General features: G+C 36.6%; 5 protein-coding genes and 1 pseudogene across 8 annotated transcripts; all 6 read left to right on the top strand.

Moving 5' to 3' along the window:
* Positions 1 to 39,448: 39,448 nt before the first annotated feature.
* On the top strand, positions 39,449 to 68,351 carry LOC149831575 (TNF receptor-associated factor homolog 1a-like). Of its 2 annotated transcripts, none has more exons than XM_090013985.1 (13): positions 39,449 to 39,624; positions 39,856 to 40,059; positions 41,551 to 41,662; positions 41,826 to 41,914; positions 42,020 to 42,088; positions 42,201 to 42,330; positions 51,345 to 51,503; positions 51,660 to 52,011; positions 53,654 to 53,766; positions 54,435 to 54,585; positions 65,497 to 65,963; positions 66,055 to 66,256; positions 66,668 to 68,351. In XM_090013985.1, exons 2-13 carry the CDS (start codon positions 39,882 to 39,884, stop codon positions 68,189 to 68,191), a joined length of 3,546 nt encoding a protein of 1,181 aa, XP_089870111.1. In that variant the 5' UTR covers positions 39,449 to 39,624; positions 39,856 to 39,881; the 3' UTR covers positions 68,192 to 68,351. The 2 variants fall into 2 exon arrangements, with proteins under 2 accessions (XP_089870111.1, XP_089870110.1); XM_090013984.1 differs by having other exon boundaries at positions 39,850 to 40,059.
* A 20,072-nt stretch (positions 68,352 to 88,423) lies between these two features.
* Positions 88,424 to 166,923, top strand: LOC149831574 (Peptidase C13 family). Of its 2 annotated transcripts, none has more exons than XM_090012127.1 (10): positions 88,424 to 88,678; positions 90,029 to 90,070; positions 90,157 to 90,301; positions 101,146 to 101,375; positions 101,624 to 101,681; positions 131,667 to 131,744; positions 131,869 to 131,957; positions 150,057 to 150,138; positions 165,724 to 165,915; positions 166,571 to 166,923. In XM_090012127.1, the coding sequence occupies exons 1-10, from the start codon at positions 88,506 to 88,508 to the stop codon at positions 166,715 to 166,717; spliced, it is 1,236 nt and encodes a 411-aa protein (XP_089868253.1). In that variant the 5' UTR covers positions 88,424 to 88,505; the 3' UTR covers positions 166,718 to 166,923. The 2 variants fall into 2 exon arrangements, with proteins under 2 accessions (XP_089868253.1, XP_089868252.1); XM_090012126.1 differs by having other exon boundaries at positions 88,433 to 88,678; positions 90,133 to 90,301.
* Positions 166,924 to 180,679: 13,756 nt separating this feature from the next.
* On the top strand, positions 180,680 to 184,211 carry LOC149831573 (large ribosomal subunit protein P1-like). Its single transcript, XM_090013983.1, has 5 exons — positions 180,680 to 180,773; positions 180,875 to 180,963; positions 182,102 to 182,225; positions 182,315 to 182,415; positions 183,954 to 184,211. Exons 2-5 carry the CDS (start codon positions 180,895 to 180,897, stop codon positions 184,005 to 184,007), a joined length of 348 nt encoding a protein of 115 aa, XP_089870109.1. The 5' UTR covers positions 180,680 to 180,773; positions 180,875 to 180,894; the 3' UTR covers positions 184,008 to 184,211.
* Positions 184,212 to 201,921: 17,710 nt separating this feature from the next.
* Positions 201,922 to 249,894, top strand: LOC149831572 (GRF-interacting factor 1-like). Its single transcript, XM_090013982.1, has 4 exons — positions 201,922 to 202,123; positions 234,264 to 234,340; positions 248,993 to 249,077; positions 249,160 to 249,894. Exons 1-4 carry the CDS (start codon positions 202,043 to 202,045, stop codon positions 249,628 to 249,630), a joined length of 714 nt encoding a protein of 237 aa, XP_089870108.1. The 5' UTR covers positions 201,922 to 202,042; the 3' UTR covers positions 249,631 to 249,894.
* A 4,110-nt stretch (positions 249,895 to 254,004) lies between these two features.
* Positions 254,005 to 255,156, top strand: LOC149831571 (inhibitor of trypsin and hageman factor-like). The gene is made up of 2 exons (XM_090012125.1): positions 254,005 to 254,075; positions 254,830 to 255,156. Exons 1-2 carry the CDS (start codon positions 254,057 to 254,059, stop codon positions 255,024 to 255,026), a joined length of 216 nt encoding a protein of 71 aa, XP_089868251.1. The 5' UTR covers positions 254,005 to 254,056; the 3' UTR covers positions 255,027 to 255,156.
* Positions 255,157 to 258,833: 3,677 nt separating this feature from the next.
* LOC149831570 (inhibitor of trypsin and hageman factor pseudogene) lies at positions 258,834 to 261,463 on the top strand (annotated as a pseudogene). Its single transcript, XR_016433190.1, has 3 exons — positions 258,834 to 258,844; positions 259,042 to 259,244; positions 261,266 to 261,463. The product of XR_016433190.1 is annotated as an inhibitor of trypsin and hageman factor pseudogene (transcript).
* The last annotated feature ends 559 nt before the right edge of the window (positions 261,464 to 262,022 follow it).

Raw genomic sequence — 262,022 nt, 5'->3', positions numbered from 1 at the left:
CCAAACCTTACTTCCTCTCTACATAATCTGCTTCTAAGTTGCATTGTTGAACTAGGACAAAATGGTTGTGTTAGTCCTATTTCAACAATGAAACTCTTTTTTTTTTTACATGGAGAAATCGCTCCTAGGATCAGAGGCCTAGCCGCCGTGCTGGTTTTGTCTGCTGTACTTACAAACGCTGTCCTGACAGTGTAAAACTCTGTGGGACGACTCCTTGGGGGCACAGATAGAGACCCCAAGTATGGCTAAGGGTGGCAAAATCTGACCCGACTCACCAAGGGTTTGGCTTAAACGGGTTCGTGTTGTAAACGGGTCGACCCACCTAACCCACTTATTAAACGGGTCATGTTCGTGTTAGGGGTATGCCAACCCGTTTGACCTGTTTAATAAATGGGTTAGGCGGGCGGGTCAACCCGTTTAATTATTTATGTTTATCTTGATTATTGTAAGACAACTTGGTGGATATATTTGTAGTGTATGGTTGTAACTTGGAAGACAATTATGTTGATGTTGTCTTTATGTTTATGACTTTATGTTGAAGTTTTATGTTAATGTTAGTAGTACAATTCCATATTAAGATTTGCAAAAAAAAAGTATAATATATATATATATATATATATATATATATATTGTGTTTCTAATTGTGTTATTTGGGTTAGACAGGTTATTCAGGTTACTCGGGTCTGTCTATGTTATCGGGTCAACCCGTTTAATAAATGGGTCGCCGTGTCGTGTTGACCCGACCCGTTTATTAAACGGGTTAACCGTGTCGTGTTGTGTTACCCGTTTAATAAACAGGTCGTGTTCGTGTTGAGGTATTCTGACCCGCCAATCCATTAACCCGACCCACCGACCCAACCCGATTGCCACCCCTAAGTATGGCAGGCAAGGCCAGCATGGCTAAGTTTCTGATCCTGAAGGTGGTTTCTTCGAGTAAATACCAAAAATAGTTGCATTGTTAAACTAGGACTAACATAACCATTTTGAGTAGCCTCGTAGAAAAGGGGAAAAAATCTCAAATTTTGAAAGAAAAAATTTTAAAAAAAAGTGATAGATCTTATTGGATGAGGGTATATATGAGTCTAGCCCATTTTGCTCATCTAGTAGACGCAAATCTTGAATGTCACCATGTTGATGGTACGCCACAAGTTTTTTTTTGGACTGATAAAGCTGGGGTTAGGCATTTGGGGTTCGAACTTGCAGTTATACAACCATACCATTTGGGGTTTGAACTTGCAGTGTCCCAACACAAGGTGACGTGAACTAACTGCTCCTGCCAAACAAGAGGAGCCCCCGATGGAACACATCCTTTGCCGCGAGGCTGAAGCTGGGTCTACTTCCTGGTAGACAAGAGAGACCTGCGGTTTTATGCCAATGAGCTCCATTAGTGCACATCTTGATCAAATGGTACATAACAAATGCACAAAAGGCTATATAAAACAATCCAGTAGTGCACATATACATGGTTAACGGACTAACATGTAGCTTAAAATAATTAAAGCCACTTCTCAAGAGAAAAAAAATCAAAGGCAACTTCAAAGTATGAGGCAATTAGGGCATAGTTGGCCCACTCGGCATGACCTGGCGAGTAACTCGGATGACTCGGAATTTAGGAAATATCTGCAAAAGTGCATGAACAACATTCTCTCAATGATGTAAATTCGTTAACAATAAAATATCCATTCTCTTGTATTAATTCAAATAAGTACAAATTTTTCCCATATCATAAAAGGAAACCTTGTGTCTTTCACGTATGCAAAGCCATAACTACGTGTTTGGAAGGAAAAAAAAATCGTAAATCCTTGTGTGACCTATTGTAATGCTTTTTTCTTTTTTGAAAAAAGAAATTAACCCAAAAATATACCATTTTTTTGCAATATGCTGGAATCTGAGTCTTGGATGAGTTTGTGCTGAAAAGTGAAAAATAAAAATGATTTTGAAATTCAGTATGTAGATAACTTGATGAAAATAAATAACAATGAACTTTTATGAATTTTCGTTTCTCCCTCAAAAAAAAAAAACAATGGTAAACCAGTTAAGTCTAATTTTTCAGTTCAAATTAGATATATAGAAAGATTGCATACCTATTTGGGTCATACTTGCTTAGTTTTTAGCCGACTTCACAAAGTCCAAAATTGCATGACATAGGAATTAGGGCGTAGGGAAAAAGGAAACATTATATAGAAATTAGAGCATAAGGAAAAGTACGAAAATTGGATTTAGGTTTAGGAAACAAAGAAATAGGATGGGCAACTCAAACGACACATTGTCCCCAACCCGCCGGTTCTTATTCAATGATGAACTCGGGTGGGTGGACCGGTTTATAACGAGTCTAAAACGAATTTTGGTTCATTTCGGTTTTAACTCAAACCGGAAACAGTTTGACTCGGCGAGTCTGCCAACCGTGGTTTAGGGTAATAGCAGATCTATTTAGGAGACGCCCTTATGTGTTGTAGTTAGGAGTCGCCTGCATGGCCAGCAGGGTGGTTGTTAAGGTGTTGAGTTGAAATTGCCGGATCAAACCCTGCTGGTGCACAGGTGTGTCCATAGCTTTAGAGGTCGGCCACATAAGTCACGGTGGTCATGGAGCTCCACCCAAAGTTTTCCCTCACTTCAGTGAGGGTTCCTCATCATAAAAAAAACAATGAAATCAGACCGTAGACTTGATAGAAAATCACACACACACACACATCAATATCAAACACAAGCAGATTTTACGTGGTTCGGTTCATGAGGAACCTATGTCCACGGAAATATTTCACTCTCTCTCTCTCTTATGAAATAGAAAGAGGTGAGTCCTCTTTATTTATGGACAGGTTAGACGGTTTTGATTTTGTCCCTGACTTTACAAACTTCTCATGATCATCTACACACTTTCCTAGCTCATTATAACCCTTTATATAATCAATTAGGTAACCCAAGATAGACGAGTTAGGCATTGTTGACCTCTTCCTTAACATAGAGTCTTGTATGTATGGACTCTTCCTTAGTTGGGAGTCCTCATTAAGACTCTCAACCTCCTTAAAAGAGTCCTTCACGCTTAGACTCTCAGCTTCCTCAACAGCACCCCCTCAAACTCAGTGGGTTAGGGAGAACAGTGAGTTTGGTATGCAATAAATCAAACCGAGCAGTAGTGAGAGGCTTGGTGAGGATGTCAGTAACTTGATGAGGAGAAAGAATGTAGTGAACCCTGAGTTGATCCTTAGCAATGTGTTATCTGACAAAATGTTGTCAAGCGTATGAAAAAACAAATGTGCAGCCAGACAAGCAACACCAACATTATCACAAGATTGGTGGAGAGGACAACTGGATACCCATTTTGGCAAGTAAATACTTCACCAATAGAACTTCAGTTGCACCATTTGCAAGGGCATGATATTTTGCTTCAGTGCTAGAACAAATAGTAGTATGCCGCTTTTTAGAGCTCCAGGAAATTATATTTATGCCAAGATATAAAGCATAAACTCCAATAGATTTATGGTCATCCAGAGACCTTGCCCAATCAGCATCTGTATAACCTGTGAGAGCTAAAGAACTTGTCTTGTGTAATTGAAGACCCAAATGCAATGAATGCTTCAAATAGCGCAAAATCCGTTTAACACAGGACTAATGATTTTTTTGTGGGAGCATGCATAAATTGATAGGCCTTGTTTACTGAGTATGCAGCATTAGGTCTTGTCATGGTGACATATTCGAGGGCACTCACAACACTCTGAAACAGTGGGGATAAAAATTTTGAGGAGGTGAAGAAATCGGCTTACAACTTATCATACTTGTCCTGTGAAGGAGATCAATAATATATTTGCACTGAGACAAGAAAAGACCAGTAGAATTATAAAAAATATAACCAGCCCAAGTCTTTAATAGCAAAAGTGCATGCAAAGCATGACAAAAGATTATCAATATAAGCAACATCTTTGCTGGTAACAATAATATCATCAACATAAATACCAAATTTTTTTTATAAGGCTGAATCTATTCTTTTCTTTATTTTTTTTTCTAAAATGTAATAATGCAACGGACTTGTTCCAACCATACCAAGTACTAGATGGCTTGCCTGAGCACATGCGCGAGCATCTTAGCCTCCTTGTACCAGATCCAGTACGGAACCATCCATTCAAGAATATGATTGAACCACTACATAACAAAAATCATTAATGTACCAAGTTTTTCATCATTGGCTTTGCCTTAATCGAATCAAGCTCTAGGGAGTCAGCCTGAGCATGCACCGGTGTTTAATAGCTTCGTAGAACAAGGTTCAAAGTTAAGTCATCCAAATGAAAAAATCCTTATTTTATTATTAGGTGAGTAAACACAGCGAAAAAATATTAATTTTTTAGATTTATTTTATAAATTGGTTTCTTGGTTAAATCTTCAGACACATTACATTACGAGAACTATTATCCTCACATACCCAAATAGAAATTGACTATGCAAAAAGTAATTAAAATTAAGAATTAAACTAATAATCAAATATTCAATTAAATAGTCTTTTAAAAATTAAGAAATAATTCAAATTTAAATAAAAGAAGCTCCTAGGATCATCGAAAACATCATTGTGCATAACCCCCTCCAACCTCTAGCACTCGCTCTAGCATCACACATCTCTTGAAAATCATTTTATTTCGAAAGAATGAGACTTTGAAAAGTTTTAGTAAAATTCACACAGCTAATGTAAAATACAACACCTAAAGCTTGCATGATATAAATATCTCAGAATTTGCATCAACTATCAATAAGGCAGAGATGCATATGCTTAAATGGATGTGTGGCAATACAATAAAAGATAAGATTCGAAATGATGATAAACGTAAGAAGGTAGGTGTTGCATTCATTGAAAATAAGATGAGAGAGAATCGTTTACGGTGGTTTGGACATATTCGGCGAAGGCCTAATGATGCTCCAGTTAGAAGGATGGAGAAATGGGAAAATATATTAGTTAAAAGAGGTCGAGGTAGGCCTAAGAAGACTTGGATGGAGATGATAGGAAAGGATATAAATGCTTTAAACCTCACCGAGGACATAGCATTGGATAGAAATGATTGGAGGAGAAGGATTCATGTGGAAGACCCAGAATGATTTTCTTTTTTGGTTCATATCGTTGACCCCAATTATTTTGGGATGAAGGCGTAGTTGTTGTTTGTCGTTGTATCAACAAGGCAGATATAAAATTTCTACAAGCTATTCATGAATTCAAAATTCATAAGCAAGTATGAAAAAAAAATCTTAAGCATGCTAACATCAACTCCAAATGAGAACAAGATATATATCAATGAGCATGAATTTACCAACTTTCAGGACTAAGAATAGTTTGCAGTAATATAAGGTGAAATAAAGCAAGGTGCAGTAGTAAAGTAATGTGAGCAAGTAATTTATATTTCATTTTGATTTCCTAGTCTACCTGAGTATGATGTAGACCAACCTGAAACAGGCTGACTAGCTCGGGTGTTTATTATACTTTGTATTTTATTATGCCTGAGTAGCCCCCTGAGTCGTATCCTCGAGAGAACTCTACTCAACGATGTAACACCTACATTACAACGATGATCATGATCACTCACTTCTGCAGAAGTACCTGGGAACTGTCACTTAGGATGAAATGGTAGTCTTAGCTCCCCTAATCTCCCTAACTGAAGGACCTGACAAGGAACTGCCTCTCGTGAGTGAAACTGAAAGGTCTAGGGAATTTCATACCTTCTACCCTCTCTAAGGTAGATTGTTGTCAAGCAACCGATTAAGCATACCTCGATGAAACAAGACATACCCGAAAGGGCTATCACAAGGTATCTTTAAATTAGGCCATAGGTAATACATGCAGTTACCATTAGGCTAGTGCCATTTCCATCTCATTGTTCTCTTTTATGAAACCATTAAAATCTTAATTTCATCAAGCACACTAAGTGCCCATCAAACTATGTGAGATTTCACAATTCATGCATGTATTTATAAATACCGCATATCAAAATATAACATGCATTTTCAAAATCAGAAATCATATTAACATGCTATTTGACAATTCATTCATGCAGTATCATATTATTTCAAATATTTCAGGATAAACATGCAACAATATCACATATACATCATTCTACATCCGCATATATGGCCAATATAAAACAACATTAACAAGCTCATATTCATTTTTCATATGTTTTGCAATTACAGTCATGCTCGTAATCAATTTATCATAAAAATCACATGATCAAACTACCATAATTTAACAAGTCCACAAATCTCACTTGCAAGACATGAAGAAACAATCAATCTTACCATTATCGCTATTACAAATATTTATCTCAGATCAAATATGATTCAAGCACTGAATTTATAAAAAATTTAAAGAAAACATCAAAACATAATCGAAGTCGTAAACCCGACTTTCTCAATAAGAGCTTTCATAAACCCTTACCAATCAAATCGATATGGCTCTAATTAATATTATGACCTTTCAGTCCTTAAATCATATCAGACCTAATTACAATATCTATGGTAGCATACATATTAAAGAACTCATTACAACTACCCCGTAATTAAAAACACATAAGTCTTTTTTTCTTGATTCAAGCTCCCATAAGCCCAAACTGGAAAGGCTTACATATTTTTAATCATGCTCAAATGTACTCATGCTAATGAATATGTATTACTCAGACTCAGTTCATTCTATTAAAACCACAAATAATTCATATCTCAGTGACATATGCCTTTAGAATCAATCAGATTAATATATTGGCAAGACAATACAAAAAGAGTCATGTATTACACATATGATTTACATAAACATCACAATCAAATCTTAGCATATGTCTAACTCATTAATCTTAGTGCAATAAGATATATAATCACTAATAATATTCAATACATGTCAAAAATATATTAAAATCATAAGTCTCTAACATGTTGCTAATTAAAAACAAGTATAAGTTGCTAAAATAAATTTGGCAACCTGATTTTATAAAATTTGTCGAGAATAGCATAACACTGATAAAATTATAGTATTTTTATTGTGATTACATGTACATGTCAAGAATACAACCTAACAAACCGTTCATAAAAAAAATAAATGCATAAATAATTAAAAAAATTTACAAAATCGTATTCTGATAGAGTTTTGGTCCAGATTCTATAATTTATAAGATTTTAATCAGATTAAGGTATTGAATTATTTTCAAAATGTTTTTTACAAAACCCTTTTTACACAGTCTGACATTAGGAATTAAGATTCACCCAAAATTTTTATAAAATATTTTGAGTCATTTTTCATAGGCGTTTACAATGTTGATCAAAGATGGGTCAAAATAATCTTGTAAACAGAGCCAGAAATTGGGGCATTGTTAAAACAGACATATCTACATTAATACGGATCCAAAATAAGCGAAACAAGATTCAAAATTTAAGATCAAGATGTGTAGATGATCGTAGTAATTTTATTTAGATTTTTTAGACTAGTATTCATAGAGTTATTGATTTTTATCCAAAATTGGTCAGGAAAATGATTTTGTAAAACCCTTTTTTAAGACTATAAAACCTTTGAAATCTGATTATTTTTTTATTTGATCTAACTTAATATGAGTTAATACATGAATAAAACCAGAAAAATCACATTATGATTGAATCTAATACGTAAATACAATAAAACCCTAATTATGCATGTTTCTCAAAATCATTTTTGGAGAAAAATCATGATTTTACCCATCTTGAACCAAAAAAATGATTTCTCCAACCAAAAAAGTGAAGGATAAACAGTAAGGTGTCCATCTCTGATGCTTGAAACACCAAAGATAGAAGAAAATCACTCAATCATTGATACCAGGCATTGGGAGCTTGTTTCAGCCCGTAAAAAGCTTTTTGAAGTTGACACACATAATTGGGAAAGCAAGAATCTTTAAACCCCTAGGTTTGCTCAAGATACACCTCTTCAGATAAATGGTAATGTAAAAAGTCGTTTTTAACATCAAACTGATGAATCTTCCATCCTTGACTGATGGCAAAGGCAAAAATCAAATGAACTGTGGTGGGTTTGACCACAAGGCTAAAAGTATCAATATAACCAAGACCTTTTTGTTGAGACTAGCCTTTGGCTGCAAGCCGGGCTTTGTACTTTTCCAATGTGTCATTGGCTTTTCTCTTGATTTTATAAATTCATTTACTATCAATCACATTGTAAGATGAATGAGGAGGAACCAGCTGCCATATACCATTTTGAATAAGAGCATTAAACTTGTCTACCATAGCAGAATGCTACTGCAGGTGCTTACCGACTTCAAAAAAACATGTAGGTTCTTGGTCATGAGTACATTCTGCTAGAAAAGAAAGAGTAACGAGTGCTGAAAATGTTTTTGGTTTAAGGGTGTCATCTTTAAATCGGGTAATTGTATTATGGGTATAAACAGGAAGGGCTGGGGGGAGGTGTAAAAGGAGACATTGGGGTATGAGCATCATGGGGTTAAAAAGACACACTAGGAAGAGACACACCATTAGTAACATGACCTGGATGAGGAGAAACCGTTGCAGGTGAGGCAGATAAAGTTGCAGAATCAGGTGGTAGAGACACATTGCTCACACTAAGGTCAGACAAAACATTACTTGGAGTAGTATTACATAAAGGATAAAAGGCAGAAGATGGGAGAATAGTGGGAACAGCAGATGGAGACACTGAAGTCGTAGGGTATGTTCAAAGATAGGACATGGATGAGGTTAAACAGGAGGATATATCTAAAGCTGTGAGAAGTGACTGGGATATAGCATAGACAAACTTGTTTTCATCAAAAAATAACATTACAGGAGACATAAGTACAAGTTTGAATAGGATCAAAACAAGTGTAACCCTTATAATTTGCACTATACCCAATAAAAAATCATGCTTTAGTTTTGGGTTGAAGTTTATTTGAATTGTAAAGAACAAGGTGAGGATAACATATGCAACTAAAAATATGAAGGAAAGAGTAATCAGGTTTTCTATTAAACAGAACTTGAAAGGGTGTTTTTTTGTTTGATTGAAAAAAGGTAAACGGTTGATAAGATAAATTGCAGTGTGAAAAGCATCAACCCAAAATGACACTGGTAGATTGGAGCAAGTCAATAAACTTAGTCATGTTTCAACATGTCTATGCTCGTGTTCAATATGGTCATTTTGTTGTTGCATACGAGGGCAAGATATATGGTGATGAATGCTACAGGACTGCAAAAACTCTTGAAATTACTTTGAAATGTTTATAGCGTAACTCCTAGTTGCTTTTCCAGTGAGTTTAAAATTTTTAAAACACTGCAGAGCATCAGATTTTTGCTTTAATGGGAAAAGCCAAACAAAACAAGAGTATTCATCAATCAACAATAAATAATATCTAAACCCATCTTGAGATAAAACTGGAGAGGGCCCCCATAAATTTGCATGAACAATTTCAAGAAGCTTGAAAATAGGTGTGACAGATAAGTCAAAAGAAAGTATATGAGACTTAGCAATAAGATAACGGAAGTAAACTGTCATTATTTAATAACTATAAAATTTTCAAATTAGTATGCCCCAGTCGATTGTGCCATTGATGCAGAGGAACACGAACTCCAATGGTACTGAAAGCTTAAGCTTCATATTGATCCTGAAATTCTTTTCTCGTTTTGATAGGATACAGACCATGCTCAATCGGACCTCTTAAAAGTTTATACCCTGTCAATTGATCCTTAACCACAAAGCCTATATTAGTGAAGAGAAAAATATAATTATTATCCTTTGTAAATTTGCCAACAAATAACAAATTTTCCTTTATGACCGGAACATGAAGAACATCAAGAAGAATAATTTATGCTTGGGAGCGAAAAGAGTAATGTTATGAGTGTTGGAGATAGGAAGAGATCCATTTCCAACTATCACTGATTTCAAAGTACTAAAATCAATCTTTCTTATCATGCTTTGATCATATGCAATCATGTGGTGAGTCACACCGCTATTTGGATACCACAGGTTGTCAAAAACTGAGTTCAGGACAATAACAGAAAAGGCTTATCAAAACATTGGTGAGTTGTGTGATTGTGTCAACCACAGTATTGACATATAACCTGACCACTGGAGGCATCACTCGAGTTTGGAGAATTATGGTTCGTTTCACCATTATAAAAAACACGAACCCGACCACCATGACCATAAGATTGATTTCTGCCTCTTCCTTTCTTGCCAAAAAATGTCATAATAGTGGAGTTATTTTCAACAGTCTGACTTTGTTTTAGATGAAGTAAAGCAAGTATACGTTCTTGATTTAATAACATATCATAGATGTCAATAAACGTAGGTAAATATTTAGATGCAACTATAGTGATGGTAGCTATAAAATTTTTATATTCAACAGGAGACCATTCAAGGTCACTTTGAACAATATCACTATCACTGACATCCTTTCCTTCAGCGATAAGGGAATCAGCCAACAATTTCACTTTATTTAAATAGTCAGACATATCTTCTTCACTATTTTTAGTAGTTCTTAACTGAAGTATACATAAAGAAGATTGAGAAGCATACAACCTCTCAAGAGCAATCCAGACCTCACATGCTATAGGGATTCTAATAATCTGGCTTAGAATAGATTAAAAAACTATTGCTTTAATCCAACAAATTCAACAGTTTCACTACATTAAGTTGGATCAAAGCAAGTTGGTCAACCCTGTACCAAGCTTGATATTTAGGATTTATGGTGGATGAACTATCATTTTTCGATATAACATATTTAGATGGAGAAAAAAATGATCCATCTATAAACTTGAACAAATCTTGGCTGTTCATGAACGACTTAATTTGAGTCCTCCATAAAGGATAATTATTTTGATGTACTTTAATAGAAACTAAACTTGAGAAAGTGTTTTATCTTGTTACCGAATTTGAAGAGATTGTAGGGTTGGTCGATCTTGATTGAGACACCATTGAATCCTTCCCCTGAAGACACAAAAAACAAGCAATGACACGGCTAAAATAAAGATCATTGGCCATGATATGCAATACACCAACTGATGCACTCCTTCATGAACCATTGGATCACACTATCTTGACAGATCTATTATGGCTCTTATACCATGTAATGCCCTAAAATTTTAACCTAAAAAAATGAGATTTTATTTTTTTGAAAACTTTTAATGTGAGGTCTCATATATGGCATTACCTTAACCGAATTAAGCTCTAAGGAGTCAGTCCGCATAAGCACAAACGTTTAATAGCTCCTTAGAACTAAGTTCGAGAAAAGACATCCAATTGACAAAACCTTTTATCAAATAATTTTAAAATCACAACAGAAATCATTAGTTTGAAATTAGTTAAACATTCTAGGCGAATTATAGATATTCAAACACATCTCCATTCATCAATTTCAAGCATTTGTCAAATAAATGAATGCAATATAAGTAGTCTTAATTTAATAATCAATCAACCTGAAAATAAAGTTCTTGAAATTCAAATAGTTAGTTCACATAGCACCCTCACAACATCCTATAATCATTTCATCAGCCTATTCATTACTTGAACATTAGTAAAGTAAGGGGTCAGACTACAATGAGTTTTAGTAGGAAACACACCAAACAAGTATGCGTATACGGAACCCAAGTGCACATAACTTCAAATACTATTCTGAACAATTCTATTACATAAATAAAGCACAGGGCATTATTCAGCTAAACATGCATAAACAATATTTTCTGCAATATGTCATAAAACAAGAACAGTATCATGATTATGCATGAATTATTATGGCATATTTTTATATATGTTTTTAAACATAAATGTGATCAAGTGTAAGGTTTTATGTTTCTTTTTAATTACCCTCCTACATGTACTTGCAGTACAATTGTAGCCTTAGAGATGATTACTTGGGTGTTTGTTATGTCTTGTATTTTAATTTTTTGAGTGACTTATTGAAACACATCCGCTGAGGGGGGTCTCTAATAAAAAAAACCCACCAATGGACAAGATTATAAGGATGCACCCTAACTCTTCTGCAAAAGACATAGACCTAAGACCTATGACACATTGGTAGTCTTCAGTTCCTAACTCTAAGGATTACAAAGCAAGTAAGACGTCGTTGTTTTAAAAAAAAAAACTATGATGGTCCAATAGAGTTTGTACCACCTACCCTCTCCAAGGTAAGCTTGAGTCTGAATGGGTTATTAGATGTTATTAAAATGGGGTTCTATACATTTTCATCACAAGTGCACACATAGCACTACAAAGGCTCAACCTAAGTACCCATCTAGGATAACTTACCACATTGCCATACAAACATGAGCATCATACTACTCATCTTGGTAGTTACATAGTTTTATTTGTTCAATTAAGTTCATAACCCATTTAGTATGCTCTGGTATATTTAAACCAGCTAAGCATCTTGCCCATGAAGGCATATCCCCAAATTATTGTGTACATGTATGTATTTATTAAAATAACTTGTTGCACTCACAACACTCACATTGAGTTCTCAACAACCCTTGCTCACTCAAGAGCAAAATTCGTATGCATGCATTTTTTATGCCTTGTAGTACAATGATATCACATGCCACACATACATCCATTCGTGCACCCATGGCACTATAGTAGTTTCTTGAACGACAATTTCATATACATGCATATCTCTCCATGTCTTATAGTAGTACATCATACATAAAAATTTATGCAATATGTTAGGTTCATGTTCTCATGCACTAATTTAGTTCCTCAAATCGGGAAGCTTATTCGGGAGCATTCACATGTGCAACATGCAACTCATGTATCATAACACATAACAACAGTAATAAAAATCATGATGTATGCCCTAACATCATATCATAAACATATGTTACATATCATTTTCATTCAAGCATGTAAACATAGCATGCATTCATTTAACCTTAGAATTGAAATTTTCAACATATGCATAATCACATGTGCACAATTATCATCATTAGGACTACATTTTTGTACTTAAACAAGTTATATGTCCAATTGGTTCAGTTCTGAACAGCTTTCATGTTCAGCTCATTCAATTTCTAAATCATGACATACATTCAAATATGAGTTTCAACTCATAACAACATGGACATAATTTATTAGTTAGTGTAAATTTTGTTGTGGTTAGAATACAGTGAAATAAAATCTAAAATTTTTACAATAGATGCTCAGATATGTTATCTAACTATAGTCACAAACCTTTTCCCTTACCAAATTCTTAATAAGAGAAAAATAAATGTTTTACCAAAACTAGTTTTTTGTTCACTGAACAAACCTATCTACTTTGGTCTTATTAAAGAAGAATCAACCAACAAATTTATAGAACGAGAAATTTTTTATAAATTCTATTATAGTTAGAAGGACATGTCTAGCAAAATCTCTCATAGAAATTAGGCCTAAAAACCATGTCATCTAATAAGTAAAATTTACGCAGTACAACCTATTCTTGTTCTTGGACAAACTGCAGTTTAAAAAATTTAGGTTTCTGTAATCAATTTTCTTGATTTTTAATTCACAAATCAGAATGAATCTATGCCTAAAATTTTTAGTGTCTTCATCAATATGTAAACTAAAAAAATTTAGCCATAAACATAGAGCAGATTGGGAGAAATAAAATCAACAAGACCATGCAGTCATTACAGAATTTTTATCATGATAGAAATTTTGCTCTTACTTGTAAAGGTTGTTTTCCCAATCCGGACTTAAACAAATCCAAAAAAAATTTGAGACTTCTTCTATATGTTTGGATCATCCTTCTAAAATTTAAGAATTTTTCGATTCACCATTTTGAAGATCCAATTAATTCTTTCAAGCTGGTCAGAATAAAAATTGCATAACAACATGCATTTAAATAAAAACATATCATTTATTTCATGTTTTTATAAAATAAATAATATAAACATGTTTTTTTCATGATTTTGAAATTCTACTAGAGGAAGGGTGAATAGTGAAATATGAAATAGATCGATAATTTAAAAATTAAATGCAATAAGGCACAACACATAAAACACAGGATTTATACTAGTTCGGTCAAGTCACTGACCTACATCCAGTCTCCAAGCAAAACACTTGAGTCTTTCACTATAACATCCGAGTTACCGGATAAATAGTACAACACCCTCTTCCTCAGAGGTCTTCTTCTCTTTGCATCTCTTATGATTGATGTGATTGCATACAACTCGTAATCTACGAACTGGTGGCAACTAGGATTGATGTGGCCGCTTGTCTTATAAGTTGCTTACATATTATGATATAACTGCGGCCATATGATTGCTTATGAATGGCTTGTGATGCAATGGTTTATGCCTTACGATTAATTTAATTACTTATTGATGGACTGATCCATTTTATGGTAATTGTATGTTTTACGAGCATTGTTATGAGTGCTTATCTTATTCAGTTGTTTTGTTTGGCTGACGGGTAGAGTTAGTTACTCTTCGCCCATAGAATCAACTGGATTGCCATATCTGAGTGTTCTCATGTGTCGTTTACGCATGCTTTGATGTCCCATTTGAGGATTGTAATGTTCTGCGTGGCAATAACACAATGTGTAGGATTATATGCTTCTATGTGAAGTGATACGGTGCATAACGCTGATATACATGCTTGTGCCCATATTGTGGCTACTGACCCCGAGGCGGTCAATGGTTTAGAGCAGTCGATTAATGATGCATGTATCGCTGAGTGGGGTGTCTGTTGAGCACATGATCTCCAAAGGATTATCTGCGAAGGCGTGTTTGATCAAGACCAGGTACCCAGCTAGAGTGGTAGATTCTCTGTGATGATATACACTGTCCATAAACGGATAGCCACAAAGGCGGTGAACTCCTGTGAGGAAGTGTATGGTCCAAGACCAGGTATACCATCTAGGGCAGAATTCCTTGTGAACAGAGAAGAAACACACCCTCTTTCACATAGGTCTTCTTCTTTCAACAAAGAAGGACAACACCCTCTTTCACAGAGGTCTTCTTCTCTCAACAGAGAATGACAACACCCTCTTTCACAAAGGTCTTCTTTTTTCAACAAAGAAGGGATACAGTGAATAACAGAAAGTTACAATATTTCTTATAGAACCTTCAGAATGATATGAATGCACGAATGAAGGATTCTCAGAATGTTCTGTTCTTTTCATTCAGATAATATTCTTTGTCAAAGAGCTATTCTTGACTTTTTCTCTTTCTTTTTCTCTTTCTTTTTCTAGGCTCTTTTTCAAAAATATCGAATAGGAATTTTTCTCGTTGTATGATCACATGTCCTTGTGAAATATTATTTTGTTAGTGTATATATAGCTTTAGAAAATAGTCATTGCTTTTTGGAATGATTGTCCTTTTGAGATGTCAAGTCATTTCAAAAACACCTTTGTGTACTATATTGCTTTTTCGAAAAGGTCTTCTTTCCATAAGTGTAATACTTTGGAGTAGACTATTCGTTGTAGTATTTTAGGTGTGATATATTTTGTAAAAAAGTCTATTCTTATAATAAATGATTTGTAGTACATTGAACGTTGGTTTGTAAATCATCATGCAATTTTGTCTTTATTCAATTTAATGATTTGTAGTACATTAGTATTTTTATTAGAAATCATCACTTCTTGGCTTAAATGTATGTAAGTACAATAAATGCTTTGTTGAGTTCTTTATTTGTAAATGGTCATATCTCAAAATATTTCATGATGTGTTATTTAATGTCTACAGAAAAAATGAAGACTTTAAGCAAGTCGACATTCTTGAGTGGGGTTTAAATAGTCATTTTTAAAATGCTTTTGAGGTGGTATTTAATGTTTTACAGAAAGAATGATGACTTTAAGTAAGTCGACATTCTTGAGTTGTATAAAGTAACTAAAGTCTTTTCTAAACATATTATAGTAATATTAGTTTTCTTTGTTAGTTCAACTAGACGATTTTTTATGTTTGTCTTTTCCTTGCATACTTGAAATCATTACTTTTTATTTCTTTTCAAGTTGTCTTATTCATAAATGCATGTTAGAAGGTACAATTAATGCTTTTGAAATTATGAGTTATTATATCTTGTCAAAATACCTTTTTCATAAAAGTTTGTAAGAAGGTACAATGATTAGTTTTTAAAAAGGTGCTTTTTGAAATATCGTATGCTTTTATGAAACATAGCTTTTGTGAATGAGTGACTTGTATGATAAAATATGTAATATGCAATATGCATGCTTCTGAAGGTTCTGTTACATATGACTCTAATGAAGAAAAAAAATCTTCATCTTGAAGTAGCCGATCTCTTTAGATGATCTTTAAGAATGAATGGTCCATCAAGCTTTTTCTTTAAAGAGAATGATTGCACCAAAGGTTGTACTTGATCAGGAGGTCTCTATCCTTTTTGGGTGAAATATCCTTGCATCAAATACTCGTTAAATACATGACAAATCATATCCAGTTATAATATAAAATTATTAATGAAGGCATATTATCATATCATATATGGCAATGTATCATATTGTGTGTCATCAAAATATAGTTTCTCAACATTCTCCCCCTTTTTTATGATGACAAAATATGCTCCCCCTGTCAAAAAGCCATTATGTATAGTAATAATAATATCATAAAAATGCATAAAAATATAGAAAGTGTCAGAGTATTTTTCTTCAATATTGGAGACAGGTTTTCCGCCCCCTTTGTCATGGACAAAAAGGAGGGGATCAGAGTATAAAAAGTTATTACAGACCAATGAATAAAAAAGTTCATTTCGAGTCGGATGGTTGAAACTTCCGAAGCAAAGCATCTTGGCCGATTTTCAAGGATTCGAAGGCTTGATGCAGAGAGGCTTGACTCTTCATAAGAAGATCCTGGGTGTTTTGGACATCGACAATTGCTGAGAAGATGTCTAGTTCAGAAGTTGATGCAGGAGTTGCTTCTTCATGGCCTTCGTCGTCAGAGTTGAGTTGAGAGGACTCTTCCTGGGGGAGGGAGGAGTCATCAAAAGTGTGGTTGGAGTAGTAGACGACATCTTTGAAGAGGTATTTGGAAGTATTGAAGAATAAGGGTGATGAAGTACCTGAAAGGAAAAGAGCGAAAAGAACGAAAGTTAATCATGTTGTTAAAGATGACACTGGACCAGTTTATGGGAAAGGCACAAAAAATTGCATAGAGAAGAAGAGAGATTTCATTAGCAATGAATCCCTTGGATGGTGATTTAGGGACTACGTTGGATGAGAGTATCTGTGACAATAACAGAGCATGAGGCTTCAAGTTGCTTGTATGCCATGGGAAATGAGTTGAACGTGTGGAGAGGAGGATCTTCTTAAACACAGTCTGATCTATTGGAACTATGTTGGGGAGCTCAATGCCGTAAGAAGAGATATTGAGAATGCGACCTAACTGAGAAATGTTAAAAGAGATGATTTTTCCATGAACCATGGAATTGATAGTGGACTGGTCATGGTCGACTGAAAGATTTGTGTAGAAAATTTTGATAAGATGTGGATAAATGGTCATAGAGTAGGGTGATGCTAGAACATGAATAAAATCTGAAAGGGAAGTTTGTAGGTCGAATGATGGAAAAGCTTCAAGGTGTACTAACTTACCAGTTTGGATGGGCATGGAGTTAATGGAATGAAAAAGGTGAATGAGATCTGGATATCTCAAATCACATGCTTCAATCATGTTGATATCGGATGATTGTGAAGAGGATGCCATTTCCAAAGGTCTTGAGATAATGGAAACTTTGAGAAACAAAGGTGAGTACTTGGAGAGAGTAAATGCTTGAAGAATGATAGAGATTTTTGAGTGAAATGGTGAGGGATGAATCAATTCATTAAATAGAAAGAAGAAAATTATTATGATAAGAAGTGAGTGACACTTGAATTTTAGATTTTAGTTGAAAGGAGAATGTGTGAGTTGTAACTTAAGGGCTCTTGTGAATGATAGATCAAATCATTCTTTGGAGGATAGTGTTGATGAGAGTATATGACAAGAACATAGTTAAAAGAAATTTTTTATATAAGAAGATTTTTGATAGAAGAGAATTCATCGAATTGTGAAGTGTGATAAAGAATAAAAAAATAGAGTCAAAGAGGTGTGTTTTACGATGTGAATTATGATCCATGCTTTTTAAAGATTTTTATGTAAAGATGTGATGAGATGTGAGGAGTAAAAGTGATCCATGAAAGGAAGGTGTAAGAGTGTCATAGACCCATATTATGTGAGATGAACAATGGCCTAATAAAACAAACAACTTTAAATAATCTTTTTACTTTATGAGAATGTATTCTAAATTCGTGAAAGATGAATTTGGAAAAAGACAAAAGAAATACATGAGTGAGGAGTAATGATTTCTTATATAAGAAGTATTTTTATGGATATGTGTGGAAGGAGTAAGAGTAGACATAAAGAAAGGGTGATGCCATATACGAATTTAGAGTGAGATAAGAATGGACAAAAAGGACAAAAAACAATTGATGCTTGATATGAGATGAATGACATAAAGCAATGTCATGATTGACATGAATTGATGTTTGTTTAAAGGACATGGTTTTTAGAGAAACTCGATTGGAGGGAGTTCATAGTTTTTGAAAAGGATTAATTATTTCAAAACATGTAAAAGAGTCAAAGTCACATATAGAGGCTCAATTCGTATGAGAGAGAGAGAGAGAGAAAAAGGATGGTACTAATGAAAAGAACATATAATAGTTAAAAAATGAAAGACAAGTTGTCGAGAAAGAGTCTTTTTATGAAAATAATTTTTTATAGAAAAGTGTGAAAGATGATAGGACAAAAAGTAGATTGTACTTTGACATAAAGTCTTTGATTTCAAGGCAACTTGTGATGTACGAGACTCTTAGAGAAGACTTCTTTGAGAAAGGTGGTATAAGGGATGAATAAAAAATAATAAGAAATACAAACACTCGATTATGATAAAAAATAATTTGTAAAAGAAGACAAGATTTCACATAAAGTATTTTTACTATTCTTACTTGTTAATCTTTGGTTAAGATGAATTTTGTTAAGTGAGGATTATATTTTAATATTGTGAATTTGAGTGGACTAATTTTTCTATATTTTAATTTTATAAATCACTTAATTTACATATTCCTAATTCTCTTCTAATTCTTATAAAGTCTTTATTTTTTAAAGGTTTAGTAAAAATGTTTGCTAGTTGTTTATTAGTGGTTATAAATTTCAGTTTAATTATATTGTTTAGGATTTGTTCTCTTAGAAAGTAGTGTCTAATTTGAATGTGTTTAGTTCGAGAGTGTAAAATAGGATTTTTAGATAAATTTATAGCACTTGTGTTATCACATAAAATAGTTGTATTTTTGAATTTTAAACCAAAGTCTTTTAAAGTTTGTTTCATCCAGATGACCTGTGTATATGCTAGGCTAGCAGCTATGTATTCAGCTTCAGTACTTGATAATGATACACAGTTTTGTTTCTTACTGAACCATGAAACTAGTGAGTGCCCTAGCATATGACATGTTTCACTTGTACTTTTTTTGTCAGATTTACTTCCAGCAAAGTCAGCATCATCGTATGAGATTAAATCAAATGTAGATGATTTTGAATAAAATAACTCAAAATTAACTGTCTTTTAGATATCTCATTATTCTTTTTACAGCTTTAAGATGTGATTCTTTTGGATTTGACTGAAATCTAGCACACAAGCAAACATTGAACATGATATCTGGATGACTAGCAGTTAAATAAAGTAGTGATCCTATCATACCTCTGTATAACTTTGTATCCACAGTCTTACCATCTTCATCTTTGTCCAATATAGTAGTTGTGCTCATAGGAGTAGTTTTTGAAGCATTTGAGTTCATGTTAAACCTCTTCAGAAGTTCATGAGCATATTTAGATTGGTTGATGAAGACTCCATCCTTGGTTTTCTTAATATACAGCCCAAGAAAGTAGGCGAGTTCTCCCATCATACTCATTTCAAATTCTTTTTGCATAGACTTAGAAAAATCTTCACAGAGAGTGTTGTTAGTAGATCCAAAGATGATATCGTCCACATAAATTTGAACGATTAAGGTATGATTATTCACTATTTTCACAAATAGAGTAAAATCTGCTTTGCCTACAGAAAAACTAGTTTTTAATAAAAAAAATTTAAGTATGTCATACCAAGCACGAGGTGCTTGTTTTAATCCATATAAGGCACGTTTTAGTTTGAAAACATGATCTGGAAATTGTTCATTTTCAAAGCCTGGAGGTTGTTTTACATATACTTCTTCATTTATAAAACCATTTAGAAATGCACTTTTAACATCCATTTGATATAGTTTGAAATCCATATAGCTTGCATATGTTAAAAACATTCTAATAGATTCAAGTCTAGCAACAGGAGCAAATGTTTCATCAAAATCAATACCTTCCTTCTGGTTGTATCCTTGAGCTACTAGTCTTGCCTTGTTTCTTATAACATTACCCGTTTCATCTAGCTTGTTTCTGAAGATCCATCTTGTCCCAATGATCTAATGATCTTTTGGTCTTGGTACAAGATCCCAAACATTATTTCTTTGGAATTGATTCAGTTCTTCAGTCATGGCTAGCATCCAGAACTCGTCGATGATGGCTTTATCAATCTTCTTTGGTTCAAGTTGAGAAATGAATGCCATGTTTGCAATCCGTTCCAGCTGAGCTCTAGTTTGAACCCCCTTGGTCAGGTCTCCCAAAATCTGCTTTTGAGGATGATCTCTGATTTCGGCAAATGTTCTTTGAAGATCATCTTCATTGGGTTTAGTTGTGTTATCTAAGAATAAATCTGTACTTTCAACATCATCATCGTTAGTCTGCTTATGAACAGATTGATCAATAGATTCACAAAAACTGACATGCATAGATTCTTCAATAGTATTTGAACTCTTATTAAATACTCTGTATGCTTTACTATGACTTGAATATCCTAAGAATATGTCTTCAACAGATTTAGCATCAGATTTATCAAGGCTATCTTTTGTGTTAAGGATAAAGCATTTACACCCAAAGACTTTAAAGTAGTTTATCCTTGGAGTTCTGTCATAGAATAATTCATAAGGAGTTTTATTTAATAAGGGCCTAATAAGAACTCTATTAGATATATAGCATGCAGTATTAACAGCTTCTGCCCAAAAATATTTAGCAAGGTTATTATGTTGGAGCATAGTTCTAGCAGATTTTTGAAGGGTCCTATTCTTTCTTTCTACTACACTATTTTGAGGTGCAACTCTAGGAAAGGCAAAGTTATGAGAAATACCATGCAAGTTACAAAAATTTACAAAAAGATCATTATCAAATTCTCCTCCATGGTCACTACGAATTTTTATAATAGAACAAGACTTTTCATTTTGTAACTTTTTACATAAAATTTCAAATTCACAAAACGTATCACTTTTGTTTTTCAAAAATATTACCCAAGTAAATTTTGAGTAATCATCTACAACGACAAAAGCATATTTATTATGATTAAGACTAGCTACTCTAGAAGGACCAAAAAGATCCAAGTGGAGAAGCTCTAAAGGTATTTTACTTGAAACAATATTTTTTGACTTGAAAGATGATTTTGACAATTTTCCTAGTTGACATGCATCACAAAAATAGTCCTTTTTAAATGTCATTTTAGGTAACCCACGTACTAAATTGTTTTTAGCTAATTTAGACATGTATTTTGAGTTGACATGACCCATTCTCATGTGCCATAAATTTTGAGTGTCATTATTAGCTATAAGGCAATGTTGAGTAATGTTTTCTAGGTATAATTCATATATATTATTTCTTCGTATACCTTTTAAAATGATATTTTCGTTGGTGTCTGCTATAAGGCATGCATCATGTTTAAAGCTAACATTATAACCTGTGTGACACATTTGACTTATAATTAAGAGGTTATGTTTTAAGCCTTTAACAAGAAGAACATCTTTGATAAGAGGTTTATCGATATTAGAAATACCAATTATCAAACCTTTGTTGTTATCTCCAAAGGTGACAATTTCTCCTTCTTTATGATGAAGAACAACAAAAAGATCTGGATGTCCTGTCATATGTTTTGAACATCCACTGTCTAGTATCCATCTGTTCTTCTTCTTTGGATCCTACAAAATATTAAGTAAAAATTTTTTGTGGTACCCAATTGGGTCTCTTTTTGTTAGACTTAGGAACCCATATCCATTTTGATTTGGGTTTGTCTATAACTTTAGAGAAGTACAAAGTATGAAAGTTGTAATGCTTCTGCTTAGGTTTAGCAGAACCTTTGATGAAAACAGTCTTTTTATTTATACAAGAAGGTTTATTCATGTGAGAATAACCAATACCATTCTTGTAAAAAGAGAATTTTTGAGAGGATAGGAGTTTATCCAGGTTCTCTTTCCCTTTGGTAAACTTGAAAACCGTTTTTATAAGGTTTTCAGTTTTACTTTTTAATTCTGAAATTTCTACTTGAAGATTTTTAGTCTTGGAGCTAGTAGAAGAGATTTCAGAAGTAATCATAAAATTTTTCTTTTTCAACTCAAAATTTTCAATACTGAGTTTTCCATTTTTTTGCACAAGCTCTAGATTTTCAGATTTCAAATTTTTATTTTTGAGAATCGTTTTCTTGATTCTTTAAAAAGTTCTTGAAAAACACTTTGAAGATCTTCGAAAGAAAAATCGAGAGATTCACTTACAGAGCTTTCTGCCATGAAGCACATGTTGGCGGTTTCAGCTTCATTATCACTTGACTCTTCACTTGTGGATGGTTCTAAATCATCCCATTGAGCATGCAGAGCCTTTTTCTTGAAGAACTTTTTCTTTGGTTCCTCGGTTTTGGATTTTCTTTTTAAAAGAGGGCAGTCATGTCTCATGTGACCTGACTTATTACACTCATAGCACATGGAATCTTCCTTAGAGTCTTTTCTTTCCTTGTGCTTATTTGGAAGCCGGTTCTTTTTCATGAAGCGCTAAAATTTTCTAGTGAGTAGCGCAATTTCAGATTCTTTTTCAGAGTCCTCATTCTCAGAAAGAGCTCGAAAGGCTGGAGTTTTCTTTGTAGGTTGTTCCTTTTCCCTTCTTTTCTTCATATGGACTTCATAGGCCATAAGATTGCCTATTAAGTCATCCAGGGTAAGCTTGGATAAATCTTGAGCTTCTTCAATTGCTGTTTTCTTTTTCTCCCAATCAGTTGTGAGAGATCTCAAGATTTTCTTCACCTTTTTTGTTTGGGAATAGGTTTCTCTCAGAGATTTTAGGTCGTTGGTGATGTTGGTGAATCTTGTAAACATCTCTGTGATGGGTTCATCTTTGTTCATTTTGAACAACTCATATTTTCGAACTAGAGATGAGATTTTGGCTTCTTTCACTTTGTTGGTTCCTTCATGAATAACCTCCAGAATGTGCCAAATATCATAAGCAGATTCACAAATAGATATTCTGTTGAATTCATTTTGATCAATGGCACAATACAAAGCATTCATAGCCTTTGCATTTAGATTGGTCATCTTCTTTTCTTCACCAGACCATAAGCTATAGTCTGAGGATGGAGATGTGTATGGATGTTCAACAATTTTCCATACAACAAAATCTATGAACTTTAGAAATATATTCATTTTGCATTTTCAGTATCCATAGTTGGAGCCGTTGAAGAACGGAGGACGAGATGCGTGTTGACCTTCAATATCACGAGCATAAGAGGTTGATGCCATAAGTGTTTGAAGACTTGTTATGTTGAAACCAGCAAACCTGCTCTGATACCAAATGAAATTCCACTAGAGGGGGGGTGAATAGTGAAATATGAAATAGATCGATAATTTAAAAATTAAACGCAATAAGGCACAACACATAAAACACAGGATTTATACTGGTTCGGTCAAGTCACTGACCTACATCCAGTCCTCAAGCAAAACACTTGAGCCTTTCACTATAACATCCGAGTTACCGGATAAATAGTACAACACCCTCTTCCTTAGAGATCTTCTTCTCTCAACAGAGAAGGAACACACCCTCTTTCATAGAGGTCTTCTTCTTTCAACAAAGAAGCACAACACCCTTTTTCACAGAGGTCTTCTTCTCTCAACAGAGAATGACAACACCCTCTTTCACAGAGGTCTTCTTCTTTCAACAAAGAAGGGATACAGTGAATAACAGAAAGTTACAATATTTCTTATAGAACCTTCAGAATGATATGAATGCACGAATGAAGGATTCTCAGAATGTTCTGTTCTTTTCATTCAGATAATACTCTTTGTCAAAGAGCTACTCTTGACTTTTTCTCTTTCTTTTTCTAGGCTCTTTTTCAAAAATATTGAATAGGAATTTTTCTCGTTGTATGCTCGCATGTCCTTGTGAAATATTATTTTGTTAGTGTATATATAGCTTTAGAAAAATAGTCATTGCTTTTTGGAATGATTGTCCTTTTGAGATATCAAGTCATTTCAAAAAAACCTTTGTGTACTATATTGCTTTTTCGAAAAGGTCTTCTTTCCATAAGTGTAATACTTTGGAGTAGACTATTCGTTGTAGTATTTTAGGTGTGATATATTTTGTAAAAAAGTCTATTCATATAATAAATGATTTGTAGTACATTGAACGTTGGTTTGTAAATCATCATGCAATTTTGTCTTTATTCAATTTAATGATTTGTAGTACATTAGTATTTTTATTAGAAATCATCACTTCTTGGCTTAAATGTATGTAAGTACAATAAATGCTTTGTTGAGTTCTTTATTTGTAAATGGTCATATCTCAAAATATTTCATGATGTGTTATTTAATGTCTACAGAAAGAATGAAGACTTTAAGCAAGTCGACATTCTTGAGTGGGGTTTAAATAGTCATTTTTAAAATGCTTTTGAGGTGGTATTTAATGTTTTACAGAAAGAATGATGACTTTAAGTAAGTCGACATTCTTGAGTTGTATAAAGTAACTAAAGTCTTTTCTAAACATATTATAGTAATATTAGTTTTCTTTGTTAGTTCAACTAGGCGATTTTTTATGTTTGTCTTTTCCTTGCATACTTGAAATCATTACTTTTTATTTCTTTTCAAGTTGTCTTATTCATAAATGCATGTTAGAAGGTACAATTAATGCTTTTGAAATCATGAGCTATTATATCTTGTCAAAATACATTTTTCATAAAAGTTTGTAAGAAGGTACAATGATTAGTTTTCAAAAAGGTGTTTTTTGAAATATCGTATGCTTTTATGAAACATAGCTTTTGTGAATGAGTGACTTGTATGATAAAACATGTAATATGCAATATGCATGCTTCTGAAGGTTCTGTTACATATGACTCTAAAGAAGAAAAAAAATCTTCATCTTGAAGTAGCTTATCTCTTTAGATGATCTTTAAGAATGAATGGTTCATCAAGCTTTTTCTTCAAGGAGAATGATTGCACCAAAGGTTGTACTTGATCAGGAGGTCTCCATCCTTTTTGGGTGAAATATCCTTGCATCAAATACTCGTTTAATTCATGACAAAGCATATCCAGTTATAATATAAAATTATTAATGAAGGCATATTATCATATCATGTATGGCAATGTATCATATTGTGTGTCATCAAAATATAGTTTCTCAACAGATTTGATTTAACATAACTCATCGTTGGCATGCACATACATGATAAAACATGTTGTAAACACAAAGATCATAATCATAGAATGAATCACATCATGAATTCATTGTTTCTACACTAGAAACTAGGTTTTTGGCAAAAAACTGATTTTTGAGACATAATTTCGGGTTTTCAAAAAACTTAAAAGAGGTTTCTAAACCATCAAATCACATTTCAACCATACATAATCATATTCAACATAAACAAATACAAAAATATAGCATTAAGCATGGATCTACATCCAAAAACACACATCAAACCCTTTTTTCAATACGTATTTTCCTAAAAACGGTTTTCCCAAAAAAGATTTTGATAAATTAAAAACCTCAACCATAAAAATGTTACATATCCAAGATGAATCTAGTTAAACACACCCTTATGCATATGGGGATAGAATCTCAGCATGCTCATGCTCTTTGGCATTATATACACACTATTGGTTAGAGTGCACCTACCTCAAACGCTAAAAACCAAATAAAAAATCGAAGAGCTTCTCATCTTGATGAACACCTCCACCAGCAATGGAGGATCACCAATTAGCTTCAGACCTTCTAAGGACTCCAATGGAAGGTGTGGAAGAGGAAGAAAAAGAAAAGGAAAGAAGAAAATAAAATAGAGGAAGAGAGAGAGAGACTTGGGAGAGAGAAATCAATTAGATGGAAGGGGTATGTGAAAGGGGTCTTAAATAGACTTCATTGGCTCCCCCTATTCTTATGGTAAGTCTCCCAACCCCTAGTGGATTCCTAATTGGCTTAAGCCAATTAAGACTTCCAACCATATGGGGTTTCCAATTGTTTAGCTTTTATTTTATTTTATTTATTTATTTATTATTATTATTTTAGATAAGAAAACGAGGGGGCATCCCATCCATTGAGAGTTGTTTACATATGAGAGGTCTTTCCATATGAACTCCCTTCTAGGTAGAAGGGCCCACCTAGAATCTGACTATCTTAAAACAAGTAAAGTCCTAAGTACATAGTCTACTACTTAATTAGGAAACTATGAACTTTTAAACCAATGTAGACTCCTCACTAATCTAAAACTTAAGAAACTAGAATTTTAACCAATTAGGATGGGCCCACACAGGGAGGAGCATCCGCTTGGGTTTTCTTCTAGAATAATTAACTAATTTAATTACTAAATTAAATATATATTAATTTCTATTTTTAATTTCAAATCAAATTCTAAATCCAATTAAGTTTAGATCTTATAACCAAACGAAATTCAAATTCAGATCCAAATTCAAATGACAAATCCAAATTCACCTCTAATTAAATCCAAATTCAAATTCATGTTTAAATTAAATCAAAATTCAAATTCACGTGAAATTAAATAAAAATTAAATTCAAATTCCAAAATAAATTTAATTAAAATTCAAATTCACTTGGGATTCAATTTCAAATTAATATACACATTCAATACTAATTCAAATGCAATTTTAAATATAACTCAATTCATAGTTGAGACATAAAATTCATCTTTGTAAATTTTTAATGATTGCCAAAAAAAATAGGTATTATATACCATGATATAAAATCACACACATCAAGATCAAAACACAAGCAAATTTAATGTGGTTCGGTTCTTAAAAAAACTACGTCCACAAAAATATTTTACTCCCTCTTAAGAAATAGAGATGTGAGTCTTCTTCATTTATGATAGGTTACACAGTTTTGAAGTAGTCTTGAAATTTACAAACTTCATATATTCATCTACATGAGTTCCTTGATCAGTAGAACTCTTTACATAATCAATTAGGTAACCCAAGCTAGATGAGTTAGGCATCATTGCCCTCTTCCTTAACATGGAGTCTTGTATGTGTGGACTCTTCCTTATTTGGTAGTCCTTCTCATTAGGACTCTCAATATCCTTAATAGAGTCCTTCTGGTCTGGACTCATTTCGGCACCTGTAGGCCTTGCGGATTACAGTGTGCATGCTTTTCTAGCAACAAGCGATACTTAGTAATAAGTATAATTTATTTTCTTTTTTGTACTTGGAATTCAATTAATAGAGTGTAATCTATACAATTATAAGCATTTATGGTATTACAACTAAACTGATAATTACATCTAAGCATATTTCATTTGTGAACATAAACTATGCACGTGCACATGTGAAGACCGCACTAGTGATGTACGTGTTAACATGGTTAACTATGCACATTCGTGCACTCTAAAGTGCATATTTATGATGCAAACTACAAAATCAAAAGCATATTTACAACATGTATAAACCCTAATTCAAAAAAAAGTTTCAAACATGCATATCCGACCTTTGAAAACCCATTTGAAACCTTGTTCGAAAACCACATTCAAAATTGGAATTCGGTATCACATAAGCATTTCATCGAACACTTATCATGTGGCAAAATTCTCAAGACATAATCAAAATTCAGAATTATACAACATGCTTAGCAGTGTTAATATGCTACACTAGTTATGCTAATAACAAAATCAATGCATTTGCTATTTTATTTCATGCAAAACCATCGAATTAGGCATTTCTAAACTTAATTCACTATATATAACACTATGTTACAATACTTAAGCAATGTATCATTAAAACACACTAGATTAATACTAAGCAACAAGAATTTATATTCTATAAATTTAGTTTGTGAATCATTCCTTTTCGATATGAGGAAAAAAAAGTAGTGGAACTCAAAAACCAGAAGGTCCTCCATAAACCACAACAAATTTTCTGCGTAGGCAAAACACTGAATACTTTGTATGCCCACTATGATGGATGGAGAAGACCTTTCGGCCCTCCAGCCTAAGCTAGTTGCTAGTTTAACGTAGTGAAGCTCCCTAGCCAAGAGGAATCAAAGTCGCTCAACGTGCACTCGTCGAGCCCCTCGCAAGGGTGCAAAGTTGGGCTGCAAGGTGGGCAACAAGACTGGGTCTCACACATGTCTGCTGATGCCCATGAGGAATTTGCATATTCGTGAGTATCTCTTTGCACTTCGATGTGCTACTCACGAGATATAAGAGTTGTTCACTCTGGATTGCATGGTGGTGCACCAATACAAGTCAAGAGGAAGGACCCCCATATAGGTATCCTATAACCATAGAGTAAGGTTGGGAAACAAGAGAGGGTATCCTAATTATCAAGATTTATTCAATTCATATCCATTATTCTTATAAAAATGGTCACCACTCCAACTTTAGAATCTAGATGCCTAGTAGAAATGATCACAAGAATGTTAGAGCCATAGAGTAAGGTTGGGAAACAAGATGAGCTTCTTATGACTCCGCTTATGTTTGACTAATAAAGAGTTTGTCTGAACTCATGAAATAGGCTTTACAAGATAAACATGAAGAATTGGTGTTCGACTTAGCTTGACTTGTATATGCTCATTAACTAGTAATAAATATATTTTAGATATATTTCATAACATAGAGTGTAGATGGTTGAAGTGTTTAGTTTGCAAGCAATAAGTTTAGAGTTCAAATCCTATTGCTTGCAAATTCAAAATAATGTATTTATTTTATAAATGAGTCAGTTTGAGCTTAACTTAGTAGGTTTGGACTCCCAAATTTCATTGTGTTAATTTTAAAAAACATAAGTACTTTATAAATGAACCAACTCGAGCTTAGCTCATTTAACTCATGCACACTGTAAATATGATCTTGACTCAACTCACCACAAAAACAAGTCAAGCTTGAACACCCTTTATTCAATTCATTCGACTCATTTGCTAGCCCTAGTAAAAAAGGCTTGGTGTTTCACTGTTGAACGCAGTTAAACTCAAACTAAAATGTCAATTAATTGCATAGTCATAAGTCTCTATGGGGTTTAACACAAGTATAAAAAGTTTATTCCTTAACGTAGTTCCACATGCACTTGTATCATATTAGAATATCATATTCCATTATGGGATCCAAATTAATCCATATTAAGAACTATACCCACTTTAAGAAGTCACTCATAGTGTCAGGTAAAACGTGACCCAACCTGTTTGCATCCCACGATCATAAAACAACTCAAATCTTACTAGAAAATGATCATATTGTATGACTAATTTGACATGATTCCCTAAAAACCCTACAATTTTTGTTATTCTCTTGATGTCCAAAATCACAAATACCCAACATCGTTAAGAATATTTCACCCTTCATAACAGATAATTGATGAGTTATTGTGATAAAATTCTACTATTCGTCAGCTAGTGCAAACTCTCACTTAAATCCAAAATTGCATGTTTTCTTATGCAGACCTCACAAACTTGCATAAATTTATTTGCAAATATTCAATGAAACTAAAACCACTAAAATTGCAAATATTCTACTTTGTCACATATACTTCATGATTTTTCATAAATTTATTTGTGAACATTGGATGAAAGTGAAAGCACTAAAATCATAAATATTCTACTTTGTTGCATATACATGATTTCACATAAATATATTTGCGCATATTCGGTTATACTGAAACCACTAAATATAGACAATTTTAGTGGTTTCAGTTTAAGTGGAGCTTCACACATATATTTATGCAAAATTGTGTAGTATATGCGATAAAGTAGGATATTCGCGATTTTGGTGGTTTCAGTTTTACTGAATGTTCGTAAATAAATTTATATAAAATCATGAAGTATATGCGACAAAGTAAGATATTTGCAATTTTAGTAGCTCTTGTTTCACCGAATGTTCCCAAATAAATTTATGCGACTTCGTGAGGTTTGTATAAGAAAACATGCAATTATAGATTTAAGTGAGAGTTTGCACTAGCCAATGGGTGAAAGAATTTTATTGCAATAACTCATCAATTCGTAGTTGCTAAGGGTAAAATGGTCCTAACAATGTTGGGTATTTGCGATTTTGGACATCAAGATAATAGCAAAATTTGTAGAGTTTTTAGGGAATCATGTGAAATTACTCATACAATACAATCATTTTCTATTTTTTAATTAGTATGTAGTGGCCAAGACCTCCACATATTTGGCTAAGTGGGTTAGCATAAAAAATTCAAGTTGAAAGATGTTATGAGTTCGATACCCGAAACACATCCTTTGCTTTAAGGTTGAAGCAGCAGGCTCCTTCATGAACAAAAAATTAGCATTGGCATGTAGTGTAGATGGGTTAGATCCCAAATATAAAATACCTTCCCATGAGCAGGCTTGAGCGAACTTGGTTTGAGTCTTATTGATTTCAACTTTGGTTCAAGTTCACATTATAATTAGAGCTGGACATAAATTTGAATTTGGTCGAACCTTTGATCCACATCTGACTTTCATTGCGGGTACTGATCTTAAGACAATATCTGAACGTGACCAGATTCAACCTAGATTTATGGGGTTGGACTTTTGGTGGATTCAAATATAAATCAATATTTTCCATTGGATTTATATTCCTACCTAAATTAAATACGATCCAAAGTACTTCCAACACTTTTTTGCAAATCCAACCATGTGCATATGCTTGGCATGGTGAATTTGCTAAGAAGGATCATGTATTTTTAATGAAAAAAAATGATTTTTCAATGCTTGAATATTTATGAAGATTATGAATCATTGATTTTAAATTTTAAAAAAAATCTCATTTATGCATCAAAATCAAATTATTCAAGAGATGGTACTTATAAAACCAAGCATGTAGATGATAACTCCCATTGTTCGGGACCCTCAAAATTTTCGTCCGCAAGTCCCTTGGTGTGGAGTGCAGCTGATACGCTTGGGTGCACCAGTTTGAGACCGAACTGACGCAACTGCTGAATGGGGTGCGCCTAAGAACACCGACCCCTGGGCACTGGGGGGAACACCTACGCGCAATGGTTGCACAAAATGGGGCACACCGCTACACACTGAGGGGTGCATGAGGTCACGCTCGGTGAGGGCGATAGCACGCGGAGGGGGGGTTCTCTGCAGAATAGCTTGCATTGCGCACTGAGTGCAATGTGCGGTGCTGGGGAGGTTCTCCATCGAGAATCCTACAGAACACATGGAAGGCGTGTGCAGTGATGAGGAGGTCGGTGCACGTCGTGAAGCTCGCACACGAGAGGCTACGTGAGCTGATGTGTGTGGGGTGATAAAGATGAGGGTGCACAATGTGAGGCCCGCGCATGAGGTGCGATGCACACTAAGGGTGCGCATGGTACTGAGGAGAATGGTGCGTGGTGTGAGCGTGCATGATGCTGCGAAAGGAAGACCGTGGTGGGGGTTTGTGCGATGAGAGGCCCATGCAAGGAGGGCCTCCGTGTGATGAGTGCATGAGGGCATTATACGGTGGGAGACAAGGCGCGACGAGGGCTTGTGCCAAAGGGAGATCCTCCATGCGGTGCACTACTTGCGCACACACGAGGGTCTTGCTGATGATGAAGTGGAGCATCATGCGGCTGAGGCTGGTGCAGTAGCTTATGGTGTTACAAGGGAAGCTGCGAAGATAGGTAGGCGCACGACGTTGTGACCTGCTACTACCGAAGCTGAAGAAGAATATTCTGGGTTGAGATCCACGCGACCATGGCTAGCCAAGGGAAGAACTACATCACTTGGCTACTAATTACGCGAGTCCACAAAATCCAAGGTCGATAGCCACACAACCACCAACTAGCCGAAGGAAGAGCCACGTCCTTCAGCTACTCAATGTGTGTGTCTGACCCAGAGCTTGCTTCTGCTGGAGCATGAAGGAATAAGGAAGAGTGGAGGCAACACTGAATGCCAACAATTCCAATATTCGATAAACGCAATACAATAATCAAGGGAGGCTTATAAGCCTTTATAAAATGGGCTTCCATGGCTGGGATGCCCAAAACAAAAAAGGAGAGCCCCCAATGGCTCTCTAAGTCAAACTGATCCCCTACACAATGTGCAGGGGTCGGTACCCTGGCGCCTTCCTTGCTGCAAAAGGACCCTGCGACGCACCTGTCCCAGGGGTTGCTGAAAGCGACCTCTGCGACATGCCTGCCATAGGAGAACCTCCTGTCAAAAACTTGCATGGCCTCCTGCGCACGCCACCCTCTTTCAACGTCTTCTGTGTGGCCACCTCCACACACAACCCTTCTTCAATGCACGGCTAGGGCTTGTGCGCATTGTTGGTTAGGTCCTCCTAGTGGGATTGTATCAAGTCACACCATGCTTCCGACTTGCTTACCCTCAAGCCAAGAACCCCGGGTAGTCCCTCTGAAGCTCGTTCTCCCAAATCCAATTGGCAGTCTTTGTACCTCCGCTGTCCCATTCCACCAGGTACTTCTTTACCAAACGCCCACCTCCACGTCTTACTCTCTTAGTTTTTAGAATCTTTATGGGAAGGAGGCATCATCATATTGAGGAATTTCAATAGTTGTCTGTGGCATCTCGTAGAATGGTTTGAGCCTTGAAACGTGAAACACAGGGTGGATCTTAACTTCTTGAGGCAATTCAAGAAGATAGACCACCTTGCCAACCTTTTTCTCAATCCAAAATGGCCCATAGTATCTTGAAAGTAGTTTGGTGTAGGGTTATTTGAAGAGTGATTTTTGCCCCCGTTGAGCTCGTTTAAGCCACACCCAATCACCTTCTTCAAAATTCTAATCTAACCGCCCTTTGTCATAGATTCGCTTCATTCGTTGTTGTGCTTGTGCGATGTTGGCCTTGAGGATGACTCTTATTTTGTCATGGGTTTGTAGCTCTCGGTCCACGTCCAATGAATGGGCACTTCCATGTTCATATGAGATGATGGAAGGCAGGGGGTACCCATACAATGCTTCGAACGGGGTGATGCCAATAGTGGATTGAAAGTTTGTATTGTACGCATATTCTGCCCAAAGGAGATAGGCGGCTCATTGGGAGGGTCGATCACTAGTAAAACATCGCAAGTAAGAGGCAAGGACCCGATTTACAACTTTTGTTTGCCCATCCGTTTGGGGATGATTGGAAGTGCTAAATCGGAGCCGAGTTCCATTTTATTGAAAATATTCTTCCCATAATTGATTTAAAAAGAGTGAGTCTCGATCGCTCATAATGCTTTTGGGCAATCCATGCAATTTCACCATGTTCTCTAAAAATGCGTCCAACACCTTGTGAGTAGTATAGTACTTTGGGACAGCCACAAAGTGGGCATATTTGGTGAACCAATCCACTATGACAAAGATGGACTCTTTCCTTCAGGAAGGTGATAGAGCCTCAATGAAATCCATTGAAATATCTTGCCATGCCCCTTCCAGAATATGCAAGGGTTGAAGCAACCCGGGAGGCTTGATCCTCAAATACTTGTTGGCTTGGCACGTATGACTCTCTTTCACATAGATTTTAACATCTTTTTTCACCCCTTTGCAAGAAAATAGTTTTTTGAGCTTTTGATATGTTTTAGAAACACCCCCATGTCCCACTTGGAGAATGTTGTGGCACTCCTTAATGAGATCTTTGGTGAGTTCATCACCACTCGGGAGGTAGATCCTTCCTTTGTGGTAAAGAACACCCCCTTTTATTTGGAAGTGGGGGTGAGCTTGGAGGTCCTCTTGGACGTCTCTAATTTTTCATTGCGTTTCACTATCTTCTTCTTGAGACTTACATATTTTGCTTCTTACGTCATACGTAAAAGTGGTGAGTGTGTGCAATGTATGTGAGTCTTTAAATTTTCTTGAAAGGGTGTCCGCCACCTTGTTTTCGAGCCCTTTCTTGTACTCAATATCAAAGTCATACCCCAATACCTTAGCTATCCATTTTTTTTGGTTTGGGGTGGTGATTCTTTGCCCTAATAGAAATTTTAAGCTCTGATGGTTTGTACGCACAAAAACTTTCTTCCAAGGAGGTAGGGCCTCCATTTATCGATGACTAGCATGATGGCTAGCATCTCCTTGTCATAAGTAGAGAGTGCCTTGCTGCAATTGGGCATGAATTTGCTCATAAACGCTATGGGATGTCCTTCTTGGGTTAGGACCACTCTCACTCCGGAATCACATGCATCTGTTTCCACCACAAATTGTTTGGAAAAGTCAGGGACCGCTAGGACCGGGGCTTATGTCATGGCCACCTTCAATTTCTTGAAAGCCTTCGTGCTTTTGCTCACCCATTGGAAACTACCCTTTTTAAGGAGGCTTGTGAGGGGTTGGGCAAGGTGCCCGTAGCCTCGCACAAACCGCCTATAATAGCCGTTGAGGCCAAGGAATCCGCGAAGTCCCCGGATGGTATGGGGTAGGGGCCAATCTACCATGGTCTGAATCTTATCCGAGTTAGCTTGAATTCCGTGGCCGGTCACAATGTGACCCAAGTAGTTAACTTCGTGCTAGCCAAAAAGGCATTTGAACATTTTCACATGCAAACGGTTGTTCCTCAATATGCCCTCACCTCCCTCACGTGTCTCAAGTTTTCTCCCCATGATTTACTATAGACTAGTATGTCATCAAAGAATATGAGCACATACTTCTGTAATAAGCCTCGAAAAACAACATTCATAATGCCCTGGAATGTGGCGAGGCGTTGGTTAGCCCAAACGATATGACCAAGAATTCGTAGTGCCCTTCATGGGTGCAAAACACCGTCTTGGGGATGTCTTCTTCACTCATACACATTTGATGATAGCAAGACCTTAAGTCCAACTTCGTGAAGTACCTAGTACTGTGGAGCTCATCGAGTAGCTCCTCAATGACGGAAGTAGGGAATTTATCCTTTATGGTGGTGTCATTCAAGGCTCGATAGTCCACCCAAAACCGTCATCCCCTATCATTCTTCTTCACTAATAAAACTGGGGAGGAGTAGGGGCTTGTGCTAGGCCAGATAATCCTTTGGTTGATCATTTCCTGCACAAGTCTCTCTATTTCTCCCTTTTGAGAATGGGCATACCGGTAAGGTCTCACCGATACGGGTTCGCTCCCCACCTTTAGCAGAATACGATGATCTTGGGACCTAGTGGGGGGTAGACCGCGTAGTTCATCAAACACATCCGTGAACTCTTCTAGCACTTGTGCCAACTCTGGTGAGATTGCCTGGGGGGGCTTCTCTTTGCTAGGGTTCACGACTTAGGCCGTGAGAAGGTAGGTCGTGTGACTACCTCACAATAGTTTAAGTGTTGCAGTGGATTCGATGGCGGTGGCCGTGGGGAATTTGACCCCCGCAAGCCTGACCTCCTTTCCCTCATTTTGAAACTTCATCTCCATGGAGGAGAAATCCCACACAACCTGCCTTAGGCCCTTTAACCATTGCATCCCAAGAACGACATTCGCACCTTTCATGGGGATTACGTAAAGATCTACCTCAAATCCACTCTCTTGTAGCTATAGGGGGACATTGATGCATACTTCTCTACATTTGAGGTGTGAGTCGTCCCCCACCATAATGTCAAACGCGGGGTGTTCCTTGAACTTGCACCCCAAGGCTAGCATGAGGCTCTCATGAATGAAGTTGTGAGTGCTTCCGGTGTCTATCAAGACATCCAATTTTTGTGCGCCAACCTTCCCCCGTATCCGCATGGATTAGGGACTCGGCGCTCCTTAGAGAGTGTAGTAAGAGATTCCATGTGTAGAATCCTCCTAATTTTCATTCGCTTCTCCACCTTCTGAGTCAGTGGATCCATTTGCTTCACTCTCGTCTTTCACTTGATACACATGGATTTTTTTGCATTGGTGGTCATGGGACCATTTTTTATTATAGTTAAAACAAAGTCCGCTCTTGATTTGGTCTTCCCTTCGGGCGTGCATAACAAATTCAACTTTTAGCATGGAGGGTGAGGTGCCCTTGGCAAAACGTGGGTTTGGTTTGCTTGGTTTCCTTTCAGCATGTGCATCAGTTAGGCGGTGCGGCTTTTTGGCATCCCATAACCTTTTATATTTTTCATCGTGCAAGCGGGCAACCTTGTAAGCCTCCTTGGGGGATCTTACATTGGCTGCCAAGACTTTGATTTGCAGCTCCTCACGTAACTTGCCCATATATGAGCCCAACAAGGTCTCTTGGTCTACGTGTGGGAGCAACGTACAAAGCACCTCGAACTCTTTTTGGTAGTCTTTGAGGCTGCCTTTTTGTCTTAAGTTTTCCAGATCTACGTGGTAGTTGACTAGGGTTGTAGGTCCGAAATGTTCCATAACCCCCATCACAAATTGATCCTATATAGGCTTGCCTCGCACTGTAATGACCCATTGATACCATCTAAGGGCACTGCCCTCGAGGCGGGCCACAACCTCATCCACTTTGGCATCATGCGATATGTTGTGGTAGGTGAAGAAATGGGCTATTTTGTACATCCAATCACACACATTTTCTCCAGAAAAAGTGGGTATCTCGAATCTCACCTTTCGACTAAGCCTTGGTTCATAGCCGTAAAAGTTCCCAGTAGTTGTATGCCTTGGTGGTTCACCTAGGTAAGAGCCCACTGCCTCATCCATGCTGATTTGATCAACTGCACCTGGGCCTGTTGTGCCTAGGCCTGCCATGCCTAGGATCGTTGTGCCAAGGCCTATTGCGCCAATGCCTGTTGTGCCTAGGCTTGTTGCGCCCTGACCTGTCACACCATTGGTGTGCTGCGGGTTGGTGTTGCCACCACCCGCACCCTGTCCGGTTTGCATGGAGGTGCCCATTACATCCATGCACTCTGTCAAGGCCACAATAGCGTGCTGAAGAAGCCGGAAATTTTCTGCCATTTCCCTCGCCATATCGATCTGGGTTTGCTCGACCACTGCCTGAGCTTGCATGCTATGGTGATAGGAATCGTCTTGACGTTCACGATCATGGGAAGACTCAAGAATGTCCATCTGCGGTTCGCTTTGATACCAACTTGATAACTCCCACTATTCGGGACCCTTAAAATTTTTGTCCGCAAGTTCCTCGATGTGGAGCGCAATTGATACGCTTGGGTGCACCAGTTCGAGACCGAATTGGCGCAACTGCTGAATGGGGCGCGTCTCAGAACACCGACCCCTAGGCACTAGAAGGAAACCCTTGTGCGCAATGGTTGCACAGGATGGAGTGCACCGCTGCGTGTTGGGGGTGCACGAGGTCATGCTCGATGAGGGCGACAACTCGCAGAGGGGGGGGGGGGTCTCCACAGAATACCTTGTAGCACGCGCTGAGTGCAATGTGTGGCGCTAGAGAGGTTCTCCACCGAGAATCCTACAGAATGCGCGAAAGGTGTGTGCGGTGATGAGGAGGTCATTGAGCATCATGAAGCCCACACACAAGAGGTTATGCGCACTGATGCACTCAGGGTGCCGAAGACGAGGGCACACGGCATGAGGCCCATGCATGAGGTGTGATGCGCGCTGAGGGCGTGCGTGGCACTGAGGAGAATGGTGCATGGCATGAGTGCGTGTGATGTTGCGGAAGGAAGGCCACGGTGGGGGTTTGCGTGATGAGAGGCTCACACAAGGGGGGCCTCTGCGTGATGAGTGCGCAAAGGGCAGTGAGGGCCTGCACCAAAGGGAGATCCTCTGTGCAGCGCACTACTTGCGTGCGTGAAGGTCTTGCTGATGATGAGGTGGAACGTCACGCGACTAAGGCTGGCGCGATAGCTTGTGGTGTTGCGGGGGAAACTACGAAGACAGGCATGCACACGACGTCGTGACCTGCTACTGCCAAAGCTGAAGAAGAATGTTTCGAGGTCAAGATCCACGCGACCACGACAGGCCAATGGAAGAACCACGTCCCTTGGCTACTTGCTGCGCGAGTCCACGAAATTTGGGGTTGAGAGCCACGTGACCACCGACCGACCGAAGGAAGAGCCACGTCCTTCAGCTACTCACTGCGTGAGTCCGACCCAGAGCTTGCACCTGCTGGAGCATGAAGGAATAAGGAAGAGTGGGGGCAACACTGAATGCCAACAATTCCAATATTCGATAAAAGCATTGCAACAATCAAGGGAGGCTTATAAGCCTTTACAAAACAGGCTCCCATGGCTGGGATGCCCAAAATAAAAAAGGAGAGCCCCCAACGACTCTCTGAGTCAAACTGGTCCCCTACACAGTGTGCAGGGGTCGGTACCCTAGCACCGAGGACTGGGTGCCTTCCTTGCCGCAAAAGGCCCCTGCGGTGCACTTGCCGCAGGGGAACCTCCTGTCAAAAACCTATGTGGCCTGATACACACGCCACCCTCTTTCAATGTCTTTTCCATGGCCACCTGCACACGCAACCCTTCTTTAGCGCACAGTTAGGGCCTGTGCGCGCCGTTGGTGCAGTCCTCCTAGTGGGATCGTATCATAGATCACATTCATACGATTAGTTTCAAGAGAAAATAATAAAAAATTCATGAAAATCACAGTTCGTTATCATATTCTAGTCTCATGATCCACTTATAATGTTTACTACATGCAAAATGCTTGTTTCCTACCTTTTTTAATGGATCCATCCAAAATCTTTATATAAAATTCAGATCTGGATTCAACTCTACATCATTGGATCGTTGGGGTATACGAGTTTGTATATGGACCTATTGCTCAAATTTTTGGATTCATTTTTGGACCAACAATGACCAAACTATATAAAGTCCAATTGCACCAAAAGTCTCATTATTCTATAGGGCCTTCCCCACATTCAAACTATAATTGGAAAACTTATCTTCTCCAACTAGCCAGATCTAGTTAAGCTTGTAACTTGATATTGGTTATGCCCACTCGATTCCAATAACATAGATCAAGCTAAAACGCATACAAAAAGTTTCAATACCTAAAAGTCATCTGGGATCTGACCTAGACCCCATACCCTTGAACGTTACAACAGAAACCCTAACTTGGAATTAAGAAACTTAATATCTTCAAAGTGAGACCCAATGAATGCCCCCTTACAACATGAGAAGTCAAACCATTTTTTGCCCCCAAAGCATGCTAAACACTTATGATCATACTAACCGACATTTAATTAAATATAAAATATTTCTTCCTAAAGGTTGCTAATTGAGACATGCTAAATTATGTCTATCACTAAAGCACACTCGCTATTGTATTTACTATGTTTTTATCAAAATATTTACTCATAAAACACAGTTAAACATAGCGTTATTACAAAAAAAAATGATATTATGGCACTATCCATAACATCATATGTACACAAGTGAGTTTTTTCACCTGTTTTCTTTAAGAGAGAGAAAAGAAAGAGAGAGAGAGAGAGAGGGGGGAGAGAACGAAGCCCTCGTTCTCCACATCTGTATTCCTTTGCTCTCCCACCCTTCCCGTTCCTCTCTTGCCACCGTCTAGAGAAGGCAAAATCTAGCGGCGAGGCGCGTTATTGTGTCTTCTATTAGAGGTATGCGATCCCCATCTGCCGCTTCCACGCTTTTCTTTTTCCTTTTTTCTGTTTTCGTGGGATCAAACTTTGGTTTTTCTGTGGTTTGATTTTCTGGGTCTCCTGAATTCCTTGATGGGGAGGTCTGGATTTTTCTGTGTGGGTTTGATTTCGACGTTTCTGCAGTCGGATCGTTGAAAATTCGGGATTTTAATGATGTTTTTGCGGGTTTTTTGCAATTTGGAGGTGAAGGGCGAGGGATTTTTGGGTATAGAGCAATGGCTGGGTCTGTTAGCGATGATAATGGGACGGGGAGATCTTCGGATATGATCTCGAGCGGCCAGAGATGCCCGTCGGGTGATTCCCTCTCGGAATGGAGATCGTGTGAGCAGGTCGAGAATGGTATCCCATCTACATCTCCGCCGTATTGGGATACTGATGACGATGATGATTGCGGTACGTTCTGTTTTTCTGCATCCTATGATCCTTCTATTTGTTTTTGTATGTGTCCCGTTCTGTTCTTCCTTCTCGAACCCGTAGTATCTTCCCGACTTCCTGTAATTAAGATCGTTGTTTTGCGTTCTAGTCGAATTTATCACTCTTCCGATGAAAACCCATGTTTTACGGTACATCGTCTTGCCTTTGTTGCTCATCGGGATATTGAAGATCCCTGACGGTTTTAGAGGTTTCAAATTACATTGCCAACAATATGAGTACATCAGGTCTCCAATTCCATTGTGGTACCGTTAGATGTTTCTTATTTTGGTTGCAAATTTGATGTTTTCCCTCCATGTGAAGAAAATTGTGAGGTAGATGTTGAAGTAAATGAGTTTAATAAAGATTTGTAGTGGGATGCCCCATGTTAGGCTTGATTTTGTTAAGGATATAAATGAGATTCATGTTCATTTATTTTGATGCCTTTTTGGTATTCTAGGCCTGCGTTTGTCTCCCATTTGTATATTGCAGTGGAGGTGTTTTGAAATCTAAATATGATAGTTAGCATGTGTTTGGAGCCTACCCGGGCAACCCATGTTTTGCGTGGATGGTTCTACTAATATTGCTGATAGTCAATCATTATAAAATTTTAATCATTCACCATCTGTTCATTTTTCTATAGTATGTTTATGGTATATGATGTCGTGAAATTTCTTCCTTGGACACTGTTATTCATGCTTTATTGTTGTTCGGCAGAAGTTTTTCTCTGTTATATGTTTAGCGCTTTTTTGCAACCTTTTTTGGTACTGGGAACTTTGCCATTGTCGACCGCTTTTATCACCTCTTGCTACGGGTTCATGCAAAATGCTCATGATAGACTTGGTTTATTGGTGTAGAATCTATCATAGACTAGTTTAATTGGAGGTATTTGGTATTGTGAAGGAGGATATAATTTTATGAGAATTGCTGCTTCTGGAGGTTTAAATTTTTTATAATAGATATTCAAGTGTTGAGTTCTTCCAATATATGGTGCATGTAGAAACAAAAATAAAAACATGTGCAACATAACATGGTGTGGAAAGGACAACATTAGAATAAAAGATAGTGAGAGAAAGTGGGACTAGAAAGGAACAGATTTTCACATCAACCCACAGAAAGAATTCAGGAACATAGTGTGCGTAGTTTATATCATGGTGGACCCCTGACAAATAATTGTGAAATTAACTGCACAGATGGTGTTCTTTGTATCAGGGATGTTTATTTCAGTTCATTTAGGTTATTTTCACAATTAGTCAATCTTTTTATCCATTATTTTCATTTTAGTTTTCTTTTGCAACAGTGATAATCTAAGTGCAGGCTGGAGGGTTTGCATACATCAGATTTGCTTAAGCTTTGTTGCCTTATAAGAATCTTTGATTATCTATTAGCTTGCCGCTGTTAAGTTTTTATTCATGCTGATCCTTACAATATAAAATTATTCATGTGATTGGAGGATGATTTTAATGTGTTTAGGATCAAAGCCATCTGAGTTATATGGGAAGTTTACTTGGAAGATTGAAAATTTTTCACAAATAAACAAAAGAGAGCTCCGTAGTAATGCATTTGAGGTTGGTGGTTATAAATGGTAAGGACTCTTGTATATCTAGTTTCATGTGACTTATTTGTTATTGCTTCCTGTTGCTGTCTTTTTAGGTCCATTTGTTGTATGCTACTAGTTTTATTATCCTTTGTTTATTAAAAAAAATGCCAACATGTGGGTTCTGATACCATGTGAAATACATTTGCAGGTATATCTTAGTTTACCCCCAAGGATGTGATGTGTGTAACCATCTTTCTTTATTCCTTTGTGTTGCTAATCATGACAAACTTCTTCCAGGTGAGGGATCTGATGATTGACATTATTGCATATTCTTTATCCTGCATTAATAGAGGGATTATGCGTTCCTTTATTTTTTATTATCATATTCTTTTTGTGTTGCAGGATGGAGTCACTTTGCACAGTTTACGATAGCTGTTGTGAATAAAGATCCAAAGAAGTCTAAGTATTCTGGTGTGCAAGAATAATTCCTCACTAAATTTAAAATCTATACCTGAAACTTGTGCCTGCTTTGCAGTTTTCTCAACCCCTTTTTCTGCTGACATATGAAAGGGAACTTATGCAGATACTTTGCATCGGTTTTGGAAGAAAGAACATGATTGGGGCTGGAAAAAGTTCATGGAGTTATCAAAAGTGTATGATGGCTTTGTTTCTACTGACACACTTGTAATAAAGGCCCAAGTTCAGGTTATTAGGTATGCTGTATTTTTTGTTCGTTAATACATTTTTGATATTTTGGGATGAAGGCGTAGTTGTTGTTGTTTGTTGTTGTTGTAATTCATTTTTGATATGCTATATTGAGTGGCAGTAAAATCTTGTACCTCTTCTTCTCAAAGTTGTATGCTACATCCTTTTATATAGTGAAATCCTTTCTAGTTGTTGGTCACACCTTTTGTTCATCATGTACTATTTTTGAGTTTAGTCATAGATGTTCAGATCATGTTTTTTGTCTCAATTTTATCTCTCTTTGTGTCCAAAAACTGTCTTACTTTATTGAGTCCCTATCTGGACACTTAGTAAACATTATATACCTGTTGAAGACCGAGCTGTTCTTCCATGTCACTTCTCAGGTTATGTTACATGGTATCTTTTCTCTTTCAAATCAAAAGGTCCTTATTATAAAAAGTTAAAAGTTACAAAGTGGCAATAAGCCACCAATAGTGGAGATTAGTTAGGATAGGGAAAAGCTCTGATACAATGCGATCCTATCCATGAAAGATTAGTCCTAACCCTTGTCCTTCATACAAGCTAGAATGTCAGGCTGGATCTTTACATCAATAATTAGGATGCTTGAGAAACTACTTTGAGTGCTCTTCATTCCTCTCAATCCAGGTAACTGCTGCTGTCAACTCAAATGCCATCTCCTGCCTCCAAATCAAGAGCCAAGTCGAGAATCCCTTTGAATAGTGCTAGGCCTCACTAAACTAGTAGATGTCGCCTGGCGATCTTGAATAAAACACAATAAATGAGGTGTTTTTTATAGGCTAAATGCGGTGTTGGTTCCTTGTGTTATAGCACTAAGCTTTGCTTGGCAAGGTTAAAGCCTTCCCACTTCAAGTTCATGTGAGTTTATCTGTTTGAGAGATACCAGCCGAGGAGATGGTTTTTAGGGAACAAGGCAGAACTCGGTTCTATAAAAATATCCGACTGAAAAAGGATCTGGACAGATTGCTTCTCCAGATCAGCTGGTTCATTTTCTTAGTTTGCATCTGGAATTCCAGTTCATAAATCAATCCATTCCATAAATTTGCTGTTCATAAAGTTTCTTCCGAAGACAACATACTAACCTTCCTCCAATGACTAACATTCCTCAGTTGAGCTGTCCTTCTGTCTAGCTCATCTGGAAAGCACTGGGAGCTTGATAGCCAAAGTATCATAACCACTCTAGGTCCTTCCAAAAAGCTAAAATGTTACCTTTACCCAGTTTAGCCTTGACACCAACTCATTTAACTGGGAATTCTCATTTCGATGGCCATCCTTTTATGCATACTTATGTCTAAGCAAACAAGCCCATAGATAAGAAACTTTATATTTTGTAAATAGTAAATTTATCAGCTGATCATAAATATTTTGCTGTCCACATCTGAACTCTCTTTGAGACCCTCAATGACAGGCTAGTGGGAGTCCTACACACATACATGCACGCATGCACATGCACATGCACATGTGCACACACACACATGAGAGAGAGGTTTCCATTGTCTCATCTTACATTCATAAACAAATTGGAACCCAGCAGTTCTCATTTCCTCTCCACTAATTCTGAGTCCTAATTTGTTCTGTGTCTAGGCATGAGAGGCTTCCTCAAATGCTACAGATGTAATAATTAATTTGTAGTTGTGCTAGGATCCTTCGTTGTATCTTCAAAGTCATTTATTTTTTGGAGATTTTATTCTAGGGCACTGGAGCAAAGTTCATTGTCCAAATCTTTTGTACCTGAGAAATAATTGACACAAGGAAGTAAGATTTCTAGCATTGACAACCAACTTGATGAAGCAATGGCCCCAAAGGGGTTTGGCATAGTGGGATGGGGCCTAGGCTGCTAGGTAGGCAGTCTATGTTCAAATCCCATTGGCATTACCCCTTGTGCAAGACGAAGCGTGGCGACTCCCTAGGGTCAAGGGGTAAGCCCATGGAGTTTTACATGACAATGATCGTAAATATGGCAGGCAGAGCCAACACGACTAGGTCTCTGATCTAGGGGCGGTTTCTCCGTGTAAACATAGAAAAAAACGTGATGAAGAAATGGTTACAGTTAATTTATTAGGAGTAATTGAATCCACTCTGGGAAACTTTGGTATGAACTTATTATACATTTCATTTGTTGGCCTTTGAAATATCACATGTGGTGCTATCTCACCTATTAACTTGTTTGAGTCCCTCCAGCGAGAGTTCATGAGGTTTGACCTCTTAAAGTGAAGATTTCATGTGGGGCGTCATGGAAGAAATTAACACAAGTATATGCCAACCTCAAAGAAGAAAATCCAAGTTAAGTAGATATGGAGAACTAAGGTCTCTTCCAGAGTTTGGGCAACAACAAACTCACTTTCACCTTCTAATAAATCCCTAAATTGTGGTTGATGGCTAACAAGGGTGAAAGAATTGTGCATTAGAGTATTAGATGCTTATCAACCAGATTCTTCCCCTTGTTCTTTGAAGCATTGATTGATAATTTGATAGTCCCAGAACTGATTAATGCTCCCATAATGCATGATTTAATTCCTACAAACCAATAAGTGTCTTTTATGTATTTTCAACATCAAATATGCAAAGAAGGCAAGTCCAGGAATTGTTGCATACACTGATAATTTGAATATAACATGATGTTATCATTGTAATAATATCATAATATATTCAATATATTGGTCAAATGAGAGCAAAAAATATATTAAGAAACACAAAAATACAGGCTTTGTGAAGCTCAGTTTCAAGTTTTAACTCTTTTTATGAACCCAACGTGTAAATAAAGATCATGATAATTTCTAAAAATAAAATGACACCAAAAACCAGGCCCATTTGATTTTTTTTGAATACCCAAATAAATGGTTGATTTTCCAGAAACTTGATATTCTTGGGAATTTCATGGTTGAATGAACCAGGGAAACCGCTGTTATAAAGCTTTTCAAAATGTGATGAATCTATTTATGTACAGAACATATACTCTAAAATTATCTACAAACGCTGAGGTTTGTGGGCGATCTAAAAGGATCATGAACTCCAACTTCTTGATGAGTTCACGGTAGAGGTATTTTGAGATTTTTTATAATATTAAGGATATGCCTCGTTTTTGAAAGGGATTAAAACTAAGAGAGGTTGATTAGGTTTGGCTTGCTTAGGTCTCGAGGATGAGTGCTGGTGAGAGCTTGGGGAAGAAAGGAAGAGAAAAAAAAGGAAGAAGGAAAGATGGAAGGAAGGAAAAAAAAAGGACACGAAGGGAGAAGGAAAGGACAGAAAGGTGGGAGGAAAGAAATAAAGGAAGAAAAAAAAACAAAGTGAGAAGGATGAAAAGAAGAAAGGAAGGAGATGTTTCTATTTGTTTTCAAATTTCTAGTTGTAATGCAATACTTATTACGACAACTTGCAAGCTCAGATGCACGGTTTCTTAGCCAAATCTAAGGTGCTTTCCATAATCTTTTTCCCCTCTATATTTTCAAAAACTTTTAATATTTTTTTTCTTTAGGCACCCACACTCCACCCTGATTGAAATCGTCAGATGTTGCCTTGTTGAGATATAGCTGACACAGATATACATATCTATGGTTAGTGGTTAGGATTATTTTGGTTATATGTAAGAATTCGCACAGCTTATTGTGTTAATATATAAGTGAAAAACAGATTGATTATATGCAAATAAACACGGTAAATTGGTGTGATAAATGCTACTATGTATGAAATAAATATGTAACATAACTTTGCAATATATTTTGGATGCTGGGCATTCTTATTATAAGATAATATGTGTAATGTTTTTGATCCTCTCTCATCAAAGATTTTAGCTGTGTGTTTTAGTGAACAATAGTACCTGATCTATGGCTTGCCAAGGCCAAAACCTCTCAGTATGTTAGGGTAGGATGATTTTAACTAAATTGGAACCTATTGCACTCATAGTATCAAGTGATGGGTCAAAACTCAAAAGACATGTCCACGATAGAGAACACCGGTCTGGTAAAGTTATATTTGTATTAGTGTAAAGTATCCTTGCATTGTTTAGTAGTTTTCCAAGATTATGGAGTTGATTTTGCCAAAATGTCCGTGGCGCTACCATCCAAAGCAATGCATGCCCTTGGCTGTTTTGAGCTTTGTCAAGGTAAACCAGGAGAGCTGAACATACGAGTGTACTATAGGCTGATTGCATTAACAACTCACACACACATGGGTGCGTGCATCACGCGTGTGCAAGATGTATTTATGTCCTCCGAAGAGATCTTTTAGTGGAGTCCTTTTGCCTTTCATGCCATAGGATCTAAAAATCTCCTATAATAAGATGCTATGCCATGTTACCTTAGTTGTCAAAAGCAGTGCTTAAGTGCCGCCTAGTCAGGCTAGGCCTAAGGCCACCGCCTAGGCTTATGGGTCTAGGAGGTAGGGCCCTGTTTTTTCATCTAGGTTGTTCCCTCCTAGCCCGTAGAGGCATGGTTGTCATTTTTTTTATTTTGTCTCCTTCATTTCTTTCTTTTTTTCTTCCTCTTGCCTCAAAAACTTTCTTTTTTGTTCTCTATTTTTCTTCTTCTTTTGCTATTCTTTTTTAGCTTTTTTTTTTCTTCTTCCTCCTCCTTTCACCCATATGCCTTCTCTTTTTCTTCCTCTTCTTCTTTTTCTTTCTTTTTCCCTTTTCTTTTTTTTTTCTTTTTTCCCTTTTTTCCTTATTTTTTTCTTTTTCTTCTTCTTCCTCCTCTTGTCCCTCCACTCTCTTCTTTTTATTTCTTTCTTTTTCTCTCTTTTTATTCTTTTTTCCTTCTTTTTTATTTTTGTTCACATGTATGCATGTGTTTTTGACACACACACACACACACACATATATATATATATAAAATCTGTTTTTTCAGTTATATATATATATTATACACACGAAATGGAGTAACAATGGACAATTTAAAACCATTGAGAACTATTGGCACGTGATTGCAGGCAATCGCATGCAAAAGCATCTTTTAGTGGCGGTCCTGGGCTGCTGCTAAAGGTCTTAGCGGAAAAATGATCTTTAGCGGTGATCTAGGACCATGGTTGCCAGTTGAGGAAGCGGGAGCGGGAAGCGATACAGGAAGCAGGAGCGGGAAGCGAGGCACTTTCAAAATTTTAGGAAGCGGGAAGTGTGGGACCACTTAGGAGCGAATCAGGAATCATCTCAGAAGCGACCTAGGAAGCGAATCGAAAGCGACCTAGGAAGCGAAAAAAATAAAAAATAAAAAAATAAAATAAAAAATACAAAAAATTGAAAAAATGGGGGAAACGAGGGGGAAGCATGACGCGCTTCCCATAAAAGGGGAGTGCGCTTCCCCGTGCATTTCGGAAGCGCAACGTTTTGTGCTTCCCCACTTACTTGGGCGCTTCCAGTAACTCTGTCTAGGACCGCCACTAAAAGGTGCTTTTGCATAAAAACAATGCGTGCACATTTGTTCGATGTAACATTAGACGATTTGCTCGTCCACTGTTACTCCTCTCTCTATATATATATTTATATATGTATATATATTCATCCTATCCCCTTTTGCTTTACGTCACTGTTAAGACCCTCTAAATATCAATGTTTTAGGTGTTTATGCTCAATTTAAGCCATTAGATGTGTTTATCAATACATATTTATTCATAAACAAACTTTGTTTTAGATTGATTCGATGTAAAAATGTGAACATTTTATTATGAAATTTTAGTAGGATAACAACCGATGATTTTTTACCTCTTTAAAATACACATATGAGCATAAAGATGCTTAATCAATTACATGTTCTCTATTCAGCAACAATCATAAACACATCTAACAGTTTAAATCGAGCATTAAACATCTAAACATTATGATTTTTGGAGGGTCCTATAACAGGGTTTGGATAATGTCCATTTTCTCTCTCTCTCTATATATATATATATAGATAGAGAGAGAGAGAATAATTGGATGGTGTGCCCCAAGTTTTGGTGTATGTTCAATATTATGCAATTTCATGAATTTTGCAACATGTTAAACTAAATTACACACTTCATCCACAATTACCGTCATATGTTTGTTACTAAATGTAACTATTTATTGTAATCTTTTTGTTTGTCTTGATTTATTTGTTTGGTCTCGCCTAGGGCCCGACTAGTCCTTTTAGGGGTCTTTCGCCTAGGCTTGGACCGGTGCTTTTGACAACTAAGCATGTCACTGTGGCTTGATTAAGATTGAGTTCGCTCCCTAATTTTTGGGAGGTAACTAAGGGGGCGTTTCTTACACCTCCACCCAAGGGAAGCCAGTTTTCCTTAAAATGGAGCCTAGGAGCAAAAGTGCTTCCCAATGAGGGGAGTGTGAACCCATTTTGATAGGAAAGACTATGTAGATCTTGTCTCTCTTTAATAATGTTCTTAGTCTGGCTTGGTTGGACTTAAATGCAAAAAATTTGTACCTAATAACACACATTGTGGCACCTTTAGGCTTGCTGTGGCTCAGGGTGGCAGTGTTGGCCGCCATTTGGACAATGGACATAGTTGCTCTTTCTTGGTTGTGGTTCATATGGCTGTAACACAACCAGCAGAACCTTGAAGAAAAAATGAATGATTCATTTTCTATCTATTTTAGAATATTCTTCTACTTGCACCACTTTGCGAATGAAGAATGGCCAGCATTGAACTTGGGCTAGATTGACACTCCCACAATTGGCCACTTTGGAGTTGACTGTACGTCATTTTGTATCTTGCTTTTCCTTTAATTGTTTTTGTTGTGACTTCTCATCATTACATTTAACCATCCTCTTACACATTAAGGAATTTGCTTTTTCCATAAAAGGGTGCTTATTTATGCCCTTTCCTATAAAAAAATCCACTTTCATAGGAAAGTTAACCTCTGGCCCTATGTCACCTGGGTACGGGTACAACACATCAATCCCAAAAAATGTGGGTACGAGGACACGACTAAATATATACTAAAAAATAAATATTATATATCTAAAATATATATTGAAAATATATAATATAATGTAATATAATATAGGACATGACAAATGCCATGCCTAGGTACCAGTACCTGTGTTGACACGGGTACGACACCCTAAGTGCCGTGTCCCGGTTACATAGCTTTGGCCTAGAAGGGGTGAAACGAGCATCTCCATGAGAAACATGTGGTGGGGGCCCACATAGTAAATGCAACAAAGATGTTTATGATTAAACAAGCACAAGCCATTGTATGGACCATGCCTATGGTTGCTTTCTTAGTGCCTGAGTTCTAAAGAGAATATCAAGACTTGGTCATAGATCGCTTTGAGATAACTATTGTCTTATCGCAATCATGGTTGTCTGTATCGTGCCGTATCGTACGATATAGCACAATACATATCGTTACTTTCTGACATAACAATACGATACACACTAATATACACTCATATACACTCATATCTTGATACGAGTGTGTATCATACCCATATCGGGTGTATCGTACGATACGGGTCTGGCGCACTAAAAAAGGCCTGAAACTCAATCTTTTTCATTTTGGGTTTAAAAGCCCTCTTAAGGGTCGACTTCTACACATCAGGAGAGGTTGTTGGAAGGGAACCCACGCACCCTAGGTGAGAGAGGGCTTTTGCGATTTTCTCAAGAGTGCATTTTCACTCAAGGAAGTTGGTTAAGGTAAAAAAATCTTGTTCTTTGCTTGTTATTGGGTGTTTTGGGGGGAAGATGACATCTGAAGGTCCGACATGGCAATGGTGAACTCAAATACGAGTTGAAACCGATTGAGAATCAAATGCGTCTATTGCAAAAATAGTTTTTTAGGTGGTATCTCTTGATTGAAGCAACATTTAGTTGCGACACATCATAATGTACTAGCATGCACGTCAAGCAAATTGCCGGATGTTGTAAAATGGCAATGCCAACAATTAATTGATGACTTGAGAGGAAAAAGACAAGAAAGAAAGATGAATGAGGTAGAAATGGGGTATGAGTAGCCCTGAGAGGGCGTGTATTACGAAGACGAGCTCCTTACTTTTGATCCTACAAGCCATAGTATAAGATCAAAAGTAGGAAGTTCTGCAACGAAGGAAAAAGGTGTGGCTGGTGCCAGTAGTAGTGCCGCGGCTACCGTCGTGAGCACAAAAAGAAGAGGAATTGGAGAAAGAAGAGGAAGATGAAAAAGAAGACAAGCAGGAGGAAGTTCTTCAAGAGGAGGACTAGGAGGTAGAGCTAGAGGCTCTATTAGGAGCTTTTTTCCTCCTAGGACGGCCCCTGGGGCATAGCCCGACATTCGTGATACTATATGACTCCTTAGCATTTAGTCGAGCAAGCAGACATATTCATGTTTTATTAAAAAAACTTGTTCTTGTGAGATGTTTTTGTTTATATAATATTAAAGTATGTCTCTTGTGGCATGTAATAGAGACATAAATGCTTCATAATGTGATTTTTTGTATGCAGTTTGTGCAATTCAACATTATTTCATGTCATATGATTTGTTTAGAAAATTTACTGAATTTTTCTGATTTTTCTGGATTTTTTTGAGTTTTTTTATTAAAAATTTACGATACGATGCAGTGTTACTATTGGGTCGACCGATGTGAGTAACGATACGCTACTTACAACCTTGATCCCAATCCTTGTAGAATGGTCATCAAATACTTACATTCCCAAGATTTTTGAAATGGCCGGTTGGTACTTTATGAAACTCCCAAACTCCTCTTGCAATTTAACAATTTGCAAATTAGCATCATTCTGGCTTGCTAATGCATTGACAGTTAGTCTGTATACATTGTAGCATCTATCTCTTTCACACTCTCTGTTATTGATGTTCATTGTCTCACCTCCGGTGTTCATTTGGTCTATTCAATTGTTTTCTTGACCAAGCATGTAATCAACTCTAACTTGTTTAGAAAGACAAGGAAATTGTATATTCATTGGTCTTCCTTCCAGAGATTTTGACACACATGTCCCTTTAGTGTTACCGTGTTATTATCAAATTTTTAAATTGATTTTGCTTCATTTCTTTGTGTTTAATCTGCCAAAACTTTGAAAGGTGTTGTATTTTGTTTACCAGAGAGAAGGCGCATCGTCCTTTCCGCTGCCTTGATTGTCAATATAGGCGAGAACTTGTGCGAGTATATCTAACAAATGTAGAAGGAATTTGCCGACGCTTTGTTGAAGAGAGAAGAAGCAAACTTGAGAAGTTGATTGAGGACAAATCAAGATGGTCAAGGTATTTCTTGCTTCTTTGGTTCTGAGGGACTATGATTTATCTGTGAACTTGTTTCTTTACATAAATTGGGACTTTCTTTTCTGATGTCTGTTTACCAAAATTTTCTTGATGGGTCTGTCACATGTTGTTACTGATTCATGGTTGAGCTTTTTGCAGCTTTCGTGCATTTTGGTTAGGAATGGACCAGAATGCAAGGCGCCGCATGTCTAAAGAGAAAAGTGATGCCGTCTTGAAGCTTGTTGTGAAACAATTCTTTATAGAGAAGGAAGTCACTTCTACACTAGTCATGGATTCTCTATACAGCGGTCTGAGGGCTCTAGAAAGCCAAAGTTTAAACAACAAAACTAGAACAAAATCAGCAGAGCTGGAGGAATCACCTCCTCCAATTGTTCATGTTGAAAAGGATATGTTTGTCTTGGCTGATGATGTGTTGGTTCTGCTTGAGAGGGCTGCTGCAGAACCTTTACCTCCATTAAAGGATGACAAGGGTCCTCAGAACCGGACAAAGGTAAACTCGGATGGTCATACAGTTATCATATATTTTCTGCAAATGTCCATACATCAATGGTTTGAACCTGTGCTGATATCTTTGACTTCCCTTGAGAAACAAGCTGCAAATGATATTGAGGTAGTATCCTTGTTTTGGTAAATGACATTGAGACTCCGTTTGGAAACTGGCAGTCTGATGGAGATTATGCATTTGAAAAAGTGGCAGCCACCACCTCTAGGAGGTGGTAGCTATCAATTCCATTCTTTAGCGTAAATACAAAGGAGAGGGGACTTCACTTCCCATCCCAAATGCATAAACACCTATCCCAGCTACCAGTTTCCAAACGTCCACCACCAAGGTAGTTTGACCAAGTTTTTACCAATTGCATTGACTCCCATCCTAACAACTAGTTTCCAAACAGATCCTGAAAGGAAGTTCAAGAAAGCGCACCAGCCAATTGACTTTTTAAAGGAAAAAATGTGGTTAAAAAATATACTTTTCTGGATACTAAGGGGAATATGTCAAGGTCCTAGTGGAACAGAAAGAGCCCTTAGCATGGAAAGCCGATCAGGTCATGCTGAACATGAGCGTTTTTGCTCATGCCGACATCGTATGAATGCCACATGGTTTTGTTGACTTTTGAGCTTTTTAAAATGCAAATAGGATGGCCACGATGTTGGCATGAGCAAAAACGCTCATGTTCAGCATGATCTGATCTGCTTCCCTTAGCAAGGGGAGGATGAAAATGTCTTCATTTGGCTACTTTTCTAGCTGGATAATTCCTTGTTCTTCCCTGTTAAGTTGGTTATGTCTCTGGAAATATTTGGTATCATATGCATGAGCATCTAGTGCAGACAGTTGTCCAACTGGTATCAGAAAAATGAGCTATTAAACTCAGGATGCCTTCTGTCCAAAAGCTGAATCTTGTTTCTTTTCTATGTTACCACTGCACTTCTACAAGCTTTTCTAGTTTTTGAGCCCTTCTAGACATGCTTCATGTCGGAGATGTCATTTGTTGGAAGTTTTGGAATATTTATTTTACTGCAGAACTTGAACTCAGCTTCAGTGCATTTCCATGCCACTGTGCCAGTGATGCAATCATTTCAGGCAACCTCTTACATGAGTAGTGGTGCTTTTATGCAAGCTGTTAAGATGCTTTTCAGATTCCTTTTTCATATACGTTATACTACAAATTTGAAAAAAAAAATCCATTCTTGAATATGTCTATGAAAGAATTTATGGTCAATTGGCCTCTGCATGGCTCAGACTGGGGCAACTAGTGGGAGAATCTTAGGATTGATTGGGAAGTCATGTCATCCTTTGTCTACCAAGCATGCTTCCTTGTGATACAGTGCACTGTTGTGGTACTTGTTTATCCTAGATTTAGATGATTCGGTTCGAAAAGCATTGGGAACTTTAAGTTTTGCTCAATGATATTGTGTAATGGATTGACATGAATAATGTCTGTTCTCTATAGCATTCCTGACTTTGGCTTGTGTCTGTTGAAATTTCTTTTTTCTGGTCCAGAGTTGTTGGGCCTTGCCCCTTTGTTTTTTTGCCTTTGCAGGTGCTTGTCTTTGTGCATGTGAACTGTTCCTTCACTTGCTTGTGATTCTTGTTTTCTCATATGATTTTGTTATGACTGATTGTGCATTATTAGGAAGGAAATTCTGGGGAGGACTTCAACAAAGACTCCATTGAACGTGATGAAAGACGCCTTACAGAACTTGGACGGAGGACCATAGAGATATTTGTTGTAACCCAAATATACAGGTAATTTCAAATTTGTGATGTGTTTGATTTGCATTCATGAATATTAAAACTATTTATCTTAGTTGGCAATGTCTACATATTCTGAGGGGTTACAAGTAAAATCAGATGAAGAGATAGGTTGAAGGCAACTGGTTTTTTCGCAATTGGCTGCAGTTATTACAATAGAGGGAGGCTTTTGAAGAACTATGGTTTAGTTTGTGAAAAGGTCTGTTGAGCGAGGTGTGGAAGGAGAGGAAAGAAAAAAAAAGGTTAGGTGTGTTATGATATGACCCTTAATGTCCTTGGATTGGCAACTTGGCATACAGGCTGATTGTTAACATAATAATCCCTAAATTCTTTAAATATGAAATAAACTACAATATCAAAAGAAATTACAAGAATAATTTCTTGTCGCAACCTGGGTTCTTTATTTCTTCTGCCTATATTTTTCTGGTGGTGATATATTTCAGTGCTTTAGCTTTTGATTCTATGTTGGGATGGGCATTTATTTTTTAGTGACATCATTTTTTCTTTTCTAACCAAAATTTTAAGATGCCAAGTTTATATTTGGTGGGTTGATTTCTCTTGCAGATGCTTATGTTTTCTGAATTTCGTTTCTTGAGGTTTTTCATTATGCTTTCTTGCCTTTACATTGTATTTGCTGCATATGTTTCATGTTTGTCGTGCAGCAATAGAATTGAAGTTGCTTATCAGGAGGCCGTTGCTTTGAAGAGGCAAGAGGAACTTATTCGTGAGGAGGAGGCAGCATGGCAAGCTGAAAATGATCTCAAGTCAAAGCGTGGAACAGCTGACAAGGAAAAGCGAGCCAAGAAAAAACAGGTTACATGATTAACTAAGGAATAAAAGTTTGTTATGCTTTGAAGTATTCAATTGAGTCCTAGGAAGCTTTCTATTTAGTTTAAATTCAGTATTTGTGGATATTGTTTTATTTTCTTGGATACATTCTTGTCACAGAATGCTAATGTGGAATTGTGGCCAAGATATCGAGTGATTCAATTATCAAATTGATTTCCTACTCATATTTCTGCTTCTGGATGAACTCAAAACTTGCAAAAGTTAATGTTATTGTCAGATCTGGGCTCTCAATATTCTAATTCATATGGACTCCTTATTTAATCTTCATCTTGAGCAATGTATGTTCTGCTATTCTGCAGCATTTTTTGTCGCATCATACTACCTGACAGGTGCTTTTTGTTGGGTAGATCAATATCTTATTCGTTTACTGAGTCTTTGTTTTATCTGTTTAAGATTTCTATATAGTTTTTCTTGTTGATTTCTAGCATATTCTGTTGTTCTCATAAAAGGTTTTCTAAAATGAACTTGCAGTTTCTCTTTTAGAGTAAGATTGAATGGTTCTCTTCTAAACAAAAAGCAGTTGGGCAGAACCTTGTAGCCCCTTGCTTTAAAAACAATTGTCAGTGACATTGTTTCAATCAATGTTATAAAAAGCATTTCATAAGGTTCTAATTTACAATTTAACTGTCCCATATCATATTGTAAGGCATGAAAAAGATTTTAAAAATAACAAATTAAAAGTTAAAAATAAAAATTGTGGAAACTAAAAAATTGATTACAAAGTAAAATGAAACATATTTGAGTAATCAACTTGCAATATTGGGTAAACCTAAGTGGGATAAATAAGACATGAATGCATATATGACAAGAATAATTCTTATAAAAGAATATCTATATAATGTATATAAAAGGTCTAAGATTAAAATACTTGAAAAATAATGAATAAGTAAAATAGCATGCCATGTAATATAAAACAGTAAGGCATCGACCATCAAATATTTACTCCAAAAGTTTTATTTTTCTTTTAATACTGCAAGAATATGACAAGCTTTAGTAAGCATTAAAAAAATAAAAAAAAGTTTCAGTAAGCATTAAAGAAATTAGACAAAAAAGTTTCTTTATGTCTTCTGTTGATCACTTTCATTGATGACTAACCACAAAAATAAAATATTGGGTTCCTTTTTTGTAATCATTTCCTTCTTTCTTGCCTTCCTCTTTTGTTCGGTCCTACATATTCTTGATAATAAACTGAGAAGAAATTTCTTCTCTTTGATTTTCTTTCCTTGGTGTTCTATTCATTCATTGAGTATCACAGACATCTAATGCATAAACGGTTGCAATTTAAACTATAAAACATGTCTAAACAAGCATTATGGGTCGTCAAACAGTGTGCAACCAAAGTACCAAACGTCTATCCATAAGGTACATAAGATTCACAAATCCATAGATGTTAGGAATAGATAATGTTAGTTTTGCAATTCATGTAATTCCCCTTTACAATACTCTCTTGTCCACATGTTTGTAACGTAGTTGTTGTATTGAGTAATTTAGCTTTTTCTCAATGCAGTTTGGAAAAATTTATATATTAGCAACCATTTAGATGTCCTTTCCACAATTGTCTGTGTAGATTTTCACTATAACATCATATCATGTCATTTCCATCATGACATGTGAGGATTTTAAGAATAGAGAGGCATGTGTATATCAGGGAATTATCGTTGCATTATGTTTTCCATGTTCTAGTTGGTCAGCTGTAGCTATGAGAAAATTCCTGGGAAGAGGGTGTGCCACTGTTAACTATGTGATTCCAACTACATAGATGGAGAAGTTCTTGGATGCTCATTAAAGTCACCAGACTCTGTGAGCTAAGTTTAGCAGCCATGGGATCTCTTTAACCACTGCAGCCATGACAACAACTTTTACTGACACGTCCTTTCTTCGAAGGGTCATGTTCTCCTTGGAGGCCATTGGCTCTCAGAGCTGATCAGTGTTATGCTTATAAAGCCTGATAGTGGTATAAGGCTGCATTTGTGTAGTTGGAGAGGGACTCTTCATTGAAATGAGAATTGTCAGAGTAAATGGAGGACTCTTCATTGAAATGACACTTGTCATAGTAAATGGAGTTGCTAGGGAAGGGACTTTGGGTGGCTCTGGAATTGCTCGTTTCATTTCTCACGTTAAAAAAACTCGTGATTGATGATAGTGTGGGATTTCTTGGAGAACTGGATATATGTTGATACAAGCTGAACAATACTTGTTTAACCCATGCAAGGTAAAACACAAAGAGAAAACAGTGAAGAACAACAGGACATCTCACCCTAACTGGGTGACGTCTTTTGATATCTATATGTTCGTTGTTACAGTTACAACAATGCCTCTCTCTCTTTATGACGTTTTTACATAATGCATATCAGGTCTGGATATGAATCCAAAACCCGTGTATATTCTAACACGCCCCCTCAAACTGAGCATGGTCGACGACCATGGACAGTTTGGATTTCAGTTTCCAGTGACGACGAATTGTAAGAGTGGTGGAAAGATCAGCCACCTGGTCTTCTTCTCGAAGTTGAATTTCTTTGGTTTCGACCTTTTCCTGAACAAAATATTGATCAATCTCTACATGTTTCAACTTACCATGCTGAATTGGATTGGTAGAGATAGCTACCACACTTCTATTATCACAATAGAGCAAAGAGCTGGATATATGTTGATACAAGCTGAACAATACTTGTTTAACCCATGCAACTTCTGCAGTAACAATAGCCATAGCTCGATATTTCGCTTCTGTACTTGAGCGGACAACAATTTTCTTTTTTCGACTAACCCAAGAGACCCGGTGTGTTCCCAAATAAACACCATAACCAGTCACCAAACGCCTTGTGATAGGATCATTGACTCAATCTGCATCAGAATAGGCTATAACCTTAATAGAGACATGAGGGCTCACCGAAGGTCGGAGATAGATGAGGCCATCTGAAAGAGTGCTCTTAATACATCTAAGAATCCTCTTTCATATGTCGCATTTGAGGCTTGTGCATAAATTGAGAAACTTGATTCACTAGAAAAGCCAAGTCTGGACGTGTGAAGGTCAGGTACTATAAGGCACCAACAATGCTTGGATATTTTCAGGTTTGGGAAAATCAGCATCATCCGAGAGACTATTACCCAACTGAATTGCAATAGCCATGGGAGTGAGTACATGTTTGCACTCCATTGTGATGTAGTATGTCTCTAGCATACTTATGCTGCGAAAGAATAAGGCGGTCTGATTGTTGATCTACCTGCACACCCAAGAAGAACCGAAGAGGGCCGAGATCTTTCATGTGAAATCTACTATGAAAATAGATTTCAGCTGACTAATCTTTGCATGACTGCTGCCTGTGATGATTATATCATCCACATCAACCAAGTCGATTGTGATCGAAGATTTGTTATGATACACAAAAAAGGAGTAATCACAATGACTGCGAACGAACCACATTCTTGAATATATCAAACCATGCCCATGAAGCCTGTTTTAAGCCATATATAGCCTTTTTCAGTATGAGAATAGTGGTCTGAGTGTCTCCTTCAAGATAATCAGGTGGGTGCTTCATATATACTTCTTCACACAAATCATCATAGAGGATACAAATCATCATAGAGGAATGCATTTTTAAGTTTTTAACATCTAACTGGAATAAATCCCATCCATTAGATATGGTGAGAGAAAAAACAATACGAATCGTTCTCATGCGAACAACTGGACTAAAGGTTTCATCAAAATCGAGTCCATGTTCCTGAGTATATCCTTTGGCTACTAACCTGACTTTAAAGCGCATGATACTATTATCAATTTTGCGTTTAATTTTGTACACCCAGCGACAACCTACCACGCTTTTATCTGCTGGTCGAAGAACTATTTTCCATTTATTGTACTAATGAAGGGCTGCTATTTCTTCATTCATAGCATCGATTCATCGTGAATGATGACTAAGCGTCAACAAAAGACCAGAGTTCTTGAAAACCATCAAGTGGAGCAGCATATACCTGGAAGACTGAAAGTCTAGAGAAAATGACTCATAACTGACCCATTTATCAGGGGGGTGCCGAACCCTGCTGGGGACATGCGAGTAGGATGAGTTTGCTGCTCAACGGAAAAACGTTTGCTGCATTATTTGATGGCTGAAATGGAAACTGCTAGTGGCTGATTGGAGGCGCTATTGTCAACCAATGAAGGAGGATCTACAGTCTGATCAGCAGTAGAAGTAGTGGGTTGAACGGGTTCGGCAGTTGATTTGCTATATTTTTCAAGCTGCTGTCCACCTTTTTTGCTGTAAACCTGTTTAAAAAATTAAAAATGTGATTGTTGTTCATGTATTGGCCGAGTATTATCAGCAACAACTTTGTCAGTAAAAGCATGCTGAATTTGTTGGGTGAATGATGACCAAAAGAAATGCAGCAAACTATATGTGATTTTGGATGTTGCAGCCCCACAAACATCTTTATTAAAAACAACATGACGGGAGATAAGAACCTTATTTTACATCGAGCTATCAATATGGACAAAGCAACGACATCAATACGCACGTAACCAAGAATAATCGGGGTATGATCCATACAACAATGAATAGGATGACTCGCCTCCAAGGTTAGATAGAGGCATTCTATTTATCAAATAAACTGCCGTGTGAAAGGCCTTCGACCATAGGTAATGCTTGAGGTTAGCATTATACATCATAGTCAAGGCGGTCTCAACAATATGACGATGTTTCCGTTCTGCCACATCATTTTGTTCAGAGTGTTAGAATAGTGTTAGAATGGTAGGGTTTTGGATCAATATCCATACCTGATATGTATATGGCATTATTATAATTATTGTAAAGAGCAATATATATCAAAAGACGTTACCCAGTTTAGGGTGAGACATTCTGCTATTTTTTACAACCTCTTTTTTTGTGCTTTTCTTCTTTTCTTGTTTGTGTCGTGCAGGGACAGATCTCCAAGAAATCTTACATGCATCAGAGCCACCATAAGAGATAACACTCATCGATTCGGACTGCAAATCCTTCTTCTTCTTCTGATCTCTTCTTTTCTTTCTCAGATCTGTCAATCGGATTCGATATTTCAAATTAAATTTTTTCGCTAGATTTGATATCGATCAAGTCGATCTAAAAAAAAGGAAAAATCGATTTGACATCTTCAGATCACGCTAGATCTGATTTCATCTCCTTACAAAGTTTTATTTCTTTTCTTCCTAAATAGACTTATTTTCTTCTTTCTCTTTTTTAGTTTCTTGATTCTAAATTCCTCTCTTTTCTTTTCTTTGCATCTTTGATTCTGTTTTCACCATCACGTCAGATCAGCTCTGACGTGTATCCTCCCTAAAAAAATCTGATTGACTTAAATATACATATAGTCTTTATTCTTATATGTATATGTCATCAGTTATTTCACTTTTCTGCGCATCACTATTACCAGAGATCATTCTTTGATTGCTTTCTGATTTATCGTCTCTAAGAAAAGACCAAAAATTATCACGCAGAGCGCAAACTCTCTGTTTGTTAGTCAATCTTATTTCTTTTCTTTCATCTATTCTTTCGATAGCCGCAATCAATGTTTCTTTTCTTAGACACCTAGTCACTGAGAAACTCGATGGAAGAAAAAATCATCCATTTTCTCAGCAGCCATGATCTGATGGGGCACCTTGATGGGCCAATCTCGGTACCCTTGGAGTTCGTTCCCAAAACAATCTCAGAACAGGATAAAAGCGCAGGGAAAGATCTAGGTTTTACCATGTGGCACAAAAATGACCTGTCAGTCGTAGCTTTCATCGTAGCTACTCTCTCATGAAGTTCTTCACATTCCATCTGGAGTTCTAGCAAAGGAGTTATGGGATACTTTGCATAAATGGTATGAAGAGATTTCTACTCCTAGGATTTACCACTTGAAGGCAGAATTCACAAATCTAAAAAGGGGAGATTTACATATTGCTGAATATCTCAACACGATCAAGGTCTTGGTGGATGAAGCTTGCAGCCATAGGCTCTCCATTGTCAGATGAGGATATATGTTTCAAAACTGTTAGAGGCTTTGGGTAGGAATATAATATGTTTATCACAGTTTATACTAGTACAGTTTCTCATCTTTTTTTTATCGACTGCGCACTATGTTGCTAGAATACGAAGCGATGTTTAACACATCATCTGGATCTTCGAAGGACGAAGTGAGTCATTATGCAATGATTGCAACACATTCTTTCAATACCCCTTGAGAAAGAGGACGTGTCGTGGATGCAATTCTAGTGGTCGTGGTATACTTCCTATATCCTCTTCGTCTACTAATCAAGCGAATTTGGTATGTCAGATGTATAAAATAAAGGGTCATACATGTTCCAACTGCTATTGGCGATATGTTCCTACTTATCAGTTGTCCACGATATCGATTCTCACTCGCTTTAGGGTTCTTACACCTGCTGCCCTAGCATTCATACCATCTGAATCATGTTCGCATCCTCCAACAAATTTTGTTTAAGCTCCTCTCAATACTTATCCTTCTTTAGTCGCAAGTTCTCATGATTTAGATGCACCTAATGCTGGTTTTGGTCAGTTGAACTTTCTACATAACCATAATCCAGTTGGGAATCCATGGGCTGCCAACATGCACTTTCAACCTCTGGACTTTCTTTAGACACTCCCTCACAAGGCTGAATTATGGACTCAGAGTCCACACACCACGTAACAGGAGATTCAACTAAACTCTCTCATGTTGAGTGTTATCATGTTAATGGGAGTGTGATTACGGGAGATGAAAAATACCACCATATTACTCAGATAGGTACCGTTGTCATCCCTACTAGTAAAGGGCCTCTTTCCTTGTTCAATATTTTTCTACTGCCTAACATTAAAAAAAAATCTTGTATCTTTGTCTCAACTTTGTTATGATACTAATTCCTATATTTCTTTTTCTTCATCTTTTGTTTCTGTGAAGGACATTCAAACGAATCATACACTCGTTGGGGGAAGAAAGTGCAAGAACTTATATGTCCTAAATGAAACTCTACAGTCTTCTCCGTTAGCCATTTATTCGTTCTATGTATCGTCAAGTCCAGGAGTCCATCTGCAAGTCAATGTTTGACATCGTATATTAGGTCATTGTAATTTGAGTTTTCTTGATATTTTATGTAATAAAGGTTTGATTAATGCTCGAGAAAGAAATTCTTCTTCTTGTGTTAGTTGTCATATTTGTAAAAGTTATGAACTTTAATTCTCAAGATCTAATAAAAGAGTTTCTTTCTCTTTTGATTTGATTCACTCTTATGTTTGTCAACTTTCTCCTGTTATCTCCTTATCCCAATCCAAGTATTATGTGATCTTCGTAGATGATTTTACTCGTTTCACTTGGATATATTTTTTAAAATTCAAGGACCAAGTCCTAAATGTCTTTCGTAGATTCAAATTATATGTTGAAACTCAATTTTCTTGAAAAATCTTAGGACTTCGTCCTTAGATTTCAAAAAAATCACTCTGCAAGGTTAAGATTTTTCGAGAAAATCGAGTTTCAATATAAAATTTGAATCTACGAAAGACATTTAGGACTTTGTCCTTGGATTTCAGAAAATATATCCAAGTAAAATAGATTACAAAAATCACATTAACACTTGGATTTGAATAATGACACAACATGAGAAGGTCCCCAAACATCAGAATGAATCAACTAAAAAAGAAAAAAAGCTTCTTTATTAGATCTTGAGAATGAAAGTTCATGACTTTTACAAATACGACAACTAAGACAAGAAGAAAAATTTCTTTCTCAAACATCGATCAAACCTTTATTACATAAAATATCAAGAAAATTCGAATTGCAATGACCTAATCTACGATGCCAAACATCAACTTGCAGGTGGACTCCTGGACTTGACCACGACGATACATAAAACAAATGACTGACTAACAATGAAAAATACCTTTGAGCTTCATTTACGACATATAAGTTTTCACACTTTCTTCTCTCATTGAGTGTTTGATTTGTGTGAATGCCCTTCCCAGAAATGAAAGACGGAGAAAAAAAATATAGGAATTAGTATCAAGACAAAGTTGGGAAACAAAAACAAGATTTTTCTGAATATTGGGCACAAGAAAGGTATTGGACAAAGAAAAAGACCCTTTATTAGTAGAAATGACCAGAGTTACCAGTCGAGGAAGCAGGAGCGGGAAGCGATACGGGAAGCGGGAGCAGGAAGCGAGGCACTTTCAAAAATTTAGGAAGCGGGGAAGCGTGGGACTACTTAGAAGAAAATTACGAATCGTCTCAGAAGCGACCTAGGAAGCGAACCGGAAGCCAGGGGAAGCAAAAAAAAATGAAGAAAATGGGAAAACGCGCTTCCCATAAAAAGAAAACGCGCTTCCCAAAAAAGTGGGACGCTTCCCCATGCGTTTTGGAAGCGCGACGTTTCACGCTTCTGAAGTGTGTATCGGAGAAGCGCGCTTCCCCGTACGCCTAGACGCTTCCGGTAACTTTGAGAATGACAATGATACCTAAGTGAGTAATGTGGTGGTGTTTTTCATCTCCCATAATCACACTTTCTTTATCATGATAAGGCTCAACATGAGAGTTTACCTGGATCTCCCGTTACGTGGTGTGCAACTCTTGAATCCATAAACCAACCTTGTGAGTGAGTGCCTGAAGAGGGTCCAATTGAAGATAAAAAGTGCATGTTGATGGCCCATGGATTCTCAACAGGATTATGGTTCTGTTGAAAGTTCAACTGACCAAAATCAGCAGTAAGCTCATCTAAATCATGAGAACTTGCGACCTTGGAAGGAGCTTGAACAAAATTCATTGGAGCACGTGGACTTGATCCAGATGATGTGAATGTTGGAGCAACAACGACAAAAGCCTTAAAGCGAGCAAGAATCAGTATTGTGGGTGGCTGATAAGTAGGAACATATCACCAATGACAGTTGGAACACATTTGACCATTCTTTCCACACATTTGACATATCAAATTCGCTTGATTAGTGGAATAAGAGGATGTAGGGAGTATACCTGTCTCAAAGCCACCAAAATTGCGTTCACGACCGCATCCTCTTCCTCGAGAGGTGTTGAAAGTATGTGTTGCAACCATTACATCATGACTCATTTCATCCTTCTGGGACCCAAATGATATGTTAAATATTGCTTCATGTTCCAACAACATAATGCACATCCGATCAAAAGGTGGGCAAAAAACCATACTAGTATAAACCGTGATAAATATATTATATTCTTTTTCAAGGCCTCTAACAGTTTTTGTACATATATCCTCATCTGACAACGGAGAGCTTGTACAAGTTGATCTAACAAAACCTTAATCTTGTTGAGATATTCAGCAATATATAAATATCTTATTTTTAGTTCTGCGAATTCTGTCTTCAAGTGATAAATTCTGGGAGTAAAAATCTATGCATACTATTTATGCAAAGTATCTCATAATTCTTTTGCTGGAACTCCAAATGAAATGTGAAGAACTTTACAGGAAAGAGTGGTCGTGATAAATGTTACCGTTGACTGATCATTCCTTTGCCATGAAATAAAATATGGATTTCTGACCATGTCTTTGGAGGCTTTTCCTGCGCTTTTATCCTGCTCTAAGTTTGTTTGGGGAATGAATTTCAAGGGTACCGAAATTGACCCATCAAGGTGCCCCATCAGATCATGGCTACCGAGGAAATGGATGATTTGTTTCTTTCAGGTAATGAAATTGAAAGAATAGAGTTTCTCAGTGACTAGGTCACTGAGAAAGGAAGCATTGATTGTGGCCATCGAAAGAATAAAGGAAAGAAAAGAAAGGAGTGACAAAGAATAAATAAATAACTGACAGAATAGATAGTTTGCACTCTGTGTGAGGGATTTTTTCGGTCTCCTTTTTTTTGTTGAGACGGTAAATCAGAAAGGAGTCAAAGAATAATCTATGGTAATATTGATGCACAGAAGAGGCCAATAACCGATGACATATACATATAAAATATAAAATCTCTCTCTCTATATATATATTTAATACTATTGACCCTCTCTTTCTTTAACAGGATAAAAGGTACACGTCAGATCTCATGTGATGCGATGGTGAGAATCAGAATCACGTCAGATCTGGTTTGACGTGAGATTTGAAGGAGAGAAAACTCGAGAACAAGATGCAAAAAGGAAAAAAAATTTGAGAAACAAGAAAATCGACAGAGGAGAAAATCAAATCTGATTGGAAAGAGAGAAAAGAAAAGTTTTCAAGAAGATAAAATCAGATCTAATGTGTTCTGAAAGAAAATACCCTTTTTTTGTAGCGATTTGACAAAGGAAGAATATGAAGGGAGATATCAAATCGACTCCTTTTTTTCGGAGATCGATTTTATTGATATCAGATCTAGATTTTTTTTGATCTGATAAAATAAGAAAAGAAAAGGAATCAAACCTATTGATGAGATCTGAAGAAAGAGGGATGTTCTGGAAGAAAGATCTGCAGCCCGGATCGATGAGGGTTACCTCTTATGATGCTCAGATACCATGTGAGATTTCTTGGAGAACTGTCCTTACACAACACGGACAAGAAAAAAGAAAAAACGCAAAGAGAAAACCGTGAAGAACAGATGGACATCTCACCCTAACTGGGTGATGTCTTTTGATATTTATATGTTGGTTGTTACAGTTGCAATAATGCCTGTCTCTTTATGACATTTTTACATAATGCATATCGGGTCTGGATATGGATCCAAAACCCATGTATATTCTAACAGATAGATCATAAAATCCAAGTCTTTAAGGAGATTGCTTCTTATTGCAATTCTTCTATTGTAATTCTGTTGAGTGAATAATATTTTTCTTCAGAAAACAAACTTGTGTAAATGCAGCCTTAAATATGACTATGTATGCTACGAAAGCTTTTCTGTTATAAAGATGTTTTCTATACTCATATTGTTGTGTTAGGCTAAACAAAAGAGGAGCAATCGCAAGAAAGATAAAGCTAGGGATGAGAAATCTGGTACACCACTTCATGACAAACACCAGAGGGATAGACTTTTGGAGGAAAGGACCCTTGGGGAATTTTCTGCCAAGGAGCAGTCAATCATTGACAAATGTGATACCCGAGAAGGGGATGCCTCTGGTGTTTCAGATACAGGGGAAGATGCCGTCGATGTTCGTGAACCAGATGCAGAAGATAGGGATGTCAGTTCAGTCAATTGGGACACTGATATATCAGAAATACATCATGCCACAGAAGCTAGCAGCTCTGGGATGAGTGTTCAACCTATATTAAATGGGAAAATGAAGAACATAAACAGGGCTGCAATGGACGACAGCTCTTCAACCTGTTCTACTGATTCGGTTCCTTCTGTTGTAATGAATGGCCCATACAAAGGACATTCTTTGCCTGGCCAGTCATCCCCAAGCAGGTGCATACAGTTTAATGTATTGATTCTGGTTTTCTTTCATGGCAAATAATTGCTTTGACATCCCTATCTTTTTTTTTGTTCCTTTTTGCAGAGGAAAGAATCAGAGGAGCAAAGAAAACAATGATCAAAGTGGTTGGACCCATGATGCCGACAGTCAATCTTTGGATTCTGCCCCCGACACTGGAGTAGTGTGTGATGCTAGTAGCACCTGTGGAAGCACTGGACCTGAACCAGATGGAGTCCTCTCCTTGAAGGATAGGATTCAGTGGCTAGAGCAGCATTTAGTTGAGAAGGTTAAGCTCAGTCTCCTGTTTGAATGTGTGTGTATGCATGCTTGTGTCGTGTGTGTGTGATAGAACTTTGAAATTTTGATGGAAGCACCCTTAGAAGGTTAACCTATTTGAGTATGTATGCATTGATGCATGATAGTCTTTCGTGCTTACAGAAACTTTCTTTTATGACTGAAGTTAACCATTTATCTATTTGAATCAACCCCTCTTCAAGGTTGATGTCATTATAGTCTTATAGATAGCTGTGCAGTCTACATCTGAATCAAACTATCTTGATTGAGTGCCGATTTGCCACTGAAAACTGGCTTGCTTCAATCTCTAGGACCTTTTGGACTTAAAGCCATTCTTTTTTGTGGGTTTCTGGATCTCAAGATTATCATGACAATTTCTTGAGTGTTTTTGCATCATTTCCAGGAAGAAGAAGTTGTTTCATTGCAGAGGAAACTTAGCGTCAAAGACCATGTTGATCTTGACAGACCTTCAAATCAATCAAGTGAGCCAGCAGAGGAAGCTTCATCCCCTCCCACCAGTCCATCACCTGCCATAAGAAATGTGAAGTCTACTCCAACAACCAGTGAAGCAAGTAGCCCAGCTCTTATTGAACCAATTCCTGTTAGGCATGCATCTTCAAGTAGCCCATCAGATAGAGTGATCTCGCTCCTAACCAGATCTCCTCTCCCATCAATATCACAAAATGAAACTCGAAAACCCATAAGCACAACAAAGATCCCGGCAAATCACCATGACAACACCTCAATGAAACAGACTGCTGTTGATGCATATTCCGCATTGTCAAGGCCATCTAGTACTCCACTTTTTGCTGCGCCAAGACCAACTATTTCAGTTATACCCATGGCTCAATCATCACCATCATTGGCTCGCTCAGTCAGTGCAGCTGGAAGGTTAAGCACCATCACGGATCAACTGCTATCTACTTCATGCAGTATTGCTTCTCAATCCTATAGAAATGCCATTATGAATAGTAACAAAGTGAGAACTGCTCCAGGCATTCCCAGTTCTGCTTCCTCCTCTTATTCTGTTGCAAATCCAACTTCGTATTCCCAGTCACTCTCTTCAGGCTTGCCATCATCACTACCGTCATCATCATCAGCAACCACACCATCAACTGCATCATTGCTGTCTCAGAGTGCTTTTGCAAAGGAGACTAGCAACTATACAGGAACAAGTGGTTGCCCGGGTTTTACTTTTGGCACTGTAACACCCGAGATACTGCGGCCGCAGCAATCTGAGTTGCTTTCCGAGGAACCCAGTTCATTTGCGTTGATGAATGGACACATGCTACACAAAGGTGGGAATAGCTTCTTCTGTGAACGATATTTTCATGACATCCCAAGCATGGAGATGTATGGTTCTGGTAGCAGGCGTCATGTGGGTCTTGCTGACTCGCAGGATGAGTTCCCCCATCTTGATATTATCAATTACCTGCTCGATGAGGAATATGGCATTGTAAAAACAGCAACGGCTGGTGGCATGCTTCAGAACTCGGGAAATCACGTTTTGAGTAGGCAATTTACGTTTCCTGGGATGCACGGTGTTGGCCGAGGGAGTGATATGGGAATGATGAATGCAGTTAGTTCTCTGAACAGCTGCAGGTTCGAGGGATCAGCGGGGTATGCTGAGGACAGTCTCCCACATGCCTATGGCTTGCAAAGCTGTCCGTATGACATGCAAAGAGATGGACATGATGTGGTGCTTTCTCCCTACATGGTGCAGCAGAACGGGCAAGTTGAGAGGGTCTTGAGCATTAACCAGCTGGGTCAGCATCAGTGGTCTGCAGATTCTGCTGATATCTCATTGTTGAGGAACTCTGAGTCTGCTGGGTCTCTCTTTCAAATGCCCATTTCCGACTATGCCAACTTGGGTTGCAGCAGTGGGCTTAATGGTTACACAGCATTCAGACCAGCCAATGGACATTGAAGGCTGTTGAGGTCCTGCCTTCCTCTTGGGTGGCATCGCGCCCTCTTCCTAATAATGTATCTGAGATGTTGTCTCATGTGAAAGTGAGGTGTAATCCTTTTCGCTGGAACATTTTGTAAAGTGATTCTCAATTTGCTTCTAATCACATTCCACTATTTGCCTTTAGTTTTGCTGTTGGATTGCGCTGGTTGGTCTGTAACATGGTGAGCGGCTCATATTTCTGGCCAGGATCTGATTTGCCACTGAAATATTTGCTGAAATAATATGCTTTGAATCCCTTTTGGTTCATCCGTTCTGTTGTTAGTTCAAACTTCAAACCTGGTTGAACCAGCAGGAATAAGAGAAAATAGCATAAATCCCAAGCTTGGAATTGTAAAATCCTGACTGGTTGTGCATCTTGACATGGTAGGTCATGGTATCGTGCCCCAATTGCATTGAAGGATTCAATTGATTTGGCCTGGTGTCGACCCAGTTTCTGACAGCATTTAGGGTTGAAAATGATTTTTTTTTGAAAGGCAAGCTGGGGTTCAGGACCCCTAGCAGTTTATTAAGAATCAAGCTATCTGTGCACTGCTATATAAAGCCCACTATACATCAATAAACACCGGATGCCAATCAGGCTGCCGGTTATTCCAATGGTGTTCCTCAAAATTAGTGGCTAGCTTCCAGTGTTGTGAGAGGCGTACGCCTCAGAGGCGAGGTGCACACTCAAGGTACTGAGGCGTTGCTGTGATGCGCAAATTGCCCCTCATCACAGTTCCCCGGTTACAAATTCCCCGGTGGCGAACTTCGCCGTTGGCTGCTCAGTCTTCTCCGACCACCGGACGCAGCCCCCCCTCGCTTCCGTACCAGCTGGGCGCATGGTCCTTCTCCTACTGCCTTCCCTCCCACCGCTTCACTTCCAGTCCAGTTGTGAGAGGCGTACGCCTCAGGACGCCTCAGAGGCGAAGCGAGGCGTACGCCTCATAGGCGAAGCGTGCCTAGCTTCGCCTCATCGCATTTAACAACCTTGCTAGCTTCACTAGGCCTGAAAATGTTGCAAACGGTAAAGTGACCAAGTTGACTGTTTGCAACATTAGTTGCTAAATAGTGGGAATTCATATGTGCAAACATTAGTTGCTAAATGTGATTTCTGCTCATCTGGTAGGAGCGGCTTATAGTGTCACCAAGTTGACGGGATGTCTGGAGTTCCCTTGCTAAGGTTGAAGCTAGGTGTGATTTCAAAGGTTTTACCAAATGGAGGCTTGCCATTGTGTAGTTGCTGATGGAGGGTTTTTCATTGACCTAGCTGAAAAAATTGACTTGTTTAGTAAAAAACAGGATTTCACTAGATTGTGTTGTACTAATCACATTACAAAAGTGTACCCGTTTGTTCGATTTTTCTCCACTTTTTTGTGGATCAAGCTTTATGTATATGATTTACATGGATTGTCAATCAAAAAATGTTTTAGATTGTCTGGCTGCGTCATGGAAACAGTTTTCCAAGAGCTTCTAAAATCAAAGGTCCAAAATACATTTGTGGTGGGGCGGAAGAGAGGGGAACTGAGGACGAGGAAGAAAGGAGCGGCTTGGCCGGAGTGGTGGAATGGCCTCTGTCGCTACAAAGGGGGAGTCCGGTGCCAGCAGATCCGGGTGGGGCACCAATCAATGACATAAGGGGAATACAACATCAGAAAATCGGTCATGGGATAACATATTCTCTTGGGGACAATGGAGACAGAAATCACAAGTGGTGGTGATGGAAGCTAACCAGCAGAACCCACGACCCAAGATCCACGTTCCGGCAGAGAGATGTGCACTACTAAAGCCGATGGAGCCAACTGTGATCGATGGTTTTTCTGGGAGCTTGACAAAAAAGAGTATGGGCTACAAATTTATGATTGAATCCCTAAGGAAGCTATGGATTGGAATGAAAGAAATTCCTTCTCTATCTTTAGTGATGGGGTCTACTTAATCACATCCTCTACGGAGCAACTGAAATACATCACAAGGGGGGCTTGGAGGGTAGCTGGTGACCAGTCCAGGGCGCCCCGGTATGCCGCTGAAGTTAGAAAGTAAAATTGACAGTCCCAATTTGGATTCGTTTGCCAGTACTGCCAGCAGACATGTGGTCGGTTGATATCTTTGAAGGTATTGCCCAGACCCTGGGATGAGAATTGATGGAGACTGACCATTACACAAGATCGAAGGAGAGATTAAGCTACGCCCGAATCAAAATAGAGGTTCCCTTGAACTTTATGGTGACACCTTCTGTAGAAATAGTGGTTGAGAACAGGCTCGTAATCTACCAAGAGGTGGTGTATGAACGAATCATTCGTTGTTGTCGGCATTGTGGGGCGATCAACTATGAAGCAGAGAGATGTCAGAGCCGTCCGATGGCAGAGGCAGATCCCAGTGTGCAGAGGGAGGATTGATGGCAGCAAGTGAAGGTGGCAAGGAGAACCCTGAAGAAAAAAAATGGAAGGGAGGAAACCAAACCAGGGGAACCGTTTTGCTGGTTTTCAGGAGGGAAATACGAGCCTGGGAAAGAGGCCCAGGCAGAACTGACAAGGAAAAAAGGGGTGGCCACACCAGAGGTGGAGGCGGGTGGTAGTGATGGTAAGTGTCGGGGAGACAACAAAAGTCGAACAGGTCGAAGCAAGGAACGACACCGTCGGGAACAGAGCACGGAGAGTGATGAGGTCTCCGATGAAATAGAGGCGATGGAGGAGGAAGGAGTAACCAGGACCGAGAACATGAAGAGGCCAGGCCGATAACGAGAGAAAGCCATGGAAAGGATACAGAGGCCGGTGAGGCTGATCCAGCGACTGTGGGTGGAGTCTGCACCTACAAACCAGCAGCAATGGAGGACGAGTCAGGTTGTCGTGTCGTCCAGTAGGGGGTGACAGTGTGTCCCGAAAAGGTGGAGGGGACACCGAGTGAGAACGGTCGTGTGGAGAGCCCTCTTTCCCACGCATCTGATCCAAAGGAAACGTTCTGCCCAAAAATCAGTGCACGCCATCCCAAACTATTGACGTCAGCTCCTGCAACAAAAAATGGGTGTGTTCAGTTCTCCCTTAACATCCCTTCTTGCGTTTTCGTTGGGATTGAATGAGATGTTACACCCTCTTAAAGAGAAGAAGGAAATGACTATGGTACCCCCAGACTTTCTGGGTCACTCTCAACAGAATGGACTAGGGCCGGATATAACCACTATACCAGAGTCCAAGCAGACCCAGATGCACCAAAAGAAGGTACAATCAGGACAAAGAAAATAGAGGTGTATGCATGGGATTTAATCCATATTTCAGAAGGAAATCTCCAGTGAGAAAGTGGATGGCGTTGTAGGAGATGAGTAGAGAAAACACTATTGAGTTTGACCTACTGGGACATTGCAAAACTAAACAGGAGATAGTCAATAGTCAATAGTGAGGATAAGGAAAATGTGAGGATGTTTCAACAAAAGTAGGGGCCGGTTTAACATAATAGGTGTAACGACCCCTTCCTTAAAAATAATGATTTTTTTAAAAATAATTGTGAAAACTATCCTAAGAATTTGGGGATTTATAGATTTAATATATCAAGCTATAAACAAGTATGTGCACTGAATCAATAGAAGAATAATCAAACTTTATTAATGTCAATTAGACCAAAACACTAAAAATCATCTATATCATAAAGAGTCATCATGTCTGATAACCAAAAACTAATCATAGGGCTCACAATCTCTAACCAGTTAGCAGGACATCACTATGCATCTGACCCTATAAAACAATTTTATGAAAATGGGTAAGAACTAAAGTCCTTTGAATGAATTCCTCTATATAGTAACAATGATAATGAAAAACAAAATAAGCATGAATGTATGAATTAATGTTGAACAGTAAATATGCATGAATAACTTATTAAGTTATTTATTAGAGTTATTTTTGCATTCACATCTTTATTAAAATGCACACAAGTTTAATTTATATTTTTTTTAAACCGCGGATACTTAAAAGAGACACAAATTCTCGAAATCTAAGTTATGTTCTTAGTTATAGCTTAATACATAATTTATATTTTATTACTTGGTTCCACACTTGTTCTTCAACTGATATAAAAAATCGTCACTTTTTATCATAACATTAAGAATCCTTAACTAATGTCGGGACACAAATGAAAATCTTCAACCATTAATGCCACTATCTTGGTATACTAAAACTATAGCTAAGTCAACAACACCACCCCTAAGCAAAGTGGTTGACATTTTTCTAAAACCGTGGCCAAAAAGTGAACTACCATATCGGGTTAGTGGCACCATCGCACACAAAGTTTTACTATTCTCACGGTCTCCGAAGATCGTCATCCAAGATTCTTACATTGTACAAGAGATATCAACAAATAGATTAATTATACTGTTTTGTCTATTTTACCATTTCAAATAATTTCAATTTCTTTGCACAAGAACCGTTTTGCAAACCTACATGCAAAACCAACTTCGAGCCCTGATCCATACAATTTAATATTGTAATTAATTTTGAAAAATTAATATTTTTTAAAAATAAATTTTGCAATACATAAATAAAATCAACTAGTGGAGCAACACATGCTCCTGGCCTGCACGACCTAGAGTGGTTCACATCTGACCACAAACTCATCTCACAAGTAATTTATGCATCTTTGCAAAATTTCAGTGAACATGCAACACACATTGTTTGCAACCATGTTCACATGCATATTCAAACACACAAATGAATGCACATAAAACCAAACACATATGCATGCCAATCGATGCTCGCAGAACATATTAACATGATCAATTTCATGCATATACATCTAAACATGCACATGATCATATTTATGCAAACATTCAATAAATTTCAAATTCATACGTATGATATGCACAACTGCAAGTTAATTGAATCAAAATCATGTACATATATCATTTCAAAAAATGCATACATCAATCTTAAACATGATCAAATTCGTGTACCAATTCAACTATGCCAAAAATTCTTATAAAGCCAATAACAGGGCAGATCTAAATTCACAATTCAGACAATCATTCATTGGGTAGAACTGAATCAGATCTGCCTAATGCAAAGGCTTGGTAGAATCTGACCCATAACAATTCACCAACACTTGGCGAAACTGATGATATATATATATATATATATACCCATAAACTCGGCAATCTTGAAAAAGATTTGCATATACATGAAACCTGGCAAGTCTATTCAGATTCGCATGCATATAAAGTTAAGTTTGATCAGATTTGCATGCATAAGAAATTCGGCATGTCTTATATGATTCTTATGCACATAACGCTAAATAAGTCTGATCAGATTTGCATAAATAAGAACTTGGCAAGTCTGATCAGGTTGCTAACATGCAACACTTTTCAAGTCTGATCAAATTTGCCTACATATAGAAATTGAGAAGTCTGATCAGATTGCTAACATGCATAACTTTGCAATTTTGATCAAATTTGCCTACCCCAAAATCGACAAGTCTGATCAAATTGTTAACATGCAACACTCTGCAAGTCTGATCAAATTTGCATAACATAAAACCAGACAGATCTGATCAGATTTGCACTCAATAAAAGTCGGCAAGTCTGATCAGATTGGCTCACTAAGACAAATATGATTTATCAAATATCTCAAGAATATGCTAAAAATTCATCACATAGCAAGGTCGATATATATATATATATATATATATATATATATATATATATATATATATATATATATATATATATATATATTCAACGTGAAAGGTCAACATAAAGGAAAATCGACATGCATGTACATTTAGCTATATGAATACCAAAAATCAATAGTCTAAAATTTCATGCATATCTTAAATACATCAATAATAAACCAACTGAATCTATGGCATGAATACACTTTTGATACATGAATCATGAACATAGTAATATGCATATACAACAATCAATAAAATCAATGGTCTGAATATATATTTTCAAACACATGGAGTAGGAAAAATTGATATCTATGTAAATACATGCACACATGCATAAAATCGACATTACATATATTTATATATATTGTTTTGATATCAGATTCCCCTTTTTCGCTCTAATACCTATACATAAATTAGATTTAAACATAGTTCTTCCTCTAAGAACTTAGAGAAAAACTCGTACCTTGATCATAGCATAGAAAAATATTAGAAAATTGACATATTTTTTTTCCTCTTCTTTTTCTTTTCTCTTTCTCTCTTTCTTTCTTTTTTTCTCTCTTTCTTTCTCTATTTCTCACACAAGTTTGGTGTTTATCCTTACTTTTTCCTAGCTCTCTCTCTCTCTCTAGAACACGAGTTCTAGAGAGAGGGAGAGATCTACCTCTTTTTATATATATATCTCACTTTTTTATTCTCTTTTAATTTAGATTTATCTAGAGGGTGACGCCCCCTCTAAATAAAGCCTCAACCAAGTAGAGTTCTATTTCATGTAATTTACTTAATTACTCTATTTATTACTTTATTAAATATTTTTATTTAATATAATATTTTTACTTAATATAGTATTCTTAGAATATTCTAGCAGGTGTTGCCCTCCTCTGAAAGACTCCATGGAGTAGAGTTCTATCCCAATTTAAGTTTTAAGTTGATTTTAAAGTTTTAAATTGGCCATGGATTGGTTTTAGATCCAGATCTGGATCTAAAATTCAAATTCATATGGATCCTATCTAGACCAGATCCTATTTAGCATGGATCCTGGACTGAATCCAGATCTATATTAACTTAGATCAGATAAAGCGGATCCAGTTCGATCTAATCTAGAAAAAGGCAAAAATTGAAGTGGGTTATTTTTGAAAAATGAAATTTTTGGGCCAACCATAACCCAATTTCAGAAAAATAGGTCATCAACGTGCTCAAAATTATGAATCACATCTAACAGTGTACATACCTTATTTTTGCCTTCGAATTTTGCCTTAATTTAACCTGATTTTTGCTAGAATTTAATGATCAAAATGAAAAATTTCTCAAATTATAATTGGCTCGTTTAGGTCTTGTCACTGGCTCTAGGCCATGTCCAAACTCATCTGATGCCACCTATATTTTTCATGATTTTATTCTTTGAATTAAATATATAATATAAAAAATATATTTTTTGAATTTAAAATCATAAAAAAACATGTGATATTACATCCCTACCCCGTTAAAAGAATTTCATCAACAAAATTAAAACTTACCGAATAATTGTGGGTAGTGGTTACACATATCGGCCTTGGGCTCCCAAGTGCACTCGTTCAATCCGTGATGCTTCCAACGCACCTTCATGAACAAAATCGTCCTACTACGAAGTGTCTTCTCTTGACGATCCACAATCACCATCGGTCTCTTCTCCATAGTAAAGTCAGGTTGTACCTCAACCACCTCATAGTGAATCACTTGTGAGGGGTCAGATACATACTTTCTCAACATCGAGACGTGGAAGACGTGAATCTAGAAAAATTGAGAAGGAAGCATCGCGCGGTAAGCTGACTCGCCAACGGGCTCAAGAATCTCAAAAGGTCCAACGAACCGAGGGCTCAACTTTTCCTTCTTCCCAAACCTGAATACACTCTTCGTAGGCGTGATCCAAACAAACATGTGATCTCCCATGACAAAATTAAGCTCCTTACATCGTCGATCAACATAGCTATTTTGTCTGCTCTGCGTTGCAATCAAATGCTATCGAATCAACCACACCTGATCCGAGTAGTGCTGGATAGCCTATGGAGACTCCACTGCTCTCACTCCAACTCATCCCAGTACACCGAGGATCTACATGATCTACCATATAGAGCTTCGTTCGGGGCCATAATAATACTGGTATGGCATCTATTGTTATATGAAAGCTCTACAAGCTTCACATGCCTATCCCACTCCCCTGCTCAATCCAACGCACACGCTCTAAGCATATCCTCTAGTGTTTGTATTGTACGCTCTATCTGCCTGTCAGTCTGTGGGTGAAACATCGTGCTAAACTTCAATATATGATCATGCATAATTTTTATGCATAGTTTTATATGTTTACATGCATGATTACGTGTGATAATTGCTTAAAAATGCTTGTTTGCGAAAGTTTTCATAGTTTTTCATCAAATTGTAATTTGAGTAAATTGAGCCTCTTTAGAGTATTTCGAAAAAAATAATTAAGTTTTAAGAAATTATTTTTTGAAAGAGAAGTCTTTTGGAAATATTGAAAATTTATTGGATCCTTTTTGAAATAATCTCTAAAAAAACCTAATTAGCTAATATAAAAAGAACTTTTGAGGCTAGGGGGAGACGTCCCCACTCCCCCTGGAGTTCACGCCCCCCCTCCTCTGTCTCTCTCTATTCTCTTCTATCTCTCTTCCCTCTCGTTCTCTCTCCATCGGTTTTCATCTTCTATTCTTCTTTTCTTCTTCTCCTCTTCTCTTCTTCTAGCCCCTATCTTGGTCGGTACTGCTCTAGTATCCTTTCATCAAGGAGGCGTGTACGACAAGTGGAAAAGCCATCTTCTTCTTCTTAACCTGTCCGTTGGAGATGAACCGCGAGGTAAGTCTCTTCTCCCTTAGTTCTTTAGTTTTTCATATAGCGTAGGGTATTTTCTACAGTTTCATTGCATAGAGAATATCTTAAATTTTATTTCAAGCATCCTATGTTTAGTTTTTCTTTCAAAGTGTAAGTCATTTCAATTTTAATTTTAATTTTGTTTTGAATTCATGTTGCTGGGGGTTTGATTTGTGTGAGGGCAGGAACAGAACTGTCAGTATTGACAGATTTGGTCACTCAAGCGAGCGATGCTATACTGATCCGATCGGATCCTGGTCACATTCGAATAGGCGCAACGACCTTCTTTTATCTAGCATTGAGCGAGTTCGGTGGATCTGTGCATACACGACACTGTATCTTAATTTTTTTTTAGATCCATTCCCATTGCTGATTGGATCAAGCATATAAAAAAACATAGATTGCTTGGGTTGAAATGCATGATTCCAAGAAAAATACACTTCAACATGATTTTACAACACACGCCCAGTCAATTTATGTAGTTTTCATGAGCCAGACATGCAGTCATTGATCAAGATTCAGATCAGACCTGAAAATTCTGATTTGCTGAAATCAACACACACACGCTATATTGATTCTTTATATGCATTTTTTTTAGCAGATCAAAAGCAAATTCCACCTCCTTTATATCATATCTATTGTGAGCTGCAGACCATGATCCTCATTTGACCAGATCAACCGACACTTCTAGTGGATCGTATGTAATGCAGAGCATGCACACACATGTGGGCGCACTCCACGTTATTAGAGTCATTCACGCTGAGCATAAAATTTTTTTTTTAACCTACAACATATGTACTTTGGTTATTTAGGCTGTCTTAAAATTTGTTAGTTCTATTAGTTAAATCTTTCATTGCAGTCTAGACTAGGCTTTTAGTTTTCTTGTAGTAGTTAGATTGTCTTACGTTCTTTACTCATTGTTAGTTAGGTTTTTTTGCTCTTTTGTCTTTTAGTGTTTTATTTAGCTTTTTAGTAGTTGTTTAGATTCTTATTTTTGTAATTTTTCTTTATACTAACCTGTGATTTTGGTGTAGTTTTCTTTCATGTTTTTGTGCTTTGTATTTTTTTTTTACAGGAGAGTGTGCAGACGTGCAGGGAGCCCTTGAAAGTACTCTCGAAGAGCCCTCTAAGGTCCCCTCAAAAGGCCCTTCAAGCCCCTCAGGGAGTCCTTAAAGATCAGTAAAGGAGAAATAGAAAGATCACAACAACTAACAAATAAGAGACTAGAAGCTCGAGCACTGAAGACCTTTTCTTATCTTTTTAGCTTAGGATTTATTTTCTTTTATTCATTTGATTCAATTCAATTGGGTTATAATAAGACTACTTTATTTTTATCTGTTTAAGCCCTACCTCTACAGGGGGCCGCACTCTCATTTAGTTAATTAATTATTCTTTTTTCAAGGCAATAAAGAGTAACTTAGTTATTTGTGGAATACAAAATATTTTTCTCGTTCTTTGAGATCAACCCGGATTCCACCACTCATGCTAACCGATTTTTATTATTTGGTGTCTGGCTTGCATAAATCGTTTTAATTGAAAATATCTTTTAAAAATCTATTTCATAAAACTCACACCAAATTTTTAGCACCATTGCCGAGGAACAATGATTAAAATACAAGTATTCTCTTTATTGCCATTGTGCATTCTCGTTTATTTAGGTTGCTAGTTTCCTTTCTGTTCTTTGCTTAGGATTGCTAGTTTCTTTCCATGTTTAATTGTTTAGGATTGCTAGTTTTTTTCCCTGTTTAATTGTTTAGGATTGCTAGTTTCTTTCAGTACTTAGGATCTAGAACTACATGTTTGCAAACCCTAGATACCAACTTACCTTTCTTGCATGAACCACCTATTAGGCTTCCTCTAGGAGGTGACTACGCACGGTTGGTACCATGCTTTTAGTTTATTTTTGGAAGATATCTGTTGGGTGCAAGTGTGTGGTGTTGTGTTTACTGTTTTTTAGTTTTCTTTTTCTTTACCTACTTTGTGGTTTGTTGTGGTTTGGTCGCTTTGCATGTTAGGTAGATAGAAAACCAAATTCGTAGGATAGTTGTTGCACTGGTCTACCATCAGGTGCATGCAAGAGCGACACTCGCTTGACCCCGAGCTTGTGGAGACTTTAGAGGACCTCGAGTCCCTCGTTAGGAGAGCCCGCAGACCCGTCCCAATGGTTGAGGATCAACAATTGACCTGTCCTCTCAGGGAGTGTACTTCATTCCCAATGTTTACACTCCTGTCTCTTGTATCACGAGACCTGATGTAGGAGCCAATCATTTTGAAATTAAGGCTAGTGACATTCAAATGCTATAATCTTTTTATGGCCTTAGCAACAAAGACCCCTACTGTCATCTCGATGAATTTCTCAAGATCTGCTCTACATTGCAGATCAACAATTTTGAGGATGATGCATTAAGGTTAACATTGTTTCCTTTCTCTCTCAAAGACAAAGCCAAGCACTGGCTGAAGACTCTAGATACAATTCAGATTACCACTTGGGAACACATGCAAAAAGAGTTCCTTAAGAAATACTTTCCGATTGGTAAGACAAACCAATATCGAAAATGCATCACCAACTTTTTACAAATTAAGGAAGAAATATTTCATGAGGCGTAGAAGAAGATAAAAGATCTTCTCTGGAAGTGTCTCCACCACCAGGTGCCATGTTGGCAACTGGTGTAATATTTTTATGATGGGATGATCGAGAAGAACCGTCAAATGGTTGATGTTGCCTGTGGGGTCACTTTCATGCTGAAGAGTGAGGATGAGACATGGGCCCTGTTTGAGACACTAAGTGAGAATTTGATGCACCATGCTTTAGCTTCATGATTTGAGAGGGCTACACTTGCCTCTGTTGGAGCCAAGAAGGCTGGTATCTTTGAATTAGGGACAAACCTTGAGTTGCATAACAAGGTTGACCTACTGACCCAAAAATTGGATCAGCTGTTGTCGAATCCCTCCCCAGCCATGCAGGTGTATGCGTTGTATGCTTTCCCAACACACGATGTCTTTGACTGTCCTGTGGTGCCACAATACCCTAACTTTATCTAGGAGCAAGCTCAGATGACACAAGGTTTCGCCAAGCCTGCACCCAACCCATTTTTCAGCACCTATAATCCGGGTTGACATAACCATCTCAATTTCTCATGGAGAAATTCACAAGTCCAACCCCTCATCCTTTCCCAGAACCAACCCAAGCAAGGCGGTTATGCGCCTGGTTTTCAGAGATCTAGCTACCCCCAACCCAGCCTTCCTATAGTCAACCTCCATCCCAGGAGTCTACTTCTAACCAGTCCTTCAAGGACAAGATGCTGCAGGCCTTCTCAGATCTCAAGGCGAACTTGAGTTCCCACACACAGTCTATTGTGAAACTTGAAACACATATGGGACAACTCGCCAAGGTGCTTAGTAGGCAAAGTGAGAGGGTGTTACCTAGCCAGCCGTTGGTTAACCCTAGGGATAAGAAGTCGATGCATGACTTGCACATGACAAATGCACATCAAAAGCAAGTTCAAGTGGTTATAACCCTTACGAGCGGGAAGCAATATAGAGCAAGGGAGGTTGCAGAAGAAAGCGAAATATCTAGTGAAAAGTACTCAGTCTCTACTGTCATACCTCAGGAAAGCAAGAAGACTTCTACATCTGAGCCTTTCAAGTCTTATATCCCCAAAGCCTCCTTTCCTGAGGTGTTAGAGAGACTGAAGTTGTTCAACAAGCAAGGAGTAAACATGTACGAGATGCTTAAGATATTCAAGCACGTTCAAATAAACCTTCCTTTGCTAGATGTCATCCAGTATGTCCCTGCATACACAAAGTTTCTAAAAGAGTTTTTTATGCAGAAGAGGAAGTTGAGGTCCCATGTGCCAAAGAAGATTTATCTGACTGAGCAGGTGAGTGCGGTGTTACAGCATCAAACCCCACCTAAGCTCAAGGACCTGAAGACTCCCATTATTTTGTGTGTCATAGGAGACATCACTGTTGAGTGTGCCTTGCTCGACCTTGGGGCAAGTGTGAATATCCTACCGGGTTTCTTTTATGACAAGTTTGGACTTAAGAAGATGAAGTTGACACCTATGACTCTACAACTGACAGACATATTGATCAAGGTCCCGCAAGAGATTCTTGAAGATGTTCTGGTCAAAGTGAAAGACTTTCACTTCTCTGTTGACTTTATTGATCATGCATACATATTCACATTTTATTCATCTTATTTTATGCATGATCTGTGTTAAAATCGCTTTAAAAATTCATTTTTATCGTTAGTTTTGAGAAACCGCATTGAAATTGAATTTATCAAAAATCATGTTTTCAAAGCTTGCCCTGCATTTTTTAATGTTTTATTTAGTTTATGAATTTTTAATTAATGTTTGAATTAGTTTAGAAAGGTTTAAGTAAAAGTTTTTATTAGTTTAGGAATGTGTGTTTTAGGAAACACATTTTTCAAAAGACCTTTTTTGGAAATTATTGAAAAACTATCCGACTCTTTTTGAAAAATGTGCTTAACCTAATATTTTAATATAAATAGTTATGTTCAAGGGCTGAAACACATTTTTTCCAGTAGCTCTCTTGCCTCCCTTGCCCTCTTGCCTCCATATTCCCTTCTCCCTTCTTCTTCATTCTTGATCGATTTCTTTTCTCCTTCCTCTTCTTATTCTTTATTTCATCGATCCTCTAAACCTCGTCTTCATCAACTTTTCTTACCTTCTTCATCAGGAAAGCATGTATGCAACTAGATTGACCACTTTCTCTTCTCAACCCTTTTATCGGAAGCGATCCGCGAGGTAATCTTCTTTCTCCCTCTTTTTCATTATAGATTTAGATTTTACGTTGCATTAAGCATTGCATAGCATATAGTTTTAGTTGTTCATATCATCTAGTTTATTTTTATGCTTTGCATCTGAAAATTAAAGAAAAAAGAAAAAAAATATATGTCGATTTGATAGTTTAGCCGTTTCTTGATTTAAGTATTAAGTAATCTTGTTTTAAGTAGATTGTGATTTTAATATAGATTTTATATTCTATTTTCTTGATTAGTTTTAGATTAGTGTAGCATTAGATCTAGTGTAGAATAGTTGTTGCACATTTTTTTAGTTTGTTTAGATCCATTAAATAAAGCATTTCCTTTTTAGCCGATATGGCCTTCTATATCCAATCTGTTTTTTTTTTATGTTTGTCATGGCTGTGTGTTACTTGGTCTAGCCGTTCCTTTTTTTTTGTACTTTCTTCCTTAGCATCTTAGCATAGTTTAGTTATGTTCCTCATCTTAGCATAGGTTACGTTAGATATGTCGTAGCTCAACGTTTTTTTTTTCGATTGAAAGTAACATCGTTGATAGTTCTTGTCCAGTAGCGTTTTGTTTCATTCAGCAGCTTTTGTGTTTTTTTTTCTAACGAAAAGTCTTTGTTAGTTTTCTTTTAATCATCACGTTTTGTTTTGTTTTTTTTTGCTTTGTTGATCTTTATGCAGCAATGTATATCTTAGTTTGATTTTTATTAGTCCAGAAACGTTTTGTTTTTAGTAGTTGCTTTCAATCAACGTGTTAGCCTTAGTTATAATATTTGTTTTTAGTTATATATTTGCATTAGGATTGCTGTCTAGTTTTTTTTTTATCAGCCGAATCCTTGCTGTTGACTTTTAACAGTTTTTTTGGTGTCATTGCTTTAAGTTAGTGTCATGCATGTGTCGTTAGTTTTTTTTTTTCTCGTGCAAATTCATTGATAGTTAGTTCCAATTAAATCTTGTCAGCCTATTTTTTTGTTTTAGTTGCTTGCTTTCTTTAGTAAATTATTAATATGAGTTTAATCAATAGGTTCAGCTGGGTATTTTCTTGGTTTCTTTAGTTCACTTTTGTTTCTTGACTTCTGAATTTCTTGAATTAATTAAATTATTAGTTAGTTTTTCTTGAATTTCTTTGGTTAAAATTAGTTCTTGAATTCTAGTTAGTTAAATTTGTCTTGCTATTTTGTCTTTTAGTGTAGGTTGTTACAAGTTAGTCCATAGTTAGTTCATGTTTATAGTTTAGTTCATGATAATTAGTTCATGTTTTTGTGATTTTTCTGTTGCATTTGATTTTCTCATAGATTTCTTTGTCTACTGTGTTTTTTGTGTTATTGTATTTTGCAAGGAAGCGTTGAAACGTGCAGTAGAGCCCTTTTTGTGCCCTTAAGGTACCTTCTGAGGTCCCCTTAAGACCTCAGAAGTGCTCCTCAGAGAGCCCTCTAAAATAAGGATCAGTAAAGGAGAAGTACAAAGATTATAACCATTCAAAGAGGGAAGCACAAAGAACAAGAAGGGACAAGAAGACTCGAAGCACTGAAGACCCTCCTTTCAGATTTAGATTAGGATTTTAATTCTTTTATTTATTAATTGGGTCTGTAATAAAACTATTTATATTTATTTGTTTAAGTCCTCTGCGTAGTGCCATACTCCCTTAGTTAGTTAATTATTAAATTAAATTTTTTAATTTTGGCAATAAAGAGTAGTTTAGTTTGTGTGTTTGAATACAAGTATTTTTCGTTCTCTGAGATCGACCCGAACTCCACCACTTGTGCGAGCCAGTTTTTATTATTTGGTGTCTAGCTTTCACACTTGTTTTCATTAAAAATATTATTTTAAAAATCGTTTTCATAAAACTCACACCAAATTTTTGGCATCGTTGCTGGGGAACGATGATTAATACGAGCATTCACTTTATTACCAGTGTTTGTTCATGTTTTGATAGGTTGCTAGTTTACTTTCTGTTCTTTAATTAAGACTGTTTAGTTTACTTTCCCTGACAATTATTTAGGATTGCTTAGTTTGCTTTCTTTATTTACGTTTAGAACCACGTGTTTGCACACCGTAGAGACCAGCTTACCTTTTAGGAAGGAGAGCTGCATAAAAGTAGTTAACTCCAAAGCAAGGGTCATCTATGGTGTTGTCCGTAATGCGTTAGTGTGAATCCATAACTGGTTAGGAAGGACCACACTTTCAATCACACCGATGGATGATTTCAAAGTCATCCTTGGGATAAATTTTTTGAAAAGTAACAAAGCAATGCCTTTACCTCACCTTAACATTATCAGCTTTGAGGGTGAGAATCAACCCTGCATGGTTACCATACTACCTATAGAGAAGCCTCGCAGGCGTTTGGTGTTCGTGCTCCAACTGAAGAGAGGCATGAAAAGTGGTGATGAGACTTTTATCGCCACAATCCTAGCAACAGATGAAGCGGAAGAAGTTGATGATGTCCTCGGGGCCCTAGTGCCCGTATTGAATGAATTCAACGATGTTATGCCCGTCAAACTGCTGAAGCTACTTCTGAGGCATGAGATAGACCATTAAATCGAGTTAGTGCTAGGTGCACGACCACCTGCCATGACTCCATATCGTATGACAATTCTTGAGCTGATAGAATTATGCAAGAAATTGGATGACATGCTTGAAACATGGATCATCCAACCGTCTAAAGCTTCCTTTGGAGTGCCCATGCTATTTCAGGCAAAGCATGATGGGTCGAAGCATTTATGCATCGACTATAGGTCATTGAATAAATTGATAGTGAAGAATAAATATATGTTTCTTTTGATCATGGACTTGTTTGATCGTCTTGGAAAGGCTAAGGTCTTCTCTAAATTGGACCTTAGATCAGGTTATTGGCAAGTAAGAGTTGTCGAAGGAGACAAAACCAAAACCACTTGTGTAACTTGTTATGGGGGGTTTGAATTTCTTGTTATGGCATTCGGCCTAACAAACATGCCCACAACCTTCTCAACCTTGATGAATAAGATTTTTTACCTGTACCTTGATAAGTTTATCATCATTTACATGGACAATATAGTAGTGTACAACCAATCCATGGAAGAACGTATTCAACACCTTCAGATTGTGTTTCAGTCTTTAAAGGTCTATGAGCAATACATTAAGTTATAAAGGTGCATATTTTATTAAGGAGAAGTTCACTTCCTTGGCCATATTATGGGAGGAGGTAGATTGAAAATAGACCACAAGAAGGTTGAAGTTATTCAAACATGGGAGCCGCTTGTTAAGGTTCCTGAATTATGTTCTTTCTCGAAACTTGCCAATTACTATCAGTGATTCATCAAAGAGTATTCTTAGATCGCTGCCCCGCTCTCTGATCTACTAAAGAAAGATAGGTTATGACTATGGTATGATGCATGTCAAGAAGCTTTTGAGAAGCTAAAGTGCACCCTGACAAAAGAGCTTGTGTTAAGGTTGTCAGATTACCAACAACCATTTGAAGTGCAGACTAACATGTCTAACTTCACAATTGGAGGGGTGTTGCTATAGGAAGGACATCTAATTGTGTTTGAGAGCCGCAAGCTGAATGACGCCAAACATCGATATACTGTGTATGAACGTGGAATGTTAGCAGTCGTGCATTATCTCCACACATAGAGACACTATATTTTGGGGTCGCAATTCTTTGTGCGCATTGACACCGTTGCGATGAGCTACTTTTAGACTTAGAAGAAGCTGAGTCCAAGACAAGCCCGCTGACAAGATTTTCTAGTGGAATTTGATATGGTCCTTGGGTACAAGCGTGACTGAACCAATGATATTGCTGACGCCTTGAGTCGGAAGACGAAACTTACAACAATGCTCGCTTGAGAAGGTAACATTAGCAAACCAACAAGCGATCTTCTCAATCAGGTTCGAGAAGCTTTGAGGAATAATCCAATGACCCAACAACTGATCACATTGGTAAAAGGAGAGACAAAAATTCTGGTTGGAGGACGATTTTCTTTGCTTTACTGGAGATTGTTTGGATATTTTGTGTCAGAATACTCTACAAAGGCGCTTAATATATGAGTGCCATGATACCATTTGAGTAGGTTACCCAGGGCAACAAAGGACATTGGCATTGTTGGAACGTGCATTCTATTAACCACAGATGAGTGATGATATAGATGCTTATGTTCATACTTGCTTGTTCTGCCAACAAGACAAGCCCATAAACCAGAGACCTGGAGGATCGTTGGAGCCTCTACCAGTGCCAAGCCATTCATAGGAGTGCATCACCATGGACTTCATCGTGAGCCTACCTAAAGCTCAAGGCTAAAGTTCAATCTACGTGGTTGTGGACAGGTTTTTGAAGTATGCTATCTTCGCGCCTGCCCCTGCCACCTGCTCAACTGCCAATATCGCAAAGTTGTTCTTGCAGAATATGATTAAGTATTGAGGAATCTTTGAGAGTATCGTCAGCGATTGTGACACTCGCTTCACTGTCAAATTTTGGTGAGAAGTATTTCACTTGATAGGGGCATACTTGTATTTCAGTACAAGTTTTTACTCCCAAACCTATGGGCAAACAGACAAGATCAATAGCATGCTAGAGGAATATCTGTGATATTTTGTTAGTGCCAATCAAAGAGATTGGGTTGATTTACTTGATACTGCTCAATTCTGTTACAATGTTCAAAAGAGTGAGTCATCTGGTCATAGTCCATTTGAAGTTGTAACAAGACAATAGCCACAAACTTCACATTTATTTGTTGTGCGCAAACGTGATAAATTGCCTTATGCATACCAATTTGGTAAGAACTGGCAAGATCATATAGAGTTGACAATAGCGTAGCTGAACAAGGCGACCAAGCACATAAAGAAATGGGCATATAAGAAGCGTCAACCAACAAAATTTTATGTTGGAGATAAGGTGTTGGCGAAGCACTTTTCCGACCACACAACTATCTTTCAGGGCTACCATCGAGGCCTCATTCGCAAGTATGGTAACCCTTTTGCCATCACCAAGCACACTGGGAACTTGGCATATAAGCTAGACTTGCCATCGAATTTTCAAGTGCATCTAGTCTTTCATGTGTGCAATCTGGAACCGTTTCATGAAGATAAAAGAGACCCTCAACAGAGCATGCCTTAATGTGCTCCTATTCCGAAGCGCACATCGTCAATAGTCATCATCCCAAGTAAAGAATCAGAGGTCATCCTCAACCACTCCAACAATTACCTCAGCGAAGTCAAGAAGTAATTGGTGCAATGAAAATGTCTACTAGAATATGAAATCACTGGAGAGAAAGCTACCCACATGTTTTAGTATCGCCAACTTGCGGTGGACTACCATGAACAATTGGCATCGAGGACGATGCCAACTTAGGTGGGAAAACGTGTTCTAGACCGCCATGTTTTCACCTTTTTGTTTCTGATGTATATACACCTTTTTGGCACTCTCCAGTGCCTGTATATGACATTTTTGTTTAAGAAACCCATGTATTGGGCCCCTCTCTCCCCCTCTTTATGTACTTTGCTTACAAGTTGCTATAAAGAAGTTTTATGCATCCTTGCCTCCTTGCTCTCTCTATGCTTGTGTATATACTCTTGCTTTCGCTCCTGCACTTGTATTGTGGGTTTACTTGTGCACTTAATAAGCCTGCTTTCGGTGTTTGTGACTACCCGAAGCTATGTCGCAGAGGCCTTTGCTTCTAAGCCCGTGACAGTGGGTGTCATCGTAATAGTTTGATGAAGCAATTTCTCATCACAATTTTATTTTTAAGAGATGTTAATTAAAAGAACTTTAAAAGCATAGTATTATAAAAGGGTGGTTGTAATCTTATTAAACAGCAAATTACAACTAATAAAAAATTAAAAAATATCAGAATAAGATTATGACATTTCAACAACATATTCAAATAAGTGTCCCTTCTAAATGTCACCAAGTATCGAGCATAATAAAACACTTACCAAAATATTTTGGTAGTACAATATATACTCAAAATATTTTTCTTTGTGACTATGATCGCTCAAAGGTAAATTTCAAGTTTTTTTTTTCTGTTAATAAAAACATAAAAAATGAATAACGGGTCATGTATACATGGCAGTAGGGGGGTGTCAATGGGTCAGGTGTGACCCGTACGAAACCCTATAGAGTCAGGCTTTGGTAATAAACAAAAAGACATGATTAGAGTCCGAGTCAGACCCAAAGGATCCGATTAATATATGGAGCCAGGTATGACTTGTGAAATTTCATACCAGAACCGGTCTGGACCTGAGTTCCCATTAAGATCCATAAATTTTCAATGTAAAATTGATAAAAAATATTATTTTACTAGGTATGGTTCCGGTCTGGTTCATGCAATCCTTATAGGATCCAGGTATGGTATCTCTTATGGTGGGTTCGATTATACCCTGGTCTGGACCGATACCATCATCTCAAATCAAGTTTGGGTCTAGTTTCACCTGAGTTCTAAACCAAACGTGACCTTTGACACCCCCTGCATGGCAGCATGACAATGTGAAAATGTTTATAAAAAAGAATAATATCATAAATTTTGTGTTACCAGAAATGTATTAGAATTAAAAAAAAAGGGTCCGTAGTTGCCTCAATCGGTTGTAATATGCTTTTTTGTGTGTGGTAAATCTAACCTCATAAATGTGATCTACATGCTCTCTAGGAAATGGCTTTTGGATTGTCAGTCAAACGGGTGTATAAATTTTTTTTATAATGCAAAAATCAACATTTGACACATCAAATTTTTTACTTAAAAAATATGTTTTCGTTGAAAAAATATGATTCAAGGGTCAATAAATCGATCCTACTGAACACATCTGCGTGATTAGATTGAGCCAAACTTAGATTGCAGGCAACAATCGATTGTAGCAAAAAACATATATTAAAAATTTATCTTTTTTATTTTTAATTGAAAAAATCGTTGCTCAAAATTATTTTATAGCCGAGCTTGTAATGACTAATGATAGCATGAGCACGGCGCTCATATCACTCTTTCTCCCTGTAATACTTGGTTTGCTCTCCCGTCGCTCCGGATTTTCAGAGAGAGACAGAATGGGTGAATCGATCCAGAAGAAGGAAGGATTCCTCTTGTTGGTCTTGGTCGCAATCACGATTCATCTCGACTTGTTCAGAGCAAATGCATCACCCCCACCCCCACCACCATCATCATCTTCTTCCGCGCACACCAATAACTGGGCTGTCTTGGTCTGCACATCCCGTTTCTGGTACTCTCTCTCTCTCTAGATTTTCTTCCATTTGTTTGGAAATGACATGGGTGGCGCACCCACGATGCAATTGATTCCCAATCACGATTAGAACGACTCTAGAGGCCGTTTCATGCTATGGAACTACGCTACGACCGTGAATGGATTGCCATCGAAAGTTGATGGGTGCCGTTCCAACCTCTTTTTTCTCATCAATTTTGCATCTGGGGAGGTTCAATTTTCTTTTCTTATGACCATTTGTTTTTTATTCAGTTCTTGTATGGGTTGTTCCTTAAATTTTAAGAATCTGTGCGAATTTCATCGGAAGATGGAGTAAGAAGGGGGTTCGACCATTCTTGTGGCCTCCCTATCTTCTGTTGTCATGGATTTGATGTTGGTATAGACCATTTTCTTTATAGATCAAATGAAATTTCATGTAGTTTTGGTTGTATGTATATGGGTTTCTTTTTACAATTCATTTGAGAGATCTCCCAGCAACCAGCAAAATTTTCATGTTTTGATAGGTAATTTGAGAACCTTCAAATGGAACACAAGTTCACACTTTTCTCTAGTTCAATGGAAACTACAAAGCTTTTAGTCAATTAGTTAGCACGGTTCCTTTAATTCATCGAACTAGTAGCACATTTTGTTGGTTGTGTTTTATTGGTAGCGTTTGTATCAACTGGACATGTTCCTAGTTTATAAGATTAGTCCTTACATGTGACTTTTTCTTCTACTCTCTATGGAGTCCAGATTCTTTAGTATTTCTGTATTGGTGGAATGTTTTCTGTTTCGAAGTATGGTCCTTTGATTCGGCTTCAAAATTTGTCAGATTTCTCCCTTTTACTCAACAAAAAATCATTAGCTTGAGTCTTTCCATATGTGTTATTTTAATACTATGAGTAACTTCCATTTATGTTGTGATTTACTTGTGAAAAGAAGAATATCAGCTATTAAAGAGACATTAATAAAGCAAACTTGGTTTATATAATAACAGGATAAGAGTTCAGTTAGGATTGTGAATGCTGTCATTTGTTTGCATGATAACAGCAAGAGTTTGGTTAAGATTGTGAATGCTGTCATTGGTCTGTATAATAACTGTAAGAGATCAGTTAGGGTTGTGATTTGTGAATGGTGACAGCTGAGAGCACTTTTCCTTGTATAACTGAACTTACGAAAAGTGAAATAAGTCCAGCATTCAGTGGGACATGTAGTAATTAATTGAAAGCATTATTTTAACCTTCATTTTCATATTATCCTTTGAGGTAATTCTCTTTTTTTTACCATTTTTGTTGCACAAGTCAGTTCTGCAATAGATAATTGCTATTGTTGAAAATCTATGATAGCTAAGATGGTTCTGGTTTTCTCTAGGTTTAACTATCGTCACATGGCCAACACTCTTTCCTTGTACAGGTGAGCTGGTGTATCTGTGTATTCAGTTCGCATATCAGTTTATCTATTCTATACATTTTTAGTTGTGTTGCTTGTGTCTTTCCCAGGACAGTAAAGCGATTAGGAATACCTGATGAGAGGATAATACTTATGCTGGCAGATGATATGGCTTGCAATGCTCGAAATAACTACCCAGCTCAAGTTTTCAACAATGAGAATCACCAGATTAATCTATATGGAGATAATGTTGAAGTAAGTTTTCCCCCTGTTTAATGGCATATTGTAATTGATGGCCTTACAGGAATTTGATATTTTTTGGGATAATTTTTATTGCATATATCAGTGCATAAACCTGCATGCACGAAGTAACTATCAACAGAACACATCGTTTGCACGAGTCTTGAACTTCTTGTAGAAATATAAAACAGTCACCCTTGTGGGTACACTACACAGTCTATGAGACCACATCAGAAATCATTTCCAATATGTCAATCTTGTTCTAGAGGGGACGTTTGTATCCCATGGATCTCATATTTGAGGATTTGAGATGGCATGGGCTTGTTGACGTGGTCTGGTCCCCAGACTATGAACTGGGGGACTCAAATGTCGGATCTGATATCCTTGGACCTGGGATCCCTCGTACAAAGGGAAAGACAGAGAGATCTGAGGATCTCTTGTCTGGGAGGGAGGGAGGGAGGGGTGGTGGTGGTTCTGCATTTGGGAGGGGGTTGTGGTGAGACATCCAAAGATCTCCCTTGGATATGAGGGATTCAAACACACACTGAGTTCCTTTGACATATAACTGAAATAGTTGCTTTAGGTTAGAAATTTTAGCACCGTGCATATGTTTTCACTTTTGACAAACCACAGACCAGTCTGTCTAAGTTGAAGAGTATGGAGAACAGTGCCTAAGTTGAAGAGCATGGAGAACAGTATGATTGCTCCAAAAGAGAAGAGGAAGAAAATGAATTCTGGTTACAACCACATCATCCTCTTCTCATATGTCATTTATGCAAGGTTACATCAAAAGAATTTGTCAGGTTCTTGTTTGGGATTTGTGCTAATTTGATTTCTAATATTTCTCTTAATTCTCTAAGCTACTTGAGTAACAGATTATAGGAGAAAACTTTTTAATGTATAAAGTAGCCTTTCTTGACTACATGATACATGGATATATTCCATGATAGCCTGCTCTGAAATACTAGAAGATCTCTTTGTTTTTTGCCGAAGGCGTATTAACCTCTCTTTCCGAAGGGAAAACCAAGAAAGTGGAATCAAATCCAGGAATTTTTGACAGATAACCATCCTAGGGAAGACTCTTGCAAAGTGAACCTTTGCTAAAGTCTTATAGCCGAGACATTTCCAATAAACATAGGCATGTAGAGTAAAGACAAGAGCCAAGAATGATAAGACCGTAAATGACAAGAACTAATAATGAATTAAGACTGGAGACTTTCCTGTTAGAAGATGTATATGTATGTAAGGGTTATCTTTGTCATGGTTTCATATTATACCCAATTGTATTATGTATTTGTTCCAAGGGGTATTTTTGTAACAGTACATAATTCTTAATATATAAGGAGGGACGACCCATGAGATAGGGTAACGACCGATTCAGATTTTCCCTTTTTGTTTCTTGTTTCCTCTTCTTCTTCTTCTTCTTGTATAGCAGGACACTGTTCCCAAGGAGAAAATTCACGTGGGTCAAGTCTTGGTTGCTAAGTTTCTTACTCTTTCCTCCTTTCTCTCCTTCCTTCTTCCTTTCTTCATCTTTCTTCCTTCTTTCTTATCATTCTCTTCTTGTCTTGTTATTTCTTCTTATTGTTTTCCCATATTCTTTATATTCGTGACATATCCTTCTTGTCTTGTTACCTCATTTTTCTTGCAAACATTAATACTTGTTTTGTGCTCTAAGTTTCAAAGACACCCACCCACCCACCCACCCACCCATATATATAAAGAAAAAAGGGAGAAGAGAGATTAAAGGAGAGAAAAGCTAGATTTCTAGCCGTTGGACCAGCAGTCCAACAACTAGTCCAAGTCAACCAAGGTTGACTTAACTATAAAGTATATAATATATATATATACACAAGTATATATATACATATATTTATACCAATATATAATATATATAAATACATATATAATATGTATACATATACAATATTATATATATACAAAAAATATATATATCTTAATAACATAGACATATTGTTGAGACTACTAGAACACTTCTTGTATCAAGAAATGTTCCTAAAAGATTTTGGTGCTGAAGCCACTATTTCGGTGGTCTATTTAATAAATAGAATGCCTTCAAATACTATTGATTTTTTTTCTATTGAAAAATGATTTAAAACTCTTCCCAATTATAAAGGGTTAAGAGTTTTTGGCTGTAAATGCTTTGTCCTTACCAATGAGAATGATAAACTTTCCGCTAAAGGTATTCCTTGTGTTTTCTTGAGATATGCCCAAAAAAGATATAGATGTTATGAAATTAGAAAGGACAAGCTACATGTTTCAAAAAATGTCACGTTCCTTGGAAACGAAAATGAGTTTGATAAAGATAAAACCCAAAAACATTATGATTATTCTTTTCTTTTTTATCTTGCCAATCAACATGATAAAGTTGTTGATTATGATAGTAATGACATTCATGATCTGCATGAGATTGACAATGAGGACACTTATGATGCACATGAGAATGAGAATGAAGATCTCAATGACATAGATCATTCACATAATGAAGTTAAAACTTATACTCGGCATACCGAAGATCATCCTCTATGTGCCTTAGAAAGATATTCCCAAAATCAAGACATAGATTCATCTAGAATTGGAAAATCCATGAGGATTTCCAAAACTCCAAGTAGATTTGTGTCATATGACTCTTTTGAACCCAAGTATAGAGCATGTCTAGTGACCATCCACTTATATGTAGAACTATCATCTGATGTTAAGAATCATTAAGAATAGATTAGAGCCTTGAATAATGAATTAGAAGCTTTAGAAAAGGCAAAAACTTGAGAAATTCAAACTTTACCCAAAGAAAAAAAATCATAAGGTATAGATAGATTTATAAAATTAACACCAAAAGGGATGAGATATTGAAGAGATATAAAGCTAGACTTGCAGCCAAATGATATAGTTAAGAGTACAAAATAGACTATGATGAAACATTTGCAATAGTTGCTCGAATGACCATTGTTACAATTTTTGTTTTTATGGCCTCAATTAAAAAATGACACATCTTTCAAATGGTCATTAAAAATATTTTTTTGAATGGTAATCTTAATGAACAAGCTTACATGAAACCCCCACTATGATTAGGGTTGGCACATGAAAAAGTTTTTCGGTTACGCAAGGCTTTGTACGATCTAAAATGGTATGATCAATTCAGTAGTGTGATAACACAACTTAACTTTAAATCTTGTTATACTGACATTGCATTATTTGTTAAGTCTTGTAATGCAGGCATGATAATATTAATTCTCTATGTTGATGTCATGATTATCATAGGAGGTGATAAGTAGGGAGTTAGTCATATCAAAGATGTTCTCAAGGCTCACTTTGATATGACAAATCTTTGATTTTTCTGATATTTTCTTGGAATTGAGGTGGCTTACTTACCTCGTGGTTATTATTTGTCATAGACTAAGTATGTAACAAAGATCATAAAACGATCAGGGCTTTCTGATGAAAAATAAGTTGATACTCTAGAGGTCATAAATGTCAAGATGAAGAAGGATGATGGAGAACCTCTAAAGGTTCCAACTTCTTACAGACAGATGATTGAATCTTTATCTTATCTCTCTATTACTCGTCCGAATATTGCATATGCTATTCACTATGCTTGTCAATTTTAGCATGCTCCTATTACAGTACATATGAGTGTTGCAATGATGATTATCAGAAATACTATTAGTTATGGTTTATTTTTGTCATCTTCTTATCCGTTAGAAGTTATTACATATTCAAACTTTGGTTGGGGAGGAGATGTTAATGATCGTCCCTCAACTACGGGTTTTTGTGTTTTCATAAGAAATTCGTTGATTTTTATGAAAATATAAGAAACAATAAAAGGTGTCCTTGTCTTCCACAGAAGTAGAGTACCAAGCTATGACAACCACTACTTCTGAGTTGATATGGCTGAAACATTTATTAGAAGACTTGTGAGTTCACGTAACAGAATCCTCAAGATTATGTTGTGACAACAAAAGTGCAAATTACATCATCGGCCATCACACATTTTATGAGCGGACTAAACACATTAAAATGGACTGTCATTATGTCTAAGAATTATTGAAGAAGAGCATTACTTTGTCATATGTGTCATCCGAGTATCAATTAGCGGACTTCTTCACCCAAGCACTTCTGTCACTAAGATTTCAATTTCTTCTTGTCAAACTCTCGGTTGTGGCACTGTGACTTTGAGGGGGGTGTTACGATATGCATATATATATATATAATGTGTATATATATATTATATCATTGTAATAGGTAAATACCAAAAAGGAGTATTTTCATTAGCTTTGTAATAGGTCATCAGCCTTTTTATTTTCATTTTTATAGACTAGGTATTTTACTCAAAGTTGAAGGCATATTTGTAATCAGCCCATAGAGTCACTGGGACCTCCCCAACGGCTCTATTTCTAGCCATTGGGGAGTGTCCCAATGGCTCTCAAGGGCCTTGTTGTGTATAAATAGGGGTATCTCCCCTCATGTAATGTTAATGCTTTTTCAAGGATTTTGGATATACAAAATTCTATATTTTTATTGTGTTCTTGGCCCCTAAGTGGCCTATGTGCATGTATTTATGTGATTGACCCATAAGTGGTCTTTGTGCTCTTTGATATTGTTTTCTTGTAAGCCCATAATTGGAAGTCTCTTGTTCTTTTTCTTGTTTCATTACAGTTGGCTCCTGAATTTGTGTTGAAAGGATGTGCCATTGCATGGAAAATGTGTGGTTAGAATGGCTACCTTGTGGTGCCGGTTGTGTAACACTAGCAATTTGTGGTGGTGGCATGCGAATATCCGCAACAACACTTTTGGCGGCCTAACATTGCACTGTAGCACAAAGATGGCGTGTGGTATATGGTGGTGTTGGACAGCAATTAAGGTACAAGGCTTGCTAGGATGTGCCAATGGCATCTCAAACATCATTGGAGGTGAGTAGGTCAGAAATGTGTAGGAAACATGTGGTCAACATGGGAAACTAAGGGAGGACAGCAGGTTCCTCAACCCTTTGAGTTTGCTCCTGCTACAAGGATGCATGTATGAGAAACACTCCTAGGGACGTGACATAGAGGGTGTGTAGGCAGTTGTATATTAATTGTGGTAGTAATGGCGAATAGGTACTTGATATGCACGAGTGCTATGAATCATTTGTTGGAAGCTTCTTTGTCTTTGGTTGGTGGTCTAAGGAAAGTCTCTCCCTAAGCCAATTACTTTGAAAGTTAGGGGTGTCCCTTTAGGATCATCCCAACCAATTAGCTACAGTAAGAGCGTAGACATGTAGGACACGTACATAATTGGTTCACTGCTATTGCACAACGTGACATTTGTGTATGAGTGCATTTGCAGGATCAGCATAAAGGGGACATGTATACTGTAATGAAGTATGCGGAAGAATTCAAGAATGCAAATGCATTCTCTATGTCCAACACCGGACAAAGGAAACAAGCATAAGAGAGGAAATCCACTAAGGGATATACGAAAGGCCTTACTACAAGGCTACACACATAAAATAAATACTCATTTTATTGGAGAGGAGCTCTCAAAAAGCAATGCCAAGATACAAGGGGTTCCCCCTATTTATAAGCAAAGGGAGACTAAAGGGGGCTCCCAATAGAGTCGTTGGGAGCCCCCAACGGTCACAATTGTGACCGTTGGGGGCCCCAACGACTCCATTGTGGGGCCCCTTTAGTATCTCAAACAAAGATAAAAAAACAAAAAAACAAAAATAAAAAACAGGAAAATAAAAAGAAATAAAACAAGTACCCCTATCGGGTACTTATGAAAAGACCATAATACCCCTATCGGGTATTATGGTGAATATAGATGAATACATCTATATATATAGATGTATTATTACATATGTTTTAACACCCCCCCTCAAACTTTACGGGGAGATGACCGAAAGTTTGCCAAGGAGAAATAAGAAGCGAGGAGCAGGAAGTGCTTTGGTAAAGAAATCTGCAAGCTGATATTCCGAAGTGACGTATGACAGTGTAACTATCCCACGAAGATATTCATCCCGAACATAGTGACGGTCCATTTTAATATGTTTAGTCCTCTCATGAAAGGTGTGGTTGCTGGCAATATAGATCGTACTTTTGTTGTCACAACAAAGCTTCGAAGCACCGGTAATTTCGACTCCCATATCTTGAAGAAGACTTCGAAGCCACACAAGTTCCATCGTAGTAGTTGCCATTGCTCTGTACTCAGCTTCAGTGGAAGACAACGATACTTTCTGATGTTTTTTGCATCTCCAAGCAATTAGCGAATCTCCTAAAAAAACACAAAAGCCAGTAGTTGAGACTCGATCATTTGGGTTTCCTCCCCAGTCAACATCAGTATAAGTAAGTAAATTTAAGAAAGAGAGTGAGGATAGGAATAGCCCTTTAGTTAAAGTATTTTTTATGTAGCGAATGATCCGAAGCACAACACTCATATGCACAGTTGTAGGGGCATGCTGAAATTGGCTTGCAGAGTGCACAACATGAGCGATATCAGGCCTGGTGATAGTTAGATAGGTGAGGGAGCCAATGAGTTGCCTGTAGGGCGTAGAATCATCTAGCAGAACTCCATCCTCCAATCGCAGTTTAGCATTGATAACCTCGGGAGTCTCCACCTTTTTGTCATCTGAAATCCTAGATTTGGAACATATGTCTGCAGCAAGCTTCATCTGTGACAAAATATACCCTCGAGGAGAGTACGCTACTTATATACCAAGAAAATACCTGAGAAAACCCAAATCAGACATATCAAAATTATGTTTTAACATATTTTTAACATTAAGAATACCACTTTCATCATTGTCAGTGATGATCATATCATTAACATAAAGCAGAAGGATGATAATACTGCTACCTGCACGTTTAACAAAAAGAGCAGTGTCAATATAATATGAACGAAATCCCAATTGTAACATGATAGCACTAAATCTATCATACCAAGCCTTAGGGGCTTGTTTAAGGCCATATAAAGCTTTCAATAATCGAAGAGTTTGACCTTGGTTAACATTAATTCTCGGCGGAGGGTCCATATATACTTCTTCTTTCAATTGACCATTAAGAAAGGCATTTTTAACATCTAATTGAAATATATGCCATTTCTTAGATGATGCTATAGCAATTAAAGTTTTAACACTTGTCATGCGAGCCACGGGGGCAAAAGTCTCCTCATAATCAATGCCATATTCTTGTGAGTATCCCTTAGCAACTAATCTAGCTTTATATCGTTTTAGGAAACCATCACTTTTTGTCTTGACTTTGTAAACCCACCGACATCCTATAGCTTTTTTATTTGGAGGAAGTTGAACTATTTCCCAAGTTTTAGCCTTATTTAAAACATCTAGTTCAACTTTCATTGCTTCAACCCAATGAGGAATATTTTTTGCTTGATTATAATGAAAAGGTTCATAGTAAGAATGCAAGGTTATTAGACAAGCTCTATAGTTAGGTGAGAGAGTTTCATAAGAGACAAACCTATTAGGTGGAATTGATTCTCTAGAAGATCGCCTAAGGAAGGTTTCTTCTAGAGGTTCATTAAGTCGCAAGATTTTTTCTAAAGCACTAATAGGTTGCGCTTGCTCACGCCGAGTGTATACTTGGAGATTGTCACTATTAGTTGGTGATACCTCAATATCATGAGAATCATTATTATGAGTATTTTCTAAAAATTCTGATGACTTAAAGAGTCATTATTTGAATCTTCTAAAAGATCATTGATGAACATATAATTAATTTCATTTGGTTTTTCCAATATTTCAAAACCATTTTCATCTTCTAAAAAAGGCACATCTTTGGAGACAAATAACTTATTGTTTTTATAGTCAAAGCATCTATAACCCTTTTGATTTTCACCATATCCTAAAAACACGTATTCAATTGCTTTTGGTGATAATTTATCTCTTTTATGCAAAAGAACAAAGCATTTACACCAAAAAATCCGAAGACGATTGTAATTTGGTGTTATATTAAAAAGCTTTTCATAAGGAGAGATATTGTTCAATTTTGAAGATGACATTCTATTGATTAAATAGGTGGAGGTTAACACGGCTTCGGCCCAAAAATTTTTAGGAATATTTTTAGAAATGACTAATGATCTAGTAGTTTCTAAAATATGTCTATGTTTTCTTTCCGCTAGACTGTTTTGTTGAGGAATTCTTGGGCATGATTTTTTATGACAAATGCAATGTTGTTTTAAATATGATTGAAACTCATTTGATAAGTATTCTCCACCCGAATCGGATATAAGAATGGATATGCGGTTTTGAAATTGATTTTGAACTTTTGCATAAAATTCTTTGAAAAAGTTAAAAACTTCCGATTTAAGGTTAAGAAAATAGATCCATACATATCTAGTATAATCATCAATAAAGGTAACATAATATGAATAACCACCTTTAGATAGAACCGGAGATGGTCCCCATACATCAGAATGCACCAATTCAAAAGGTCTTGTTGATATAAAGGTTCTTATAGGAAAATGAATAGACTTCATTTTTTCAAAAATGCAATATTTGCAATTGATATCTTTTTCTTTACAAAACTTGTTTCCAAAAGGAAAAAGATACATTTTAGAGTAACTTGGATGTCCAAGCCTTTTATGCTAAGTTTCAATATTTTTATCTTAGACATAAGTACAAAAAGAGATATTATGGAGCGTTAAGTGATCCATAAAATAAAGATCTCTCTTCCTATGGCCTTGCCCAATCCGCTTCCCAGACCGGAGATCCTGCACAAAGCACCCTTGAGAAGAGAAAGATATTTCACATCCATGGTCGGCAATTTGAGAAACGGAAAAAAGGTTAAGATTTAGTTTAGGAACTATTCTTACTTTTGGAACAAGGAAATTTTGAATATTTTTAGAATCAAGAGTTCCAATACCATTTATTTTGAGAAAAGTTTCATTGGTCGTAGAGACACAAGATATTTTTGAATTGGTGCTAACGTTGATTAATGCATTTTCATGAGGAGTCATGTGAAAAGAGGCTCCAGAATCTAAGATCCAAGAGTATGTACTGGGAGGTGATGATGAAGCAATGACGGCACCTGAGGTGGAAGAAGTGGCCTTTAGAATTTGTTGGAGAGCCATGAAAATTTGACCAAGAGTATCCTTGAGATCCCCGTTTTTGCCTTCATCTTCTTTGGTGGAGGATTCCTCAACGGAAGCCACCTTTGGCTTGAATGTCCCATTTAGCTTTGGGCAAACGGGTTTAATATGTCCCGGCTCATAACAATGATGACATATAATCATTTTTCTTCCACCACTCCCTTGCTTACCAAAATGAGGTGGCTTGTATGTTTTAACATGATTGCCGGGTTTAGATACGGCAAAAACTTCATCTATGCTTTTACTCATGCTATGCCTAGTCTCTTCTTGAGTGATTTCGGCAATAGCCTTCTCTAAAGGAGGAAACATAGATTTATGGAGGAGTGAGGATCTAACTTGTTCAAATTTGGGACGAAGCCCAAATAAAAATTGAAACAATCTATCTTGTTCAATTTGCTTTTGTCTTAGTACCACATCCTCCGTAGCCACCCATTTAGGCTCTAAAAGAGCCAATTCATCCCACAAAGGATTTAGAGCACTATAGTAGTCTTATATGCTCATGTCGCCTTGTTTTGTGGTTCTCACTTTTTCTTGCAAAAAGTAAGCTCTTGTAAGATCCTTTTGGGTATACATACCCTTCATAAAAAACCAAGTTTCATTTGCTCGGCGGAATTTTGCAATATTTGCACATACCTTAAGTTTAACGTTATTCATAAACCATGCTATGATTTTTGCATGGTTGATCTCCCAATCTTCCATTTGGTGTTTATCAAGTGAGAGATACAAAGGATGTTAGTATTGTGGAGTGGGAAAACCGGTTGTATTTAGGCCCTTTGCCCAGCCTGAGATAGCCCAACCTGGTTCCTGCCCCTACTCATGCATGTCACTCTCACAAATGCAAAGCACAGCGTAGGTCATGTTTCCTTGGGGAGTTATGGGCTGGCCTTGCTCCCAAATCCAGTAAGTTGATCAAATTTAGCTAGTTAGTTTTGGTTTAGGCTATACTGGCTTCTGGCCAAGGCTGATCAGGTTTGTGTAGGTCAGGCTGGCCCAATCCCCACTCCTAATTACTTAATTCACTTCTTGAATGAATGAAGAAGAAAAATGAACAGGGAAGAGAGGCTAGGATTTGGTTAATCCAACTAATGCAATGGGCGACTCTTGGTTCTATTACATAATAATAGTTTGTTACACAAAGGTCAAAGTATGACATAATTTCCACTCCTGCAAATGTTCTTATGAAATTGTGCAAGAAAAGAATAATGTGCAAAGATGGGAGATATGCTTATCTGTCACAAAGAATGAAAACACATTTATAAATAAGGAATTACCTCCATTGTCTTGTTCATCAAACTGAGAGTGATTTGCTGACTTCATTGTTAGTAAATACCCACAAAATATGCCTTGTTTTCAAGTGTCTTTGCTGCTCTGTTGTATCTAGACACTTTTTTTAGATTAACATGGAGAAACCACCACTATGGTTTGTATGTTCCATTACGGGCCGTTGACTGTGGACCAAAGCTGGTGTCTGCAGTGTAAAATTCCATGAGTACTCTCTCCCTGCCTACAGTGGATAGTTTCCATTTGGCTTAGGTCTTGCAGCCAAGGATGTGCGCCACCAGCGTTGAACTCTCGACCTCCTTCAACTTGGTATCTAAACACTTGAAAGTTGAAATTAGTATAGTTGTTTTGGAGCACTTTCATGTCACGTTGTAAAGAATTATGCAATATTTGATGATAAGTTTCCAATGTTTCGTTTCATGTTATTTTTTACTGGGACGACTAAAAATTGTCATGATTTTCTCATTTGTGTTCTTCAGGTAGACTATCGAGGTTATGAAGTGACTGTTGAAAATTTCTTACGAGTATTAACCGGACGTCATGAACCTGCAGTTCCAAGGTCAAAACGCCTTTTGAGTGATGAAGGGAGCCATATACTTCTCTACATGACGGGGCATGGAGGTGACCAATTTTTGAAATTTCAGGACTCTGAAGAGATACAAAGTCATGATTTAGCAGATGCAATACAACAAATGAGAGAGAAGCGAAGGTTATACTATGTATTCTACATCTGAAATTGTTTTTCTAAAAGATAGTTCTTTTGATATCTGAAGTAGCTGTTGTGATTTGGATGATATTAGTTTATGAACCTTTGTGTTTCTGGCTTTTCAACAGGAAGTCCGTTTTCTTCATGTTCTGACTACCATGTTGTATTATTATAAATTATGTAAGAGGATGTTGAATGTGCTCCCATCAACCTTATTTATGTTCTCCCTGTCATTTTATTTTTTACTTTAGATTCAAGGAGCTGTTGATTATGGTGGACACTTGTCAAGCAGCTACTCTGTTCTCTCAGGTATGTGCTATTTTTAGATTTCCACCTGCAGTGTTATCTTTAAGGATTCCTACGCCTTCAATATTTGACTTATTAGGAGAAATAAAGTTTTGTCATTATTTCAGGAGTGATCACAGTGGTTCATTTAGCAATCCACTCTGATTTGAATAGAGTACATTTCCGTCCATTAATATTCACACTTAGAATACGTCAGAGCCCTGTTGACCTGACTGTTCTAGAAAGTGGGTAAAAAATATGGTCTTTCTAAAGTGCGAAAAACATTTTTCCTGAGTTTTCCTTTTGTTTTTGTCATCTCCAGATCATAACTCATTAAGTTCTTTCTTTCCAAAAAAATAGAAGGCCTCTTCACTGCAAAGTGGCTCTGTTTTTTACTAATCAAGTATATTACAATCGGATAAATACTTTGAACACTAGAATAACTCTTTTAGACAATTCTAAGTGATATTAGAAAACAATTATTCAAGGAAGTTGATATAATAGATGAAATAATATTTTGGTATTTATGATTTGTCAATTTAATTTTTATTGAAGGTCATTGTGGTAAATCCTTGGTAAATTGTACTATCTTGGATGAGAAGGTCTCAAGCTATGTAACACAGACTCTTCTATCAGAGCACCGCAACCCGCACCCATGCGGGTGCCACACTTGTGTTAAAATGTATCATTCAACATTTGTAATATTATATATATTTTATATATATAAAGTATAATACATATTCATATATGGTATATATGCATATGTATTATCCTAATTATATATATAAAATATATATTTCTCTATTTATAGGCATAGGGGTAGTTTAGACATTTCCAGTTTTACGCATATTCCATTTGGAATATGTTTGTAATTTTATCTTTTATTTTATTTTTTATTTTTTTCCTTTTTCGTGGTTTGCGCAACCTAGGGTGGCTCCCCAAAGAGTCGTTGGGGAGCCCCCAACGGTCACAAATGTGACCGTTGGGGGCTCCCAACGACTCCTTTGGGAGCCCCCTAAGTGGCTCCTTTCTTGTGTTATAAATAGGGGTCTCCCCCTTTGTATTTTCTAATTCTCGAGGGAGCTTATGCTCCATTGTAATGGGGTTTTTACCCCTTCTTCATTATTCTTCAATGATATGCAACTTATGACTTTATGTCATATTTTTCCCTTTTTATGGGTTTTATGTGTTAGCACATTATGTGCTTATGTTGTTTCCCTTTAATGGGTATATTTGCACTCCACGTGCATAAGTATGGGTTCATTATTGAACCCAATGTATTCCAAGTCACTTTCTAACATGGTATCAAAGCAAGGTTGAGATCGAGTTGCTCTTTGGTGCATCGGGAAGCGTGGTATTCAAGAATTTGTTAAAGAAAAATGGTGAAGTATTCATTTCTCTCTATTGTCTTTCTTATAGTTATTCGGTATGCATTCTATTTCTTTGAGTATTGTATGAAGAATGGAATATGTTCTTTTCTTTATGTGTGATTTTTGTCATTATGTCTTTTTTGAGTTTCTTGCTACTCCATTGAATCGTTTTCGTATGTTTTTCTTTGAAAAACTTTAAATGATAACTTGTTTGGCGAAAAATTAGATATATGATTGCTCAAAACTTGCTTTAATGGGTCGGTAAAAATTTATGATCGTTGGAACTTTGAATTTACATTTTAAACCTAACCTTGTTTATGAAAATACCTTTATATGAATGATTAGTCTTTAAAGAAAGGTATGTTAAGATTAAAATGCTTGTGAAATATAGTTTTTTGAAAAATGTTTGGCATATATGAAAAATTCCATATTATGTGTCCGTTTTATATGAGCAACATTTTAATTAAGAAAGTTTTTTTTTTTAATACCGGTTGAATTAAGTTTTAAAATGGTCTTATGGAATATGGTGATTTTCTTTCCATCTTTACACTCTTAAGGATGTTTTCAACATTTAGAGAGTTCTCTCTCTTTTCAATAAGAGACATTTATATTTTTATGTTATGATTGTCTCTTGTGGGTTTTGGTGTTTGCCCTTTTGTTTGTTCATTAGTGAATGTTGTAAGTGCTTAATGCACTCTTTTGCTTTTCCGCATATTTCATTACAAAAGTTATGGTCTTCACTAATGTTTATTGTGTACTTATTTCATTAGGAGTAGGTAATAATCTATTAAGTCATGTTTTTCGATAAAACTTAAGAGTGTTAAATTTTTCCTCAATAAATGTTTACTTTTTATTTAAGCCATAGTACAATCTTATTTATCATAAGGTTTTGTTAATGAATCTATTTTGTTGGGATTTCTTCCACTTTAATGGAGTTTTCTCCTTCTTTGGGAGTTGTATATGTTTGTTTGTTCAAACTCTCCTTAAGGAGCCTTTCGGTCCTTATAATCTCCTTGTGAGTATATACTCTTTTATGAAGATTTCATGATTGTTTATCATTTTTTAAGTTGAAATAGTAGATTTCATAAGTTTTTCAAAATTCACCATCTTTATGAATGCCTATATTGGCCTAAGTTTGTTATTTTTGAACTTCACCAACTTCACCGTTTAATTGCACCTTATGTCTTTCATAGTTAAGGCTTGTTTGTTCCAAATCGGTTCATACACATGATGTTGCTTAATATTTCATGTTATGTTGCATAGTAAGCCTTTTTTGGTGTACAAGACTTCTTTTGAAGATTAAGCATAATTCGTGGTTATGCAAAATTGTTTTGATGGATTATATTGGACCTTTGATTCAATTTGTTAATCGGTCCTCTTTGTAAAAAATTTTTATTTGGAAAATGATTCCTTATGTGTTTATTGCCCTTTTGTGGCATTTATGTTTGTCCATCACATGTTATTTAATGCATCATTGTTTTGGCCTTATTATTGTTTTATTAGAGATGTTTGTTGAGGTGAGATATGGGCACCTCGTGTTATATCATTTTAGATTGTCCAAATTGCCATATTATAGATGGTGGTTGAGGTGAGTTATGGGCACCTTGGGACTCTAGAATGATTTGGTATATGATCTCTAATTATGAGTGTGACACTCGTTGTTATGTCTTTTTAGATTGTCCACTTACCATATTATAGATGGTGGTTGAGGTGAGTTATGGGCACCTTGGGACTCTAGAATGATTTGATATATGAGTGTGTCACTAGTTTGTTCTTGTGCCATTGATATTATGGATGCTTCTAAGTAAATGTGATGGACATATGGTTTTTGAAACCTTAAATGTTTTAAGGTACATTTAAAATCAAGATGTTTTGGGATTATAGCCCAACCTTTTATTTGTTTATGAATCTTATGAGTGCTTTTGCACATTTGTGATTCCGTATGTTGTGCTCGTTGTGCACATGTGTTCTTGTGATTTCGCACAAGTATTCTAAGTGTTCTTGGTGTGTGTATGTTCACACATTTGTTCTCAAGAATTTTATTTTATCGATTATAGTATCTTGAAGATATTTTTTACATGCATGTTATTGTTATGAGAATTCATTTTAAAAGGAGTATTGTTTTATTCAAGGTTTATTTTCATTACAAGTTTATTGCCTCAAAAGTCTTTTCCTTTTATGCCCATTATCTAAGTGTCATCATATGTAGACAAGAATTTTATTACACCTTCGTGTGTTTTTAGCCCTTTGTTGGCTTTTGCTCTCTTGGTCTAGTAGCTGAACACACTTGTCTTGAGTGTTTTTATATGTAGACAAGGCACGTTGATTCACACTATGGTGTGTGATTTTTAGCCTATGTTGGCGTTTGTGTCCTTGTTCTAGTCGCTTAAGATGTATGCCCATGGTTGGCTTATTTCATTCATTTCAAGTGCTATCATATGTAGACAAGAGATGTATTATGTTTTAGCCCATGGTTGGCTTATTACTCTTGTTCTAGTAGCTGAACATACTTGGTTTTAAGTGTATTTTTTACGTAGACAAGAGATACTTTTTAGTCCATGTTGGCATGTATTCTCTTGTTCTTGTCGTAGATGCACTTATTTCAAGTATTATTATATGTAGACAAGAGGTTCTTTTACACACCTTTGTGTGTGTCTTTGGCCTTTAATGGCTTTTTATTCTTGATCTAGTAGCTTATACACTTGATTTATGGGTTTTGGAGGACTAATGAGGAAGTTGTTTGTAATGGATAAACTATTGTTGAAATTTGCAAAATTTCATTCATGACTTATGTTTTTCAAGTAACTCATATTTTTTGATATGAATATCAAGTTGATTTCTTAGCATTTAATCTATATATTAAGTGCTTATGGTTTTTGCCACCCTTATATGCAAAATGTGGATTTTGTCAATTAAGTATGACTTTCATAAATGATTTTAAAACCTTGTGAACTCTTGGGTTTATTTTACCTAAAGTATGCTTGGAGACTTCGTTTCTCTTGTTTGGGACTTCATTACATGTTTGAAGCATGATCATTAATGAGTTCTTTGAGTATTAATTCATTTAATGATAATATGCATATGCTCTTTATGGCCTTTTTTGGGCTCTCATTCAATAAAGCATAGGTATTTTATGCCTCTTCATAGGCTTCTTGTGGTATCCCTTTGTGGATCATTTTGTTATTCCTCATTATGGGGTTATATTTGTCCAATGTTGGACCTTATGAATGCATTATGCATTCTTGCAATTTATTTTTGCATAATGTGCTTCCGCTCATTTTTTGTTTTAACATAATGTATGATTTAGAAACTTTGGTTTTCTAAATTTTTCGTTTCATGCTAAAGTAATTATCATATTATACATAAATTTTGCACCTTGTTAGGAATGTTCCTTTTTAAGTAAAGTGCAAAGGTATTTTTTACTTGTTCTTTATTGGTTTCTTTTCTCAGGATCTTGAAGATAAGAGAAAAGGAAGTCCTTTGGATAGAAGGTGCTCATCGATAAAGACATTGGAGGAAGATATTTACAATGGCATTCGTTCTGAAGGCTCTTGAAGCTTTGAGATTCTTCTTCTTGCCGTCTTCAACCTTTTCGTTCCCCCACGCAAAGCTTGAGGGGGGGTGTTAAAATGTATCATTCAACATTTGTAATATTATATATATTATATATATATAAAGTATAATACATATTCATATATGGTATATATGCATATGTATTATCCTAATTATATATATAAAATATATATTTCTCTATTTATAGGCATAGGGGTAGTTTAGACATTTCCAGTTTTACGCATATTCCATTTGGAATATGTTTGTAATTTTATCTTTTATTTTATTTTTTATTTTTTTTCCTTTTTCGTGGTTTGCGCAACCTAGGGTGGCTCCCCAAAGAGTCGTTGGGGAGCCCCCAACGGTCACAAATGTGACCGTTGGGGGCTCCCAACGACTCCTTTGGGAGCCCCCTAAGTGGCTCCTTTCTTGTGTTATAAATAGGGGTCTCTCCCTTTGTATTTTCTAATTCTCGAGGGAGCTTATGCTCCATTGTAATGGGGTTTTTACCCCTTCTCCATTATTCTTCAATGATATGCAACTTATGACTTTATGTCATATTTTTCCCTTTTTATGGGTTTTATGTGTTAGCACATTATGTGCTTATGTTGTTTCCCTTTAATGGGTATATTTGCACTCCACGTGCATAAGTATGGGTTCATTATTGAACCCAATGTATTCCAAGTCACTTTCTAACAACTTGGACACAACTTCCTTTGTGTCAGGTGAAGTCAACCACACTGAGGTCCATTTCTGTCCAAAAGTAGATTCAGTTAACCCTAACAAAGTCCAGTTTTATCATATATAAATACATAAATGCACACACATACACGTATATATACATACATGCATATACATACATATGTATATATCCGCACCCGTGGGGTGTTATTTTTTATTGATGAGGAATAACAATTGTAGATTGTTAATTTGATTTATTGCACGAATTTATGCATGATGAATTGATGATATGATAATTGTTTTTATTTCATTAGTGTTAACTTAAAACTGTTAAAAATTATATATATATATATATATATATATATATATATATATATATATATATATATACCCTCCCCGCACCTCACACCTCGCACGCACCCAAGTTTTTTTAAAGTGCCGCATCCGCACCCGCACCCGCACCCGCACCTATGTGACAGGTCTCAAGTTTTAATTTCTTTGGGGGATAACTCCAAGTTTGCCAATCCTCATCTAGTGAAAATAAGAATAAGAAAAAATAAAGACAATAAATGTGGAATGGTGCTTTAGACACAGATTTCTTTTGAAGAGATAGGTGCAACTTCTTGCAATGATGATGCTAAGGCTTGAGGTACTTGTGGCTCTTTAGTTTCTTTCTTTCAAATGTACTCTTCTCAAAGAAACACACTGTTCAGGACATTGAAGGGTTTCCAGTGTTATATATATATAACTCGGTTAGTTTTTAAGCTATATCACATGGGTGCGGGTACAAGGGTGTGGCACTTTCAAAAAACTTGGGTGCGGGGGTGTGGCAAAAAAAATATATATATATATATATATATATATATATATATATATAAAGTCCAAAAGTTGGACATAAATGACCTTGGGTGCGTTGATCACACCCAGGGTCAGGTTGATCGCACCCGCATCGCGTCACATCGACGCGGGTACGACCACCCAGTTGGCCGAGTCCCTGTGACATAGTTTTTAAGTTAGTCTTTTTTGGTTTGGTTAGTCTTTTTGGTTAAAAGCTAACTAGTCAACTTAACAAAGTTGACTAGTCACCATTCAAACCAAAGAGACGTAGGGAGAGGCCCAATGACTCTATTTAGAGTCGTTGGGGCCTCTCCCAACGTCTCTATAGGGACTGTTGGCGGTGTATAAATAGGGGATGGCTGCCCTCTCTTAAACATGCTTTTTGCATATATTGTGATTAATAAAATATTATTTTTTATCCCTTGTGCTTGCCCCTTTAGTGAGTGTTTGTGTGTGAGCCCATTTTATAGCTTGTGTATGTTCTTTTTGTGCTTTAAAAATTCTAAGAAAATAATTGAGTATTCTTTTCTGTTGGATCTAATTCCAAAGTTTGATGATTATGATGTTGATCTTGATAAGGATCAGAAAATAAAAAATAATATAATGAGTGAAGAAGAATCTCATGATAATGAGATAAATAAGAACAATCTTGAGATCAAAACTGTATCCAGTATTTCAAGTGTAGTAATTCTGAACATCTATGTGCCCTTGAAAAATATACTAATAATGAAAACCATGCAGAAATACAAATTAGAAGGTCATCTTGAGTATCAAAACTCCCTTGAGAAATTTGTGTCCTGTGAGTCGTTTCCACTTAAGTATCAAGCTTACATTGCGTTGATATATTCTTATATAGAACCTTTAAACTATGATAAAGCAAAGAAACATCCTGAATGGGTAGAAACCATGAGGGTATAATTATATGCTTTAGAAAAAGCGAATACCTGGACTGTTCAAGATATACCCCTAGGAAATAAACCCATAGGTTGTCGATGTGTATATAAGATAAAAACCAAGAGTAATGAAACTCTTGAAAGGTACAAAACAATGTAAGTTGCCAAGGGATACTCCAAAGAGTATGAAATAGATTATGAGGAAATCTTTGCCCCAGTTGCTAGGATGACTATAATTAGAACCGTAGTAGCCCTTGATTCTGTGAAGAAATGACCTATATATCAAATGGATGTTAAGAATGTTTTTCTTAATGAAAAATTGGTTGAAGAAGTCTATATGGAAGCACTGTCTGGTATGGTTATTCTTAAATAAACAACTCTTCATTTAGATAAGGCTCCGTATGGCCTTAAACAAGCGTCAAAGGTTTGGTACGACAGGTTTAGTCAAGTTATACTTGATGTTGGGTTTCAATATTGTGAAACTGACACAACTTTGTTTATTAAGATTTTTTATGCAGGTATTATTATCTTTTTCCTTTACGTGGACGGCATGATCATCACAAGAGGTGACAAACAAGGAGTTCAACACATTAAAAGACTTCTCAAAACATATTTTAAAATAACTGATTTGGGATTTTTAAAGTATTTTCTTGGTATAGAAGTTACTTATTCTTCTAGAGGTTATTTTCTGACTCAATCTAAATTTGCTTTAGATATTGTTGCCAAGTCTAGTATCTCAAATGATAAGAAGGTTGATACTTCCGAAGTTGTAAATGACAAAATAAAGACTGATGATGGGGAACCATTTGAAAATCCAACACCATACAAACAACTTGTCGATGATCTGTCATATCTCTCAATTATGAGATCTGATATTGCGCATGTAGTTCACACAATGAGTTTGTTTCAACATGCTCACACTACTGTCTATATGGGAGCAGTTTTGCGTATTATTAAATATATCAAAACTTTTAGTTTTTGAGGACTTTTCTTGTCTACCTCTTCACCATTAGAATTAATTGCTTATATTGATGCTGACTGCGGAGGTGATCTCAATAACCGACACTCAATCATTGGTTTTTGTGTGTTTTTAGGTGACTTGTTGATCTCATGGAGGTGTAAGAAGCAACAAAAAGTTTCTCTCTTTTCGACTGAAACAGAATACTGAGCTATGACTACAACTATTATGGCGATATTATGGTGGTAGTCTGGCTAAGGAAATTGTTTGCAGATATGTGAGTTCAGATTACAGAAGCATCGCAAATGTGTTGTGACAACAAAAGTTTCATTTATATCGCCAACAATCGGACCTTTCATGAATGTACCATGCATATAGTGATGGATTGTCACTATGTTCGAGAGAAGTACTTACATGGCTCATTTGATTTTTCTTATATCATTTATGAATATCAATTGGTAGATTTCTTCACCAAACCACTCGTTGATCCTAGATTTTATTTTGTCTTAAACAAACTTTCGGTTATCCATTCGTAAGTTTGAGGGGGAGTGTTAAAAAATGTAAATATATGTATTATGTACATACATAAATGTATATGTATATGTATATGTTAGTTTTTAGGTTTGTCTTTTTTTAGTTTGGTTAGTCTTTTTTGGTTAAAAGCTAACTAGTCAACAAAGTTGACTAGTCAACATTCAAACCAAAGAGATGTTGGGAGAGGCCCGACTCTATTTAGAGCTGTTGGGGCCTCTCCTAACATCTCTATAGGGAATGCTGGCTGTGCATGAATAGGGGATGACTCTCCTCTCTTAAACATGCTTCTTGCATATATTGTGATTAATAAAATATTATTGTTTATCCTTTGTGCTTGCCCATTTAGTGGGTGTTTGTGTGACCCATTTTGTGGCTTGTGTATGTTCTTTTTGGTGCTTTGGTGCATCTCTTTGAGTGTCCACTTTGTTGATTTGGTGAACATCTTTGGAGGACCTTGTTTATTTTCATCCAGGAATGGAAGAATATGCACTAGTATTTTGTTTAGTTTCTAACTATAGGGAAATCAATGAACTGAATCATGTAAGCTTGTGCTTTTGTGCACAAAAATATCATCTATATGTCCAAGCTCAGTAGAATGCAACCATTTCTTTGAAGATTACATTGAAGATTTTTTTATAAGAGGCCATAAATCCACAAAGGCAGATTTTGGTGCATTACTTCACAGGTTCACTTGGATATTGTGAATTCTGACATAGTCATTGAATTACAACTCTTTAGGAATTGCTCCATTTCTTACTCTTTGAATGACTGAATTGTTCTTACATCAAATCACAGATGATTTCAGACATGGGCATCTTATTAAGTTATTTGCCATTATTAAGAATTAGTTTGTGTTAAAATGTATGCACATATATGTTAATGTATATATATATATATATATATATCAAAATATATGTATATATGTTTGTAATTTGTCATAACCCTTGGGGGTATTTTTGTCTTTCTGTCTTATAATTAGATCAGTCCACTGAGGACTGTTTTGTACTTTCCTTTTTTTTTATTTTTTATGTTTCTTTTTGTCTATTGACCAAGGGCATTTTGGTCTCTAGACGTAGTCGTTGGGACCCTCCCCAATGGTCATAATTATGACCGCTAGGGGCTCCCAACGACTCTATGGGAGCCCCCCCTTGGTCCTCTATGTTGTATAAATAAGGGCCATTTCCACTCTCCATTTTTATGCTTTTTAGCATTCTATAAATCAATTTATTATTTATTTTATGTTGTTGTTTGTGATCTTATGCTTAAGCACTTTGTGGTTTTATGTATCTTGCCCATTAATGTTTTCATTATTGTGTGGTTGAGATCTCTCACTAGCCTCTTGTTATATATCTCTTGTGAGCTTGTATTTCATTACATGGTGTCAGAGCCCATTGGGTTCTTTTAATCTTGGAGGTGATCGTGATTAAAGTGTGTTGCTTCCTCTTCTTCTTTACCCACATCTTTTTTGTCATGGAGCATGAATCAAGAATAGAGTTCTCCTTCAAACTCAATGGATCCAAGTACATTATGTGGGCTTCGGCCATGGATAATCACTTCAAAGGCGCAAAACTTTGGGGATTTATAATGGGCACTACTCTTGAACCCTCTTTAAAGCTTACCAAAATCAAAGAAGGTGTTGAGAAGGCCCTTGAAGGAGATGATCAAGTTAAGGCTATCGATGAACACCAAATAAAGGTAGAAGATTTAGAAAGCAGTAATGCTAAAATTTTGGCATGGTTCATTAAAGATATCTGCCAACATTGCTAAGTTTAGAAGAGCCAATGAAGTTTGGTTCTTTCTTAAAGGTATGTATACCCAAAAAGATCTTACTAGACAATATTTTTATCAAGACAAGATTATAACCACTAAACAAGGGGACATGTCCATGATTATTTTAGTACTTTGTCTCGTCTTTGGGACAAATTGACATTCCTTGAGAAAAAATGGGTGGCTCTCGAAGATATTGAGCTTATAAAAGAGCAAATTGAGAAGGAACACTTCCTTCAATTCCTTCATGGTCTAAGACCGGAATTTGAACAAGTGAGGTCTTCTATTCTTCATAGAATCAAGGCTATGCCTCTTGAAGATGCTCTTACTAAAGTATGTCAAGAGAAAACTCGTCTTGGCATGACCAATAAAAATGATAATGTTTTGGTCGTTACTAGGTCGGGTTCCAATGTAAGAGCCTATAAGCCCCCCCTTCCCCTTACATTGTAAAATAAAATCACTATAATAATGAATCCAACTATAATAGTAGATATAGGAAGGGTGCTATTTGCCACCATTGTAATGAACCAGAATACATTAGACTGGTATGCCCAAAGCTTAAAGCAAAATCACTTTCATTAGAGAAATCACACCCAAGAAAAAAAAATCAAGCAAAAATGGAGGAGATATTAAAGATATATTTAGTCAAATATCGAAGACACTTCAATAACTTTTCAAATAATCTTCTACTTCGGATACTACTATTGCATCTTCTTTATCTCCTCCAGGTATGTGGATTTTTGACTCAGGTGCTTCCTTTCATATGACTCCTCATAAGAATGCTTTTTTTTGAAGTTTGCACTAATTCTACTTCATCTTATGTTTCAACCGTCGATGAAACCTCTTTGAAAATAAATAGTATTGAATCTCTTGATTCTAAAACTTCTCAAAAATTTATTATTCAAAAAATAAGGGTTGTTCCAAAATTAAATTTAAATCTTTTTTTCGTCTCTCAATTTTTTTACTATGGTTGCAAAATTTATTCCTCATCTAAAGATTGCACTGTTCTGGATCTCCAGTCAAGAAAGTTGATTGGGCAAGGCCATAAGAGAGGCAATCTTTACTTTATGAATTTTTTGTCACTTCCACTCAAGTCATTTTGTAATTATGTACAAGACAAAAGTATTGATACTTGGCATATGAGACTTGGCATTCTAGTTTTTTGAAGATGTATTTCTTTCTTTTTTTGTTAATGAAAAAAATACATCTTATAAATATTTCATTTTTAGAAAAATGAAAGCTATTCCATTTCCTCATAGATCTTTTATTTCTACTCGACATTTTGAATTAGTGCATTTGGATGTGTGTGGTCCAGTGTTGTGAAAAGCGTTGAGGCATAACGAGGCACTCCACCAAAAACCGAGGCGAGGCGTAAAGTGTAAGCCTCAAATATTTTTTTGAAAACTTTAAAAAAATTATAAAAAAAGATCTAAAAATATAAATAAATAAAGAAATTTTTTATTGATGAAATAACAACCAATAAGAAATAGAAAATCTCAAATAAGTACTGAAAAATATGAGATTAACATATAAAAGTAACTAAAAACTGATTACATAACTGGAAAATATATGAGATTAACCAACAAAAGTTAAAATATATTGAGAAATTGATTACATAACTGAAATAACTAGAAAATATATGAGATTAACCTACAAAAGTTAAAATATATGAGATTATTCTAAAAAATATGAGATTAACATATAAAAGTAACTAAAAAACTGATTACATAACTAGAAAATATATGAGATTAACCAACAAAAGTTAAAATATACTAAGAAACTAATTACATAACTGAAATAACTGGAAAATACATGAGATTAACCTACAAAAGTTAAAATATATGAAATTATTCTAAAAATATGAGATTAACATATAAAAGTAACTAAAAAACTGATTACATAACCGAAAAATATATGAGATTAACCAACAAAAGTTAAAATATACTAAGAAACTGATTAAATAACTGAAAAATATATGAGATTAACCTACAAAAATCTTGTTGATTATGTCTTAGAAATCGTGTTGTAAATTTTTTTTTGCGCCTCACGCCTAAGGCTTGCGCCTTGAGGCACAGAGGGCTGCGCCTCAAGGCGAGGCGTGCCTTTTGCGCCTCAAGGCGCGTTTTTGATAACACTGGTGTGGTCCTTCACCAGTTATATCAAAAGGAGGTTACTCCTACTATATTATTTTTGTTGATGATTTCACTAGATACATATGGATTTATTTTCTAAATCTTAAATCTGATGTGTCTTTTTTTTTAAAGAATTTTATATAATGATTAAAAATCAATTTCTTAGTAACATATCTATACTTAGGTCGGATTCGAGAGGGGAATATATGTCAAATGATTTTCAAAATTACTTTGAAACAAAATGGTATTTGTTATCAAGGGTCGTGTTCTAGAACTCCTCAACAAAATGTGTTAGAGGAAAGAAAGCATGAACATATAGTAGAAACCACTATAACTCCTCATTTCTAGGGACATTCCAATTTTTTTTTGAGCCGAAGCGGTTTTAACATCAACTTAATAAATAGAACACCTTCATCTTCTTTATAAAATGTTTTCCTATTTGAAAAACTTTTTAAAATGACTCTCAATTTTAAAAGACTAAGAATCTTTGGTTGTAAGTGTTATGTGCTTACTCATAAAAATGATAAACTATCTCCAAAAACCATTGAATGTGTTTTCTTGGGATATAGGAAAAATAAAAAAGAGTATCATTGTTTTGACCCAATGAACAACAAACTCTATGTTTCTAATGATGTCACCTTCGTTGAAAATGAAAATGGATTTGATAGTAAAGGGATTAAAGACGAAATAGACTATTCATTTCTATTTGATCTATTGCCAAGACAATGAGTTTAACTCTATTGATGTGTTTGACTCTTGCTTGAATGATAACTCTAGTAATGAACATCCGGTTGTTGATGAAGTAAGTCATCAAAATGAAAGTTTAAATGAAAATGCATCTAATGATATGCATGCTTATACTCGGCGTGGTCAAGGTGATCACCCATGTGCTTTTGACAAGGTCTCTCAAAACATACCCTTAGAGGAATCCCAACTTAGGAGATCTAATCGAATCTCTAATACTCTTAGTAGATTTGTATTTTATAACTCATTTTCTCTCAATTTTAGAGCATGTTTAATAACTCTTCACTCTTATTATGAACCATCTCGTTATAATGATGTCAAACAATGCCCTCATTGGAACGAAACAATGAAAATAAAACTTAATGCTCTTAAGAAAGCTAACACTTGGAACATAGTTGATCTTCTGCTAGGCAAGAAACTTATAGGATGTTCCCTCATGCTTAATAATTATTCTCTAGTGCATGAATAGTTAATTGAATTATGAATTTTGTCATAATTGCATCCTTCTAAAATATTGCATGAATCTTATTTATGTTCTTTTTATTTGTTTGATTCATTAGAGGGATTCGTACGCAGAATTCTTTGGATTTTGACACCCTACTTTTTGTGTTTTTCAGAGCCTCAGATGCGTAAGGGGGGAGGAACCCCTCTTAAGAAGGGTCACGAGGAGACTACACGACTGCATGACAGATTCTTCAGACGACGTTGTAAGGAAACGACTTTGAATATATTAGGTTCAATAATGAACCAATACACATGCACATGAAGTGCGAATATACCCACTAAAGGGGAAAACACAAGCACATAATGTGCTAACACATAAACCCACAAAGGGGCAAAAATGCCTATAAGGCATAAGTTAATATTATTGAAGAGAGGAAGGGTGTAACACCCATTACATGGAGCAAAAGTTCTTCCAAAGGAGTGAATGAATTACAAGGGGGGGACCCCTATTTATAACACAAGAGAGGAGCCACATAGGGGGCTCCCAAAGGAGTCGTTGGGAGCCCCCAACGGTCACATTTGTGACCGTTGGGGGCTCCCCAACGACTCTTTGGGGAGCCTCCTTAGGTGGCGCAAACCACAAAAATAAAAAAAGAAAAAAAGAAAAATAAAAATAAAATTACAAACACATTCCAAATGGAATATGCGTAAAAAGGAGAAATGACTAAACTACCCCTATGCCTAATAATAGAGAAATATATATTATATATATATAATTAGGAAGATACATATGCATATATACCATATATGTATATGTATCATCCTTTATATATATAAAATATATATAAGATTACAAATATTGAATGATACATTTTAACACCCCCCTCAAACTTTGCGTGGGGGAACGAAAAGATTGAAGAATGCAAGAGGAAGACTCTCAAGGCTTCAAGAGCCTTCAGTCCGAATGCCATTGAAATTTGCAAATGTCTTCCTCCAAAGTCTTTAACGATGAGCACCTTTCATGATCTATCCAAGGTACTTCTTTTCCTTTCATCTTCAAGATCCTGTGGAACAAATCAAGAAGAGGTCCAAGTAAAAGATATCTTTGCACTTTAATCAAGTGAAATATTCAAATAAGATGAATTAACCAAAAAATCATATCATATAATTCATCCAAAAGTAATGGTGCAAAAAGATATTCTATGCATAATTCATCACAGGATTTGATGGAACAAGATAATTACTTATGTATGTAAAGTGATTTTAGAAAAACCAATTTTTCATAATCATTTACCATGTTGAAGAGGGAGCGAAAACAAATTACAAGAATGCATAATGCATTCATAAAGTCCAACATTGGACAAACATAACCTCATAACGAAGAATAACATAATGGTCCACAAGGGACACCACAAGAAGCCTACGAAGAGGCATAAGTTGCACATAATTTATTGAATGAGGGCCAAAAGGCCATAATGAACATATGCATATAATATCATGAAATGAATCAACACCTAAAAGAGTCATTAATGATCATGCTGCAATCATACTTTAGTCAAGTAATATTATATGAGTCGATAAGATAGAAAGACAAGTGTTATTGATTTTAGCAAGTCCTTTGAAAGCGATTTCAAGAGGGAAATGCTCAAAAGAGTGTATAAAACACAAGAGTTCAAAAGGTTTTAAGTCCACTTAAAAGGCAAAATAATGAGAGTTATTTGAGTAGAGAACCTTACACAAATGATTGCAATTACAAAAACTCATTTTGCATATCAAATATAAAAGGTGACCAAAAAATCAATTTGATTTTAAAATATGCATATTAATGATATGATTCACATGTATCTTTAAAAGACAAAATATGAATGAAATTTCACAAATTTCAACAATAATTCATCCATTACAAGCAACTACCTCATTAGTCCTCCAAAACCCACAAATCAAGTGTATAAGCTACTAGATCAAGAACATAAATATAATGCCATTAAAGGCCAATGACACACACAACGGTGTGTAAAAGAACCTCTTGTCTACATGTAATAATACTTGAAATGAGTGCATCAACGATAAGAACAAGAGAATACACGCCAACATAGACCAAAAACATCTCTTGTCTACGTAAAAATACACTCAAGACCAAGTATGTTCAGCTACTAGAACAAGAGTATCAAGCCAACCATGGGCTAAAACACAATACATCTCTTGTCTACATAAAATGACACTTGAAATGAGTGAAAGAAGCCAACCATGGGCATACATCTCAACGACTAGAACAATGACACAAATGCCAACATGGACTAAAATCACACACCATGGTGTGAATCAACGTGCCTTGTCTACATATAATAACACTCAAGACAAGTGTGTTCAACTACTAGACTAAGAGAACAAAGCCAACAAAGGGCTACCAACACACAATGGTGTAATAATATGTCTTGTCTACATATGATGACACTTAGATAAGAGGTATAAGAGGAGAAGACTTTTGAGGCAATAAAACTTGTAATGACAAACATATAAATAAAACCTTGGACAATATTTTGAAAATAAATATGTGCACATACGCACAACAAGAACACTTGGAACACTTGTGCACAAAAGCATGTAAAAGTATCTTTAACAAGATACTATAATCGGTGAAACGATATAAATGTAAGAACATACACACACCAAGAACACTTGGAACACTTGTGCACAAAAGCACAAAACACGAAATCACAAATGTGCAAATGCACTCATAAGATTCATAAGCAATAAAAGGTTCCAACACCCTTAAAAATATACCTTAAAACATTTAAGGTTTCAAGACACCATATATTCATCACATTTATATATAAATAAGAGCATCCATAAGATCAATGGCCAAAAGAAAATGAGTGACACACTCATAATTAGAGATCATATAACAAATCATTCTAGAGTCCCAAGGTGCCCATAACTCACCTCAACAACCATCTTTAATATGGTAATTGGACAATCTAAAATGACATAACACAAGGTGCCCTTAACTCACCTCAACAATCATCTCTAATATAACAATAAGGCCATACAAAAAGGATTGATGCATCATATAACTTGTGATGGATAAAAATAAATGTCATAAAAAGGCAATGAACACTTAGAGAAATCATTTTCCAAATATGTGATTTTATAAAGAGGGCCGATTCAAAGGTCCAACATAATTAATCACAACAATATGCCTTATAATAATTTTGCATAAATACGAAATTATGTTCAATCATGATCATTATCAAAAGACTTAATAAACACAACATGAAATATTTAAGCAATGTCATGTGTGAGGACGGATTTGTAATAATCCAAGAATCAAATCAAGCTTTTATAAATTGCAATTATATGCATACCAAGATGTAGAATGACAATAATCTTAAATGAGCAAATTTAGGACAACATGTAACAAGATATTGCGGAAGCACTTATAATTATAAAAGAAACAATCTCACAAGTCCACTAAGGGACAAAAACAAGCCCTAAGGAAGGCAATATATATCATCTCTTTATTGAAAAGAGAGTACCATGTGAAAATGTCTATGAATAGACAATACGCATACAAGCATGAATACTTTATAAAAGAAGTGTATGAAGACACTCTCACAACACTTGAACAAAATACGCAAAAAGCATAATAATAACAAACATGCAATAGTGCATGTATTTTATAAAAGGAGCAAATGCTTGAGACTCTCAAGCTTTCACAAAGATGGTAATATTTAAAAAATCTCATAAAAAACCAATGTTAAAAAGAAGCTTATAACAATCATGAAATCTTCTCAAAGAGTATATACTCATAAGAAGATTCACAAGGATCAAAAGGCCTCTCAAAGAGAGATCCAACAAACAAAATTCTCAAATGAGGGTACATACGAAAGGAAGAGGGAAAACTATTAAAGTGGAGAAAATCCCAAAGAGAATACTAGGATTGCGTTATGGCATAAATCTATAAACAAAAATTCATAATATTATATGACTTAATAGATTATAACGAATGACATGAATATGTTTTAAATAAACACAACATGAAATATTTAAAACATATGTAATAAGTATGCAACATTAATGAAGACCATAAATCTTATAATATTCTTGAAATTGAATTGAAGAATGAAAAGAGAATAACCATATTTTATGAGATCATTTTTAAGACTTAATTCAACCGATATTATAAAAATGCCTTCTTAATCAAACATTGCTCGTATGAAAAAGAACTCATTAGGTAGGAAAATAAAACATCATTTTTCAAAGACACATGTTATTATGAAAAAACCTCATATAGGACATTTTAAAGGGTAAACACATACCTTTAATATGAAATAATTATGATAAGAGTATGTGAGCAATGCTACATCTCTCACAAACATTTTACTTCTAACATAACTTTCTTTAAAAAACTTATTTTTCAAGAAAAGACATACGAAAGACAATGATATAAAAAGTTCAATGGAATTGTTAAGAATCCAAACTCATAATGACATGGAGAACACATGCAAAAAAAAAACATATCTAATTCTTTATAATGCTCAATATTTAAAGAAATATAATACATACCAAATATTTTAAGAAGCAAAAGAGAGAAACACATGCAAAAACATATCTAATTCTTCATAATGCATAATACTTAAAGAAATATAATGCATACCAAATAATTTTAAGAAGCAAAAGAGAGAAACGAGAACTTCACCATTCTTCTTTAAAATTTCTTGAATAGCATGCTTCCCAATGCAACAAAGAGCAACTCGATCCCAACCTTGCTCTGATACCATGTAAGGAAACAACTTTGAATATATTAGGATCAATAATGAACCAATACACATGCACATGAAGTGCGAATATACCCACTAAAAGAGAAAACACAAGCATATAATGTGCTAACACATAAACCCACAAAGGGGCAAAAATGCCTATAAGGCATAAGTTAATATTATTGAAGAGAGGAAGGGTGTAACACCCATTACATGGAGCAAAAGCTCCTCCAAAGGAGTGAATGAATTACAAAGGGGAGACCCCTATTTATAACACAAGAGAGGAGCCACATAGGGGGCTCCCAAAGGAGTCGTTGGGAGCTCCCAACGGTCACATTTGTGACCGTTGGGGGCTCCCCAACGACTCTTTGGGGAGCCTCCCTAGGTGGCGCAAACCACAAAAATAAAAAAATAAAAAAATAAAAAAATAAAAATAAAATTATAAACACATTCCAAATGGAATATGCATAAAAAGGGAAAATGACTAAACTACCCCTATGCCTAATAATAGAGAAATATATATTTTATACAACAACAACAACAACTACGCCTTCATCCCAAAACAATTGGGGTCAGCGATATGAACCAAAAAAGAAATTCATTTTGGGTCTTCCACATGAATCCTTTTCCTCCAATCATTTCTATCCAACGCCATGTCCTCGGTGAGGTTCAAGTCTTCCTAGGCCTACCCCGACCTCTTTTATATATATATATAATTAGGAAGATACATATGCATATATACCATATATGTATATGTATCATCCTTTATATATATAAAATATATATAAGATTACAAAGATTGAATGATACATTTTAACAGGTGTGACTCTTTCCATTTTGCTTTCTTTGCTTTTATTTACTTATGTCTCAGACTTTATACATTTGAATAAATAAAGTTTGGTTTGATTTGGTTTTGTATGAAAGATGACTATAAGAGCCCTTGTGGTGGTGGTTGTGTTTAACTGTAAAGGCCCTGGGTCTCTGAGATTGTTTCCGTACTTGTTTTTAAAAAAAAATTGTCATTTTTTCATGGGTATGAGTTGGGGTCGTTACAGTTGCTGTAGCCATCACCCTATATTCTACTTTCGTGAAAGATAAAAACACTTTCTACTGCTTTTTGCATCTCTAGAAAATGAGGAAATCACCTACAAACACACAAAAACCTATAGTTGAGTGTCAGTTATTGGGATCTCCTCTCCATTCAGAATCAGTATAAGTAGTAAGATTTAAAGATGAGGAAGAAGATAAAAATAACCCTTTAGATATAGTCTTTCTTGATGTATCGAACTATTCTTAACACAACACTCATGTGCACTAACAAAGGCGCATGCTGAAACTAACTTGTTGCATGGGCAATATCTGGTCTAGTAATAGACAAGTACATTAGTGATCTAATAAGTTGCCTATAAAGAGTTGAATCATCTAATAAAATTTTGTCTTCAACTCTCATTTTGGCATTAATCACTTCAAGAGTCGGCATATTTTGTGTCTATGATTCCTGAACGCGCAACAATATCAGTTGCAAACTTTATTTGAGATAAAATGTATCCTCTTGGCAAATATGCTACTTAAATACCTAAAAAGTATCTAAAAAAAATAAGGTTAGTCATATCAAAAGATTTCTTAAACATAATTTTAATTCTTTTAATTTTCATTGATGATCATATCATCAACATACAAGAGAAAAATGACAAGCGAAATACCTTTAGATCTTATAAAACAAGCAATGTCAGTATAATATGATTTAAATCCAAAATTTAACATAGTTCCACTGAACCGATAATACCATGCTTCAGAGGTTTGTTTAAGCCCATATAAAGCTTTCTGAAGACGAAGAACCATATCATTTTAAAAAATCAGACTAGGAGGAGGATCCATGTAAACTTGTTCATTTAAATTTTCATTTAAGAAAGTATTCTTAACATGTAACTGATATATAAGCCAATTTCTAATGGATGCCACTGCAACTAGAGTCGTAACTCTGGTCATATGAGCTACTGGAGCAAAGATTTTCTCATAATCTATACCATATTCTTGGAAATACCCTTTTACAACTAACCTTGCTTTGTATCTTTCTAGGGATCTGTCACTCTTTGTTTTGACCTTAAATACCCATTTACATCCTATAGTCTTCTTTCCCTTAGGAAGATGTTGAACTTCTCAAGTATGGGCCTTATATAATGCATCTAATTCTATTTTCATAGCTTCTACCCATTTTTTTATGTCTTTGGCTTCTTTATAGTTGGATGACTCATAATATGAGTGAATCGCTAGAAGACATGCCTTCTAGTTTGGGAAAAAAGATTCATATGAGACAAACCTACTTGAAGCTCTAGGTATTTGTTCAGATCTTTTAACACTAGGTTCCTCTATATTTAGTGGTTAGCTATATTTTTCAAAAGCACATGGATGCTCCCCATTATCATGTCTAGAGTATTGTATAAGGTTATGAGTCGGTTCTCTTTCTTCACTTGGTTCATTATTTGGCTCAATATTATCACTAATTTCAGTATCATCATTTTCATTGTTGGACTTAGGCAATAAGTAGAACAAGAAGGCATACTCAGATTCTTCCTTAAGTTTTTCAAGATCAAATCCTTTTTTTTTCAAGAAATGTTACATTTCTAGATACATAAAGTTTATCATTTTTTGGATTGTAACATCGATAGCTTTTTTGGTTCTTGGCATATCCAAGAAAAACATATTTAATAGCTTTAGGAGAGTGTTGGTTGTATTTTTCAAGAAGCAAAAAACATTTGCATCCAAAAACCCTTAATCTTTTCAAATCGAGAGTAATCTTAAAGAGTTTTTCAATTGGAGATTTGTTTTTTTTTTTAATTTGAGAATGCATTCTATTTATCAAATAAACCATGGTGAGAGCGGGTTTGACTCAAAACTTCTTTGGAACTTCCTTTGAAATAAGTAAAGTCCTAGCAGTTTCAATTATATGATGATGTTTTTTTTTGAAAATTTCATTTTATTGAGGGGTCCTAGGACAAGATTTTTGATGCAAAATACCATGGGTTTTTAGATAGGATTGAAATTCATTTGAAAGAAACTCTCCCCTTGCCGGAGATAAAGATTTTAATATTTATTTTAAATTGATTTTTAACAAGATTATGAAAAATTTTAAAACACGAAAAAATTCAGATTTGAACCTAAGGAAGTAGATCCAAGTATGTCTACTAAAATCATCTATAAATGTAACATAATATGAATAACCACCTTTTGACATGATAGGAGCGAGACCCATACATCCGAATGCACCAATTCAAAAATTTCATTAGTCAAAGAAATTCTAGATTCAAAAGGCAACATTTGCATTTTTTCATGTATACAATCTTCACATATAAGTTATTTTTTCTTACAAATTTTTTTCAAAAACGGAAAGATGTATAGTTTGGATATACTTGGATGTTCTAATCATTTATGCCAAAGATCCAAATCAATTTCTTGGATATGATTACAAAAAGAGTCTTTGGGTAGACATAAAGAGTTCATATAGTAAAGGTCTCCTCTTCTATGACCTTGCCTAATCAGCTTTCCTGATTGGAGATTTGCACCCAATAAACCTTAGATGAGAAGAATATTTTACCCCATAATCGAAAATTTGATAAACCAAAAAAAGATTTAAATCAAGATTTAGAATAACCTTAACATTTGAAACAAAAAAACTTTTTGAATCATTTATAGTTTTGTTAAGATTTCTTATACTTCTAACTTTTAAATAAGTACCATCAGCGGTTGACACATATGAAAAATATAAATTAGTGCAATAAGATAGTAAGGACTCATTATGTGTCATAGCAAAAGAGGCCCCCAAATTCAAAATCCATAAGGACTTATTTGGAGGATAAGAGGAAGAATCAGTGACATCAGATGTAGGAGTATCTTTTAGTATTTATGAAACGGCCTCCGCAATTTAGACAATTATCAAATCATTGAAGTTGCCCCCTTTTCTTGATTTTTGAGGTTCTTCACTTACCGCGGCCACCTTTTTAAGTTTGGGACAATCCGGCCTTATGTGTCTTGGTTCTTTACAATAATGACAAGTAATTTTACCTCCTTTGTATCCTCCTCCATTATGTCCTCCTTCATTGTATTTTTTCTCAATGTGAAGGTTTATAGGGTTTTACATAGCTTCCGGGTCTTGATACGGCAAAAACCTCATCACTAAACTTATGCATTCCAAGTCTAGTTTCTTCTTGACATATTTGAGCAATGATCTCACTTATAGAAGGAGCAAAAGTTCTATGAAGTAAAGAGGACCGAACTTACTCAAATTCTGATCGAAGACCGTATAGAAACGAGAAATGATTTTCTCTTTCAACTTGTTGTTTCCTCATTTCAATGGCCGAACCTTCCCACTTAGGTTCTAACATAGCCAATTCATCCCAAATAGGGGATATGATACCATAAAAATCTCTTATACTTTTATCTCCTTGCTTGGTACTACGTACCTTATCTTGGAGATAATATAGTCTAACCATATCATTTTAAATGAATGTGATCTTTAAGAAAATCCATGCATCACATGATTTTTTGAACTTGATGATGTTGGTAGTAATCTTGAACTTCATGATATTCATGAACCGTGAGAATATTTGAGCATTGTTTGCCTCTCAATCTTCCATTTTGTCTTGATATTCTTGTAAAACTCTTTTTCTTCGGAAAGAGCTTTGATTTGATCTCCTCTTTTTGTTAGCTTTAGTTGTTCATTAGTTATTCCACTAACAAAACCCCAAAGCTTTTTATCCTTGATATGGTTTTTCATGACGGTAACCCACATCAAGTAGTTTCTTTGGAGATGACGGAGGCAGATTCTCTTTCACCCATGCTAACAATCATAGTGAAGGGATTGACTTGAATTTGAAGAGCTAGACTTGAAGATGTCCACCACCACAAAGAAAGAACACCCAAGATGATTTTCAACACAACAAGAACCCAAGACTCTGATACCATTAAATGATACAAGATGTGCACAATTACAATGCCAACAAAGGGCTACACAAGTGTACAAACACAATTGGTCTCTAATGGACCGATTACAATCTCATAAAAGAGACATACAAAAGCACAAACTTCACAAGAACAGAGTGTAAAACTAAATGATTTTATAATCACAACAAATATGCTTGGAAAAGAATACATACAATGCATTAAGGATCTCTAGTTATAGAGCTTTACATAGAGGAAATAAAGGAGGAAAAGGGATGCAAAGGAAGGCTATCCAGCTAGCTGTTGGACTGCCTCCAACGGTTTGGACTCTCCCAACAGTCAAGTTGATTTTAGTCTGAAAAATAAAAGATAAAAGGACTATACAGTCCCTGTTAGACTGTATTTATTACATAACATAAAATAACCAAAATACCCCTGATATTACGTGTATATATATCAGTGTTGTGAAAAGCGTTGAGGCGTAGCGAGGCGCTCCACCAAAATCTGAGGCGAGGCGTAAGCCTTGAGGCGCAAAGCGTAAGCCTAAAAAAGAAAATTTTAACTTAAAAAAAACTATAAAAATGATCTAAAATTATAAATAAATAAGAAATGCTTTATTGATGAAGCGCCAACCAACACGAGTTTCAGGTAGAGTTTCCATCAGATTGGGAGCCTCCCGACATTTTGCAGTTAGAGTTTCAGGTAGCGTAGTTTGTTCGGGTGCATTCGGGTTGCTTATGCCCTTCATGATGCTGCCGGTTTTATCAGGGTGGCTGGTGTAATGCAGAGCCCATTTGATATCATTCTGCCTGAGACTGATGTGTTGTCTGATATGCTAAATGATGAGGATCAGGCTGGTTCATTTGTCGGTGTTGTCCAACAATTCTATTTGGCTTGCCTATATGGAGGAAGCAATGAATGGACACGGGTGCTCTTAGGAGTGAGATCGTTCAAAAACTCTTAATGCTGCACTGTTGTTTAAGGAAGAAGCGGCCTGATTTGATGTTGTGTAAATTGTTGGATACTATTTCTGTAGATGGAGATAAAAAAAAAGAAAACCAAAAAGATTTGAACGCTAAAACTTATTACTTGCAAGCCAAACACTTTAATCATCTCTATGATACAAATTATAACTTGGAATATGGTTATCTCAGTGATGTCTTGGCCAGATATTTGAAACATGGCTCAGATGGCTTGCATAAAAATAGGAAAGACAATTCAAAGAAGGAAAAGATTTAAGTGGGGATCCACAGAAATCCATAAAAGCTTTTAGATTGTGGATATACAATTGAACAAAGGGAAAATCTAACCAAACTGCGATTAAACAGGACGCGAGCTCTTATTTCACAGCATATACGAAACATAAATCCTGAATCTCATTAACCATCAATGCTGTGTTTGGGATCCTTGAACTAGAGATGTGTTGCGGTTTCCCCAACATCCTCTGCACACCATTCAACAATTCTATTCCCAACACCACATTTGAAAAACATATTTTAGCAACGACAATTTGGCAGAACCATCTCTCTCTCTCTCTCTCTACAGTTTCAACAAACCATTTAATTATAAGTTCATGTTAGACTACATAGCTTTCACTAAACTTACTGGAGGATTTTGCAATCCTTTTTTAAGAGTTTAAACATTTCTTTATTTGTGTTAATACAGTGATAAAAAGGTGGCACTTTCAAATAAGAGATGTATCGTAAATATCGTTTTTTTCGACATATACAACAAACAACAACTACGCCTTCATCCCAAAACAATTGGGGTCGGCGATATGAACCAACAAAGAAAATCATTCTGGGTCTTCCACATGAATCCTTCTCCTCCATTCATTTCTATCCAATGCCATGTCCTTGGTGAGGTTCAAAGCATTCATATCCTTGCCTATCACCTCCATCCATGTCTTCCTAGGCCTACCCCGACCTCTTTTAACTAATATATTTTCCCATTTCTCCATCCTTCTAACTGGAGCATCATTAGGCCTTTGTCGAATATGTCCAAACCACCGTAAATGATTCTCTCTCATCTTATTTTCAATAGGTGCAATGCCTACCTTCTTACGTATCTCCTCGTTCCGAATCTTATCTTTTATTGTATTTCTACACATCCATCTCAGCATACACATTTCAGCTACACTCATTTTTTGAATATGATGTCTCTTGGCAGCCCAACATTCCGTACCATATAGTAAAGCGGGCCTAATAGTCGTCCTATAAAACTTTCCCTTCAACCGCAATGGCATTCTACGATCGCACAACACTCCAGTTGCACTCTTCCATTTCATCCACCCAACCTTTATCCTATGATTTAGATCTCCATCAATTTCTCCATACTTTTGAATGATAGATCCCAAATATTTGAAAGAATCATCCACCGGTATTTCTTGCTCACCAAGCTTCACTACACTCTCATCTCTATTTCGTTGCTTACTAAATCGACATTCCATGTATTCTGTCTTACTCTTACTCAACTTAAAACCTCTTGCTTCCAATGTCTGTCTCCATAATTCTAACTTAGCATTAACCCCAGCTCTAGACTCATCAATCAAAACAATATCATCAGCAAACAACATACACCACAGCACATTTTCTTGAATTGATCTCGTAAGCTCATCCATCACTATAGCAAATAGGAAAGGGCTTAAAGCAGATCCTTGATGTAACCCAACCGTTATAGGAAAATTGGTTGTCACCCCTCCACAAGTGCGGACATTGGTTACTACTCCTTCATACATATCTTTAATTATACTAATGTACTTTAGAGAAACACCTTTCTTCATCATTGTCCACCAGAGAACGTCCCTAGGTACTCTATCGTAAGCCTTCTCCAAATCAATAAAAAACATATGCAAATCTTTGTTCCTCTCTCTATTTCTCTCAATAAGTTGTCTAAGAAGATGTATAGCTTCCACAGTAGATCTTCCAGGCATAAAACCAAATTGATTCTCCGATATCATGACAACCTTCCTCAACCTAGACTCAATCACCCTCTCCCAAAGTTTCATAGTATGACTCATGAGTTTTATACCACGATAGTTTGTGCAATCTTGTATATCGCCCTTATTCTTATATAGAGGCACCAAAGTACTCTTCCTCCACTCATTAGGCATCTTATTTGTCCGCCAAATCTTGTTAAAAAGATTTGTCAACCATTCTAAACCTTAATCTCCCAAGCATTTCCAAGCCTCGATAGGTATACCATCTGGGCCAACTGCCCTTCTTGATTTCATTTTCTTCAAAGCCTCTGCAATTTCTTTCTTTTGAATCTTGCGCATGAAGTCACGATTCATCTCATGAAAAGGAATGGAAAAGTCTCCAAGATCCTGAGCATGACTTTCATTAAATAGGTTATCAAAATAATCTTTCCATCTCTCCTTAATCTCCTCATCTTTGACTAAAACCCTTTGCGTTTCATCTTTGATACATCTAGCCATACCCAGATCCTTCGATTTCCTATCTCTCATTTTTGCAATCCTATAAATATCCTTCTCACCCTCTTTAGTATCCAACTTGTCATAAACCTCCTTATAAATTTTTTGCAATCCTATAAATATCCTATCTCTCGTTTTTTTCGACATATATTCTTTCAAAATATCGTGATAAAAGCGTATCTCAGATAGGTGAAAACCAATAATAAGGTAAGCAGCAAAACAAAGAATTTATAGGAACAACTCGCAACACTTTGCCTGCGGTTTCTCTCACAAGAGTTGGAACTACACAATAAAAAATACATATTGGAGCGCCACTACTTCTTCTCTGATCTTCCCCACAGCGACTGCCAGAAAACGGGCCAGTTCCTCTGAGCTTCGTTCCATCCCAAAAGGGACCCTTCCCTCAAAGGGTCCCAACTAGAGGACACAATCCCATAACTCACCCCGAACAGAGCAGAACCAAAGAAGAAAAAGGAGACGGTGAAGGGCAACCACGTGGGCACATCCAACTTCTGCACAACCTTCAGATAATAGAAGAAAGGGAAGAAGGGGAGTCCCAGTACCAGAGGGATTCCAACAGAGAAACCCATTCTTCTCATCATTCGATTGGTTACGATCCCTTCTCAGCAGAGGCGATGATCGGCGAGTGGTGGCCGGCAGCGAGCAGTGGTGGTGGATGAGAGGGGACGGAGTGGAGAGAGAAGGGGCGAGGGCTTTCCCTCGCCCCGAAGCGCCTGTGTCTTTTTTAAAGACACAGGTTCTCGATCTTTCGAGAATACGGGCCCGGATCCGGGTCGAACTCGGGTCCGGGCCATCCGATGTTTAATGCGCGCCTCACTTTGGGGCGCACCTCGCCTCAAGGCGTACGCCTCAAGGCGTACGCCTCAAGGCGCATGAGGCGTACGCCTTGAGGCTGCTGCGCTTTTTAAGTGCACCTCAAGGAGAAAAGGGCCTCGCCTCGAGGCGAGGCGCGCTTTTTGTGCCTTGAGGCACGCTTTTAACAACACTGATATATATATACATTGTATTTTAACAATACTATGTATATTTTATAATATGTTAACAATATATTGTATATAATATGCATTATATGATATTTTTTATAATATGTTTAATATATAATTTTATTAATATATGTATAATCATATTTTTATATACAATATACATAATATTTGTATTATATTTCATATAATATATGTAATTATATACAAAATATATTATATATGTATATATATGCATGACTCGGTTGACTCACAGGCAAACTTGGTCAAGTCATGCTAAAACCCGGTTGACTCAACCGAATTTTGTACAAAATGAGTTTGTACTGGTTTTTGACCCGGTAACTAGGCAATCCGGGCCGAGTCAACGAGTTGACCCGGTGAGTTTTCAAACTATGGTCTACACACTCTCTTCATAGATTTTTTTTTTTTAAATAAAACAACTCGGCTCGAGAGCCAAGCCAAACTCATGCTCAACCTGAGTCGAGTTTGTACACAAGTGTTTAAGCTTTGGCTAGATTTCGAGCCAAGCTTGAACATGGGGCTTTTTGAGCCTAAGCCTGGTTTGTGTGCACCCCTACTTATGAAAGCTAAATTGTTCTTTGTCAACAACTTAAATAAATCGTCAATGTAAAAAGGACAAAAATGATCCTTAATGTGTAACTCAACAGATATGTAGTGGTATGCTCTCTTTCAATCTTCAAAAGCAAAAATTAGCTTTTGGTTATATTGGGATCACCTATGTACTCTTTTTATGTGAAGTTTGTGTACAATGTGAGAATTTCATCCATTTCTCAGTCATGGTTATCCAAATAAGGCTGTAACTTTTACACTTGTCGTGGTTGAATCTCACGACTTCTTGGTTATCGTCATCTACCCAGTAAACTATGTCACATAGGTGCGGATGCGGGTGCGGATGGGCACTTTAAAAAAGCTTGGGTGCGAGGGTGCGGGGAGTATGTATATATAATTTTTAACAGTTTTAAGTTAACACTACATGTATTTGTGTGCATTTATATATATATATATATATATATATATATATATAATATAGATAAAAATGAACTTGATTAGGGTTAACTGAATCTACTTTTGGATAGAAATGGACCTCAGTGTGGTTGACTTCACCTAACACAAAGGAAGCTGTGTCCAAGTGTCGCACCTGCCTCGGTGCAGGTGTGACGTGGGTATGGTGCCCTGTTAGAAGAGTCTGTGTGATATAGCCAGTAAATATAGCAGATGCCTCTGAGGTATAGATCTTGCTTTCAGCAGCTCGGTCTGTTTTATACAAACTATAAAACAAATGGTGTATATGATAATGTAACTGTGGTTTTGAAATCCTGTGCCAACCAAGGATGGATGTAATCCACCAACTGTGTCAGGTAGGGATAATTGTCTATTTCTTATTGTGAAACAAAAGAATGGCCGCACTACAACTGGCAGGTTGGGTTCCTCCATCGTTGCTTGGGACTTCTTGGTGAGGGATGGCAGGATTTTTCGGTTGCTCAAACAAACGCGGGGATTGACCTGTTCTGTAGGAATTTGAAGAAAGGGTATTATCAATGTCATGGAATCACTAAATGTGTGTTATTTACAAATATTTCTTACTATCTTGACCTGATTGAATATTTGTTTGGACTAGGTAGTTTGGCTCACCTAAGTGATGGAGTAGCTAATTAAAATGGACCATAAAACTTTCCTATTTGGGGCCAAGTTCTTTTTCAATTAACTTGTTCACTGATTCTGCCTTGAGGTATCTCCGGCGCTCTGATTACTGGTTCAGTGGTTCTTGTGTCTTACTATGTATCTTTTGCTTTGAAAACTATGTGATGATGGGATGCACCCTAATAAAAGAAAAATAAGAAACAGAGAAGCAAAGCCTATTTATTTTCCAAATGCTCTTATCTGATATCGAATGCAAGTTGATGCCATTTGTTAGGTTTTGATTTGCTATTGTTATCTCCACAGCTTTATTCTCCAGGTGTTTTAGCCATAGGAAGCAGTTTGAAAGGAGAAAATTCATATTCTCATCATTTGGATTCTGATGTAAGTGTTGGTTCACTAATGCTGCTTGGCATGGGAAGCATGCCTTTGTCCTTATTTATCTTAATTTTAGTTTCATTGTCATGTATTCAAGAATTTTCCTAGTCAACATCTCAGTGTCACACAGGTTGGTGTTTCAGTTGTGGATCGGTTCACTTTCTATACACTGGCCTTCTTCGAGAAACTAAATATGTACAATCGTGCTTCATTAAGTAGGTAGGACTGCTGTTTTGGTATTCTGATATATATATTTGTCCTGCAATAGATGAGCCATAGACAAGAACATTCCTTTTTTGATGCTTTACTATGCCTTAGCATACTTGCTGATATGGATGTCAGCGATTACTTGTGTTTTTCTTGTCACATACAGCTTCCAATGCATGATTTACCAATTTTCTTTTCTCTATTAGCACTAGATGCTTTTGTTTTTATGTGATTTGTAAGAAGAATTTAGGCTGTATGCAGTTCCATTACATTATTATATTTCTGATGCAAATGACTGCCCTTTTATGAAGCTTCCATCAACTGTAAATACCAATTTGCTTGCAATATTGCCACTAGTTCATTAGATTATGCTCTCTTAAAACTTTTAAATCAATGATGGAACTGACAGAAGGGCCAAGTTACTATAGCATTTCGTTTATCTTCGGATATGCGCAGGCAAAACGTAGAACCAACTGAGACTAGTTCGGGCGTCTGTTATTCTATGTTTTTTCAATAACCCGAATAGCTAGTTGAGTTCGCTCCAAAGGGACAGCTTTAGCCGAGAGAGGATTCCCCAAAGGAGGTTGTGCCACGGACGCATCCAACTTCTGCAGAAGTGTTGAGCTAACTAATGTAGCCCCTTTCCCCTAACTCCAATGACTGGGGAGGCCGGATCGTTGCCCGTAGGGTGGTTGTTAACAACCTGTCCATTGGAGTTTGTACCGCTCTGTCCTCTCCCTTGACAGACACAAAGAAGCGAATAGGTACGTTAGGGGTTGCTTAACTAACAACCCATTCTATGTTGTGATATTTAAACCACTCGAGCATCTTGCCTGTGAAGGCGAATGTGAGGCCATTTATGTGATTACAACATTTTGCATTTAGCGTTGTTTGAGGTCGCACGACCATCTCATCCGATCATCGCAGTACTAGACGTGTCGTGCACGACTACAAGTACTCTAGGATGAAGGGGGTATAGCTCATCAATAGAAGCCCCAATAGGAGTGTTTCACAAAGATGTAAAGTTTATCAACTTTACTCTATCTTTTGAAACAGCAGTACCTTGTGTCAAGATTATGCATGTGATTATCTCGAATCACATCCGCTATCGGGGTATCTACATGTCTCGCATGACTCGATACCGGCCTCGATAGACGGGATACGGGTTTCTCAATAGAACACCCGCTAAGAAGTTCGCTCGAACCCCCAATTCGGGATCACCCGAGATATGCCAAAAGGGCGAGCAGAACCAACCAGTCACATCCTTCCAAATGCTTCGATTTGGAGCAGTCTTTGATGCTTTTGCGCAGCTCCCTGAAATCTCAAGTCGACTTTGCAGGACTGCACACACGAAGAGCCAGGATCCTTGCGAGATATCCCTCTCCTTAGACGAGGATGTGCCGCTCGCTCTCGACTGAACTCTTGTCGCAAGAGGGAGAGGGGTAAATGCCCCTTGCATCCTCCGCGAGGATGCCTTTAAGGCATACGCCAAGATCAAGAACCTGCACGTCATCTGCAATAGCAAGGCAATACCAACACATATGCAAAGGCAAGAGCCTAGGCGCAAAGCGCGACGGCAAAGTAAAGGCGGTAAGCAGAAGTGCAACGCAAACCCTTGGCACAACGCGCAACGGCAAAGTAAAGACCGTAAGCAGGAGTGCAACGCAGAACCTTTGCGTGATGCACAATGGCAAAGTAAAGGACAAGGATCGTGAAACCGCGTCCTTGAGTTAAATGCGTACTCATATAAATATATATGATATATATACATATATATTTATTTAATTGTCCTTTTTAGTTAATTGAACTCAATTCAATTATCCAAGTCTTCTGTGCAATCTTCCCCTACCTTTGAGAGTTGCAAGCTTACTGTCGTCCGCGGATGTACGCGATTGGCGGCTCGGGTCGCGGAGCGCGAGCAGGATCCGTCGTACGAGCTGAAAGTCGGCGGCGGCGGCAGCGTCAACGTCAGCATCGGAGGCTGTCGGCTGCCGTCGATGCTTGCAGTAGCCGAGACAAGGGTGGTGGCCGACGACAAGTCGCCGACGTCGGTGGCCACAGGGAGGAACGGAGACGAGAGGGCGAGAGGCGCTGAGGGGGAGAGAGACCGAGAGAGGAGAAGGGGAAGGAGGTTTCGAGAACCTCCTCCCTCAGTCGCTGCGTGCTTTTAAAAGCACGCAGCCGACTGATTTACCCGGGTCCGGATCCGGCCCGGATCCAAACATTTTTTTTTTGAGTTCTTAGATGTGATCTTGTAAGCCCTCAATGGCATTAATTTGTGCTTATGCACCTTTGTGATCGTGATCTTGTAAAGCTCTTAGTGACATTGTTTTTGTATTTTTCGTTGTTTCATTACATCGTATCAGAGCCAAGAATTTCTCGGCATTTTGCCTCTTTTGGGTCTTGAGATTCTTTTGTTCGAGTTTGTGCTTCGTGAATGATTCATGATCATTGTGTGGCTTAAATTCAAGGGAAAACTAGACCTGGTATTTTTCTCATATCTTTAAGTATTTCTTATGTTATCCTTTTCATGCATGGTACATAAGGGAACACTTATTTTCTTTAATATATATGTTTGCATTTGTTTTATTAAAACAAAAAAAAACTTTGAATGTTTTTTATTATTGTTGGACTTGTTCTTATAAGGTTTATTTGTTTAATTTTGTGAAATTAGATATATGTATGTTTTTTTAAATCATGTTTGAATTCTATTTTTTCAAAAAACTTGCTTTATTTGATATATATGTATACAATTTTGTATGCTTAAGCATTTGTTGGCTTTTATTTTATTATTGAACTTTGTTTTGTTCTTTCTTTAAAAATTGTCATATATTTTAAAATGATTTGAGAAATTTTAAAATAATGGTGTTGTATGTATTTCATAAGTATGTTCTTATGAAATTTTGCTTAAACTTGTGTTTAATCTTTCTCTTTACTCTTGGTATATTAAAAGTAGCGTATGAAGTGTTACAAATTATGATCTAGTTTATAAAAATAAACTAAAATTATATTGATTTTTTATCCTTATTCACTTATGATTGCCTTACATGAAGAATAAGATTGTTTATTCGTGCATAAGGTATTGAGCATAATTTCTTATGAGAAGTCATTCACTTTAATAAATGCCTTTTATGGTCCTTTTGTGGGACAACAATTATGATATTGGGTATTTCTCTTGTTGGTCTTTTTTGTGGTCCTTATGATTATGTTATTTTCTTAGTCTCATGGTTCTTTAATGAACATTATCTTGCATGTTTTGTATAGGATTTAAATATTATGTTTATGTTGCACACTTAGTTTTTAATAAAATATTAAGTTGAGAATCATGAGAAATTTCTTTGTGTTTTCCCTTAGTGGGTGTCATAAGTGTTTTCCTCATTGTTCACTTTAGTACTTGTCCATTATTGATGGGCGTGCTTGTCCATTAAACCTTTAGTGGACATGTGTATTCTTGATTAAAGACTTTCGATTAATTGCATACTTGTTATTTATAAAATATAAATTTTTGTATTGTGCCTTAAATCTATAACTTGCATATATGCTTACTTTGTTCTTATGCATGTCTTTTGTATAAGATATGTGGCTTTAAGTTATTTAGATTATTGCATATACATGTGTTTTTTTAATCTCTTTGTAAGTATCCATGATTAATTATACTTGTATATGCACTTGGTTTTCTATATGGTTTTTTTAGAATCTCTATACATGTTTTGATCATCTTTAATGTTATATAACATTGATTGTTTGATAGTAGACTTGTAATCTAGATTGAGCTGTCTCTTTATATAGCTTGCTTGTATTAACTGTTAAAATGTATCTTTCTTTATGTAAATATTTACATATATATATAAAGAGATACATATACATATATACATCATGTATATATGTATATGTATCTATCTTTATATATATATATATATGTAAATATATATGTTTTCTTTTTTTCTTGTAAAACCTGCAAGGGTATTTTAGTCATTTATCTTCCTTTTGCGCATATTCATAATTATGAATATGTTGTAATTCTTTTTGTATGTTTACTTTTCTTCCTTTCCTTTTTTCTTTTCACTTTTTATGTCTTTATTTTTTGTTGACTTAAAGTCAACTTGGAGGGCTCAACACTAGCTGTTGAGCCTCTCCAACAGTTAGAATTCTAACCGTTGGAGGGGCTCCAACAGCTAGTGGAGCCCCTCCAAGGCTCCTTTTCCTCTTATAAATAGGGGAGTTCCTCCTTTGTAGAATGCACTTCTTGGAGCTTTTGTTCTCCATTCTTCTCAATAAAATTCTTTATATTTTGTATGCCTTTGTGCATTTGAGTTTCTTTATTGTACCTTTGTGTACATTTGTTCTAAGTGTTCTTGTGCATTTGTGCACATTGGTGGTGTTGTGCTTATCGCACACTTTATCTCCTTTTTGAGATATTTTCACATGGTATCAGAGCTAGGCTTAAAGGAAAAGAAGATCGTGCTTTTTTCTCTCTTCGTTGGAGTACCTCGTAAAGCGTGCCATTAAGTTGTGGTGGTTGGAATAAAGACTCAGCTCTTCATTCTATATTTTAGAAGCTTCCTACATCAAGAAGGGACTCATTCACATTGTGGTACGCATTTATTTCTCTTTGTATCCTCTCTAATGGGCGAAAAGGATTCTCACTTCTCTCTTGGCTTCAAATTAAATGGAACGAATTATCATGTATGGGCCGGGAATATGGAGGCCCATATAAAAGGAAAGGGTCTTTGGGGATATGTTCAAGGAACTATTCCCGAACCCGAACAAAAAAATACTATCCTTGAGAGAGGGGAGATCAAGGTTCTTGAGGGAGAAGAAAGAGAAAAGGCTTTTGAAGATTACAATAAGAAGCATGAAGAGTGGGAAATGAAAAATTACAAAATACTCTCATGGTTCTTCTCTTCGGTTGAGACCAAAATTAATGTCAACATTCTAAAGTTCAAAAAGGCATATCAAGTATGGGAATATCTTGAAAGAATGTATACTTCAAGAGATTTGTCCCATAAATACTATCTCCAAAAGAAGGCTTTAACCTTTCAACAAGGAGAAATGTTCGTTAGAGAGTATTTCGCCGAGTTATCCACTATTTGGGATGAGCTTGCCCTCCAAGAACCTAAATGGAGTGGTGAGGCTATTGAATTGAGGGCCAAACAATTAGAAGATGATCATTTCTTTAACTTTTTAAATGGGCTTAGACCCGAGTTTGAACAAACTAGATCCTCTCTCTTATCTTCTTTCTCTTCCCCTCCTTTGGAAGATGTGCTTACCAAATTAAGTGGAGAAGAAACTAGATTGGGAATGAATAAAACCAATCTAAGTGTGTTGGACGTTCCCTCTAAAGATGAGGATGAGGGTGCTTATGTCGTCTCAAGACCGGAGAATAATGTTAAAACCTATAAACCCCCTCATTTTAACAAAAATCAAGGAGGAAGAAAAAATGGTGGGCATTATGGAAGAAGAGATTATAGTAAGATCATATGCCATTTTTGCAAAGAACCGGGTCACATTAAACCGGTATGTCCTAAATGAAAGAAGATGGTGGCTATGTCTACTACTTTCCAATCAACCAAGGAGGAAGGTCCTTCTACTTCCAATCATGCTACTTTGTCTCTCAATCAAATCATGGAAGCTCTTCAACCACTCCTCAAGGGATCCGTTTCCGGAGCCGCCATGACCACCTTCTCTCCTCCCGGTAAGACTCTTTGACTCTTAGACTCGGGTGCATCCTTTCATATGACTCCAAATATGACTCCAAATGTTTTTTCACTTTCTAAATACTCAAAAAATTTGTCACCCTCTTTTGTCTCCACCGCGGATGGGGCTTCTCTTGAAATAAAAGGAATTGGTGATTTTGAAAGACAAGGTTTTTCTATTCCAAAAGTTAGATTTATACCAAAACTAAATTTAAATTTGTTTTCCGTCTCTCAACTATCGGATCATGGGTGTGATATCAAATTCTCATCAAATAAATGTTGGATACATGATCGTCGGTCCGGGAAGTTGATTGGGGAAGGCTCTAGGAAGGGAGATCTTTGTCTCATGGAATTTCTTCAAATTTCAAAAACCTCTTTTTGTAATGTTGCCCAACATAAAGATATAAATGTTTGGCATAAACGCCTTGGGCATCCAAATATTGTCAAGCTTTCGTATTTACATTTTGCTAAAACCTTATGTAAAGACAATTTCAATTGTAATGATTGTATTCTTGGTAAAATGAGAAGCTTATCTTTTGGACAAAGAACTATGTTTTCAACTAAGCCTTTCAAAATTGTGCATTCGGATGTTTGGGGACCGGCACCCGTTGTGTCTAAGGGAGGTTTTTCGTATTATGTTATTTATGTGGATGATTTCTCAAGGTATAGTTGGATATACTTCCTCAAACATAAACATGAGGTTTTCTCTACTTTTAAGGTTTTTCACATGTTAATACAAAATCAATTCAATAGTAAATTACAATTTCTTAGAACCGATTCCGGGGGAGAATATCTCTCAAATGATTTCAAAAGTTATATTGAAAATAATGGGATTGTTCATCAAAGGTCTTGTCCCAAAACTCCTCAACAAAATGGGTTGGCCTAACGAAAACATAGACACATAATTGAAACTACAAGAACTTTGCTAATTTCTCAAAAAATTCCAAAAAGATTTTGGGCCGAAGCGGCTCTTGCATCAGTTTATCTCATCAACCGACTTTCATCCAAAAACTTGAATCAAATATCTCCATATGAAATCTTGTATAAAAAAGAACCCGATTACAATAGGTTAAGAATTTTTTGTTGTAAATGTTTTGTTCTCACCGATAAGAATGATAAATTATCTCCCAAAGCTATTCCTTGTGCGTTTTTGGGATATTCGGAAACCCAAAAAGGTTTTAGGTGTTATGATATTAAAAATGATAAACTAACATAAGTGGTTTTGAAGAACACAAAACTCATGAAGATAATGCCGATTACTCTTTTTTGTTTGAACTATTATCTAGAAATGAAGATTTTTTTAGCGATGATGAATTAAATGAGAATGAGGATATAAGTGAAAGTATTCCTCAAACCATTCATGATGAAGAAGAAATGATGAATGAACCAATTACCTATACACATAGAGATAAAAGCACTTTTAGAAGTGCAATAGAGAAATATAGTGACCTTAGTGAATCTTCCAACAACTCTCGAAGAACCGAAAGATCTAGGAAAAATCCTTCTAGATTTATATCCTATGAGTCTTTTTCTCCAAAGCATAGGGCATGTCTTAGTGCCATTCACTCATATCAAGAACCTAGAAATTTTAAAGAAGCTAAGGAAATGATAGAATGGAGGGATGCTATGGACAACGAAATTAGAGCCCTCAACAAAGCCAAAACGTGGGTTTTTCAATGTCTTCCAGAAGGAAAGAAAACAATAGGATGTAGATGGGTTTTTAAAATCAAAACCAAGAGTGATGGCACTCTCGAAAAATATAAAGCCCGTCTTGTCGCAAAAGGATATAGTCAAGAATACGACATCGATTACGAAGAAACCTTTGCTCCTGTTGCACGAATGGTTACTGTAAGGTGTTTGATCACCATTACATCTATTAAAAAATAGAATATTTATCAAATGGATGTTAAAAATGCCTTTCTAAATGGGGACCTTAATGAAGAAGTCTACATGGATGCTTCTCCTGGTATGAACGTACCAAAGGGGAAAGTCCTTCGTTTGCAAAAAGCGCTTTATGGTTTAAAACAAGCTCCTAAAGCTTGGTATGATCGATTTAATGATGTGATGGTTCAAAATGGTTTTTCCTCATGCTACACTGACACTGCTCTGTTCGTCAAAAAGTCTGATGCAGGAATTGTGATTTTACTGTTGTATGTTGATGATATGTTGATAACAGGTAGTGACATAAAGGGCATCAAAAACATTAAAACCACTTTAAAAGAAAGGTTTGAAATGTGACCTGGGGTATCTGACTTACTTTCTTGGTATCGAGGTAGCCTACTCTCATAGAGGCTATTTTTTGTCTCAAACTAAACTTGCCTGTGAGATTCTTGACAGATCAGGTATTACTGATGATAAAATTTGTGAGACCCCTGAAATTGTGGGATCAAAAATGAAGATCGATGATGGGAAACCTTTGGAGGATCCTACCCCCTACCGGCAACTTGTGGGATCTCTAATGTATCTTAGCATCACAAGGCCGGACATCTCTCATGCCGTGCATACTGCAAGCCAATTTCAGCATGCTCCTACATCTGTTCATATGAGTGTCGTTCTCCGAGTTGTCAGATACATAAAGGGAACTTTAAACAAGGGAGTTTTCCTTTCCTTATCTTCTGAGTTAAATTTAATTGCATATACTGACTCTGATTGGGGAGGTGACCCAAATAATCGTCACTCCACTACAGGCTTTTGCATTTTTTTAGGTGAATCCCTGATCTCATGGAGATGTAAGAAACAACAGAAGGTGTCTCTATCATCCACCGAAGCAGAATATCGAGTCATGGCTTCTACAACTATGGAGATTGTCTGGATTCATCAGTTGCTGCAAGACATGGGGATTCCAATTCAAGAACCCACAAAGTTGTGTTGTGATAATAAGAGTGCAATCTATATTGCTAAGAATCACACGTTTCATGAACGAACAAAGCATATTGAGATGGACTGTCATTATGTCCGAGAGGCATATCTACAAAAAGTCATCGATCTTCCTTATGTAACTTCAGAATATCAGTTGGCAGATTTCTTCACCAAGGCGCTTTGCTCTCCAAGATTCAACTTTCTCCTTAGCAAACTTTCGGTCATTGTGCCCTAAGTTTGAGGGAGGGTGTTAAAATGTATCTCTCTTTATGTAAATATTTACATATATATATAAAGAGAGATATATATACATATATACATCATGTATATATGTATATGTATTTATCTTTATATATATATATATATATGTAAATATATATGTTTCCTTTTTTTCTTGTAAAACCCGCAAGGGTATTTTAGTCATTTCTCTTCCTTTTGCGCATATTCTTAATTATGAATATGTTGTAATTCTTTTTGTATTTTTACTTTTCTTCCTTTTCTTTTTTCTTTTCACTTTTTATGTCTTTATTTTTTGTTGACTCAAAGTCAACTTGGAGGGCTCAACACTAGCTGTTGAGCCTCTCCAACGGTTAGAATTCTAACCGTTGGAGGGGCTCCAAGAGCTAGTGGAGCCCCTCCAAGGCTCCTTTTCTTCTTATAAATAGGGGAGTTCCCCCTTTGTAAAATGCACTTCTTGGAGCTTTTGTTCTCCATTCTTCTCAATAAAATTTTTTATATTTTATATGCCTTTGTGCATTTGAGTTTTTTTATTGTACCTTTGTGTACATTTGTTCTAAGTGTTCTTGTGCATTTGTGCACATTGGTGGTGTTGTGCTTATCGCACACTTTATCTCCTTTTTGAGATATTTTCACATTAACATGCTTATGATTGCATCAATTGACATCTTGTTGTGCATATGATTGCACTATATTTAATCTAAGTTTTCCTTCTACCGTTATTGGATTTGATTGAAAACTTTGTTTTTTTCAAATTGGTTCTTATATTTGAACTCACTTATTTGGAAAATGATTTCCGTGAGTAGTTATTGCTTTCTTATGACATTTGTTGTGTCCATCACAGAATTTTATATGATGCATCATTTCTCTTGACCTTGTTATTATTAAACCAGAGTTTGTTTGTAGGGGTGAGTTGTATGCACCTCAGTTATGTCAGTTTAGATTGTCAATTTATAGTTTGGCTCTAACTGACAGTTGTTTGATCTCTAGTTTTATAAGTGTGTTGTATCACTCATTTGTTTATTTTGCCATTATTATGTTGGATGCTCAAAATTATGTTTATCTGTGATGGCTATCTTCTTTTGAAACCTTGGTGTTTCGAAAGATTGTACAAATTCATGGCATTAATTTATTTCCATTACAAGCTTTCTTACCTCAGGTGTTTTCTCCTATTATGCCTCTAAGTATCTTTATATGTAAACAAAAGATGTTTGTTCACACTTTTGTGTTTGTTTTTAGCCTATTGTTGGCATTATGATTATACTCTTGCTCTAGTCGTTGATACAGTTGATTTTTTAGTGTCATTATATATGGACAAGAGATGTTTGTTCACACTTACATGTGTATTTTTAATCCATTGTTGGCATTATGATTATACTCTTGATCTAGTCACGGATACACTTGATTTTTTGAGTGTCATTATATGTAGACAAGAGATGTTTATTCACACTTTTGTGTGATTTTAGCCCATCGTTGGCGTTGTGACTATGCTCTTGTTCTAATCATTAATACACTTGTTTTGAGTGTCATTATACGTAGACAATAGATGTTTATATAACCTTTGTGTGTGTCTTTAGCCTTTTAGCGACATTATGTCTATACTCTTGTTTTAGTCGTTGATACACTTGATTTTTGAGGTTTGAAGGCTTAGTGAGGTGATTGCTTGTGGTGGTCAAACTATTGTTGAAGTTTGCAAAATATCACTTCTTGATATTTATGAGAATTTAAATCTCTTCATATTTTTCGCAAATTGGTGTTGATTTGTAAATATCATTTTCTTTGTTACGTGGGATTTTTAAAATCTCTCATTGAAAATTTTAAACTTTTACTATTTGTTTTTATGGAAGATATTTATGGATAAAAACTTCAATCATTTTTGCATACTTATGACAATCTTATTCTTTATATTGTGAGCCTTCTTGTGTGTGCTCCTTTATGGGTTTTGTGAGTGTGTTCTTTAAGTACACACTTGTGTGTTGTTCTGTAACGACCCCAACTCATACCCTTTGAAAATGCAGATTTTTTTTTTCAAACAATTGCGGAAAACTTTCCAGAGACCCGGGGTCCTCACAGTTCCAATTCCAATTGGATACCCAAACACCACAAAGATACTTACATTTATCATCCATAAGAACTAAAACAACCATCTTTATTTATAAATCAAAATCCAACTCCGGAGATATTGTTTTATTCAACCGAAAATAAAGTAGCAACTGGCTAAAGCAAGAGAACTGAAAGGAACAGTGAACTAAAAGACAAAAAGAAAGAGTCACTTTGTCCACTGGTGAAGCTGTCATGCCCTCTCAGTAGCTGTCAACTTCACTGATCATCTGTCCTTGTGAAAAACGAATAAAGTAGGGTGTCATAATCGAAATCCTGAGCACAATTACTTCTTAGTGAAACAAGTGAGACAGAAGGTTAAGATAAGATATCATGCAACAATTTGAGGAAAATACAAAGACGACATAGCATTTAATGAATTTTTCATGCAACAGTTGTAAGTGCTAAGCATGCAGAAACATTAAAGCAGTAGAAAGTAACAAACATTTAATATGCAATAGGAAGTAAACATCATACACTCACCATCATGTAATGATTGAGGAAACAATTAAAATATACATGATCTAATGCATAGCAGGAAAATGCATGATTTATGTGCAATGCATGAAACCTGTTATTATCTTTCATTTAAGTTTCTCTTTTCTATATACATGCTCTATTAAATGCATACAACTTTAAGTTCCTCTTTTTAATTATCGTTGTCTGCGGATACACCAAACGGGTACAATCTCCGAGGTCAAGTTAGGTTCCTAGGATAGCTTAACACACAATTTGTATTTTATTTACTGGGTCCCAAACTCAGCCTTCGACCGAATCACCTTCAGAACATTCGACCTCTAAGTCTAATATCGGGGACACAAGGGACACCCCACGCCCACAAGTGTCACTTTCTTGGTACCAAAACAACAATTGTGTCAAAACACACCACCCTCTGGTCAAGTGGCAGACTCTCCCTAAAATCGTGGCCAACTGAAGAAACCTGAATATCGGGTTCAAGAGACAAAAAATAAATCCCATAGAGTTTTTGTATTTTCAGTCTCCCCAAGACCGGATCTCTAAGATCTCCATTCTCCAGATGGGAGATCCCAGAACGTCTATTACACTGTTCTTAATTATTATCTTTTATTATGAGTCATTTATTGACATTTGTAATACCAGATGTATAAGTAAAGGCAAAAACTCGCATCCACCCCTGCGAGGACCTTTACAGGACTCCGGTCCGTGAGAAAAACAAGAACAGTGTAGTAGAGTGCAGTACCACCAAGTGTGATTAAGTGATGCAATTAAGTATATAAGAAAAAGCAACCAAGCTCATGGCTCCCCAGGCCGACGATGGTCCACTTATGCCATCGATGCATCACACGTCAAAACCAAAGTAGTAACAAAGAGTCTCATATTCCATATGCACATAAAAGCAGTAACAAAGAGTCTCGTATTCCATATGCACATATACACATGCAATGCTTTATTGAATATGCAAATAGACTATTCCAAAGCATGTGATTTCTAAGGATATATGCATCTTTACTATGTGAAATCCAACCTTAACATGCAGGTGTCCTGTGCCAAAACATACTCCCTTGAGTGTGTGTGTGCATGTGAAAGAACCCATCCATTGTACATATTCATATTAAATGAAACATCGGTCACATGGTATGCATGACAACATAATTTACATGATTTGTTGCGTAACCATAACACTGCTCATGTCAAATTAAATATTGCATATAGTAAATTTGCATTCCGCATCGTGTCATTGAGCTATTGGTAGGGTGTGTCAACCCCGGACCGGACAGCCTGCTGGCCGGCTGGCTCAACCAATCCCCCCAAAAAAAACAAAATCCCATGAGCATACATGTTTATCAATGCAACAAGAACAAAATGAAAATTTTCTTACATGTATACCTCTGTATACTGGCAAAAAAAAAATTTGAAGAGCATACACACATCCAGCCAGTCACTCAACTGGGTCTGACAGCCTATGCACAGGCCTAGTCCGGGCCTGTGTATGCTGTCAAAAACCGAACAGCATATCAGCTGGTTCAGCCGAAAGGAAGACAGGTATATATATATATATATATATATTTTTTCTCCACATTACCAGCACCTTATTTCATATATAAATAACCTTTTTTTTTCTTAACTAAACCATCCAGCCCAGCCGACCCTGTCAGCCGGGTCTGACAGCATATGCATAGGCCCAGTTTGGGCCTGTGTGTGCTGTCAGGAAACAAACAGCAATAATAAAAAGATAGACAGTTTATTCTATATATATATATATATATATATTCCTTTGATTCACCTCCCTTTTTTTTTGTATTACCTGTACCACAGGCCAGCACCCAGCCGACTGGGTGCTGGGCCTGGCGCACCCTGCCAGCCAGCCAACAGCCACCATCGTGAATAAAAAAGATTTTTTTTTTTTGAAATAAAGGGATCGTACCCAGCCGATCACTCGGCTGTGCCAACAGCGAGGGTTCACGGACTGACAGGCCAGCCGAACCGGGTTCGGCTGGTCTGTCAGCCGACACCCATATACCATCGATCGTGCCATGGATTTCTTTTTGAAAAAATGAAAAACACGGAAAAAAATATCTATATAACACAGTGGATTCGTAGATCCACTGATTCGCCATGGATTTCCATCAAAACGTGCATGGAAATCTTACCTCTACCCGATTTCTCAAATGTTTCACATAAGAAAATACCCGTACCTTGAGAGAAATATGCAAAAGGGGCTGTGGAAGGGAGCTTGGCTGAGCACAAGGCCTCCAACCTTCTTCTTCTATCTCCTTCTCTCTTCCTCTCTTCCTTTCTTTTTTTCTCTGTTTTCTTTCTTTCTCTCTTTTCCTTCTTGTGTTTTTTTTTTCTTTAAATAATGTGAGGGAAAAGGGCTGCCCACCCCCCCCCCCCCCGCCCCCTATTTCCTGAATACTCTCTAGAGAGAGTTCCCAAATATGAGACTCTCTCTCTTTATGGGAGTTTCCAATTTTTTTGAAACTCCCCTTTTGTTGACTTTTTGACTTTTTTTATTCATTTGGAAACCTCTAGCCTCCCATTTGGTTAGGCAAGAGGCTTAACCCTAATTTGGTCTAACCTTTATCCCGAAATTAATAAAAATTAATTAATTAATTTATTTATTTTTTTTAAATTTATAAATTCTTAAATATTTAAAAGCTTCCAAATTTGGTCATATTGACCAGGGAGACTTTTTATATGAAAATAACCTCAAATTAAAGCCCCCCAACTGAATTTAAAGTTGTTAAACATGTTGGGCATGGAATTGGATCCAGATCCGATCAAATTCGGATCCAAGATCCAAATTGCTCCCTATTTGCAAAAAACGTGATTTTTGGGCCAACCGTAGCTCGAATCGAGGAAAATAAAGTACCGTTGCGCTCAGAATTCCAAGACGCATCCAACGGTATAATACACATATAAACATTCGAATTTCATCCAAAATTATCCCGAATTTCGCTCGAATTTCGCTTGTATTTAAAGGTCGAATTTAAAACTCTTTACCACATTTTGATTGGCTCGCCTCGATGTTGTCGATGAAGCCTGGGTCAAACCCAGACTCTAAGACATTGATCTAAAAAATCGAGCCTCAAACGATTTTCCCCCAGACTTAGACCAATTTTTGAAAATCTCAAGAAATGTCCAAGTACCAAAAATACGCGATCTTACATGTTCACTTGATATTGATGGGAACTTTGGTTCGTAATTGAAGACTACTTGATTCTTTACATTAAATTCATGCATGCTATGTGCATTTTATTGATAAAAATAGTTATCCTTTTATTGTCGTTTCATGTGCATTAAATATGTTTTAATTGTATGATGCATATATGTGTATTTCATATTAATTAGCTTGGTTCACATAATTGTATTTATAAATTTAATTAGCTCCTCTTTTTTATTATATGTATGATTGAAATGCTTAGGGTATTATTTATGCATAATTGTTTATCTCTTCTTAATGATTCATATGTTTATTAATGATCAAATTTTCTTATGATCAATGTTATGTCTTCTTGAAAAATATGTCGATTTTAAGATTATGGTTTGATTTCATAAAAATTTATCCTTGAGGAATACTCCTCTTATCTTTCTTAATGATTATCTAATGTTTCTAAAAAAAATTGTTACTACTTTGTTTGTAAAATTCTTAAGTGTTATTCTTGTTTTTAAAATATATTGGTTTTAAAACTTTATAACTATTGGGTTAGGATATTTTCCTTGTGTAGGAATTTTTTTTGTTTGTTCTCTCTACAAGTTCTTAAAGATGCAATGGATTGAGAAAGGATATCTTCGATGCATTATGGTACGAAGATGGAGATAGCCGATGAAGGCGTTTGGGGATGATCACCAATAAAAGACATTTGAAGTCTTGTATTTACAAAATTCTCTATGTGATAAAGATGGAGAGTTCCCTTGAAGACACTTGAAGACTTGAGTCATTTCCATTGAATCTTTGTTGTATTTTCAAACTTTTGGTATATCACATCGTAAGTTTGAGGGGGAGTGTTAAGTTGTGTGTGTGTGTGTGTATATATATATATATATATATATATATATATGTGTGTGTGTGTTTTCATACATATATATTTGTTTTATATTGTACATATATATATATATATATATATATTATTTATAATGATATAATGGCTATGTCACACAGACTCTTCTAACAGGGCACCGCACCCGCGTTGCACCCGCACCCAGGCGAGTGCGACACTTGGACACAACTTCCTTTGTGTTAAGTGAAGTCAACCACACTGAGGTCCATTTCTATCCAAAAGTAGATTCAATTAACCCTAATCAAGTCCATTTTTATCTATATTATATATATAAATACATAAATGCACACAAATACATATAGTGTTAAACTTAAAATTGTTAAAATATATATATATATATATATATATATATATATATATACTCCCCGCACCCCCACACCAAGTTTTTTTAAAGTGTCGCATCCGCACCCGCACCTATGTGACATAGTGTAATAGGTAAATATTCTCTAGGGGTATTTTCATCTTTTCACTAGTCATATAATAGGTTGTACACATTAGGGGCACAATAGTCTTTTATTTTTTTGGTACAAATTAGATATTTAGTTTGGAGTTGAGGGCATAGTGGTCAAAGCCACATAGAGTCATTGGGACCTCCCCAACGGCTCAATTTCTAGTTGTTCAGGAGTGTCCCAAGGGCTATATGGCTCCTTTATGTGTATAAATAGGGATGTTGCCCCTCCTTGTAACTCAATGCTTCTCTTAAGCATTTATGCTCAATAAAGATGAATATTTTTTATATTGTATTTTTTTTATTTAGTTTCTTAATGACTTATATGCACTTAATGCTTGTATTGTTGCCCCTTGTTGGCTATTGTTTTGTCCTACATGGACTTGTGCTTGTGATCTTGTAAGCCCTTTGTGGCATTGGTTTGTGCTTATGCACTTTTGTGATTGTGATCTTATAAAGCCCTTAGTGGCATTGTTTTTTTTTATTTTCCGCTATTTCATTACAAACTCACTCTCACAAAATCCATTAAAGAAAAGGATGAAACCATTAAAAATGAGGTTCTTAAAAGAAAAAAAAGGAAAAACTCTTATAGGTTATAAGAAAACTTTGAAGGAATGAAAAATTGCCACTTTCCTTATTTATGAAAAGTATGAATGAAGATACATGTGAAACCATTTTGGAGTTCGAAAGAGCCAATGAAGTATGGTTTTTTATTAAACAAACATATACTCAATGCGACATTGCATTTCGATGTAAGCTTAAAGACAGGATACACAATTGTAAATAAGGAGACAAGTGTATTAGCGAGTACTTTGGCTCTTTAAAAAAGTTGTGGGATCAAATGACTAAGTTAGAGCCTCTTTGGGAAACTCCCAATGATGCTCAAACTAGAAAGAAGCAAATAAACAATGAGCAATTGTTTCAATTTGAGTGAGTTGTGACCGAAGTTTAACTAATGAAAAGCAACATCATACGGAGCTTCTTCTTATGGAAGAGACTAAATTAAGGTCTCAAAATAAAGGAAAAGAAGCTAAGGATAATGTGTTGGCCATTTCAAAACCGGGTGCCAACACTCATACATACAAACCACCACACTTTTATAAATACAATAACTAAGGGAAGAATTGTTTGTATGAAAAGAAGGTTGCTTCGGTTGGTACTTTACAAGTTGACCAAAATTCTTCAAGTAAATCAATTTTGAACATGTCTCTTTCTTAACTCGTGGAAGCATCTTCTCAAGGATATGGGAGTAATTGTAACAGAGTCGTCAAAATTATGTTGTGATAACAAAAGTGCAATCTACATTTCTAGAAATTACACTTTTCATGAGTGTACTAAACATATTGAGATGTACTGTCATTATGTTCGAGATTTTTTTTTAAAAAAGACCATTTCATTGCCATATGTAACTTCAGAATATCAACTTGTAGATTTCTTCACTAAAGCCTTGCCTTCCCCACAGTTTCATTTCTTAATGGACAAACTTTCAATGATCCCACTCTAAGTTTGAAGGGGGGTATTAACGTAAGCATATATGTTTACATATGTTTTTCTGTACATATGTTAGGGGTATTTTAGTCTTTTTATATGTAAATTTGAAACTAATGTATTTTATTTTTTTTTTATTATTCTTTCTTTTTGTAAAATGTAAATATTCCCAGTCATGAGTGCTTTTGGGGAATTAGGATAGAATCGTTGGGACTACCTATCGGCTAGATTTATAGCCGTTGGGTAGATCCCAACAGGTCTATAGTGCCTCTCCTTTGTATATAAAGGGATGAGACCTCTCTCTCTTTAAATATATTCTCAAAGGGATTATTCCTCAATAATATCCATTATTTTTATGTGTTCTCTCGGCCCTTAGTGGTTCATTCTTGTGTTTTCATGTGTTAACCCATAAGAGGTCATATTCTCTAAGTGTTCTCTTGCCCATAAGTGGCACATCAAGGCATATACTTCAGTTTGTGACACTATGTACACAGTCAATTACCTTGTTATAGATTGTAAAGAAATCAACATTGTAAAGGTGAAGGTTTGACAGATGTAGAGATATATAAGATGGTGAAAAGGGAAAGCTAAGAAGAAAACAGAGCCGGACACAAAAAATCAAATCATGTTGGACAAATTCTCAGAGCACTTGCATTAAGAGTTTAATCTAATTTTGCACTCATAAGCATGACATATTGCATCTCAAATGACCTGATTTTCTAATATGATTTTTTTTTTACAGTCTATTCAGTTCCTACAGTCCAAGTTTATTGATGTCAACTGCATACTACCGCACAGATTTGTATCAGCGTAATTTAGACAAGGTGAGTTTGTTTAATTTATCATTTTTGTTGGCTCTTTATCATAGATTATTCCACTGATGCTATCATCTAGTGTTTGTTTTCACAAATTTATATGTTATTTGAAATCAATAGACGATCTGCCAGATCAAATCTTGTTTTTGACCAGCTGAAATTAAGACGGGGTCTTGTTTGTGATACCCCTACTTGATTCTCAAGTGTAATAATAACCTTTGGTATTGTATGGTGGTACTTGGAAACTTTTAACTTTTCACCAATTACTCAAGAGGATTCGAGAGCTTTAATAACTTGCTGGTGAAAAAGACAATAGATTGGAAGGCCTTCTAGAACATTCTGGCCTTAATAGGTTTCAGCATTAAGGAATCTGAGTTGGTCATTAATTTGCTGTGAATGGGGTTGACCTTTATTTCCAAAGGAGAATCTGTTTTCCAAGTTCAATTTGTTGCGAGGTGTGAGAATTGGCTGATATTAGGATGAACTAAGTAAAACAAGAATGCCTACTCCTAATTAATTGACTCGATTTGATGAACCAGTTGTCAAACTAGATCACCAGTGAGGTCTACTGGTTGGCCATGCTGGCCATGCAAATGACCCTAATACAGACCCATTTATGGCAGACTTTTTCAAGGGCTGGAACTCTTATTACGAAGACTGCCAAAGGCATTTGATGGCAATGCCCCAGAAAACAACAGCTTACAACCTCTCGTGACTCGTCTTATAGATGACATTACAGAGAAAGGACTCATGCCTTCAGTAAAATATCCTAATTCCGTTCCAGGAATACGGGATGGAATAAACCTCTTGATGTAGTAAAGGCTTTATAATCATGTTCTTTTAAACAAATATTTTATTTGATTGCTGGTTCTTTGAAAAATACTTCAGAGTAAAGCTTGTTTGAGCATCTGAAGATAATCCATATAAGGCATGGAAATCTGATTTTAGTTTACTTTTAAAGCAACAAACATGTGGTTAAAGCGGAACATAGGGATGAGGCTTGAATACCAACATGAGCAAGATCTATAAAGTGGCCAAGTGAGGGATTGTTTCAGCAGATAGTTACATTACCATGCCAATATCTTCAATTCTCATTTGTGATACATAAATCTTGTTTTGTTATGTCAACAAGGTGCATGTTAAACATAATAAGTTATGCTTAAACTGTTAAAACATATGTAATATATATATTTATATATATATAAATATATATATTACATATATTTTAACACCCTCCCTCAAGCTTTACGGGGATACAACGGAAAGCTTGTTGAGAAGAAACATGAAGCGAGGAGCAGCAAGAGCTTTGGTGAAGAAATCCGCCAACTGGTACTCGGATGTGGCGTAGGGCAATGCTATGGTTCCTTTTAGGTACTCATCTCGAACATAGTGCAATCCATCTCAATGTGTTTAGTACGCTCATGGAAAGTGTGGTTGCTTGCAATATAGATAGCACTCTTGTTATCGCAACACATCTTTGAAGGATTTGAGATGACGATGCCCATATCACAAAGGAGACTTCTAAGCCACACAAGCTCCATGGTTGTAGTGTCCATTGCACGATATTCCGCTTCAGTTGAGGATAATGATACTTTATGCTGCTTCTTGCATCTCCAAGAAATCATAGAGTCACCTAAGAAAACACAAAAACCAGTGGTTGAGACTCTATCATTGGAATTTCCTCCCCAATCAGCATCTGTATAAGCAATTAAATCAAGGGATGATGAGGAAGAAAGAAAAACTCCCTTAGTTATGGTGTTTTTAATATATCTGACAATCCTTAAGACTGCACTCATGTGCACAGTTGTAGGTGCATGTTGAAACTGACTGACGGAGTGAACTGCATGAGCTATGTCTGGCCGAGTGATGGATAAGTATGTCAAAGACCCAACGAGTTGACGGTAGGGAGTAGGATTCTCAAGAAGTGTCCCATCTTCCAGCCTTAGCTTTGCATTGATAACCGCAGGGGTTTCTGTCTTCTTATCATCCGAAATTCCAGACTTGGAACAAATGTCAGCAGCAAGTTTCATCTGAGAGAGAATATACCCTCGGGGTGAATATGCAACTTCAATACCTAGAAAATATCTTAAGAAACCAAGGTCAGACATGTCAAAATTTTCTTTTAAAATTTTCTTAATATCATGGATTCCTTGCTCATCACTTCCAGTGATGATCATATCATCAACATATAGTAGTAGAATAACTACAGAAGACCCTGCACTTTTCACAAATAACGCAGTGTCAGTATAACATGAATGAAAATTTAAGCTATTGGAGCTTGTTTTAACCCATATAGAGCCTTTTTTAGTTTAAGAATTTTGTTTTCTCCAATAGATACTCCTGGCGGAGGATCCATATAGACCTCTTCACTTAGTTCGCCATTAAGAAATGCGTTTTTAACATCCAATTGATAGATAGGCCATTTTTTAACAGATGCAACCGCAATAAGAGTCCTAACACTAGTCATTCTGGCTACGGGAGCAAAGGTTTCTTCATAGTCTATTCCGTACTCTTGAGCATATCCTTTGGCTACCAACCTAGCTTTATAACGTTCTAATGACCCATCACTTTTAGTTTTAATCTTGAAGACCCATCTACATCCAATAGACTTCTTCCCAGTGGGTAATGAAGTTATTTCCCAAGTTTTAGCCTTTTCAAGGGCACTAAGTTCTAGTTTCATGGCCTCAACCCATTGAGGAATGTTTTTGGCTTCATTATAGTGTGATGGTTCATGATAAGAGTGTAATGCAATTAGGCATGCCCTATATTTAGGTGTTAGTGACTCATAGGAAACAAACCTATTAGGAGGATTGGAGATTCGGCTAGATCTCCTTAAAGAGGTTTCTTCAATGTTGGAAATTTGAGAATATTTTTCTAAAGCGCTTATGGGAGTTTCTTGACCACGCCTAGCATAGGTTTGAATTGACCTATTTTCAAAATCATTACTTCCATTTTCAGCATTACTAAGAGGAGTATCCTCTAAATCATTAGGAACATCCTCTATGTGAGGAGTCACATCTTCTTGAGAGAGAAGATCAAATAAGAAAGCATATTCACTTTCATCAATATCTTTATTTTTCTCAAAACCATTCTCATTTTCTAAAAAGGTAACATCTTTGGATACATATAGTTTGTTGCTTTTGGGATCAAAGCACCTAAAACCTTTTTTATTTTCTCTGTATCCTAAAAACACACATTCGATAGCTTTGGGAGACAACTTATCTCTTTTATGTGTGAGGACAAAACACTTACACCCAAAAATTCTTAATCTATTAAAATCTGGTGTTTTTTTAAAGAGTTTTTCATATGGAGATATATTTTGTAAGGATGAGGATATCATTCTATTTATCAAATAAGTGGAAGTTAAGGCGGCTTCGGCCCAATAGCATTTTGGAATTTCTTTGGAAATGAGAAGAGTCCTAGTGGTTTCCAAGATGTGTCTGCTTCCTTTCGGCTAGACCGTTTTGTTGGAGAGTCCTAGGACATGACCTTTGATGACAAATGTCATTGGTTTCTAAGTATTCTTGAAATTCATTTGATAGATATTCTCCACCGGAATCGGATCGAAGAATGGAAATATTAGTTGAAAATTGATTTTTGACAATCATATGAAATTTCTTAAAGAAATTAAAAACTTCGGATTTTAGGTTGAGAAAATAGATCCACACATATCGAGTGAAATCATCAATGAAAGTAACATAGTAAGAATATCCTCCTTTTGATATGACCGGAGAAGGACCCCAAACATTCGAATGAACTAATTCAAAGGGTCTTTTGGACACAAATGTTCTCTTTGGAAAAGGGGTGGATTTCATTTTTCCAAAAATACAACTCTTGCAAACAAAATGTTTCTCATTACAAAATTTCTTTCCAAAAGAAAAGGAGTACATTTTTGAGAAGCTTGGATGTCTAAGTCTTTGATGCCAAGTTTCTATATTTTTATCTTGGACATGATTACAAAATGAGTTGATGGGAAGTTTCAAATGGTTCATGTAGTAGAGATCTCCCCTCCTATGGCCTTGCCCAATCCGCTTCCTGGACTGGAGATCCTGTATAGAGCAACCCTTGGTTGAGAAGGAGATTTCACATCCATGATCATATATTTGAGAGATGGATAAAAGATTTAAATTAAGTTGAGGTACTACTCTTACATTTGGCACAAAAAAATCTCTTGAAAAGTCTAAGGTTCCAAAACTTTTAACTTGTAAAGAGGTACCATCGGCGGTTGAAACAAATTGCTACATACATTGGATAGTCCATTTTCAATAGGGGTCATATGAAAAGATGCTCCAGAATCAAGAATCCAAGAGGGCGTACCTGGAGGAGAAGAAGAGGCAATGGCGGCTCCCGAAGTTGATGGCGATTTGAGTAGAATTTGAAGTGCTTCGGATAGTTGAGCAAGGGAAAAGGACTCTTTCCCTTTCATTGGCTCCTCCTTTTGTGGGATTTCTTCAATAATAGCAACTTTCCCTTTTGGAGGTTCATTTATCTTTGTACAATTAGGTCTTATATGACCCGGTTCTTGACAATGATGGCAAATGGCTTTCCTATAATTGCCATTATAGTTGTTTTGCCTCCCAAAGCGTGGAGGCTTATATGCTTTCGTATGATTGCCGGGTTTAGATACGGCAAGAACTTCATCTCCTCCTTTAATCATGCCAAGACGTGTTTCTTCTTGGCATATTTCGGCTATGGCATCTTCCAATGGAAGCGGTTTTAACCTATGAAGAAGGGAGGACCTAACTTGTTCATATTCGGGCCTAAGCCTATGTAAAAATTGAAAAAAGTGTTCTTTTTCCATTTGTTCTCTTCGCATCTCCACATCTTCACTAGATACCCATTTGGGTTCAAGGGATAGCTCATCCCATAAAGGTCCAAGAGTGTTATAGTAATCTCTTACACTCATTTCACCTTGCTTAATGGTACGGATTTTTTCTTGGATAAAAAATTGATGAGCAAGGTCTTTTTGGGTATACATACCTTTCATAAAGAACCATGCTTCATTTGCTAGGCGGAATTTAGCAATGTTGGCGCAAATCTTTAGCTCCACGTTGTTCATGAACCATGCAAGAATTTTTGCATGCTTACTTTCCCAATCTTCTACCTTGGATTGGTGATCTTCAATAGCCTTCATGCGAGCATTTCCTTCTAGAGCTTTTTCTTGATCACCATCAATTTTTGTAAGTTGAAGTTGAGGTTCCCTAATGGAGAGATCAATCTTTCTTTTGTTAAGCTTGAAGGAGAAATCAATCTTTTGTTCTCCTTCCATTATATAATCAAGAATGGAGGACAAACAAAGAGAGAGATAAAACAAGACAACTAGCTATATGAATCAAGAGCACAACCAAGGCTCTGATACCATGTAATGAAATATGCGGAAAAGAAAAGTATGTCCTACAATGGACATTCACACATAGAAATCAAAGAACAAGTCCAAAAGAGGACATACACAAAAGCCAATAATAGCTAGAAAGCATAAAATCTTATAAATGCACTAAAGGGCTTGAAGAAGTCACACATTACAAAGGAGGAGACCCCACTTATTTATAGGCAAGAGAGGAGTGAGGGAGAGTTAGAGAAAAGCAAGAGAGAGGGACCATTGGGAGTCCCAACAAGGAGTCGTTGGGCTCCCAACGGTCACAATTGTGACCGTTGGGGGCTCAACGACTCTTTGTTGGGGCCCCCAATGGCTGTGCATTAAATGCACAAAAAGTACAATAAAAAAACAGAAAAAAGAAATAAGGAAAAGAGAAAAAGAAAATGGAAAAATAGAAGAAAAAGAAAAAGACTAAAATGCCCCTAATGGGCGAGTTTACAGAACTACCCCTTATCGGGTAGTGTATGATAAATATAAATATATATATATATATATATATATATATATATATATTTTAACATGGTGATGCATTTTGCTCCATAGAGAAATATCCCAACTTATTCTAGTTTTTCTGGATAAGTAGGGCAATCAAGGAGGACTAATTGAAACAACACTTGGTGAATATTTCTAAATTTGGAGATTTGGTATTTCAATAGTCAGGAGGAACTGTTTCCACCATAACTTTCACAAGAGACTTCATGGAAAAGAAGAGATTTGCTTTATGAAATTTACAAAATAACCTCCAACATATTTGTAGAAAAGTAACATCCAACCTGAGGTTCTATTCAATCCAAAACCGTTTGGAACCATATTTGTCGTAAAAAACAGTATAATCAATATTTCATGGTTAGCAAAACCATCTTTTTAATTAATAAATGCAAAAGAATAAAGTACCAAGATATTATATCATAATAGACCTACCAATTAACCCTGGGATATCCACATGAAAAAACTAAGTAATCAAACCAAGTATAGAATAAACAGATTCAGCTAGGAATGCAATATGGAAAGGCCTTGTTACTCGGTATTCCAGAGAGAGAGAGAGAGAGAGGTACCCGTAGAGGAGAGAGAATCGAACGAGAGAGGGTTGACCACCTGCGAGAGGGGTGAAAGGGGACCTTTTTACCCTTTTATATGTTGAATGAGTCAACGAAAAAAAAAGTGGACCGACCTAGGCTTAAGCCTAGGCAGCGCCTCAACGATAATATAGGGCCCCACCTCCCAAATATCGTTCCTGGCGCCTTTACCAGGGGTAATTGAACCAAGGATCAAATTTATGCCTTTGCTTTGCCTAAATTTGCCTAAGAAATTATTCTAAGTCCTAAATGCACATTGAATCAGGCTTGTGCTATGAATTTGAACTTGAAAATATGTATGCTTTTGGAAATGCTTCGAAAATTTTTTATTTTTCAAGTGATTTTGAAATGGATTTGAAAATATCCTTTAATAAATGACTTTGAAGTTCAAAAATTGATTTTTGCATTGAGAGATTGGAATTTGAAATGAATTTGAATTGAAAGTTTGAAATTGAAGATTTTGCAAATTGAATTCAAAGTTAAGTTTTGAAATTTGAGATCTGATTTGAATAGAAAATCGAGTTTGGAGTTTGATTTCTGAATTGAGAATTGAATTCAAAAATCAAACTTGGAATTTTGAGATTTGAGAATTGAACTTGGAAATCGAATTTTGAAATTTGGAATTTAAAATTGGATTTGAAAAGCAGAATTTAGAATTGAAATTGGAAATTAGAACTGGACTTTGAATTTAAACCTGAAGAATTTGAAATCTAAAATTGAAAAATGTAATTGAATTTGAAATTAAAAATTGAATTTGAAATTTTGAAAATGGAATTTGATTTTAGAATTAGAAATTCAAAAGGAAATTTGAAATTTGATTTGGAATAAAAATTGAGAAACTGAAATGAAATTAAGAATTAAGAATTAAGAATTAAGAATTAAGAATTAAGAATTAAAGTTTTAGAATGGAAAAATTGAAATTGATTTTTGAAAATGAAAATAGAATTCAAAAATTAGGATTTTGAAAGAAATAAAGAATTGAATTCAATATTTGAAAATGAAATTCAAAGTCAAAATTTGAAATTCGAAAATGGAAAATAAGATTGATATTGAAATAAATCAACATTTGAAATTTGAAAATTGAAATTAAAACTTGTAATTAAAAATGAAATTCAAAGTTGAATTTAGAAATTCGAAAATGGAAAGTTAGACTTGAATAAAAATCGAAAATTGGAAATTGAGAATAGATATTTGAAATAGGATTTGAATTTAAATGAAATTAAAAATAAAGTCTGAAAAATAACTTTGAATTTAATAATGGAAATCAAAAATGACTTTAAAATTTTAAATGAAAATTGTTTTTTTGAAAATCATTTCAAAAATCACTTGGAAATTTGAAAATAACTTGAAATAATTTGAGAAAATGATGCATTTCTATCTTAAATGATGAATATGTTATTTCTTTGAAAAATTATTTGGATTTTGAGGAAAATTTCATACTTTATAGAATTAAAAACAAAATTAATTTCCATATATTCATGACTAGGGCCACGAATATATTTTAAATTAATCTTTATTCAAAATTCTAATAAAGAAAAAGATTTTGTGCCTTTATAGAATTAAAACAAAATTTATTTTAATATATTCATGACTAAGGCTAAAAATATATTTTGAATTAATTTTTATATTAATTCAAGTAAAGGAAGAAAAGAGAATTATGAAAGAAATGATGATTTTTAAAAATAACCTAAAGGTGTAGGTCAATTTTTTTTATTTAATAAAGAATAATAACTCTAAGTATTATTCATATTCCCACTAGGGTCGAAAATACGAACTTTACTTAGTTTTATTCATTCATTATTAAATGGTACACGTACCATTCGTGTTTTCTATAGTGTTTTGAAAATAAAAAGGAAAATACAACAATTAATTATGAAAAATTAATCTATATGCTCATTCATTCTAAACTAAGCATAAAATGAAAATTCTCATTAATGTAATTATTACAACACTTGAATTAATTACAATAATTGAAAGGTAAAAGAAGGAAAATCCTGTAAAATGAGCAAACATGTTAGAAATGTAGGCATTTATGGATTTTCTTCGATTATTAAAAAGTTGAAGAAAATCCAAAGTTAGCCTTTTATGCGGCAAAAAATAAAGGAAAAATTAAAATAAAATGCAAATAATGTATGATTTTTGCAAAAGTATTTCAAAATATATTTTTGGAGTTTTATGTTTTCAAAATTGGGGTTTAAAACATATAAATTCATTTTAAAACTTAAATTCAAAATGAATTTAACCTTGAAATTGAGATTTTAATGAAAATACCTTGAAAATAATTGAAATAAAAAGCAAATAAACTCCAAAAATTGTTTAAAATGAAGTTAAGGCATTCTAAGTTGGAAAAAGATATTTTCAATTCATAAAATACATGAATTGTATTTAAGAATTGAATTAAAAATGTGTTAAAATGCCTAAATTTAACTTTGTTTTAACAAAGAAGATGGTATTTATAAAACCGGTTTTGGAAAATAAAGTGAATAAAGGGTCAAATGACCATAGAATTTTATGAATTTTTATGTGGATGAACTAGACTTAGAATGGAAAAAAACCCTTTTTTGCAGATTTTGAAAATGATTTTTCATTAGAAAGGACACATTCAAACAAGTTGAAATGAAAGTTAGAAAATGCTTAATGAGGCCAAATGACAGTGTTATGATTTTTTATCAGAATCAGATATGAAAACTTCATATAAATTGTTGAAAATTTATGGAGATAAACTAGACATTTAGAGAAGAAATCTCCAATTTACAGATCTAGAAAATGATCTCCCATTGGGGAGATTCAATCAGATCAAGTTGGCCAAAAATCTGTAAAAGCCTGTGAAAGAAAAATCAACAGGGTTCTGGTTTTTTATTCGAATGACAGATGAAAAGTTAATGAAAGTTTGTGAAAATTGACATGCATAAACTAGACATTCTACTGAAGAATTTTCTTTTTACAGATTTCGAAAATGATCTCTCATTAGGGTGATATGAATGCAACAAGTCGATTTTAAGTCTGATTAATGCCTGAAGTTCAAAAACAGACAGTGTCTCGACTTAAAATGCAAAAGAAATAGAAATACTCCATAGAAATGGATGAACATTTACTGAGATGACTAGACATGCAGATGAAGATTCTTTTACAGATCTCAAAAATGATCTCCCATTAGGGAGATATGACTCTGACAAAATAGGTTAAAAACCAAACCCTAAAAGTGACACAGTATAATAGGGTTGCAGTTTTTAACCAAAATCTGGTATGAAAACACCATAGAAATTGATGAAATTTGGTGTGTACAAACTAGACTCAATGTTGGAGACATCCCTTTTTACATATTTGAAAGATCATCTCTGGTTAGGGAGAAATCACTTCAACAAGTTGGTTTGATTTCGGGTCAAATTCGAATGATGCTAAATGACAAGGTTCGAATCCCGATTTTTTAGAGGGATCAAACCAACTCAGATTGATCTGATTTTTGGTGGAGATTCTGAAAACACATTAATAAAGATGTGGTAAAAAAATCAGATCAAAATAAGACCTAATTATATGCGAAATGATGAAAGCAAAAACATATTAGAATTGAAAATATCATCTCAACATAATTGAATGGAAGAGAATCTCATAAGTGATTTGATCCAATGATCAAACGTGAGATCTATCATTCTAGATCATAAATGATGATAAAAATTATGCAAAAACATAATTAAACTATCTAAAATTGAAATTGAAAGCATTTGGGCATAAATTGAAATTGATTTTACCCACAGAATATGGAATTTGATCGATTGAAGATCAAATCCCAATTCCAAATGGCTAGGAATGAAAATGCACAAAGTAAATAGCAAATTGAATGGATCAAAACATGAAAATGAAAATTAACATGGAACTAAGATAGATCTACATTGCTATCTTTTGAAATTAGCAAGAAATTTGAGAAAAAGATCTAATATACAAAATCAAAAATTGTAAAAAAAAAAAGAAAAATCCAAAAGAGGGAAGGAGGCCTACCTTGGGCTGAAGAGAGCTTGAATCTTCCCCAAAAATGGTGTCAACTTCAAGAAGAAAGGAAGGAGAAAGAGAGAGAGAGGAGAAGAGAAGAGAAAGAGAGAATTCATTGATTCTCCCAATTTCTCAAACTTCAACTTATGGAAAAGAGAGACCCCCAAGGGGTCTATTTATAGTTGAGATTGGGAGTAACTTAAGCAAAAATGAGTGATGTGGGACTAAAAAAAATCTCCAAACAGGTGGTGCCAAGCCCATGTGGGCATTTCCTTTTTTTTAAAATGGGTGAAATTGCCATTTCATAAAATCTTTGACACATGGCACCCCTCTTGCATATGGGTGTTCATGTGAGTCTTTTTCAAGTTTTGTAAATGGGTAAAATAGGATTTTATTCAAAAATTTGACGCATGGCATCACTTGTGAGTGATGTTCATATGGGTTTTTTAAAATTAAAGGGGTTTTTAAAGATATATTGAAAAACGATTTTTGATTTTTGATTTTTGATTTTTGAATCTTGAAACTGCTAAGTGGCGCCCCTCTTTGAAAACAATATTTTTGATTTTTTATTTTGAATTTAAGAAAAAAAGGGAAATAAAACATGAGAAATGAAAAGGGGAATTTGGAAATAATTGGATTTCAAAAATCCAATCTTGATTTATGGAATCTGAATTGGGCAAAATCCGAATCCATATTGAATTTAGAGAGATTTTACAAAAATACTGTTTTGGATTTTGAAATTCAAAGATTATTTTGAAATTGGGGATAAAAATTGGATTTTGATTTTGAATTTGGAATCCCCAAATTGATTTTGAATAGAAATTGGATTTTGAAACTGGATCTGAATCCATTTTGACATTTTTGAAATCCAAACTGAATTTTGAACTGGATCCAGGGTGTTTTTCAAAGGATTTTTGCAAAATGATGGATTTTAATTTGAAATTAGGATAAAAATTGAGTTTTTGAAAAGGATCTGGATCCGAAGTTTTGAAAAAGATTGGATCTGGATCTCGATTTGAAGAAAATTGGTTCAAAATGGGAATCGAACCCTGAATATGGATTTCTGAAGAATTGAAAATGGAAAAAGTCCCAAATTCATAATAAAATTGGGATTTTGAATTTGGATCTTGGATCTAACTCAGAGGATGAAATTGGATCTTGGATCTAGATCACAATCCAAGAAGTGAATAATGAATCTCAGATGTTAGATGAATCAGAGTTCAGAAATTGATTGAATTGAACTTCTGAACGGATCAGAAGGTGAATCCAGACTGAAATGAATCTGAAATGGCTTAATTGGATCCTGGATATCTGATGAGATATTCCAGGTTCAAAGAATGAATTGGACTCTGGATATAGATTTTTGAATGAATCAAATGAAAAATCTAGGTCCGGGATGAAATTAGATACTAGATCCTGCATTGGATCCAATATTCGAATTGAAATGGATCGGATCTCGGATATTGATAAGATATTAGATGAAGGAATTGATCCAAGTCCGAATTAGGACTTGTCTCAGTTCGGAAATATGTCAGAAACAGTGTCCTGAAGAAATTTGTATTTTTTTGTTTTCGCCCTGTAGGGGGTAGAAACACAGTACAGAACTGGTCTGAACTAATTCGAGCTGGACTGGATCGGAATGAACTGAATCCGAAGTCAGTTATACTCAGCTGAACTAAATTTGAAACCAGAACACTAGCTCAACCAGTTGGAGTCAGCTTGATTTGGATTGAATTGAGCTCAAACGAGCTCGAATGAGCTGAAACAAAGGTCTGAGTGACTTTGAACTGGGACTGAGTTGTTTGAACTCCTGGTGAACTTAGATCAGAGTCACTGGGATGGGATCTAATGGGTTTGACTGACTCGGGGACAGTTTGGGTTAAGATTTAAGCTAAAATGTGCTTATTTCACTTGAAACGAGATAAATTAGCTGAAATAGTCAGGATTCGCTCATCGTGAACTCAGAGGAGCTAGAAATGACAGTCATTTTAACTTTTCTGAACTTGAGATGAGTTCGGTTAAACCTAACTAACGAAGGTCTAAGGGTGACTTGGGGTAAAATGGTAATTTTATTGGCCGAATGAGGTAGACTGACCTCTATACTGGAGTAAACCTAAGGATAAGACTCAATACTGCCCTGCAAGGGACTAGCATCTGTGAAATGGGGGTGTCTAGAATGTACTTGGAAAATTTGGAGTGTTTACAGGTCACCGTAGGTCGGATTCAAATGATTCAAAAAAATAATTTGGAAGCATGTGAATCGAAGAACCTGATGTTGATGTGATCTCTTTGAAATAATCAGAGGAGAGATCGGGGTGAAAATCACCGCAGTTAATGCAGATCATTGTTGGTTGCGGGTAGATCTGTCTTGCGGAGCCATGAAGGGCTTGGACCCTTGTTGTCAAAGGTCTTTTTGATGGGCTGATTGGCATAGTTCCCGAGATCGTTGTACAGAAATCGAGGCAAGTGCTCTGATACCACTGTTGGAACCCGAACTCTCACGGATGATGGTTCTACAGATTCCGACGAGCTAGACGTGACACGACTCTAGAGAGGCGCGCACCACGAGCAAGAGAGACATGCAGCATTGGGGGAGAGAAAGTTGTCTCTCTTGATCGGTTGCACAAGCGTGAGGTGGATGGGGGGACGACTACAAGGGAAGGAGAAAAAGTGTTTCCTCTAGGTCGATGAAGGGTGTAAAAGAGAGGCGAGGAAGAAATACATTCCCTCAGATAACAAGAACATTAACCAAGGATGGAGCTTAGAAATCTCTAAATAAAAGAAAATGAGTTATTCTTGCTTGTTTATAGAACAAAAAGGATATTAAGATAAACTGTACATCCACAATCCCTCTCTAGATGGGATTCCAGGGGGGTCCCACTCTCTTAGAGAGTCCTAGGCTAAGTGGGAGTCTTGAAGGAAGTGAGATTATCTAGGGCCGTCTCACTCTGGAAGAATCCTAGGAAGCTCTCTTTCTCTCTTATGCACAATCCCCAGTTGGCCAGGACTCTAGATGGGTGGGTCTAGGGCAGATCTGGATGGTCAGACTTGGGGCAGGAAAGGGTCCATAAGAGTCGTATTGATCTTTCTTAGCTCAAGGGAAACATATGCTCTTTGCCAGCATAGGAGTCTTTAAATTCGTCAACATAATGCAGTGTGTTCAATGGCATAAAATGGCCCTGAGATATTTAAAACCAGCTTTTTTTCTATGTTGATTGTCTCAAGTTTTCTTCATTGCCTATTGGCTGAAAAATCGCTACTTTTTATAGATTGATTTGGTATGATAGACCAATTCCAAAATTGCTAATGTTCATGAATGCAGTGATACAGCCATGTGTGTACAGTCAGGGACAGCCAGGGAATTAACCAAAAAAAATTTAAATGGATTTTGGAAAAAATATACAACTTTTCATCTGGCAACACAATTTAATGGCAACTCTTGTTCAGCCCAAAGTTGCTAATTGAGGAAGCGGGAGCGGGAAGTGAGGCACTTTCAAAATTTTAGGAAGCGGGAAGCGTGGGACGACTTATAAGCGAACCAGGAATCGTCTTGGAAGCGACCTAGAAATCGAACCGTAAGCGACGGGGAAGCAAGAAAAGAGAAAAAAAAATAAAAATGTAAATAAAAATACAAAAAAAAAATGAAAAAAAGGGGGAAGTGAGCTTCCCCTAAATGAGAAGCATGCTTCCCTTTTTTTTTTTTTTGCGCTTCCCAGGACGTTTCGGAAGCGTGACGTTTCGCGCTTTCGAAACACATTTCGGAGATGCGCGCTTCCCCATTCCCTGTGGTGCTTTCGGTAACTCTGATTCAGCCTGACTTTGCAATCAGACAATCATTTTCCATTTTGGACCAGCTCTGTCTTTTTTTTTCCTCTTCTGCAATATTCATAATGCAGATAGTGAGAGTCATGGTAGTACCCTCATGAACAAAATGTTTACCATGATAAGCAAATCACCAAAAATGACACACTCCATCTTTGTCTATATGTATAGTGCACAGTAAGGACAGGGTTATATTAACAAGTGTCATGTTGAGAAAATCACCAAATTATCTTTATAAGAGGTATAAGTGTCACTCTCATCATGTCCACTTACATAATGATGGAAATTGTGTTTTTGACTTTTTTTTATTAAACAAACATTTAATGAGACCTTATGTATAGATCCCATATGCTCCATTTGTTCTTTCTATGTTTAATGATTGCTGCATGAATTGGAAGTAAACCTACTATGATCTGAAGATGTTTTGAACTGTTCTCACTAAGACAGTGTAGATTTACTCCATGCTATTTTCTATTTTCTTTTCTATTTTAAAGAGAAAAAAAATACCCTACAGCTTTTTGCTGAGAAGTTCGTTATTGTATAGGGTTTGCATTTTTTTTCTTGATGACCCCACTTGTTTATAATATGCTGATACATTAGAAATAATCCATCATTGTATAGGGTTTGCATGTTCTTGATGGCCCCACTTGTTTGCAATATGCTGATGCATTAGCTATGGATTAAGGTGATCACTTTTGTATTCTAGAAATTTAACCGTAGTTTTTACTGTGTTTTCTATGACCATTTAAAAGTCTGTGAATGTTGCACAGTCTATTCGTGTTCAAAGTTCTACATAATGAACTTGATTGACTCACTACTCATTAAGAAACTAATAAATTTGGATTGGAATGAAATAACATATTGCACCTTGACCAAAACATTCAGTCCGTGTGATTATATGAGAACAACTTATCATGCACTGATCCATCTCACATCAAACTCATTTCCATTATCAAAAACTGCTTGTTGGGAATCCATGTTTGATCATGAAACTAATAACCAACTGAAACAGATTTACAGACATTTTGTTGTTTAAATTAGAGTAAAGATGGTAGACAATGAAACCTTTTGGCCTGTTTCAGGCTGCATGAATAGTTTAAACATGTAAAAATATGATTGCAACTCAAGTTGCTTTGCCTAATCAATCTCACCATCTTGAACCTGCATAAGCTTGCTCTGATTTTGGACTGCACTATTTGATCTCCCAGTTAGTTTTATTTGAACAGCATGATTATGTGGTTCCTTTCAAGTTTGCAAGGCATGTATGATATAATGAATCACTGATCAACATTCTCTAGTCAACTGAAGCCACTAATGTATGTTTTATGTCAGGTACCCATCACGGACTTTTTCGGCTCAGTGATGGAAACAATTCATACCGAGTCAGCTTACAAAGGCATCTCTGTTGGAAAGACTGTCAACCCAAAAATTGAGATGCCAACTCGTCATATCGTTGACAGAAATAAGCAAAGAGAGCTAAGAAGCGTGCCTGATTTGACTAACATAGATGGCTGGAAGCTGAAGGTAAGCTTCATAATACAGTCATGAACAAGGTTGCCAAACTAGGAAGCGGAAACGGGAAACGATACGGGAAGTGGAAGCGATAAGTGAGGCATTTTAAAATTTATACGAAGCAGGAAGCGAAATTTCAATTTAAAAGCGAAATATGAATAAAAAATGAAGTAATATAGAATAAAAAAAGAAACAAATAAAAACTAAAATAAAATTGATCATTCTTATATTTCATGATTTTTCTGTAAAAGAGTTAAATTTTTGTTAAAATCTAACAATGATGGTTACCAATTTAAAGAAAGTACATGGAAAGTGAGTGAAAGCGTGAGAGAGAAAATACATGAAAAAGATGAAACAAAATGTGAGAAAAGCATATAGTATATGCATAGACCATGTGTATGAGAAGCATAAAAGAAGCATGGGAGAATCGAGCTTCCCATGAAGTTTCTGAAGCGAGGAGTATCGCACTTCCAAAGCGAGCTTCCCACCTACCTACGAAGCTTCCTATAACTGTGGTCATGAATGACTTGACACTACAGTGTGTGATTACAAGCAACTTGCTAACTATTTGCAAGCAAAAACATGAGAAACAGTTTTGTTACATAAGTGGCCTTGGAAGGTTATCAGGTTTTGCATTTGAAAATCTCTAATTTCGTCTCCATTACAGGAAGCAGGTCAGCTTGTGAACTCAATGTGGAACTACTTGCAAAGTACATTGGACAAGATTGGGAGCAGAGATACATGTGTCAACTTCGGCTTGGGTGTGATGCTTCTGTTAGTTGCCATGTCAACCTGGCTCTCAAGCTCCAAGTAGTCCAGTAACCCGAAAATGGAGCACCTAGAGGTTGCATCTGGAACATCATTTGGGACAGAAGTTCCCATTTTTTGATCAGTAGCTTTCTTGTTCATTAGTGTTACAATCTGCGAGAAATCTCCGGTATATGTGCAATTACACACTTGGTTCTTGGTAATACACTTGTGCATATACAATCTCATGTTTGTAAGAAGTTGTTATTTCCACCTTCACCGTGCCTTTTTTTTTTTGTGATAATTAAGCTGGATAATTAGCCTCACTTTTTGTCATTAAAACCAAACACCTCCCACAGATATCAATGGCCAGGTCAAACCTGGAATGCATATGAACCTCCATTACCAATTTGTCAAGAAAATCTAGCATATTCATGACTGCGATTAAGTTTTAATACAAAGCCCTAGATTTTGCAGTTCCAAGGTTTTAGTAGTCACTATCTCAAGTAACGAGTCGGGTTATGTGTTGCCTCAAAATTTAAAACCAAAAATTTTACCAAAAATTTTGATTTTTTTTTTATTGATGGCAGAAGACGATTTAATATTGAGGCCGGTTTTGAAAATTTTGAGCGAACCACATGGGTGATGTAACACAAAGCTTTTATCATAGTATAACCAAAATATTATTTGCATCATTCTTGACAAAATGCACAGAAAGTTGAAAATTTTAAAAAATAAAATATTATTAACAAAAGTCCCAAGTTGGGTACTTAATCTTTTGGAGAGTGCTAATCCTCGATGTTGCCATTCACTGACTTGTACCTGAATAAAATTCATTAAAGGGTTAGACTTCTGATTGTATGGTAAGTTTATACTAATTTTAGTAATTTAAAATATTAAATATATTCAGACAATTTAAATCAAGCATTTTCATCGAAAAGTAAAACAGACTATATAACATAACTGTTTGCATAATTAGGGCATATTTTTATTTCAAACTGTGATTCAAAAGGTTTTTGTTTTGATAATTAATGATCCAACCTGGTACGTGGGGGAAGACAATCGCTGACAGTCAAAGTATTTCGAGGGTATATTATTTTCAAATGTTTTAAAATTGGGTATTTGACTATAGCTGATCTAAAGCGGGTGATCCGTGATTGGGAGAATCACCGTTAAGGTAGAATAAAATTTTGAAAGCATCCTGGACTACTGAAGTAGTTGGGAATCTATCACCTAGGATACATGGATAGCTCTAGCTTTCGAAGACCTACGAGTGAGTGGAGACTATTGGGACGTCTTGCTCTAAAAAATCAGAACAAAATCACTCAAAGTTGTACCATCTACCTTCTCTAATGTAGATATCAGAACAGAATGTGTCAAAAGGGTTATCTTTATTACAATGATTATTTTAAGTCTTTTATATTGTATAAGTCAAAATGATATTCAGTAACCCAAGTACTTATTTTTAGGGTAATGACCATAGTCTTGTATGTGTACTTGACCCAATGAGTGCTTGCTTTGTATATACGAGCACTTCGCCAATGTAGCAGATCAATATCTTACTTTTTGTGTATAGGCATATTTTATTTATCAGATAGTAATTGATTTCACACTTTGAAAGTTAATTTATTTTAAGCTCGTACAAGAGTCAATTCCAGAACGAAACTATGTCCTACACACTATTGTGTACTTGTGACACCAGAAAGGTCTATCAGAACCTTGGCCTCTTTTGGGCTACAACTATTTTATTTTTATTCGAAGTAGAATATTCTATTGTCATTAGGGTTCTCTAAACCCAGAGCTCTATTCTTGAGCTAAGCAGAGAGATGCATGTTGTTTTATGCATGCTTCAAATATTTTATTTTTGAAGAGGCGAGTATGCAGAAAGTATTATTTTATCTGAAGTATGATGTGTGCATATTCAAAATATTTTAGTCAGAGTATGATGCAGACCAAACTATTATTTTATTCAAAATTTGATACACATGTTATTTTATTTAGAAAAGGTGTATGCAAAAACTATTATTTTTTTTAAAAGAGTATGCAAAAATTAGTATTTTATTTCAAATACGAGATATAGCAAATTCAAAATTCTCTCTCTCTCTCTCTCTCTCTCTCTCTCTCTCTCTCTCTCTCTCTCTATATATATATATATATATATATATATATATATATATATATTGTAATCATTCAAACATAAGTGAGCATGTATATCTCGAAGATATATTTAATTATTGGAAATTTACACACATTTGGCGATAGAACTTCATTTGTAGAGTGTGGCGATAAGAAGCAAAAAATTTCCAAAATTCTCATAGAATTTTTTCTCCAATAAACTTTTAACGTGTGATGATGAGATGAAGATGATTCAGACCACATTGGTAGAAAGCACCCAAATCTACTTTAGATAGCGATCAGACTAAGTTGCTCAAAGTGATCATTTAGAGAGAACCAAGTCAATGAGTGAGAGAGACTCGGGCTGGTGATCGTGCTGAGCTTAGTGAAATTGTACTCAGCTTGGTCTAGCCAAGTGGTGCATGGGCATAGCTGGATAGCAAAGGGTTCAGGTGAGTTTGGTAGTGTGGGTGCAGCGGGTTCATGGTCGAGTGAGGTGGCTGGTGTTCGATACTGCAGGGATAAGGTGCAGACTGGGTAGGGTTCATTGGAGTTGAGTATAGTGTAGTGGCAGCAAAAGGGCAGGTGGTGGTGATAGGAGAGAAGAATGAGAAGGGTAGTTGGTGGCTGGGTTAGCCACCAGCAAGTGGTGGTTTAAGAGGAAGGGCTGAAGAGGAGAAGAGAGAGAGAGAGTGAAGGAGGGAAGAGAGTAGTGAGAGGTGAGAATGAGTTTCAAAGGAGGGCTTGAGCCCTATTTATAGGGAAGAGAGGAGGGACTTGTGAGCTTTTGGTGTTGCCAAATGGCAACACCAAAGACCTCACGTTGAGGCCTTGGCTATTCCACGTTTTTGAACTTAGTTCAACACTTGTAATAATAAAATTACTATGGACTTAAAATAGTGGGCACCCTTTGCTAGGATAATATAGGCCTTGGGTTGGATATATAGTGATCCAACCCAAAGTCTAAGGCCCAGCCAATTTAGTTGGTTGAACTGAACTGCTCACCAATTAGTTAATGTAACTAAGCTCTCTCTCTCTCTCTCTCTCTCTCTCTCTCTCTCTCTCTATATATATATATATATATATATATATATATATATATATATATATATATATATATATATATATATATATATATTAAATCGAGGTTGATTGAACTCAGTCAATAGGTAACTGGATGGGTATGATCTTCTAGCTATAAATATTCCTGCGATATTTATAAAATAATCATTTTACCCTGGAAACTTGTCGAGCATGTTCCGAATGCATTATAATTTTGATTTCAACAAAATCAAGATTGACTTTTTTAGAATTTTGCTACGAATGAAGCAATGTGTTCGAAACTTATAAAATATATCTTAAAATTTTGTCCTTAAAATTTGCTATACAAGTCTTACACGAATAATTCATGGTACTTTTCCCGTATAGTGGGTTCAAGCTCTCAAGTGCATTCTTTTATTCTGTGATGTTACCACTTTACTTTTACGAGTGAAACATTTTTTGTCATCAAAACTTGATCCCTTTGATCTATGATTTCTATTGGTTTTTCTTCCACAGTCATATCCTCTTGGACTTCTATGTTTTCATATTGAATTATGTATGATGGATCATACATGTACTTTCTTAACATCAAGACATGAAAAACATTATGAATTTGTGCATACTTGGGAGGTAGCACCACATGATAGGCAATTTCACCAACTCGTTCAATAATTTCAAACGGGTCAACAAATTTGGGACTTAGTTTCTTTTTTTCCTAAAGCGAAACACACTCTTAGTCGAAGATACTTTTATAAAAATCATATTTCTGACAGCGAATATGAGCTCCCTATGCCTTTGATTTGCATAACACTTTTGTCGGCTTTGGGTAGTTTGCAACCTATCTTGAATCATTTTCACTTATTGAGTATAGTGTTGTGGAACCACAAGTGAATCCATAGTACGTTCTCCAACTTCATCCTAGTGAGATGGTGATCGGTAGGGTCGACCGTACAATGCTTTGTATTGAGTCATCCCTATAGTAGCGTGAAAACTATTATTGTAGGCGAACTCAGAGAGAATTATGTGTGCATCCCAATCTCTTTTCTGTTTCAAAATATAGGCTCTTAACATATCTTTAAGAGTTTGTATAGTGCGCTTAGATTGACTATCGGTCTGGGGATGGAATGTTGTACTAAACCTTAATTTTGTCATCAAAGCTTGTTGAAAATTATCCTAAAACTAAGATGTGAATTTTGGGTCACGATAAAAAATGATTGTTATTAAAACCCCGTAGAGTCTAAAAATCTCTCGGACATAAAGATCTGTCAAACTTTCTAGTGATTTCTTGACAGGGGTAGACAAAAAATGAGCAGACTTGTGCTTTCTCCGAGTTCTGGGTAAACCTATCACAAAATCCATAATTATGTCTTCCTATTTTCACTATGGTATTTCTATCTTCTGTATCATTCTATCAGATCATTGATGCTCTGTTTTTATTTGCTAGCAAGTCAAATATTTTGAGACATAGCTGGCTATATCTTTCTTCATACCATTCCACCAATAATTTTATTGCAAATCTTTAAACATTTTTGTACCTCTAGGGTGAATGATATATTTGATTTTATAAGCTTCTTCCAAAATTTCATTCACTAATATAGGGTCAGTTGGGACCCAAATTTTATTTTTCATCTAGATACTACTGTCGTCCTTAAGATGGAAAGAAGTATCATCCTCCGACAGAGCCCTTGCTTTCAACTTTACATATTGAGGGTCCATGTTCTGCTCAACGACTATCCTGATGATGATATCTGGTTGAACTGTCAGACTGGTCAATTGAATCCTTATTCTATCATTAATGGTCTCTAGTGGATGAAATCTTCTACAAGCTTTCAACTCTTTTCTATGAGACTAGCTAAGAAAATCTAGCCTTTCAACTGAGAGCATCATCAACAATGTTTGCCTTTCTAGGGTGGTAGGAAATGGTGAACTCATAATCCTTAATATATTTCAACCAGCGTCATTGCCTCATGTTGTTATCATGCAAAATTTTTACTTTTTCATTTCTCCTTTTGAAAAGTTTTTAGAAAAACTCGCCTCCATTTTGAAAAATGCAGGAAAACTTGAGAGATGGGATCCGCCTGTCAGTACAAGGTTCAACCATTCCTGACGCCTTAACTAGGGGTAATCGAACCAAGGATTGAACAATATGCCTTGTTTATTCAAATGCCTTAGAAATTATTCTAAATCCTAGAATGCATACATTGAGAAAGTAAACACACATGACATGATTTTGGAAAAAGTTTATTGAAAACATGATGCATGCCTAAGCTTCTTGAAAATACTATGAAAGAAAATATTTTGAAATTGAATCTCTAAAGGGATCAAAATGATTGGGTGTGTGGCCCTGTGAGCTCATGCATGATGCAACCTAAGACTAAATGATGCATGGATGCAATTTATCAAAATACCCTTTCTGAAAGATTTGAGAAAAATCATTTGTAAATCCCCTTATTTTACAAAATTCTCTTTGATGAAAAGGGGTTTTTGTGCCTTATAGAATTCAATAAAGATAAATTTGTTATATATCCGTGACTATGGCCACAAATATATTTTAAATATATCTCATTAGATTCTAAAAGAAGGTTTTAGAAAATATTTTGAAAGCTTTTAAAAATATACAATGATTTCGAAAAATAGCCTAAGTGTTTAGACTTTTTGTAACTTAAAAAAGATTAATAAAGCTTGAATTCCATTCGTATTCTGATTATGGTCACAAATACGAATTCCACTAAGTTTATTAACTTCTTAAAAGAGAGTGCATGTGCCATACATGAATCACCATAAGTGAAATTAAAATATGAATATGCATGACAAACATTAACAATTAATAAATAAAGAAACTATATGCATATGTAGCCTAAACTATGCATAAAGTAAATTTCCACTATTTTTTATCTTTGATTACAATTTACATTAAGAAATTACATAATAAAATAAAGAAAAAAATGAAAAATAAAATCTTGAACTTTCCTGTAAAATCAACAAATATGTTAGTATAAATATGTAGGTTTTTCGAGATTTATCCAATAATATCTAGAAATTGAAGGATAATTTTTTTCTAAAATAAGCCTTTTCTATGCATTCATAAAACAAAATCCCTAAATAAACTAAATGACAATGCATGATCTAATAGACTATAAAACTAAACATATTTTAGAAAATAAAATTTTAAAACTAAAGGTAAAATGACCAAAATACCCCTAGAAATTTAGACAAATTGCCAAATTAGTCCTTAAATGCTAGGGTTTTATAAACAGGTTTTGAAGTATGCCTAATCTGAAAGGCTAACAAGTTTAAATCGTTACCAAATTGAGTGGAGAGCACCCTGACACAATTAGGATCATAATCAAATTTTAAAACTATAAAAACTATTTATGAAAATGATAATATAAACAAAAAAGGTCGAATCTGTCCTTATTTTTTCATAACAGGATTCTACAAGAAACCTGTTTTTGAAAAACAACAGAATAAAATATCAAATGATATCTTAAAATTCTAAAAATTGACATGAACACTCCTAATAACCCTAAAGACAGTCTGCAATCAAAAAATAAATTTTATGAATATCCAGAAAAAAAGATATTAAATTAGCAAGTGAAAGTGGGTTGCAAAAAAGGATATTTTGTACCTATCATGGTTTCAGGCCAAAATAAAATAGCAAACAAACATTAAAAATTACAAAACTTTTCAAAAATAAATTCGACATGACAATGAAAAAATCCCTTTTTACGAATCTAAAAAATCATCTCCGGTTAGGGATATATGACCCTGACACGATAACCCTGATTATGAACAATGGCCTCACAGTGCAGCAAAATAGGTTTTGGTTTTGGGATAAAATAAAATAGCAAACAGACATCAAAATTTATCAATCTCACCAAAAATAAACTAGACATGCAGATGAAGAAGTCATTTTTTATGGATTTGAAAAATCATCTTCGGTTAGGAAGATATGACTCCGACAAGTTGACCCTGGCTGCGAATAGTTGCCAGACGGTGCAGGAAATAGGTTTCAGTTTTGATTTTTGAAAATAAGCCAAAGATGCCAAAAAATAATGAAACTTTGTCAGATTTATGTAAACATATGGATGTATATCTCATAAAAAATTAGCTTAAAATGATAAAAAGAAATACATAAAATAATGATACTAAAGTGAATAGTCAGAATTAATATTTTAGAGCATAGGCTATTAAACAAAATCGAACCTAATCTAAACATGCATAAAAAGAAAAAGATTGAATGTTCTTGATTCCATATGGATGTAAATCCAGATTTATAATGCACATAAATAAATAAAATAAATAAATAAAATGATGAAGCATGGTGCATCTTTTGTTGTAGCCGATTGGAAGAAGGGATTCGACCTATGAGAGGCCGAATCTCGATCTTCTCATGGCTGTTTAAAAAAAATGCAGCAACTAAATAGTAATGGAATAAAAAGGAGAAAATAAAGAGAAAGAAAAGTGAAATTACCTAGATCTGGATGGCCTTCCTTTTTTCACCCTTGCTGCAACAAAAATAAAAGAAAAAAACAAGAAGAAGAGCTAGAGGGGAGGGGCAACACTTAGGGAAGAAGGAGGAGAGAAAGAAAAGAAGAAAATCAAGAAGAGGGAGAGGGAGACCAAGAGGAGAGAGTCCCCTTTGGATGTCCCCCCTTGAATCCTTTTTATAGAGAAAATTGGAAGATGATAGGGATTCTCTAGTGTCCCACATTTGTTAAAACTAATTAGCAAAATAGAGAAAATTGACCTCCTTAGAAGAGTCCACATTTGGAGTGTTTTTGACTTTTTCTTTTTCAATCTAATTAAAACACTTAACAAAGAAAAGAATTATGCATTAGGAGTTTCTAGATGTGGCACCATTTGAGTGGGGTCCACATTTTGGTTTTAAAACAACTAAAAGGTTAAAAACAAAAGAATATACTTAAAAAAAAAAGGTAAAGGCAAACTCCTAAATCAACTAGTTGTCTGAAATAACAAAAAAATAGGAAAACAAAATGAAAAAAATAATCTATAGGTGACGCCACCTAGGTGGGCCTCATCTGATGTGGGTTGGATCTAAGATCTATTTTAAAATCCGAGCTTAACAAAAACCAAAATCAAAATCCAATCCAGATCTAGATCTGGTACACATTGTTTTTGAAAAAGATGTTTTAAAATACCAAATTCTGAGATGAAAAATACTAGGTTCAAATTAAAATTGTAAAGATCAATTGTTGAACCCAAGTTTGAAATTGGATTAAAAGAGAGTTTTGAATTCAGATCTAGATCCAAAGTTTCAAATGACAAATGGATATGGATCTCATGCTTGAAAAATGGTGGGCAGATCTTGGATCTTGATAAGATTGGAAAATGACCCCTAGATTTTGATAGAACGGATAAAATGGATCTTGGATCAAAGATAGAATTAGAAATTATATCCTGGATCAGAGATAAGGTGGTGAAGATGGATCCCAGATATTGAAGAATGGATCCTGAATAATAAATGATTGATGGTGGACTTGGATATCCAATGTAGAGATCCAGATCTGAAAACAAAATGGACCCTGGATACATATAACAGAGTGAATTAGTAAAAAAGAATCCAGGTCCATAATAGAAAATGGATACTGGACATCAGATCCAATATTGGATCAAGTATCTGATGTCCAAATTCAAACATGGGTTGGATCTCAGATATGGATATAGTATCAGATAAAAGAATTAATTTGAGTCCAGACTGGAATTACTCTGGCTTAAAAATTAGCTGAACTGCCCCTCTGAATGGAAATGACTGAGATTATAAATGATTTTGCCCTCCTGGGCAGGGGTGTGAAGTGAAGTGAAGAGTGACATTTGGAAAACAAGGTTTGAACTGACTTGAACAGGGTTCTAAGGTTTCTGAATTCAGGTGAACTAAGAAGACATTATTTCAACTAGACTCCCAGACCAGATGATTGAAAACAAACACAATTCTAAGTGAAATTGTGAGAAATTCACTATAGAGTGAAGTAAGCAACAAGAATGTACTAGGTGTAGTTAACAAAACACTGAGTTTGAGCTAAAACCATGATCAACTGAACTAAGATGAACTGATCTGGAGCTTAAACGAACTAAATCCTAGCTAGAGTTAGCTCAATTTTAGTTGAAATGAGTTGAATTGACCTAAAAAATAAACTCCAACAATGTGGGGAAACAAGTTTGAACTTAAATTGGACCACTTGAACTCCTGATGAGCTCAAGTTAAATACAGGGGAACAGGATCAACTGGAATTAACTAATTCTGGGATAATTGGATTGAATTTGAGCTAGAAATGAGCTCTTTTCACATGAAATAAACCAAATTTAGCTGAAATGAACAAGGTCTACTCATCATGAGTTCAAGAGAGCTAAAAATGACCGATATTCTAACTTCTCTAAGCTTAAAATGAGTTTGGTTGGGCCTAACTAACAAGGATCTAGGGTTATCTAGGGGGCAAAATGATAATTTTTCTGATAAAATGGGAGTGAGATGACACCTAAATTGGAATGATCCTAGGGGTTAGACTCCTACACTGTGCTAAAGGGGTCGGCATCTATGAAAGGGGATGTCCAGAAGTGAATCTGGAAAATTTGGTGTGTTTACACATGTTCAATTCTTTATGTGAAAATAGACATTTGAGGACTTAAAAAATGCAGAAAGATGAAATTAGAACAAAGAAAGAAAAATGAAAACTAAAATTATAATTAATTCACAAAGAGAGGGGTAAAGAAAACTCGTCAAATCATAGATCTAGTGAATTTGATTGATCTTCAACTAAAGAGATGTGCAACTCCACTCCGGATTGGGCTCCAAGCATGCCTCCATTGCTAAATTAGAAAGAAGAGAGGGAAAAAAAGAAGAAGAAGAAGAGAGGAGAGAAAAAGAAGGGGAAAGAAAGAAGGCAAAAGAGAAAAACTTGGATTTCAAAGAAGGGAAAAGAGAGAAGAGAAGGGTTGGTGTAAAATGGGCTGAAAATCCCTTTCACTCTAGCCCTTAATGAGTATTTATAAGAGTTATAACAAAATTACACTTAAGTCTTATTTTTTACAAAATTCCAAAAAGAGGATTAAAATGAAAATAATGTTAGGCACCATTTCCAAAATGATTTTTTCTAAAACTTTGAAATGGATTTGGTTTAAAATATTTGTTGAACATATTAGAATTGGATTCAAGATCCAACTAATGTGTTTTGGACTGGATCACGGTCTGAATTGCATTGGGATTTGCTTCGAAATCATAAAATGGTTGTAACTTCCTCGTTTTAACTCTGAATTCTGTGAGATTCGAACCATGACTTCTTTAACTCTGAAACATCATAGGCATGAAATGTAAACCAATAAAATACAATAAAATGCATGATTTATGTGTTAAAAATAAATGCATTGTCATGCATTATCAGTGCTAATCCTCGATGTCGCTCTTGTTCCGTTGTAATCACTGACCTATACCTAAACAAAACTCATTAAAGGGTCAGACTTCTTACAGTCTGGAAAGTCTATATCAATTTAGGTAATTTAGAATATTAAACATATTTAGATAAAGCATTTTCACTGAAAAGTAAGACAGAATACAAAACAAAATTGTTTACATAATTAGGGTATATTTTTATTTCAAATTGTGTTTTAAAATGTCTTTGTTTTGATAATTAACCATCTACCCTGGTACGTGAGGAAAAACAATCAGTGATAGCCAAAGCATTCTGGAAGTATATTATTCTCAGATGTTTTAAACCCGGGTACTTGACTGTAGCAGACCCAAAGCGAGCGGTCCGTGATCGGGAGAATCACCACTAAGGCAGAGCACAAAGTAGGATATATCCTGAATTACTGAAGTAGTTGAGGATATTTCACCTAGGATACATGGATAGCCCTGACTTCTAAAGACCTACGAGTGAGTGGAGACCACTAAGATGTCTCGCTTAAAAAAATCAGAACAAAATCACTCAAGGTTTTACCATTTACCTTCTCTAAGGTAGATATTAGAACATAATGGGTCAGAAGGGTTATCTTTATTACAATGATTATTCTAAGTCTCTTACACTGTGTAGGCCAAAATGAGGTTCAATAACCCAAGTACCCATTTTTAGAGTAATGACTAGAGTTCTGTATGTGTACCCGACTAAATCAGTACTTGCTCTGTATATACGAGCATTTCACCAATATGGCAAATCAATATCTTAAGTTTTTTGTACATGCATATTTTATTTATCAAATAGTACTTGGTTTCATACTTTGAGAGTTAATTTATTTCACGCTCATACATGAGTCAATTTCAGAACAAAACTATGCCTTACAAACTATTGTGTACTTGTGACACCAGAAAGGTCTATTAGAATCTTGGCTCTTTTTTGGGCTACAACTATTTTCTTTTTATTCGAAGTAGACTATTCTATTGTCAGTAGGGTTCTCTAAACCCATAACTCTATTCTTGAGCTAAGCAGAGATGCATGTTGTTCTATGCATGCTTCAAATATTTTATCTTTGAAGGGGCGAGTATGCAGAAAGTATTATTTTATCTGAAGTATAATGTGTGCATATTCAAAATATTTCACTCAGAGTATGATGTGTACCAAACTATTATTTTATTTGAAATTTGATACATATGTTATTTTATTCAGAAAGAGTGTATGCAAAAACTATTATTTTATTCAGAAAGGGTGTATGCAAAAACTATTATTTTATTCAAAATAGGTGTGTGCAAAAACTAGTATTTTATTATTATTTTATTCCAAATACGAGATGTACCAAATTCAAAATTCAATATATATATATATATATATATATATATATATATATATATTGTTCAAAGTACCCCCAAGGTCCAAGTTGAATAGTTTTAAGATCCAGTGGATCATGTGTGTTGTGTTTGGATATTTCTAAACTTAGGTCTCTATGGGTTGATCCCTTTTGGATCCCCCATCAAGATCCAAACTCAAATACGTTGTAAATCTCGTAAATTCAAATGCTATCTAATAATTAGTTGCTAATTAATTGTAAATAGCCATAAATGTTAATTCTTTAAAATTCATTGAACAGGTAAAATTCCAAAATATCCCATTAAAATATTCTCTAAAATTCTCAAATATTACAAATATAAGTGAATTTGCCATCTAAATCTTTTGGATCAAAATCAAACCCTATTTTTTTGTCATAACCCTATATTGGCCCAAATCAGCCCCAAAACCCTATAAACCAGACGCAACATGACCTAAAACCTCAATGTTTTAAACTAACCCATTCTCCTACCTATTCAAACCCCAACCTAACCCAGGAGGCAAAATTAATCCAAACACATTCTCAGGCCCATAACCTACAGATACCAAGATCTAATTCAAGCAAGGTCCATAGTAGACAAAAAGCATATCCTAAAATCTGTGAAATGGTACACTGAAGAATTTTGTGGTCTCAAATTTCAAGCCCAGATTCAGGAAACTGAAGATGTATATATTAATAGGTATATTTTTTGGGTTACAATTTAGCATTAATATTAAATTGAATCATTCCAAAATCACATCCTTGGAGTATGCGGTTCAAGTAGCCTTTGTTGTTGAAAAGATGTTAAAATTCAAAGTGGATCGGGATCTATTTGCCTTTAGCTCTATTCTCAAAATTGTCCAAACCCAATTAGATGTGATCAAGCAAGAACCTAACCCAAATAAATCTCATTTAGAACCATTATTAGGTGCCCAGATCCAAAGAAAACATACATAGATCCCAACCCACAGTTAAACCTAAAACTGGACCCTACCAATCTCACCTAATTGGATCTAGGAGCCTCTCTAAATAGACTTTTTTAGTTTGGCCCAAATCTTATCTAAAGATCCATTTGCCACCCTCCTAGGTCAACAACTAATGGATCATATCTTTATACTCCTTGTGCTTGAGACTTTTATGGATTGGATTCGACTGATATCAGATATCCATAAACAAAGAGTTGTATCAGATGAAGAAACTGGAAGCCAGACTCAAGGCGAGTCTTCTCCAACCCATGGAGAATGATGTATGACTGAATTAGGGAAAGGGAGTTGTGTAGATCATTATAAAGAGAATCAAGATATCCCATGAATCAAGCTAGGGATTCATGACTAGTGCGAAATCCTAGCTTCTTCTTGCTAAGGCAATCCATTTTCTTGCTCCCTTGTTGCCCATTAAGGACTATACCACTATATATGCTCAATACCCCGGTCCAAGATCCATTGTGAATCCGTTTTGCTTTTTTGGATTTTTTCTATTAATTGGATCATAATTAGGGCTTGGATTAAGATCAAGGTTTTGACTTTTTTTAGAGGGTTTTATTTTCAGAGTTGATAAATGAACGATTCATTGATTTCTTTTTATTTTATGCGCATTTTCTTTAGATTCATAGTTTAGTATGGGCGTAGATCGGAGCTCGATAGATTTTAGAGTACTATTTGCGAATCCAGCAATAAATTTTCCTGACTCACTTCATACTACTTTTTAACATTTCCTTTCCCGCTTCCTCTCCACGCATCACTTCTCGTATCCATTTCGCATCCCAGCAACTATAAACATCCACTTTGAGCATAAGTCAATACATTTGAATCCAATTGGCATAAGAGAAAAAAAAAACTTTTTCAATTTTTTTTTTATAGAAAACCTTGTTGTTCCTGAAACCTGTTCTTCCTGCACGTGGCATTTCCATGCAAGATAAGGTGATACATTCCGAGATCAGAGCCCCACATTTAAATGGCCGACTTGCTGAACCCAGATCCAATTAACCACGGACCGGAACCGAGCTATTTTGCTTGCGCAGACGAACGACGTGGGGATATCCCAGATATTAGTTTAATAGTTTTAGGGGCTTTAGGTATTTCAAATCCTACTAATCTCCAATATAAGAACCGAAACAATTAGGGTTTTTTGGAGAGAGAGAGAGAGAGAGAGAGAGAGATTTCTGTGTTGCTAGGTTTTTTTTTTTTATAGATCCTGGAAAACTCAAGAAAGAGGTAATATTCCGGCCACCATCCCATCCTTTCGCCGGAAAAACTGTCCTCCTTTCTTCAGAAAACCTTCCTTTGCCCTTTTCTCGGTATCTCTCTGCTTGCAGGTTCTTCGTTTCTGGGAAGGATGTCTGTGGGAGAGCTCGCCTGCACTTACGCGGCTCTCATCCTCTACGACGATGGCATCCCCATCACGGTAAACTCTAATCCTAGGAAAATCGCTCACTTCCTCCCTTGATTCATTCGTCCTTTTGTTTCTCTGGGGTTTTCGATGTATTTCCTCTTGCTTTCTCTTTTAATTGTTTGCCGTTTTCGTTGTTCTAGGGTTTATGTGATTCGTGGCATGTTATAGTATGATGCGTACGGTTTGACTGGGTTTTATTGTCCATTTCTATATGAACGTCTAAATTTTGATGACATTTTGAACGTGAGAGAAGCTGGACGGAAACTGTTCCTTGGTTTGTCGATGGTTGAATTTGTTTTAGGGTTCAGTTTTTTCCGTCGTACTTGCGGACCCGTAAACTGGAGATCTTAACGCTCGATTTTCCCCCATTTGTTCTCTCTGTTTTTGTTTTGGTCACTTTCTTGAGGTGGTGCAGTAACCAATCTGTCGATGTTTTTCGCATCTTTCTTGTGGGAATAGAGCTCGAAATTGTATGAAGCACAATTTATGTGGGAAAAAATTGCAACTTCAGTATCGTTTAATTGCCATTGTGTCATCCTGGTGACCAATTTCTGTATCTGTTGTGAAGAGCGGATAATTAATTCATGGCTTGTAATGGACTCGGCTGAATCTAGTTTGTATGTCTTCCCACTAGGACCTTCTGTTTGAGATAGATAGAGATTGAAGAGCGTGGAGTCTGGTGTCTCACCCAGGTTCTTATTGGATTTCTTCCAGATGCCCATGGGGAGAACATTGGATTTGGTGAAGAGATGAGTATGTCATGATCAAAATGGTTATGGCACAAGTAAAATTGAGATACAATGCACCTGGACAGGCAAGCATTGTATCACTTTTGTTGAGTTGGAAGTTGGTTCTCTTGATTCCAGTTTTTCTTGTTCAAGCTCCATGTGGATATTTGGTTTGGTTGAGAGGTGAAATTTTGACGGTAGTTGTTCCAAAATTTGCTCTCAATGACTTGGGAATTGGACGGCATCTCTAAATCTTAGCCAGCTAGATTTTGGTTTAGCAGTTGTTCTGTTTCTAGTTTATTGATATCTGGAGTCCACTGGATATGGTTTTTATTTGCATTCAATCTTCCTTGTTTTTTTGTCGGGGGAGAGATGAAGTCATCCTTGATTTTTAATTCCTTTATCTTCTATCTATCCAATAGGCTGAGAAGATTGCGACGCTAGTCAAGTCTGCAAATGTCCCCATTGAGTCATACTGGCCTGGTCTATTTGCCAAACTTTTGGAGAAGAGGAATATTGAAGATCTTATCTTGAGTGCTGGTTCTGGTAAAAACTGAAAACAAAACTATGGTTCTGAAAGACTGTTCTCCATCATTGAATTATTTGTAAGGTTTGTATTTGCCTTTTGTCTTCAGGTGGTGGTGGTGCAGCTGTGGCAGTTGCTGCTCCTTCTGCTGGAGGTGCTGCTGCTGGCGGTGGCAGTGGTGCTGCTGCTCTTCCTCCGGAAGAAAAGAAGGTAATTGTGTATAATCTTATTCTTTTCCTTTTCAAAAAAATTTATTGTTCTCATCGCATTTCATGGAATGACCTATGTATCTTTTTGGGCTCTCTTGTTTAGTGCTTTAGTACTTTATAGCTATTAGTTTCTCTGTTTTAGTACAGTAGACATGTATTTGTTTATGAATCATTGTGTTTTTGGTCAAATTGATTTCATCTTTGATCAGTGTTTCTCTTCTTCAATAAGTCTTAGGTAGCTTATCAGTTTGCCAGGATTTCTGTACGGTGATGTATACACTCTTGCTCCTCTGTCTGTTATATATGATAAATTTATTTGAGTACTTACAGAGGTCTGGTTCGATTGTTATGTCTGTCACAGATAATCACTTCCTATCTATTGTCATGAGAAAAAGCTGCCAGTGGCTTAGTTCCATGCTTTTTCATTTCTGTCACTGAGCTTCCATATTTTTTATTTAACCATGAAAAGGTTCATTTTTTAGTTAGTGTCAGTTTCTGTGGCACTGCAAAGCCTCTGTCTATGAAGCAATCGATTCATTTTAAAGTCTTACTTTTTAGTACTAAATAACTATTTGTGAGTGGATATTGACAGGTCGCTGTATTGTTAAAAGGAAAGTGATTGTTAGGCCTAAACACCTTGTGCTTCATGAGTGGGGAATAATGGATTCCGTTAGGTGCTTTCAAAACCTTTTGGTTGTAATCTTGGGCTTTCATCCTACTATGCCTTAAAAAATTTAACCTTTCCCTTCATGAAGTCCAAACTAAATAGTTTGAAACATGCTGTACGGTTTGTGGAGAAGCCTTTTTGTTCACCATCAGATTCTCTTCCGTATGACATATCCTATATTTCTCTTCAAGTTGGTCTAGCAACTTATTTATCATTTGTCTATCTGACGTGATTAGGAGACCCTCAGGAAATTGTTTCTATTTTGCATTTTGGTGTACATATGCTTTACTTTTAATTGTTCAAGACAGCAATTTTTACTTGTTTTTCGGAGATGCTATTATCGAGTTTAGTTGCTTTACTGAGCTTTGGGATGCTATTTGAGCCTTTTCTTCAATTCAAACCTGTCACACGGACTCTTCTAACAGGGCACCGCACCCGCGTAGCACCTGCACCCAGGCGGGTGCGACACTTGGACACAGCTTCCTTTATGTTAGGTGAAGTCAACCACACTGAGGTCCATTTCTATCCAAAAGTAGATTCAGTTAACCCTAATAAAGTCCATTTTTATCTATATTATATATATATGTATATAAATACATAAATGCACACAAATACACATAGTGTTAACTTAAAACTGTTAAAAATTATATCTATCTATATATATATATATATCCGCATCCACACCTATTGGAAAATGCTGATCTTCTATCAGGATCATTATATAGTTCTTGATACTCGATTATTTCCTAATAATTGCTGTACCTCAGATGATTAGAATCTTTTCTGCTTTCTATGCTTTTGCCATACAATAAATAGTAATTGATGAGAATGGCATCATGGCTCAACATCTTTTGATATCTTCTCTTCAACAGGAGGAACCGAAAGAAGAAAGTGATGAAGACATGGGTTTCAGCTTGTTCGATTAGAGCTCATCCTTCCCCTTTTTTTCTGTTCAAAATTTTCAGATGTAGGTTAATTGTGGTAGGTGTTCATTTGATTTCGTCTAAAGAAGATTTTCCTCTGGTTGGTTTCTCTTTGCGGTATGTAAACAAACAAATCTCGGTATGAACTCTGCTGGTTGATCTATACATTTAACTCATCTTAGTAAAAAAGTGGTATTTGGTTGGCCATCGGCATCTTTTTGTTTGGTCTAATTTGCTGCAAAGAACCTGAATTCTTTAGAGGGCCTAATTTGTCTAATTGGGTTGGCCATTTGCTTTATTTGCTGAATGTTTGCCTTATGGAGTCGAATCTTTCAAGTTGTCAACTTTGTTGATGGCTTGTTGATTTATGGGGTGTTTGTTACATGCTGCTCGGAAGAGGGGTTTCGTACAAAGCACATTTGCACAGATAAATGCTTCCCCCATGTTTGGATGTTTTTGGTTGACACCGCCCCCCTACATGTATTTTCTTTTCAGCGACCGCGGGAAAGGGGTCCTCTTTCCCATGAAAGAGCTCTGATGTTTTTGGTTGACACCGCCCCCCTACAGGTATTTCTTTTCAGCTACCGCGGGAAAGGGGTCCTCTTTCCCATGAAAGAGCTCTGATTTCCCATGTTTTGGGGTGAAACAAATGCCCCATTAGCCAGCTTGCCAAAAGAATTTCCCATATAATCAAGCTTTGTGTTTCCATCCAGTGGGATTTGAATCTGAGATCTCTCGGATAAGATAGTGTCGCTGTGGTATTTCCAGCTATCTTATCAGACCCCATTCTGTGAGATTTTTCTTGTTGAAAATCTCGAGAGCGAAGTTGCTGACATACTTACAGTTTTTTTATCCAATTCGATGAATTCTACTGCGCTGTTGCAGTTAAAAATAATCATTGAAATTGTTGGGGATGTTATAATATGTGGCAGTTTTCATGTCGTATTTTGGTGCCAGAAGGTTCTTAGGTAATTATGAGATATTTGCACTTTTTTGTTCCGAGAGGATCGTATCAGGGTAACTCTTCTCAGCATCCGATAATTATGTACGGGTTTCTCATCTATATGGGTCCCACAAGTTGGATGGATACCTTTGATCCACCATCAATGCTGGTCGTTGATGGTCTGTAGATGAGTGACATCTAGATTATATCTTTGATCCACCATCAATGCTGGATGGATACCGTTCATAATTTTGGTCAATTACTTCTTAGGGGACTCTACTCTTTTAGCTTAATTTGTAAGTTGGCTTGAAAGGCAATCTGGGGTTAGGCAGACCCCTACCAGATATCTATCTCTTAAGCCCCATGTGGCAGAGGGATTTTAAGCTGGGCCTTCAGCTTGGCACATGTCCCCTCTTACCACATGTGATACCACCTCGGTAGGCTCAGTGTGGTTAGATGAGTTGACCTGCTTTTTATGCGACTTCAGAAGGAGATTTTTTTGATACAGCCGTAAACTGAAAATTCTTTTCAAACTACAATGGATTCTGTTTGGGAGATGAGACGGGGATTTATCAAGTATCGCCTACTCAAGCTGTTTGGAAGTGCTTCGATTTGGGAGATGGGGAGTAGTGTTGAGAGTGGAGATGACCTTCCATTTTCCCATTCAGCTACCTCCTAAAAAAGATATATTTGACAACTCTACTTTCATGACCCATTTTCTTCTCCACTCCCATCACTCTTCTCAACTCAACTCCCATCTCCCACTCCGAAACTGAGAGCCTCGGGTTTCCTTATCAAGGAACAATGGTTGATCATTTTGCCAAACATTTAAAAGCCTTATAGGACATTGATGTTATTCCCTTCCAGTTTGTTGCAAACATCACCTTGTGTTGGGATGTTGCAAGTCTGAATTCCAATGGTACGGTTGTATAACTGGTAGGGGTCCTAACTCCAGCTTTCTTTGTCGAAAAAAAAAATTTATAGCAAGAAAAGATATCACATCTTGGTGGCACAAATATGTATCTGTTTGGAGAGACTAGCTCAATATGGCTGCTAATGTTGCTGTTGTGGTCTTTCTATAAACACGCAGAGGAACAAGGCGTTTCTGTGGGCCCCACCATGGTGACACATAGACACACCCTCCCTCCTCTGAGTATGTGTCTGATGACTCTAGAACTAGATTTCCCACTTAAATTTGTTTTAGCAACAGACGCATGAGGTTTTGATAACCACAGATCCGAGAACTACAAAAGTTCTCGACTCTCAGGCTTTAAGCCCAATGCAGAATCTCATATTTGTACTTCCTCACACACAAGTGCCTTGGACCTTCAATTTCTTGATAGACAATTTGGCCAATCTCAACACTACATTCGGCATAAAATAAGGCTCAGCCCCTCCTTTGAAACTCATTCTCACCTCTCACTACTTTCTTCTCTCCTTCACTCTCTCCCTGTTCTCCTCTTCCGCTTGCTGGTGGCTAACTCAGCCACCAACCACCCCCCTCTTTCTTCTCTCCTATCACAACCACCAGTCCTTTTGCTGGTGGCTGCAACCACTACACTATACTCAGCTCCACTGAACCCTACCCAGTCTGCACCTTATCTCTGCGGTATCGAACAGCCACCTCCCACCTGGTTCTTATTTCCACTCAACCTCGAACCCACTGCACTCCAACTGTCTCTCACTCATTGACCTGGTTCTCTCTAAACAGTCTCTTTGAGCAACTCTGTCCGGTTGCTATATCAACTAGATTTCGCCGCTTTCCGCCAACGCAGCCCGAATCATCTTCACCTCATCATCACACGTTGAAAGGTTATTGGAGGAAAAATCTCCAAGATTTTTGAGAATTTTTTGCTTCTTATCGCCGCACTCTAAGAAGTAAGTTCTATCGTCAAATGTGTATAAATTTTGAATATATATATATATATTGTAATCATTCAATCGTAAGCGCGCATGTTCATCTCTTTACCAAATTTTTTCAGTAGGTACGAAGTCCACTACTAACATAAATTAGCAGTCCGAATTTTAGCATAGATAAAAAATCAAGTTTTCGATTTAGTCCAAAATTTTAATTAACTGCCACCACAAATTGAAAGCTGTAGAAATGGGCAATTTGTACTTGCTTGAATCAAAAGTGTGAAGATTCATCTAAACCTCGTGATACATGAAACAAAAAATCAATATTTAATTAATCGATCATTCAGTCCAAAAATCTCCAATATCAAAACTGATTTTTCTTTTTACTTGCACGAAAACTTACCTCCTAAAAGAAAACATAACTTTTTATTTTTCTTAAACTTATATCTTAAATGACCCATGTGATTTCTCTCACCTGTCGCGTCTCGAGAGAGAATGCCCGTACCTTGCTGCTGATGATTCACAAAAAAAAAAGAAAAAAAATGGAGGAGGCGTTGAAGGAGGAGAAGAGGCGATGCTGCCTCCAGCCGGCTCCCTTTCACACGATTCTCTCTCTATATATATACTCGGTTGAGCCTCCCTTTTTCTTTCAAACTAATACTAAGGAGGGCTGGCAAGAGTTGTTTTAAAACAAAAGGGACTCCTCTTAGAGAGGAACGTCCCTTCCTAAAATAGAAAGTCTTTTATTACTCAAGAAAAATAAAAGTTCTTCTAATATGAAACTCTTAATTATATACATCTTATTAAAAAAAAATAAGACTTTTCTATCTAACTATAATTGGGTATTGTATATTGGCTTAAAGGGTCCAAGATTCATATTCAGATCCATCTTACCTAATATGGATATTGGATCTTGACCTAAAGGGTCCAAGATTCATATCTCATTAACCACATATATATTATATATTAAATCAATTATATAATAAAATATATATTTATTTAAATAAAAATTATATTTATTAATTTTTTAAAATTAGTCAAAATTTGTGAGATATTACAAAAACCCTCACTTACCCCATCTCAATCAATAAAAGCCCTCACCTACACCCATCACATCTCACCTACCTCATTATTTTATTGTTTCTTTTTTCCTCCCTTTTTTTCCTTTTTACTCTCACTCTTACCCCCTTCACTCCTTAAATCTCACATCACACATCCTTTGTTTTTGTTTTGTTTTTCTCACTCTCCTCCCACTCTCATCTCGTGTTTTCCAGTCACCATCGTGACGAGTCAACCCTTCACCATTGACTTTCCTTTCTTCTTTACGGCAGTGGCCGGAGTGGAGCCACCCCACTGTGGGTGTCCCTTATTGTGCCACCCTCATTGCTCAAGGGGTTGTTGCTCCCTTGCCATTCACCCCTACGCGACGCATCATCGTGGTTGCAGCCTCCACCACTGTCTCCCTCTCCTTTGTCGTTTTGGGTGGGCAAACGGGCCAGCGCCTGCTGTGCCACCACCTTGCCACCGACCTCCACCACCGCAGCGCATCCTGACCAACAGGGCCACCCTGTTACTCCCTCCATTGTCTAACACTTGCCCCACCACCCCCTTCGTCGGACCATGACTCGGTCCGAGCCGAACACCGCCATATACGGTTCCTGTCCTGCAACCCGCAGTACCACCGGAGGGACCGATCCCCTCCATATTTGCCATGGTTTCCTCTGCCACCTCATTTTGCGAACCCACTTGAAGGTGTAAGACCACATGCACTTTTGTTATGGAACATGAGACACTCATTAGGTCTCACCCACATTCGATTCAATAACGATGAGTGTGATCCACATCGCGTATTTTGGGAGGAAAATAGCTAAGGGTATTTTTAAAACTTTTTGCTTCTCATAAAACTATATGGATTATGAGATAAGGATTTTCATGTTAAAATTGCATGACAATTATATAATAATAAAATATATGTTTCATATGTACATAAATAATGCAATTATATATATAGTATTGAAATTACGAGTTGCATGATTTAAATTGCGTAAATGTGTTAAATACATATATCGCTTATATGAAATATGCATTCATAAGTTTAAAATGTTTCATACATGCATGTTTCAATTTTTAGTTTGTGTATACATGATATGTATTGTTTCAATGTGTCGAATATGCATGTGATTTTATGCATGCTTTAAATCTAGTGTATGAATACATGAATTTAGAATATTTTGAAATGTTAGATAATGCGTATTTTAAATGTTTGATTTTATGAATAAAATATATTATTTATATTTGCATGTATTGGATAATTTATGTTCACATGCATTAGATATTTTATTAACAAAATATAATATTTATGTTTGCACGCATTGTCTAATTTATGTTTGCATGTATTGGATAATTTATGTTTGTATGCATTGGATATTTTATGAACACATTATGATATTTATGTTTACATGCATTGTTTTACGAATAAAATATATGATCGCATGCATTTGGATATTTTATAGAAGCTAGATTTTCATAAAACATTAACTATGCATATTTCAAACTTCAAGTTGTTCAAAAATCAGTTTTTAATGCATATGCAATTTTAGAATATGCAATTGATATGTTTTGGCGATGCAATTGCGGGACTTCGATTATGTTGACTGCGGTTGCACGTATATCGAGTTCTTTGATATACATCTGGAAAACCTAGATTATCACAGCTTAAGATTTAGGTATTGTTTATGGTATATGTCAGATTTGACTATATTGATTTTTCAAAAGTATCGATGTTGGTTTTCAAATACAAATGTGTTAACTTTTGAAAAAAAACCTAAATATTGATATGGGATGCGGTGTCGGCACCTGTTTGATAATTATTTTAGTATGCAGTGTTAACACCTATTTGATAATTATTTTGAGATGCGGTGTTATAGCACCTGTTGGATAATTATTTTGGGATGTAGAGTTAGCACCTGTTGGATAATTATTTTAGGATGCGGTGTTAGCATCCACTTGTTATTATGTTGAGATGCGGAGTCACACCTGTTTGATATTATGTTGGGTTGTGCCTGTTTAATATTATGTTGGGATACATAATCACACCCATTTGATATTATGTTAGGATGTGGAGTCACAGCCATTTATTAAAGGACTCCTGTGAAAGCCATATGTAAGATTATAAGTTGGTATTGTTTAACTAATTTAACATGATTGCACACTACCCTTAGATGTTAAAATGAATGCATGATTGATGTATACCATAAATATTATGATAATCATTTTGGGATACGATGTTAGCTCTTGTTTGATGGTTATTGGTGATGTTGATTTCTTGATAGAAAGGTCTTGGCTGGTTCGATGATGACTAGCTCTGCAAGCACTCGTAGAGAAAGTGAATATTAAAAAAAACTTACATTTTCACAGTTATTTGAGAGGAAAATATATCATGTTAATAAATGCAAGAGTAGGAATTGACATTATATTGAATGCAAGAATAGGCATTTGAATCACATTACATGTTTTGTGTTAGGTTTAATATACAATATGATTATGCACGTGTTTCTAAATAATATTGTTTAGCATTCTTGAGCTTCGTGTAAGATGTATGCAGGATTATAGTTGATGGGATAAATAGTAATAACATGCATTGCTTTCAAATACCGTGAACTTGCCATATTTACACTATCTTCATAAGCTTCGTATGAGCTATGTGTGAAACTATGATATTGAATGATATCATGTTGTATTGTTCCAAATATTGTGATGGTTTTCATATCTATCATATTAAATTATTTCATAGATATTTGTATTAATGAGATGAGATATCATGATTTGGGATGTATGTTTTAATGTTGTGAAATTAATTATGATTATACTTACAGTAGTTTGACCCTTTTTCTTCTAAAAACATTTTTAGGTGATGAGTAGATTGTTGTTACAGGCGATGGCGAGATGGTGCAAACAAGTCATGGAACCACACTATCTAGTTTCATATCTGGATTCTTTAATGCATTTAAAAATGTTACTTCTATGTTGAACAATCTCAATTCAATTATGTTGTGAAGTTTCTTTTGAAATGAATTGTCTTTAAAATTTTGCTTTATCTATTTCAAAATCTATGTGTGTGGGATCAAACCCATATTCAATAAGATTGAGATCCATTCCTTGTTGTGTACTATATTGTAACCCACCCAAGGTTTGCTAACTTAGATTTTTCAAACAATTTTTCTATTGTGCTTAACTGAAAAATGATCCATTATAAAAGTTTTAAAATTTTCCTAAATTTTCTAAGTTAGAAAGTTTGGGGCATTACAATATTGGGGTAGTCTTAGTGGATTTTGAGTTGGATATGGATTCAAAATTAGATTAGGTGGGCTGAAATTAGGTTGAAACTGGTTTGAGTAACAAGAATCAGGTTGTTGGAGGGGCCAAAAGAAATGTAAGAAGGATGAGGTGAACAAAACGAGTTTTGCGGTAAGCCAGTTTGACCACATGTGGCTTCCCAACAATATTAGCAGAAGGAAAATAAGGTGGTGGGTTAGGGTTTTCACACCCACCCTCTAACACTGACTTCAACGACTGGCGGATAGGATTGTCGTCGGTCATGGGTGGGCACCACACAAGATTTTGCAATGGTTAATCATGTGTAAGTTCACTAGTTATTTTCTCAATGTGAACGATTCCTTTATTTTAGATCTTGCAGGAAGACCACAGAATAGCGCATAAACCTTTTTTTATGTTTTTCATAAACACTACAAAAAAGGCTCGTCTATAAATTTCTGCATTAAAAAAGCAAACCTGATTATAAAGTATAAATTGGTAATGAACGATGAATTGTATGTCCTTGTGAAAGCCAACTCATTACATCTCTACGTAGAACAAACCAAAAATCATAATAACAATAATGAGTTTCTAATGCAATAGTTAGCAACCAATCATTCACATAAACATCAATATTTATTCCTTCATGAGTTGTCATCCCGACCTGAGATGGAACAAAGTGGACAATCATGAAACAATCGTAATAAGAGATGAAGGATATATACAAAACTAAAAAATACATATTTATATCAATGCTCAGCAAAACTAAAAGACTGAAAAAAATAAATGCGCAAAATACAATTCCAATTAAATCTTAAACATGATCATCATTAAACAAACAAGTAGGCACTGAGTAACCTTTGGAATAGCCAATAAGTAAATAAGTTTGGGATGGGAAGGTTTTGTGCCATGTGTTAGCTTAAATGGATCGGGAAGAGCCACTTACCGAAAGCGGTCATGGATGATCCAAACGAGGCTTCAGTGGAGGTGAGTGGTTAGCATTCTCCTTAGCCAATTGATGCCCTCAATGAGCCCAATCTATAATGTCTAGAGGTGAGCAAAATCCTTGAACCCAGAGAGAATTTGATATCACGTATGTAGTTCTCATCACACTACCATGAGTCTCCTATTTATAATGGGATATGGTGAGAGGCTCGTGATGGGTGGTTAAACTGAAAAGCCAGGACCCTTGATATGCTTGTGTCACATCTAGGTTGGAGCTGATCCGACCAAAAAATCCAACATTCTCCCACTTGATCCATTGACATGGAAAACACATTATCAAAATTCTTTACTGTTATCTTGATTTAATTTCCATGTAGTTCATATGCTATTCTGTATCACAAGAATGAATCATACGACTCATAAAGATGAACATATCTATATGCTATATCATATTTTCATGTACTACAATATTATTCATTTTAAGTGTTTATCATATTAAGAATACCTTTATGAATATGTTGCTCTCTAACCCATTCTATTGGTCCTTTTAATATTGTTATTCTTTTTTCAAAAAGAGTGGCATTTTACACAAAATCAACAATGTACAAAACCATAGAGTATCAATTTAGTTTCAAAAATATGATCACATAAAACTATAGTGTACTGCCATACATCACAATGAATCAAATAGAGTCATCCTCATTACATGTTGGAAATACAATTCTGGTGATAGCCCTTTAGTAAGAGGATCAACAATCATTTTCTTTGTGCCGATTGTATCAATACACACTAAATGATTCTCAATTCTTTCTTTAACAACAAAATACTTTAAGTCAATGTGTCTACACAAAGTAGAGCTATTGTTGTTATTATAAAAAGACATAATAACTTTATTATCACAAAAGATCTTCAATAGCCTCTTAATAGAGTTCATAGTACCACTAAAATAAAGTTTTTAATCCATATGTCCTGAGATGAAGTCTCGTATAGAGCAATAAATGGCCCTAGCCTTGTTAGAATTGACAAATTGAGCCTCAATGACTCAAAAATTTCTTCATTGTCCTATAGTGAAGAATGATGAATCAAATATTGTTAGCCACTTGGGATTGCAAAAGTAACATTCTAAGCCTATTTGAGTGTTCCTACTTCTCATAGGCAGACTTATGATCGATTGGATTATCCTTTGTAGGAGTGGATGGTTCGCCAGTTCTCAAAGCCAAATAAATGTTCATACAAGATTCATATCGAAAAGGCAAACATGAAACTTTTTATTATTTACCTTTTTCTAAGGCAAACACATTAAGGTCATTATCATTTCACTTTGGTGAAATCAATAATAGCTGCTTTGCATCTTCAATTCACAAGAAATTAACTCTTATTTGATAAAACTAGTAAATCATGTAACTAGAGACAATTTAACATTGTACTTTTGGGTAGGATTATGTTTCATGGACTGGTGTACACACTTATCATTACATCCTGTATGAATTTGGAATACAATGACCTGCCTTTGGGTAGAATTATTGTGTCGTAAAATCATACACAATGGTAATACAAAGTATCTCTATTAACACGATAAAAAAACCCTCAATCAGCACAACTCGGATAACTTTGGTGATTGCAAGAGTGAGTTGATCGACATCTTTTACCATAAGTATTTACAAGGCATGTCACAACACAAAAATAATGCTTACATTCATAATCTCATGCTTAAATAATCATGCATAACTTAAAACAACAGGAAAGACACCAAATATCATGCTAAAGTCATAAAAAAGGATAAGAGTCATGAGAAAGACATACATTTATAAGTAATATCTGAGATTGGGCCTCAACACAACCTCAAAGGGTCCCTTAAAGACCCTGATCCAGTTAGTAAAAGCCTTGAACCAGTCATAGAAACCCTAAACTGGTCCAAGAAACCTCTGAATCAGCCCCATAAAGGATAAATTGGTCGCAAAAAGCTTTGAACCAGTCTGAAAAGCCCTAAACTAGTCTCAAAATGCATAAACAAGTTTTATAAAACCTTGAACCAGTCCTGAAATCCTCAATTTTGGTCTCAAGATGCATGAAGCGGTTTCAGAAACTCTAGAATCAGTCTCAGAAACCCCTGAATTGGTTCTTGAAGGACCAAATTGGTTTCTGAACCGGTTTTGTTCCATTATGGGTTAACAAGTATCAATTCTAGACCTGATCTGACCCAATATCGGACCAAGACCCCGTTTAATCGGATATCAGGTTCCTCCGGTCAAACTTAGACCCGGTCCACACAGAGCCCATATACTAGGTCTGGGTCTAGGATCGGTTCCAAATGGGTCAAGGATTGACAAGGTCCACTGGAAAACCATATGGGTCCTAGACTGGGTTCACAGGGTTTGGTTCTGACCGAATCCACCCATAACCCACATACAGGGTCTGGGTCCAATAGTTCAGGCTTAAATCCAATCCATCCTACTCCCCAAAATGGATCTGGTTCCTGGATCGGGTCCGTTTGGTTGGGCACAACCCCGATCCACCTAAAAACCCATTAATGGGTTCGGCCCCGAACCAGGTCCCAACGGGTTGGGTGCAAACTTGATCCTCCCAGAAACGAGTCCGGATTGGGTCTTGTCGGGTCGAGTGCATACTTGATCCACTTGAAAACCCATTAATGTGTCTGGGCCCGAATCGGGTCCCCCTCGGGACGGGCGCAAACCTGATCGACCTGGAACCCCCAAAAAATGAGTTCGGGTTTGGATCGGGTCCCCCTGAGATGGGCACAAACCCAATTCACCCCCGAAATCTCATAAACGGGTTCAGGTTCGGATCGGGTTTCACTGTAGCTACAGTTCTACAGTGAAACCTGACTCTCCCCTCCCCACGAGTTATATATATATATATATATAACAGGGTTCTGACCCCCACCTCTTGCATCCACCCATCATCGGCGTCCGTAATCCACCGGCGACGGCAGCTGACCAGAAGGCCCAACAAAGGAGAGACTATGGCTTTTACAACCACAGTCTCCACCAAGGTCCAGCGATTGCCACCGGCAGACAGCCTCAAGCAACGTTGGCGATGACCAGCCTCATGGGCCAACCATCGTCATCCTCTGCCATTTGCTGACGACGGAATAGCCAATAGGAGGCTGGTTGTGGCTGTTTACAACCATAGCCAACGACAGCCACTTGCGGCTGCCACCGGCGGCTCGCCTCAGGTAGCTGTTGACGATGACCTGCCATAGGCGGCCAACCACCCTCCGGCAGGGCCTAACCCTGCCTTTGGGGCACCTTGCGGGGGGCTCCGATCACCTGGGAGAGTCCCAGTTTTTTACAACCCTACTCGCTGGTGGTGACCACCACCAGCCAATGTGGGGCTTGGACAATGACAACTGCCGACCCGCAGGCCGGGGGTCGCCAGTCAACACCTCCCCCTTGGCCACCGACTTCCCAAACTTCGAACGAGAATCCAGAGAGGGAGAAGAGATGATGACCAACATAATTTTTTTGGCGAGTGCCGCATAGACGCCAGCACACCCATACCCAAAAAGTGCGCAACGGAAGCGCAGTGTAGCCCATAATCCAATGTCAGCTTAAATGAATCGGAAAGTGCTACTTACCGGAAGCAGCCATGACTATCCGAACAAGGTTTTAGTGGAGGTGGGTGGTTGACGTTCTCCTCAGCCAATCGACACCCTCAATGAGCCCAGGTCACAATGTCTAGACGGGAGCAGGACCGTTGAACCCAGCGAGAGAATTCGATATCACGTATGTAGTTCTTTATGGTAGGTCTCCTGTTTATAGTGGGATATGGTGGGAGGCTCACAATAGGTGGTTATGACACATGGACAGAGATCTCATAACTGTTTTGTAACCCCCCAAAACTGAAAAGCCAAGACCCTTAATGTGCCCAGGTCAATGGTCTGACCCAAAAAATCCAACACAAAGCCCTCTGTGTTTCTCGCAACTTCGGTATAGACTGCATGACGAGTTTAGCAACTCATTTTGTGCTTTTTAAACTTTTTTTTTTCTGACCAGATATGCACTTGAACCGAATTTACGCCTTTCGAACCCGATAATCTTGGCATGTGAAGAGTGAGCTTCTTTTTTATGGTTCCTGTAGATAATTGAGCACAGTCCCATCCACCTAGCTGCAGACTTCAATTTTGGTTGCAAACTAGAGTCATGTATGTAGTTGTCATGGTGGCTGCAACAGCAATGGTTGTGTCAATTGTTGTCGTTGCAGTCGCTGTTGCAATTGTTCCGCTTGCACTTGAAGCTAAACCAGCTGATTTGTCAGTAAGAAAGCTTAAAGAATTCCATAAACACCTACAGATACTTTAAAAAGAAGAGGTTAGTGCTATTCAAAGGTATTCAAAGTTTAAAGTCTAAAGTCTAAAGCAAGATATGTATGTAGTCCAGCCAGAACGAGTCACGTCCTGTCTTTCATTGTTTTTTATTGTTTAATGACACGGGCCATCTTCCGATAGAAAATTAACCAGTTTGGTTCTATTCTGAATCGGTCAATTTTCCCAGTCATTTTCAAAAATGCTTTGGACTAAAAAATGGTTCTAATGGCACAAGTACAAACCCTTGCAATCACTTTCCTTGGTTCTTTTATTCTCGCTTGTAATGGTGATTTTTTTTTTTGGGAATAGACGATATATCAAAATGCAAAGACTTCTATGGGATGCTGTAATAATGAAATAAACATATACCATGATCTGTGGGTCGTTTTAGATTGGGTCCAACCCTGACTGACCGGTTTGAAACAAGGCACTAATGAAAGTTTTAGTGAGGAGTTAATGGGAAGGGAGTTACATGAATGTAAAGAGTTCACATTCAATATGGCATGTGAAGGGTTCACATACATGAATGTCATGTATGTAACCCCCTACTCTCCTCCCACTATAAATTGAGGCATGGTTGCTTGATGAATAAAACCAAGGTATCATCTTTCTCTCATTTGGGTCCAGGGTCTTGCTCACCATCGACTTGACAACTTGAGTTCATCATAAGTGTCGATAGATTGAGGAGAACATTGCGCACCTGCACTAACACTCGTTTCATCCATAGCATCTACCGATATATATTCTTGCTTTTGCATTCTAGTTCTATTTTAAGAATGCCAACATTGGGTTATGGGCCCACACCTCGTAGTCATTGCGTGTGTGGGTGTGTTAGTGCACACTTTCGAATGCCCGCCAAGTTTTTTTTTTTCAGTCTTCTTTTTCCCTTGCCGAACTCGTGTTCGATCTTTGGGATGTCCGACGATGATGAGGAAGAAGAAGGCTCGTGCACCACCACTTGTAAGGTTGTAGTTGTTGTTGCCTTCCTGCAAAGGTGGCAGTGGTAGCCGCCTGCGATTAGGGTCGGCAGACAGATCTGACCTAGATCATGTTTGGATTGGGTTTCAATCGTAAGATCCAACTTGTGATCCGATTTGGATTGGGTTTTGGATCCAGATCAGATCTAGATAGTGGGATCCAACCTGGGACCCAATAAAAAATGGGTCTAGATCTAGACTGAATTTGCATAGGAGGATCCAACTTGGGATCCATTGAAACTGGATCTAGATTGGGATTGAATCAGATCAGGTCCAAAATAAGGTCTATATACTATTTAAACCTATAAAGGATATGAACAGATTCAGTGACCGATACTAGGCATTTTGGGACCAGTTCAGAGTTGTTTTTGATCAGTTCTTATTGGTTTTTCACCGGTTTCTAAATGTAGAGACCATGTTTTTATGAATCAATAAAGGAACATCAATTTTTTTATTCAGGCTTAAGGGTTTATGGGCTTTGTACATGTTTTGGACCAATTCGACTATTTCAGGACCAGTTTAGGCCCTTAGCAGTGTTGTGAAAAGCGTTGAGGCATAGTGAGGCACTCCACCAAAAACCGAGGAGAGGCGTAAGCCTCAAAAAAAATTTAAAACTTAAAAAAAATTTATAAAAAATATCTAAAAATACAAATAAATAAAGAAATGCTTTATTGATGAAATAACAACCAATAAGAAATAGAAAATCTCAAATAAGTACTAAAAAATATGAGATTAACATGTAAAAGTAACTAAGAACTTATTATATAACTGAAAAATATATGAGATTAACCAAAAACAGTTAAACTATACTAAGAAACTTATTACATAACTAAAATAACTAAAAAATATATGAGATTAACCTACAAAAGTTAAAATATATGAGATTATTCTAAAAAATATGACATTAACATATAATCGAGAACCTTTCACCAGTCCAATAGGTGAGCGATAAGCGTATCGAGAAAGCGTTTTCATCACCGTCATCCTGATACATCAAATTTTCACTCATGACTATCTTACCATCTATGTTGTAGTCTATTACGGAGGCTTTCCGTATGTTTGTAGTTGAGGAGGAGCAACCTTATATGCTAAAAAATATTATCTATGAAGCCAAACATATCGCTTACCCTCTTCTTGTAAGCATCATATTTTATTGTCACATGATTAGCCTTTTTAATTCATTAGTTTCATGCAACATACACTATGAATCTAATTTAAGGATTCGGCCTCTTTCAGGCCCATGAATGCATATTCTTAAAAATGCAAACTTAATCAATCATGTATCATTGCATAATTTTTTTTTGGCTTAAGCATTCATTCATCAATAGGCAATGCTCATAAATAACTAAATGCATCCAAAAACATTCATATTTCAGGCACATTTTATTCACTTCAATATCAAATTGCAATGCAAGTCATTTGTGCCACAAGCACCATATTAAAATTGTGTCTCTAATTGGACACCCAATACCGGTATACAATCAATATGGAATTATACATGCAGTACCATTCATTTTACATAAAAATAGTTTTGAATACCGGCAAGGTATCACATACATTGCTAACCCAGTCCTTAGCCGGTTAGGCATTAGACCCCTAAATTGGCTTATTATTATGACTACCACAAAATCCCGTATATTTTATAGACAGAGCTAAATTTTTGACAGATTGTAGGAAATTTTGTCAGCTTTCCAATGCAATAAACCATTTATAAAAATTTCTCTGTATGAGGAAGATACAACTAGTTTAGTATTCGCTTGTATTCATTTGTTCCGACGGTCATAGTTTTTGTGTTTATTCTGGGAACAAAGCCCAAGTTTTTTATAGATTGTATGAAATTTTGTTAGTCTTCCAACACAACAAACCTTTCATAAAAATTTCTCCAGATGAGGGAGATATGAATGATTTATTGAACGAATGTTAGGCTGGAATTATGAAATAACGAGCAACATGCATTCAGATAAGTAAAAATATGTCACCTGATTGAAATTTTCATAAATTCTCAATAACAACACTTTATACACTATTTCAAAATTCTTAAATCATAACAATACATATTTTTTTTACAGACAAATCCCATTTCCATAGTCATTAAATTGAAAAATTGATCTGTCTTCCTAAAAACTATTTCCTTAGAAAAGTTTTTAGTATTTTTCTTAATTATATATATATATATATATATATAGTTTTTCCACAACAACATGACATATTTTTAATTTTTCTATGTTAATAGCATATAACATGGATGAAAGAATTAAAGTAAACACACTAACTGATTTTACACAAAGAAATTGATTACATTTCTTCTTATTGCATTTGAAAAGCAAATTTGTTTATGAGAAATCTAGCATACATAATTGGCATAAAATCTTAGGCAATTTAATCAACTTTATTTTTTCTAGGGGCTGAACTGACTCCTACTAGAAAATCTGATCAGCCCCTACTTAATTAACATATTTTTGGATCCATGAAGGGTTTTCATGCCTCAAATATGGGCTAATTAGTTATGCCCGATTTTGCCCATATTCAGATACAATGCAATGACATGTACATATTTATTCTTTTTTTTTTCCGCTAAGACTTTAGATCAGAGTCTTGTCTCACACATATATGCATGTGTACATATCTGATTCAGAGTGTATACAAGCATATGTGTACAAAACTCAAATTTACTTAAAATTTCCTAAAGACCGATTGAGTAGAAATCAATTTTTGAGAGGATTTTCGATCCGAAAAGCATCTCTACTCTAAATATGATAAATTCGACTATGAATTCTCACATGAGAGGTTTGATGCAGGGTTTATATATTTAGAATCAGAATAAACTCATGCATATGAGTTTTGATCTACGCGTAAATAATAAAACCTCTTACTTTTTTTTGAAAAAAAAATGACTCTACTTGCCAAAAATCGGTTTCTCTACTCGTTTCGCCTTCTCTTCTTCGTGTGGTGGTTGCTACCCGATGCTCAACCCCCTTTAATGTGTACTAAAGTCTTCTTTGTGGTGTGAAAGAGGAAAATCTCAGAAAAAAGGAGGAGAAAGAAAAAAGTAGAGAGAGATAGAGAAAAAAGGAAAAGGTTCTAAAATGGCCAATTAGTGGGGGCATGAGCCCCTCTTTCTCTTTTATAGACTCTAAACTACTTCAAGGATTTCAGATTTAATCTCAGCCCTTGATTTAGATCTTCTACCTCCTTCTTTTTTCCTTTTTCTAAATTTTCTTAAGCATATACTTATTTTTTTTCTCTATATGCTTTAAGTTAGGTAACCATATGATGTACTATTATTTACATCATATGACTTACAAGGGGGTCCACAAGGCTGGACGTCTCTCCCCTGTGTAGCTTTCTTTTTAAAATTCAAAGTAGTCAAACTTGCTTGCTTGGCAACCAAGTTGACTTGGTTCTCTTTTTTTTTTCTTACGTAGAATTGCCCTCTTGATAGTCCAAACAACTTGAGCTTAACTTGATGCAGTCATGCAATTTTCATGGGAAAGTGCAATTTTCATGGGAAAGTGCTGAACTGATGCAATTCTTTCCTTCTATGAATGAAACAATCATTAATCATGACACAGGTGAACTTTAATTTTTTTTCACCACCTACGACTTTTTTATGTGTAAATCCTTTCATACTTTCCTTGCACATGAAAAGGCTAAGCTAGCATGTTTTTTGGAATTAAATGTCCATTCCCATGTAAGCCTTTCCTTTACACTGGAACGAAACAAAAGGGCAGAAGACAAGCATCCATGGGTTTTGAACTTCTGACGTTCCTTCAGCTTGGTGACATTCACAAGTCCCCCCTACTAGATAAGATTACCCTCATGAGACAACATTGAATCATAGATTAAATGTGCACAATTAAACCTAAAATCATAACCACCAAAACACATTTATGTGTATGCAACTAGGGGACATTTTACATACTATGGCAAGCATCCAATAGTTGGAACCAACAACCATACTACCCTCAAGAAAACGACATTAAAATTAAGTCCAACTACAAACACCACCAAAATAGGACCACCCACATATTTTTCAGATCACAGGCACAAACTTGTCCAAGTCACCACTAGGTGAGCATGGACCCATCGACACCATGTTTCCAACCAAGGAAACCAAATACAAGTCCGCAACCCAAATAATAACAACAATAAAAAACACAATCAACACGCTAAAGAGTCCAATCTAAACACAGTAGACGCCGACACTAAAACTCATCTCCCACCGTCCATTTTAGAGATGAACGGTCAATATCACCAATGAAATTCACATGTAGTTCTAAAACGTGGGTCCCACATTTCCTCATATGACCACACTTCCATTGAATGAGTAGTGAAGATGAAAGGGAAACATGGGTGTTTGGACAAAAAAGAGGCAGAAGGAGATGGTTTATTGGGGACCAACTGAAGAGAGAGAGAGAGAGAGAGACCGACAGACATGTGATCGAAGATTTAGGCCGTAGGTTTTGTGGGTGTTGCGTTTTGGAAATTTGAACGGATACTGCACAGTACACGTGACTAAGATGGTATATATATAGAGAGAGGTGTTGAAAAAACATCTGTTAGTGTCTGTTAATGCAAGTGAAAACGCAAAGCCACGGATTGCTACAGAGGGTCTGCTCTGTGTAATGTGAACTAAGAGAGAGAGAGAGAGAGAGAGAGAGAGAGGTTGGAGAAAATGCAGCAACATCTTATGCAAATGCAACCCATGATGGGGGCATACTCTTCACAAAATATCACCACTGATGTCATTCAAAAGGTCGATTTTTCTATTCCTCTCTCTCTCTCTCTCTTCTTTTTCTATTCCTCATTTTCTGGAAATGTTGGATTTTGATGCGGATAAGGTGCGGGTTAGGGCTTTCTGATGTGGGGTTTTGTTATTCTTTTGTCTGCATGTTGTTGTCATACGTTAGGGTTTTGCTGTCACGGATTTGGTTATGCGGGGGGGTTTGCGTTGTGCGTCTTTTAATTGTTTTGTGTTCTATGTGATTCAAAAGAGGGATTTTTTATGATGGCGTGACCGTGTAGTGGCGGTAAAGGGATCTTGAGTTTTTTCTCTGTGTTGGTATTCTTGGAAACCTTTGTTTTGGGCGAAATGAAGTTGATTCGTGGTTTTTATGGCTTGGTTCATACTGAATCTTGATGCCTCTTTCTTCTGGGGTACGGGGTTTATTTTGGTATGATGCGTTATTGATTGTTATGAATGTTTCAAAAATTTTCAAATTTTTCTTTGCTTTCCCTGTCTGTAGTCATCCCGTCACAGTTTTTGAAATACAAATTTATTTGACAGTGATGATTCTTGTTTATTGTTTGTTCTCCCTGTTAATGCTATTGGATGAATCTTTCATTCTTGATCTTAGAGTATTTTTTAATGCAGTTGGTTACTTTTGATTCTACTGTCTGTGTTACTTCTGGATTTATCTTACGTCATGTTGATGTCTGTCCTTTTCTAATGCATCTATGTGATTTAATCCACTCCCAATGCTGGCAATCGGATATTTGGGGTTGTCTTGCATTAGAACTATGCATGCCATTATATATGGCCTTCATTGGTTGTTCACGTGAGTTATGGTAGTTAAAATTAGTTGGATTTGATTTTCTTGGCAAATTGTCATTTTAATTGTGCTTTCTCTTTTGATGCCACTGAGAGAGAAATACTATTTTGGGCATTTAAATTCTTATGTTACTTACCACGAAATAGGCTGTTTTTGCTTATTTAGGTGGTTGCTCAGTTCCATGTGGCAATCTGTCTTTGCCATGGATGAGCATGTGATGGTTCTTGCAAAGTTCATTTGAATAAGGGTTCTTTTGTACTTGTCATGATGTGCATACAATGATGGTTGCAAAGATTTTTGGTGAGGCTTTCTTGTGTACTTCCATTCAAGTTATCCAAGTATGTACTAACTAGATTGCCTTCTATTATTTGTTAGTTTTTATGAAGATAATTCTGATTATTTTTTTTATGGTTGTATGTAGTATGTACTAAAATATAAAGTTGGCTGATGTAATTAGTGATGCAGTGTTTAGTGGCCTTAAATGTACTTATGTACTTACCTTGATGTGTTCCTCAAGCTGTTCTCCCACACCCCCCTTTTTTTCTGACACAATGTTTCTGAAATTTTGTGATGAGATTGGCCAATGAAATTGATTATATGTTTTGAACACATTTAGTGTTTCACTTGCATATTTGGTTTATGTATCATGAATCCATGATCCCTCACTGCATGTTTAAGCATGCACAGTCAGCTTTCAGTATCTTTTTTTGCTACTTGTTCAGCATTCATCAATCTAAAGTGGAAAATAATTCACTCATCTCTATACAATAATTATTTGCAATTCTTAAATAAGTGTAAGTTGTATCCTTAGTACATATAAATGGTGATTGGGGTGAGTTACCTTCTTGCTCTGCTTCTTTTTCTGGCATCTTTTTAATATGTGACGATTATGTTGTGGTTTTTTGACTATTCATTTATTCAATATAGCCAAGAATCATTAAGTTTTTAAAACTAGTTTATTGCCTGATTGGATAGTTTAATGGTGATGTATCTTGAGTGTTATGGGTGCTGTGACTGTATTTTGTATGCAAATCTAGTCTTAGTTTTCACTGTCATTTGGGGTGGTTATGTTTATTTAAAAGAACTAGGATCCAAATTCAAACCATTTGGATTATAAGACTTGACATTATTGCTAATTAAGTATTTTCAAGATTGTTACAGCTGTAAATAAAAGTTTTCAAGAAAGCATGGCCGCCTCACATTGTCACTTTTGAGAGTTTTGTTTTTGTTAGCATAGGATTCAAAAGCGACTTTGATTATTTGTTTACTGATGCTATATAATGTTATATTTTGGAAATGTGACTCAAATATATTCTAACATCAGCACTGACTGAAACTTTTTGCAATGTGATTCTTCACATTAGGCATTTGGTGACGACAGGTTATAACTAGACAAAAAAACCCCCAATAATTGGTTTCATTTTTGTAAAGTTAAAAGAGGACATTAACTTGTAAGTTCATCAGTTTATGCACTGATCTTGCTGTGGTTCACTTAGAGTGTTATGGTGATTCTGTTGAAAAAAACTGGGTGGTTACAGCTTATTTCTTGGAGCATTTTGTTCCAACTTCATTGTGTTGCAAAAGTTGCTATTTCCATCAAAGGGATTGACATATGAAAATGCACAAGGTCATCAACTATAGCCCTTTTATGGTTGCATGGTGGGGCATTGTTGTTGTTTAATATTTAGCTGAGATGATATCTGGCCCTCCTCTTTATGACCAATCTCTTTTTCTTTTAATCAGATTCTTCTCTTTTTCCAATGAGTGATTTCTCGGAAAATGATGGGTTGAAAATGTACTATGAACATAAATTTATATGCATATCTGGCTTCATAAAGTGCAGTTCATTTAATTAGGCCTAACTGCAATTATCTCAGATATGTGGTCGTCAGAAAAGAAAGGAGCAGATTATGGGGTCAATCATTGTAAAGTTAGTGTGTGGCTTTAGATCACTAGCTGTGGTTTATTTTTTACATCTGAATGGGCTGAATATGATATGTATTATGATAGGATGATGCAGAAAATTATATATAGGTATCATCCTGCTGTGCATCTGGGAATGGAATTTGATGACTCATGTTTTCTTTGGAGAGGATCAGACTTGACATCATTGAGAAATCTGAAGAACAGATTTAATTATTGCTTTCAATTTAATGGCGTGATGTATATATTGTATACGTGTAAATGATAAAGTGATGGATACTAGATTTCATTATAAAGCCAATGTTAGCTTAGCATGTTTGTTATAAGATTGATCCCCACACGAAAACTGAAACAATTACTTAAATGGAAGATGTTAGATCCTACTACATATTGGGGTTGTCCACACATTTTTGATCTGGATCGACACTCAATAGACCTTTGATCTAGATGCTGGTTTAGGTTGGACCAAGAATCTTTTAGAGTGCAGGGTGAGGTCAGTATGCATTTGCAAATTTAGGTTTCTACCATATCTTTTGACTTTCACTGGCCCTGTTTGGGAGATCTAGATCCAATTAAAGGTCATGCAGTCTGTACATCAAAACTGTCTGATGGCTAATGCATAATTCACCTTAATGCATGCTTGGGTCTGAGACAAATCTGGCCGATCTGATGCCTTTGTCAAGACTTAAGTTGGACCCTACTTTCTTCATTCTCATGCTAATGTGAAGAAATGTTTCTATTATGCTTCTACCATTCTATTTATATTTATCTTTTCCCATTTTAAATTTGTAATGTTTTCCAAGAATTAGCACTAATTCAATTTTTGTAAAGTAAGAGACTTCTATTGGGAAATCAAATCCTACCTCTCTCTCTCTCTCATGCACATGTGTTTCTACGTAACATTACAACCACTAGAAGTTCTTGAACTTTTGGGACACTTTCGACTCTGAAGTAGCTAATCCTTAAAGCACTTTAAACCTGCTTTTTATATCTCACTGACATTTTTTTGTCCATGATACCCAACTTTTAGCAAAATAAACCAAGGTTGTAAGTATCGTATCGTTACCTGTATGGGTCGGGTCCAAATTAAGATTGTATCGTATTGTAATTTTTTAATGAATTTTTTTCAAAAAAAAAAACATAAGATTAAAAAAATCAGAAAAATCGAAAAAATTCTAAAAAATTCTTATCACATGAAACAATGATGAATTGCACAAAATACAACCATAAAATCACATATGAAGCATTTATGTCTATGAGCTACATAAGACATCATCAAACATCAACTAATATAAAATCATAGATAATATTGCATGCATATCTCACAAGAATAATGCAAAATATTAAATATCTTGCAATTAAGAACATGCCACAAGACTCATACTTTCATATTACATAAACAAAAACAAAATAACTAAGTTTATGAATAATTAAGTGTTAAATGACCAAGTTTTTTTAAAACATATTATATAAAATCTCAATAATCATAATCATAATCATAACCATCTTTATCATCATTATCTTTTTCTTCTTCTTCTCCTTCTCCTCCTTGGACATCCATATTGTCTCCAAGATATGTGGGGTTTTCATCATCTACCTCTTGTGCTATTTCCACATTGATCCACTGATTGCCCTCTTAATTAAAAAGTCTCTGCTTGTTCAACCCATGCATTTAATTCATCAAAAATGTTTCAAATTGATGGGATCAAATTGCTCTTTCCACCTTGATGATAACTTTTCAATTTGCCTAAAAAGATGACATGAAAAATTAAAATTAGTTGGGTTTTAAAAGATATAAAAAAATTAAATAAATATATGAAAATGATAAATAAACTTTATAATTTTATACACCTCTACCTCAATCATAAAGTACAGCGAACGTAGACGAGGTCATTGATCCTTTTGCGCTTCAATCCATTTCTTCTTTTTATATGAATTTGCTCAAAGACACTAGTTTCTCTCGCATCCACTTGTACTACACGTTTGACTAAGAATGCGAACGACAAAAGCTCTTAAATTTGGAACATCACTTTCAAATTTGGCCTACCACATGTCTGAAAAAAAACAAGAAATTGAGAAATCAATAAGACAATGTTAACAATATGAAATTAAAATTAAAATTAAAATAAACAAAATAAATTACTTAGACGCATCGTGGTACAGTTTCGCACTGCTGCAGGTCTCCCAATATCATACAATACATTATCATGCTATACTCAGGGTTAAACCTTTTGATGCAATCCAAAAGATCCTTGTTGACTCCCTGTCCATTTTAAACATATGAGAACATCTAAATGCAAGATTTAAATAATATGCTCTAACATGAAGAGGTTGATGAAGTTGCCGAGTCCGCCTATGATCAATGATGTCCTATAAGTATGTACAATTTTTTCTTCCTTTTCAATTTTATCTCTAATGACTTCTTTTGCCTTATCCATGGCCTCATAGAGATAACCCATAGCTTGTCTGTCTTCACTATCAACCAATCGAAAAACCTTCACCAAAGATATTGTTATTGTCAACAACTTCACGCATGAATCCCAAAATTCACTTCTGAATACATTATCTACAATTTCTATAAGATTTATTTTTTGTGAATGGGGATATACATTCAATTCATCTAATGAAAACATTTTTTTAATGCAACTCTATTCTTTACTAGACTTTGTATTGTCAAAAATTCATAGCAAATATAGTAATTGCACTATGAAGCAACTTAGCAACAACAATGTACTTTCTTATTAGGCTCAAAACCTATGCTTGATTGTAAATAAATTTAGTAATGTTTTGGCATCATTCAACTGCCTGCTTTATCTCATCTATGATGCCGATGTCATCAAGTATGAGATCTATGTAATGACTAACACACGGGGTCCAAAAGAATGACCCAATTTTTTTTGCCAATTCTTTACCTACTGTTTTATAATTTATTGCATTATTAGTAATAAATTGTACAATATTTTGAGGTTGAACCTCTTCTACAACTTGATCAAAAACTCTGAGCCATACATCTTTTGTCCTGAGCATATCAGACAGGGCAATTGACTTCAAAAACATAGTTCCTTCAGGGCAATAGACAAAATTTTTTGTCAAGGTCCTTGACTTTCTGTCTGGCCACCTATCTGCCATGATGCTACACCCAGTTTCTCTTCATGACTGCCTCATCTCATCACAACATGCGTTCACTTATTTCACATTAGTATCTAAAACTTTTCCTCTCAAAGTATTTTATATCCAAGCCCGATACTAGTTATGACATCTGCCATGACCTAAAAATGAAAGAAATTTGCTGCATTGAAAGGAATACATGCATCATAGAACCATCTCCCAAACGCGACCTGCTCGACTAAATGTTGAGGAGTCATGGAAGTACAAATCTCGGGTTACGCCCCAGGGACAGTCCTAGGAGGGAAAAAACTCCTAATAGGGCTTATAGATCTACCTCCTCTTGAAGAACTCCTTCCTCATCCTCTTCTTTTTGTACCCGCGATGATGCTACTATTGGTACTAGCCACACATTTTTTCTTCACTGCAGAACTTCCTACTTCTGATCCTATGCTAGGGGCTGTAGGATCAGAAGTAGGGAGCTCATCTTCGTTATACACATCTTCTTGGGGCTCTTCATACCTCATTTTTTGCCTCATTCATCTCTCTTTCTTTTCTTTTTCTCTCATACTATCTAATAATTGCTGACGTTGCCATTTTGCGGCATCTGACAATTTTCTTGACGTGCATATGACAACATTAAGATGTGTCCCAGCTAAATGATGCTTCAACTGAGAGATACCACACAAAATACTATTTTGGCAATAGTTGCACTTGATTTTTAATCATTTTCCATTCATTACTTGATTGCCTCATTGCTATACCAGATCCTTTGATGCCATCTTCCCCCAAAAAAACTCAATAAGAAGCAAAGAATAACCCACTTCCTTGAGTGAAAAAATTGTGAAAATACACTATTGAGAAAATCGCAAAAGCCCTTTCCCTAACGCACGAATCGGTTCCCAAATCGCTCTCATGGCTCCTAGGGTGCATGGGTTCCTTTCTAGCCCTCAATAAAAAAGTAGTTGTTGGCACTTTTAAAGTGCGTTGAAGTGTATTGTACGATACACCCTGTATCGTACATACAACACGATATTGGGGTGTATCGTATGATACACTCGATACGAGTACGATACATATTTGTATCATGATATGAGTGTGTATCGAATCACAAAACCCAAAAGTAATGATACGTATCGTATCGTACTTACAACACTGAAATAAACCATTGGAAATTACCAAATTATATCTGATAGCCTTATGGACATTGTTACTAGGCTGCACATTCTAGTAGTTTTTTTTTGGGTTAGAGACTGGTTTGAAATTATTTGGTTAACCTGTCATTATTTCTATCATTGATCTTATTAAGCACTTTTGATATTACTTTCCTCTCGTTTTTATAGTGTTTAAGGGATAGCTACAATATTATTGATATTTTAATTATTAGTATTTCCTTCATCAATCTTTTGGAGCATTTTTATAATACTATTGTTATGTAGTTTATAGGGTTGCTTGAGACTTAATCACAAATATCAACAAGTATTCTGAAAATGTGATATTTTTGTTTTTAAAGTTATTTGTCTATGTAATTTAAATATGGTTAATTTTCCTTTTCCTTATTTGTTATTTTTCTAAAATATTTCTACCCTTTTTATGCTACTATTGAACAAAATATTGGTAAAATCTAGCTATGACTTGAGAGTTGAGAAAGTTGAGTTATTAGCTAAACCACAAAGACTCGGCTAAAAGGTCGACGCACCCGCGTCGCTCGTACCTGACACGGGTGCGGCTTCGAACACGGGGCGAACACGGTCAACGAAGTGTCAGACTCGGTCAACGCACCGAGGTCGAGTCCGTCCACATTTTGGACTCGGTCAACTTTGACCATGTCTATTTTTATCCATTTATTAAAATTAATTTTGGACTCGGTCAACTTTGACCGAGTTAATTTTTGTCCATTTATGATTGTTATATATATTTATTGTTATTATTGTTATATATAGATATTTTGTCAACTTTGACCGGTCAACTTATTGCTTTAAAATTTACAATCTTATATATATATATATATATATATAGTTGTGTCCGTGTGTCCAAAATTTTTGAAATTGCTCTGCACCCGCACCCGCACCCGCACCCGCACCCGCACCCGCACCCGCACCCGCACCCGCACCCGCACCCGCACCCGCACCCGCACCCGCACCCGTACCCGTACCCGTACCCGTACCCGTACCCGCACCCGCACCCGCACCCGCACCCGCACATAGGTTGTTAGATTTACATAAGAACATGGAAACTGAGGCATATAACACCTCTTATATAAAGCCTCTGTTGTTTCATGCAGCTAATACTCTTAATTTGAAGTTTGCATTAGAGTTTGTAGCTTTCTATCACATGATAAATTCCCTTGGATTTCAGTTAACCCGTATCCTTGTAATATCGCGTATTTTAGTACTTAGTCATTTTATAATTTTGACGAAAATTTGGCTAAGTCTGGGAGAAAAATCATTTGAGGCTCGATTTTTAGACTGATGTCTTTGAGTCCGAGCTTGGCCCAGGTCCCATCGATAAGGTCGTAACGAGCCAATCAAAATGAGATAAAGAGTTTTATTTTCGACTTTTAAATTCAAGTGAATTTCAGGTTATTTTCAGGCGAAATTTAGAATTTGGTTGTCGTATAATATATCGTTGGATGCGTCTCGGAATTCTGAGTGCAACGATATTTTATTTTCCTGAATTCGAGTTCTGGTTTGCCCAAAAATTGCATTTTTCTGAAAATTGAGCAGCTTGTCGATATGGATTCGGAGTTGGATCGGATTGGATCCAAGGCCTAGGATCCAAATTTTTATGGATTTGGGTTCTATTTAAGTCCTACTTAAATCTGGATTTGATTCAGGCTTTGATCCATTTTTGTTTTGGGTATGGGTTTGGATCTTGGACTCGGATCTGGATCCAAATCTAAGCCCCATGATTTTCCAGCTTTAAATTGAATATAAATCTTTAATTTGGGGTTTAATAAGGTTAAGAAGCCTTCTGGGTTAATTTGGCTTAAACAAAAAAAAAAAAAGAGAGAAGGAAAGAGAAAAGAGGAAAAGAGAAGGAGGAAGGAGAGGAGGAGGAGATGCTCCAGCCCTCCACCCACGTTTTTCAACATTCACCTCTATTTTTCTTCACTTTTTATTCAAGGTACGGGTCTCCTCTCTTGAATCGAGTGAGGTATTGAATATGGGTGAGATTCCCATGCAATATCTTGCTGAAAATCCATATTATATGCGAAAATATGGGTGAATATCTTTACATACATGGAAGAGGGTTCATGGATCCTCTTCCATGGGTGCATTGATGGTTCTTTCCACTCGTTTTTCAATTTAAAATTTCTGTTCATGTCTATTTTTGTGCTACAACAGAATTTTATGTGACGTATATATGTTCATTTAAAGGTTATTCTTAATGGAAATCGATTCTCTATGGATAGATTATGTTATAGATTAATGTTTATACATATAAGAAGATGTTGAATCAATGTTGTTTGTATATATTCGTAATTCTGAATATGTATACATGATCTCCATATGAATCGTTTGTTGTTTCACACTTTTTACATGTATTATTAAGTTAAGTAACCCATGGTCATTCATGCTTAAATGAAAATGTGTTGCATGAAATATTCTGAATTTTTTGATTATTGGTTTAGTAACCTGTACATGCCTGTGAAAGCATGGGCAAATAAAAATCTAGTTATGTGTATTCTTCCTTTGAAGTTGGTGATCATGAACCATTTGTGCATGAGATGACACCTGCACACACCTGTTGAAACCTTAAATTAGTTAAGTTTCTATGGTCTGGGCCGACTGGCAGCCCATTCGAGTGGTACTCGGTTGGCTGCCAGGCCTTGGCAGCATACCCACAGGCCTGTGTAGTGTTTGCCAGGCCCAGTCGACTGAGTCGGCTGGGCTGGAGCAGAACCCCAGCTGACCCAGTCGGCTGGGTACAATGTTGTTAAAAAAAATACAGTTGTTACCGGGGGTGCGGACTGGCAGCGCCTTGACAGGCCTGCCAGGTCCAGCTGAACCCAGTTCAGCTGGCCTGCCAGGCCCGCCGAGCCGCAGGGGTCCAGCCGAGGCTATGTTTAAAATCACTAATTAGAGAGCGCAGCCTGATGTTGATAAATTTTCAGGCATACTGAATGCCCTTCTAATTGAAGGCATCCTTGCTTGTTCCAAACTATCCGAACATGTAGTGTACCATCTGATAATAAAAAGACATGAATTCAAGTGCCCTTGATGTTGTTTACAAGTGCTTGTTCTCCATTGGAGACAGGGAGTCTTGGAAACACCAAGGCATAATAATCTAAATGCATGAACTTTCGTGTATGTGACTAGGTACGTGCACTACTTATGTGACTAGGTACGTGCACTACTTATTTGAACTTTGAATTGTAAAGGAGAGAAGGTGTCCAACTACTGGCATGATGTATGGAAGTTTAACAGTCAATCAGAATGCTAGGATCCTTCTTTTTGTATTAAATTAGAAAAACCATCTTTTAGTCTAGTTGTTGGCTGCCATGCCTTGACAACTTGCCCATAGGCCCGGCTGGGCCTGTGTAGTGACTGTCAGGCCCAGCCGACCTGGAGTGGCACACCATCCTGCTGGCCTGGGTGTGTTACAGAAAAGAAATTATATCATGGGTGCTGGATTATTTATGATATATATATATATATATATATTTGTATACCAGATATATTTTGTTGGGAATACTGGGTCGATAAGAGCCCCAGCCAACCCAGTGTTGGCTGGGAAACTGGCCCTAATAGGGCCCAGTCAATTTAGTTGGTTGGGCTGGGTGCTTTCAAATAATAATAATAATAATAATAATAATAATAATAAAGAGACAAAATAGAAACCTAATGCCTGCTGATGAAATGATTAGATAGTGTTGTGGCATTGGGCTTCTATCACTTGTACATGTTATGCCAAATACTGTTGTGACATGATATATGGTCAAAATTTTCAATTCATGTATACCCTTTATGCCTATATGGACTTATGGACTTGGACAGGAATTCAGTATGATATGCAAAGTTTCCTGATTTTGTATTTGAATTTAAATCTAGCTGATGACATATAAAAGAATGAGGCTCCATGAGCTTACACTTGGTTATGTCATGCTTAATCAAAGTATTATTTTGCAGTTGTTTCATGTATATGTGCATACTTGAAATAATATGTTTATGCATGTAATAGAGTCATGAGTGTTCACATGTTGGATTTATGAATGAAAGCATGTATTGACATGAATAGGTGTACTAAATGAAAGTATGCATTGACGTGAATATGTGTATGCAATGAAAGTATGCAATGGACATGTTTATGCGTAATGAATGGAATCATGCAACTATCTTGAATATGTGCGTTAAATGAAGGCGTGCATTTGTCACTATCATATGAGTTGAATATAAACATGTTTCTAAGTATTTTTGTTTCATGCGCATAGCTGAAAATTTGCGTATAGGAATGTGCATTTAGAAAACTTGTGATTTATTTCCTATATGGCATGTTATGGTTTTTGCATATGGTGCATCGATGATCGAAATGAATCATCATGAGCTTGGTGGGCATCGAGCTTTGGTTTGCTTCTTCTTTATTTATTTTAAATGCATCACGAAAATCACATTAATGTTGTTGCACTATATTGCACTGTTTTGCATTTTTTCACGGGCTAGAGCCCTGTGATGAGTCTCACATTTGGAAATGCGAATTTGTGATAGTTCTTGCAGGGGAATATGCGAGTTGTTGCCTTTGTTTGCATGTTGAATTGCAAATTAAAGAAATGAAATAGTAATAATCTAATAAAAATAAAAGAACAATGTAATATACTTTTTAAGATGTTTCGTCGGGAGTATGAGACTTTTAAAGATTCGGTTTTGGGGGACTGCGAGGATACAAAAACTTCGTGTGCGCTATTGTTACCCCTAAACCCGATATTGAGGTTCTTTCTCCTTACCACGGTTTTAGGAAGAGTCTGCTACTTTGCCTGGAGGTGGTGTGTAAACACAACTGTTGTTTTGGTATACCAAGAAAAGTGACACTTGTGGATGCTGATGTCCCGACATTAGATGCTGATGTCCCGACATTAGATGCTGATTTCTAATGCTCTGATGGATGATATTGTTTCCTGATATTGGTCGGTGGCTAAGTTTGAAACCCAGTAATAAAATACTTGTGTGCTAAGTTACCCTGGAGACCCTATTTGACCTCAGAAATTCTTACTCGTTTGGTGTATCCACGGACAACAATAATTAAAAAGAACTTAAATTGTGTGTATTTAATAGGGCATGCATATGAAAAAAACTTTAAGGAAAGATAATAAAGTGTTCATGCATTGCACATAAATCATGCATATTTCTGCTATGCATTAGATCATGCATGTTTACCTATTCTCTTAATTGTTAAGTGTTGGTGAATGCATAATATTATTCTCTAAAGCCTATTAAATGATTATATTGCTAAATTTATGATCCTTGTTATTTATTAAATGTTCCTTCAATGTATAATAATTGTTTTCTATTGCATAAATGCTTAATTGAATTATGAATTTGTTATAATTGTATTCCTCTAAATTATTGCATGAATTTTTATTTGTATTCTTTATGCTCATTCGATTCATGAGAGGAATTCGTATGCAGAATTCCTCAGATTTCTGACACCCCTACTTCTATGTTTTTTCGCAGCTGTAGGGAATCAATGAAGTGACTCGCTTCTGGGAGAGCTACGAGTGCTACACGGTTGCTAGACAACTTTATAGATGGACAACGTGACTCTACTTTGCTTTCGTTTTCTTTACATTTGTTATTACACTCTGATTCTTTTTATGCAATTATCTTGAGAATACTATTTCTTAATTAATAAAATTTTGGTTTGCTATGGTATGAATGATAAATGTAAGATCCCTTGTGGTTAGTTAGTTATCCAATGAGGAGTGAAACTGTAAAGGCCTCGGGTCTCTGAGAATGTTTCCGCAATGGTTTAAAAAAAAATTTGCATTTTGAAGGGGTATGAGATGGGGTCGTTACAATCCTGGGGTTTGATAAAACACTTTCTTTTTTTATCTGCCATTTGTCTTACACTAAAGGTAGGGATGTCAATTGGTCGGATTTTATTTGATATTTGACAAAATCTGACTCTGTTTAGTTAGATTTGATATGCCAAAATCATATTGGATTATAAACTGATGTAGATATGGTTTTGATTGTTTCCTACCAAATCCAATGGATATCCAGGTTTGATGCATATCCAAATCCAGTTACATGTGAAAAGTTGCATTTGGTATGAGCTTTTCCCTGAATTCGAGTCCCTTGAATTGGAGTCCCTTTAACCAACATTCGATTAGTTGAAAATGGTATTGGTTGTAATGAAGTGAGTTCAAGAGAGCAATAAAGGCTCTCATAAGAGAAACTCAAGCTCACCAAGGCACAAGCACAAACCATGTATAGAAGTATGAGAATTCATGCATTAGATGACTTAGCAAACAAAACAGTGTCAATATGTCACGATTTATATCCAAGATCAATGATAACATTACTAAACCTGTCATTACCAAGCTTTAAGTGCTTTTTCGTCATACAAAGCTTTAAAGAAGAACCTTCCCAAGAAGAATCTCAAGTCCAAAAGGTGGATCCATTTAAACTTCTAACATTTGGTAAATTGGTCAATTTCTAACAGATTCCACGACTACAAGGGTCCTAATTATTAGAGCGTGAGGTTTGAGGTGGTCTGATCTTGATCTTGATCTTGATCTTGATCTTGATCTTGATCTTGATCTTGATCTTGATCTTGATCTTGATCTTGATCTGTACTTTTCACGTCACTGTTCATGATGTTACTATTCACATAATCTAGTTTCCTAATGTATTTTATTATATATTGTGTTCCTAAAATACCTTTTATTAGTCTTCTTGTATTTTGTATTAATAAGGGTGTTTTAGTAAGAATGCATTTTAGTGTAAAGTGAATATAAATAGTCATAATGAGGCACACAATTTTCCTGTATTGGGAATCATTAGAGTTCATCCCAAACCTTTCTCTTGTCTTCTTTCTCTCTACAAAAACATCAGAAAACCTAAATCTAACATGGTATCAGAGCCATGATCCAGATTGGGGCTAGAAAATCTTGGTGACCTTCAAGATTCAATCTTTCTTTCTCCAGTTAACAGTTGAGTGTTCTATTCTTTTCTCTCTTCTCTTTTCTTTCCTTTTCTCTCAAATGTGTATCTTTTCTCTTGGTTCTTGATTCTTAAATCATAAATGCATATTTCTTGATTCTTTAATTTCTCTTTATCTTCATTTTTTCATTATTTCTTCCTCTTTAAATCAGATATGTGTATTTCTTGACTCTTTCTTTTTTCCTTAATATCTTGGATTTGAAATCTATTTTATAAAATTCGGTGCGTTTTTGTTTTTGGGTCGCATCTTTTTGGATGAACCAGATTTATTAGATTTGAAAAACATATTGACGTCACCTAAGGCCAACGATTCTATTTTGCTTCGTTTAAAAAAAAGGATTCCAAGTTGACCTTGATGCGTGATTTCATTAAGATATTCTATTGGCAGCGACATATCTAATTTACTGTTTATGTTCCTTTCTGCAAAAAACAAAAGGACGTGCCTGTTATTGCTGCCAATTACTGTCGTTAATTTTCTGCATATTGGTTATTGATTATCTCATTTTCTTCTGTAATTATTTGCTGCCCTATTTTGTTCCTTTTGCATTGATTCTTTATTCACTTGTCATGGATTCAAGTTCCTCTTTAAGATCTATCTTTGCTAACTTTTGTGGCCAATTAATTTATGAAAATCTGAATAATTTTAATTACCTTACCTGGAAAAGACAAATTATTCTTTTTATTAGGAGTCATGATCTCGCTGGATCCGTTGCTCCTTTATTTGAGTTTCTTATGCAGGAAGATAAAGATGACAAAGGGGTTGTAACTACAATGAGGACCATTAGAAATATAGATTTTGTCAACGGGATAAGAATGATCAAGCCTTAATAGCCTACATCACTTCGACCCTATCTCAGGAGGTATTAGTGGGAATTTCAGATGATTGCACTGCGACGACGTTATGGAGTACATTACAACAGACCTACTCAGATTTTAGAGGCCAAGATCATTTATTTGAAAAGAGAATTTCAGATGTTGAAGGAGACATCCATGTCTACAATGAAATATTTCAACAAGATCAAGTCCATTACAAATCAACTAGTGTTAATTGGATGTCAAGTGTCAGAGAAAGACAAAATTTAGTAAGCTCTAGTTGGCTTGGGACCCAAATTCTATGTGTTGTCCACTACTTTTATACTGGGACCGTTTGTACTTTTGATGACCTAAAAGCCAAACTCCTCAGTTATGAGATGTTGAAGGGGATGTCAGATATAGAAAAGACTGAAGCAAATTTCTATAATGTGTTGTTTACGGGATCCTTTTTAGGTCGCGGACGTGGAGAAGGACATGGTAGAGGAAGATGTTACAATCAGGGAGGCCGAGAAATTCTTCCTACTCCCAACATCCCTACAGGAGGAAGAAATACATTCAATAATAATATTCTTACATGCTACATTTGCAAGAAGAAAGGACATGTAAAAGCAAAGTGTTGGTTCAAAGATGATCCGAGGTACAATCTTGAAGCTAAAGGCAAATATTTACTCATGGATCAAGGGCCAAACAAGGGACAAAGTGACCCTCACAAGGAGCTTTTGTTGGCTTCCTTTCTTTGTCTAAATCACATTCTGTCCAATTGTCTGATATATTGTGTTCCCCTAATATTAAAAAGAATATAGTCTTTGTTTCTAAGCTTGTTGATGATACAAATTAGTATGTTGAATTTACTCTATCTTCTGTGGATGTCAAGGATCTTCAAACGAGGAAGACATTCACAGGGGGAGAAAGTTGTGACAACATGTATGTCTTTAAAGAAGATCCCTTGATTGCTCGAGCTTTATTGGATAGTCACTCGAAGCTTGAGTCCTTTGCGTGCGTTTTCAATATTTCAAAGTTCAGTCAGTCAAATGTTTGGCCTAGTAGGTTGTAAGAGTCATGTTTTGCCATTTAATTCATATAATAAAAGAGCTTCGAGCCTTTTGATATTATTCATTCTGATGTCTGGGTATCATCTCCACCTCCTTCCTCTCTGGTAGCAAATATTATGTATCATTTATTGATGACTAATCTTGTTACTCTTGGATATTTTTTATAAAGCATAAGTTTGATGCTTTTTGGTGTGTTTAAAACCTTTTGGGTCTATGTTCATACTCAATTTTTATCAAATATTCTAAATCTCCAGTGTGATGGTGGTGGTGAATACTCGTCAAAGGAATTTGTTGAATTTTTATAGAATAATGAAATTGGTCGAAGAGTTTCATGCCCGTGGACACCTCAACAAAATGACATTGCTGAAAGAAAGCATCGTCATATTGTAGAGAGTGCGATGTACATGATTCGTGAGAGTAAAGTTTCCATAAAGTTATGGATAGAGGCATTTTATACAATTGTATATGTCATAAAGAGATTGCCCATGAAACTTTTGCAAAACAATTCTCTCTATTTTATGCTATACGGGAAGCACCCATATTATAATGAGTTAAGGGCATTTGGACGTGTGTGTTATGTTCATGTAGACAACCAGCTGAGAAACAAATTTCAAGATAAAGCCCATGTTTGTCATTTTGTTGACAAACTTTTCTAATTCCAAGTCAGGCAAAATTAAAATATCTAAAAATGTTGTGTTTGAAGCCAAGATATCTTGGAAGATCTACCAACCGAATTTGATTGTGACAAACCGATTCAGGCAATGTAAAAAGCACATCAGGAAGATTCAAAGAGGGATGTATTTATACAAGGCATAATCAAAGTCAACCGGTTCTGCAAGAACAACAACAATCCTCAGATCAAGAAAGACAACTTCAGTCAATAAGAAGATCAAGCAGGGTGAGACATCCGATTGAAAGGTGGGTGAGTTATGAAAATTCTAGCATAGATTTTCAGTGCTTTCTTATTCAAATCGGATAGCAGCAAGAACTCAAAACATTTCAGCATGCAATGCCGTCAAATAGGTAGATAGAAGCTATGAATGAAGAAATACAGACCTTGCTTGAATGCCTGACATAGGAGATAGTGAAAAAACCGCTTGATAAAAATGTAGTTGGTTCAAAATGAGTGTATAAAATAAAATATAAACCCGGTGGAACTATCAAGAGATATAAAACTCACCTAGTAGCAAAAGGATTCACTCGGGCGTATGAGCATGATTATGATGAGACCTTCAGTCTTGTTGTCAAAATAGACACTATACATATTGTCCTTTCTATGGCAATTGATCATGAGTGGCAACTAAGTCAGTTGGATGTAAAGAATGTGTTCTTATATGGGCATCTTAAGGAGGATGTTTATATGGAGCAACCACTAGGGTATAGTGAAAAGGATCTAAAAACTCATGTTTGCAGGTTAAAAAGAGTTATTTATGGATTGAAACAAGCTTCAAGGTCTTGGTTTGAGAGTTTTTCAGTTGCAATTCAAGGCTATGGTTTTACTTGGTCCCCATTAGATCATTCACTTTTTATTTACAAAGGTAACAATTTTATCACTACGTTACTAATTTATGTTGCTGATATAATTGTTACTGGCAACTGTAGTGAACATATTGAAGAAGTGAAGAGGTTCTTGCACAAAAATTTGAAGACCAAAGATCTTGGTCTATTACGGTATTTTCTTGGGATAGAGGTAGATAGGCAAGCTGATTCCCATATTTTAACTTAGCACAAATACATGATGAATCTCTTAAATAAAACATGCATGAAAGATTGTAAACCTGTTGCAACCCCAGATCCCATTAATCAGAGATTGGGCGCAAATGATGGAGAATTGTTTCATGACCCAACACAATTCAAAAGCATAGTTGGAATGCTGCAATATCTCACTTTCTATCGTCTAGATATTGTTTTTGCTGTTAATCAGGTGTCACAATTCATGCATCAACCTTGAACATTACATATGGATGGTGTAAAAAGAGTTTTGAGATATTTAAAGGGCACTGTTGGAGATGGCTTGCTCTACAGAAATAGGGCACCACATGAATATATGTTAATGATTACGACTTATTCAGATGTTGACTGGCAAGAAATCCTGATGAGAGAATGTCTGTTTCAGAATACTGTGTTTTCTTTGAAAGAAATTTGGTTTCACGGAGTAGTAAAAAACAAAAGCCTGTTGCGAGGTTCAATACAGAGGCTGAATATCGTTCTATGGCGATAACATGGATTAAACATATGTTGTATGATTTGAGAGAAGTCATCCCCAAGTCACTTTTGTTGTGTGATAATCAAGGAGCTATCAAGATTTTAGTAAATCCCATTCAACTTGGAAAGACAAAATATATCGAAATTGATCAACATTTTATTCGTCAAAAAGTAGAGGATCATAAGATTGAGACCAGCTATGTTCGGACTGAAGATCAAGTAGTTGACTTGTTCATTAAATGCCTGATAAAGAACATGTTTTGGTAACCATGTACAAGTTGAGGGAGGCTATTAGAGCGTGAGGTTTGAGGTGGTCAGATCTAGATCCATATCACTCACATCCTATGTCACACGGACTCGGCTAAGGAGGTGCCGCACCCGAGTCGACACGCCCCGACACGGGTGCGGACTCGGGTGCGGCTTCGGACTCGGCCCGGACTCAGTCAACGCCGAGTCGGACTCGGTCAACGAGTCCAGGCCGAGTCCGTCCACATTTTGGACTCGGTCAACTTTGACCGAGTCAAAAAATGTCCCTAAAAAACTAATTTTTTATATTTTTTATTTAAAAAAATATATATAAAAAAGGCACTGTGACTGTGCAGTCTTTGCAGTGTGCACAGTGCACAGTCTGTGACTGTGCACAGTGCACAGTCTTTGCAGTGTGCACAGTGTTGTGCCTGTGCACAGTCACAGTCACAGTCACAGTCTGTGACTGCACAGACACCTGTGGCATTTTAAAAATAAAATAAAATTATATATATATATATATATATATATATATATATATATATATATATATTTGCCGAGTCCCCGTGTCCAAAAATTTTAAAATTGTGCCGCACCCGTGTCGCACCCGCACCCATGTGACATAGCTCACATCACTTTTCACGACGTTATTGTTCATGATGTTATTGTTCATGTCACTATTCATGTCACCTAGTTCCCTATTGTATTTTATTATATATTGTGTTCCTAAAATACCCTTTATTAGTCTTCTTGTATTTTGTGTTAATAAGAGTCTTTTAATAAAAATGTATTTTAGTGTAAAGTGAATACAAATAGTCACAATGAGGCACACAATTTTCCCATATTGAAAATCGTGAGAGTTCAGCCCAAACCTTTCTCTTATCTTCTTTCTCTCTGAAGGAACCTTAGAAAACCTAAATCTAACACTAACCATAGTCATCTTGGTCACAAGGAGAAAGGTTTCCTCATAATCTATTCTATAATTCTGAGAATATCCTTTAGCCACTAATCTAGCTTTGAATCTTTTTAATCATCACTCATAGTTTTAACTTTGTAAACCTATTTATATTCTATTGGTTTTTTTCTCTTAGGTAAATGTATTTCTCATATTTTTGATTTTTTAAGAGCTTCTAATTCTACTCTAATAGCTTCTGCCTATAACATGGTTATATGGGTTTTAAGTTCAAAATAGGAGTGAATATGAGCTAAACATGCTGTATATTATGGGAAAAAAGATTCATAGGGCACAAACCTATCAGGTGATTTGGAAATCCTTCTAAAACATCCAACATTTGAAGGATTTGTTTTATTTGGAATTTTTTTCAAGAGCACTAGGTTGTTTTTCATTCTCTCATTTGGTATACTCATAATAGGAGGTTCAATATTAAGGTTATCATCACTGTTACCATCCTAGACATCATTTTGATATTCCATATCGATAATATTCTATTCACAATCAATCAAATCAATTTGATCACAAATAATATCCCTATCCTTAAACAATAAGTTCAAAAGAAAAGAATACACAAAACTTTACTTATGCATGCATGATAGAGTCACATAAACTATCATTTTCAACAAAAGATATAGTTCTTGACACATAAAGTTTGTCATTTTTTGGATCATAACATCTATGTCCCTTTTGATTTTTAGCATAACCAAGAAAATCACACGCGACAGACACATAAGATAGCTTTGGATGAAAGTTTGTTTCTATTTCAATCAAAACAAAACATTTGCAACCAAAGACCTTGAGTCAATTATAATCTAGTTTCATTTTAAAAATATCTTCTACAGGGGTGAAAATTTTCAAAACTGAAGAAGGCATTATATTTATTGGATAAACTGTTGTAAGAGAGTCTTCGACCCAAAAAATGGTTTGGTATATTGTTTGAAATTAAGGGTTCTAGTATTTTTTTTTTCCAGATAATCCAAGGTGAAAACCCCCGATCACTGACCACACATTGGTTGGCCTCTAGTCTGTAAAATCCTTAAAGTCCTGCTTGCTCATCGAGGAGTACACCCAACTTTCACTTTGCGGCAAGGGACGCCACTCGTGGATTTCAAACTTGTGACATTTACGAGTCACCCTTACCAGATGAGCAGAGCCCTTGTAGGCATTAAGAGAGTTCTAGTGGTCTCAATGATATGCCTATGTTTCCTTTTAGCCAAACTGTGAGGTATTAGGACAAAATCTTTGTTGTATAATCTCGTTTGAATTAAGATAACTTTTGAAATCATTTCAAAGGTATTCTCCTCCAGAGCTGTCATGAAAGATAAGAGATGTTTGAACTAAATGTGGTTTTGATTAAGTTCTAAAAAGTCTTCAAGTAGTGGAAAACTTCAAATTTATGCCTAAGAAAATAAATCCAAGTATATCTAGAATATTCATCCACAAAAATCGCATAGTATGAGAAGCCTCATTTAAAGACAATGGGAGTAGGTCCCCAAACATTCTTGTGCACCAATTCAAAGATTCTTGAGGGGACAAAGTTACTTTTCCCAAACAATAACAATTTCATTTTTCTAGGTATGCAATTGATATAAGTAAAATCATCATCATTATAATTTTTTTTTTCAAATTTCGAAAATAGCTAATTTGGATACACTAGGATGACCTAATCTTTCTTGCCATAAATCAACATCCATGTAGAGGCTTCATTCTCTATGGTCTTCCCTCTTTTTCCCTGATTGGCGATCCTACACCTAACAACCCTTAGATGAGAAAGAATTATCACACTCATGGTAAGAGATTTTGAGAAACCGAAAGAAAATTTAAATTAAGATTTGGAATATGCCTAACTTTTGGAACAAATCTTTTTTTCTTTTTGAATTTTCCAGAGATTTTTAAAGTTTCCTATAGCTTTTATGTTGAGAGAGGTTCCATCAATTGTGAAAACAAAAAAAGTCATATGAATTGGTGCAACAATCGGTAAGAAGATCCATATTTGGGGTAATATAAAAAGTACTTCCAAATCTAAAAGCCAATAACGCATATTGGGAGGAGAGTAAATAGATGTAGAGATCACGACTCTCATCAATGTAGATGACCTTTTAATAAATAGTTGGAGCACCTCCACCTATTGAGACAAAGATAAAGACCCAAGCCATCATTTGATCCACCTTTGCATGCATCTTAGGAAGTGCCAACCGAAAGCCACCTTCATCTCATCTTTCATCTTTGCACAATAGGGTTTGATATACCCCGGTTTGCTACAATGATGGCAAATACGTTTCTTCTTTCTATCTTCATCAATATATTGCCTCCCAAAGTGTGGAGGTTTGTAAATGCTCACAGTGGACCTGGGCCTAGAGACAACTAACACCATCTCTTTTGAGTTATTCAACTCTACCATAGCCTTGAGTCTAGTTTCCTCCATGCACTCCCCTACAAGAACCTCATGAAGAGATAGAATCTCATGTCTATGGATGGCAGCCACACACACATGTTTAAATTCATGTCTCAATCTTTTCATAAATTGGAAGAACTGCTCGCTATGTATTTGTTTCTTCATTTGTTGCAAATCATTGGTAGTATCCCAAATTGGCTCAAGTCTAGCCATTCCATCCTATAATCTTGCTATGTATTTGTTTCCTCATTTGTTGCAAATCATTGGTAGTATCCCAAATTGGCTCAAGTCTAGCCATTTCATCCTATAATCTTTTTAATGCACCATAATACTCTCACGGATTTGTCGCCTTGTTTGCAAATGTGAATCTGGTCTCTAATATCCCATACATTGGCGACATCATTTTGAGTATACATCTCTTTAAGGAAAGTCCACGCTTCATCGACTCTTTCCAAGTTGAGAATATTGGTGCATGACTCATGAACCAAGAGAGAACCTTTGGCATGTCCAACTTCCCACACTTTCTTTAATTGGCCGTGGACTTCTCTTTATAGTTGTCTTTAAGGACCTCTTTTGCACCATTAACATTTATGGTGAGGACAAGTTGTAAGATCTCACAAATTTTTGCCTAATTATAAATTGAATGAATATAATTTTTATTAAATAAATATATTTTCGTGATAATATATATATATATATATATATATATATATATTAATGGCTGACATTAATTGGATCCCGATATGGATCATGGGCTCGCTGGCCGAGACCCATGATCCATGTGTATGGATAAATAAGCTTTTAATTTTTTTTTAAATAATAACAATAGATAATATATATATATATATATAGATATTATATATATTTTATTTTATTAGATTTTTATTAGAAAGGATTTCTATTTCCTTAAGGAAATAGAATACTTTCTAGAAAGGACGTCCCCTCAATATGAGTCCTATTTTGGTTATAAGTAGGCGTGAGCCTCTCTCTCTCAATCACAACTTTGAGAAAGAGAGAGGGCTGAATCGAGTGATAGAAAGAGAGAGAGAGGGAGAGAGAGCAGCGAGATTGGGAAGAGGCTGCAGCGTCCCCCTCTTCTTTGATGTGTTCTTCTCCAACACCTTCTTCATATACTTTTTTTTTTCGTGAATCTCAGCCGCAAGGTGCTAAACTTTTCCTCTTGGGATTCGATAGGAAGGGATTTAGTTAGGTTGAATCGATCATAGCTTAGAGAAAGATTTAAATCTGTTATCTGTGTTTCTATATACAGATATTTTGTTTTTTTCTGAATCTGGATTTTTCCTTGGCTGCTTCAACCATCGATTCTGATTGGGACTTTGATGGGTCTGAATCAAACCTACAGTAGTTTTAATATTCAGTATGGTTACTGTGATCTTTGGTGTTAGGTTTGATTTATATGTCTCATCTTTAATCTGGGTTTTTATTGATTTGAATACAGGGTGGGTATTTTGCTTTAAAAATTCGTTATCTAGCGTTCCCTTTTTGTTCCAGTATGAACAAATATATTTATTTCATGTTTATGCTGAATCTGGTATCATGGTACAGAATTGTTGTCACATTTAAACTGCATTATTGGGCATGTTAACTCATGTGAACCTATTTCATGTTCTGCTTAATGCCATGCTCAGAAATTTTGATTTTTACTTGGTAGCCTATGATTGTTTGTGTTCATAAAACAAACTTTTATCACACAGTAAAAAATCGGTACCTATGTCTGAGCCTGCATATATGTTCTAACAGTCAATTTTTCTCAGATTTAAGGATAAAGGAATCTGAATGGTCATATGTTCCCGAAATTAATATCATGGCTTAAATAAATTCAACATACCTAGTTGTCGGGGCTATTTTCAGGGTTCAGCGTGAATGATTTTTTTTTTATTTAAGCTTGTCATCTGCTCGAAGTGTGTTGGTACACGCGCATTAGTTAATTCTGTTCATAATGTTAAATCTGTTTATAATGTTAGTTCTGTTCATGCATGATAGGTCGATAGATTTGCTCATGCATGAGAGTTATCAGGTCTGTCTCTGTGTATATATATATATATATATATATATATATATATATATATATATATATATATATATATATATATATATATATATATATTTGGGTCTGTTAGGCAGATTACTTACAGGATTTCTGCATAGGCCAGATTTGAATTTTCCTGAAATCATGAACCTTGGGTAAGGATCTGATCATGTTAATCTGTCCTTATGTGTTTCGAATCTGATTTTCTTGTGTAGACTCATGTTATTAGGCAACCTATGCTTCTTTTATGAAAGCCCACGCAGTTTCAGCATAATCTGTTAAGCCTTGGATTTCTGTTTCACTTTTATTTAAAAAATTGGTTCATTGTATAAGTAAACAGGGCTTTTGATGTATGATCATCAAACTGATTTTTAATGTTCACTAAACCTGAATCTTGTCAGATTTAAATAAATCTGAAACTTTATCAAACCTAAGCTGAAACAGAAATTATAAAAGTCCATTTTTTCCTACAATCGGATTTCTATTAGAAGTTTTTTTAATCTGGTCGGTTTTGGATATTTAGTTGAATCTGAACTTAATAGGTGCTGAATCAGGTCAATCACAAAAGTTTGGATTTTTTGGCTGATATGATAAATTTGAATTTGCTTGTTATAACATGTGTTGTGCATGAATATGCATTGATGTTGTGCATTGTCAACACAAAGTGGTATATCTATATGTGATTTGTGTTCACCAAAATTTGCAATGCCATTTAAACTTTATTAAGTTGTGTAGTGGTTATGTATGAACCACTTACGGGCCTTTGGAGGCCAGATGCATATATTGCTCATGAAATAACAAGTTTTAAATATGTTGTAAAACTGTTTTATATTACTTTTGAATTAATTATACTATTGAAATTGATAAGGCAATGACTCAAATTTGTTAAAGCATACTCATTTGCATAACTGTTCTTGTATAAGAAACCCTTAAATGAATTAAGAATGATAAAAGAGGTCAAACAATGTAATAATTGTTTTATCTTGGTGGTTTTCTAAAAAGGTGGGACCCTTGGATAACGGTTGTGGGGATCGTGAGGATACAAAACTTCATGTGCATTGCTTTCCCTGATAACCCAATGTATAGTTCATGTTTACCGTCAATGGATGCTGATTTTCTTGTCGTCCTGGTATTAGGTGTTAATTCTTAATGTTTCGATTGGTGATGTTGATTTTTGATGTTGGTTGAGGGGCATGTGTAGGACCCAGTTAATAAAATACAAATTGTGTGTTAAGATACCATTGAAAACTGCATTAAATCTAAAAAAATTGACCATTTTAAGTATCCATGAGTTTTTAGAAGTAAAAATTTAATTTTGTGCATTAAGTATGAACATGCCTGCAAAAACACTTGATAATTGAACTTAAAAAGTCATTAATGCATGTTGCATTGATTCTTACATCCCTAAAGTGTTTAATTTAGCATGAGATTGTTGGTTGTTTAAATTGAACTGCTTATATTAAAAGCCAGTTCTGACAATATAATGTTGTTTGAGACTTTTTAAACTAATGTTTGATTTGGTTTATGCTAATTTCTTGCTGTTGGATTTCGAGAGGGTCTCGTACGAGTGGCTTGCTAGAAGGATCAGGGGTTATGTTTTTGGTGGACCGAATTTTGATAGTTTTTGGGAAGTTATTGTTTTGGGAAACTTGTTGAACCCTAAATGAGGACTATTCTATTAAATTTAATTCAATTTAAATTCATGGTTTGATTTATTCTGTGAGTGAGATATATGTTGGGTTGTTTAAATTAAATCTGTAGTGTGCCTCGGGTTCTTGCAATATCTTTCTCACAATGTTTTAAAATTATTTATTTGTTTAAAAAAAATTGCAAAATTTTTGAGGGTAAGTTTGGGGTCGTTACACAAGTGGCTTGGAAGTAAAACATCTACAAGAGGGTTTTTTACACAAGGGGAGGTTATTTCATGCCCGATTGAAAACTAATTATCCTTGTGTTCATCTAGCAGGGAAAACTATGATGAAATGGTGCCAATGTCAATGGTAGGATGTTTAAAACAGATCATGTTCTATGGAATTTGTTTATTCTGTTTGGCTCTTTGGATGCTTTTATAGAAAGCAAAATGCTAGAATAGGGAGTGATAGAAGTATAGGTCATTCCAGTCAAATTTCAGATATGGTTTGTCTGCTTGCTATTGCAGCTCTCATCTTCACCAATTTTTCCTTGCTAGGCATGCTGTAATGAAATGGTAGGCTCCACGAATGCACTTGAATCTACTCAAAAGGAAGTATCTAAAAGATACTTTAGACAAGACCCATAAAAGGGTATAAATGGAAAAGCATAAAAATAAATAACACTTTATTTATGAGAGAAAAATGCTTAAAAAGCATTTAGAGGAATAAATTACACAAGGGGATGCACCCCTATTTATACAAGAGTATTAAGGAGAGCTCATAAGGAGCTCTCCCTTTCTAGCTGTTGGAACTAGTCCAACGACTAGAATTCTAGCCGTTGGACTAGTTCCAACAGCTAGAAAGTTGGTCAAGTTCCAACCGAAACTTGACCAAACTAGATGTAGAACTAGATACCAAAAACAAAATAAAAGATTACAAAAAAATAAAAAAGTATAAATACAAAAATATATAATAATAATATTATAATAATAATATTATTATATATGTGTTGTTTACATTTTAACACTGTCCCTCAAACTTATGGTACAATGAGCGAAAGTTTGTCTAAGAGGAAGTGAAATCTGGGAGCCGCAAGAGGCTTGGTGAAGAAGTCTGCTAATTGGTATTCTGACGTCACATATGGCAGGTCAATGGTTCCATGCAAGTACTCATCTCTGATATAGTGACCATCCATCTCAATGTGTTTGGTGCGCTCATGGAAAGTCCGGTTGCTTACGATGTAGATTGCACTCTTGTTGTCACAATACATTCGTGAGGCTTGTGTTGCTTCAACTCCCATATCAGAGAGCAGCCGCTTGAGCCAAACAACTTCCATTGTGGTGGTTGCCATGACTTTATATTCAGCGTCAGTGGAGGAAAGAGAAACATTTTGCTGCTTCTTGCACCTCTATAATATTAGAGATTCACCTAAAAATACACAGAAACTAGTGGTTGAGTGCTTATTGTTAGGATCACCTCCCCAGTCAGCATCAATATAAGCAATTAAATCTAATGGTGACAATGCAGATAAGAAGAGTCCTCGTGAGAGAGAACCCTTTAAATATCTAATAATACGTAAAACCGCTTTCATGTGAACAAAAGTGAGAGCATGTTGAAACTGGCTAGCTGTGTGTACAACATGTGCTATGTCTGGCCGAGTGATGGAGAGATAGGAAAGTGCTCCAACAAGTTGTCTGAACGGAATAATATCATCAAGATGCTCTCCATCATCAATTTTCATTTTAACATTGACCACTTCTGGAGTGTCAACCTTCTTATCATCTGTAATGCCAGACCTGAAAACAATATCAAAAGCAAATTTAGATTGAGATATCAAATACCCACGAGGGGAATAAGCAACTTCTATTCCGAAAAAGTATCTCAATAATCCTAAATCAGTCATTTTAAAATGAGTTTTAAGAAGAGTTTTGATATTGGTAACTCCCTGTTTATCGCCTCCAGTGACGATCATATCATCCATATAAAGAAAAAGGATGATGATACCTTCATCAGATTGCTTAATAAACAAGGCAGTGCCATTCCAACAAGAATGGAATCCAATATCAGTCATAATATGACTAAATATGTCATACCAGGTTTTGGTACCTGTTTGAGGCCATAAAGGACCTTCTCAAGACGAAGTGTTTTACCCTTAGGAATAAAAATACCATGCAGAGCTTTCATGTAGACTGTTTCAACAAGACTCCCATTTAAGAAAGCATATTTTACATCCATTTGAAATATAGGTTATTTTTTGATAGAAGTCAAAGCAATTAAAGTTCTAACAATGGTCATACGGGCCACAAGGGCAAAAGTTTCTTCGTAGTCAATGCCATACTTTTGAGCATAACCTTTGGCTATGAGTCGCACCTTATATCTTTCTTGGCTCCTATCACTTTTGGTTTTGACTTTATAAACCCATCTACAACCTATAGGTTTCTTTTCAAGAGGAAGGTTTTGAATAGACCAAGTGTTGGGCTTCTCTAATGCATCCAATTCTGTTTTCATAGCTTCAACCCATTCTTTATGGTTTTTGGCTTCAGAATAGGAGAAAGGTTCAACATAGGATTGGATTAATGCAAGGGCTGCCCTATACGAGGGTGAAAAAGATTCGTAAGAGACAAATTTTTCGGGAGGTCGAGAAATTCTAGAAGTCCTATGAGGGGGAACTTTAGAAAACCTTTCTAATGCACATGGTGGGTGTTGCTCTCCAACTCTTCGTCTTGAATATTGCAGACCAATATCCCTACTGGTTTGGTCTTCGCTATCATTTTAAAAAATAATAGGACTTTGATAATTGTCAAAGTTATATTCAAAATCCTCTTCATTGAATTTTGAAGCTAAATCGATTAAAAATGAATATTCAGTAATATCTTTGGATTTTTCACTTTCAAAAGAACTTTCTTTTTCTAGAAAAGACACATTTCTTGATACATATAATTTGCCATTTTGAAGATCATAGCACCAGTAGCCTTTTTGATTTTTAGCATATCTTAAAAAGGCACATGGGATTGCATGAGGAAAAAATTTATCATTTTTGTTTATAAATACAAAACATTTGCAACCAAAAACTCTTAATCTAGAGTAGTCTGGAGGTACATCATAAAAAGAAGATGATATTTTATTGATGAGATAGGTGGTAGTTAGAGCAACTTCAGCTCAAAAACCTTTTAGAACTTGACTTGCAATTAGCAAAGTTCGAGTGGTTTCCATAATGTGGCGATGCTTGCATTCCGCAAGACCATTTTGTTGAGGGGTGTGTGGGCATGATCGTTGATGAGTAATGCCATATAGATTAAGATAGTTTTTAAATTCTCCAGACATAAATTCTCCCCCTAAATCAGTGCAAAAAAGGAAAATATTACTTTGAAATGTGTTTGTGACCATTTTATGAAATATTTGAAAGTGAGCAAAAACTTCGGATTTATGTTTAAGAAAATAAATCCAAGTGTGCCTAGAAAAGTCATCAACAAAGATGACATAATACGCATAACCACCTTTAGAGACAATTGGTGCGGGTCCCCAAACGTCTGAATGTATTAACTCAAGAGGTTTTGTAGAGACAAAGGTTTTACTAGAAAAATGTAGTCTTTACAAGCAAAAATTTCAGATTTACAAAATTTTCTCAAACTTGGGAAGTATTAGATTTTTGACATATGAGGATGGCCAAGTCTTTTGTGCCATAATTTTGTTTCTAATTTCTAAACATTTAAACAAAATACATTCTTTGGTAGTTCCAAAAAGTCCATGTAATATAGTCCTTTCTCTATGGCCTTCCCCAATCAGCTTCCGTAACTGGCGATCCTGTATCTAGCCACCGTAAGAAGAGAAAGATATATTACATCCATAATCAGAAATTTGTGAAACAGATAAAAGGTTCAAATTTAATTTTGGGATATATCTAACTTCTGGAATACAAACAATTTTGGATTTTTGAAAACTTTCAAAAGATCCTATTCCTTTTATTTCAAGAGATGTTCTATCTACTGTAAAAACTTTTGATATACTTGAGTTATTTTTAAGACATTTGGATAAACATTTAGCATTTGGGGTCATATGAAATAAAGCACCAGAATCTAAATCAGTGCAAAAAAGGAAAATATTACTTTGAAATGTGTTTGTGACCATTTTATGAAATATTTGAAAGTGAGCAAAAACTTCGGATTTATGTTTAAGAAAATAAATCCAAGTGTGCCTAGAAAAGTCATCAACAAAGATGACATAATACGCATAACCACCTTTAGAGACAATTGGTGCGGGTCCCCAAACGTCTGAATGTATTAACTCAAGAGGTTTTGTAGAGACAAAGGTTTTACTAGAAAAATGTAGTCTTTACAAGCAAAAATTTCAGATTTACAAAATTTTCTCAAACTTGGGAAGTATTAGATTTTTGACATATGAGGATGGCCAAGTCTTTTGTGCCATAATTTTGTTTCTAATTTCTAAACATTTAAACAAAATACATTCTTTGGTAGTTCCAAAAAGTCCATGTAATATAGTCCTTTCTCTATGGCCTTCCCCAATCAGCTTCCGTAACTGGCGATCCTGTATCTAGCCACCGTAAGAAGAGAAAGATATATTACATCCATAATCAGAAATTTGTGAAACAGATAAAAGGTTCAAATTTAATTTTGGGATATATCTAACTTCTGGAATACAAACAATTTTGGATTTTTGAAAACTTTCAAAAGATCCTATTCCTTTTATTTCAAGAGATGTTCTATCTACTGTAAAAACTTTTGATATACTTGAGTTATTTTTAAGACATTTGGATAAACATTTAGCATTTGGGGTCATATGAAATAAAGCACCAGAATCTAAGAGCCACAAAAAGTTACCTGGACTAGATACAGCTGTAACTGCTGCTCCAGTTGAGGCTTCAGTCGAAGAGGATACCCTTTGAGAAGAGGTTGAAGAATCTTTATCAATTGAGCCATGGAAACAGGTGTATCTTGATCTTTTGGCTCAGTTTCAATAGATGCAACCCTCTTTTCATCTCTCATTTTTAGCTTCAGACATTGAAGCCTATAGTGCCTCGGTTCATGACACTGGTGACAAATAACTTTTCTTTTGTCAAACTCACCACTCTGTCTCCCAAAATGAGGCGGTCTGTAAGTGTGAGTATGATTCTCTGGTCTAGACTAAGCTAGAACTGAATCATCATTAACTTTTGGAGCACTCTTTGTAAAACGATTTTCCTCCATAGTTAGTTCTTCAATAGTATCCACAATAGTAGGGATTTTACCACGATGAAGTAAAGCCGATTTGGTGGATTCAAATTCCGGCCTTAATCCATTCACAAATTGGTAAAAGTGTTTCATATCGAGTTTTTGACAAAGCTCGATATCTTCGGCGCAATGCCATTTTGGCTCTAGAATAGCCAACTCTTTCCAAAGTTTGGACAACTCATTGTAATATTCACGAATAGTTTTCTCATTTTGAGTTAATGTCCGAACTTTTTCTTGAAGATTGCACACATGGGCAATATATTTAAGGGAATACATATTTTTGAGGCATTCCCATGCCTTATCGGCATGTTCAAATTTAGCGAGGCTAGAACATTTTTTAATGTCTACGCTATTAATAAGCCATGACATTATCTTTGCATGCCCCATCATCCACTCTTTCCATTTCTTTTCATAAGAGGCTAGAGTCTTAGTCTTCTCCTCGTTTGCTAGAGGGACTTCCTTATCACCCTCTTTTTTGGTGAGAGATAGTTTAGGTTCCAAATCAGAACCATCCACTATTCTCCTTAAGCCTTTTTCCCATATGTGGTGCTTCATAATTGAAGCCCACATCACATAATTAGTATCTTTCAATTTCATGGGTATGATGGTGACCTTATCATGGTCATCCATCATTTACAAGGGTGTGAAGAAGATAGTAAGGAGAAAAAAAAAAGAAAAATAGAGAAAAAGGGAGAAAGGGATACAATACAATGTTGTTGCTCAAGTGCTTTTCTCCAAATGGATCCTCTTGTAGTCGATAGAAGAGTGATAAAACACTCTTTTGGCAAGTGATGAAACACTCCTTTGCAAGTGACAAAACACTTTTTGTAAGAACAAGGTGATAACACACCTTTACACAAGAGGCACAGAAATCGAGGCAGAAGTTTTTCAAGATCTGAGAGTTTCGTAGCTTTGATACCATGTAATGAAATGGTAGGCTCCACGAATGCACTTGAATCTACTCAAAAGGAAGTATCTAAAAGATACTTTAGACAAGACCCATAAAAGGGTATAAATGGAAAAGCATAAAAATAAATAACACTTTATTTATGAGAGCAAAATGCTTAAAAAGCATTTAGAGGAATAAATTACACAAGGGGATGCACCCCTATTTATACAAGAGTATTAAGGAGAGCTCATAAGGAGCTCTCCCTTTCTAGCTGTTGGAACCAGTCCAACGGCTAGAATTCTAGCCGTTGGACTAGTTCCAACAGCTAGAAAGTTGGCCAAGTTCCAACAGGAACTTGACCAAACTAGATGCTAGATACCAAAAACAAAAAGAAAGATTACAAAAAAATAAAAAAGTATAAATACAAAAATATATAATAATAATATTATTATATATGTGCTGTTTACATTTTAACACATGCAACTTTGTGTTACTTGATATCTTTGCCATCAGTCTGAAAGAGTGGAGATTATTTTGCCCTCAAATTTAGCTTTATGGTGTTGATTTATCTTGATAAAACTATGGGTTTTCTGGATCTTGAATATTTTTACATTTGCAATTAACAGTAATATTTGCTGTATTTTTACTGTTGTTTTACAACTAACTCATTCCTTACATTTCCACATGCAGTACTTGGATGAGAACAAAACATTGATTTTGGCAATCCTTGATAACCAGAATTTGGGCAAGCTGAGTGAATGTGCACAGTAAGTATCACCGTAATATTTGACTACGGCATACGATAGTGAAATTGACCTAGATATCCTTTTTTATTGTTATGTACTGATGGCAATTGTATGTTTGGATTTCCTTGAGTCAGTCTAGTATAATGAGTTCAAACATACGAAAGAAACATTCACATGAATGTTTTCTTGAAGTCATTTATTGATTGGACTATCAAGTACGGGCATCTTTCTGTGATATTTGATTCTGCAGTGTTCAATTGCTGGTTATCTTATTCTCAATTTTGGATGTAGAGCATGGCTGGTGCCCTTGGCTTCCCAAAACTCAGCTTGAATACTCACTATAAAGTTTAAATAGTGAATTCTTTCTAATGGGCCTTAAGCTAAATTTGTTTGATTAATATTGTTCGTAGTTCATGCGGGTAACTTTGAAAAAATTAGATGGTCCTGGTTATAATGGTCCCTAGTAAGAGGCAAGATTTACTTACATACATTCCTTGTGTTGCGGACCAGGACCACCCCAGGGTCCACTAGACCCAGAGAAGTCAGCCAGGGATCCAATCCAGGAAGCCCCAGGGAAGTCGCTCAGCCTAGAATCCCATCTAGGTTGGAACTGTGAAGGGAGAGAGAGAGAGAGCTTCTTGGGAAGGACTGTAGAAGTCGACCAGCCTCTAGGTTGGACGTCCCCCCCTTTGTATTTTACCTATTTGCACTTTTTGCAAGCTATAAATAGGAGTGTATATGCTCGTCATTTTAATGAAGGTTATTAAGAGATTTCTCTAAGCTTCATTCCGGTTAGTGTTCTTCTTCTCTGAGGGAACGTATTTATCCTGCGCCTCTCTTTCACGCCCGTCATCTGTAATGAAATATGCGGAAGAATCCAAGAATGCTAAAGCATTCACTATGTCCCACACGGACAAATGCAACAAGCATAAGAGAGAAAATCCACTAAGGGATATACGAAAGGCCTTATAAAAAGGCTACACACATGAAAAATAATATCACTATTATTGAAGAGGAGCTCTCAAGAGCAATAAAACATACATGGGGGGTTCCCCCTATTTATAAGAAAAGGAGACCAAAGGGGCTCCCAATAGAGTCGTTGGGGGCCCCAACGGTCACATATGTGACCGTTGGGGGCCCCAACGACCACATATGTGACCGTTGGGGGCCCCAACGACTCCATTGTGGGGCCCCTTTTCGGTATCCAAAAAATACAATTTTAAAAATAAAAATAAAAAATAGTAAAATAAGAGAAACAAAATAAGTACCCCTATGGGGTACTTTGTGAAATGACCATAATACCCCTATCGGGTATTATGGTATTATTACATAGGTTTTAACACCCCCCCTCAAACTTTACGGGGGAATGACCGAAAGTTTGCCAAGAAGGAACAAGAAGCGAGGAGCAGGTAGGGCTTTGGTAAAGAAATCTGCAAGTTGATATTCTGAAGTGACATATGGCAGTGTAACTGTCTCACGAAGATATTCATCACGTACATAATGACAGTCCATCTCAGTATGTTTAGTCCTTTCATGAAAGGTGTGGTTGCTGGCAATATAGATGGCACTTTTGTTGTCGCAACAAAGCTTCGAAGCACCGGTAATTTCGACTCCCATATCTTGAAGAAGACTTCGAAGCCACACAAGCTCCATTGTAGTGGTTGCCATAGCCCTGTATTCTGCTTCAGTAAAAGACAATGAGACTTTCTGCTGTTTCTTGCACCTCCAAGCAATTAGCGAATCTCCTAGAAACACACAAAAGCCAGTAGTTGAGATTCGATCATTTGGGTTTCCTCCCCAGTCAACATCAGTATAAGCTAGTAAATCTAAGGAAGAGATTGAGGATAGGAATAGCCCTTTAGTCAAAGTATTTTTAATATATCGAATGATCCGGAGCACAGCACTCATATGCACAGATGTAGGAGCATGCTGAAATTGGCTTGCAGAGTGCACAACATGAGCAATATCGGGCCTGGTGATAGTCAGATAGGTGAGGGAGCCTATGAGTTGCCTGTAGGGCGTAGGATCATCCAGCAGAACTCCATCCTCCAGTCGTAGTTTAGCATTGATAACCTCGGGAGTCTCCACCTTTTTATCATCTGAAATCCCAGATTTGGAACATATGTCTGCAGCAAGCTTCATCTGTGACAATATATACCCTCGAGGAGAGTATGCAACTTCTATACCAAGAAAGTACCTGAGAAAACCCAGATCAGACATATCAAAATTATGTTTTAACATATTTTTAACTTTAAGAATACCACTTTCATCATTACCAGTGATGATCATATCATCAACATAAAGCAGAAGGATGATGATACTATTACCTGCATGTTTAACAAAAAGAGCAGTGTTAGTATAACATGAGCGAAATCCTAATTGTAACATGATAGCACTAAATCTATCATACTAAGCCTTAGAGGCTTGTTTAAGACCATATAAGGCTTTTAATAACCGAAGGGTTTGACCTTGGTTAACACTGATTCCCGGCGGAGGGTCCATATATACTTCTTCATTCAACTGACCATTAAGAAAGGCATTTTTAACATCTAATTGGAATATAGGCCATTTCTTAGATGATGCTACCGCAATTAGAGTTCTAACGCTTGTCATGCTAGCCACGGGAGCAAAAGTCTCCTCATAATCAATGCCATATTCTTGTGAGTATCCCTTAGCAACTAATCTAGCTTTATAACGCTCTAGGGAACCATCACTTTTTGTTTTGACTTTGTAGACCCATCGACATCCTATAGCTTTCTTATTTGGAGGAAGGTGAACTATTTCCCAAGTTTTAGCTTTATTTAAAGCATCTAGTTCAACTTTCATTGCTTCAACCCAATGAGGTATACTTTTTGCTTGATTATAATGGGAGGGTTCATAGTAAGAATGCAAGGCTATTAGACAAGCTCTATATTTAGGTGAAAGAGTTTCATATGAGACAAACCTATTAGGTGGAATTGATTCTCTAGAAGAACGCCTAAGGGAGGTTTCTTCTAGGGGTTCATTAAGCCGCAAGAATTTTTCTAAAGCACTAATAGGTTGGGCTTCCTCACGCCGAGTGTATACTTGGAGATTGTCACCATTAGTTGGTGATACATCATTATCATGAGAATCATGAGTATTTTCTAAAATTTCCGGATGACTCAAAGAGTCATCATTTGAATCTTCTAAAAGATCATTGATAAACATATAATCAATTTCATTTGATTTTTCCAATATGTCAAATCCATTTTCATCTTCTAAAAAGGTTACATCTTTGGATACAAATAACTTATTGTTTTTATGATCAAAGCATCTATAGCCTTTTTGATTTTCACCATATCCTAAAAATACACATTCTATTGCTTTAGGTGACAATTTATCTCTTTTATGTAAAAGAACAAAGCATTTACACCCAAAAATCCGAAGACGATTGTAGTCGGGTGTCATATTAAAAAGTTTTTCATAAGGAGAGATATTATTCAATTTTGAAGATGGCATCCTATTGATTAAATAGGTGGAGGTTAACACGGCTTCGGCCCAAAATTTTTTAGGAATATTTTTAGAAATGAGTAAGGATCTAGTGGTTTCCAAAATATGCCTATGTTTTCTTTCCGCTAGACCGTTTTGTTGAGAAGTTCTTGGGCAAGATTTTTTATGACAAATGCCATGTTGTTTTAGATATGATTGAAAATCATTTGATAAGTACTCTCCACCCGAATCGGATCTAAGAATGGATATTTGACTTTGAAATTGATTTTGAATTTTTGCATGGAATTCTTTAAAGAAGTTAAAAACTTCCGATTTAAAGTTAAGAAAATAAATCCATACATATCTAGTATAATCATCAATAAAAGTAACATAATATGAATAACCACCTTTAGATAGAACCGGAGATGGCCCCCAAACATCGGAATGCACCAATTCAAAAGGTCTTGTTGTCACAAAGGATCTAATAGGAAAAGGAGTAGACTTCATTAATGCTTTTACCCATATTATGTCTAGTCTCTTCTTGAGTAATCTCGGCAATAGCCTCTTCTAAGGGAGGAAACGTGGATCTATGGAGGAGTAAGGATCTAACTTGTTCAAATTCGGGACGAAGCCCAAATAAAATTTGAAACAATCTATCTTGTTCCATTTGTTTTTGTCTTAGTACCACATCCTCCATAGATACCCATTTAGGCTCTAAAAGAGCCAATTCATCCCAGAAAGGATTTAGAGCACTATAATAGTCTTGTATGCTCATGTCACCTTGTTTTGTGGTTCTCACTTTTTCTTGCAAAAAATAAGCTCTTGCAAGATCCTTTTGGGTAAACATACCCTTCATAAAAAACCAAGCTTCATTTGCCCAGCGGAATTTAGCAATATTTGCACATACCTTAAGTTCAACATTATTCATAAACCATGCTAGGATTTTTGCATGGTTACTCTCCCAATCTTCCATTTGATGATGATAGTCTTCAATAGCCTTTGGACGAGCATCGCCTTCAAGTGCTTTCTCTTGATCTTCTTCCATCTTTGTGAGCTTAAGTTGGGGTTCCGGAATGGTCCCCATTACATAACCCCAAAGCTTCTTCCCTTTGAGATTATTCTCCATTGCGGATGCCCACATCATGTAATTTTTCCCATTGAGCTTGAATGATAGATCGATCTTGACTTCCATTGCTACAAAATGGAGGTGAGAGAAAAAAAAAGTAGAGAGATACACGATTTTACCTTAGAAGATCGTATGGCTCTGATACCATGTAATGAAATATGCGGAAGAATCCAAGAATGCTAAAGCATTCACTATGTCCCACATGGACAAATGCAACAAGCATAAGAGAGAAAATCCACTAAGGGATATACGAAAGGCCTTATAAAAAGGCTACACACATGAAAAATAATATCACTATTATTGAAGAGGAGCTCTCAAGAGCAATAAAACATACATGGGGGGTTCCCCCTATTTATAAGAAAAGGAGACCAAAGGGGCTCCCAATAGAGTCGTTGGGGGCCCCAACGACTCCATTGTGGGGCCCCTTTTCGGTATCCAAAAAATACAATTTTAAAAATAAAAATAAAAATAAAAAATAGTAAAATAAGAGAAACAAAATAAGTACCCCTATGGGGTACTTTGTGAAATGACCATAATACCCCTATCGGGTATTATGGTATTATTACATAGGTTTTAACATCATCAACCCGAAGGGAATACCTTTCCTCCCTTTCCTTGCCGTCGACCTACCTGCCACCAGATGTCCCCCTTTGAGCATTCGTTCAGGAGAGACGTCTCTCTCTCCCCATGCTGCTCACTTCCCTTGTGTTGTGCGCCTCCCTCGCTCGAGCGTGCTTCATGCCCTCCGCTTGTTGGAATTCGTAGGACCAACCTCCCCGAGGCTTGGGTCCTTGAAATTACTTAGGTTTCCAATTCACTGATTCATTGAGAAACTCACACAGTCTTTTGCTGAGATAAGGATTCTTGGGACAGGGTGAGGTGATGTCCTTGTGTTGGTGATGTGTTCTAAGTAGAGTTAATGGGAGGTTCATATCAACCAGAGTTAGAGAGAGGTCTTATCAGTTTTGGGAGTATTCAATGTTGTGAAAAGCATTGAGGTGTAGCGAGGAGCTCCAACAAAAAACTGAAGCGAGGCGTAAAGCATAAGCCTCAATTTTTTTTTGAAAACTTCAAAAAATATCTAAAAATACAAATAAATAAAAGAAATGCTTTATTGATGAAGCAACAACTAATAAGAAATAGAAAATCTCAAATAAATACCAAAAAATATGAGATTAACATGTAAAAATAACATTAATGCAACAACTTGATCTATGTAGGTATCTAAGAAATAAAATATAAGCATTTAACAAAAAATTAAGTAACAAAATCTCTAACCATCAAATTTCTCAAATCATGTCAGCATTAGAAAATGCATATTAGCTAACATAAAAAACAAGAATGGCAAAAAAAGAAAACTAGAACCAACTTTATACTTAACACATCAATGAGGCTAGAAAGAGAATGGCTAATATCAAGAGAGAGAGAGAGAGAGAGAGAGAGAGAGAGGGAGAGACCTAAGTACTTGGGCCTCCGCTTAATTTAGGGTCAAATGGGGGTCCCAAAAAGCGGAGGCATGCCTTGACACGAGGCGTGCACCTCGTGGGCTTTGGGCTTTTTAAGTGCACCTCAAGGCTCAAAGTTGCCTCACCTTTAGGCGAGGCACACTTTTTGTGTCTTGAAGCATGCTTTCAACAACATTGGCTGAGATCTATGTCATATGGGTGAGGGTACGGGTGTGATATAGGTGCGGAGCAATTTCAAAAATTTTGGACACGGGGATACGACTATATATATATATTTAAAAAAATATATAAAAAGTTCATTTTTTTTAGTTTTTATGTCTTTTGCCCTAAAAATGAACAAAAATAGACTCGGTCAAAGTTGACCGAGTCCAAAATGTGGACAGACTCAACCCCAGTGCGTTGACCGAGTTTGACACTTGGTTGACCGTGTCCGTCCCATGTCTGAAGTCGCACCAGTGACCGCACCCGTGTCGGGGCGTATAGACGCGGGTGCGTCGACCTTATAGCCGAGTCCGAGTGACTTAGGCTGAGATCCAATAGGGTGAAAGGAGTTTAATATGGCTTATTGAAAAGGTTCAAGGGCTCCCATTTCACAATGGTGATTTGTGGTTTCAGTGGTGCAAAACCCTCCACTTTAAGAGGCATTTGATTTGTACTATAGGCGATGGTCTTTCTTTTTTAAGGCAGGATTCATTCCGTCTGCAGAGGTTAGACATGGGAATGCTCTTCATTGATGATGCAATGGCCACAAAGAGGAATGATCTTTAAAGATCTAGCTTATGTTAGGGAACTGATGCAGCGAGGATCGGAGTTCCGATGCTACTAAACTTGTTTATTGAAAGGAACAAATTACAATGAAGAATAATGGAGAAAATGGGGAATGAAATAATGGTTGCAGAAGAATAAATGCTGGCAGCAAAATAGAAAACAGTAAAAAGAAATGAGCAAATCTTCAAACTTCTTCAACTTCACGGAACCCTAGGGCCGGGCACTTAATAGGCTGCTCACCGGGTCTGGATCTCGAATCCGGAACCCGGGACCGAGACCCGATGCTCTCAACTTTTGTTGGGGAGTTGACATGCATTGTTCCATTCTTCGCTCGCTTGACATAAGTGCGCATGGGCACGTCCCTGCATCGTGGTGCCGAACTCACAATCAGATCCATCACCTGGGTCCGATCGTCCATCCCATTAGAGCCGGGTTCCCTGGCCATGCATGGGTCATGCGGTATGGTTCCGGGTCGGTCCTGCTCTGCATCATTCTCCCTTGGTTGGGAAGAAGTCGGCTCTGATGACTTGTTGTCACCACAGTAAGCGTATAGATCAGACACATTGAAGATAGGCGAAATGTGCCAGTCCTCGCGCAATTCAAGGAGGTAGGCATTTAGACCCAATCGTCGGAGGATCTTGAAGGGGCCATGCTTCTTAGGACTCAACTTACCATAAGTACCTATTGGGAAACGCTCAGGACGCAGGTAAACCCACACTAACTGTCCTACTTGAAACTAGACATCTCGACGACCCTGGTCCACAAAGGCTTTGTAAGCTTCAGAACTTTCAACAAGCTTCGCTCTGACTTGTCTGTGAATATCATGCATGTACTCAACGACATCAAATGCGTCTGGGGCAAGGTCTTGGAGACTAGACACAAGTGCTAGATCTACTACATGTGTTGGTGAACGACCATAAACCACTTGAAAAGGTGACTTGCCTGTGGACCTGTTGATGGAACTATTGTAGGCGAACTTGGCTTGGTTTGACATTCTCCCCAACTAGACTCCTGAGTAGGTTCCCTAAGGTGCGGTTTATGACTTCGGTTTGGCCATCGGTCTACGGGTGGTATGCACTGCTGAATTGGAGCTTGGTTTTCAATAAGGCCCATAACGATTTTCAAAAATGACTCATGAAGCGAGTGTCACGATCTGAGGTGATCGTGTGAGGCAATCTATGAAAGCGAACAACGTTCTTGAAGTAGTACGAGGCTACTAATGAGGCGTCAGTGGTTTACTTACACGGGACAAAGATAGCCATTTTGGAAAATCGGTCAACCACAACTAAGATGGAATCAAAACGATGCGAGGTTCTGGGAAGACCCACAATAAAATCCATGAAAACGTGTTCCCAAGGCCTCTCAGGGATGGGCAAAGGAGTGTAAAAACCACTATTTTGCCGTCGACCCTTGGACACTTGACATACTCGACAACTCTGGACAAACTTAACAACATCTTTGCGCATTTTGGGCCAAAAGTAACATTCATTTAACAGAGCGAACGTCTTATCATGTCCAAAATGCCCAGCTAGTCCCCCTTCATGTAACTCGAAAATCAATTGTAGCCTAAGAGAGAATGTCAGCACATATAACTTATTACCTCGAAAGAGGTAACCGTTATGTATAACGAACCGTGGGTCTGCTGTGCTGGCAGAGGAGAGACACACTTCCCAGACCTGCTGAAAATCAGGGTCCATTGGGTACAACTCCTTGCATTGCTCAAACCCAATGACCTGCACGGACATAGTCATCAAAAGACTATTCTTTCTGCTAAGTGCGTCAACTACCTTGTTTAGAGTACCATATTGATGGTGAATCATGAAAGTGTACTCTTGCAAGAAACTGACCCACTTGACATGTCTAGCACTCAACTTCTTTTGGCTATTTAAATACTTCAACGCCTCATGATCCGTGTACAAGACGAACTCCTTATAAATGAGATAATGCCTCCAATAACGAAGGGCTTGCACAACTGCATAAAATTCGACATCATAAGTGGAGTACTGGCACCTCGCTTGAGTCAACTTTTCACTAAAGAAAGCCATGGGCTTGCGGTTTTGACTCAAGCCGGCACCAATTCCCACTTTAAAGGCGTCACACTCAACCTCAAAGACTGCGCTAAAGTCAGGAAGGGCTAGGACGGGAGCACTAGTCATTTTCTCTTTGATGAGTGTGAAAGCTTTGCCCGTGGCCGAAGTCCAATGGAAACTAATACCCTTTAGGCATTCCGTGATAGGGGCCATGAGGGTGCTAAAGTTTCTCACAAAACGACGGTAGAAAGTGGCTAGCCCGTGGAAACTACAGACCTCTCCTATAGTCCTTGGGGTAGGCCATTCTACAATCGCACGGACTTTGGCGGGATCCGCATTAACTCCATCAGACGACACAATAAAACCCAAAAATACCACACTTGACGTCATAAACTCACACTTTTTGGCATTAACATACAACTTCTCCTTCCTTAAAATCTCTAGGACTTGACCCAAATGATTCAAATGATCAGACAACGAAGAGCTATAGACCAAGATATCATCAAAGTATACTACGACAAACTTCCCTATACACGGATGCAACACTTGGGTCATCATGTTCATGAAAGTACTCGGGGCATTTGATAACCCAAATGACATGAGTAGGCACTCATACAACCCATCACGTGTCTTGAATGTCGTTTTCCATTCATCCCCCTCTCGGATACAGATTTGGTGGTACCCACTTTTTAAATCGATTTTAGAGAAAATGGAGACACCAGCCAACATATCAAACATGTCATCCAACCAGGGAATGGGGAAACGGTACTTGACAGTGATGCGATTGATCACTCTACTGTCGACACACATGTGCATGAATCCATCTTTCTTAGGAGTGAGAAGGGCGGGCACTGCGCAAGGGCTCACACTCTCACAAATGAAACCCTTTTGCAGTAACTCTTGAACCTGTCTCAACAGCTCAACATGTTCAGATGGATTCATGCGATACGCGGGGAGGTTAGGTAGACTCGACCCCGGGACCAAATTGATGGCATGCTGCACCACCCTCATCGAAGGTAGGCCATCAGTAAGGTCGTCTGGCATAATATCGCGAAACTCCTCGACAAGGGGTGCGATGTCCGCTGGAATGGGCAACGACGTACTCATAGACAGTTTGGCCACCAGGGCATAACAATAACCATCCTCCCTATAATGGCTCAAGAAAGTCCGGTATGATAGGCCCGCGAGCTGGGGAACTCGCTCAGGCTTATCCACAGTGGGAAAACCAGTCTCCTTGATAGGGAGAAGGATTATTTTATGACCCTTAAAAATAAATGAGTACGTGTTCCTACGGCCATCGTGAATGGTCTTGCGATCAAACTGCCAAGGACGTCCCAAAAGAATATGACACACTCATAGGGGCTACATCACACCATACCTCATCGTGGTAATGCTCCTTCATAGAGAACCGAACTAGACAATGCTGGGTAATGGGGACCTCGTTCCCTCTTTTGAACCACGCCATCTTGTATGGTTGGGACAATTTTTTCCGTTTTCAGATTCAGGGTAGACACAAAACTCTTGAAAACCATGTTCTCACAAGCCCCGGTGTCAATGATAACATCACACACATGCCCCTCACAGTTGCACCGAGTTCTAAAAATATTGTTTCGCAACCATTTTGCAAGGGTCGACTCTCGGGGCGTGGTCAAAACATGATGGATGGACAACAAATTTTCAACGTTACCGTCGAACTCCATGACTTCCCTCTCATTCTCTCCCTCAACCGACGACTCACCCTCACTCTCACTATCGGATGCCGACTCAACAACACCCTCGATGAAATGGGCGTTCGTTCTCACGGTGGGACATTTGGATGCTACGTGTCCTAACTCTGACACCTAAAACAACAGATGGTAGACTCACTAGGCTTGGCCTTGGATCTAGTATGGTATGCTGGTCAGGCTTGCTAGGGTCTACTCTTGGGGTGGACTTGAGTCTTCCTTCCTAGGGGAGCTCGCTCCCCTGGTTGGGAAACTCGACTTGGGTCGACTGGACTGGTCACTCCGGGTGACTCTATATTCCTGCCTTCTTTTCAATTTTTCCTCCACATTCATGGCATAACTGCTGGCATGATTCAATGACTCGACTCTGACACAACTGAAATCATCAGAAATAGCAGGACGGAGACCAAAAATGTACCTCGCGACCTGCTGGCGGGCGGTCTCCTCGATTTGCACTCGCAAGGATAGACAATAGAACTCAACAGTGTATTCCGCCACGGTACAGGTGCCTTGACGTAGGGTCAGGTACTCCTTGTAGGCTCTCTCGGCATGGTCTGAATGTACGAACTTGGACTGCATCAATCTCTGCATCTCTTCTCATGTTTACACGCGCTCTTGCCCCTGCCGTTCCCTCGACCTTTGCAGCTCCACCCACCATGTCTGCGCTAGGCCCCTCAATCGAGTGGACGCTAGAGAGACACGACGGTGCTCAGCCACAGTGTGGTAGTCGAAGAAAAACTACACTACGTAGGCCCAGTCGAAGAACTGCTCAGCGTCGAATCGTCCCGTGAACTCTGGACGGTCCAGCTTCACCCGTAGGTGGTGGAGTGCTCCTGTGCCCTGTGCAGACGACGATTTACTATCCCTGGAGGGTGCTCATGCCAGAAGATGTCGTCCTCCAAGTCAAGAAAATCCTCGTCATCGCTATCTCGATCAACGTGTTGTTGAGGGCGTCGATCTCTATCACCCTATGGTTGGTGCTTTGGGCGCGTCGGCTCACGTTGTACCTGTACTGTTGTTGCTGGAGGCGGTCTCAGTTGGTTCCGAGCAGGAGGAGGAACTGGCTGAAATTGCTGCTGAGGATCTAGTGGAGGAGGTGGCCCCAACAAAGGTGGAGGGACTGGGTGTGTAATAGAGTTAGTGTTTGGATTTGGATGATAGGTTTGGTTTGGGTTAGGGTTTGGGTTTGGATTTGGATAAGGTATGTGGGTTGGATTTTGGATTGGAATAAGGGTCTGGATTTGGGTAGAATAATGGGTTCGGATTTGAGTTGGATTTGGGTTTGGGTAGGGGTTTTGGATTTGGTGTTGATTGTAATTTGAATTTGAACCCGATTGGATTTGGATCGGGTGTGACCCTAAAGTAATCGTCGGACCCAGATTTGGATAGGTTGGATCTGTGATCGAGTTGTGGGGGTAAAAGGCTTGGTTTGAACTCGACCCACGATCCATATGATTATGGGTCTGGTTTTGACCTGGCTCAAAGTAAAACAGGAGCTTCGTCTGGGTTCGATGCAGGTCTGGGTCAGTCTCAGATCTCATGCTAGGGTCAAAACGGTTGGGTTGGGCCAGATCCGGGACAAACCCTGAATCGGGCCAACTGGGTAGGCTGGACGAAGGGGTTCGAGGCTAGGACCCGATCCCGGGGACCCAAAGGGCGGTCCCCGGGACCCGGGTCTGGGCCCCACTATACCTAGTTCTGGGCCAGACCCTATCAGGTCCAGACTGGCCCACATGATTGCATCTCCCCAAGCCCACTGATTGGCTGCAAACGACCCTCCATGAGCGGGCCCTAAGCGGGTGGAAAACCAACACCATCACCCGCCGTCGGGATCGTGCTGGAGGCTCGACCCAACGTTGGGTTTGGTTCACGCAAGCCTTTTCTGGCTAGCGGGGTTTGGACCGCCGGTTGTGGCCATGGTGTCATGCTCAAGCCGGCTACGGGAGACCCATCGACGGTCGTTCGCCCCGGTGGGTAGGCACTGCAGTTTTGATTGATCGCTGTTAACAAGAAAGATTGCAGAGATGGTACCGATTGCTGGGGGATCGTGCGGCCGGCATCCCTGTGCAGGCTCGCTTCGATGAACTCCGGTGGCACGGCTGACAGGTGGAGGTTCGCTGGGCATGGGTCGACCGCCACAACACTTGAGAGGCCAACGATGTCCTGTGATGGCAGGGACCTTGCTTGGGTGAAGGCCGTAGATGCCGACTCAAGGGTGTTGCTTAATCTGGTGTTCCTCTTCAGCATGGCCGCGTCGCGCGCCTCCACCGATGATTCGAGGGCCATGATCCTGCCCTCTACTACATCCAGTCGCTTGGACATACCCGCCACATCCTTACTTACGCGCAACATGTTCTCTTGGATCTTCGTCATCATGTCGATCATGCACATCATCAGATCTTCGTTGACGGTATCCGATTCCTCACGCTCCTTCTCGTTCGTAGGATGGTTCCTCGCCTCTTGCGCCATGCTGTTAACCAAGGAGGAGGCCTGGTGCTCTGATACCACTTTGATGCAGCGAGGATCGGAGTTCCGATGCTACTAAACTTGTTTATTGAAAGGAAAAAATTACAATGAAGAATAATGGAGAAAATAAGGAATGAAATAATGGCTGCAGAAGAACAAATGCTGGCAGCAAAACAGAAAACAGTAAAAAGAAATGAACAAATCTTCAAATTTCTTCAACTTCACGTAACCCTAGGGCTGGGCACTTAATAGGCTGCGCATCGGGTTTGAATCTCGGATCTGGAACCCGGGACCGAGACCCGATGCTCTTAACTTTTGTTGGGGCTGTTGACGTGCGTTGTTCCATTCTTCGCTCGCCTGGCATAAGTGCGCAGGGGCATGTCCCTGCATCGTGGTGCCGGACTCGCGATCGGATCCATCACCTGGGTCCGATCGTCCATCCCATGGGAGCCGGGTTCCCTGGCCGTGCCTGGGTCATGCGGTATGGATCCGGGTCGGTCCTGCTCTGCATCAGGAACACAGGGTGGAGGGCTTGCAGCGAAGAGGGGCCTGGATTAAGGCCACATCTATTCTGGATGGGAGGGTTGGGGACTTGGGGGTGTCTCAAGATCTTACGATGGCAGGAGGCAAGGGTGGAGTGTCTCGATTTCCTAGTCAATATTGATTGCTATGATAAGAATATAAACAAGAGTCTGAAGCACATCTGATTAAGTAAATGCAAAAGCCTTTTTAGTCAACAATTGGTTCTCTATTGGATGAATTAAAATTATTGAACTTTGTGTCTATCTCACATGCAAGTTCATACACGTTTGAATTTGATATGCCTAAAGTTGAGTTGGTTACTGCAATTGCTTCTTAGTATTGATTCTTGTGCTGATTTGCTTCAAGGCCATATGTTGAATCCATTTTTTTCTTATTTTCCATTTTTTTTATCATTGGTCCATTAGTCTTGGAAGCCAGTTTACAACTAATCTGGGTTTCATAGTCCTGATTCATTCAACTTTCCATTCCTGGAGATCAATATACAAATATTCTAGCTATTATAATCACAATGACATCAATTCCATAGCACGTACAACCATAGGACCCACATCAATGTCACCTTGAGGTGTTTGAGGTGCAGTTTGTATTCATGGAGTCAGAGATAATAAAGAACATAGGGATTTAGAATTGTGATATTCTTGAATCCCTGATTTGAGGAGATTTACCAAAATTTTATCCTCTTAAAAATCTCCATGTCGAAATCCCTAGCAAAATAGCTGGTATTTCAGTTTTTCTGAAAATTAACTTGCTTTCTGTGCTGGAGCTTTCGAGAATACTTGTCACACCCAATCCTGTGTTGGTTCGAGTTTGGATTAATTGCCAACCTGCCATGAGAAGTTTCCAGAATTAAGGCGGGAACAAATCTGGTTGCAAGTGCATAAATAATAATTTTAAATGTTTCACGATTGTGTGTTTCTACCTTAGTTCCATACGATTATCATCTAAGGATGTTGGGAAATCCTTCAATTTTTTGAGATTTTTTCCTTGTAGTTGAAATAGTGCTAATAATCCATTTGCATCTTAGAGTCTTAAAAATCATAATTCTTTGTAAACATATGCATGAAGCTTCCATCTGCTGATCCTTTTGATCTCGATTGCAGATATCAAGCAAGGCTTCAGCAGAATCTGATGTACTTGGCTGCCATTGCTGATGCTCAGCCACAGCCCCCTGTGATGCATGCACAGGTAACATCCTCTCAGGCATTGAATTCTATGAAGGTGCCTAAGGGAATGAACACACAAAATCTTTTATTTATTTTTTTCGCAGTTTCCTCCCAATGCGGTCATGCAGCCTGGTGCCCATTATCTGCAACACCAACAAGCTCAAGCGTTGACCCCCCAATCACTGATGGGTGCCCGATCACAGATGATGTATGCTCAGCAGTCTCTCTCTGCATTACAGCAGCAGCAAGCATTACATAGCCAACTTGGCATGAACCCCACTGGTAACAGTGGTCTTCATATGTTGCATGGTGAGGCTAACTTGGGTGTCGGTGGACCAATATCCACTGGTGGCTTCCCTGACTTTGGCCGCGGCTCAGCTGGATCTGGTGAAGCTATTCAGTCTGCTGGAAGAGCTACTGCCATGGAGCAACGTGGAGCTGGAAAGCAGGATGTAGCGGGCAGAGACATTTCAATCTCAGGATCTGCTGATGGGCGAGGTGGGACCCCTGGTGCGCAGACTGGAGATGGCACTGAGCCTTTATATCTCAAGGGCCCTGAAGGGGAGGGTAACTGAACTTGTTGTAGAGAGTTCCAGAGAAGATCTATAGGTGCCCATGACGTCATCCCAATGTCAAGATTACTGAAAGCAGTATTAGAGAACATGACCTGTCTTCTTTGCCTAGACTGGATCTTTGGTGTGCTCATACTTGCTAATGGTTTAGTTTCTGTCAAGGTGGTGAGTCTTGGTAACCTGTTTGGTTGAGACATGCTTGACTTATGTTCTTGCTTTGTAAGTTTGTAGTTTCTATCTGATGGAAGGATGCTTTAGCATTGCAAATATGTACATGAATGACTGTCTGATGGTAGTTTTTTTTTTAAAAGGCAAGCTGGGGTTAGGCAGACCCCCTACCAGTTATACAACTATACCATTGGGTTTTGAACCTGCAACGTCCCAACACAAGGTGACGTGCACTAGCTGCTCCTACCAGACAAGTGGAGCCGCCCCCCGGCCCCCCCCCCCCCGATGGTAGTTGTTGCTCTTCTGTAGTTGAGAAAAAAAACATATTTTGGCTTATGTACAAATGAAAGAATACTGGAAACTTAAAGTGTTTGCTGATGAGAAAGCTTGGCAGACTAAAGCTCTTATTGGACTTTGTTGAAATTGGGGTTCAGTGTGCAATGCCACTGAACCATATTAATTATTGGACTTCTTTATATTGGGGTTTCGGAGCAATTCGACTGAACCACATTTAATACATCTGCCAATGAATCCCATTGACCCATATTTCCCCATGAGTCCAATCAGTCTTTTTTTATTGAAAGAAGTATCATTGGTGAAAATAAGAAATACAGAGCAAAATACATGCCAACAGACAGTGATGAGGTATCACAGACTGCTGCAGATACAGAAAATCAGATAAAATAAATACATCAATTTCTCACCACCACAGCGAGAAAGAAAACATAGCAGTTGCAGCAGCAGTACAGAACAAAGAAAGCAGTGCGGGGTGATCAGTAAAAAAAGCAGAGTTGAAACAGAAAAGAGCCCGAATCCGGTGCTGTCCCCATCCCGGATACAATACAGGAGCACAGAAAACCCAACACTCATCAAACAAAAGCTCGACGCCTACCGATCCAGTCCAGCTGTGTGGCCGGCCATTTCCTGTGCGCTCTATCCGTTATGGTCCAGCGCAGTGAGTCTAAACAGGCATAGAGATCCGAGCACACACCTCTAAAAATACTATTATTTCCCACTCCACACCAGTTTCCATGCAGGGAGGATCCACACCCGCTAGATGAACAACCAACGCTTCCCTTTCGGGTGGAGATGTGGCGCAATGAGGATATCCCTTGGGAAGACAAGCCCCCCCCCCCAGTCGCAGCCCATATCGCCCCAAGCCTGCTCAATCATGTCGCGCAAGAAAACGCAATCCCAAAAAAGATGGGAAGCTGATTCCTCCTTGCCAGGTGACAACCCTTAATCTTTCAGTCTCAACTCCGTATTGACCCTCCCGATCATGATCTGCCAACCCAGTAATGAGGCCCTGCTAGGAAGCCCCCCTCCCCATAAGGCCTTATAGGAGAGCCATTGCACCGACGGGCCCCCCAAGAAGCGATAAAACTGTGCAGTGATGAATTCACCGCCCCTCGCAAGCATACATAAGGTGCTATCCTCGCGATTACTGTGAAGGAGGCTCAACAAGGTGCCAATGAGGGACGGCCATTGCTGAAACACAAGTGGAGATGGATCCTTACACCGTAAAATATCCAAGCTGCCTCTTGACTCGACCAAACTTGCGCCACACGTAAAAACTTGCCTCTAACAGCCTCGTACAGCGATGGGGAGGTGTCACGAAGCTTACCATCGCCCCACTTAGTGGTCCTGCCAGAACAGAGTCGAGCAGCCATCACCAACTTCTATGTGAATGACCCGAATAAATTCAGCAATCACCGTGATCCACCCCTTCCAAACGCCCGAACCACTCCACCATTTGGTGTTATCCGACCAGTTCTGAGGTCAACCAGAAAAGTTGCATTTTTCAGCAAAAATAATAGCAACCCTCCCTTCTTTTCTACAAATACGTCAAATGGAGATTATGAATACCCAAACCACCAAGATTGAGAGACAGTGCAAGAAGAGTCCAACTAACCAAAGAATTCGCTCTACCTTCGGTCTTACCCACCCATATGAAACGTTGGAGGGTGGATAACAAACGCCGCTCAACAAGTAGTCATTGATCTCCTTCAGTCATGCCCTTGCTTGTTTCAGGGAAATGAGACTTGTGAAGAGTTTAGAAGGTAGAGAAGAGGAGGGAGGAGACACCTCACAAAAAGTGAATTGTGTTTCCCCCCTTTTTCTCAAAACATGATTTATAAGAAATGAAATGGGGGGGGGGGGGGGGGAATAGGTAAAGATGTAGGGTTGATGGAGGATTGAGATTGGTCAGCCTCCAGCCACCTCTCTCCCTTTACAAGCATGTCTCCCATGCTTTCACTAGAATAGCAAAAAACAAAAAAGTAGAGGTGAAACTCCTCTTTTTGAAAAGCTCTATTTTGACCTTTCCTCAAAAGAGAGCCCATATGGGTCACACGACCTTTCCTCTTAGGCTTTCAAACCCTATGAGGAGATGGGGTGAAGTGCGCCCACTCCCTCCTAAAAAAAGTTTGAATTCTCCTTTGTTCCCCTTTTGGATTTTTCAACCAGTTGAGTCCAAACCAAACCGATGTGGGTCTAAATCCACAAGAATATTCAATTTTTTTGGAATCTGTTAATCATCTGCATCTTAGGTCTCATTTACAAAATAATTATATTTATAAGTCAAAATTTAAAAATTCACTTAATACTTTAAGTATAATTTACATTATTTGCTTGTTAATTAACAACCTGTCACTAATTAATTACAATTAGTGAATAAATGCTTAATGTCTAATAATTATATACTAATAAATCCTAATTAGGGAACATCACCAATATTGACGGTTAGACATCAATTTAATTTGCCACACAAGAGAATAATTAATTTTTTTATTTATTTCATACTTAGCTAAAATTTTCTACTGACTATGGTTTTATTAACTGGCATAGTTAGTTATGATTTTTCAAGGTAATTAGCCACCCAATTAATTTATTTAATCAAATAAATTAATAGCTTAATTCAATTACTGACTAATCAACTTTCTTAATTTATTTATCAGTTAGCCTCTAATTGTGACTGTATCAAAGTTAAGCTGAAAACACTAGCTTAAGACAATCACTCACACAGGCCAATAACGCAGGGAATAGAAAATTTTGTATTGTTTACAAAAATTCTCATTAAAATTCCTGAAATTTTGTGCTTGGCTCAAAAGTGATCAGATTGGTGGAGGTTCTACTGGCAAGGGGGCAGTTGTATCAGGGGCCTCATGTAACCTGTTACGCCTTGTCCTCCTGGGAGCCAGGATTCTCTACCTCAATGTATACAGTAATGGTGTCTGGTCGGGTGTCTATTGTAGACTTTTTTCTGCTGGGGCTTTCTTCGGTAGGATATGGCTCTCTGCTGCTCTGCTGGTTTTGGTGTTCCGGAGCAGCAGGGATATGCAAGATAACCGGATGTTTGTAGGGGCGCTCTCCCTCAAGAACCAGAAGGGTCATCTTTCAAACCCAAGTATTCTAACTGGCTGGATGGTTTGATACTGCCTTCATTGCAGGTATGTAATTTTTTGATAAATTTATTTCAGCAAGTGATATCTCATCACATGCTGAAACGTTATATTACTTCAATTCTTCTTAATACTTTAATGAAATTACCTTTCTTTCAAAAAAAAAAAAAAGGTCAATTTGGTAGGAATTACCTTTTGATCGTGTTTTTCTTTCACAAAAATCATGATTTTCAAATAACAGTATTTTGACATCTTACCAGATCAGCTCTCGTGAAGAGGCGTAAACCGTAAGCCAATATGGTCAAGTTCCAATTAAAAAGGAGCGCCAGCAGAGGGAGGAAAACCCAGTGCTCTTTATCAAACCAAATCTGTAAATGTCCAACACATGCACAACACCCTTTTCAATTAGAGACAGAGAGAGGTATGAATTGGTTGGAGCAATATCGTCAACATTCAAACAAGGCATACTTTTTTGAAGATATATTTAAGAAAACCACTCCAACAAGGCATTCATTAAGATGGCCAGCTGGTTAGAAACTTCAGCCATGGGATCAAACCGACTTATACATCCTTCGTAATGGAAGCATAAGGAGAGAGCAAGACCACAAAATCCTTCACGAAGTTTGGAACCGTACGGAAACCATAGTCAACATTCAAACAAGGCATACTTTTTTGAAGAAATATATATATATATTTAAGAAAACCACTCCAACAAGGCATTCGCCACCTTAGGAAAGGTAAGGATAACTATCAAGCCAAATCTATAAATACCCACTACCAATGGCTTGCTATAACCGTAAGTGAAAGTCTTCAAAGAGAGAGAGAGAGAGAGAGAGAGAGAGAGAGAGAGAGAGAGAGAGATGGCATCCTTTTGCAAAGGTATGGCTTGATGACCATATATTATTCATGTCACATATATAGGTGTATTGCATCAGAACGAAAAGGTTTGTTCTGTAAATTGTAAGTTATTCATGTCATGTAGGTGACATGGTGAGTCTTCATTTTGTTCTTCGTTCATTTTCCAGCTGTATCTAAACCACCCCACTGCTCGGGCAAATGCTTTGCTAACTACTTGCCCTGGCCCGGCCCCTGACCCTGACCCAAGCCATGTGGCTGCCACCTGGAGAGAATGGGACCCAAACTCACACCACGTGGCAGCTACTTGGGACGTTGGACAAAACCTTTTATGAATTACGGTAGCCACCTTTTGATATATATATATATATATATATATATATATATATATATATATATATATAAATGTATGGAAAAGAACACCCTATATGGTATCATAGAATCAAGAATTGCATTAGTAATAGAGCAAAACATTTTATTACCCTTCTTTGTTTAGAAAAAACATGAAAAGAATTGATGAGTAATCAATTCCTAGAAGACGTAATACAAGGAGCCCTCTATATCAAACATCTATCCTAGAGCTGCCCGCCGTGCCTAGATCTTGATTGGGTCATTTCAGCAAGTCTAGGGTCTTTGTGGGGCAGATTTGGACTGCCCCAATTTCAGTGCAGTTGTATGGCTTTACAGTAACTAGCAATTGTATTATTTCATTGTTTTGCTGCTTTTCTGCTGGACCATGTGATGCTAATGCGAGGGAGATGAAACAATTTTGTTGCAGGTAAGAGCTCTTGGCCAGAATTGTTGGGTAAGTATGGGCAAATTGCAGCAACCACCATTGAGAGGGAGAACCCTAATGTGAAGGCCAATATTGTTGAAGAAGGTACAAGTGTAATTGAAAATTTTCGCTGCGATAGGGTATGGGTTTGGGTTAGCAAGAGGGATGGGACAGTTATTCAGGTCCCCAGTATAGGGTAAACGGGACGTTTCTATGTAATAACATGCCGACGGTAACTGAATAAATTGGCTTGCTATACAATGTCATGGTTGTGTTACAACAACCTTGTAAGTGCCAATAAATTGCAATAAATTAAAATTATTTTGGAAATTTGTTTCTCTAAAATCATGTACTGGATTCATAATACAAACTTGTTTCACTATTCATAATTACCTATTAATTTGACAAATCAAATGTTGTATGGTTGGTCCAGCTCTTTAGATATTGATTTCTCAACCAAACCTTCCCTTTGATGGCACTCTCTCTCTCTCTTTTGAGTGAAGGAAAAAATTTAATAAAATGATAATAAGATCATAAGATAGAAGAAGGGAAACCACATTCCTAAAATGCTGGTGAGTGAATAGGTTTTCCACACCTTCATCCAAGCTAAGCTACTTTCCCTTTGAAGGGATCCAAATCCAAGTCCAGATTCGAATGATATCCAATGAGGTAAGGATGAAACCAAATTCAAAATATACATGACAATCATGAATACAGTACAAAAAATGAGGATCTGGAATACCGACCAGAGATGAATCCCGAACCTGTCATGACCAGAACAGATTACATCAGGTCTATTGAAGACCCAACCTGATTATACGGTACTCGATACATACCCAAACCCGTTAACTTATATGATCTACAGTTTCCAGGCATACCTGAACCCAAATTAGTTTGGGTTAGGTTTGGTCAAAGTTTTATGCCTGACCTGAACCAGACCGAGTGACAGGCTGATCAGATTGCACAAGCAAGGCTCTAAAATGCTTGACCTGGCCCAGACTCATTTTTCAAAACACCCATAGAGACTCAAATTCACACAAAATCTTTAATTTTCACAGTACATTTGGTAATGAAGCAAATGAATGTCTCTTGATTTTGAAGATGTCTTGATCATGATATAGTTTAATGGGTTCAGTCAGATCCAGGTATAGTTGTATTATGAATAATTTTGGGTCAGACTCAGACGTGAATTGGGTCGTTCAAGGCCTTCTGCTAGCCGTCTTTGTAGGTAAGGCCCGTAACATTAGAATGGACTGTTAGGAAATCGGTTTCACACGCGTTTGACCTGAAAAATTAATAAGTGCAAGTGGTTTTTTGCTTAATCTGATAAGTATATATGAGATTCGAAAGCACTAAATGAATTTTGTGTCACCCGGAGAGCGGATTGTGTAAAACGCTGGGTGAGATTAGCAATCTCACCCAGCGTTTACAACCACAAACGTGGGGTTTGTGGACGTAAATGCTGAATGAAATTGCTAATCTTACCCAGCGTTTTCCAGGGTCCACTCTTCGTGGATACTTGTGTTCATCCTGAGCGGGCAAGTGCGTCCGTATATATATGTTTATATATATAGTATTGGGTCTGGTGCTAGATTGGAGCTAAAGCTTGCTCACCGCAATTCGCATGTGGCAGGCAAAAAACATAAAAATCGCGTTAAAAACATGATTGTTGGTAAAAAAAAAAAAAAAACCTTATCCATCCTTCGTAATGGAAGCATAAGAAGAGAGAAAGACCACAAAATCCTTCGTATGTGGTTGCCAAAAACGTATGTGCTTGGAGTAAAAAAAAATATCCAGCATGTTTGTAATAATACATGGTTGTTGACAAACAAACTAAAAAATATATATCAACACACTTAGATTAATGTCTTAAAACGAAATAAAATACAAAAGCATGTTTACAAAAGAGAACAAATGGCTGAGACAAGAATATCGACATGCTCTTCATTAAGTAAATAAAAACGCAAGAGTCTCAACACAAAACACATCATGCATGCCACCCATATCTCTAGATGAAAAACTAGATGAAAGTGGTATTTTAGACCTTACATTGCCAAAATAAAAAAAAAAAGAAATGCTAAGAGATCTTTTTTCCTCTACCAACACGGTGTAGAGAGGAGTTCAAAGAGCTCTCCTCCCTACAGTAGAGTTGATGGAGGTGTGGCTTCAACAAACTTGTGAAGAGTCCTCACACCAAACCAGAACAATTTGTGAAGAGTTAAGAGGGGGAGAGAAGAAGAGGGATGAGACACTTCACAAAACATATGAATTTGTGTTTCCCCCCTTTTTATCAAAACATGATTTATAGGAAATGAAATGGGGAAAAATAGGTAAAGATGTAGGGTTGATAGAGGATTGAGCTTGGTAAACCTCCAGCCACCTCTCTTCCTCTACAAGCATGTCTCCCATGCTTTCACTAATAGCAAAAAAGAAAAATGTAGAGGTGAAATTAACTCCTCTTTTTGAAAAGCTCTATTTTGAGCTTTCCTCAAAAGAGAGCCCATATGGGTCACACGACCTCTTTTCTTGGGCCTTTAAAACCTACGAGGAGATGGGGTGAAGTGAGCCCATACCCTCCTTAAAAAAAATTTGAATTCTCCGTTGTTCCCCTTTTGGATTTTTCAACCGGTTGGGTCCAAACCAAACCGATGTAGGCCTAAACCCACATGAGTATCCAAATTTTTTTGTATCTGTTAATCATCTACGTCTTAGTTCCCATTTAAAAAATAATTATATATATATATATATCAAAATTAAAAAATTCACTTAATACCTTAAGTATAATTTACATTATTTGTTTTTTAATTACTGACCCATTATTAATTAATCACAATTACTGAGTAAATGCTAATGTCTAACAATTATATACTCATATATCCTAATTAGCGAACATCACCAATATTGACTGTTAGACATCAATTTAATTTGCCACACAAGAGAATAATTAATTTTTCATTTATTTCATACTTAGCTAAAATTTTCTACTGACTATGGTTTTATTAACTATCATAGTTAGTTATGATTTATCAGGGTAATTAGTCACCCATTTAATTAATTCAATTAAATAAATTAATAACTTAATTTAGTTGCTAACTGATCAACTTTCTTAATTTATATATCAGTTAGCCCTTATTTGTCACTGTATCAAAGTTAAGCTAAAACATAGTAGTTTAACGCAATCAATCACACAGGACAACAACACAGGGAATAGAAATTTTTGTATTGTTTACAAAAGTTCTCATTAAAATTTTTGTAATTTTGTGCTTGGTTGGAATGCGTTCAGATCGGTGGCGGTTCTACTCGCAAGGGGGGCAGTTGTATCAGGGGCCTCATGTAACCTGTTACGCCTTGTCCTCTTGGGAGCTCTCTACCTCAATGCATAAAGTAATGGTGTCTGGTCGGGTGTCTATTGTAGACTGTTTTCTGCTGGCGCTTTCTTCGGCAGGATATGGCACTCTGATCCTCTGCAGATATTCAAGATAACCGGATGTTTGTAGGGGCGCTCTCCCCCAAGAACCAACAGGGTCATCTTTCAAACCCAAGTATTCTAACTGGCTGGATGGTTTGATACTGCATGCCTTCATTGCAGGTATGTAATGCTTTGATAAATTTATTTCAGCAAGTGATATCTCATCACTTATGAAACGTTATATTACTTCAATTCTTCCTAATACTTTAATGAAATTACCTTTCTTTCAAAAAAAAAAAAAGGTCAATTTGGTAAGAATCACCTTTTGATCATGTTTTTCTTCACAAAAACCATGATTTTTCAAATAAAAGTATTTGACATCTTACCGGATCCGCTCTCGTGAAGAGGCGTAAACCGTAAGCCAATAAGCCAATATGATCAAGTTCCAATTAAAAAGGAGCGCCAGCAGAGGGAGGAAAACCCAGTGGTCTTATCAAACCAAATCTGTAAATGTCCAACACATGCACAGCACCCTTTTCCATTAGAGACAGAGAGAGGTATGAATTGGTTGGAGCAATATCGTCAACGTTCAATTAAGATGGCCAGCTGGTTAGAAACTTCAGCCATGGGATCAAACCGACTTATACATATACAAGCTTATCCATCCTTCGTAATATGAAAGCATAAGGAGAGAGAGAGACAGACAAAATCCTTCATGAAGGTTGGAACCCTACGGAAACTGTAGTCAACATTCAAATAAGGCATACTTTTTTGAAGGAATATATATATTTATATATTTTTTGAAGGAAACCACTCCAACAAGGCATACACCACCTTAGGAAAGGTAAGGATAACTATCAAGCCAAATCTATAAATACCCACTACCAATGGCTTGCTATAACTGTAAGTGAACATCTTCAAAGAGAGAAACGGCAGACATTTGCAAAGGTACGGCTTCAACACCATATATTATTCGTGTCACATAAGTGTGTTGCATCGGAATGCAAAGGTTCGTTCTGCAAATTGTACGTTACTCATAGCATGGAGGTGAAATTATCTTCATTTTGTTTTTGGTTCAAGAATTCGGTAATGATGCGTATGAGGGCATCTATATCTGGCTATCCTTTTTCAGCTGATGTAAACCACCCTACCACTCGGGCCAAATACTTTGCTAAGTACTTGGCCACTGTATCAGGCCTCTCACCTTAGAGGAGAGTGGGGCCCTGTCCCAAGCGATGTGGCTGCCGGTGAGAATGGGTCCAAACTCGGGCCACGTGGCAGCTACTTAGGGATGTTGGTCCCATAGTGACAAATCTCGTGAGATTTATGAAAATATCCTGAGAAATTACCTGAGAAAATAATGACATGCCTAAATGGGTCAGCCTTTCAGCCTATGTCATAGTGACATGCCTAAATGGGCCCGTGTCACAGATGACACGCTCAATGATGAAGCCCCACATATTTTATCATGTGACACACTGATGACACACGCCAAAAACGTGTCAGACTCATGTCTCAATTGCATTACAGTTAAAAACTTTTTGAAAAAAAAAAGTCTTTTGTAGTATCACCTGTTTAGAGACAGAGAGAGAGAGAGAGAGACAACTCAGTAAATATTAGAAAAATAGCCCTTATGTGGGTAGAGTAAAATAATTTATAAATATGGCCTGCTTGGCTGGCCATGGAAATTGGAGGATCCCGTTTTTAGAAAGGGTTGAAGCAATTTTCGTGTTATTGGGGATAGTTCCAAAACCAGATTTTGGAACGATGCTTGGAATCAAAATGGGTATTTGAAAGATCTTTATCCTGTTCTTTATTGGGCCTCTCTAAGTAAAGAAGACCTAATTTCCACATTTTGGAACCAAACACATGGTTGGGAAATCCAATTATAGGAGAATCCTTCTCCTATCTTTTTTGAAGAGTTAATATGTCTATTAAGGGGATTGTCTACATTAAGGCCTAAGATTCAATGGAGCTATACCTTGTTTGAATTCTATATTGACTCAGGCTAGAGGGTCCATCAATGCTTAGCTAATTCTTCATAAACGGTCACTCACCCACCAAGTGCTCAAATCTAAGGAATTCATCTGCATTCTTTGTAAAAAGAAAGAGAAATCATCAATTCATTTGTTTTGAGAATGTAAATTCATAAGAGAATGCTTTAAACTGGTTTGGCATGTCACAGCTCCTCAATGAAATACCCCAACTAACTTAAGATAAGATGTGCTGCAACGCAATTACCGAGTGCATATGGAGGGTTGCCACCAACACACTTTCTTAGCAAAAGCTGCTGCTCTTCATGAACTAGTCCTTCACTGTAGACTTAAATGGGGTGACTCGAACGTATCTTTTTTATAGGATCTTCAGTCCTCTTAATACTTGTCTAGTGACTTTGGGTCAATTCGAGTTGTAATTTTCTCAATCTAAAATTAAATCTATGAAGTATTTTTCTTTTAAAAAAAATTTATATTACTAATATCAACATGTTTTCATAAGTATTAAATAAAAAGCATTTTTGAAGAACCAATACAAAATATTTCATATATATATATATATATATATATATATATATATATATATATATATATACACGTGTCACAGTATCTTACTTTTAATTTTCTTGAACCTGTGTCACGTAGGCGAGTCACCTACACGTCCTTACCTATATCATTGTGGCATATATATAGCTTTCAGCAAGTCTGGGTCGTTTTCTTTTTTTAAAGCAGAATAATATCATTAATATCAGGTTCTGAAGAATTACAACAAGAATGGAATTGAGGAGAAATCAAATACTAGAAGACGTAATAGGAGCCTGTATATCTAACATCTATCCTAGAGCTGCCCACCCAGCTTTGATCTTGATTGGGCCGTTTCGGCAAGTCTGGTTCTTGGTAGGGCAGATTTGGACTGGCCCAATTGCACTGCATTGTATGGCTTAACAGCAACTAGCAATTGTTTTATTTCATTGTTTGCTGCTTTTCTGATAAACCATGAGATGCTAATGCGAGGGATGAAACAACTTTGGTGCAGGTAAGAGTTCTTGGCCAGAATTGGTAGGTGAGTATGGGCAAATTGCAGCAACCATCATTGAGAGGGAGAACCCTAATGTGAAGGCCCATATTGTTGAAGAAGGCACAAGTGTACTTTTAGATTTTCGCTGCGATTGGGTTTGGGTTTGGGTTAGCAAGAGGAATGGGACAGTCATTAAGGTCCCCACTATAGGGTAAATGGGACGTTTCTATGCAACAACATGCCTATGGTTACCGAATAAATTGGCTTGCCATACAATGTCATGGTTGTGCTACAACAACCTTGTAAATGCTAATAAATTAAAATTATTTTGGAAATTTGTTTCTCCAAAATCATGCATTGGATTCATAATAGAAACTTGTTTAACTATTTATAATTATTTGTTACACAAATCAAATGTTGTATGACTGGTCCAACACTTTAGAGACTTATTTCTGAATCAAACTTTTCATGGTTCTCTCTCTCTCTCTCTCTCTCTGAGAGAATACTACAAGAATGCAGATAAATAGCAGTGGTATATCTTGCCGCTATTGCCCTATTTCTCATCGCTATAGGCCTATAATGGCGAGAATACTCGCTAACAAGTCACCAAAAAAAAGCCTTTGCGAAGACATTTACATCTTGCCGTTAAAGGGTGAACCAACACCAACAAAGAATCTTGCCAAAACTAAGTACACCAATAGCGGAGAGGTAATCTTTAACGACAAGATTGTTTTAATGGTGAAATAGGATATAACGGTGAGATCCCTGTCTCACC

This window comes from Nuphar pumila, chromosome 7 (genome assembly GCF_984573655.1).
Source record: "Nuphar pumila chromosome 7, dmNupPumi1.hap1.1, whole genome shotgun sequence".
NCBI classification, from domain to species: domain Eukaryota; kingdom Viridiplantae; phylum Streptophyta; class Magnoliopsida; order Nymphaeales; family Nymphaeaceae; genus Nuphar; species Nuphar pumila.
Note: the sequence above shows the minus strand (reverse complement) of the source record. Positions and strands in the feature narration are given on the sequence as shown.

Excerpts from the sequence above, each read along its gene's own strand:
- LOC149831574 (XM_090012126.1), top strand. The coding sequence starts at position 88,506 with ATGGGTGAATCGATCCAGAAGAAGGAAGGATTCCTCTTGTTGGTCTTG. Across the intron at positions 131,745-131,868 it reads CTCATCATTTGGATTCTGAT|GTTGGTGTTTCAGTTGTGGA; the intron begins GTAAGTGTTGGT and ends AGTGTCACACAG. Across the intron at positions 165,916-166,570 it reads TAGATGGCTGGAAGCTGAAG|GAAGCAGGTCAGCTTGTGAA; the intron begins GTAAGCTTCATA and ends TCTCCATTACAG.
- LOC149831575 (XM_090013985.1), top strand. The coding sequence starts at position 39,882 with ATGGCTGGGTCTGTTAGCGATGATAATGGGACGGGGAGATCTTCGGAT. Across the intron at positions 42,331-51,344 it reads GCCCAAGTTCAGGTTATTAG|AGAGAAGGCGCATCGTCCTT; the intron begins GTATGCTGTATT and ends TTTGTTTACCAG. Across the intron at positions 65,964-66,054 it reads GGCCAGTCATCCCCAAGCAG|AGGAAAGAATCAGAGGAGCA; the intron begins GTGCATACAGTT and ends TCCTTTTTGCAG.
- LOC149831572 (XM_090013982.1), top strand. The coding sequence starts at position 202,043 with ATGCAGCAACATCTTATGCAAATGCAACCCATGATGGGGGCATACTCT. Across the intron at positions 234,341-248,992 it reads AAGCTGAGTGAATGTGCACA|ATATCAAGCAAGGCTTCAGC; the intron begins GTAAGTATCACC and ends TCTCGATTGCAG. Across the intron at positions 249,078-249,159 it reads CCCCTGTGATGCATGCACAG|TTTCCTCCCAATGCGGTCAT; the intron begins GTAACATCCTCT and ends TTTTTTTCGCAG.
- LOC149831573 (XM_090013983.1), top strand. The coding sequence starts at position 180,895 with ATGTCTGTGGGAGAGCTCGCCTGCACTTACGCGGCTCTCATCCTCTAC. Across the intron at positions 180,964-182,101 it reads ACGATGGCATCCCCATCACG|GCTGAGAAGATTGCGACGCT; the intron begins GTAAACTCTAAT and ends TCTATCCAATAG. Across the intron at positions 182,226-182,314 it reads TATCTTGAGTGCTGGTTCTG|GTGGTGGTGGTGCAGCTGTG; the intron begins GTAAAAACTGAA and ends TTTTGTCTTCAG.